General features: G+C 44.7%; 13 protein-coding genes and 1 long non-coding RNA gene across 18 annotated transcripts in view; 6 read left to right on the top strand and 8 right to left on the bottom strand.

Annotated features, from left to right (window-relative positions):
* Positions 1-39689, bottom strand: part of LOC134884194 (uncharacterized) — a 161952-nt gene extending 122263 nt beyond the window's left edge. For both annotated transcript variants that reach the window (XR_010168382.1, XR_010168383.1), the window contains exons 1-2: positions 39551-39689; positions 39375-39467 (exon numbers count right to left, since the gene is read on the bottom strand). This is a non-coding gene — a long non-coding RNA (uncharacterized LOC134884194). The remainder of the gene's footprint in view (positions 1-39374; positions 39468-39550) is intronic.
* Positions 39690-58085: 18396 nt separating this feature from the next.
* On the bottom strand, positions 58086-80330 carry dipk2ab (divergent protein kinase domain 2Ab). Its single transcript, XM_063912189.1, has 4 exons — positions 79953-80330; positions 73611-74465; positions 63646-63949; positions 58086-60121 (listed from the first exon to the last, which is right to left on the bottom strand). The coding sequence occupies exons 2-4, from the start codon at positions 74262-74264 to the stop codon at positions 59772-59774; spliced, it is 1308 nt and encodes a 435-aa protein (XP_063768259.1). The 5' UTR covers positions 74265-74465; positions 79953-80330; the 3' UTR covers positions 58086-59771.
* Positions 80331-81857: 1527 nt separating this feature from the next.
* On the top strand, positions 81858-130147 carry LOC134858081 (sodium/hydrogen exchanger 9-like). The gene is made up of 16 exons (XM_063873953.1): positions 81858-82045; positions 83037-83230; positions 86456-86533; positions 86961-87037; positions 89303-89418; positions 94865-94970; positions 97175-97313; positions 98525-98630; positions 101327-101415; positions 102609-102722; positions 105447-105558; positions 106594-106747; positions 121891-121942; positions 123097-123152; positions 127787-127892; positions 127971-130147. Exons 1-16 carry the CDS (start codon positions 81901-81903, stop codon positions 128136-128138), a joined length of 1812 nt encoding a protein of 603 aa, XP_063730023.1. The 5' UTR covers positions 81858-81900; the 3' UTR covers positions 128139-130147.
* Positions 130148-132743, bottom strand: chst2b (carbohydrate (N-acetylglucosamine-6-O) sulfotransferase 2b). The gene has a single exon (XM_063873949.1). The coding sequence runs from the start codon at positions 132181-132183 to the stop codon at positions 130786-130788; it is 1398 nt and encodes a 465-aa protein (XP_063730019.1). The 5' UTR covers positions 132184-132743; the 3' UTR covers positions 130148-130785.
* A 1601-nt stretch (positions 132744-134344) lies between these two features.
* On the top strand, positions 134345-146221 carry trpc1 (transient receptor potential cation channel, subfamily C, member 1). The gene is made up of 13 exons (XM_063873948.1): positions 134345-135689; positions 136397-136551; positions 136646-136747; positions 136838-137040; positions 137742-137873; positions 138039-138234; positions 138763-139099; positions 140841-140980; positions 141637-141786; positions 144571-144755; positions 144844-145045; positions 145162-145356; positions 145456-146221. The coding sequence occupies exons 1-13, from the start codon at positions 135524-135526 to the stop codon at positions 145681-145683; spliced, it is 2391 nt and encodes a 796-aa protein (XP_063730018.1). The 5' UTR covers positions 134345-135523; the 3' UTR covers positions 145684-146221.
* pcolce2b (procollagen C-endopeptidase enhancer 2b) lies at positions 146161-154032 on the bottom strand. Of its 2 annotated transcripts, XM_063873951.1 has the most exons (10): positions 154017-154032; positions 153078-153313; positions 152795-152903; positions 151854-152109; positions 150752-150876; positions 150277-150413; positions 150031-150194; positions 149197-149280; positions 147429-147596; positions 146161-147132 (listed from the first exon to the last, which is right to left on the bottom strand). In XM_063873951.1, the coding sequence occupies exons 2-10, from the start codon at positions 153197-153199 to the stop codon at positions 147002-147004; spliced, it is 1296 nt and encodes a 431-aa protein (XP_063730021.1). In that variant the 5' UTR covers positions 153200-153313; positions 154017-154032; the 3' UTR covers positions 146161-147001. The 2 variants fall into 2 exon arrangements, with proteins under 2 accessions (XP_063730021.1, XP_063730020.1); XM_063873950.1 differs by lacking the exon at positions 154017-154032 and having other exon boundaries at positions 153078-153327.
* A 150-nt stretch (positions 154033-154182) lies between these two features.
* On the top strand, positions 154183-164370 carry u2surp (U2 snRNP-associated SURP domain containing). 2 transcript variants are annotated; one of them, XM_063873894.1, is made up of 26 exons: positions 154183-154280; positions 155681-155779; positions 155876-155990; positions 156112-156239; positions 156325-156395; positions 156502-156593; positions 156773-156808; positions 156920-157002; positions 157278-157443; positions 157554-157765; positions 158875-158918; positions 160562-160666; positions 160763-160829; positions 160935-161098; positions 161204-161366; positions 161450-161529; positions 161618-161705; positions 161793-161930; positions 162366-162555; positions 162641-162721; positions 162818-162869; positions 162961-163108; positions 163188-163298; positions 163382-163509; positions 163648-163830; positions 163917-164370. In XM_063873894.1, the coding sequence occupies exons 1-26, from the start codon at positions 154236-154238 to the stop codon at positions 164050-164052; spliced, it is 2925 nt and encodes a 974-aa protein (XP_063729964.1). In that variant the 5' UTR covers positions 154183-154235; the 3' UTR covers positions 164053-164370. The 2 variants fall into 2 exon arrangements, with proteins under 2 accessions (XP_063729964.1, XP_063729965.1); XM_063873895.1 differs by lacking the exon at positions 156773-156808.
* On the bottom strand, positions 163094-189654 carry nphp3 (nephronophthisis 3). Its single transcript, XM_063873899.1, is given in 49 exon segments — positions 163094-164568; positions 164655-164764; positions 165289-165405; positions 165773-165927; positions 166225-166246; positions 166248-166297; positions 166386-166471; positions 166883-166952; positions 174555-174653; positions 175265-175372; positions 175508-175646; positions 175781-175858; positions 176211-176322; positions 176677-176783; positions 176872-176993; positions 177081-177222; positions 177315-177479; positions 177554-177663; positions 177666-177714; positions 177900-178025; positions 178215-178314; positions 181812-181976; positions 182065-182180; positions 182296-182421; positions 182537-182777; positions 182890-183017; positions 183104-183179; positions 183350-183591; positions 183716-183905; positions 183985-184107; positions 184195-184289; positions 184399-184563; positions 184722-184857; positions 185017-185099; positions 185213-185315; positions 185420-185517; positions 185586-185729; positions 185820-185934; positions 186051-186154; positions 186240-186410; positions 186492-186566; positions 186684-186840; positions 186931-187091; positions 187206-187339; positions 187496-187648; positions 187796-187946; positions 188034-188159; positions 188241-188578; positions 189623-189654. Coding segments are annotated over 48 exon segments (6078 nt in total). The 5' UTR covers positions 188565-188578; positions 189623-189654; the 3' UTR covers positions 163094-164459.
* Positions 170330-171897, top strand: ackr4b (atypical chemokine receptor 4b). The gene has a single exon (XM_063873896.1). It carries the CDS (start codon positions 170603-170605, stop codon positions 171707-171709), a length of 1107 nt encoding a protein of 368 aa, XP_063729966.1. The 5' UTR covers positions 170330-170602; the 3' UTR covers positions 171710-171897.
* uba5 (ubiquitin-like modifier activating enzyme 5) lies at positions 178653-180955 on the top strand. The gene is made up of 8 exons (XM_063873897.1): positions 178653-179105; positions 179188-179272; positions 179355-179459; positions 179646-179773; positions 179851-179986; positions 180102-180180; positions 180288-180394; positions 180535-180955. The coding sequence occupies exons 1-8, from the start codon at positions 179071-179073 to the stop codon at positions 180610-180612; spliced, it is 753 nt and encodes a 250-aa protein (XP_063729967.1). The 5' UTR covers positions 178653-179070; the 3' UTR covers positions 180613-180955.
* An 897-nt stretch (positions 189655-190551) lies between the features above and the next one.
* On the bottom strand, positions 190552-192156 carry si:dkey-96n2.3 (uracil nucleotide/cysteinyl leukotriene receptor). 2 transcript variants are annotated; one of them, XM_063912907.1, is made up of 2 exons: positions 192024-192156; positions 190552-191494 (listed from the first exon to the last, which is right to left on the bottom strand). In XM_063912907.1, the coding sequence occupies exon 2, from the start codon at positions 191473-191475 to the stop codon at positions 190555-190557; it is 921 nt and encodes a 306-aa protein (XP_063768977.1). In that variant the 5' UTR covers positions 191476-191494; positions 192024-192156; the 3' UTR covers positions 190552-190554. The 2 variants fall into 2 exon arrangements, with proteins under 2 accessions (XP_063768977.1, XP_063768979.1); XM_063912909.1 differs by having other exon boundaries at positions 190552-191491; positions 192024-192091.
* A 147-nt stretch (positions 192157-192303) lies between these two features.
* Positions 192304-258554, bottom strand: si:ch211-285f17.1 (sickle tail protein homolog). The gene is given in 22 exon segments (XM_063912269.1): positions 192304-194422; positions 195256-195387; positions 195793-197352; positions 197430-197510; positions 198687-198803; positions 198993-199148; positions 199222-199505; positions 199601-199799; positions 199889-200302; positions 200304-200337; positions 200762-200909; positions 201325-201455; positions 203405-203580; positions 203731-203870; positions 205396-205445; positions 205822-205926; positions 207136-208091; positions 212379-212472; positions 213268-213466; positions 216205-216391; positions 228749-229026; positions 258201-258554. Coding segments are annotated over 22 exon segments (6273 nt in total). The 5' UTR covers positions 258517-258554; the 3' UTR covers positions 192304-193906.
* A 17574-nt stretch (positions 258555-276128) lies between these two features.
* LOC134883829 (OTU domain-containing protein 1) lies at positions 276129-277965 on the bottom strand. The gene has a single exon (XM_063912270.1). It carries the CDS (start codon positions 277788-277790, stop codon positions 276498-276500), a length of 1293 nt encoding a protein of 430 aa, XP_063768340.1. The 5' UTR covers positions 277791-277965; the 3' UTR covers positions 276129-276497.
* Positions 277966-280856: 2891 nt separating this feature from the next.
* Positions 280857-285186, top strand: tgif1 (TGFB-induced factor homeobox 1). Its single transcript, XM_063912581.1, has 3 exons — positions 280857-281127; positions 282723-282952; positions 283752-285186. Exons 1-3 carry the CDS (start codon positions 280998-281000, stop codon positions 284361-284363), a joined length of 972 nt encoding a protein of 323 aa, XP_063768651.1. The 5' UTR covers positions 280857-280997; the 3' UTR covers positions 284364-285186.
* Positions 285187-288358: the final 3172 nt, after the last annotated feature.

The following is a 288358-nucleotide window of genomic DNA, read 5'->3' as shown; positions in this document are numbered from 1 at the left end:
GAAACGACTTCAGTCCGTTGGGAGTAAAGATGGAGGAAATACTACAGCGGCTCGGGGGATAAAATGAGCGCTTGAAGTCTAATTTTGGGAGATGAACGCCTGTGTACATTGTGGCAGCATTTTCCTAACAGAACCAGTCAGGATTGAAATCAAGAAAACTAAACGATGCACGTTTGATTAGCCAAAAGCACGGGGGAATAAACAAGCTTTATGTCTGCAGCGTCAGCTTACCTTTGAAGGTTTGGTGGCTGTAAAAATACACCAGAAGACAATTAAAATGAGTTACACACATAGGGGAGGTAATAAGGAAATGAGCAGTGTCACATTAGTGATCATAGAGTGTGTAATCATTAGAAAAACACTATTATCGTTTATTAATTGTACAGAGCAGAGCGCTAATTGGCTAACTGTGTGGGCTTTGAATTCCATCACCTTAATTAATCTTAAGTGAGAATGAAGTTGAGCTAATATCTGGGAGATGTAGTTAGGCATGGCATTCACAATATAAAATAAACAGCAGGTTGTTTTCTAGAAGAATACAGCATGAGGGGGCTCAGTACAATCAAGCCCCGCCCACTTTCAAGTGAAAATCCTGCATCAGAGCGAAGTGGAAAATAATAGTGTCTTCATGTCTCAAAGCTGCTGAGTCATATATTGCAGCTCAAACTACACCATCTTCATATTTCTGGCTAAGTATACAGTTTTTGACCAACAGAAATATGGTTTTCTGGCATCACTTTAACATTTAATGGGGAAAATCTGCATTTTTGTAAGAGGTTGCACGCTGAAAATAAACAAAACCCTGCACAGAATAAGTTATAATACACCAAACTATTACAGAATATAACATATTCATTATCAAAGTGTGCAAAGTAGTTCTCAATGTGACTCATAAATGTGTGATATTGGGCTTCATAACATTTGATTTGATTAAGTCAGTAAAAGAACGTCTTGGATTCAAGCCATTCAATGCTAAACCACCCGAGGATGAATCCCGTTACGACTGCAAACACCATCATTAATGTAAACACTACATTATGATATTTAAATCGATTGGCATGGCCATCTGCAGCGGGGGAATCTGTGTCCTCAGAAGAGGTTTGACAGCGTTTCACCGAAGCCCTGCGCTGCTCTGATATCTCCTTCTTTGTTTACCGCCGCGGGCTGGATCCTAATTTTCTCTATTAATTCCATAGTGCAAGGCAGGGGATGACAAATGTAAATATGGGAATTGTGTGATATCTCTGCAAACAGATGTGCTACTTCCTGTTGTTCAATTACATAGACACACAGGCAGGCCGGATTACTGCCACCTTTTTAACTTGTCGGATTTAAATGTAGATTTCATTTTCTGCACAGGAAGTAAATGGCCCGTGACGCTGCTTATCACGGCCCCTAAGTGCACCGAGCGTGTTACTGTATTCTTAGTGGAGCTACCTCACTCAGTCATTGGCACAACATACCAATAACAACACAGTCGTGCATGGACTCACACACATCCCCACCCACACACCCACACACAGGTTCCCCTGTGACTGCTCGCCACCTCTGTCTGTCTCTACACAATCAAGCAGAGCCAATAAGCAACATCTACAAAGGGTGATAGTGGCTCCAACTCTGGGATTATTTCTGTAGGTTCTGCAATGATTACTGTCTTTAGTAATAACAGTACACCCACTGGATATTGCATACATTTCCCTGCTACAAAACACATCTCTATTAAACCTTTTTTACACTTTCCAGGGGATGTTTACACACTTAAACTAGATATCTTTATTCCCGTCACTGATCTCCATTGGTTTCTACAATGTTTGCATCTCATAAACACATAATACCGTTATATTAGTGCAACAATATCTACTGAAGTACAACCCATATCAAACTAAGAGCCCAGTGAGCTAAAACAAATAGGACAATAGAGAATTGCTATTTGCTGTATTAATGGCGACCATCTTTAATCTTTCAAACCATTTTTGCTGTTTTTCTTACAAGCAATCCATATTTATTACCCAAATTCCTTCATTGCATTATACTGGGGGACTGCGGCTCCATCGAGGAAACGGTTATATATATTATTACTTATTAAAAGCAGACTCCTTTGCAAGAAAATCTCATTTCTCCCCGTCACTGTGCAGTAACCCAAGTGCTGGATCCAGAGTGAAGGTACTACACCGGTTTAATAAACACAACCCTCAGTACTTTTGGACTTTTAGATCTGCTGTGCATGAGCATGATAGCCCTCTATTAGTAATGTATTCTGAATAAACCCAAAAACACTTCACAAATCCATGTCATAAGCCCACTGCTCCAATAGCCTAGCCACCACTGCAGAACACAGTGAGTGCGCTTAAGTGCACTTTTCATCGTTTTCATTGTGATACTCCATAATGAATGCAATCATTACTGGAGATATCATTTTCTGGGAGTGTGAGTAATGCTGCCCATTATGCATGCATATGAATGGTGTTTATTCTGTGTCAAATGGTTATACGTTACTTTATGGTAGATGTTAGCTTCAGTGTAGATTGTAATGCATTGACCCGGTGCAGCCGTTAGCAGAAAAAGCATTACAAGTGACAGTTGTGGTCTTTCTTTGTTTGTTCACACAGCTTTTTACTGAACATTTCTAACAGTTAGGAACACACACAGTCCTAAATCCATGTATACATCAGATTAAAAAGCGTATCCAATTAGTGCTTTTTAGTAAATAGCGCTCCGTGTGTCAAAGTACTGTAGAGGAAAGAGCTCTTTATTCTAATCCTTCACAGGAAGTGCTAAAAAGTCTTTTCCAGGTGTTAGGACTCATTCCTGCACCACTCTATTGGCTAAAAGTAGGCACATGATGTTCAGAAGTAAACAGGAACTGTTGTAATAAGACTGGAGAGGGGGTTGGTATGCAAAGACTAATAACCAGGGGACTTTACAGTAGTTTTTAATCAGTGGACTCAGCACAACGGTGAGCTTTTCCAACTACAGGGAGTCATTTTATTTGATGTTAGCATCAATAATATAGCTTTGTTACGACTGAGGGGAAGGCATACACTCAAGTAGGGAATAAAGGGGATAGCCGTTTAGGGCTCCTGCAGACAGTGGTGGTGTAAACAAGTCAGCTTGGCATCTCCTCACTGCACCAGGAGAAGGAGCACCGAGTGCCAGGCCTCCACTGAGCAGGTTGAGAGGGAGCTAATGGGGAGGTTGCACCGTCACACCTTGGTTTGGAGAAGTTATTAAGAAGAAATCAGTGTGGCTTATTTCATGCATGAATCAAATGGAGTTTCTCTACTTTAAAAAGACCCTATTAGGCTTTTGGGGGGGGTTAACTTTCCTGTAGTATATTTGTTTTTGTGCATGTTAATGATCTGCTGAGGCTAAAATCCCCTGAAAAACAGATAGGCTAAGGGGCGGGACATCCGAGCTGTTGACCAATCACAACAGAGCCGACTGGGCTCTCGTTTCAAAGAGGCAGGCAGTATGAGAAGAGCTTATTGAGCATTAAAGCATGGAGACATGTCAGAGTAGAGACACTACATACTGAATACACCTGAACATGCATCATCTTTCGCTATTTCTACCGTTAAGTCCTCTAAGAAAATCTGTAGTTCAAAAAGTCAAAGGCTCTGATCAGACTGATGTGCCTCCCTCCTCATTGATATTCATCTCGAGCCCTGGCCTTTCAGAACCGTTTAGCGCGGTCCGGCGGTGTGAAAGATTGATGCATCTTAAACTAAAACATTAATCTTTCACGGCAATATACCGCAACAGGAAGGCCCCATGAAACATTTACATTTTCACTTCCTAAATATCCATAGGCATTCATTTTCAGGAAAGACACCGGCGCCAAGGTGCAGCCGGATGGCGTCAGGGCGTGATTGGATGTTTTAGACCATAATAAAACCAACTTAATAAACAAGGAGTTGCACATTGTGTCCAGCAGCAATCCATTATCTTAATACCATGAATATGAGAAGGTCTGACAGAGAAAATGAGTCATAGTTTAGCCCTGCAAATCAAAGCCTGTTTACAGTCCTTAGTGCTCTACTCGAGTTCACCCATGTAGCGGCGGCTGCTGAAGTGCTTTAGTCAGTATCACACATCAATAATTTCCCCCAACACCATGTCATTTGTCATCTGTAGCCTCCAACCAGCACAGCAGGACCACCCTTTATATAAATGGCCCTATGCTATTATTCACCACAAAGAAGCACAATTAGTTTAAGTACTGAGCGTGCGTCGGGACAGTCATGGCGAGGTTTGTTAAAGGAACGCTTTATGGTTTGAACGGTGCAGAAAACATGTACAGTCTTTATTCAGACCTGAGAGCATATGTTATTTCTATAGTTCTTTGAGTCTGAATCTATAGGCAGAATCTCTCCCTGCTTGCAAAGCGCTCAGTGAGTTCTGACACAGGACAGCCCAGGATGATTAGACCTTTAATTCCTCCCCTCGTCACCGTGACATCTCCTTTTGATCACAATGTCAATATATCTGCACGGAGCCCATTTCCCTCTCCCCATTTATTCAGCAAGTTATTAGCAGCCTGATCATAAGGGGCTCGTGCTTCTGAATTCTGCTGGATGTCCCTTCAACACTCTCCAAATTTTAATTTTATTGGCTTATTGTCAATGAGTGAGAGTTCCCGGGCCAAATTAAAATTCTCACTCTGCACCGGGGGGGGGGGGGGGGGGGGGCTGGGTGATATCCAACACACTGATTGAAATGACAGATGCTGGGAGGGAGCCACCCACCATGTAATTACTTGCACATTGTTATTCCACATTTATTCCCCTAAAATCTATGCTAAATGCATCTTAAACACCAATACATTTGCAGTACGATTACATACTGCTGGAGCCGACTTAATGCCATTCAATCTTCCCATTAAACATGCAAATTCATGCACAAGCAGCCCACAGAACACAGGAACACATCAGGTGTGATGTCTCACTCAACCTAAAGCTGGAGTATCGTGGTTTTACTCACACAGGTAACGCACGGCTTACAATGCTGCAGACTTCTGACAGGCGCTAATTTATGCTACTTTATTCCATTAGCTATAAATTGTTTTCCATAAACAGGTTCTCACATTTAATTTATGTAGAATTAATTGAATATAAAAAGGCTGTGAGAGTTGCTTTTAACCCAGAATGATTTGCTTGAAGGACCAAAATTACAAACAATGGTGTAGGCTACTGTTAAGATGCAAAATGGTACCGGCATTAATAATAATTAATAAAGAGCATTTCACCTGACAAAAACGGGATGAGAGTCAACCAAACAAGCAATTTATACACAAAAAAGATTCAAATGACAGCAAAAACAAACAACAACACGTGCAATAAACAATGCATGGATATATATAGTGTCGTCGATGTAAACAAAGCTACATGATATATACCAGATGAACATTTGATGGCTATTATTTTTCCTGTGATCAAAATTTCTTCTGGAGATAAAACACGATATGGAAGATGAAGAAGTCCATCTACGAATGAGAAACCCACAACAACAAACACCTCTCGACAGCATCGTTATTTTCACTCCCCGGGATCTGAAGGCTGTTTTTAAAAAGGTAATTATTCATGTGTGAGTCGAGGCCTTTTCCCCACTAATAGGTATTGAATCATTGCTAACCGTGGCGACTTCAGAAACTATTTCCAAGCTTTTCCCTTTGCTTCAACTAATGACCATCCATCCACCTTTTGCTAATCCATCATACGGCGGGAAAATGAGAGTGAGAGGAATAGCAGTCGCCGGGGAAATGGTCTATATTTCTCCTTTTGACACTCTGCTTCGCAAACGGGATTTTTACTGAATCTCTTAATCAAACCGTCGCGGGAGAGGATATTTAGGATGGATGTTTTGCACTTAAACTAAATGAATCGCATCTTGTGTCATTAGCGTATCCTCCTTTGTTCCCCCTCCCCCTATTGGCATGGGTTGATAGGAAAGCCTGTAGACACCGCGAGAGAAATGTCCCCTGTCATGTAAAGCCATCGGAGTGGGAAGGACGCAACGTGGCCCTTCAGTGAGTGACATATTCCAGCGTCTCCTAGACAATGTCAGCTAATGATGAACAATCCTGTAGCTGTCGAGCCGCTCTTGTTTCCTGCGCTCCATTCCCAACGCTGGAGTGCTATTGTTGGCAATGAAAATAGTCGGGCATAATGGTGGCTAATGGGGCTTTAATGGAGAGTGTCAGAGAATAATCAATCTGAGGGGGTGGGAGGGGGGAGGCGACGAACGGAAAACGCACCGCTAATGAATTTCTGCAAAGGCAAAATATTGTTCTTAAAGTTGCTGTTGAGATTCACTGAGAAATTAAGTCAAAAACAGACCATAATGGTTTCCTGGGGGACACATCTATCAGTCTGGCTGTCTCCTTGTGTACTACGGGTCTAGTAACAGTGTAATTATGGGTGTTATATGGATCTAATATTGGTGTTACAGGGGTGTTATATGGGTCTAATAACAGTGTAAGATTGGTATAATAAGGGTGTAATTGTACCTGTAATAGGAGTGTATAAATGTGTAATATGGGAGTTATTATAGGGTGTAAATATGGGTGTAATGCAGGGTGTATTGAAGGTGTAATAACCGTGCATTATGGGAGAATTAATGTAAAATAAGGGTGTTAGAAAAGTGTAATCCTGGTGTTATTCAGAACATAGAAATCAAAGGTTAAAAAGATACGAGTGTTGCCGTGCAGTACAGCACAAAGCTAGTTTGAGAACATCCTACATCACAGCGCGTGTCCTTGCTCTGTTGTTGTTCCTCCGTCAATGCTCAGAAAAGCACAGAAGACGGTGATGGAAGTCGTGTGTGTGTGTGTGTGTGTGTGTGTGTGTGTGTGTGTGTGTGTGTGTGTGTGTGTGTGTTCACAGAGCATCTTTCACCTCCTACTCCTGTACTCCCAGTGTTCCTGCGATGGGTCTGAGTCACTCATACTGACCTAGATGTCCCCCTGACTGGTCCCCGTGCCACACATTCAGCAGCACCAGAGGACCGGGAAGACAGAAGAGGTGGTGGGAAAGATTTCAAAAGCAAAGCTGTACTTTATGTGCTCAGACATCTCTACCTACTTCCAAAAACATATATTCAACCGAGCAGAGAAACACAGAGTGACACGGCTGCCACGCCACGGCTAGCTTCTGCTTCTTATTCTGTCCAAACAGTGAGACGTATGTAGGAAGTGTTCCACAGTGCAGCGTGGTGCCAACTGCTTGCAGACTTCAAAGTCTAGCTTTCTTTTGATTTGGTTTTGCAAGGTTTTTTATCACAAACTGTGTTTCCCTTCCTCGATAATAAATATCTTCCTTGTGTTCGGAGGCATCAGAAATAGCTCTTGGCCTCCATTGGCAGTTAATAAGCGGACCTCCACAGTGTCGATTGATTCCGGGCTCCCCGACGGACCTCGTCGTGATGAAGACAGCAAAATTATTTAGAGTACTTTAGATGAGCCTCAGGAAGATTTTTCTATCTGTTGCAGGTTTGACTCCCCCGAGCACACGCAATCAATAGTGCCTCGTTGCAGATGCTGGGAGAAAAAGGACCGTCTGGCCAGATTTGCACTCTGATATCTGGCTTTGCTGCAACGAAAACGATAAACAATGTTCTGGTAAACGTTGCGGGAGGATTCATTTGCTTCCTTGTGAAGATAATGCTTCAAATGCACAAAGCGTGAGAGGCACTGCAGTCAGGATATGCAACTTTACAGAGGGCCCTTCAGGATTTGTATTCGTCTGTGCTTTTGTTGAGCAAGATGTATTACCCTGGTGAGCTGAGCGATGGAGGAGATGTTTTTGAATCAGTTCATTTCACATTTCCCTGACAAGAATGACAAAAACGGTGTTGTTGCAAAGTAGCTAAAAGAAAAGAGTCTCATCTTGCTTTGGTTTGCATGTGTTTCCTCAACTGAATGACTGTTTTAATGTGTAAACCAGCAGTGGGATTAACCCCAACCCCAGCAAGATGACCTGGATTGTATTCCACTGAAACCATTAAAACAATTAAACCTGATTCATGGGCTGCTTTTAAATGACTGTAAAAGATCCTGAGGTTTTAAAGAAAAGGACTTAATGGCATTTTATTAGCCATAGTAGTTATTTTGGAAGTAAAATGTACCGTTTTATGTTTCATGATATAACTCGTAACCTCTAAGAGGGAAATATAAAGTCACCACGATGAGGGTAGGGGAAGATTTCCAATCAATTTACGATGTTAGTCTTCACATGACCTTTGAATAAAAGGTGAGAGATAAACGCTGAACTCAATCTGTTTTGATTTTCGGTTAATGTCTGTGCACTGTGATGATTCCTCTCTTAATTTACTACGAACTTTCCCCATCTTTTTGAACCATGAAAACCTTATTTTCCTCATAGAATCATCTTTATGCATGTCACAGGGAGTACTTTTTAGTCAATATTCACTTGTCTAACCCTCTTCAGCATGCCCTCTAGGTTTTCAAACTATGGATCCGTCTCACTGTCATACAGTATTACATTCTGCATCGAGTTCTTCCTCCACCACCACACCCTACATCACCACTGAGCTCTTCTGCAGAGCACGGATCAATTACAAGCCGGCCTGCCAAGCGATCAAGTCTATAATAACACAGTCTCTCCATCTTGTTCTGCTGCAGTAAATTACCTGGCCTGCAGGACAAGCCTCATCTTCCCCTCCCTCGATCCCTCTGGGGATCCTTATTAATGCCAGGGCTTTACATCAAATACAGTCAGGTGGAGTGCTAATGAGATCACAGCCAAGCCTGGGCTGATTTAAATGCTAAATACAGGTCAAAGCCAAACGACAACGACGGTGTGATGATAATCCAGAGCCTGATGTCGCAGCAGGACAGCACACAGAGTATGTAGGTGTTGAGGAAAGGATGGATGAAGTTAGTGAGGGTGAGAGCAGAGTTGAATTAAAAATCAGCATATAAATATCTGTGTTTCTGCAGAGACGTTAGCGTGCAAAGCGATGCGGTTATGAAACGATTGGCTGACCCACACTGGCGTTACTATTCAGTCTGGCACACAGAAGCCAGACACACTCCCCCCTCCCTCACTAAAGCACCAATTACTCAGGCCCTGAGCAAAAATGTGCGCTGTCGTAAAGTTGAAAAAGAAAGTAAGAGACGAATGAGAAAAACAACAAACTTGTGGTAATTAAACATCAAGGCGGTAGGAAGAAAAAAGGGAAGTGCTAATCCGCCCAACTCAGCTGATTCCACCATTCCAAAAAGCATTTACACTTTCATTAAAGTGTGCAGCCGAGCAGAACAGAATCATTTAGAGAGGCCCCGCACAAACACCAGAAGTGAACCTGTGGCTGTCTGAGCTGCGCGGATCAGAATGCAATAATTAGGAGTAGCTGAGGCCACGAGGAGGGAAAAACCGCACATACAGTACTCAGAGAAACACTGGTTTCCTTTAAGAAGACAACAAGATACATCCCTCTCTTCCCCGTGCATAAATAACTACCAAAAGGTGTTGCTGTTTGCAATGCATTTCACCATACTGCACAGACAATCAGTTCCTAAAAACATGCAGTTTCTCCCCAATGGAACTGAAACCCACCCACTATTTACCTTTTAGGCTAATACAATGGGATACCTAATTAAACAAGTGGACTTAATAAATTCATAGCAGCTTCACATCTGTAATAATCATGTTTACTTCCCACATCTACTCCATCCAATAAGCACGCACTTGAAAAGGCTGCTTTATAGTCAAGTGTGCAAAACCCACTCCGTCAAATTCACTGTGATATTAACGCTAGAAAAACAAAACCTGTTAATTCTGTGTGTGATAATAATACCTACTTAAAAGACAAGGTTTTTAAAGAAGCTCTAATGAAACAGTTGGTTTCTTAACCACTTCATGTTTTGCTTTGTTTTAGAGGAGGTCTTCAGTGAAATATGTAGACGAAGGGAATAAAAGATGTCCTTCTTTGCCATGGGGTGAGCGAATGGTCAGCTGACAATGAATCCAGTTGTTGTAAAAGAGATTTAAGGAATTATTAGAGAGCACATGTTGGAGCAATCATGACCACAGCATGCCGTGAAGCCACTAATGAAATCACAACGCTTTCAATTATACATGTATAGCAACCTGGTTTATTAATGGCAGCCACAAAGGGGAAGGCAGTCCACTACATGAGAGGGAGTTATTCCTTTTTATAAATAAGAAAATCAATGCCTGAGATCTATAAAGTCTGCGGTGATTTGGAGTATATGCATGCAGTCAGTGGGCAGAAAGATGAGTCAAGCTGAGTCAGTCTGGAGGCTCACACTGCTACCACTCCCACCTGCTTCTCTGCCACCGGCATTATGTATTTACTCTTTAATGATTGTGTTTTTCTAGGAAAGCATGCAAGAGAGTATTGACAGAGGAGATAACAACCCTGAAAGCAGCAGCAGCAGCAGCAGAGGTAAAGGGAGCAGTAGCACGTGTGTCGCGCTTCTATGATTGGTGCCATCAAAGTCAACACCTTGTTGGTTGACTGGCATGATCTATTTCTGCAAATTGCAGGAGCAAATTGACTTTCCTCTCAGTGCATATAGGCGCTCAGCATTCCCGGCGAGGCTGGAGAATAACGGCGATGTGTCACTGCGAGTGTAGCCGCGGATTGATCGCTCTGGATTCCCTTCTGACAGCAAACCTTATGCAGGTTGAGATCACACCCCGATCACAGAGAGAGGAACACAAGCCTCCAAAGCTGGGGGATTTATACACAAAACACTATGCATGTTTAATTTAATCCATACAGTGTTCCTCTCAAGGTGCACTTATTTCTGCAAAGACAACATTGACTTGCTGCTGGCAAACAGCACTTAATAATGTGTCGACAGCCAGACTGCAGGTGAAACACTGATACTGCAGATAACACACCATCTGAAACCGAAAGATGAATCAGTCAAATCTCTGTCTGCTGTTAGAGTCCATTGGGTAAGGATGGATCGGAGAGGGATGGCAGTCCATTATTCAAACAGCACTGCTTTTGACTGACTTGTATTTTCCACCTCACGGTCTGTCTGAGCGAACAGGAGCTCTTTAGAAAAGGTTCTTGCTCCTAAGTTTAAACCAGGGACGTTTCTATTCAAAAAGGTCTCTCGGTGGATGACGATAAGTAACTGTGAACGTTTAAGACAGACGGATTGGACTTTTATGCATTACTTCAAAAAAGGTAATTACTGTGAGCCTTGAGTGATTGACTGCTGAAGTTTATCACACGGTAACTTTTGTGCAGTGTCCTTGGTCCGAGTCGTTCACATCAAACCAAATCCATCAATTAATGTCACCGTGGTATTTCTTTTTTTAACGAAGGCAATGATTTGTGCGTGCGTACTCGTGGAGGATGTTGAAAACCTTTAAGCTCAATAATAACTCAGAACAAACCTGAAGGCAGAAGGTATCACACAATTCTGAGCTCATGAATAAACCCAGCGTGACACCTCCATTAGTCCTCATGCGCCTGACAGCTGTTGCAAATTGATCAAGTGAAAACAAAAATTGGAAATGGCTTAATTCAACTATTTTCACAGCGAATAAAAGGAGTCCCGGGATCGACGTGCGTGCTCGCTGTACCTTCTACTAAAGATTGGATCATTATTTTCTGCCACGGGTCCATCTGATCCTCTGACATAAGAGCAGGGGAAGAAGCGTGGCAATTCCTTTTCTCCGTGTTCAAATGTGGCCTTTGCTTGGAGCCGCTAATTAATACAGAGTATCCTCACAGTTGAACAGTCTCGTCCTTATCCTCAATGTGCAGGTACACAAACAATCAATGCTTGCCAAGTGCCTGTGGGCTTTTTTTTGGGTTTTAATTAGGCTTGCTTTCAAACGTATTACAACCGAAATGCACCGTGTTCCTCTCCGTGTCCGACAACCGGCGGGCCGCTAGATGACACCCAGCGCTTGCACATCCATCCACCACACAAAGCCGCGGCTCAGAAGCTGATACCATCGGTGGGTGTGAAGTGCAGGGTGTCCACTCCTGTCCAAGAGCAGACAAATGACAGGTAAATTCACCAAGCGGCCTGTCACCGTGCTGATCCGCTGCCAATTTTTCATCTCATAACAACAATGCAGGGGGAGAGTCCTTCCCGTTGGGCTTGCCGGTGCGTGAGTGGGTTGGGGAGGAAATAGGCCCAGTAATTATTCTTTCCTCCACTTGTCCCCCCCCCCCCCCCCTGTCGCACCCCTTCCATCGCTCACACACACACCGGAGACGCAGGCTATTGAATCCTGATGAAACCCCACCACAACAATATCTAGCACACAAGTCATGCAGCCGTCTGTGTTGGAGTGATTGTTCCTGGTTTGCACATTGGATCAGACACTGAAGGATTGCCAATTATAGGAGTTTCAATCATACAGTCAAAGCAGCAGGCTGTATGAAGCAACACATACGTAAAGACGAGTGGATTAAACACTGCTTTCATACGGGAGCTGATGGAAGTGACATCAGTCAATAGAGTGTAAAAGGTGATGCTTCTCTGCAGGCAGCGCCACTGAAAATCCAAATTAAATGTCAAAACATGCCAAAGACAGGGGCTCACCTTGGACTGAATGCAAATAACAAATGCATCTCCAACTCTACTTAACACAGAGAGAGATATGGGAATTATAAAAGAGCAGAAACACTGACCTTTATTATGCTAATATGCACAGTATAGCAATGTCCTTTAAGAGACATTTTCTTTGAATCATTTTTTTGTTTTCTTGGCTCCGCTGCGACCAGAATAAATTGCCGTTGACCTGCAAGAGTCTGTTGTCCTCCTGGCCAACTACAAAAATGATTCCACTGTCTGATCATCGCTGCGGGCACATGAAACGAATACCAAACAGGATAAATATCCATTATTAATCTGCACTGTCCTGTGCACGGATATAACCCTCACACATGAAGAGCCAACCTTCAATTCTGAAAATTCCCAGTTTATTCCCTTAAATTCCCGTTTATTCCCTTAATTTCCCGTTTATTCCCTTAAATTCCCATTTATTCCATTTGTTCCCTTAATTTCCCATTGATTCCCTTAATTTCCCATTTATTCCCTTAAATTCCCGTTTATTCCCTTAATTTCCCGTTTATTCCCTTAAATTCCCATTTATTCCCTTAATTTCCCGTTTATTCCCTTAAATTCCCATTTATTCCATTTATTCCCTTAATTTCCCATTTATTCCCTTAAATTCCCGTTTATTCCCTTAATTTCCCGTTTATTCCCTTAAATTCCCATTTATTCCCTTAATTTCCCGTTTATTCCCATGGAAAGTTTCCATCTTTGAAAATTCCCTGAATTTTGCAACCCTGTGTGTGTGTAGGGTGAAACAGCCTGATGTTTGCTATGGTATATATGTGTGTGTTCACTGCACCCTTGCGCTCATATTTATGTGTTTGCGCCGCAGAGAAAGAGACAGTATCCATGTGAAGAAAACACAGTAAGAGTAGGAGGCACGGAGCTGCAGATGGCCCTGCTGCTGTGCTGGGATGTTGACAGTGGGCCATTGAAAGGCGAGCCAGCTGGGGGGAGGTCAGGTTTTCTTCAGCCCAACAGTGAGCAGACAGACTGACAGACATGGTAAGTTCAAGGCCTGAAGCCAAGAGTATACAGCTGCTACCGTGCATCACCACCTCTGTGACACACAATCAGTTCTTTTCTCAAGGCATCGCCTTACTACACTCCCATATGTTCCCCGTGTAGCTTCTGCTCTAAGCTTTAACCCTAAATTCATCAATTGTGTAGTTTTTCCGTACATCCTCTCAACCAGCACCCAAACACGCTCGCCCTTGCCGTGTGCCCGAGTTCACCATGGCGGTAGGAGAGGGTATTAGGGTCACCCCCAGGCTACACAAAGAGCCTAGGGGGAAATCCTGTCACAACCAGTGACTTGGAAGGACTTCCAGAGCTGTGGAGACACCCAGCCAGTCGGAAGCAACAACCAAGCAAGAAACAGAATATCATGAAACAAGCCACAAGCATGCTTTTGTGGACGGCCTGCCCTCTTTTCAGGTCAGCCGAGTGCGCTGCGTCTGTAGCTGGCCTTTTGAAGTCATGACGCAGAGTCTGAGGAGAGCAACACAAAAAGAATAGGACAGAAATGACAAAGAGGAGGATGCATTTTGCTGGTATGGTAATGCAGCATGTGAAGCCACCCTTCAAACACCTCCGCTGGTCAAGCTGCGCCCCAGGTCAGGTATGTAATCTGATGTCGGAGCGCATTACCGCTCAGCGGGTCCTCCACCTTTGTTTATAGTCTGCAGGATCAGCCCACACATTCACCGGACATAAATCCACTTCACAGCGGCGGCCTTGGCCACACTCGACAGCTCCAGCTTTCCCTCCCCATTCTGCCGCAACTTCACACTTGTTTCGGTTAAGGTCCGTTGACTTTTTTATGCCCTTAGTCCTCGTTCAGACAACGTGTAACCTTGCATGTATTACACGGTCTGACAGAGTCTAGCTGAAAGTGGGAAAAGCAAAGGCACAGGGAGAAAGAAAGAGCTGTCAGAAGTCACTAAGGTGCTAAAACACAGAGTACTCTTAAATCATAATGTCACCATCTCCCTTCCTTTTAAGCAGAATATATAAAAAAAGACGATAAGAGAGCCGGTGTGAAGAATTCAGGGACGCCTGATGTATGCGTCATTCCTTCAATTTGCCCATAAACCATTTCTCTTTACATCCACAATCTAAATTAAAAGGTCACATTTTCTTCAAAAGAAGTCTAGCCGACAAGCTCCTCTTTCATTATTCTAAGTCCACTGACATTTTTGTTACTATCATCTCTGGTGTGTGAGTTGAAAAGCATCGAGATGGTGTTGCAGCTGCATTATTCATAGCTCCTCTCATTGTCAAAAATATCTCCAAATGCCGTCAAGACAGTGGAGGAACCATCAGCTGCCATTCTGGGTTCATCATAGACATCCTGACAATGAAAATAAATGTTTGACATCAATGCACACCACTCTACACACTTATTCCTGACCCATGGAGTGGCCACAAAGGAGGGGAAGCAGTTTCCAATTATGCGTCATTACAAGCAGCCATCCCTGAAAATGATCAGTGTGGATCATAAACCCGGGCTGAACGTGGCTCTAAGTCTTTCCCGGTGAAGAACGTATAACAAATACGACCTTTCTGCCACCGTGCAAATCCTTAAATCAGTCACTGCGGCTATTAAACTGTTAACAAGCTCAGTCCTTCCATTCGCTCCCCCCGATGCCCGAGTCTGGTTGTAAACAGGCTATTAAAGGGTCTGCCTCTGCCTCCAGCGCCCCCCGGCCTCGGGCTCACAGCACCAGAGCTGTTAATGAAGCGGAAAATTAGAAGGATTGGTCGGACATTGAAAGCTTGTTTCCTTCCATGAAGGGTTTGTTTTACATTCATCTTGTTTCGCTCGCCTCTCGTCACCGCAGCCCTCATTTCACCATCGCACTCAAGTAATCAAAAGGTCACAATCAAATTAATCCGCAGAGTGCTTCACATTGGAACAGAAACATGGTCAAGTGGCTGCTTTAGCGCCCCCCCCCCCCCCAACCCCCAGCTCTGAATGCATCCAGACCACAAATACTTCATGAAAAATTGGAAATTACAACAACATAATGAAGTAGAAGGGAAGAGTAATATCAGCTGTGGAAATGTGGCGCCTTGATATTACTTATTTGCATTCCTAAGTAGATTTCTAATAAAGGATGGTGCAATGTCATGCTCTGCAGGGTCCGTCGGGTCTGTCACAATATTCCAACCCAAGTCTCATCACAATATTACATCTAGGGGTTTAATAATAATACTTCTTCTGCATGCTTAAGTAAATGTTTAATAAAGTGTAGGAGTTGCTGCCTGTGTTTCTCCTTCAGGTCTTTTAAATGAGTCAACACGCAGCACTGAAGTCTCTCTGGAGTTCCACATGTGGCAGCTACAGTACCGACTGTACGTAGCTCCTATAATGTGTCACTGACTAACCCTACCAGGGGGGGCCACGGCACAGAATGAAAACAGCATTAACATCCTGTTGACCTATTGCCATGAAATATTCACGACAAGTTTCTCCTGCTCCCGTATCACACCGGCTCCCACTCACTCATGCCGTCTGACAGCAGAGTGTATTTCACGCTTAAATAACTAGCCCGGTGCTGAAGGCTCCACCGGTGGCACAACCCTGAGTCGTTTCTAAATGCCACTCTCTAGCTTTTTAATAACTGCAGCCGTAGATAAATCGCCACCATCCCACGGGACCACTTAAAAACTAAGGGCCAGTCTCAGAGTCTCTTGGTCTCGGGGACAGCAGACCTGGACGAACAGGAAGTAGTTTTCCAGGCGGGGGGAAAATTGACAGACGTGTCAATATCACAAGCTCACCAGCTCTAATTAAATTCTACGGGCTCGGTGCTGAGTGACCCTTGACGATTTTGACGGAGGCAAGAGGGCTCGCAAGCTACTCTGATTGGTAGCCATGGGACAAGAAATTGTTTGCCAAGAGGTGATAGGAACTTTGCTCGGGAAAAATGGCACGCTGACCCCTCGAATTGACCTCAATCACTGGGTCCCGCTGGTCCCACAATCCCCTCAAATGTTGGCAGTTACGCTGCGTTACCACGGTGATGGCCTAATTTGAAGGCGGTTGTGGGAGTGGAAAAATGCAGTCGCTCGGTCTAATAAAGGACCGGGGACTTCAAAGCCAGAATTTGGACCTGTGACCCTTTGCTTCCTGCTTTGTTGAGAGGACATGTGATGGGCTTTGTTTGGGCTTCTTTGCTCCTTGAAACGTTGTTCAAGTGATGCTTTGAAAGGATAATTCCATCCAAATAACAAACATAGCCTTTGCTGTACAGTTATGACTGAAGCAATGCATGTGCAGAGTTTACAGAATTACATCTGAGAGATTTGTTTGTGCATGTAAATGTTCTGCAAAGGCAAAAATCCCAAAGTAAAAAGAGCTTTTTGAACAGTAAGCCATGAAAACATCAAATATGAACCTGAAAATGAGCAGAAAATGGGGCCCCTTTAACTTGTTACCCCATAGCAACAGGGTGTAGAGGCAGAAAGCTTTAAAATGACATTTAAAAAGCTTAGCAGCAACATGTCTGTGCAGAGAGCAGTTCATGTGGTTGCTCTGGATAATCCCGACTATTTAATAAAGGCAAACCACAGAGCAACATCCAAAAACGAAACAGTTATTTAAAAACGAATACATCTGTAGTATCTTCCTTTCTCTACACTCTATTAAATGTGTGACCATGCTCCTGACTTTTAATACAGTCTTTCAAATTTTTATCGCAGCACATTTTCATTTCAATCCTGGTGAATCATGCATGTAATTCTACCATGACTCGTCTCTGCAAAAACATAGTGTTTCCTGTAATATAGGCCCCTGCTCCATGTTTACACTGGTTGTATAACATGTTATTGTACATGAGGGTGACTTGCAACATCTGTCCAAGGACTACAGATGAAAATAGCTTCTTGGCTTTACAGAAATGTCAATGCATGTGAAAGATATTATTCCAGACTTGCTCAGTGGAAGAGGGCATCGATATACTATGGGGCCAAGCCATTACACGGACCTGATCTTTTTCTTTCGGTTGTTTTTCTATATTCAACAGACCTGTTTTAATTAACACAATCTAATTAAGTCAAGTGTGTGATTGTGGACTTAATCAACAAACCAGGTGGGAAAGAAATGCGACAATTCAGAGTCTGTGTTTGTCTTTATGAATCAAGGTATCTGCACCAAAGTAGGACATTATCTAAATTGGAAATAGCATGCCGCATGCAGACGGCGTGAAGCAGGAACAATAAACCGTAGCTGCAGGGAGAGAGGGGTACACATGCTACTGTAACATGCTTACAGTGGTGCTCCATGTGCAGGTGAGGTTTAGCATGTCTATGGGTAGCATAACTCAGAAATGCACCAACGCCACATCGTTTCAATGGTAATATATCCTGTGGAGCTCTAATTTTAAATCATGTAGGATAAGTGTGTAATCAGGCCGCTGTCGATGTTAAGTTGTCATGTCACAGTGTGATCAAACATGTCACGAGCCTTTTATGACTGAGACACAAAAGAGTTAGCTGTGCGCCGCTGATTGACACACTGAAGTTATTGCTCGTGATCCGCTCCGGCTGATACGTCTCCGAGACTGTAAATATATCTGCTGTGGTTGGCAGAGACTCACAACATCACTTGCTTTTTTTCCCCCCGCTCTTGATATTTGCGATGAAGCAGTGGGTGTGATAGAAAATCTCTCTCTCATCCTTATCCCAGTTAAAATGGAAACCAGACGGGGAGGAAAAGAGAGAGTGTCGGGCCACAGCGGCTTCCATCACTTACCCACCACTCATGCATGATTGAAAGGCCTCGGCATGCTTGGAAGGACTGCATCATTTATACCGGACTCCTTCAAAAATCAAGAGGCAGCCATACTTAATATTGACAAAGCATGGACTTAAAACCAAATTAAAGGCAGAAGGAAAAGCCTAAATAAAGTAAGAGTTGATTCCCTCCTGGGTGAAGCTCCTCTTTTTCTCGGCAGCTCCTGTGCTAATCGTTCAGATGGATCCAGCTAAATTTTTATAGTCTCCGACGGAACACAAATGGAGAGCATCCAGGGATTTGGAGCTGCTATTAGGGAGACAAAATGATCCATCAATGCAGCTGCTCGGGAAGGAGCTGGGAAATAAGGATGATGTGAGAGAAAGAGCTATTTTTGTAGGGACGCCATGTGGTGGGTTTTAATTTCCCTGGCTTTATTCCTTCCCCCTGCCACTGTGGCTAGCTTATCTGTGTCCTCTCTTCTGGTGTGTGCTCCATACATTTGGTGTTCATCAAACTTGCATTCAGTAAGGATGCATTAAGTCTATCCACCACCTCTGCAGCAGCTAGAGACCGTCTCTTTCTCTCTCTCCTCCTCCTCCTCCTCCTCTCTTGCTCCTTGTATCAACAGCATTTGGGTTAAAAGCAGAGGATTTCTGCTCATCAGTCACAGCCCAAGGGTGTGATGTTGAATTTGCATTAGATGCCTGGCCGGTGCATGGAGGGAAAGTGTTGAGGGAGTGGTGGGAGGCAGAGTATGGGGGTCACCACACTGATTAATGACAGAGCACCGCTGTCTCCATTTCTTCCGCCTACATAACCTCCTGGAAAGAGGAGAGATATTCAGTATTTGTTTTAGGACGGTTTTCTTCCTCGCCTGCACCTGTCAGTCACAGCGAGGTTTTGAAGCCTGTGACTTGGTGCTGTGATATTAGACAGGAGCCGGGTTCAGGCTGTGGCGGTCGGCCTGCTGGGTTTCCAATGGGAAATGGAACCCACTGCAGTATTTACTGATGCAGCTTTTTCCCTCACACTAAATAAATCCTGTTGAAAAAAAGGGGGAAACGGCTTCGTAGTGTTATCTCTGGAGAACACAAATTGTGAATCAATACTGATTTTCTCTCGAGTCCTGCAATCCGGCACAAGAAAAGGTTGTGAGGCTTTAAGAAAAACTGGTGGTTAATTCAGCTTGAGGTTCAGTGGCTTTATCTGAATAGGAGTGATAATTAATGATTTGAAAGCACGCTGTGTCCCCAAAGCTGCATGAAAGTCCTTACATTTATCAACTCTTCGCAAAGAGAAAGATAAGATGATTTGAAGATGAAATGCACAGAGTAAAAAGCACATGCACACGCGTCTTAAAATTCATCTCCTCGCCCTCCCACATATTTAAAGCCCTATTTTTGAGCCCCGGCGTCCTCGGGGTCCCGTCCTTCTGTGCTGTGCAAACTGCGATAAGACGGGTGATAACATCTGGCTACAAGATCAAGAATCTAAAAAAAGGGACCAATCCTGCAAGGTGGTGAGAAATATATTTAAGAAAAGCTCCATCTTATCTTCCCCACCGCTCTAATCAAACACGTCTGTAACATCCTGTGAATGTAATTAATGACCCCTACAGCTCTGGCACCAAGCTACTTTGTGGTGAAAAGTACCTATTTTTCTCATAAAGTGAAGTGCTTAAGGATGTCAATCAACGCTCATCCGTGGATTTGGACAGTCTCGGGCCAAGGGGGATGTTTTAGCATAACTGTAGGGGACTTAGTATACACCAAGAGTGGAGGAAAAGTGAGATACATTATACATAAAACAAGCTAAGTGAGATGTGTCACTGTATAATTTACATCTCATTGTCACACTTAGAGCCGAGCGGCTTAATTACACCGTCAAACATCTCAGAAAGCCTCGCTGGGAGTTGGAACAGAGCTCTGACAGCCTCTTCGCCCTGACCTCAGGTCCCCCTGCTCTTGGACGCTTCCTGGGTACCGAAAGCTCAAAATAACCCCGTTTGAGAAAGGAAACTTTTACTCATTTATTCTTCCCTCTGCACAACCAGAGAGCCTTATCATCCAGAGCTTCACGTGGGAATTATCTGTGATTGATTGCTGCGGCCTGGATTCTCAAGGACTCGCCAGAAGGATGCGTGAGGGGACAGGTATGTGGAGCTGACCTCTCAGGCCGTTGATTAATGCCGTGTGTGCTGCTGATTTGTACCACTTCCAGAGAGAGAGAGAGAGAGAGAGAGAGAGAGAGAGAGAGAGAGAGAGAGAGAGAGAGAGAGAGAGAGAGAGAGAGAGAGAGAGAGAGAGAGAGAGAGAGAGAGAGAGAGAGAGAGAGAGAGAGAGAGAGAGAGAGAGAGAGCACACACAGTTCCCTCTGCTTTGAAGAAACACTCCCTCCTCTTTCCTCTGAAATAGACGAGTGATTCAGAGGGGAGAAACACTGCAAGCAATCCGCCCAGGTGCACCGACAATCTATACTGCCGACGCTGCTTCCAATAAGTGGCCGAGACGTTGCCCGGGGGCTCGCACACCGTGGCAAAAGTGGATGAAACGGGGCTTGCTGACCGACATGAACCATTAAATTGAGAAAAGCTGGGAAACTTTTGTGTAAACACAACAAAATGTTTTTCATAGGCACCTCCGGGGTGGGTTTAAGCTTCACATCTCTCCTAAGTTCCAGTGGATAAAGAGGCCCATGCTTAAAATCACATGCAGGCACCCTGAGTAATAAGCTACTGAATGGAAACAGCCGGGGAACATGTGGATGGGGCGAGGCAGCCAATCCATTTCATGTGTTTGTACTCAAGGCCGAGGAGCAAGGCAGGTCTGCGCCGTCTTTCCCCAGGCTACGGGTTTTTGTTTGACACAGATCAGCTCAACTTTGTTTACCGTTTCCTTGGATTTTTTTTCCCTATTCGGTTTCCTCTCTGCACAGCTGCGGGGCTAAACACGTGTTTGTGTTGCAGAGCTCAGTGCGATGTTGGAAGTCCCTTGGTTCAGGGTTGAGGCTTTTGACTGATGGACGAGTTCCCCCTCTGGCCATGGTATCCTGCTTTTTCTGCGTACTAACACTCACTTGTGCAGCATGAGAGGAGAAAAAACCTCGACAGGAAGGGCTGAAATCTGAGGGGGATTGCTTTGATTTAGGTGGAAGTCTTTTCGTTCTTCATTCTTAAAGTTATATACAAATACATCTACTGCAATGTGTAGTTTACTAGCAAGTCGCAGTGTGCCAAGTGACACGTTCCCAGCCATATTTCTCACGCGGTGCATGCTTCTATGTTCTATCATTTACATATTCAAACGCATTACACTCTATATTTGCCTTTTTTATCCACACCATAAAGATAAAGCAATTTGCATCCTTCTAGGTCATATTCACCCTTTGAATTCCCTTCATAACAACGGAGGACCAGAGCACAAGGTGCCACTGACATGAGGCAATGTAAGATACTGTAGGTGCATGTAGGGGGGGGGTTGCCCAGATGGGGTTCACTCAGGTGGGCATATGCAAACAGGCGCACATACAGTATGTAAGGCATAGAATAAAGGGATAGTAGAATGACAGATTAGTGCAAGGCATACAAGGTGCAGAGGGAGGGGGGACGCACCATCCATCCCCGTCTGCAGGTGATCCATCAGTGCGCGCTGGGGTCTGGTAAAGGGCAACCGGGGAGATGTAGCGCGAGACAAACCCCTGTCGGCCAGATGTTGAACGCTATTCCTGGGATGGATCATCTGGCAACAGTGTGTGTGTGTGTGTGTGTGTGTGTGTGTGTGTGTGTGTGTGTGTGTGTGTGTGTGTGTGTGTGTGTGTGTGTGTGTGTGTATGTGTGTGTGTGTGAGTGTGTGTGTGTGCATGGGAAAGAGAGAGAGCCACGAATGACATGGGAATATTGGAATGGTCGTGCATCAGAATTAAGTCCGTGGGTGGGAGGCGAGAGAACCAGCTGCGTGTGTGTGTGTGTGTGTGTGTGTGTGTGTGTGTGTGTGTGTGTGTGTGTGTGTGTGTGTGTGTGTGTCTAAGAGTGCATAAGACAGAGAGGCATAGCATTACCGTGGGAATTCAAGCATACTTAAAGTAGATGTGAAAGATCTGGGTGTGTGTTTGTGCATATATTTTAAAGAGTGTGCTTAAGTGTGTGTATGACTGAGGTGGGGATGTGTGTGCGATAGTGTGTGTGTGTGTGTGTTACACCCCGTGATTCAAACATGCTGAAGGTTATCTGCGTGCATTCACAGCTCTCTGGTATGGTTGTGTCAACCAGCTCGGCACAAAGCCTCCACATCCTCGCTCGCAGCCGCACCACAAAGGGTTAAAACAATATCCTCTCTGATAACTCGCGGCTGAATGGGAGTGAGATTTGCTCCGGTGATTATGCAGTCAGACACAGCAGACACTTTGATGCGTGATCATACTGTTGATGCCGCGAGAGTGCACGGATAAAATGACAGTTTTGTATTCACATATACGCCACACACACACACACACACACACACACACACACACACACACAGACACACAGACAGACAGACAGACAGACCGACAGACAGACACACACACACAATGTGCAGAAAATTCCAATCTTGGGGTCTACGACTTTGAAATGGACCTCGGTTTCTCCAGGTGCCTGAGGTCGAGAAATCAGAATAAGACGCCTCCGGAGAAGATTGTTTGTCAAACATCATTTTAACTTCCCCGTGTTCTCCAGCTCTGCCGTGTTTGCGTGAGTAAAAGGAAAAAGGGCCAGAGGCGCTGGAACAGACAGGCATGCGTGGACTAAAAGTCACGCTGGTTGGGAGACGGTGCATTTCAGTCGCTGCTAAGAGACGGAGCATCAAAATGCACGATCACACACACGGACTCTGGGCCTCAGCTCCAGGCGGCCCGTGCAATACTTCTGAGTACACATTGTGTGCGTCACAGCACAGCAGGGAAGGTAGAGACACACAATGGCAGCACAGAAGCTATGGATGCTGTTCGACGTACATGGTCTGCAACGGTTTAATAATGCACATACATCTCCTATCCAGTTTGAATGTATTTATGTTATTCTCATTTTGATTTTTAGAGGCCCTATCATGCCTCTTGGGGTTTTCCTTTCCCTGTAATGTCTTATATAGGTTTTAGTGCATGTAAATGGTCTGCAACGGATCAAATCTCAAAGTTTCTCTCCCACAAACTCATTGAATAACCTTCCATTTCAACTCTGTTCGCCTTATATCTGTAAAGACGATGCAATGGAATAATATAAATGAGGGACATCAGGGTCTCCAACACTGTGAAAACAATGAGGCAAAACAGACGAGGGTTTTTCTCTGACATCTTAACCTTTTTCCAAGCAGCAGCATGACACGTGAAGGGGGGAGAGACTGCAGAGATGTGAATGTTTAAAGAGCTGGTCCTAATTGAGAGTTTCTCAAGACCAGGTTGTACAACGATAGAATTCCCTCCTGATGTTTTAAGGCTTTATTTGACCTCGACACCATCTGAATATCCCGTTTAATTCCATGTTCTGTCATCTATTATTCCTTCACTTTTCCTGGGGTTGTTGCTGTGTTATTGTTTTACTTTTGCCAGACCACGTGTCCAAGTCATGACACTGTCTGTCTGTCTGTCTGTCTGTCCCCTCGTTGCTGCTCCAGTGGGTCTACTAATAAACCCATTTATGATCAAACCCCCTCCAAAAGAGTCTTGCTTTCTAGAGTTAGGTATGAACCAAGCTGTCTTGTGTCATGCATCGCATAATTCATACACAGCTAGACGATGCTACACATTTCCCTGGAGCCGCAGAGGTGTTTTAATCATGTTTACATTAATGAAGAAACACACCCGTACATGCAGCCACTCATTCACTCAGTCATTTCAGCTGGATGACAGCATTAGGGATATCTGCACGGGTTAATGGTGCCTCCAGATTGCGCCGGGCTGATTAATTGATTAGGCCCCATTAGCGAAAGAGCATTAGAAGTGCTATTAATTTTGCAGCAGCAGCACCCCTCTCCGTGCTGCTGGAGAACAGATGGCGATGAATGATGTATTTTGTTAGAACAGTAAATATTGACAGGTGTGTCAGGGCGCCGCCTCCAGCTCCCCACAGATCATGCAATCGGAGATCATGCTTATGAACTGTCTCCAGTGAGGAGACCTCTGGAAAACACGTGCTTCAAGTCATTGTGGCCAGATGAGAAACTGTGCTTCAACTCCTCCCCCCCCCCCCATTGTGAATGTATGGGGGCGGGGGGGGGGGGGGGGGGGGGTTCGAATGGCTTTGGGGAGAACTAGATAACAATAAGTCCTTGTCTGGCTCCACTTTGCTTCCAGTCACAATAGCGCCGCGTCATTTCAATCGGAAAGCCAAGAAAACTCATTTCTGAGCAGCCTTGACATCAATTGCACTCTCCCCGGCGCAGTGGCAATTGTAAATCGATTGCTTCACACTGATCCCCCCCACCCCCCTCCTTCCAGACTGGGTGAAACTCAGCCAATTTCAGACACAACAACGGCACTGTAAATCTACATGGAGAGACCAGCGGAAATCACAATGGAGTTATTACTCGCAATGAGAGGACTGTCCAAGCCTTGAATACATGAGGTACCTTTTATACCGTCTGGGTTTGAGGTACATTAAAGGACTCCTGCACTGTTCAAATGTTTCAACCCCCAACCCTTATTGCACCTCCACGCGCTGTGGGGAACCAGCAGAGTACATATGAAAACACAGCGAGAAGTCATTAAGATATTGATCAAGGGTCTTCCTTGCTGAGAGGAGACAGCGCTGCCATGCGAGAGGCATCGGTTACCAGCCAGGAAGGTGGACCCCTGAGGGGGGGGTGGATGTTAAGATGTTAAGTTAACCCCGGTCAGCGGCTCCGGGGTGGCAGGGAGCCCCATGATTGAAGACTTCCCCAGCAGGGAGAGCCTTAAAGCTACAAATCTAATTCTGGATATGTGTTGAAGATGGTTCACAATGAAGCTAGTACTTGATATGTTCCTAAATTGTGATATGTTGAGGGTTTTAGTGCATGTAAAGGGTCTGCAAAGCCTAAATTCCCCCTGCCATGTGTCACTAAATACTAACATTAACCTGAAAATATGTGTTCTCCCTCCTCAGGTATTTTAGGACGATCGGCGGGGGAATTTGAACCATAACCACGGCTTTGAGTAACATGCCAAAGCTAACGCGTTTGATAGGCGTGTGGGTTTTTTCCAGCCAGCGGTTTACCCATCCAGAGAGATGTGCTGTTTTCATTAATGTTCGCCAACCAGTTATCACCCCCGGGAGAAAACCACAGATGATGCCCAGATGAAGTGTCTTTCCGGGAAACTGTGGGAATAATAGCTCCCCTCTTTTTTACCCCATCTCCACTCCCAATGCTTCCTCCATCATCCTCTGTATTTTATTCCCCGAGAGCCAGCGGGCCACTGTACCTCGGATTCTACTCCTTCATCCATGAACACTCGGGAAATTAGATTATCCTTGGTCTGTGTGTACGTGTGGGTGTGTGCGTTTCAATATGGTGGTTGGCAAAGGATGTGGGTGTTATTTAGAGCAAAAAAAAGTGTGAAACTATAATCAAAATGCATCGTTTTATCCTTGACAATTATCAAAAACGCCTTAAATCAGCTGCTCTTTTAATCTGATTTAGTTCATGGTGACTTGTCTGACCTTTCTGTCTTTCCTCACGTTTTTCTCGGCTTATAGCTTCACTATAACCTGCTGTGTTATTGATCTCTGCAGGGCCTTTTACTCATCATGATGGTGTGCTACAGATAGTTATATTGAGAGACAGATATTAAAACTGAATGACTGCGCATTCCCCTTGCACACGACGTCCAAACAAACACTAAATTAGGATTCATGGAGAGGCTGTTCGACTCTCTGGATCATGCAGACACTTATTTCCAGCGTTGCTTTGTGCAGAGGATAAAAACACTCACAACCTTCCAAAAAAAAAATGAACCCTTTCAGCTTTTTGCATCACCCCTCCCCCTAAGTGAAGTAGAAAACTGGAAGTCAAACAATACCTTCCCCAGTAAATCATCAGGAGGGCCAGTGCTGTTTTTCTATATTATCGCAATGCATTCTGGGTAAAGAAAAGGGAACACTATGACATCCAGGTGAATGATTCTCCTGCGTTTTTCTTTAGTAGTTCTGTGTTAATGCCCAACATGTCTCTGTCCTGCTTTATTGTGCAAACTAGCATCAACCAATAGCATATTCTGGAGCGGTTACACGTTGGTTCATTTACAGTTTATAGCCTCGGCTAATCAAGGTCCAAAAAAACATAAACAAAGCCAATGATTTAATTAATTTCACATGCATTATTTAATGTTGATTGGATTGTGGTCTTCCTTGCATATGGCATGTTATATCACAACTGGAAAAGTTAAACGACCAATATGGTGCAACATGTCACCAGCGTGCCATTTTGCGCCAAACAGGGGAATATTTTTCTGAGCGGATACACATGTTGATTTACAGTCAATAGCCCGAGTTAATTTAAAGGTCTATATGTTAAGTGAACCAATTGGGCTTTGCAGACAGCTGTTGCGAACACACACACTCTCTAGACCCGGGTGTCGCACAGCATGTGTGTGTGTCCAGCTGTGTTGCAAAATAAAGAGCAGGCAAGAAAGCAGGCAAACGAGTATTGAAGACATTTCAATTTAGAAATGATGCATCGTCTGATTGGCTCGTTATAGACTACCGATTAAAAGCTTACAATAATTGGTGGCTAATCAATTTGCAGCCTATGTTCTGATCAACACATTTCAGCATAGCAGTCCTTATGCATTCAACACAAAGAAACATGGAGCTGCTTCTCAGAGCAAGTGGTCAGCAGCATGGTGCCTTTGAGCGTTCAGTTTCCATTACCTGACTGACAGGGTTGTGCTTGGATTCTGTGTAACCGAGCCTATCATGTTGCCTATATTGCATTCTGGCCCACCTGTTTAAATGCAATTTGGGCTCTCCACTGATGTAGTACACACACACACACACACATTCATTATTTAGCTGCATGAATGCAAATCAAAGCATGGCGCTCTGAGGTAGGGCTCGTGGAGGACAAGGTAAATTGAGGGGAAGAAGAAGAAGAAGGAGAAGATTCCTTTTTACAGTGTCCTTCTCCGAGCCTTATTACCCAGGAAGAAAATGAACACAGCTGATACATAATAAAAAGGGGCTGGGAAACCTTGGCTATCTCTAAACGCTCTCAAACAAAGGGAGTGAAAAGGGTCTTTGTCAGCAGTTAGGGCATCTGTCTCTTTTCCCTGCTGCTCGCCTTGAGATAAAACAATCAGCAAAGTGGCATAATGATTGCTAATGGGATCTTTATTAACCAAATTATTGTCTGGCTGATAATTGCTTTCTCAATGTCATGTAACTGTGTTTTAATGTTGGGCATTTACAGAGTTTATCAGTGCGGCTCTCCGTCACCTCTCGGATTACTAGTCAGAGCAGATCACTCCACATGCACATGTAGGTGCATTAGTAAGCATCCATCTCTTATACAATTGAGCTGCAGCAACAGAGATGAGCTTCTTTTTTTTTAATTAGTGGCCCGGCAGACTTAACCCCACCTCATCACTCCGCCTGAACTAAAGGCCCCCGCGATTAATTGACTGCTCCGAGTTGCCGTGGAACTTCATTTCCTCAGGACACGCCGAGTGTGCCTCTGAACACACTTTGCGTGCACAAATATTGAAGTCTTTACAAAATGACATATGGCTGAAGTCCTACAGGGCTTTGATGCTCCATTCCCCCCCCCCCCCCCCATCTGCCTATAAGATTAAAACCCCATCATGAAATGCCTCGGTTCTCTTTCTGCAAATCGTTACAGGTTTAATTGTTCTTTTGAACCGTTGGAAAGTTGCTCGCTGCCCTCAGCTGGTGACTCTATTACGGCTCCGTCTGACTGTCAGGAGAATGGGAAATGCGTTTGTGAAGTGTCAGAAAAATAACATGCAAATTAGATGCATTTTCATTAGCTAGGTGGAAGGGAATAAATAGTCAGAGTATAACTTGCCAAGACAGAAAAATAGACCCAGTAGAAGTAAGGCATGCAACCAGGCTTGTTGTAAATTATCTGGAGCTATCCGTACATCTAAATAAAATGCTCAAACTGTACCGTTTGGTTTCAACACAACTGCACTTATTCAGAGTGGAATAAAAGTGACCACAGCAGAATCTGCACACGCTTGTTTTGCATGCTATGATTAGAAATGCCAGCCATGATGTACGAGGGGCACCTGAGATGATAAGGTACCACGGGATGCAGGAAGCAAGCCATGGCGAATAGGCATGCTCCTGCCTTGGGCTACACTTATATATATATATAGACCTGGGTACTTACACTTCCTGAGCGAGGAGTGATCGGTCTGCCAAGGAAACGCGGACCTCAAAACTCACCAGGGGATTTTGTGGATGAGAGAAAAAGGGCTAAAGAAAAGGAAAGGGTTTCTTCTGTTTGGGTATTGCTGGATAAACCTTTCCACCAAACAGCTATGGAATATAAAGTCTACAGGAGATTTATAAAAGGTAAAAGTTGCCCAATTAGTTTCTCCTTTTGGCCTTTCCAAAAAGCTTATGGGCTTCTGTGACCTGAACCAATGGACACACAAGCTATCAATAAGAAATACATTTGGAGGCGAAGCTGTGCACATTTTCATTACCTGTGTTCGGTCGCAGTTCAACATTTTTGCACGGTTCAGGTTAAAAACAAAAAGGTGTACTGACTAATAAATGACACTGTAAACCAATAATGGCTTTGAGCTTCATTCCCTGCTAAATGGTGACCAAGATCCCAGCGATTCATTTGTTTTCTTCAGGTATCGGCAGCTGCACCCCGTTATAAATGTCTCAGCAGAATTGTAGTCCGAGTGAAACAGGAATTAGTTACCTGTATTTAAGCTCTGCTGCCTTCTTCCCACATTGAGCTTACACAGATTTACAGGGGAGGAGGAAGGATGCATGGCTGCTGTGGTGCAATCTTGATCATACGATACAGAATCTGGAGCGGGCCGTGTGAACTCTGCAGCGTTTATATTGAACCTCATCAGTTATACCTGGCTGCACACACACTGAGCATCATCTCCCTGGGACGGTCATCAATGCCTGTTTGTACACACGGAGTACATCTGCAGCACCCTGGGAAGGATGCAACTCAAAGATGCATTGATAACCTGGTTGACCTACAGGTTTGTATAACGGATGCAGTCTCCGTAGGTTTTCTATCGGGCTGTCCAACATCATTACCACAGTTTCCACAGAGGAATGGGTTTTTTTGCAGAGTCAGTTTTCTGTTTAATAGAAAAACATATTAGTCATCTTCTTTCTCCCCCCCCCACCCCACCCAGCACACACACACACACACACACACACTTCATAAGATTTCTTGCTCAGCTGAATATTTTAAATCTGGTAACTATCGGGAAAAGTTTGCTCAACAAACTCTGCTGTGATTTATTAGATCTGCTCTCTCATTGTGTGCATTTCTCCTGACTCATCGGGGATATCAACCCGGAGCTCTTTTATTAAACCTGAGTCATGCAGACTGCGGCTGAAAGGGAGGGTCGTCTTTTCACCAGAAGATTGTAGGTTCGATCCCAGCTCGATGTATCCTTGGGAAGATACTGAACCCTGAATTACTCCCTACGGTGTGTGAGTTTGTGTGTTAGCTTCCCGAGAGCAAGGCTCTGCATGAATGTGGGGTGAAAGGGTGAATGATTGCTAGTGTGCAAAGCGCTCTAAGGGTCCAAAAGACCTGATAAGGCGCCATACAAGTACAGTGTATTTACATACATTCAAGGTCACACTGTGGATCATGAGTCCTGCTCCAGATGTTGTTGTGACAAGGCACTTTCTTAGCCAAATAAAAAGCATGTTTGTATGTTTTAGGATTGCATTTTCGAACGTTGTGTCTGGAGACATGTTAAGAGAGCCTATTCTGGTTTGCCGCGACGTGCACTTTAAAAAAAGGGCTTTTAGTATAATTCGTTCTCCCACCTCCACAACTACTACTTCTCAAATTAATGGGCCCCTAAACGTCTATCAGCCGCGCTTTACTGTGCCTCAATCACTGCCAATGCTCTCAAGCATTATGATTGTGCTGCTTTGCATCAGTTAGAAACATTCGCCATGTGCATTAACTACATTACAGTTTAACCCAGAGCCCAGAAGACTCGCAAAAGGTTAAAAGAAAAGCTCAGATTGGAGGCACTTACACAAACGTTATGATGCTCTAACATGGGGAGCTGATGTCGCTGCCGATGATGCCAGATGAGGAAAGTGTCAAGGTTTGCTAGCAGCATCAGAGCTCCTGTTTCTCTACCTGGATAATAATGTTAGTTAAAAGCCTGCTCTTTAGACTGGCTTCGCAAGAGGAGCACAATCTTATTAGGCCGTCACAGCATGCAAAAGACCCTCACTTTAAAGCTAAGATCAGCCGGTTGGTTTTAAAGTCTACCTCTTTCAGTGCATTTTATTCTTGCTCGTTGGTCTCAACTATGCCGCTTTTGGAAACTCAGCAATTAAGCTAAGCAAACAGCTGGCTGAGAACAAAGACTCGGGAAGAACAGAAAAGCTGTTTTCCAGTGCAGCTGGCTCCTGAAACACTATCTGTAGGAACCGATGCTCTCACCTGCGAGATAAATGCCTACTCATCTAAGGGTCAGACCAAACACGTTTTTTGGGAAATACTCAAAAGCGTTCACGGAGCCACAGGCCGTCGTGTCGCCTAGCAGGCAAATGAGATTCAGCCGCCACGTCGGGAGGCTGTCGCCGAGGCCCACATACACTTTGTCTCCCCCTTTGTTGTGCTGTCACGGGAGGATGTTGCAGATCAGCGCCTGCTTGTTTACGCCAGCATCAAGCAATAAGCGCCGCTGACTAACACTGCAGCTGGCCTTGGATAGCTGACACACGTGCAAACACATGCATACATAAATATAGCTGCTGCCTCTCAAAAGCACAGCGATAACACACCTGCAGTATCATGTTGCAGCCCACAACGAGGATAGGGCAATCTTTCCACAAACACACAGGCAACTGTTTGAGAGTCCAGGAACAGACCCAGGAGTCTCAGTATCCCAGAGACCAAACTAAAGACCTTTCTCCCCGCTTCTTGTCTGTCCATCTCTGGCTTTTTGACTAAGAAGACGGAGAGCAAGGAGTCTCTGCCAGGCTGGGAAAGGACACAAAGCGGCAGCCCAGACAACCACAGAGTCCTTCAATCCCTTTCAAAGAAACTCCCATTCAGCCACCTGCCTGCCAAGATCCGGTACAGGAGCAGAGGGGAAGAGTAATTGACCCCCAATTAGATTGATTAGACTATATTGAATATGATTAATTGAAAATACTAGACTAAAAAGACACAGGACAGAATCATCCATTCACGATGCCCCGGAGTCGTCGTGCCTCTTAATCGTTCCCTGGGCGGTGGTGAAAAGTATCAAATAGATGAAGAAGTCAATGTTCTTCTGGATAGGGGCCAATAAAACAGTCTCATATTTAGCATTCATCGCATTGGAGCAGACGCTTTGATATCTGCTCAAGGCTGCACCGAGCAGCAAGGCCAAATATGAACTGAGGTCTGTATCGATCTCTTTTATGCAAACATTCAGATAGATGGCTCTTGCATTCAAAAGATCCACGTGTTAATCCTGCTCTAAAATAAAAAGTTAAGGCATCAGCCCTTCCACTTCGTCTCTCGCTACAGCCAAGTGTAATTGTGTGCTTTTGTTTTGCCGGGTTGGCCATCTCATGTGTAATTAGCTGTCAGGGATAGTGAAAAGGGGGCTAATTCCCTTTCTATTTTTGCCTCCCGCTTCAAGTCTGACACTGACAATAATTAAAACTCTGCCTCAATGACTCTCTTGTGCAGCGATACATTTGTTTTCACCCGTGTAATGTGTAATATGGCTGGGCTTCAACCCCCCAAATTTCTGTGAGTAATTTGTTCCCCCTGAAGGGTTTGACTGCCCGGGTCATGATACTTAACCACGCTATCACTCACAAGTCTAGTTAAGAAGTAAGTGAAACTGGAGGGGCTTTCAAAGTCAGGACAACGTGAGCTCAGATAATACAGTCGGTGTCGGAGCAACTTCATTATTCATGGTGACACAGTTTTCAACCTCGGGATTCAACCAGGCTCCAAAATAGCTGTTTTTCTCCTAATTAGCAAATTAATGTTTGGCATTTCTCCGTTCATTTTAAACTTTAAGACAACAAAAAGAGTATATTTACTCTTCAGAGATACATTCAGAAGAGGAAGATCAATTATTGTTGTGCAAACCTGAAAAGGGATGAAAATGAAATTCTGTAGCGTTCAACCTCATCGTTTAAGTTTCTCTCCACTGACTTCCTGGGTAATAACTGCATGAATGATGCTATATGTACAGTCCATGTACCGTGTTACTGTGTAGGAATCGGACTGCTTTAACTAAACCCAAATCCTTTCATTCCTACGTCAACAACACACAAAGTAAGCCCATGCTATTCCTCGAGATGCATTGGGTATCCAGCGTTGAATCGAGTTGCTTTACAGGAAGATAAACTCCACGTTCTCCATTGAATTATCCAGGAACTCCAGCGACCAGACACACTCAAACTTCAGTAATTCAATTGTGAGAGGTATCTACAAACATAATGAACAAACAACAACAACAACAATCATAATCCAAAATGAATTTTCTTCCCGGTCATGGCACGGATCTAATTATGGGGCTCAAAATGATGCATCTGGGAACCGACAGCTGCTATGGTAATGACGCACAGATATCAACACCTCATGATGATGATCGTCTGCACCACCATCATCATCATCATCACCATCATGTGTTGGAGAATGAATCAATGCCGCCGTGCTGTCCCCCTGAAGAAATTGGCCCTTTTTAAGATAGCAGACCATTACAACAAACAGTGTGACACGCTGATATCCACACGGCGAACCGCAATCACTTAATCCCTTTATTTTAAGAACCATATTGTAGCCATGGTAACCCTTACGGTGAAGCACCCGTTGGACCGACAAGTCCTGCTTTTGCGCGACGAGGTGCACAGATGTTTGCACTCATGGGAGTCAAAATTTAGCATTCATATTGCTTTTCTTGTTCCTCCTGCATCCTCACAGCCAAAGCATATTATGCAAATCCCACCGCTGCTGTTTGCATATGTGAGTGCATTTCAGATGAGCATTATCAGAGTCAAACGGTGGGAAAACACATCATTATTACCGAACACAACTTCTGCAGAGTCGAGTGAAACGTCGGCGAGCTTGTCCTACCAAAAAGACTTGCAGACAAATGCCACTGGACTGCTAAGAGACCCCCTCCCAATCAAGCTTTTTTTTGTATCAAAGCTGAATTGTTTGGCAGCAACTCTCCAGGCAGGTGCAGCAGGCTTCTCTTTTTAATTTGCTACATGCTCAGTATTCAGCCGCATGGATCAAAGGGACACTTAATTTTCCTCCTCTCTCCCCATTATGTGCAGTGAGGAATGAGGCAGACCCTCGCGGGAGCAGATTTGATTAGGGTTTATCATTACTGTCACTCTCCACGGTGACAGAGGGGCTGATCCCGAGACACCCAGACGCAAGCAAACAGATTACCGAGAGGACCCTTATTTTATGCATCGCTTGTACACAGATTTTTAATTGTTGTAGCGATTGTGAGGCCTTTATTTCCAGCAAGATTGTACAACTTTGCATGTGCATAAGCAGCAGACAGCAATCCTGGAACCACTGTGGCTGGAAAACTTGAAATAGAAATCATAAAAAGGTGTATAAATAGCAGTAACTGTTGATGCACGCTGATGATCATTGCAGAGAATAACTGTGGTCCTAATTATCCATCCATCCCAGTTTGCTGTTGCCTCATCCTCTCTGGTGCATTATGAACCCTCACTTTAAACCCATTGTGAATATATCCTAACTACACAGTACACCCGTATTCATTTCCAATTAGAGACTCTATACTTTCATCCCTCAAGTGAAACTGGTAAAATGTTATCCGATTTGCTTCCCTCTCCAACTTTCCTCTTCCTTGCTCCTCTCCTTGTGTGATATTTCCCTGTGTCTACATTAGCATAAGTGCAGCAGTGATCTGCTTCAGGTTGACGGTTTTTAATGGGGCGGCATTTCCATTTCACAGAGGACACATGTGGTGGTGGGATGTCGAGGAGGACTGGGGGGAGGTTTGGATGGGTGCAGCAGGTTATAAGAGGGAAGCAGTACAAAGAGAATGGTAGAGACACTCTGCAACGAGTCCTGTCAGCCTTAATAATGCAGTGAGGATGGGGAAGGAGCAGTCATCTTCATCCCTAAATGGCACACAGGGGTTGTGTGCCCCTGGATGCCACAGAGCCTAATTATAAAAGGAGAGCCTTTACTTCTGTCCGTGGGCACGTGAGCGCCGAATCAGAACCACAGAAGCATCAATTCGGTCCCCAAGGAGAAAAAAAGGCCCCCTGAGAACACAGGTGACACATGGGTAAGTCGTGGAGCCCGAGGGGACAGCGGCTCGGCCCTCGATGCAGGGACTTGTCACAGGATGTCAGAAGGACTTGACCCAGTTGCTGGATTGAGTGCTGGCAGCTGTCTCTTCAGCTGAGCATTTGTCAGTCTTGGCTCGCTAACGCTTTACGTAACAAAATGCACAGAAAAAAAAGGGTTTAAAAGTCCGACTTTGACCAGGAGAGAAAAGGTGCAGTTAGAGAGTCTACATGCTTTACATTATAGGCGTTATACATTAAACTGCATCGACTTAACGATGGTTTGAATCGGTTGGGTGCATTTGCAAATCTGCATCCACTGTTATCTGTGCAGAAACCACACACACACACACACACACACACTAAAATCCTCACACACACGAAGCTTTTCACACTTCTGTGTTTGAAAACAGTCCCGGAACAAATCGATTTGGACCACACGCCGGACATCTCCAAGAGTTAAACAAAGGTCAGCTGTCAAGAGGAGACATTTTGAATCTGTGATGTTAAAACTGGCCTCTCCGATCAAGCTCCTGCTAAAAGGATTGTGGGAATGAATTAAAATAAAGCAGCAAAGGTCATGTTATCATGAGCAAATGTATTTGAACTTCTTAATCTTCACATCTAATCTCATTCCGGTTGCAATCTTTCACATTAATACCATAATCCTCGGGGCTTTCCTTAAAGAGCGGGAAAATTAGGCTGCAGCATCATCGTCCTCTCCTGTAGCGTTTGACAGAATTGTAGTAATATGCATATGTATTTTATGTTACATGCTATGATTCACACATTTCTTCCACTATATTTTAGCATTAGTTTCACTACAAGGGTGGAAATGCACTGGAAAAACAAACTTTTTAATTAAATTTCCTTCAATTTCCCATGTTTACACACCTTATTTTATCCTTTATTGCAAATGTTTCCTTCCTTTGGTCACATATTACATTACATTTGACTTTATTCATCAACAACCATTACCCAAACCCATTTACCCCTGCAATAATTAAAGTATTTGTGTCTGGTTTTTATAAATAAACGTAAAAACGGTTTATTTATTTGATGTTTGATGACATACAAACTGTATAAGCTTTTAATATTAACTAAAGCAACATGCATTGTGCCCTCAAAGTGGTCTAAATGAAAAAGAAACACCATGAAAACCAAAGAAATGAATCTGCAATGGTGGACAAATACCCTTTCCCCCTGAAGTTAGTTTTTGTTGCATAAACACTGCAGTTTAGACACCATTCAGACTGCCTCTGTTTTCCTGCTTCCTGTTCATGATGTATTGAAGGCCAGTTGTATTATGCCACCTCTACTCGTGTTCAATAGACCATGTTCTTTAAGAAAAGGAGCATGGGTAATGTACCCACCTCCTCCTAATGTCCCAATTAATCTACCAAAACGCATGAATTCCTACTGTGCTTTAGCATTTGTGTTTAGTAGCTGCGAGGTGAAAGCAAACACTTGTTGTTGAATCTGTTCCATGTCACTGAAGCCGCATGACGCTTACGTTGAGTGACACATTTCAACTCTGCCTGCCTCGTGCGCGTCCCTTTTTCACCCGTTTCCCTGTAATTCCACCTGACATATTTGGAGTATTTGTAAATGCTCATGTCGTGACTGGAATCTGAAAGAAACTTCCCCTCCCTCCCTTGGTGGGTGCAGCAGGGTTTAAGAGGTTAAACCAAGGAAACTCGACGGTGAAACTAAAGTAGAAACATGCAAAGTAACAACCTCTATTCATTTGGACAAGGACACATGCACTTATGTTTGCAAAGGCTTGTGGGAAGGTGAGCGCTGAACATTTGCAAGAGAGGCGCGTTGAAAGGAGAGCTCGAGTTGTCTATGCAAATGTAAGCGGACTGAAAGAACCGCGGACTAATGAACTGCCAGGTGTGTTTTTGATTGACATCTCCTCATCAAACATCCCTGTCCCACTTCCATGCACGGTCTACAGTATCGTCGAAATATAAAATGCATCTTGCAGCGTACAGTTTTAACAACATGCACGTTTAATTGAATCATGAAATTCTAATTTAGAAACAGCATGCATGATTTAATTTGTGCTCTTTTCACACGCCGCTGTTACTCCTTCAATTCTGAGTGAAGCCGTGTCAAGTGCATCGTAAGTGGACATGTGGGCTGAGACTTGACCATATGGTCTGGACTGCAAGACGTGCCTGGCGTCCACTTTGGCAATCTCACACCTCTCAGCATGTGATCCTGGGGGGAAAAAACCAGTAGAAGTAGTGGTGCTATCACAAAAATTCGGCTTTTTGCACCTCTTCAACGAGACAAACCCAATAATCCCCCGTGGAATCAGCTTCCACTTCTTCTTTGTTTGGCCAAAGCCTGGACGTTTTGGCACAATCACAATGTTTCTAAATATCAGGTGGCACTGTGCAGGGTTTCTATTCCTCCACACATTTTAGCACGGTAATCAGAGCCAACAAAAGGGAAGTTTGTGCGAGTACAAAAGTTGCTTTAGGAGTAAAAAATGGAACGACAAAAGCAGCTTTATATGCATGAGGTAAAAATAAAAATGTATGCAAGAGACTTTTTCTGCTATGCCAGCTACTAAAAGTAACTGCAAAAAAATAGACAGGGTTGATAAGACACAAATAAAGGGTACTCAAAACAACAGCCATGTGGAAGCCAGATTTACACAGAACACACCTTGATTATTACTTATTGTAGAAAGTTCATATAATTGTTTGCATTGATTTCTGTACGTGGAGATGCAAAGACTCCACACTTACCTAATGCATCTTTTATTGGACGTTTTACTTTAATATCCATCTTGTTTTAGGCTTTTGTTGCACATCTTAACATCTTCAGTTCGTACAATACTTTACTTATACTAGAAAAACAAGCATTATGACCTCAATGTGCACATTACCAAGATGCAACACTCATTTGTTGAATGCACGGATGTTGTAAAACTGTTAAAAAGGAACCTGATACGAGAAGTTCTCTGGTCTTCGCTTATTTTGGGGTAATTTATACAGATTCAGACTAAGATGGAATGACAAAAGCAGCTTTATATGCATGTGATACAAAAAGACATATGGTAGAGACAAAGCTCTCTTATTTGCATAGACTGAAGGTAACTGCGAGGGGGAAAGAAATAAAGTGTACTGAAGTTAAAGAAACTGCTAGGAATCACTGGCTGTTATGAAAGCCAGATTCACACGTAGTAAACCTTTGTTATAACTTATTTTAAGGATAAGGAAACATGTTCAATACAGAATACCAAGCAACACCTTAGGCCACCCTTGTTAATAATAATCTGTATCAAAACATGATAACGCTATGCAAATGTGGGCTCCTATAGCAACAGCAAATGCAGTTTGCAGCTCAACACAGAAGAGAGAGACCACAACAGAGGCAGGTATGGTGCGACGGCCAATGCAGCACAAGCAGCCCCACATTACAGAGCTATAATGTCAACATTGAAGTGCTCTCACTGTGTGGAAATTTATGCAAAGTGTTGTGAAATTGTGGAAGGCTTGTGGTTTCCTGTGCAATAACACAACACACACTCCAGTGAGTCAAAAGCAGGAAATCACAGCGACACACACGGATGAAAACAACAATCTGTTTCCTGTAAAGATCTCCAAACCAGGTGACATGCAGCGATGGCACGGCGACCAATACATCACCTGACAAACACAGCAACAAATAATGACTTGCACTTACTTTTTGGAGGTCTCATTGAGAGTGAAGTCCACCATGCATCCATTCGTAGTTGTGGACATTTCCATGTTGGCTGTCTGAAAGCAAAACCACTCCTGCCAGAAAAATTCCCCCAACCTTTACTTTGATAAGGCCTAGAATTTCTTCACAATTTGAATGTGCTTTATATATTCCAACTTGCTAAGAAACGGCCACTTCAGAGAGAAACACTCATTACTTTGAAATGAGCGCTTCAGAGTAAAAAGCACCCAACACCCCGGCCAAGATGGCACTTGAAGTGACCCTTTGAAACCAAATGCATACAAGCCAACTTGAGTAAAACAACCATAGGACAATATTATACAACACAGCTCACTTTCCTCTGCAAGCAGCCAAAACAGCTCTGTGTGTTAGACACAATCATTAAAGCCTGAGGATGCAACCTTTAATAAAAAACTACTGTAATGTAAATGTAAAACAAACCACAACACAGTAAGAGTATCACAACACACATGGCTATGTAGCCTGGTTTACAGCTCCATACACACAGGTGTGGTCAACATTATTGCCTAAGAAAACGCAACATGACAATAAGAACAGTGTGAGAGTGTGTGTGTGTGTGCAGGTAAAAGCTCAACAGGTGAGGGCCTTCCCACCAAACTCCATTCAGAAAAAGCACACAATAAGAAATGAACAGTGTGTGTTGCAGGTAAAAGCTCCACAGGTGAGGCACAGGCGCGGCAGCCTTCCCACCAAACTCCATTAAGCACACATAAGAAGTTAAGCGTGTGTGCACAGGTAACACCTTCACACACTTCATTAGTAGAGTCACACATAAAGCTGTGGCACGGCGGCACAAACAACATCAGCATAACAAAATGACTTACTATGAGGAGTCCTTCTGCGCAGTCTGCACCAATCCCCCTTCACAGAACCGGCCTTTTTCGCGTCCTGTAGGCTAGCTGTTTGGAAGTCATCACCTGTGACATAGGTGTTTTTTAAGTAGACATTGTGGGCTTTTCCACTTAAAGAAACATGTCTTTATATCAGTATTATTACCCACCATAGGCTCTTGGTGGCTAGTCTCGTATTACAGCTTCTTTTTTGGGCTTTTTCTACAAGCAAAGTTGCTAACTGTTAAAAATAGGAGACCATGAAAAGACTCGGCAGGATTTACATTGATGAAACATGTCGGTTGTGAGAATAACATACATTTTTACCAAAAGAGTCAACGAGGGGAAACCAATTAAAGTCACCTATCGATTTAAAGGGACGGCGTTTTCTTTTTCGCTGCTAATGGCGCGTGCTGCCACCGCGTGGTGCTGCCACCTGCAGGCTGAGAGTTGTACTACAGCAATGACAGCCTGTATGAGGAGAAAAACAACAAAAGACATGTGTACTGCACACAAAGGTGGAAGAAGAACTCAGATGTTTTATTTGAGTTAAAGTAGCAATATTAAATTATAAAAAATAAGTCAACATAAAAAAAGGAGAGAAAGTTAACAAATTGTCAAGCATAGTTCATATATACATTTTACAAATTGCACATATGTGTGTATATTGCTCATCAGCAGTGGTGTTGCACAACATATGTTACATTTGCAGGAGTGATATTGCATAGCCTACGATGTAAACTGAGCAACATGCACACAATGTAATCTGAAATGAACAACTGTTGCTCATTTAAAAAGGTGTCTTGTTCAGCGCTGTGTTGTTGCACCTGCTCACGTTCCTTCATTATTCAAATAGAAAACTAATTATTAAGCACAAAAGGATCTCAGGTGTGTGCTAACAATAATTTCCCATGGTTTAATAACCAGGAAATACAGCTATTCATATTATAGTTTTAAAGCAAAAAGTATCCACAAATGTATTTCTGGAGGCTTTAACGTCCCAGGTTGGGTTGACATGATTCACTGTATTTTTGCAGTGGCCAATAAATTCATACTGTATGATGATAACTCAGATCTAAGTAGGTAGTTGGCAAAAATGTGCTCCATCTCAGCTGCCACTGGTCGCCTGGCAGTGTGGAGCAGATGGCGCTTTATGTATTTATAATTGTCCAAACATTGTAAGAACCTCTCAGTATTTGGATCCTGTGCACACTAATTAGTTTGATGGATATAAATAAAGCGCTTAAAATTTAGCACATCGCAAAAACAGTGTGTGTGTTTGTGTTAGTGTGTGTGCGACACATAATGTATGCCCTCTTCTTGCAGATGAGCGTTGTGCATCGATGTGAGTACGCCCCTGAAATACATCCATACCTGAAAGCCAATGACCATTGTCCGTCATCTTCTGGTTTCATTAGGAGGCGATGCCAGAAAATCCTCAGCATTTTAATTTATTTAGTATTTACTTTCCCTGCAGAGCTGCTTAAGTAAAGACACATCACATTTGTTCTTACTTAAAATGAGTTGAGAGTATTATTGTATTGATATTGACTATAAGCAGGTGAAAACAAACCCTTCAGAGCACACTGTCATGCACATGTTTACATATACTGTCAGAAGATGGTATCTTTATTAGATCTAGCATCCAAAAACACTGATTAAAATGAAACCATAAAAACCTCCTTGATGATCCTTATTACTGCAAATTATGATCAGAGATTGTATCTGTGTTTGTGCAGCTAATGACGCATGCCAGACTGTTCTGGATTCCTCCCTGTTGTCATGCTGTTCTGCATTGCATACACTTTGGCTGAGTTTCTCAATGCCTGCGAGAGAAGGACGAACACCTTTCAGGTCCCTGCCGGAAAGCATGAGGATTGACATCGCCTGGCAGGACTCAACGCTGCATAAATGAGTCATTTATTAAAGACAATAACATATAATACCAGCTGCTGTGGGGTTAGAGGAATACATCAGAAATAAAACAGATCAATCCCTGGAGCCTGACACCTCTACAGGGGAATATCCTCTTGTGGAAAGAGAAATGAAAGCAGCACAATGTTTGTCTGCAGTGGACTAATTTCTGGTGACATAAATTAGTCTGATAATGATTTCACCTTGGTGGGTAGTACTTCAGTAAGAAGTGCTAGACTGTGTCTGGCTGCCAATGTAAGTGCACCAGATCTTCCTAAACCTCCTTTGAGCATAACTTCCTCTCAGAAAACTCCAGCTGTGCTCTGACATTAACACCGCACTGCTACAAACTCCTCCAATTTGGATAAAATGCTCTGATGCCACATTTACAGATGTTGCAGACATGACTTTCAAGATAAGGCCAACTTTACTCTGTGTTCCCATCACTTCCCGTGGCCTTCCTCGGCTCATGGAGAGGATTTCATTATCGTCATGTGACATGGAAATCTAGTCTTGGGATAAAAGGGGGTCCTTAATGGGGGGGCTTCAAAGGGCTGCTTTGTAGTTGCCTGGCAACCTAAGATGTCGGCGCTTCCAGTTATGGCTCAAGAAATGTGATGAACTGGTTGGCCATCAATTATGAATAAACCTGGGCATAATGTTTGTGTCTCCATGCTTTAATGTTCAAAAAGCTCTTTATTTTTCTCATACTGCCTGTGCTGCAGCTCCTCTTGTCACCCTCTGTCTGAAACCAGAAACCCAGTCTGCTCTGATTGGTTAGCTGGCCAGCTCTTTTGTGATTGGTCAACCGCTTAGAGATGTCCCGCCCCTTAGCCTATCATGTACAATGTGTTGGAGAGCTAGCCAATAGAAGTGCAAGTGTTCCATAGTGTTGTTATTATGTCCCAGAAGTAAATAACAGACCTCTGCAGACCATTGACATGCACTAAGACCTACATAGCAAACTACAGAACAGGAAAACCCAGAATAGGGTCTCTTTAAGAAAGTGTTTTCAGTTCATTAAGTACCATGTGTAAATGTAATGAGCTCAGGGCAAGCTTATTGTCATCAGAGATATTCTAACAAAACCCCTGAAAATCCAGCATGCAGTCAGACTTCCATCCAGTTGTTTCTGTAGAACGTGGGCCGCAGCAATTATGCAAGTACACCATTGTAATTTATGGGAAACGTGTCCTATTTTGATGTAGAAGGATTACGAAGCCTCGGAGGCTTTTTGACACCAATTCACGCAGGAATGAATGCAAAACATTCTCCGCTTGTCACCGACAGGCAGATCTGCACCAACAACATCGTGATGGGGAGAAGATTACACTGATGATGCGAGAGTAGTCATCACACCAGTTTGTTTCTTTTTCTTCTTCGATTCTTGATGTAAAGCAACGGGTTTTCTGGCCTCATTTCTCCACAACAATGTTCCCGTTCCATCTGTCTGATTACAAGATTGTAAAAAGTGCGAACACTTCAGACATCCCCATGAAACTTTCCCTCCACTACCTGTCATTTAAGAGAGGAGTTCTATGTGTGTAATAAGATGTGGGATCCGAGATGAGAACGCTCTGCACTCGGCGCCATAATGAAATAAAATGCTCACAGTCTTCATATCAAATAATTGCTTAATAAATTGGAACGTCCAACACAAGACATTAAATATTCAGCAATTTAATTTCAACATTCTGTCTCAATACGGAGGGGGTTTTTGGTAAAAATTCACCACTTCAAAATGAATAAAGAATGACGCCTGGAGGGTGGGCAAGATTTATCTGGAGTAAACAGACACTGCTCTCGGGGCACTGAGTCTCTATACTGTCATCTCTTCCATCCTGCTCCCACTTAAAACATCACAGTTCTCACCATGTGGGCAGGGTGAATAAAACGCTTTCACAGAACGATATGCTTTCTTACCCTGACCCTCAACCCCAGCATGTTTGTTTTCCTGTCCTGCAAAACTTCTGCGTAGGTTTGGCTTCCTGTTGCATGCTTTCAATCCACAATTTACATAAAACCAAAGCAAACAAATTTGTTTTTGTGATATCCTGTTAAGCAGTGCACATGCTACCTTTTGGGACACAGACAAAAAACCCTCCAAATATTTGTATTGACACTGGGATTAAATATTCTATGCACATTACTTAAAGTAAGCACTTCAGTTGCAAAACCTGAATATTCAACATGTTTCTAAAGGAGGTTACTGGATAAATAAGGAGCAAAGACATCCTAAACTAACTAATTACTCTCCCTCTCTGTGCAAAGTCACTATGAAAAGGTGTGTGCAGGAACATCTGTACTGTTTATCTTTCATTTGCAATGACCTTGGCTGGCCTTCCAAGAAGAATTCTTAGTAAAAGCCTTAACGAATGGTCTAAGTACTTCACAAAACGTACAGAAAAGGTAGATTATGTTGTTGGTAACACCATAACAGAGCTGAAATAGGAGTTTGACATCTTCAGAAATGGTTTATTACTTTCTTTCTGAGAAAAGTGTACCACTCACATGCATATCCATTAAAGTAGCCGTTTAGCCTAGCCTAGCATAGCCTAGCATTGCATAAAAACCACAAAGCAAGGGCAAAATATCTGTAAAACTGTAAATAAATCAACCAACCAGTACTTATTAAGTTAACTAATTAGTTAATGAAGATGTGGTTGTATGTGGGTAAATATTAGTATCCCAAATGTGCTTCAATTATGGTTTTGTTTTACCTTCAGATAGAGTTGTGCTAGCTGTTTATGTACATTAAAGGGTTTTCAACATTGCCTTCAGTGATTGTAATGTCTGTTTCCTTGTCTTATTTATAATATTTGTCCTGGTTAACGTTGCAAATGGAGCTGCTTTGATGCTTGTTATCGTATCGTGGATCCATCATTCATAGTCTGTAATGGAGACACACTACATGTTCCTTTAAGGTTGCTAGTAAAGAGATGAACCATATGAAAGTGTGTCACGCAGCATAATCCCAGCGATGGTGCGCTGTGCCCGGGATGGAGCTCATTGTTTCATGGATCTGTTGATGGCTGGTTTCCAGCACAATCTTCTTTGTCACATCTGCAGCTCATCATCCCATCTCTCTCTCTGTGTCTCTCTTTTCCTGGAAGCAGCCCTCTTATCTGGCTTTGCCTCTCCCCTTTCTTCCATTGCTTTAATGCGTCTTGTCAGATTGAGTGTCTCCGAGTCACAGCTCTCTCATTTTTGGATTATAGACCCCTCAAGGGTTTGTTGTTTTTTTTGTTATTTTCTTCTTTCTGCACCCCGCCTCCGCTCTTATGCCTCTTTAACTTTTTCTTTATCCTCCCCTCCTCCTCTTCTTTTTCCTCCTGAGATAGTATTCCCAATAAGCCTCTTACTCCCATAATTCACCTCCATCTTTTCTCCTTCCCCTCACAATTGAGCAATAAGTTAACGGTATACAGCAGAAATAATCCATATCATTCAAGCTGTTTCTATCTCTTTGCACCCTTGGGTCATGTTGGAGCTCTCATAGGCCTCAGGGTTTTCCTACGACTGTCACGCCCATTTATCAGCGGTTACATTTCAGCATTTAGCCTCGCCAAACGGAAGCACAATCTCTGTGCTAAATCAACAGCTTCAGAAGCACGTGTGAGGCCAGAGCAGGAAATAAAGCGATAACTCAGCAGGAGTGGCCTACTTAAGCTGGCAGTTTGATGTTCTTCCATTTGACTGATTTTAAAACTGCAACTTACAGAAAGACTTTGTCTAAAGGCTCCAGACCTCACTAAAACAGATCAACTTGATCTCTTTTATCGCCGATGTGTGTGGGTTTCTCTGAAAGAATGCATTAGAAAGATTCATAGATGCACCAAGAGCTGCAGAGGACGCTCATGCATCAGCACACTCCAGGAATTTCCTATGTTTTTCCTCCAGATCATAATGTATCTGGTTCAAGCTGCAAGCACCATCAGCTTTATTTCTGTTTGTTCCAAATGAAGTCACAGCGAGAAGATGCTTTGTGGTTTCTTATCTTCGCTGGTTTCCCGTCATTTATTATGATTCTTTACTCCAACCTTTCTTTTTGCAGTCTCCACAGGAGGTTTTGTTTGTTAATTTCTCACATCTCTGCACAGGATGGCGAGCGTTGCCAGGATGAAAAAAAAAAAAAGGGAAGCCAGCTCCTCCTGTCTTGTCTCCCCGTCCTCCCCATCCTCCCCGTCGTCCTCCTCCTCCTCCTCCTCTTCCTCCTCTCACTCCGCTCAGCTCCCCACGGCGCGGCATAGCTGAGCAGACGTCTGTCCAGACTCCCCGGATCATTACACAGAGACCATACTGGGAGCTGTGTGACTCACCAGTGTGCACTAGTGTTTACTGACATTCATCTCCATATGTCGTGAATTTGGTTTTGTGGGGAAGGAACGTACGGTGGCTGACAGGTGGAAACAACGGCCAAAACACATGCAGATGAAGAAACATCTTCACCATGTTTCGGCACATTCGTGTTTTTATATTTGCATCGTTTCTGAAGCTGCAGGATGTTTCTGATTTGGACAGTTTGCACCTCTCGACCTCTGAAGAAATGTTCTGTGGAAGATGCATGTTCCTCATTTAGAAACACACCTACATTTGCACCACGCTGATTTAGAGTAGCTGGTTTAGACGATGCACAATTCACTCGGAAAAAAGGAATCTCAAACTGCAAATGAACCCCCTCAAATCTCAAATGGAAACGACCAGCTCTTGTACTGACTCCAATTACATTTTGGCATATCAGTATGAGAATACATACTCCAGAGCAAATTAGACCTCTTTCTTAAGCAACCTCCCCCCGCAGCAATTCAATTCTGTGCCGCGCTGAAATCACTTTCCTGACTGCACTGCCAATCTCTCCATATGAGGGGAGAGATTCACTCCCGTCTATTTCTGAAAGTCTAATAAGATGAACCCTCACACTCGCCATGCTTAGATAAGGAGTCGCAAGAGTGTGTTGAAGTGTTTACCACGGCTCAGACTCGCCTTCCATACACACAATACCCGCTCCAAATGCCTTAACCCATTAATTTTGCTGCCAGCAATTCTAATTTGTAACAAAACAGCATTAGAAATTCATGGTTTCTGCCTGAATTTCCTTTAGTTACGGCACACATGTTTTATATAATTGATTCATTCAGGTCACAGCCAGCATTTAGGTCGGTCATTCAGAGGGATTCAGGGTTGCACTTAAAGAACGACCTGAGGGAAGATTGGAGGGGGGAGAAGATTAAGAGGTTGTTGGATGGCCTTGCATCTTTTTATTAAACTTGTTATTAGCCGCGAGGCGCACTCTGTTTATGCATTTGTTCTATTATTAAGTGCCCGTAGGCCTTGCTGCCATTTCATCATAGCATGCTCAATTGTGCAGAGCCCAACTCATCAGCAGCTATACTACGCTGCATGATGCAAAGCAGAACATGTCAGTGAGATTCTCCTGTGAGGCCGGATCCACCTCCTGTTTCAGATGCTCCTGCTCCCCGACTCCCACATGAATACATAACTCGCTGTGGAGCAAAGTGCACGGACAAAACGGAGCCTGTTAGTTGTTCATTAATTACATTTTTGCTTTTCAAGTGAGCTGGGAAACAAGTTTGAAAACATGCCTGTACTTTGTCCGTTTGTCCACACACAATATCTTCTCTGTACTGTGATTTAGCTAAATGTAAATCTCACACCGCTCATCCACTCTTCCCAGAATTGCTTTTCCTACTGAAAAATCGGTCCCATCTTGTGATATATTTTTAGAAATGCATTTCAGCAATGACCAACGACTATTTATAACCGATGATTGCATGATCACTGGAGCACAATCAGGCCTTTGCCGATGTAGCAGAACTGCATCGGATGATTGCTGTCTTTGAGCTAGCAGTTTTCTCTTTGATTATTGCTTATGATTGCTGCAGAGTGAGTGCAGTCACACACACTTTTTATACTCTTCAACTCCTTCAAAATGCTGTAATCAGTGTGACCGTACAGTGCAGAGGAGTCAGCGTCTGTTTAATCTACTTGGCTCCTGAGGTTGTAATCCTCTTTCTTATCCTCTGACCTCCAGGGCTTAGAATACACTGAACACACCAATCTTATTCAGATGATATAATAATAATAATCATCATCATCATCAGCTATCCTCCTTCTGTCCAAGGCCCCCGCCTGCAACACATGCCGCCATATATCTTTGTAATTATCCCCGTGCCCGCAGATGGCAAAATTCGATTAAAGTTTTTTTCAGAAACCACGCTTTGTGCCCATTTCTACGGACAACAGAATGTAATACACCGCCTGAACATTCAAAGTTACACTCGCTGCGAGGGCGCCGCCGTGAAAGTGGTTTATCAAAGTAATTGGTGCTTTTCACGCAGACCCAGGGTGTTGCAGAGGGAAGGGAACAGATGTCTGTCTGAAGGAGATGTAGGTCACTGCGCTCCCACTGATTCCGGCCGATAAAGAGCAGGTTATTTCTAAGGCTGCTTCCCGCCATGAGGCCCTATCAGATCTTGCTTCCTGTGTTTGAGGGAAATCCATGTCTTTTGAGAATGCCATGTGAGAGTAATTACAGCACCACGATATCATCTACCCCCACTTATCCTCTCATGGTAATAGGAGCTAGATCCCCACTGCCTTATCCCTCAATGTGACGGGATTATATTTAGGAAATAAGCATGATTTCTATGAATGAATCGCAAAATAAATACAGGGATGAGACGCACGGTTGATGGGATATAACTCAACATGCATCCCTGTGAGCACCTATCGTGACACTTAGGTATGTTTCGAGCCAGAGGGTTAACAAGGAGCTTAATGGTGTAATCCTCACCGGGTGGCAGTCTGGCAAACCACCCTCTTAGTGACTTATCCCTTGAACTACGGGTCAAAGGTCACAGCCCAGGTAACGCATCGAAATTACTCAAAAAGTGTCATTTACAGGAATAATTCACACATATATTTCCCTGTAAATCTGTAATCTGAAATGTGACCCCCACTCCCTCTCTTTTCGCAGTCTCCCTGGCGATCCATGATGGATTATGGGATGGCCTCGGGACAGACTGGATGGCTGGTTTCACTATCAGCCCGGATATGACCCACATCCTTCTCTCTCTCTCCAGCTAATCCTTTTGTTCCTGCCGTCTCTGAGTACCTAGCCACATCTAATCCTTTGTGCTGCTTTATTTCAGCGTTAGATTTCATCTCATCCGAGCTCGTCTTCCCGATACCCTTCATTCCCCTTCATCAATTGGTTTTGGATGTGTGTGTTGAATCTCTCTATTTGCCACGGGTTCGAATAAAAAAGCAGAGGAGTTCTGGTGATTTATAGTGTTATGTTCTGATTTTATCCTACTTTGTCACCCAAAGCACATCAGATTAGTGGACAATGAATAATTACCCGGCATGAAACACTGGAATTACTCAGTGTTTGCAAACTATGCAAGACCAGGCAATGATTGTTAATATGTTCCCCTTTAAAGAGTCCTCTCCTGCTGATGTTCAGGTGTATATCAGTATGTAGAGTCTCTACTTTAAAGAGTCCTCTCCTGCTGATGTTCAGGTGTATATCAGTATGTAGTGTCTCTACTTTAAAGAGTCCTCTCCTGCTGATGTTCAGGTGTATATCAGTATGTAGTGTCTCTACTTTAAAGAGTCCTCTCCTGCTGATGTTCAGGTGTATATCAGTATGTAGCGTCTCTACTTTAAAGAGTCCTCTCCTGCTGATGTTCAGGTGTATATCAGTATGTAGCGTCTCTACTTTAAAGAGTCCTCTCCTGCTGATGTTCAGGTGTATATCAGTATGTAGGTTCTCTACTTTAAAGAGTCCTCTCCTGCTGATGTTCAGGTGTATATCAGTATGTAGTGTCTCTACTTTAAAGAGTCCTCTCCTGCTGATGTTCAGGTGTATATCAGTATGTAGAGTCTCTACTTTAAAGAGTCCTCTCCTGCTGATGTTCAGGTGTATATCAGTATGTAGTGTCTCTACTTTAAAGAGTCCTCTCCTGCTGATGTTCAGGTGTATATCAGTATGTAGAGTCTCTACTTTAAAGAGTCCTCTCCTGCTGATGTTCAGGTGTATATCAGTATGTAGAGTCTCTACTTTAAAGAGTCCTCTCCTGCTGATGTTCAGGTGTATATCAGTATGTAAAGTCTCTACTTTAAAGAGTCCTCTCCTGCTGATGTTCAGGTGTATATCAGTATGTAGTGTCTCTACTTTAAAGAGTCCTCTCCTGCTGATGTTCAGGTGTATATCAGTATGTAGTGTCTCTACTTTAAAGAGTCCTCTCCTGCTGATGTTCAGGTGTATATCAGTATGTAGTGTCTCTACTTTAAAGAGTCCTCTCCTGCTGATGTTCAGGTGTATATCAGTATGTAGAGTCTCTACTTTAAAGAGTCCTCTCCTGCTGATGTTCAGGTGTATATCAGTATGTAGAGTCTCTACTTTAAAGAGTCCTCTCCTGCTGATGTTCAGGTGTATATCAGTATGTAGCGTCTCTACTTTAAAGAGTCCTCTCCTGCTGATGTTCAGGTGTATATCAGTATGTAGTGTCTCTACTTTAAAGAGTCCTCTCCTGCTGATGTTCAGGTGTATATCAGTATGTAGAGTCTCTACTTTAAAGAGTCCTCTCCTGCTGATGTTCAGGTGTATATCAGTATGTAGTGTCTCTACTTTAAAGAGTCCTCTCCTGCTGATGTTCAGGTGTATATCAGTATGTAGTGTCTCTACTTTAAAGAGTCCTCTCCTGCTGATGTTCAGGTGTATATCAGTATGTAGAGTCTCTACTTTAAAGAGTCCTCTCCTGCTGATGTTCAGGTGTATATCAGTATGTAGTGTCTCTACTTTAAAGAGTCCTCTCCTGCTGATGTTCAGGTGTATATCAGTATGTAGAGTCTCTACTTTAAAGAGTCCTCTCCTGCTGATGTTCAGGTGTATATCAGTATGTAGAGTCTCTACTTTAAAGAGTCCTCTCCTGCTGATGTTCAGGTGTATATCAGTATGTAGAGTCTCTACTTTAAAGAGTCCTCTCCTGCTGATGTTCAGGTGTATATCAGTATGTAGTGTCTCTACTTTAAAGAGTCCTCTCCTGCTGATGTTCAGGTGTATATCAGTATGTAGAGTCTCTACTTTAAAGAGTCCTCTCCTGCTGATGTTCAGGTGTATATCAGTATGTAGAGTCTCTACTTTAAAGAGTCCTCTCCTGCTGATGTTCAGGTGTATATCAGTATGTAGTTTACATTTACATGCACATAAACCTACACCACACTACAGGAAAGGGAAACCCCCCAGTTGCATCAAAGGGCCTCTTTAAAACTTTTCACCACATCGTTTTTTTAACGATTTTCTATTGTGATTCCAACAACTCCAGACAGTGTCAGGGTGAATATGCCACGCTACAGCGACCACAAACCGTTGATTGATCGATACGATGGTTAATACAGTGTGAAGAATCAATATTGACATTTTTATTCCTCCTCGTGAAAAGGGCACATTTCGGGGATGAAATACGGGGAAACATTTTGGCCACAGACTGGATCTCTGAGGGTGATTGAAATCATGGTGGCTCTCAGGTTTTAATGTTTTTCTTTAATGTTTTTTTAATGACACAACAAAGGGAATCTGCCATATTTATATTCTCATCTCGCGCCCACGCATACAAACACACTGACACACACACACAGTAGTAAATTGGTCAGAGCCACTTAAGCCAGCAGGATCCCCTCAACAGCTAACCCAGTATCTTCCTTGATTAATAAATAATGCTCTTGCATCTATTATGCATGGATATATACAATATGGACGTATGAAGAAGACAAAGCCGTGTATTAAACCAGCATCGTTGGCATAAAAATGTACATTATGCTAACATAATTGAGTACAAAACGATGATGCAACACCAGAAGTAAAGAGTGTAATAATAAGAATATATCCTCCACAGATTCTCACTCTACATATATGATCATTAAATGCACACCCTATGCAAACCACAGCCCTCTGAATTGCTCAGCTCTTCTCTTTTTTCTCCGTTATCCCTCAGTAGAATTAGTCTTTTTTGACCAATGGCAGTAAGGCAACCTCCTCAGACATGATCTCTTTACTGGTTATTATATATACTTATTAAGGAGCCTTTTTCACATGCCTCTTCAATGTGTTAAATGTAGCTTTGTCATGGGATCTACAATGGGGCTAATGGATCCTTGTCTTGCAAACACACATACAGTAAGCTACACATATAACACATGTGCATAATGCAGGTTGCAAACACTGTCTCTGAGGTCACCCACCTGTCATTTAAAGCCACCACGCCCTTAATTATGTATAACTTTGATACGTTTCATAGGTTTTTGTGCATGTGAATGGTCTGCAAAGGCTTAAATCCCAAATGTTGAACAGTAGAGCACGTAATCACGTAAAAGTAGAGGCATTAAATACAAATATGAACCTAAAGATGTGCATCATATGTCCTCTTTAAAGGGTTGAATTACATAAAAATTCTCCCTCTGCACAGTTTCATGAAATGGAAATTAGCTAGACAAAACTAAAACTGTACCCCGCTCTTCACATGTTTATTTCTGCTGTCAAATGGTACATTTCAAGTGTCCACTCCATTTCTCAGCACTGCATCTTGCTGCTAGCTGCGGCGCTAACAGGCTAAAGTCCACAAAGTTTTCATTCACACTTTATTCCCCGCTTTCCAAGAACTTTGTTTCATGGTTTGATGAAAGGAGCTTTTTAACGAGGAGGAACCAATGTGTTTTTTTCTACATATGTTTCTACATCTTTTCTCAGGTAGCTGTGAAACCCTTCTCTAAGTTGTGAGAATCACCTGTATAATTGAACCCGTGCTGTAACAGGTGAGAACAGTCATAACATTTTAAGGTAAGATAGAGTGAAAAGAGAACACATTTAGCTCGTAGCAGGGTGTAACTACCACGATCGTGCTGCTGCAGGGAACTGATTATTCACCTCTGCAAAGTCTGCAGTTCCCACCAACACCTTTCTCTTCTTCTCCTCCTTGCTGCAAAGTCTCTGATTGGCCGGTCAAGATCCAATTTACCCGGTACCTCGCTTTCATGGTCACACTTTGTGCTCAAATCTCATTTCCCTTGACTCCGTTGAAGTGCCCTGCTGTTCTGGACATCAAGTTGTAGAAAAAGCTGCAGAATGAAACACCAATTTTGATCTTCTGGAACTCACTTTTGAGCAGAGACAAGCAATTAGCAACTATCTAAAGAAATATATATCTTAGGGTCTATTATCGACTTAAAGATGAAATGGTTTTGAATGAAAGGAAGCCGTAAATGAGATCATGTTGTGTCTTAACGTGTAGCTGCACTCACAGACCCTCTCTCTTCTTCTCACACACACTTACGCACAAGAACTTGGCAGTCAGACACCGTAACTACTCAACAAATTGCTGTCCGGCCTGCTGTTGGCCTGTGTGCATCATGTCTCATTCGAACGACAGCTTCAAATTGCTTATTATGCACTTTCTCTGTAGTGCTACGCTTGCACATGCACGCCACAATCTCAGCAGCAGCTGACTAGGGAAACTGAGGAAATAATTGTCTGTCATTCCTCGTTGGCTGCTTTGACGTCTGGCGAGTCTCTCTGCGGTGCACTAACACAGTTGTTTGAAGTCAGTGTGGTGGGAAGTGGCACGGCGCAAGCTACATGCTAGTTCGCATCTGCGTTGCATTCCAGCATCCACACAGTGTCAGACTGTCTGGTGGGCAGATGAGAGGTTGGAGGCGAGAACAGGCTGAGCATAATAGCCCCGTGTTTGACCCCCGGCAGATGGACAAGACAGCTTCTGAATGGAGATTTTCAAATATCATCGTCCTCTTTCTCTCCAAATCCGGCCGGACGCCCAGACAATAGAAAAGCTGCTTTGTCGTCCTCTCATGCATTTAGAGTGTGAAACCTGCTGCTTGATATTGGACACAGAGAGCATTGTGTTCTGTTTTGTTCAATTGCATATGTGCAGAAGGCTCTAGACAGTAGTTTTCACTTCTCCTTTTCATTTTCATACTTGGAGTGGACATATCTGAAGCATGAATCAAAATAAGTCTGAAAAAATTACCTCAGAGGTCTGAAATCGACCGTCAGTATGGATGTGTGTGTCTAGTGTTTATTTAAGCATTGCTTCTGTTTAACTTGAACAAATCCAACATGAAGAGAGGTGAGGGGACTGCTGTTCATGAAACAAATGCACATAGAAAAGTAGAAAACAGAAGCTGCATGAAGTCAAATTGTCCCTAGTCGTGTTTTCTGCAACACTAATGTGCCAAAACATATGCACATGTTGCAGGGGTTTGCACGGGTCGGGCACCACAAATATTAACCAGTATCTCATTCATGTTTCATGGGGAAAGTGGCTGTGTATGTGTGTAATGAACAAGGCCCCCGTGGGATAGTCAGCAAGATTCCTGGTAAAACTTTCCCTCGTGTTATCAGCCTTACCCACATTTCACTCAACGAGGGCGACAGTCATCACAGAAAAATGTTCCATTTTGTCCACTGGAGTGTCTCTAAGTGATGGATGTCTCCAGAGTGCAGCTGCCTGCGGAGCAAATGGGAAAAGCAGCGAGGATTTTAGCACTGCTTTTTCACAGGCGGCGAGGAGACGGCATGTGAGGTCACGGAGGAGCAAATATCGCCCTGAGAGAGAGCGTTAAGGACTTCGGCACCGAGTGTTCGGATCCTCTCCCTGCTCTGGAGGAAACCAAGCATATCATTTGGGTGCAGCGCCAAGGACAGGTGAAGGGCGCGACACTGACCCGATGCTGTGGGGCATTATGGGATTTTTCAGCCCTCTGTTTGTCTGTGGTACCACAATCAGTGCAAGTGTCACCTAATATCATCTCCAACTTGCTAAATGCTTATTACATCTTGTCTGAGTCACAGCACACCATATGGCAAATGCTATGATTTAGAATATAAAAAAACTGCATCCCAGCTCTGCTCTGAGACACACACTGAAATAAAGCCTCGCTTCTGAACAGATGTGCACATCAAAATGTGATTCATCGGGCCAGAATTGGCATTCTCTGCTACACCCCGACTGGCGGGGCTCGTGTACTGATCTGCGTGCACGGCGGATAATATGCTGTCTTTAGCGGGGATGAATACAAGCCCGGATAAGAGAGTCTGCTGAATAAATGATGTTTATAATCATAGCCCTGGGTGTCAGCTAATGTGCCCGGGGAGACGAGGGTGGGGGAGCGAGGGATGAGGAGTTTCCAATCATCTGTCCAAGCAAGCCCCTCCAAGGCAGATGATAATGTGGGGCTAAACTGCAGCACGGGTGGGTAATGGGATTGTGTGCATGCTGCTGTCCTGCTGGATAAGCTCCCCTGATAGCGCCACTGACCTCCCCCACGATACACAGAGGGAGGCAGATACATGTGTGTGTGTTCAGGTTGCATATAGGAAACAAAAGGGCAGCTGTAGGTGGGCCGGTGGGGAAGGTGAGGAGGTGTGCTGGCGGAAAGTATATTGGAAGAACAAATTTTAAAAAAGGGAGTACGGGTCAGGAATGGAAGCTCAGGAGGGGTTATGTGTCCTGTGATTACATTTGTCAGATATCGGGTCTAAAGCTCAAGGAGGACGCTTGTTCTAGCAACTACAGGAAGAAGTATAAAAGGCGAGTTTCATCGTGTGACCCTTGTTCCTCTTTCTGCAGGCCGTTTCACAACCGGACGGTTCCTCTTGACATATCGAGCAATTTTCTGATTTTGTCCTCTATTTGCTGTTTCTTTGAAAAACTGCAAACTGCTGATTGCCAGATATCTCCTATAAGCATTCATGACGCACCTTTGAAATTAATTCAAAGAACTAAAAAGGTCATAAAGTGAAAGCTGCCAATGCGTGTGTATGTATATGAAGCTTTTATTTTTATCAGTATCATCAAATTCAGCCTCAAGCTTTGATGATAACTCGCTGACTCGCTCCAGCAGAGACGGGTTCACACCCCTGTAATAAAGATGTTCCTGATCGGCACTTTGAAGAGAAGCTGTGACGGAGGTGTCCTCAGCGCCCTTGGCCTTTGGTGAAAAGATTGTTTTCACACACTGCAGTTTGTCCCATAAACTCTGTCTTTGAGTGACTTTTAGCACCTTTGGATGTCAAGATGTAGATCTACAGAGACCAACACACACACTACAACAAAACACTTCCATCAGGAGTAACAGCTTCACAAACGATGCACATATAAAAACACATGAAAATGAAGAAACAGTTTCACCAGGTCGAAGGTCAAAACACAACGGAAGCCAGGGGACACTAAAGAGTGACGCACACAGCTGGGACCGGAGGGCTTGTTGACGTTCAGGATTAAAAAGCCAACCTTCTGATATACTGACAAACACTTCCAGCTCTGAGACAGACTCACTCTGCCAACAGGTGTCCAGCTTTATGATCCTGAACGTCACCAAGCCTCCGGTCCCAGCTGTGTGCGTCACTCTTTAGTGTCCCCTGGTTTCCGTTGAGTATGTAGTTGGGGAAGATGTCACATTTGTGTTTTTAGTATGTGCATCCTGGGAACGTTTCAGGCCGTTGTAGCGCTTGTCGGCCCCCGTACAGATCCCACTAAAACCAGATTACCTAAACACTCAAACAAACCTTGCTCCCTTTAGTCTCTGTCGTGTAGACTACTTTCAAACTTCAGCCGTGGATTTCTGTGTTGGCTTGAAGTGTGCGACAGCTTTAAGAAGAAAAAACCCCTCCTTAGAACCAGATGAGCGGTATCTAAATGAGGCATAATACATGTGAGAGTGACATAACCATGTTGAAGGGATGTAAGCAGCCTGACAGGAACATTGCTTCTAGCAACTCCTGTGTTGCATTAGTGATGGTTTTCCAGGAGGCGCTCACAAAGAGTCTTCAGAGCGCGCTCCTGAGCCGCAGCCAAACCCGGAAAAGCCCCCAAAACAACGGGCCATGTGCACACAGGCCCTGACACTGCTTCATGTTGTTATTCATAACCCGCCCTCAACCGGGGCCAAATCTATTTCCCCCCACTTCACACAAATATATAGGTCATCCCAGTTCTAAAAATGGCTGCCTCTCCCTGGGGCTTTCCGGAGCATGAAATAGACTTTACATCACGTTAGCCAAGCAACCAGGAAACGTTCCCTATTTTTTTTTTTTGGTGCTCATTTTTCATCCCCCTTTTGTTGCTGTAATCTAACATATGGCGCCTCTCTCCCTCTCCCCTCGTCTCTCCCAGTTTATGACCTGAATAAGATATCAGCAGTTTGCCAGGTTTGGAAAATGACAGGCGAGGCAAAAGTCATGTAGAGATTTAGATAATATGGTCTCGGGAACACCTTACAGAGGTGCCTTCCAGACTTCCTGTACGCTGATAAGGAGGAATTCGGTGGGTGGATTTCAGGAGCTTCGGGATTTGCAGGGCGCATGCTGATATGGCGACAGCAGTCACATGATAGACAGCACAATTACTCCCCTACCTGTTTAAAATGCTATCCCCTCAACCAGATATGCAATACCCACTCTAACTTTGGGCAGTGGCTGCAGAAACACAATATGCTAAAATCAGCTGCTCTCGCCTCCTTTGTGGGTTTTGACAACGCAATTTATGGAGGCATGCAGCAAATTGGATAATGCAGTGGGGAAATTTAACACATTTCCAGATCCTCCACAACCATATCATTTAAGTTTTTAATTTTCCACCTCCTACTCCTCTGCTATGTCCAATGCATAAAGTCCCCGGTGACCGACCCTCATGTTTATTTAAACCCGTTCCTTTTATTTCTGCGGTGTTTTTCCCTTTCAGCCAGCCAACCTCGGAGCCATTCATCAGTCGGGCTAAGTCTAGCTATGGCACTTCACCACAATGAGGGTGACATCAGCTCTCCGCACAAACCAGCGGGTGTGTCAAAGGGAAGCACAATTACAGAGGGACGAGGTGGAGAAATGACCGTGAACGAGGAGGAGAAGATAAAATAACGGGGCAGTGTCAGTCGCATAGCTTCTAATTTTGGTTGTGGCTCGAGTACTACTTTGTTCCACCGAAGGCTTTTATGCTACCGACGCACAGAGGAGCTACTGAATTAGCAAAGACCACACTCACTGAAAACACCAAGCACACACACGGGACAGTGGAGTGAAAGAGGCCCTTTCCTGCAGTGTGTTCTTAGGTTTTAGTGCATGTAAATGGTCTGCAAAGGCTCAAATCCCCTTTCCAGATATAATGAAATAAACACTCCAATTGGCTAGCGCTCTAACACCTTGTAGGTGATAGGCTTAGGGGCGGGACATCTATGAGTGGTTGACCAATCAGCTCTGGTTTCAGACAGAGGGTGAAAAATAAAGAGCTTTTTAAACATTAAAGCCTGGAGACATGTCTAATAAATACTGATATGATCCTGGACATGAGCAGAGTATGTTCTCTTTAATGTTTATCTTGTGTTTTTTTATAATTAAAAGCTCTTTTAAAATATAAAAAATGCAATCTAATCGTCACGAAACAATCCACACAGCCGCAGAAAAAAACATTATGAAAATCATCTCCCAAATGTGGATGAAAGAGAAGGACTGGGATCCGAGTTGAGTGGAGAGCACAACAAAGGAAGCCCGGGCTTGGATCCAAATTAGAGGAAAGATGAAGATATGAAAAGATCAAACCCGAGATGAGGAATGAGAAAAAAGGAATAGGAATTGGCGAACACTGACATCCAGCTGAGCCACGCTGAATCAAATTTAAAAAAGGCGACTCGAGGCAAGAATCGCCTGCAACTTAGTGGGGGAAATAATGAATAGAGTCAAGAAGGAGCCCACACACAGCGTAAGTGTATATATATATATATATATATCTTCATTTATTTTAATATTTAAACCCACTAAAAGTTGTCAATACAACTTTTGAATGAAAGGCACAGGAAAAATCAGACCAGGCTGATATAATACTCAGAGAAAACAAAGAAATTACAGTACAAAAGTGGACAGTTAGTCACGCACGTACAAATCCCTCCAGCTCCTCCATTCAGAGGAAATATATCGGACGACAAAAGGAGAGTAGGGGTTTAAAACCAGGATTCCATTAGCCAAACTTCTCCTTATTGCTTTTCCTCCCTGGGTCAAAAAAACAAAGCGCTGTGCTGTCCAGTTTCCCCCCGACGACACGGCTCATATTTACTTTGATTATTTGTCGACCGAGCTGCATAGAACTCCGCCTGATTCACGACATCTAAAACAAATACTAAAACACACGGAGGGGGTTTTATTTACGTGAGATAAGACCTCCCAATCAAGCATGTATAGCTACGTGATTTAATTCGTTGGTCCGCCGAGTGTAAAAATCAACCAAGTGGTGCTGAGCGTTTAGATATTAAAACACAGGTTTCTGGGCGGCAACATTTTCAAAAGTGCAAGTCAGAAGCGGTTTTTCTGGAGCAAAAAGGTAAGTAATTTGGGATCCTGTTTAGGCTCAACACCAGCGGGATTCATTTATCAATTACACACATTTAAAGGAAAACTCCACACTGGAGGCTGCCCTTAAGAATCACTTCATTCCCCTCTTTCATTAAGTCGAGAAGCATCCATCACTTGTTTATTACACTGGAGGTCAACAAAGCATGATGAGACATCTGGATGGTTGTAGAAAAGAATCAGCCTGTCATCTTTTATAGGATTGTGTACACATTGCTTTGGACAGCTGGGGACCGACTGGAGGGAAAGGTGCTGTCACTCTGTACTGCTCAGGTTCTTAATATTACATATAGCCTCTTTGGTATAGGCACATCTGCATCAAGGGACCGCCACCGTCCAATAATTCCCTTCCTTTCCTATGTGCAGCTGTCTCACTCTGTTTCCTATCTGAACAAAAAAAAACACTCAAAAAAGATGATTGCCAACTGGAACCTGGAAATCAAGTGATTGATTGGAGTAGCAGGAAATTAGACTTATATAGCTGTCAAGGGTTTTCTTTTGCTCCTGCATGAAAAAAAACACCTCTATATCCCGACCCCCTGCCTCTCCTGTCGACCTGCCGCCTGACGGCAGGAGATTCATGCTACCTCCGCCTCCCTGCAGCCATGCTACAGCGAGAGAGAAAGCCACGGCACAGCAAAAACGTCGACGCTCCAGCCCTGAATAAAATAAAACAGATCCTGGGTCCGAAATAAAACAGATTCAATGTTATAAAACAACAGTTCTGATGGGAGTGCGACGTCACTGCCCTTGTTGCTAGGATACTCTGGTTTGCGGTAGCCCGGGTCCACTGTAATGCGAGTACCAGAGCCCTTTATCTAACCCCTACGTATGGCAGCCCACCCTGTGAGAGGAGAGGACACCTCCACCTGCCTCCCTCTGTCCCGGTTCTGAAGAGGCGACGCGCCTCGTCACCACAGTCCGATGCGAGGCACCACGCTGCTCCGAGGGATCAAAGGGGAATGACATCATGTAGGAGCGCCAGAGAGTTCGTGGAGATGAACGGGATGCAGTCTCTCGAGGGCGAACGCCGACCACGTTCATTACCTGGCCGTGGCGGAGGAGGAGGACGAGGCGGCCAGCTGGGTGAGGTACTCCCGCAGCTCCTTGGCCGCCTGGAAGCGTCCGTAGCGCTTCTTGGGCCTGGTGCACTCGTCCAACAGGCTCTCCAGCTGCCCGTCTTTGGCTATATGGGCGGGGGGGTCGTGGAGGAGGCCTCCGGTGGTGCCCCGCCACGTGGCGTAGCGTGACAGCAGGTTCTGGCACACGGCGTAGTAGTTGTGGTCCACGGTGACCCGGGAGCAGAGGGAGTCTTTGGAGAAGGACAGGCAGGCCTCGCGGTCGCACTCCTCGAAGCGACTCTCGTACCACACGTCGAAGTTCTCCGGCTTATCTGAGCGGAGACAGAGGAGGCAGGTAAAAAAAACAGCAATTCAACATAAAGCCGTTCAGAAAGTCAATGCTGAAATAGTTGCAGGGGCATGAGGTTCTGTTCAGGTGTATAAAGAAGCATTTATTGGGTCGTAAGTTCACATAGCATGTACACAGCTTAGAGCAAGATGGAGAGAAACTCTTCTTTTATCCCTTATTCATCAATAGATGGTCAGCACACTAACATAAAAACAAACAAAGTCAACAACATATCTAACATCCCAATACTGTGTGGATTGTGATCTTAAAAATAAAGAGCTTTTTATATCATTTGAGACAAGAGACACATCTGATTCAAAGTAGTCGGTTACATTTCCTTCTATATAGGATGTCCTCAGACCTTAAAGACAAACCATTTTTGTTGATTTTCAGGTGAAAATGTGAGTTTTTCTTATACAAAATGTTGTAATTCAGTTAAATCCTTAAGTTTTTACAGCCCTGAATCAATACAAGCATTGAACACGGAGTCCTGGTTTTAAACACGGAGCAACATGCTTTTAGATATATTTTTGCACAGAGAACAAACCATCCTGCAGTTTATGTGTCATAACGCTCCTCAGATATTCCTTTTCTTTATTAAAACTATAGGTTCTCAGCTGTTGGAAAGCATGTGATCTTTAAGGAAAGATTTGTGCAAATGATAAGCCAAGAAATCAACGTGACTCGAAGGGGCCGAGGTGCCACATTTGACAACCCAAGGGCACTAACAGGAAATTCTTTCCCCCCTGCACACGGCCAAAACAACTCATCTGCACTTTTATATGACAGAAATGAACCACTTTCCAGATTTATTGGACAAATAAAAATTCTCTTTCTTGAGCTTCATTTCCCACAGCTTTTTCCTCTTCGGGGGATTGTGCCGTGAAAAGGAGCGCGAGCCAAGAAGAAAGAATCTAGGAATGATGAGAGAGAGCGATCGGTTTGTGCATTAAAAAGCAGATCGATAGCGTGGTCGGGCAGGGGAGGGGGGGGGCTAGGAGGGGGCGGGACCCAGAGGATGCAAAGACGTAATCAGCGGCTGTAATGCACTTCTCCTCCGGCTCATCAGAACAACTCAATCAAACATCCAGCGCTGCCCTGTTAGCAAGGGGCCCCCTGTGGCCCCCCGGAGAGGAGGGGCACATCAACCTCAATCAGTGAATGTGATGGAGATGGATCCGAGCGTGTGTGTGCACGACCAAGAGCACACACACACACACACGCAAATAGAGACGCCAGCGGCAGCAAGGTGAGGTGAAAGCAATTAATGTTCCAGAACTGGCCGTGCATCAAACCGCAGCACTGATTGACAGATGGCATAGGGAGAGTGTTGCCACACACACACACACACACACACACACACACACACACACACACACACACACACACACACACACACACACACACACACACACACACACACACACACACACACACACACACACACACACACACACACACACACACACACACACACACACACACACACACACACACACACACACACACACACACAGGGCCTTAAATGAAGCATGGGGAAGGTTAAAACTCAAGGACGAAGATGAGCACAGCAGAAAAAGAAGTACTTTCAACTGGAAGAAGTCCGAGGTCTATTTACGTGCGCCCCCCGCTCCCCTCTGTTCCTCTCGTAACAAAGCCGGAATATTTCCAAAGCAAATGAAATCATTTCCAATTCAAATGAGCGGTGGCCACCTCGCCTCTCTTGCCTCCTGCACCCTCCATGTTAAGGAGCTCAGGTCAGTCGTGGAAACATTCACCTCACTCCTCCCCCCCCCCCCCCCGTCTGCACTGAGGAGGCACTGCCGCGCCTGAAATGCTTGTTAGCACGGCCTTACTTGTGGCTTTCAGACGTATGAGTGCGTTTTAACAATGCTGGCTCATGTTAGAGTGCATTATTGAATGTGGGAGAAAGAAGAGTGTGTGTTTGCATGTGTGCAAGAGAGAATGTGTGTGTGTTGCATTATACAGCATGTGTGTGCTTCCTCAAACACTATAAACTCACTGATGGGGAAGGGCTTCTTTCGCACCACTGGAATGTGCAAACAACCTGGAAGCTCGGGAGTGCGTTTCATCTCGCTGCATCAATACGAACGCCCCGGACGAGAGGGGTGTGTGTCTTTCTGCGTGTTTGCCGATCAATTGGCTTCGGTTAGGACTGATGAGAGTCACACACACACACACACACACACACACACACACACACACACACACACACACACACACACACACACACACACACACACACACACACACACACACACACACACACACACACACACACACACACACACACACACACACACACACACACACACACACACACACACACACACACACACACACACACACACACACACACACACTTTAACTTGCCTTCCATCTCAGCCTCTAATTGTAAGGGACTGGCCGCGACCTCGTAATATTCATCATTACCACCCTCTAGGCAAGCAAACACACACACACACACACACACAGATCAGACACACACACACACACACACAGGGCGGGAAGCACGTAAACATTCTGCCGGATTAGGCTCTGAATGGCCGGGGTAAGCTGCTTGAGTCGTCGGGCTCTAAATGTGTCGGCCAAACAAAGGCAGTCTCAACCTGGATTGTGCTGCTGGACGTTCAAAGAGTCTCTGTAATGGGGTTGGAAAATTGCAGCTACTGGCAATAAAATGAATATAAATACACACACACACACACACACACACACACACACACTGGCTTAATCACACAGGGAAAAACTACAGGGAAATGATTTGACTTCTCACACGTCTCTATTTGTTTTCTGCTGACAGATCTTGTAATTTGGCAAAGTGGCACTTTATCTCACGGTAAATTCCACACACACACACACACACACACACACACACACACACACACACAATATCAGTCACTGGGCACACTGGTGGATACCCCCGGCGACACAACAGTTTATCACTGTAATAGGATTTCTGCAGGAGGGGGATAAATCTAAAAAGGCCTGACTGGGTGGTCCTGGTGAAGTAGCCCCCAGGAAGCGGCGCTGAGGGGTAGCACACTGCCACGCTGGAGGGGGGGTGATGTATAGCTTTACTCTGTCCTTGTTATGAGGTTTATTCTGAGAGAGGAAACTAGGGCAGCGGAGATGGCTTGTTATCCGAACTTTGCTTTGATTGGGGCGAGGGGCTGCTGAGGAGGGTATTCTTAGAAGAAGAGCAGCATGTGTACATTTGCACACGGCCCTTCAGTCCTCTGAGACCCTCCCCTCGAACCCCTTGCATCATGTAGTGCAGTGGATGGTTGAGCAGTGTGTTCTGCAGAGTTCAACATGTGGTCAGAGTCACTGCGAGGCTTTTGAGGAACATCTGCTTGAGTAGTAAGTAAATACAGTCCTGGGAAAATGAGCAGTGCGTCTCCCCTGTGCATCTCCAGCTGTGGTGATACACACATTGTCATAGCAACAGGGGGGGATAAGGAATCACCCGCATGCATTACTCACTCTGCTTGATCAGCCTCTTGTCCGCCACCAGGACGTTCTCCGCGTCCACCACGATGACCTTGCCGTCGCGCGGGCCGACCGCGAAGTTGTCGAAGCTGACGTCGAGCAGGTAGAGAGCGAACTCAAAGTCGTTGTTGGTGAGCTGCTCGGCGATGTCCATGAGCTGCCGCGCCAGGTCCACCCTCTTCTCCCAGGGCGCGTTATAGAAGCTCCACAGCTCCTCGCCCACGTAGTTGACGGCGACCATGCGCCCGCACGCTCCCAGGTACTTGGCGAACGGCCAGCCTTCGTCTGAGGGGAAGCTCTGCAGGAGGAGAGTCAGAGGAGGATGTTTTTAGAGATGATTGATAAAAGAATGAACACGTGAAGTGTCAGACAACATTTGCCTGAGTGCATAGTTTCTAAATAAAGAAACACAGGGATGCTGGGGGCCGCCTTGGGTAATGTGTAGCGGTGGATAATCTGCCAAAGGATCACGTGCCGGTTATAACGGATTAAATCTAAAAAAGAAAAGGAGCCAGTTTGTGTTAAAAGCCCCCCAGCTATGAGCTGCTACACCACAGTGCTTCCAGAGGAGTGATGGGAGGTGATGTGTGGTCGGCAGGAAAGCCTCGTGTTGTGATTTAAAAACTGCTGCATGATGTCGACTAACCGCGGTTTGGGCGTGTGTGTGTGTGTGTGTGTGTGTATTACAACCTGATTAATAACAACACGGTAGTGGTATCACGGTTCTGATCCACTCGACTTGTTGAGTCAAATGGAAACCTTAAATGCAATGGTGTTGCTAAGGGACTGGTTTCTATAGGTTCAGGTGACTCACGCCTCCCATACATCACCCGCTTCTGGCAAGTGATAAGCTCCCATCTTTTACAATGCCCCCCCGCCCCCGCCATAGGCCTCTATCTTCCCACCATAAACACGCAGCCATATGCTGGTTTAATGATACCCTGCGATTCCTATGTAACAAATCTCTCCTGGGCTGCTGTTTCTGGCAGGCAGCCGCCGCACGGACAGCATCAGGAGCTCGTGTTTCACAGGAGCCTCCCCCCCTTCCCCCCTTCCCCCCTCCCTTTCCGAAAAAAACCTCGCATCGGAGATAAGGCACCGTGTCAGTGCAGGTAAGGTGTGAACTACTCTGACTGTTGAGTCTCACTTTACACACGGAGGTAATTCAATACATACAGCTTTCAATTCCTGTCCAGAGAGGAGGGGGGGTTTAAATATTCATGGGTGCCCTAACACCCTTTACATTTTAATGCAATACAAATTATTTAAAAACATACAGCTGCTGGGTTTCAAAGAAAAACAGCTGGAGCTCAAACACCGCACAATGTGAGCAGCACTGCAGAGTGTGTGGACATGTTAAGCTCCTTTATTTCATGTCTCTCATAATGAAATGTACTTCAAGGACCCCACCTGTGCAATCAGACAAGGAGCCAACACCTAAACCCAATTAATGCATTGCAAGCGGTCCTTAAATGGACAACAACCTTGCAGAAAAAAGACTTCCACTAGACCATAGGTGGCTCTCCTGTTTAGGAAGGATCCTCCAACCAAGAGACAATTATAAGTTACAGTCTTGGCTGAGCCTGTCTCCCTGAGGTGACCCAATCAATGGCAGGCCAGACAAAAGTCTTTCCAGGAAGAGCTGTCGTCTTCCAGCAGCCTGTCTGTCTGTCTGAGTCCGTCATACTTACACTTGGCAATGACTCCCCTCGACCTCCTTGGAAGAAGCCTCGCGCCTATTAGCCTACCTCTACCTTTTCTGATACAGCAAACCTGACAGGAAGGGGGACTGAGATACTGAGTGCTGACATGGATCCTGCCAATGGGCATTCCTGCACAGGAGATTTTAGGATTAGAGAATTAACGGGCTGAATATCCAATTTTTTGGAAGTACACAAAGATTAGGCTGGATCCCAATTAGGCCCCTGACCCAGATTCAAACCCTCCGATCGCTTTATGTTCAATCTAAGCGGCTCTGTTGACACAACTTAGCCAGTCCAATGTGTGTGATCCTCTCTCTCTCTCTCTCTCTCTCTCACCCTTGGATGGATGGACAGGAAGAGGACGACAAACAGAAGAGACAAACAAGACTGCCTCCTCGCTCCAGTGGACAGAGGGAATAAACCAGCAAAGACCTGCCTGCTAAACACATCTCTCTCTTTGTTGTCAGCTTGCTGCCTGAATGGGAGGAAAAGTAGAGAGACGGCAGATGGGGGAGGGAGGGAGGGAGGGAGGGAAGAGAAGGATGAATGCCCTACGGCTACTTTCAGACACTGTCAACGGCTGTTATGAGAACGCCTTCATGTCTGTCCGGCGCTCGTCCGCGGGTCTTAACAAAGACGTCGCTCATTCTCCGCATCAATTAGCGACGTCTTGACACCTCGCACCTTTTTTTACAAACCTCCCGTATTCAATATGCACCAAAAGTCTCAAAGGTGAGAGCTACTTAACAGGCGGAGAGTGTTCAAAATGTTAGGAGTGTGCTGAAGACCTTCCTGTTTAATAAAGCCCGGTTTTCTTGGTGTAATGGATTTGTTGGATTTGTATTTCACATCCTATATTGTCTTGTAATTGTATTCATCTATTAACCCTGTCATCTGTGTTTGTTTTATTTGCTTTGACGGTGAATGCATGCACATGGGAGTGGGCCTCTTGAGCAGCGTTCGGATTTAAAACCGACCCAATGCAGAGCTTTGATAAATACTCCTCAAGTCCGACCAATCATTCTCCCTTAGTGCGCTTTAAACGGTTACTCTGCAGAAGTCATTAACGTCCGCAATGAGGCGTTCAGGTGGGGGGGTGGGGGTGGACGAAATAAATTGCCTTATGCTACATCCAGTGCACTCTCCATGCATGTCTGAGGGTGCATGTGTGTGTGCCCTGCACAGGTAGGGAGTTTTTACAAGTCGTCTCTCCGTGTGAAAAATGCTGATGGGGCAAATCTGGTAATGTCACATCTGGGCGACTTTACGGTTTTTGAAAGGTCTTATCACTTCTTGTTCCTGTCAGTGGATAAAAAACCTTTTATCTCCAGCTTAGCAAAACCTTTAACTTATTAAACCTCTCGTTTTTTCGGGGCATTTTATAGAATTTCTTGCAGAAAGTGAGGTTGGGGAAACAGGATCGTGTCATTACAGACGACCTCACAGTGACTTCTGGGTTCAAGTCGGACTAATCTAATCTTAAAGGTTGCTTCGGTGCACTAGCCTTGACTGGGGTTGGATGAGGGGAGGGCTGTTTTCCCCACTCCCCTCACTGTAATACAACACAGGCATTCTCTCGGGGGGGAGATTGGAGTGGGCTGAAATGAAACAGGGCCACAGACAAATGGGCAGCCTCTGGAGGAGAGGATGAAACGAATGGAGCGAGCGGCACAGGAACACACACCTGCGTCCTGACATCTGCTGACAAAGGCATGCCCTTCTACTCGGCCACTCGGGGGAGGGTGTGGGCGTGTGTGTGAGTGTATGTGTGAGAGAGAGAGAGAGTTCAAAAAGGGGCTCTTTGTGTGTTTGTGTGAAACTGTATCCAAGTGCATGTGAATGAGAACATGCAACGTGACCGGGGCTGATAACAAGCCCTATTCAGCGGTCGAGTAAACATGAGCGGCTCCCAAGATATTGCCTTGGCCGGTCTGCAAAGCACACTGGTCCGTCAAATGTGCGCACACACACACACACACACACACACACACAGTTTATAAATACAAGATGTATAAAAGAACCAGTTGGCTTCAGCCTCCGACCACAGCAGCAGGGAAATTAGTAGCTTCCCACAGAGGTGTTTCATGTGTGTGGCTCGTTAAAGCTTCTCAGCAGGGTGTGGTGGAAAATTCTCCACATTTTCTGTCCTCTACTCTGCTTCAAAGCAAACAAGTCGGGACAGGTCGGGACAAGAGCAGGGGGGATCAAACCGTGAAGTTGAGGGGAAGCGTGGCGGACGGACGCGTTCACTGCGACACAGAAGAGAGAAAGCCTTTCAACGCCCGATGTTGCAGAATGAACATTACTCAGCCTGTTTATCAAACAGGGCTTAGCACTAAGAAGGAGTCACATCTGCTCTGCCAGGCCGGACTTGCTTTTCTGTTGACCTTGTGTGTCTGGAGGATGCAGGCGAGCCCCGTCTGGCTTTCTGCTGGCCATTTAACTTTAAAATCCAGTTGGTTAGTTCACAGCGAGGAGCTCAGGCCCCACAGGAGAGCCGGGGCTAAGTCCTCATCCTGGCACACATCGGGCGCTATCCCTTTCTTCCCCGTATGATGCTGCTGCCGGTTGTCCTGCTCACCCTGCTTCCTCTCCCTCGCTTTGTTCCACCCCCAAAAACCTGCAACACAGGGCAGTGATGCTGTCTGCTCCAGACATGCAAGCCAGGAAATGCCTCGTCAGAGCAGCGAGCTGAGGAGAAAGTGTGTGTGTGTGTGTGTGTAGGAGAAAGCAGAGAAGGGAGCGATAGAGACTGTTTGCATCTGAGTCTGGAATAGGCCCAGCCTCTTTCTTCAGCAGACACGCGGTTCAAAGAGTGCAAAGTCAGTCTGTGGAGCTGGCAGCAGTCTTGGGAAAACCGTTAAATGAAGAAGACAGAAGTAGAATGGACTGCTGGTGTGTGTGTTTGTGTGTGTGTGTGAGCATGTGTAAGCGTGCATGTGTGTGTGTGTGTGTGTGTGAACACTAAGAAGCTCAGATGAGAAATCAAGACCTAGAGGTCACATAGGATACCAAGACCATGCAGTGTGTCCTCGATATGCATTAAACAGAAACACAAATCTCCCTGAATGCATTGATCAAGGGTTGCCTGAGAGGATCAGCTGTGTGTTGAGGAAGCGTAGCACCATCAGAGGTAATTTAATTGGTATTATACATTTTGACAGACCTTCAGACTCGTTAATCGATGTACAGATTAGGATGATGGCTGTAAAGAAGCTGGATGTTTTGTCTACTGCGTGTGAAATCTGGTGCAGCAGTTACAGCAGGTGCTTCTTGCACAATGCTTAATGAAGGACTTCATGTGTTTAATTATCGGACAGGGTGACAGGTCGTACGGGTGAGACAGGAAAAGAGAGGTGAGGGGAGGCAGAGTGGGATGACAGCAGAGAGGCGACAAGACTTTTATTAAACGTAATTCTACAGCCGTGTGCAGATATGTGTCTAAAGCCTTCCTCGTGTCAGCAGAAGTATCACAAACTAAACTGCAGCACCGGTAAACAACTCCCAGGGGGGGAGGGGCACAGTGCCATCTGCAGCAGGGAAGAGCATGCACGTAATCCAGAGTGCATGTTAGCTGGGTCACTGTGTTATGCAGGACATGCTGCTCGGGGTTGCTACTACATGCTACGCTGCTAGCCGAAACTGACAAAACCCTTCACTGACCTGAACCCGAGCCACCTCATGAATCCCCCCCGCCACACTGGAAGAGGAGGAATGCATGGAGTCACAGGCGGCGGCGGTGTTGACTCAATCTAGGTGGTATTGCCCGCCCACACGGCAGGGGAGGAACCCGAGAGAAGCTTGGCCTCGGACCTGAAGGGCTGTGGGTTTGAGGCCTACATCAAGGGTTGTGTGTTTCAGAGCCTGTGCCAATTATGTTGGAGGAAGTCAAGGTGGGGGGGGCTGCTGTCACTGACCCGGCACTCTAACCTCTCTGCACACATCTTCCCCTGACAAGGAGCGACTAAAAAAGACTTAATGAGAGGCGTCGATTGAATGAAACGTCTTGCAGGAGAATCTTCTCCGAGATTCCCTGACCTCTCATATTTTCTCCCAGGCTGCCTGACGCTTTAATGCAGTGGACGGTTTTATTACTGCAGACGAGCCGATGTGCTAAAAAGCATATTCCTGCTCTAACAACATTAAGCTCTGAGCTCTCGCGGGGCCTCGGTAAAGAACTGCTCGTTCCTGATCCATATTGGCCCGGGGAGACTTGTGAATGGGTCTGCAGAGCTGCCTCTTCTTCAGGAGCTGTGGCTGTAACAGAAGGAAGCTGGGGGGGGGAGGAGAATCTAAAAAAGGAGCTCGGTATTGAGAGAGGGGGGTTCAGCCACAGGCATTTACCTAACCAAACACAGCTGTCATTTGTGTGTGTTTTTGGAGAGCGGGAGAAAGAGAGAAAGGATTATGGTAACACAAGCAGTCTGGCTCATTCAAACGGGGGGAAAACACCACAAAGCTCTGGTTTGTACAACACACAGTCTCTTCTTCCCTTTCCACCAGGGCCTCCGTCCAGCGAGGGAAGCCAAAAAGAGGGGAGTCGGGCCCAGATAACTCCCTGTCTTATCCTAACAGGATTCAGTCTGTACACAAGGGCCTATAAGAATAATGAAAGGGGGTTTGGGAGCACTTGACGCAGGGTTAAGCGGCGTACACAACCTCCTCTCTTATGCACTGAGAGCGTCCCAATCCCCCCCAGACCCAAAAACAAAAAGGGTCTTAATCACAGAGCAGCAACTTAAGCAGTATTTACCGGTGGACCTCGGCCACAGAGCCGGCCGCAGAGACACGAGGCTCGCACTTAAGCCGTGTCTGGGATTAAAAGAAAAGAAGTAAATAAAAAACTACAAACAAAAACAGGCTTTGATCCTCTCTTGCGAGGAGGCATGACCCAGAAAGATTGGGAGATAGACTCGTGCAACCTTTGTCAGAACACGCCTGTGAGAGATTTATTACAGACATATCTCAGCTTGCACAAGGATCATTTTGCACAGAAATCTGCACTTTTTATTTGTAATTTTGTGCAACAATCCCACAAACTGACGTGTACCAGCTTTTCAAATGACTTTTTACATGCACCAGACTTTGGAAATAATCGCTTCTGTGCTGCAGATAAGTTGTAAGTAAAAACTGTGTCTTTATAATAGTTGTTGTGCATCTAGCCTCTTTATTTTTCTAATTTGAGACACCTCTTTTCCCCCAATTAGGCTGGTTCTGTTTGAATGGAGGTTCAGTAGGTCACGGTGGAGGAAAGTTACCACCTTTACTTTGAATTTATCACATTTACTTTGGCTTCCCGACGCGGATGAGCATCCTAATAGATTATGTAGAACGTCATTATGTCGAGCCTCCTTAAATCAACACCCCCCTTGCATTTAGGAAAAATTCAAACAAGCTGGAGTCTAGTTGTGAACCTGGAATTGAAGAATACCCCATAGTTTTATGATAGAAATGTACAGTAAGGGTCCCCAGCACGTAGAAACTGCCAGATGCTCACGTGCATATGTTGCGCAATTAGCATTAATTAGCATTATAGCCTATGGGGACAATAGTAAACAAGAAATGGCATGGCTGATTTGGACTCTTTTGGAGTGCTTTAGGTGGTAATTGAGGATGCTGAGTCCATTTCAGAAATGGCAGTTTTAACCAGAAAATGCATATATATGTATAATTTTGGGTCGATTTGGATGATTTCAGGGATCATTTGGATTGGACAGATTGCCTATAAGACTTGTCCACAGTAGACATAAGTATATGCATATTGTGCTCTCTATATCCAATTGTTGTAACATTTAGTCATGGTAGTCATAATCAGCCAAGCCAGGAGAACAAATATGGCAATTTTCTGGTTAAAACTGCAATGTTTTATCCTACAAATGTCAGAAATCGACTCCTCAATAACCCCCAAAATTCCATCAATTGTGCGAATAGCACAACATATGCAATCCATGTTCTGGTGACCCGTGCTATACATTTCTATCATAAAACGTTAGGGTTCTCTATGCTGGCGACTAAACTACCGGGTGAGACGGTAATAGAAAGGGGGGAGAGGGGCATCTGGGAGAGCGCAGATCTGGAGGAGATGACTGAGTTAACCTTGCAGGCCTGTCACATCCTATTCTCAGCTCCACTGAGCAAGACAGGGCTAAGGACCAGAAATGTTGCGGGCGCAGTCACATGCTCCTGCTGGCTCGCCCAGCTTAATGATTTGGAAGAGAGGACTCGGCTAAATCGAACTAATTTAAAAAGTTGGGGGGACCAGATGTACTCCATCAAACCCCCCCCATCACCTGATGAATCACTGAGTCATCTAGCCCAGGGGGCGAAGCCAAGGATGGCAAATCAGGTTGTAGCCGGGGAAAATTAGGGGGGATTTATTGCTCGCTTTTCATGCAAACAAAGTTACCGGAGAACGAGAGGTGAAATTAAACAGCATCATGTAATTCCTCTGGTTGGCAAAGACACAGCGGCTCGACACGGGGAGATTCATCACAGTAACAGAAAGACCAGGCCAACTTAAAGCTGAATTAGTTAAGAGACGACAGATGAAGCTGCATACGGAGCCTCTCATTGCATAAGGATCTTCATTCTGTCTTCCAAAAACAATATTCCCCAAAGCCAAATTGTATTCCACGTGACACAATCGAGGGATGTGTGTGTGTGCGGTTATGTACCGCAGAGCACACAGAAAAGGCATTGTTGGACGGACCGGCAACAACAGAGCAGATTGTTTCCCACTGACAAAGGAGGTCTGGTTTCTCATAGTGAAAACAGGGCCGATTTACTGCCTGTGGCTTCCAGTCTAAGAGAGGGAGAGAGAGAGAGAGGGAGGGGGAGAGAGAGAGAGAGAGAGAGAGAGAGAGAGGGAGAGAGGAGCTCGCTGAGCAGCCGGCACAAAATGTTATTGACATTTTTTCGTCTGTATGCAGCCAAAAAGGAAGAGATGGAGGGAAGAAACCCTGGCAGCCAAAGACATTAAGGAATCTTTGTCACTAAATATAGCACACTCAAATTAGCGAGTGACACCGGGCTCTCTCAGAGGTGTTGAACTAGGAATCTGTGCAGAAATAAGGACATAAAAAGTCCACATTCGTTCAAGTATCTCCTGTCCAATCTCTAAACACACGGCATTAATTTCTTTACGGTCTGCTGTTGAGGATCAGCACATTTTCACCTCATATTTGGAGCTCAGTGATGCCGATGAAGGTGCTCTCTAAGTCTGTGTGTGTTACCTATCCGTTCCCCCTGACCTGCTGCAAACACCCACACACCCTCCAGTTGTGTCTCCTACCTGCAGGTCACAAGTTCAGCGTGAGATCAACAATTCATGAGCCGCTGTAAACATGCAAAGAATACTGTGTGCGCATCATGTGTTGAGATAAAGATGAGGGTTAACGGGGGGAGGGGGGTGATTCACTGAAGCCTCTGAACTGGGGCATTCAAAATACTGCTCACTGACTCAGACAGAAGAAAGGAGAGGAAGAGGGAGGAGGGGGGAGGACATGCGACCACACAAGGCTAACCAGATTTTATAGATCGTCTGGACTAAAAGGCTGATCGCACCTTTTGTCCTCTGGAAGGCCTGGACGTGTAGGGGGGGTTGGAGGTCAGCATAAGTTATTGAATGTCTGCGCGGGGGCCATGACCATTGTTTTCCTGAAGCGGCCAATGTCAGAGTGAAATTGAAATTGATTGCAAAACCAGAGAGAGAAAAGGGACAAGGTCCAGGACAACTTCACTCAAAAGGCTTTTATTTTGAAGGCTAGCAAAGACTATTAGCATTGATAGCATCTCCTACGTCTCCCACAACCCAAGAGAGGCCAGATGTATATTAAAATTAAAAACAACTTGGGCCATTTACTGATGCATGCTTGAATTATTCAAATCTGCCCTACATCTAGTGTTAAATATGCAGAAAAATCCCTCATCTTTCGGGAGGCCAGCGCTTTTAAACCGTCCGCTACTCTAATCAGAGGATGATGCGTGCTCCAGATAGCGGCGGACGAGTCCTCCCGATGTAGCCTGGAGTTTATGAGAGGGTGTAACGTCTGGATCCATGGAAAAGGAAGGAACAGGAGGATTCCCACCCTGTAATTTACTGGGGGCTTTGTGGGGCAACACCCTCAAATCCAGAGTCTTATCAACAACACCAGACACCTTTTTAATCACGGTGCAATATTCAACCCAACAAGAACTAAAAGCCTCACATGGCGTCTCTCACACACACAGCTCCTGTTAAGTTAAAACACACGTTACCTGCAGAACGAGCGGCTCCGGGTTGAATGCCAAGGTCATGAGCAGCTGCATTCGCTCCGTGTCTTTGAGGTTCTTCAGCAGGAAGCTGCCCGAGTCTTTGGTCTCGGCGTACCTGCGTACAACCCGGTCCAGCAGCCTCTGAGAGGGGCAGTGCACCAGGTCGGACCAGCCCTCCACCACCTCCGGAGTGAGCAGGCGCACGTCGCCGTTGATCCGGGCGAACTCCGTCTTGTACATGGCCTGGATGAGGTCACAGCGCGGCCGGCCCGTCGCCCTCTTGCAGATTTTCTGATCTATCTCGGCCAGCTCCTGATTGGAGCCGAGTCGCTTGAGCACCACGCGCCGGGTGCCCTCCCTGGGCTCCCCGTACTGAGCGAAATAAACATTCTTCACGTTGAAAACGTCCAGGAAACGCAGGCGACCCCAAGTCTCGAAGGACACCTGGCCGTTCATGAACTTGCGGCACCAGCTCGTGCCGAAGCAGGCGGGACACTTGTTGAGGTTGATGAAGCGTCTGTCAGTGAGCTCATTCTTCTGGAAGGAGGCGAACAGGCTGTGGGTGTTCATCAGCAGGACCACAAACAGCCCCACGACCAGTAAGAGCTTCAGACAGCGGTACAGGCGGCCCAGTTTGAGGGGCAGGAAGCGCAGCATGATGGGGACGGGGGAGGGGAGGTATCGAGACGATCGTCGGGGAGCTAAACTCGATGCCTCTCCGTCATGATGTACCGGGTGGCGTCTAAATCGGCAGACAGGGGCGAGGTTGGCACAGCTGCCCCGTGCCAATCTCTGGCAGAGGCAAGTGAGTCATGTTCTCCCTTCTCGGTACTCGTGTGCAACCTCCAGCCAGCAGGCCTGAAATCAAGGGAAGAAAAAGGAGAAGGAAAAGTCATTACATCAGGAGAACCACACATTTCATAACACGGAAAAACATGGTGAAAAACTATATTCTGATACACTTCCAAAGTCCTAACACCCAATACCTCCTATAAAACAAAAAAACCCACTCTGGCACGTAAAATTGTCTCACAAATCTGAATTGCTTGGGTCATTTGAGAGTTTTGAGCAGAAATGAGATGGCCCACAGCCAATGCAATAAACCAGCCTGAGCCTGTTTGAGATCTTTCTCTTTGGGAAATCATTTCTGGAAATAACACAGATAAATAAGAGTATGGGAAAAAGGGGGAAATAAAGTGTCAAGTGATCAAATTAAGAGCAAGTGAACAACATACTCTCCTAGTATAAGCAAGACGTGCTGTGTGAGGATGATTCCTCGGCGGACGCTCCTCCGAAGTGAAGTATCCATCACTTTCTCTTGCAGCGGGATAAAACGCCGTCTGCATATCTCAGCGCCTCAGAAATCTTCATTTATTCCCCCATCTCGCTTCAAATAGAGAAACCACGCTTTGCATTGTGAAGAGAAGTCCCGCTGCGCGTAGTTTAACCTTTGATCAGAGTTGCTCTGCTTCGTTTTATTCAGGCTTTGAAGTTCTTTGAAAATGGCTGGTGTCACTAAAATAATGTCTTAGGTTGTGAGGGGGTGAGGGGGTGAGGGGGAATCTGATTACCTCTATTATGCGCATTGATGGTGATAAGGAGTTGGAACAACACTCCAGCTTTCAGAATAAGAACAATGCTCCATGCTCGACCCCCCAATCAGCTTTTTAGCAATGAGTCTTGTAAGTCTCATAAGTCGCTTTAAGAAAAGACAATGAGTCGGGCCATGCAAATTAGCAATCCTCAATTTGAGCTCATTAGGACATGCCTGTTAGGACGGCTGACTTGAGAGGGCATGGCTAACAAGCAGCCGCACTGGTGTGATTAGCGCCCGTGTCGATGGGTGCTGCTTTCAGATCGAAAAGGGGGGGCTGAGATCTAGGAAGACTGAGGGGCTCGAGGCGACTGAGGGAGCAGCGTTTCTTTAAGAGATGTGCGTCTGCAGAGCGGCAGATAAGGAGTACAGTAGCTCACACCTGGAGCACATCAGGGTAGAGACGGAGCGAATCCAAACAGGGTAACTACGTTTATTTTGAGGGGAAATATGATTCATGCTTTTTCCTCAACACTTGCTGTAGTATTTTTAAATCATCCAGTACATTTTATACCATGTACTCTTGGTGGTGCATGTCTGTTCTGCAGTTTATTATGAGGAAACTGTAATCAACCTTTAAAATGTGTTAAAGCATGAACACACACTTTCCCAATTTGGGATCAATAAACTACCTCAACGGTGAGCATATGCCTTTCTCCCCTGCGCCGTAAATAAGATGAGGTTCGTGTTACTTTACATCCCTTTAAATAGAAGCTTAAATCATCCTCCGAATTAAAACCAAATAGCTACTGTAAATCTTTATGGTAATGTGTTACAATTTCCCCAAGATATGGGTCGGCATTTATTTCATTATTAACTTTATCCTCGTAATGAACGGCACACACTGATATTGCTAATTTTACGCTTTCTGAATTAATCTTTTTTAGAAGACCGTTATTAAATACTACTTTATATTTCACATCCACGTAAAAAAAAAGGAGACATTGCAGAAGCAAAACACGTAGGGAAGGAGGATAGTTTATGCATTTCGTTGGACAACTTTGAGCTGACTCCAGTTTGATAAATGAATAAGCAAACAATCCCTCAGAATGAGCACCAATGCAATTATTTAATAGAGTCTGGGAACAGTTCATTTAAATCCTATATGCATGTTGAATTGGGAAGTAAACCTTGTTGGGAGAAAGAAGTCTGCATGGAGAAACCTCTAAAAACAACAACAGCAAGTGTGTGTGTGCCTTCTTCTGCAGCGATTGAGAGGAAGAGGATTGCTCTGGGTGGTAAAACCGAAGATCCCGTTGTTATAAAGATCTAGCATTTTAGCATCCAGTCGCAGCAGCAAGACTTTGGGAGCAGATCTGAGCTTTTTAGGGATCAGAAAAGGGCTCCAAGAGGACAAAACACATCCTGATCCAGGCCCTGAAAATGATCATCTCTTTATCCGTAGGAAAAAGCAACGGAGAGCAAACAAGCTCAGCAAAAAGGCCTGGAATGTGGCACAAGCTGGCTAACAAGGCTACCTCCTCCTCCTCCTCCTCCTTCAGAGGAACAGTAAGGCCTCAATTACCTTGCGAGCGTTACCTGGATTATGTCGATGACCGTGCTAATTGCCAAAGCAAAAGGATAAGCCACACACTCCATTTAGTTTCTGTTAACGAGAGGGGTTCAATTGCCTGAGATGTTGACAGTGAGATGCACCGATCGGCCCCCTGATGGCTTATCCTTGATCCGGATCTTTTGTTAAGCATGGAGCAGGAGGCTATAGGAATTAAATGCTACTACTGCTTCTTAAAAAGCAAACTGCTGAGACGGAGGAGGAAAAGATGCATCGTCATTTCAGATATTTTGGCCTTGGTAATTACACATTCTTCTTGTGAATTAAACACCAGGAGAATCATTTATTTAACTTCCTCTATGTTTATTATAGTATGCCAGTCCATGGTGGAGAGGGAGGCCGACTGTACAGAGCTCAAGGTTGTATACTCAGGTTTTTGACAAGGTTAAAGTTCACCTAGACGTTTCAAATTAAACCCAGATGCACGTATTTTAACACAAAGCAGTATTTTCTCTTGTGCCCACGTTAACGTATGCTTTAAATTAGCCTCACTTTTCCAGTCCTCTACTCTGCGATGAAGAGGAGGAGGATGCACAACACGAAGAGGAAAACCCTGTTTAGAGTAAAACTACCTCTCAACGCTTGCCAAAAGTGGGCTAAGAAAGTTTCACTCGGCCTACAAAGTAGTGCGGTGAGTGCTTGGAAGGAGAGGAAAAAGAAAAGAGGGCAAATCAAAGGATGCCTGACTCCTCATGCATGGGAGATGAGTCTCGCATTCAAAATGTTCCAAGTTTGGCAGATGTTAAGAGCCACAAAATGGCTCATTACTGTGACAGGATGAAGCACCCGTGTTGGCTTAAAACAGAATGAAAAAAAGGTCAGGACGGCGGGAGGATGACACTGTGTTATTCTAATATCTCACGGTTTCATTAAAAACTTCGATAGAACAGAAACCAGATAAGAAAGAAGAGAACACTTCCGCCCTTGAATTATCTTTTTGTGTGGTTCCTGGTAATGGTGTACTCTGGGCTAACCCATTTCCTTCGACTGCACCTGAGGCTAAACTTCATTACAGCATAATGAAGTTTAGCCTCAGATGAACACGCTTGATGAATTCCACTGGAAATGCAGAGGAGGGGGAAGTTTTGTAAAGGGGGTTAAAACTCAGTGAAAGGGTTGGAAATGTAAAGCTAATGGACGGCGAGGAAAGAGGACTCTTGAAAGTAAATGGAAGGAGACGCACACGCCTACGTAGCAGACCCCCCCTCCATTGCATCGAACTGAGGAGAGGAACTACTGTTGCCAAGGTTATCGACAGAGGGAGTCAATAATGTTTGATCAAAAAAACATTCAGCCGGATCTGAAACACGGAGACGGGTGGATACAAATGACGGCTAATGGGACACTCGGAGATATAGAAACCAATTAACGGCATCCCCACATCAGCTGGAGGTTCCGATGAGAACATATCAATATACTTTGCAGCAAAACTGACGCAGCTGTTTGGAAACTGAGTCTGTTCTGTTTATTTTAAAACAGCTTCTTTATTACAAGAAGTTTGAAAAGCTGCAAAGCAAATGTGTTGGCTGATAAAACACAAGCTGCCAAAACAAAGTATGTTTGCAGAAGGGGGTGGGATTGATTATCTGACAGATGTTATTTAATTTAAGGTCCCTCCTCATGTTGCTCCATTAATCCCAGTTTGATTGGCTGAGGTCAGAGACTCAAATGTACCGATCCTGTGGGAGCTGTTGAGGCTACGATTACAAAACATGTCCCCGCTGAGAGCCGAGAAACATTCAAATCAACCACCAGCAGATAAATCTTAAAGTCTCTCGGCCTGTTTCTATAGTTCCTTTGACTAACCTCGGCTCCACAATTAGCCTCCTGTTATGGAAAAATGATCCCCAAGCAGCCTGTTCTATTCATCAGACCGAACAGAGGAATTCCTGAGCACCCGTTATAGACTCTGTAACAGTGAGGCTTCGGTGGTAATCTGTTTTTCTTCAAAGAAATCGAGGATAGAGTTTGCAAAGAGCGAAGCAATCTCAGGGTCAAGTGAGTTTTACATTCATTTTCCACACATGAGCCTCTCTGTCTGATGGACGGTTCAACCTGCTGTCAACAACAAATGCAAATCAATCGGTCAACACTGGACCTGTTGACTTTAATCTGAGTACTCACAAAGTGCAGGGCTCTGTACAAAGCAAGACGCATATGTTTTGTTGATGAAATATTTGTAACAACCCATTTAAAACGATGACTGCTGCCTCAGGAGAATAAATCCCTCTCTGACCGCAGAGATGTTGCAAGAGTATAATATGTTCTGCATTAAATGACCAGAGAAACACACGCTTCGAGGGTTGTTAACAGATCGTTTATCAAAGAAATGTTTATTCTACCTCACATGCCTGATATTCTTTCAATAGATGAAACAATTACAAGAAACAATGCTGTAGGGTTATGTACAATCGTTTTAATGCCAAATTGTATTGTTGCAGTGGTTCTAACAGGACATATTAAACCCCTGCCTCCAATCAGTGGATTTAAGCATCTGATAAGAGTTTATTACAATAATAAAAATAAAAGAGTCTTATCTTAACATTTGATCAACAGAGATGCTCCAAGTGTCAAGCATGCCTCACAACACCGAAAACCAATCTGGAGGGAGACAGTGGCGTAAAGTAAAGTACATTTACTAAAGTACTGTTTTTAAGTAGAATTGCGGTATTTTCACAAAATGCATCATTACACTTTGAATTCTCTACATTTTGTAAGAAAATGTTCCACTTTTTACTGCACTACAGTAATTGACATATTTATGTACTATGCAGATTGAGATTATTAATACACAACAACAGTATATTATAGGTTAAGCTACCCAGTAGTGTATACATTAATTCAGATAAACCCCACCTTCACTGAGTGATAAACGCATGAATGCAACTTTTATCAAATACTCTCAACATATCTGGAGCTTTAAATGGCTATTTTGCACAACGAGTATTTTTTAATACCAATTCTTATTTTTAATGCAATGCTTGTAATTGATTATTTCTACATTATAGTATTGCTGCTTTTACCTAAATAACTAAATCTGCTTCTTCCACCTGAGCTTTTTAAGCCATTTATTACAGGGAAAATGACCCTAAAATTCCCTTTATGGCATGCATACGAGTCCAGACTTAGTTCAGCGTGTACACGGACTGGAAGAGAGGCAGAAAACTGTGAAACAAACCTGTATGACTTTCTTTCCCCCTCTGGTCTGCAGAAATGTGAAGCTTATCTCCTCCTGGAAATCATTCTGTGAAGTTGCAGCTTCTTGCAGACATTATGCAAAGCGACAAACAGCTCGACGAAGATCTCTATCAGGCAAACTCACACGGCTTTTCCATGTCTAGCTCCTGGGTTGCTAACCAGCTAGCAGCAGGAATAAACAGTTGTGATGTCGGGATTTAACTCTTCCTGTACCAGCTGTTTCCGCATGGAAATCACGGTGCTCTTCACACATGGTGCTGTGCATTAAGGTCCATATCTGTCCGCTTATCACGCGTCCCTTTGTGGTCACGGAATAGCCTCTTTCTTGCTCTTCTTGTCTCTGTAGCTCACTCCTCTCCAACACCACAATGGGTTCTGTTTCCACTCTTTTTTTACAACAGCATCCTCTACGCGCTTCACGACACCCGCTGACGGTTTACGGCGCTGGTTGCTAAGCGATCATTCCGCCCCCAGCGCAGAGTATGTTTTGTGTTTACTTCTGATGTAAACAGGATGTATGTGACTCTTCATTTCAAGCTACTGTACACACTGTTGTGTTCAGTATGTTGGTGTATTAGAGTATCATCATGTATTCTGTATATTTCATAATGTTTAGCTACTCCTCTGATGATGTCTTTTTTGACTGAGAGTATATATAGTTTTTAAAGTATCTTTATTTTATTCTATTTTATTTAAAGGAAAATACAAACATATCAACCAAAAAAAACGTATGTTAATGAAAATGTGACCCAATTTAATTTAAATGTGAAGACAATACATAAAGATATATGTAAAGTGATTCTGTACAAAATGTAAGAGACAACCTGCAGCATCACAGGTGTCATCGCTATGATTTTGACGAAATCATCCAGCAAAAGATACTCAAAAACAACTGTTACTAAATATTTTAGGGTGTTTTGAGCTGTATAATAAAACAGCCCATTGTTTTTCTTTATCAGATAACACAGTAGTTAGTTTGACCTCTCTATACACCATTAACAACACCTCTAATAATACAAGTATACTGAATTAAACCGTGGTCAATTCAGTTAACATAATGGTAAAAATGATTGACACATACCAAACGTGGGCCACTATTAAAGCATGTTAACATGTTCCCATTATTACATTTGAAGTAAATAAAAATAGCACAATGGGTGACCACAAACCAACCAACATGTAATTCAAACTGCTAATTAAGGCTCATTACTAATTCACTTAGTGCTAAGGGACAGAGAGGGCCCGTTAGTTTGCTTTCACTGCCATCTGCTGGAGAAGAAGAGGACGCCAAAGAAGGTCCAATGCATTCAGGAAACACCGGATTTATTTTATAGCATAGGAACCATTTAACAGATTTCTGACATTGCTAAACAGTCTGTACTCGGCTCATTAGACATTAATATGTAACACGTGTTTAGATTCTGTTTGCATTATAATGTGCAATAATCACAGTATCAACATTATAACGTCTCAATATTTTTATATGTTATTTATGTCACTTAAACTGATTTCTTAGCTATAATTGTGTACTTATTTGTCTTTATTTTAATTATATTTATTAGTAATGTGTGCTTTCTTCTACCATTACCACCGCTTGCCATTTCTACCTGCTATGCCGCGTTTGCGTAACACCGTACATTTCGCTGCTGTGGGACCCATAAAGGAATTCTGATTCTCCTCATACCCATTTGTTACTTTAATAGCTTATAGTAGCCTACAGAACATCACGCTTTCTATTTCTATTCACATTTAATAAAACATTACTCACTGATATATATTTGTAAGTATTGTAGTTGTTTTTCAGAGGGAGAGCAGGTAACTTCCGTACGTTTGTGAGGAAACTATGACCTCCGAGTTACAGTGAAGGCAGCAATTGAATCAAAGACAAAACAGTTGTTTCCGAAAAGTTTGACTTGACGGTGTGGAAGATGAAGATGGAGCAAAAACAAGACAATACATCACTAATGCTGCTCTCAGCAACTGGCTTGGCCCTTCTAACCATCCTCACTGTGTGGAAATCAAAACAGTGCAAATATAGACTTCTAAATGAAACTGGAGGGGCAATGTTTTATGGTAAGTACCCTTAGCTAAATTAATACGGAAGCCGTTATATAAAGACGCTTCCTGACTTGCTAGAAAATATATCAGGATGTTGATACAATAAACACAATTTTGGTGTCGACTTTTGGGCTTTACTAGGATTGTAGTGGCCCTAATTAGCTATGTTTAGCTATAGTGACCATTGTTGTTGTTTATCTTTATTCATTGGTAACTATCAATGAGTTCCAAGTTAGCTTAAATTGCTAACAGCTCAATGTAAGTGATACCATAGAAGATGAATGAGATTTCTATGTGTGATACATCATTTGCTTTTGTTTCTGGCTTTATGGTGATGAATGACATGGCAGTAGTGTAAAGTAACTCAGTAGTACTTTGTACTCTACTCCACTACAATTCAGAGGTAAATGGTGTACTTTTACTCCACTATTTTTATTTAACACCTTTAGTTGCTAGGCAGATTTGGATTACCAAGCTACCCTGCAGTATACAAAGTCATTCAAACTAGCTGCACCTTTACCAGCTTTGAGAACACTTTAATGATCAATAATTATAAAACATATCAGAGATATTATTCTGAAATGGACCAATCAGACAATGACTACTTCATCTTTTGGTACTTTATTGCATTGTGATTGCAGGACCTTTACTTATAACAGATTTCCTACACTCTAGTACTTCAACGTCCTGTCATTACACCAAACAGAGTGCATATATTGCTCCAGATACCATAAACTATTAATGTCTCGCCAGCAAGCATATTAGCCTCCTTCAATCATGCAATATTAAGTATGCATTTTAACATTTTGTCGGTATAGCAGAATGTTATGTAGACTTTTTTTATATAGGCTTGCACAGGGATGTGTCCTGAAGTTGAGCTTATGTTCTAAGGGACTGTCATAGTAAGTTGTTTTGGATTATAGTAGCTTCACCATGATTTATTTATTCCTAGTTTGCATTATTTATAATGTATTTACAACAGCAGGTTTGTTGTTCTATTTTGCAGGCATGCTCATGGGGCTAACAGTGAAACTCCTGTCCTTTTACCGGGGACAACATGAGGACAACATGGACGCTGTGTGCATTTGCAGGGGTCTTAACAGCACTCTTCACGTCCTGACGGTCAACTTCACATCACCCTCTCCCCGACACGTTGGTAAAGTCAGGCAGGGATGCCCCCCGCTCTCCACCCCTCTTATGGTAAATGTGGTGACTTGATTTGATCCGCACTTGAAATACATGCAAAAGAGGTGAATTATTAATGTGGATAGGTGCAGCAGGTTGTGCCACAACATAGTCTCTAATGGAAGGTGAAACAACCCGTCTTAATAAAACATTTGCTTTAAATAGGTACAGAATCAATATTGCAGGGGAGCAAGTGGAAACAAAATGCTCCGTGAAGGATGCTTTCTCTGCCCCGGTTTTATTTGCTCTGAAATAACACTTTTTCTTCTTCATTGCTTTCCATTTGATCACACCTATATTTTCTCCCCGGTGTGCATCCGCAGCGACAGCCTCCTCTAATGGCGCTTAGCTATTTGTTTTCCTCTAAATTACTTGCATGGTCTGTTTGTTATTAGGGAAGCAGGAGAGTGGTGGTACTGGGAGAAAGATAGGGCGAGGGAGCAATTTAACCTATATTAGGGATTTATTAGGAACAGATAGGCAAGATTACTTTTTCAGGTGTGTGTGTGTGTGTGTGTGTGTGTGTGTGTGTGTGTGTGTGTGTGTGTGTGTGTGTGTGTGTGTGTGTGTGTGTGTGTGTGTGTGTGTGTGTGTGTGTGTGTGTGTGTGCGTGTGTGGGAGCTAGAGAACGTGGAAGGTGGCTTTACAGAGAAATAATAACAGGATAAGATACGTAGATTTCGTAGGGTAGATAAAGCTTCACAAAAGGTGCAATCAATAAACAAAACAGGCTGTATTCTAACAGTTTCTTAAAGGCATGTTCCTGCCATCAATGGAAAACATACCCTATGAACTATTTGTATTATGTGCAATAAATAATCATTATTATTATTATTATGCAATGAAATATCAAATATAGTAATCAAAGCTTTAAAGAAATGCAATCAAAGTAACAGTGTGTGAAGTTAAGATTCAAAGGATTTAAGGAGGGTCTTAAATGAAGAGGAACTACCGGACATGAGGAGGTAAATGAAATGATTTAAAAAATGCAACTGGAAGGGGATACAGCTACCTTTTTTATTTCATATCCTGATCACGTTACTCCCCAGGCCTCCATATCAAAAGAAGCCAAGCATTGAGTCCGGGCCCCACGATGGAGAACACGGTCAGATGTGAAATGAGCGAATTTGAAAGTGTATTTCCTAATCTCAGAGCCATATTTCACCCCGAGAGAAAGGGAGTAAGTGATCCATGGACCTTTGCAAATCATCCAGGCCAAGTGTAAGTCTCCACTAATGGCTCGGACTCTTTGGCCCCCCTTTGGATGCTCGGGTCTCATTAGCAAACCAGCAGAGGCTACCAAAAAGGCCATTACATTGGTCAGAGCGTTCTGTGAAGCCTTCACGCCATTAAGCCTGATGCATACGGGGACCTAGCTGTGAGAGAGATAAGAATTTCATTGCATTACCGAGTCCATTATGTGCCTCTCGGGAGCAAAGCATTAAAGTTTGTGGTCTGATTAAATTTAGTGTTGCTCAGCTGAAGAGGCAATTAGTGTATACAACACACCTCCATCCTCCTCTCTGTTGTGCAGGTGGCCCTTACAATAAAACCACCAGCATATGCATAATTTATTGATTACAGTGTCTGCATTATGCCATTTTGTATTTGACAGGCTTGCACAGATGAGAAGATGCATATATATTCTGCAGTGTGGGTAATTGCAAGCCACAAAAAAGTAATTTATATTGAGCCGGGTGATGGGAGCAGAGAGATAGGAGCAATTTGTAGCGAGCTCTGCAAACCGTTTTAAGTGTGAATTACGGGGAAAGCATGGTGGCTCTCCAAACTCAATACAAAGGGCTTTGCTTTGCATCCAGAACGATCATTAAAAGTGCAATCTCCCACATATAAAACATTTAAATGTACACGTGTAAAAATGCTATTTATTGTAGGAACATTTGCAGAAGATGAGGCCGATTCTCATTTGTCCGAACCTCAAAAGGTCTGTGATGCACGGCATGCATCATCTCCCCATCTCTGAAATGAAATTGAACTGGAAATTAATTTTGAGCAAAGACCTTGGGGGTGGGGGGGGTGGGGGGGTGTAGGGATGTAGGCATCTGGAAAAAGTTGCGATACTTTCTTCTGAATCGAATATCTCTGCCGTTTGATCCTCGCTGTGTACCCACAATAGACATGAGAAGGACTGGAGGATGAAGGACATGAAAGGCTACCTTTTCTGAGCGGCTGCTGTTGCGTCACGTCGGCTGGGATGAGACTCGGATAGAGAGGACGTGCACGGTGTGTTAAAATAAAATAAGCCTTGCACTCCAATTTCAGTTCGCTTCCAAGGTGGCTGGGATAAGCAGCTGGGATTCTGTTTGATGTTGATCCAGCTATTGTCTCCACATGTGCAGCTCCACTATCTGACGTGTGGAGCCCTGGGGAGTGTTCTACTGTGTGTATACAATATCCCTTGGTGATCAATAAAGGGTCTTCTCCTTTCTCTTCTTACCTCTACTCCTTCTTGTTCTTCTTGTTCTTCTTGTTCTTCTTCTTGTTGTTGTTGTTGTTGTTGTTGTTGTTGTTGTTCTTCTTCTTCTTCTTCTTCTTCTTCTTCTTCTTCTTCTTCTTCTTCTTCTTCTTCTTCTTCTTCTTCTTCTTCTTCTTCTTCTTCTTCTTCTAATACTTGTTTTTTCTCTCCTTCTCCTTCTTATTCTTGTTGTTGTTTGTTGTTGTTGTTCTCCTTCTCCTTCTTATTCTTGTTGTTGTTGTTCTTCTTCTGTGTCTTCTTCTTCTATTAAACGCTAGTAGCCTCTACTGTAAACAGTTAGACTTCTCCCTTTTTAAATATGCCTTTCTTGCTCATGCAGTACATATTTACACTATTATATGCAAGTGACACTCAGAATCCTCTGTTTTTAAGCTTAAAAAAGGTATTATTTTTAGAGCTTCGTTGGTAGGAAACTCTGTGCACCATTAAAGCTTCCATTTGAAGGTTCGTGGGTGGTTAAAAAAGCCTCCATCGTCCCACATTTTTCCCATTTACAATGTGGAATAGGTTTTTTTTTTCTGCAAAGAGAGAACTGATAAGGTTGACGAGGTACCTGGAGACTATTGTGACATTGGGATTGAAAGGGAAAATGGAGCTGCTGTCTGTCTGGCGAAACAGAGGCGCAGAAGTGTGCGACGGTTGTGTAATATCTGTCTGTCAGTCTGTCACATTCGGTAAACGGAGTCCTCTCCTTCCCCACGGAGCGCTGTCACTCACCAACACAACAGCTCTCTCTTTTACAGGACACCTTTGATCCCGAGGTCCTTTTCAATCTGTTCCTGCCACCCATCATCTTCCACGGAGCTTACACCCTTAATCAGGTGAGACTGCTGTCCTGACATGCCTCCGAGGAGGGGAAGAGACGTCATCAAAGGCCTGCTCCCTCCATCAGTGTGACAAATCTGAGGTGCTGTGTGTGACATGGAATAAAAAAGGACACAAATGCATGTTTATACTTTATTTATCCCACCAAAAATAAAGTTTAATGGATTATAAAGTGTCCTGCTGTGCAGAATTGAAAGGAGGCATGTTATACGGACATGTGCACACTATTCAGAGCGATTAGCAATGCTCAGTATTGAAAAGAACCAGATATTGCTCACATATTTGTGCATTTAAGAGGCCCTTTTGTACTTTTTGGGGTTTTAATAAGGTTTTTATGCATGTAAATGTATATATATTGTGGTGTGCATTGTGCCTTTAAGATGTGTGTTTGTTTTTACTAATTGGTGTTCATTTTTCTTCCAGAATCGACTTATTAAGAATCTTGGATCTGTTCTGACCTTTGCATTTTTGGGAACCCTGATCAGCTGTTTCACCATAGGGTAAGTAATATAAGACACACACAGGTGCACAGAAGAAAGGGAATAAGTGAGATACTGGGTACTTGCTGTTGCAAAGATTTAATGGATATCTTCCTGGTAGCTGTGTCATCACATCTGCAATTACCTCAGACTGTTTGCAGCGGTGAGGAGCTTCTCTACGCTGCAATGCATTGTGGTACAATGGGCCTTTGTTACAGAAAAGAAATGCACCTGTGTGAGTAATCACATGCATTACTGCTCTGTCTGAAGCTGTGCAGTGAGCTATGACCGTGAGCATTAAGGTTTAGTAATGACAATTGTGCTATGAGAGCATTTTAAAATGATGCTCAGACTTAGCATGGGATCAGGCTGCTATTCTGCCATTTCGCCACTAGATGGCGCCCTCAGTCTTTGCAGGAAATGAAGCTCCTTGCACACCAGTTTATAAAACACCATCTGCTGCAAACAAAGACAGTGACAGTCCTACATTTAAACTCCAGCTTCCTCTGTTCTTAAACAAATTGAGATGCCTTTGATTTTATGAAAAGCTTTTCTATAAAACAGTGTAGTTTAACCACAGCAATACACAGTACTTCAGTATCCACTTTATTACTGTAGGTACACCTGTGTAATCGAATGCAATACAGTGCATTTGTACTGCCATGAAGTCAATGTATTCAGATTAGATTTTACTTTATTGTCATTCCACATTTGCAGATCGCATCCAAACATAAAGTGCATGAGGTTATAGTATATTCAAATATTGATTACCCAGTTGATTGCAAATGTGAGGCAAGATACAGACAGTTTATCTGTGGCTGCAAGGGAGGGTGGTCGTCTTTGAAACAGAAGGTTGTTGGTTTGATCCCAGCTCGATGTGTCTTTGGGCAAGATACTGAGCCCTGAGTTGCTCCCGATGGCCAACGGTAAGTGTGTGTGAGTGTGTGTGAGTGTGTGTGAGCGTTAGCTTCCAGAGAGCAAGTGGTGCTGCTCTGCATGAATGAGGTGTGAATGGGTGACTGACTCGTGGTGTTTAAAGTCGAAAAGATCTGATAAAAAGGTGCAGGGTTGAGGCATACATAAGTTAAATACAGTTGTAGTAAATATGAAATACAGATAGTGTATCATTTGATTCATTTTCCACATGTAATGTCAATATTTATTCATATTCTGATCCTCTATTTGTGTGTTTGCTGTTTATTCCTGACAATATTTCCACTGTCATATCATAATTTATTTGTTTACTGATTTTACGTCCATGTGAAAAAGCTTCACCACCCTCTAAATGTTATAGCCTAGTCCCTCCCCGGGCACGCCTTTTCGTCAGCTCTCCCTCAAACTCCCCTGGGAAGCAGGGCAGGGTTTGACATGTTGGGTCACGTGCACATTCTTTGACGCTAAGACACCGGGCCTGACCAATCCACTCGCTTTTTAGAGAGTCTGCCATGTCCTGTGGGGGAAAAGAGAGAGAGTCTCAGGGGAGCGAGGGAACCTTACTGACTCAACTGACACAGTACATCCACATCTTGTCTTTGTCTGTCTATGCCCCACACACACACACACACACACACACACACACACACACACACACACACACACACACACACACACACACACACACACACACACACACACACACACACACACACACGTGTCATTAGCATAACTTCAAATAACCGTTAAAGATACATGATTTAGAACGGCTTAGCTGCTCGACCTCAGGGCAGTCCTTTAAATCCCAGCCACGGGGACAGATCATGTGCGGTCACCATGGTAACATAATTATGCCGATTGCTCCCCAGAGGACATGCTGGTGTACTGACTATTATGGGATGCTTCACACAGTTTTTTATGTAACTGCAAGGGAATACAGAGCCCTCATTAACCAGAGAAGGGCTGGTGAGCAGAAGTTCTTGCTCAAAGTCAAACTCATATATCCGTTGCCCTTTGATGCACTATTATTGTTAATAATAGTGGCATCAAAGATGAAGACTGACAGGTGCTGCATGTCCTATAAGACTATGTGTTGTGTGTTTGTGCATTATGCAGGTGGGTTTAAAGGGGATTTAAAGGCAGCTTCATGTAGATCCATACACACACATGCTGTATACTGGTAAACATGGTTCAATTAAAGCACCTGTGCTAAGCAGCTGCTGCCTGGAAGCGGGTCAACTCACCTGCTGGTAGCATCTGGCCTTTATTACCCACACTGCCCTGGGGGAAGCCCTGCTGCGGTTGGAGGGAAGACGGATACTCACTGTGTGTCCTTCTGTCCGTCCTCCACAGATCCTGCATGTACGGCTTCACCAGACTGATGGTGCTGTCGGGCCGAGCAGCTGACGGAGACTTCCTACTCACCGACTGCCTCCTGTTTGGTGCCATTGTCTCCGCCACTGACCCAGGTAGCCGGCCTCACAAAGAAGCATGCATATATACACCTCTACACTTTATAACACAAGTTAAAAAGCCCCTCAGGAATGTTTGGCACTTATTTAAGACACGTCACAGTGATTTGCCTTAGGTAAACACATGCAAATGAGTTGAAGAGGCTAGACCACATAAGAGGAATATCAAAGACGCCATGTGGAGACCTGCAGCTTCTGGGTTTTGATTTGATTTTCTGCAACATCAAACAACATGATGACCTTATTTATGAGATCAAATGTAGGAAAATGTAGAAACTGTCTCGTGCACATCTATTATCCACATCAAAGGTTATATTTAAAGAGGCCCTGTTATGTTTTTGTTCCCTTTCCTGCAGTTTTATAGAGGTTTTAGTGCATGTCATTGGTCTGCAAAGGCTACAACGCCAAAGTTCAAGAACACGGTGACATCACTACGAACGCTCGTGCTCCTTTTGGCTAGCGCTCCAACACATTGTACCTGATAGGCTAAAGGGGGCGGGACATCTCTAAGCTGGTTGACCAATCACATAACTAACCGATCAGAGCCGCCTGGGCTCTGGTTTCAGACAGAGGGTGTAAAGAGGTGCTGCAGGACAGGCAGGATGAGAGAAATAAGGAGCTTTTTGAACAGGAAACTCCGCCTCAGTGAAAGCCCCTTTATGCTTCATGCCATCCCTGTCTTTCGGGGTAATTTATAACAAAGATTGATAGCTGAGTCTTAATGCACGATCAAAGTCACAATGCCCTCTCAGTCTGAATCACTGCTTTCCTGTCCTACGTGGAACCACAATTTATTCTGTGTTCTTGAAGAGCAGTCAAGTGGGATGTCATAAGGCATCCTGCGACGCCGCCGCAGCGCCGATGTTAATGTCCTCGTTTGCTGATGAATTATTTATACCAATAAGTGGTTGATCTGAGTGAGTGTCAAAGAGGAGATGTAGATTATGATGCAGTTGTCGCTCTGGGTGACGTGTTTTTTCCCCATGCCACGCTGTGCCCCCTGCGCCCTCCTCCCTTTGATTACAATCACAACACAATGCTTCCTGGCCTTGGACACCGAGACCCCGTGGCTCCCACCGTCTCGCGCTGTCCAAATATAGCGCCGGCTTTCTGATTTCCTGAAAGGCAGTCATTAAAATGTCCCCGTCCACTTCTTTGCCTTGCACATTTGCATTCACAACACCCGACAATATTCCCAAAAAAAGGCACAAACACACACAGTCACACTGGGTGAGTTTGGATTTGACTAATCCAACTTTCTCCCCTGATGTCATAACCCTGGTGTGGCAGCTCTCCAGTCGTGGCGATGACTCATTGTGTAAGTGCCACTGTGTCACGTACGACCTGAAATGATGGAGATCTTGAGAACGCTGCAAAATTCATCACAGGCTGACAGCCCGGCTTTGTGTGTAACTGGAGTCCAATAAATATTCCCACTTTGCCTGTACTGCACGATGCAGTATCACAGGGGATTCTCCGTGCAGCAGTAATGATTGTATGAAAATTCCCCTGAGAGGACCAAAAGAGTGGCATATGTTGCCATTGCTTTTAATATAATTTGTTTAATTCATTTGGATAATTGAGGGCTGCACATACTGTAACAGTGTGCCTGGGAATTTGGAGATGTTAAAGAACCGAGGAGTTAACATTTTCCAACAGAAACCTTGAAAATATGTCATTCCTATGATGCAAAAACTTCCCCAGCCTCTGTTTCCGTCAGCGTGCGGCTATTGATTTTAAATTGTTGGTTTTATGTAAGCCCCTAAAGCACTGAAGCACTGAAACCTGTTCTCCTTTCCGAATAAGACATATGGTTCAGGTCACAAAGTGGAACGCCTGCTGCGCTCCATCCTCTCGCCTCGGGGATGGGTACAAAAGGTCGCAGGAAAACCTTCATTAACTCCTCAAAGGGAGAAGGCTTTTGGTATGGGAGGTATGTCCTGGGCCAGGTGTCAGCAGTAACTAACGTGATGTTCAAACTTTATTTAACTCGGTTTTACCTGCACAACATCATGCACAGAGCCGTGGATTCATGGGGCAGCGAAGGAGTGAGAACAGACAGAAACAAAAGGCTGGAAGGGAAGAAATGTTGGGAAATTGGTGCGATTTTAACAGAGAGAGGCAGCCAAATTTGGTGTTGTTATATCATCATGGTGTTCTAGTGTAGAAGTGGTTGCCAGTAATCTGTCAATTTGTATTATGCTTTATGGGGTTTTCCTTTTCCTGTAGTGAGTTATACAGGTTTCTGTGCATGTAAATGGTCTGCAAAGGACATACAAATGAGCATAATATGTCTTCCTTTAATAGATATATTCACTTTCTCTGTGGTTTAATTAGCTTTTTCTCCAATTAATATTAAAAGGGAACTAAAAGCTTTTCTACATTTCAGAGTAGACAAGCACATCTGGAAAATGTCTGATTACAAGGTGCTGGTTTATTTCTAAACTAGTGTAAAAGTCTTTACCCTCTGCAGTTTTCATGCCTTTTTTACGCAGCGCTGCGGAGATTATAGTAATTCCCCGCTGACCGTTATCTAGTCTCGGTGTTAAATCTGCCTAATTTGGTCAAATCAGAGAGCTAAATCCAATGCTCTGTGACTGAGACGGCCCGCCAGCCTTTTGCCTCTGTAGCGGGGGGGTGGGGGGGTTGTAATTTGACCTAATAAGGCTTCCATTAGCCCCTTTCAAATGTATTATGTCTGAAATAATTGTCTACTCTCTTCCACCTTGTGGTGTTGCTGTGGAAACTGATGAACACTTGACAGCTGTAAGGACAGGGTAACCATGACAACGAAGCAATCCCGCGTGTCTGTGTGTAGACAGCGTGTGTGTAGACAGCGTGTGTGTGTAGACAGTGTGTGTGTAGACAGCGTGTGTGTGTAGACAGCGTGTGTGTAGACAGCGTGTGTGTGTAGACAGTGTGTGTGTAGACAGTGTGTGTGTAGACAGCGTGTGTGTGTAGACAGTGTCTGTGTGTAGACAGCGTGTGTGTGTAGTAAGCGTGTGTGTGTAGACAGTGTGTGTGTGTGTGTGTGTGTGTGTGTGTGTGACTGTGTGTACACAGTGTGTGTGTGTAGACAGTGTCTGTGTGTAGACAGCGTGTGTGTGTAGACAGTGTGTGTGTGTGTGTGTGTGTGTGTGTGTGTGTGTGTGTACACAGTGTGTGTGTGTACACAGCGTGTGTGTGTAGACAGTGTCTGTGTGTAGACAGCGTGTGTGTATGTGTGTAGACAGCGTGTGTGTGTGTAGACAGTGTGTGTGTGTAGACAGTGTGTGTGTATGTGTGTAGACAGCGTGTGTGTGTGTGTAGACAGTGTGTGTGTATGTGTGTAGACAGTGTGTGTGTGTAGGCAGTGTGCATGACATGCTTTCAGCAGCAAGGCATTATGGGAGCAGGGAGATGGAACGGTCCTGACTTTAGGGGCCTAGCCTGAAGCCCCGGAGATAAAGGAGTGTTCCCCCCCACCAAACAGGAAGTGGTTTAAACCCGTCTAAGTCCAAAGAGCCTGATGTGTCAAAACATGTCCTGAGGCTGCTCTGATTACCATTCTGCCCGTACCCTCTGATGCCCTCCCTGACCCGGTGTTCACTGCAGACCCGCTCGGTATTCACCTCACAGGTTCATCCTGAAACTTGTTTAACTTCTTTTGGTCAACAGGTGGAATAGTAATCTACCGGCTGCTGGATATGATGTTGTCTGGCCTTCAGAATGGCATCGCTCTGGGTCTCTGTTCTCCTGCATATCCTCATAAACGTGTGTGTGTGTGTGTGTGTGTGTGTGTGTGTGTGTGTGTGTGTGTGTGTGTGTGTGTGTGTGTGTGTGTGTGTGTGTGTGTGTGTGTGTGTGTGTGTGTGTGTGTGTGTGTGTGTGTGTGTGTGTGTGTGTGTGTGTGTGTGTGTGTGTGTGGTCTTTCTCCATACCTGGCGATATTTTCATTATATGGTAATTTAGTTTTTGCTTGTTTCCCTTGTGGCAGTTACAACAAGGATTTGTGCCCTGACATTTTCTTCCAAACTACTGTTTACCTATATATCTGTTTATCTATATCCATCCAATGTGATACACACACACACACACACACACACACACACACACACACACACACACACACACTCTCACACAAACAACCTAGAGACAATGCCACAGTCAGTATCTTACAGACGGAGATACTTGCGGTGTCACTGAGTGCCGAGCTGACAGTCAGTGTCAGTATTCCTCTCATCACTCACTGTCAACACTGAGCCGTGTGTGTGTGTGTGTGTGTGTGTGTGTGTGTGTGTGTGTGTGTGTGTGTGTGTGTGTGTGTGTGCGTGTGCGTGCTCATTCATATGCTCAGCATTTGTTTACTGTTTACTGTCTGGGAACTCACCGTGGAGTTGCGCTCATACTCCTCTAAGCAGATGTTGATAGATGCAGCAGTGACTAATAAGTTGTTTGTATTTTTCACCACAGATTTGAATCTTAAAGGGCCGGCGTGACGTATTTAGGGAGGATCTATTGGCCGAATGGAATATAACACCCATGGCTAGGTGTTCATTAGTGTGTGATCACTTCCCAAACTAGGATTTGTTGTGTTTTTGTTCCCTTTATAGGGCATAAAGTATCTTGGCTTAATTGTTTTTTAAATCAAAGTCTCAGATGTTTCATCAGCTTTACTTCCCAGTATTTAACCCCCGCACATGATTCACACCATGACTTCACCGAGGAGCTGCAGACTTTACAGTAAATCCTGAGGCGTCCCTCCCAGTCTCCGTTGACCCGTTACTTAAAATCCTTTCTTCTCAGGTTTCAAATCCACCTAAGCACCTAATTTTTGTATTATATAAAGCCTCTTTAAGCACTTGATAAATAAAATGTTTATTATTTTATTTTGATTATTTAGATTTAACTTCATATTTCTATAAATAATACATAATAAATAATTTCAAGTCCTCTACGCTCATCTGCAGTTGTGTCCGCAACAGCTGTGAGAAGCTGAATGAGGTGGAGGAATGTGCAGTAAGTATAGTTGCATTATTTAAAGCAGGGCTGCCTGTGGTTCCCCCTACGTTACACTGTAATGACTCCTGTTGGATGTTTTAATCAGCTGCAGCATCGTGGCTCTGAGCCCTCCCTTCTCCCTCTATTGTGAAAACTGCAGCAATGCTCTCAGCTAATAAATACACACCCCATGATTAACAAACACATACGAACAGAAACACAAGTATTGTCTTTTCCTTCTGCTCTGGCTCCACAAGTTTGTATCGGTTTAGTTACTCTTCCATGTGTCAAAACCCTGTTACTGTAGCTGTCAGTGTGTTGTCATTTTTCTGACATTAAATCCCCCTGATCCTCCTGTTCGAGGTGATAGTGCACACCCCTTTTGCTGTGGGATTAGTCGAGGAGTTATTGTGCTTCATGCCGTCTTCAATAGCCGTAACTCTGTGTGTTTTTTCTTCTGTAGTTGCAGTCCTTGGCCTGCTGTCAGAGCTCCACATGGACCTGGATCTGCACAGCCTGCTGTTTGGAGAGAGCGTCCTGAATGATGCCGTGGCCATCGTCCTGACACAGTGAGGAAGGATAATTGTGTGGGAGCTCAGTGTTTTTCCAATTGGCGGGCATGGGGGTGGGAGTGTGGGGGAGGAAGTGGATGCTGCCAGCTGTAGAGAAAGTGTGCGATTGGCAAAACCGCATTAGTACTTTAGATGCTCTGCAGTGGACTGCGTAAGCGAGTTGCCCCTGGCACTGTCAGCATCTCATTAAGGTACTCACTGGAGAGACTCAGTGCCAGGGTAGAGATGCGCTCCCAGCTAACAGACCCGCCTGACACAGAAACTGTCAAACTCAGACTTAATACAGCATGAAGCCCTCAGTGAAGTCGCCACCATGCAGTCATGCTTCCTTCATGCATTTCAGTTGCTTCTCTACTTCCAGATTTGCACTCAAATAAGCATGTTTGTCCTGCTCACACACATTGCAGCCATTGTCTGCTCCATTAACGCACAGTGGGTAAAACTATGCAAGTAGACGTGCTAACAGATGGCAAGAAGGAGACGGAGAGCGGAGAAAACAGGTCCACATTAGATTCAAGATTCAAAGAGAATTCAAAGATTTAGATAAGCTAAATGTTGCAGAGAATGTTGTAAGTGAAAAAGTAAATGCTGGAGTCTGTAGACATGCAAAGAGAATAAGATACACACTAAAGTCCGGGGAAGAAACAGAGGTGAAATGGAGAAGATATGCGTCCACATTGTGTTCACACGTCTGTCTGTGATCGGACAGGCAGTTGCAGAGAAAAGGAGGAGTGTGCAGATTGTTGTTTTCACACGTGGCTGCCGTCTCTGTGTACATTGAAGTCAGAGGAGGGACAAACGGTCACATAGGGCTGCGTTTGTTTCTGGAGTGGCGTGACCGGCCTTCATGCCGTCGCCTGTCACTCGACTGGCTGCCGGCCGCCCTGGCTCCGCACACAAAGCTGGCCCTTATTAGCAAGCCACAAGGGGCCCTGGCACTGGAATTTTAACAAGCTCCCCGAGCAGCTCAGCCTTACGCTAATGCGCCCTCTCACAGGCTCTGAACGTCCTGCTCCAGCAGCCCCCGACCCAGCCACCACTCAGCCAGGTTCACTGTCATGACATCTTGAGGTTTTTGACTGGGAGGTAACAGATACACACCTCAGAGGGTCACACCAACCGGGGGACAAGCAGCCAGATGTAATGTGCTAACAGAACTGGAGGCTTTATTGTCACGGACGGGATAATAGGTGTTCCCCTTCAGCTTGCTGAGCTCATTAGTGATAGCTTGATTGATTCTTCCCCTTTTGCAGTGTAGATGAAATCATGTTTTGCTAGCTCATTTCAACCTGATAGCATGAGAGGTGTAAGAGAGTTCATTTCTCAGACATTTTGACACCAATACTTCAACAAACCATCTAAAGAGGACATCTCCTGCTCATTTTCAGGTTCATATCAGCGTGTAATGTCTCTGCTGCGACATGTCTCCATGCTTTAATGTTCAAAAAGCTCTTTATTTTCACCCTCTGTCTGAAACTACGGAGAAACTCCACACACAGTTTGGGATTTAAAAACTTACATAGACTCCAGAAAGGGTCTCTTTAAATAGTAGCTGGAGTATAAAGTAAGAGGAGCTTTATTCCAACTAACAGGAAGCAAAACAACAACCTCCTCCTTCACATTGTTTAGCTGACTCGATGCTGACATTAATTTAGAACGGTCTGAGGGGAGGGTGAGGGATGTTGTCATTTCATAAGGCTGCCTGTCTCTGCTTGCTTCAGGCCCTCCCTCTCTCTCCCTCCCTTTCTCCTTCTTATGAGGCCTCTTTTGCACTCAGTGACTTCCATGTGGACGTCTCCCCTCCCCCCCTCAAAGTAAATATTTATAGTGGAGTGACTGCAGGATGCTGTCTCTGAGAACAACAATAGTATTTCCCCCGTTTGCCGCTAACTACTAGGGGGACGTCTCTTAGGCAAATAATTCAGAGGGGATTGTTTTTCAGGGGGAAGATTTAACTTCTAAAGAAGGCCGTGTATTCTTAGGAGCGACTCCAATAAATTGCACTTGAGGGCTTAGCTCAGCATAATAAGCAAGTGAATTAATGCTCGCTGCTGCAGACCGGTTCACACCGAGGAACCAGGAGGGCCGTATTTCTGTCAGCTGTTCCAGAGTCGTAAACCATGCTGAGGTTTTCATGTCTCATATTTACTTCTGCTGTAATTGCCTTCTTTTCCATAACTGTGTGTCACTTTGCCTTGCAGTGCCATCACCACCTACAGCCAGACGGGTGAAGGGCATACCTTCGACCCCCCCGCCTTCCTCCTCTCCGTTGGTTATTTTCTTGCCGTGTTCGCCGGCTCCCTCCTCCTGGGTTTCCTGTTCACAATCATGACAGCCCTCATATCCTTTCATCCCCTCCCCTAAACTCATTATCAACTCGGCATCCGCTGCCATCTATCTGCTTCCTCCACCAGGTAATTGCCTCTCTGACTAAACCCCCGACGGTACCAACCTGAACACAAAGCAAAGCAGCAACTCTAAAGTGCGTCTGGTTGCAGAGAGGTCTTCCATCAGCAAATCGCCTCTGATGACATGTCCAGCGTTTCCCTCTGATCTCCTAGTCATGAGACTTTAGGATGACAAACGAGGATGTGTCCTTAGAGGTGTGGGCTTTTATTTCCAGTGACTAATCTCTGGGTGTGAGCAAAGCATTTGTTAGATTTTTTCGCTGATGCTAGCCACAGCAACAGCCTGCTCTTTTGTGCTGCCTCCTTTAGACTCAGTTAGACTTCCAGTTATCTTTTAATTACTCACTGTCCCTGTCCTTGTTAATTACAAAAAACATCCAGACTTGGGAAGGTGATTTAATTATTGTACGCCAACAATATCCAAGGGCTGCAGAATGAGCTGTCAGCACCTTGATCTTTACTGCACTGAACTTTCAACCTGTGAGTGTAAAGACTTGCTGTGTGCTTTACAAGGAAGCTCTGCCGGAGGGGACGCAGGAGTGGGATGTGGACTTTGTTATCTGTTGGTGAACTTGCAGAAAGAGTGTTATGAAGACCCTTGGGTTGCTCTTAATGGGGAAGACAGGTCTTAGTGAGCAGAGGCTGCAGAGAAACACTTCTCTGTTCAGTTCAGGAAAGCCTGTCACACTCTGCTGTTGCAAACCAAGAAACAACAAGGGGCTCTGGGGGGAGAAGCATGGTGGCAAAGAAAGGTGCAGTTGTATAGAAGTTTTAGAGATAATGACCTGAATAAATAAATAGTTTGAGGTCTTCTTTAAGGGACTTTTACAATGTTTCCTGGTAGTGTGATCCAGAGTTTGAGAGGAGATAAAAGATGCTTCTCCCATTTTATTTTAAGGGGACTTTAGGGCTTTTTGTACAGGGACATAAAACGACAGAGAATCAGTGGTATATGAGGGTGCAAAACCGGCTTTATAAACCAGTAAAAGGATCTAAAAGACACAGGGAGCCAATGCAATGCAGCTAAAAGAGTATTGCTCTCTTTTCCAGTAACCTAGTGGTGTCCTTACAGTTGCTCTGTCTACGTATCAGCCTAAAGCAAAGTGTTGAGTACTGTATGACTTTCTTTAACTCTCCTTCCACCTCACCAAATTCACTCGGCTCCATGAGAACCCACTGCTGGAAACATCCGTCTTCTTCCTGCTGTCCTGGAGCTGCTTCCTCACCGCCAAAGCCAGTGGACTTTCAGGTGAGAGTGTGTGTGTGTGTGTGTGTGTGGCCATGTTGATCATATGGAGGTCAGATAGAATACGAATCCTGTTAGGGACCTGCTGCCATCTCCCCCCATCGGGCGTCCCTTCTCCTTGCTTGCTCACTCCTCCACAAGCAGCTGTTTGATTGGCATGCTCTGCTGCTTCAGTGCGTCTCTGTGGCCACTGGCACTCTCAAAGACCTGGAAATTATGTGACAAACACAGAGCAGGACACATGATGATAACCCACCCCGTCGTTAGAGGAAGGTCTTTCCTTCGCATGCATACCCTCTGAGAGTCCTTGCCGAGTCAATAAGAGGAGAAAGTATTACGCTCTCTCTTCTCCACAGGGAACTGCAGGTACCAATCCCATCCTGGGCTCAACCCCCCATAACTCATATTAACACGGTGTCCGCCCTCCTCTGTCTGAGCCTGTTTGTACCTCTTTAGTCTGGAGATGGCTCCACAGATAAGCCATAAAAGGCATAATAGCATCCTTGCCCTTGCTGTTTGCACAGATTTCCTGGAAAGTCGAGTGTTCAGGGCACGTAAAATTGGATTCAACACGACCTTGCTTTTTGTTTTTCTTTATCTGCCACCCAGGGGAAGGTTGCATTTCTATGAGATTGTTATTTGGGTAGCTTGAAACTAACAGCCTCATCTGTATCCTCACTAACGTTTATTATAGTGTGCACACATCTCCTGCCTTCATTGTGTCAGAGGGATTCCTCTCGTTGTGCTGATGCTGTCCGTCTCCATCCTACTTGGCAGTACTCCCTGTGGCCTGTGGGGGAGGAGAAGATGCTTTTAATGAAATAGCGTAACCTCTGCCTATCGGTCCCACATGCACTGTGTATAACGTACCCAGTGTGGGAGGCAGACCACAGATACACCTCAGGGCCGTTGTTCTCTGATGGACAGCCTCGGGTGTTTCTCTGCTGTGGTGTCACAGTTACTTTTGACTCTTGGTACAAATACAGACTTAACCAAACTAATCTGTGGAGTGCTCCTCTGTTCAAAGACACCTCTCGCAGAGCGACCCAGTGAGCAATGTGATCCTCCCTGGTGCTCTTTGGTAATCAAGGCTCTTTCTGTCTGTGTTAATAGCTGGAGTTTAGTGAGGGTGTGCCTAATGACCCTCTGCGTCGCAGGGAGCCCTGCTTTCATTAATCTTACGTCCCTCTCAGGCGCTCATTATGGGATGTGTTGCCAGGAAGATGAAGGAAAGGGACTGGATGGGGGATGATGTGTTACCTCTGTCAGGGTTATGTAAACTAAGGAGGATGTCGAAGCACTGAACCAAAATGAGATCCGCCACGCTGGCATGCGCCATTAGAGTTTTTTTTTGCTGAAAAGGACACCAGGATTACTGGAACTCGGGTCTGTGAAGGCGGGTGGTGAAGAGAGAATAATGGACTGGCTTCACTTAGCAGCCTGAACCACGGACACTATTTTTCTCTCTGCTCCCGTATTTGTTCTTGCCAGCTCTGTGCTCTAACTATTGCTCCACATCAGTCATTTCACATTTTTCTCCTCCCCATCTTCTTTGATTCTCTTTCAAAGTAGAGGGATGTGAAATTAAATTTTTGCAACAAAGCATGCGTGGTCCTGTGAGGCAGAAACCCTCCTTTTTCATGCTTTGCGTTTCAAATTCCAGCTCTCTCTATCAGCGGGGGCCCCTTAATCACTCCCACCTCTGATTTCCTTTCCCCCTTCTGGACTTTTTGCTCGTTATTTATTTCCCTTTTGTTAATTTCTGCTCCCCCACATCTGGCACCATCGACAGCGCTGATATGACTCTTTAGCATTTATCATTCCTGGAGCGTCATGTCTCTGGAGAAGAAATGGAAATCATGCCAGAAACATGAAGAGGATGCTTGAATTGGGTTGGACAGCACATATTGTACAGCTGGAACAATAGCTGGACACAGGGTGGGGCCTTTATGATCTGGTTCCACATACTCAGTAGTAGCACAAGGATTCAATCGGATCCTCGTTGAATGCTTACATGCGTCGTTCTGCCATCATTTCCTGCTTTAATTTGAAAATCATGTCGTTGAACCACACTAAAAATCTCAGGCCGGTGGTTTTGATTGAATGCAGACAAAGACTCTTTGTCCCATTATAGAAACACCTCCTACAGCATAATCTCAGCCTGAGGCCCCCAGGCACACGATTATATATACGTTCACACGAGCTGATTATATAACGCGTGCAGAGATTATGCATACCTTGAACTAATTATGTAGATATGGCTCACTGTTTGAATCCCCCTCCATGAGTTCTCCACACAAAAAAGTGTCTTAAAGGGGCCCTGTGTTGCTTTTGGGTTTCTTTTTTCCTGTAGTGTGTTATATAGGTTTGTGTGCATGTAAATGGTTTGCAAAGGCTAAAATCCCAAAGTTCCGGAACTCTGTGACATTACTTTTGAACACTCGCGCTCCATTACATTGCATGTGATAGGCTGAAGAGGGCGGGACATCTTTAAGCAGGTTGACCAATCACAACACAGCCAGCCAGCTAACCAATCAGAGTAGACTGTGGTTTCAGACAGAGGGTGAAAAGAGGAGCTGCAGCACAGGCAGTATGAGGAAAGTAGAGACACAAAATACTAATAATAGTCCTCTTGATTCCTTTTTTTGGAAATATTACTCCCCTTTCTGAATGTACTGGTGTGTTTCTTTATCTTTCAGGTATCGTGGCGGTGCTGTTTTGTGGTTTAAGCCAGGCGAGATACACCATTCACAATCTATCCTCCGAGGGCCGGACCAGAACCAAGCAGGTGTGTTTTCTAGATAGAGATTGAGGCCTTCTGTTGTTTTCAAACAGCATGTTACAGTGTCCTCACTTTGTTCACATCTCCTTTGAAGGCCAATGTTTGTGTCCTGCGTGCAAAAGCAATCATTAATTGCCATTAGTGCTCTGGTTGTCCGGTGGGTGTCTGTGTGGGAGGCCGGTCTCGGCTCCCTGCTTAAAAGGCTGAGCGCAGATGGTGGCCAGCATGCTTTCATACTGTACAAGCCTCACAGAGGAGCAAATGAATCAGAAGTACACGTATATATACTCCTATATGCATTTATTATTCATTATCGGTGCCACAGTGGAGCTAGCTGTTTATCACAGAGGAGCCTTTGCCTTTAAAGTGGATTGGCTATGCAGAAGTCAACGCATGGTGCAGCGTATTTACTTGGCAGGATGCCTTTATCTACATTTTTATGATTTATCCATGCAGCAGCAGCAGCAGCAGCAGCAGCAGCAGCTCAAAGGACAAGACAAAGTGATTTCACTGTGCAGGCACTGGTTGAATAGCTAGTAGGAGAAATTTGTTTTTCTCCGTGGCACCCATTGTCCTTGTGATGACTGAGTCTTGAGGGAAAAAGCAGCTTTTATTCAATTAAATACGCTGGTTTAACTGGTGAAAAACAGACAATAATAGCCTGAATCATTAATGAAATCTGCTCTAATTTAATCCAGATACTACATAATGACCTTAATTAATATTTGATTTCTTCTCATGCCCAATTAAAATGATCCAAATTCTATTTTTATCTGCAGTAATTGACATCCTAGCTCTTTGATGTGGTCTGGATTCAGGATCTGTAGCACGGTGTCAGGAGGAAATGTTAGCCGTGTTTCTCTAGAAAGATATTCTTTACACACTTGTACAAAATGCATGTTTAATTTGAATCAAATAACAAGAGAATGGTGATGAAATCATATCTGCTGCTTCATGCAATCCCATTTAGTCTTCGAGCAAGCTGTAGATGTTTGCCACCTCAAAGGATCAGAGAGTTACATCAACACTGGATTTGTCGTGTTTGTGCAAGCCTGTTTACCCATTTCAGATATGATGCGAGTCATTCACTTACCCCCCCCCACACACACACACACCCTCTACCCTCTACCCTCTTCCCCTCCTCATCGCCCATGACCTTCTCCCTCATGATCCTCTCAATTCTGTTTTATAATTCGCAGCTCTTTGAAGTCTTCAACTTCCTCGGGGAGATTTTCATCTTCAGCTTCATGGGATATGCATTGTTGACGTTTCCTTGCCACGTCTTCAGAGCCCTCTTCATTACCGGGGCGCTTGTATCCTTTTCTGTTGCATGATGGGGCCTCTTTTCACCCTGCTGTGCAGACTTTGGATCCCTCCCGCCACAATAATCTGCACATTCTTCCACTACTTATTCGACCAGGTTGTTCTGTTCTCTACAGTGCCTCTCTTGCTGCAGTGCAGTGCAGTAATTTCCCCGGTCCTTCAGAAAAAACAAAAACCTCAGCACTTAAATTGCACAGGTTTGATCCGGTGAGCTCTGCAAATGCCATTCAGTCGGCCACCATCACCATCTCTGCAGATTTAGATGCTGCAGTGCACCGTTGGCTCGCAGGAAGGTCTTTAATTATTGTTACTGCTGCTTGTTTTCCATTCAAAGCTCAGTGGAATAAAGACGTCTGCCTGTGTGAAACGGGCTTACAGTACTTTAATTTGTAGAGGATTAAGCACCGTTTCCCTGTTGAGGGTCGAAGATTAAATAATGTTAGTCCTAGAAACTCTTAGAAGAAGTGTGTGTGTGTTGTTATTCATGGTATTCACATGTGGTTAAAGGTGTTGAACGGCTAATATGACTTACATATCTGCTTTTTCTGCCGAGCAATGCAAGATATTCTTTGGAGGTTTATTTTAGAACATGTAATTGTTTAAAGAACTATCAGCTCTGTAATAACTTTTTCTCCAAGTAGTTGATTAATTATTAACAAACAAATAATGGATTTAGGTTGATTTAAGTAGAAATGCATTTAAATATATTTGCTATAATTAATTCATTGTTTGAGAGCAATATATTGATAAGAAACACCAACATTTTCATTCGTTTTTTGGCTTTTTCTGGAATTAAATCTGTTAATTTATTTCAGTTCAACACAACCAAACAACAACAGAAACATGTACAAGCATCTAAAAGATCAACATTTAATGAGAATTGTCTGAAAAAAGGTTAAAGAGCCCCTTAGACGAAATAATACATCCTGTGTTTTCTATACTTTTTTAAAAAATATTAATTTGGTCGAGCTTCCAAATAATCCCAGTTAGTGTTCTGCTTCATCCTGCTTTATCTTTTTTATCTGTTAAGTTTCTATAGTTTGCAGCCACTTTGTGATCCAACACACCCTGACTGATGCTCCTCACGTGTTGAAGTTCCTCCATCACAACAGCTGTTTCCGTCCGCCTCCCGTCCTGCAGGCAGTGTACTGGTAGTGATGGACTGCTGGCTACAGTTGTCCTTGTCCGAGAGCTGGCATGACTGTAGCGTATGCCTGAGGAGGGACTCTTGTGGCCGGGCTCCAAGGGGCTGTTCTTTTCACAGTCCAGTGCCCAGATGGTCGGCAATTATTATTACAATCCATCATCCACCATAGGGTCAAAGGAGGCGCGGAAAGAGACGCTCTGGTGTTCGGTGCCAGCCCGGGAGAAAGGGTTTAGCCTGTTTAGCTTCGTCCTCGCTTCCACAACAGAGGCTTAGAGGGAAAGCCATCTCTGTGTCACTGGAAGCTGACCTGGATGCACACACAGGAGGTCAAAGTCCTCATGTACAGTGTCTTAAAGTGTCCATAAAAATTAAATAACCCCAGTGATTCAGCCCCGGTTAATCACTCCTCGGTTACGCAGTAGATTTTAATCGCCGTAGCTCTCAGCCTTTGCCCGATACAATGGAGATGGGGCTTTATTGGAAATGAGGCTGAGATGAAAGTGCTTAATTACCTCCATTCAAATAGCTCAGAGGCCTTTTGATACGGAGAAATAACTGCTTTTGGGAGCAGGATATTGCTTTTGAATCTCCATAGGGATGCATGAGATCTAATATTGACTGCAGGGTGCGAGTGAGCTTGTTTTAGTAATAGGCCTGTCAGTCCCCTGCCTAAAATATTGGTCCCTTATTATTCCAGGCATCATATTTGGACTGAAATCGCATTACAGAGGAGATATTCTGCTCACTTTGAGGTTCATATTTGTATTTAGTGGCTCTACTTTGACATGCTTCCATGCTTTAAAGAGGTTCAAGCTGACCTGAGTTCCCCCTTGAATTAGATAGATAGAATCGGAGGATGAAACCCTCTTTATTAGTCACATACATGCACACAGCAGAGCACACACAGTGAAATTGGTCCTCTGCATTTAACCCATCCTAGTACTAGGAGCAGTGGGCAGCTATCGTGCAGCGCCCGGGAAGCAATGGGGAGGGGGGATTGGAGGTGTCCGGTGCCTTGCTCAAGGGCACCACAGCAGGGCCTAGGAGGTGAACTGGGACCTCTCCAAGTAGCAGTCCACCTTCCATATTTCAAGTCTGTTCGGGGACTTGAACCGGCGACCCTACGATTCCCAGTTCAAGCCCCTACTGACTGAGCCACTGCTGGACACTGGAATTAGTAACCTATAGGAGGTTTTACGGGGGCCTCTTCTTAAAGGATGACAAAAGATGCTTCCAGGTATCTTTGCACAGATATCCTCGTGCCCAGGACGCTTAGCATGCACTCCCTTACTATGTGCAACATCAAAGTGTGTGTGCAGGCCAGAGAGACAGCTGGCAGGCCCTGATTGGCTTCATGGCTCGGCATGGTGCCACGCTGCTGTGTTTGCATCCTAAACAGCAAATATCCCACGATAATTTCCCCATGTGTGTGTGCATAAATGTTGACATTAATGAGTGGACTGTTACAGCCTGATCTCATGCAGAATAGGTACTTTTTTATTATGGATTTATCCGTCAAACGGTTTAACATGTGTGTGTCTCAGTATTTTCCTCAACCTGCACACAGCTCTCCATCTTTATATCGAGAGCATGTAACATCTACCCCCTCTCCTTCCTCCTGAACCTGGGACGCACCACCAAGATCCCGCGCTCCTTCCAGCACTTCATGATGTTTGCAGGTACGGTTCTGTCTCACCACATCTCTTGCTGCTGATTGGATGAATGTTGGACGATAATAATCACGCAGCTTCAAACCTTCCACAAATTCCACTATCTTCTAACTTTGTGTCTGCAGTCCGTTCCTGTCCTCTGTGGGCTTACAGTTTATTTCTTGTCGGAGATTGCTGATTAGCTGAAGTCGTAGCTCCTGCTTGAGCTCTTAGATATATCTGCTAATGGTAGCTAGCTTGACACGTAGCATTTCTGCGTCATCCTTTAAGTTCTTCCTCGTGTTCGCTAGCTTCGGAGATTCCTTCCAATTCAGTCTCTTCTTCCACTTTGTTGATTTGCCAGCTTTTACGATAGTTGCCCCTACTCATAGCTTACTTGTTTTAGTCGATTAGTTGGATTTTGTGGGTTTATTTGAACTGGAAGTCAATGGAAAACTCCCACAACAAACTACTTAAATATAATATTTTCTTCACTATCTGCAGCTCATCACTTTAGTATCACTGTGGAAGATGATTGAGTTAGTGGGGGCCATCCTCAGGCAATAACAGTTCACTCTCCTCACTAAAAAAACCCATCTTTGCATGGATCAATATTGTCATATCTTAAGATTTGATACTCACTGTAGGCCCTTTTCTATTTCTGCATCTGTATTTCAGAGGAGACTAAATACAGCATCACTTTATTGCTGGGGTGGTTGAAGCTCTGCATGGTTTGATGCTGCAGGAATAGAGGATGTGAAGTGATGTGGGGTACAGCAGCAGGATGCTTCGCTGCTCGCCTGACCCACTTTACCTCTTACATAAGACGGGGTCTTTGTGAAAAGCCCTTGTCTTGCTATTTTAAAAAGCTTCCCCCCCAGCTCATACCAGTCAAGGATTCGCTCTGGGAATTATGTTTGACTTTGGGTATCATGTCATGTCAATGATAGGCAGGTTTTCCTCCAAATAAAATCATGTTTGATCCTAAACATCTTGCTTTCTTCTTTCCTAAGGTCTCCTTGTTCTGCTCCTTGATGGATTAATAATACAGCTGTTTGCTCTCAGGTTTCAGGGGGGCTGTGGCCTTTAGCCTGGCTATGAGAGACACATCCACAGAGGCGAGGCGCACCATCCTCACCACCACCCTGCTGCTGGTCGGCTTCACCACCTGGGTGCTGGGTACGGTTGCTGATCCCATGCTGCAGCATCTACACATCAGGTCTGTGGTTCCTTTGTGTCTAAAAACACACAGTTTACTTCATATCTCACATAAATATTGTCAGTTTTGCAAAGATTTGATAAAGGAAATTCACTGTAGGTCTTTTCTATTTTTGTATCTGTATTTTGGGAGTGCGTGCATGTTCAAATGCAGCCTCTCCCTTCTCCCCTGGCAGCCCCAGTGTGTGCTCCGGCTCTGCCCTCTATTAGTGACTCACACAGCTGGTGCAAGGGGCAAAGTGGGGCTACGGGTCCCTGGGAACATGTCAAGAGAAAAGAGAGAGCAGTAAAAAGCAGCAGCTCACTGCACAGGAACCCGTGTTTGCACCTTCATGTGCACAGTCCCCCTCAAGGCTGCACACTATCTGCACTGCAAGGCCAATGGGCGGTAATTATTAAGGAGAGAAGAAGAGGCGTGAAGGATGCAAGGTGGTTATTAGATATATTATTAAAGTGTAATCTGTGGCCCGGACCACAGTGGTATAATTGACTCCCACAGACTCTCGAGGCAGGGCTTTTTCAGAAACTTGTGTGCATCTGTATGGGTTATTTTCTGGTTAAAATATAGACAAACTAAGCAAATGCACTGGTTTGAAACAAGAAGCAGGTTTACAGAGTTTGGAAAACATAGACAACAAAGCAATTTGTGAAGGGAAACTAAACCCTCAGCCACTGTGTTGTCAATTAATTGCCGATCGGTTGTGGTAATTGAATCAGCCAAGTTGTTTGTGTGAGCTTTTAGAGCCAAACACGCTTCATTTCATTGTAATTCAAACGTTTATGAACCAGACCAAGACACGGAATCCCTCAGGGCACTGGATTGGTTTCCGAGAACACAGGTTTCTGTGCCACTCGAGCAGCTTCAGGAGCTTCTTGATCCTACCTTCATCATGACTGAACTGTGTCAGGATCCAGTGGTCACACATCATACCTTCTTCCAACAGCTGGAAGATGAATTCCTCAGAACTACTAGAACTTATTTTAAAAAGGCTCTATTATGCTTTCCTGTAGTGTGTTATATAGGTTTGTGTGCATGTAAACGGTCTGCAAAGGCTTCAATCCCTGTTCCCTACACACACATTTACGCCCGAGGTTCTGCATAATACGCCTCTATCTGACGCCTAACCCCTGCAGCTCTCTTTCTGGGTAGTCCTTCAATCTCTCGAGAGCGTCAGAGATTCCTCACATCCCAAACTCTTATCTTATCCAATGGTAAGAAAGTGAAGGGAAAACTTTGAATGACTTCATTTCGGTGAATAAAACATTACTTCTCTTCACCTGGAGCCAATTTGTCTTCCATTCAATCTCGGAAATGGCTTTTTTTTTGGAGGAGCCTTTGAAAGCAGAACACCATGTGAAATCACTCTGGTCTTTTTCTTATTGTATTCTTATCTTTTACCCCTCAAGCTACCTCATACTTACGACAGGAAATGGTTAAGCTAACCGGTCTCTTGCATGTGTTTTTGATTTGTGATACGATTGGTGGATGTACGTCTGCTAACCATAACGTCTGTGGTTTATCTTCTGGAAACGAGTCACAATTTCTGCACAGTACTTTATAATCCCCGAACGTCACCAAGCGCTGTGTGCGTCATGTTTTAGTGTCCCCTGGTTTCCATTGTGTTTGGAGCTTCTTGCAGCGTTTGATTTATGCAGCTCTTTTTTCTGTTTCTATATTTGCAAGTGCACCGCGTTTCTCCTAATGGAAGTGTTTAGGTGCCTTTGTAGTATGTCTGCCGTCTTACCGATGCCATTTTAAGACCATCGTACTCGAGAAAAGGCAGATATTTGACCACTGATATCATGCAAGAGGAACAAGATGATTTAGGGGTGAACTGTCCCTTTAAGACTCACACAGACACCCTCAGAGACGCATGTCGTACAGAGGTTAGCTGTCTGTCAGAGTGCTGTGTGAAATTGATGTGCTCCATGTTTAGATAAATGGTGAAGGCTCAAACTAGACGACAGCTACACTGAAGGAAACATGCCGACTCCGTCAGACATCAGACCCCTAACACTTGACAAAATGTTCTTATAAAGCCCAGACAGTCTGCCTCTCCTCGACGACTCCTCTCGCCTCCTCTCGCCTCCTCTCGCCTCCTCTCCATTTCAGTCTCAATTTCAAGGTGCATTATTGCCCACACTCGAGACTTTCGGCGAGGCGCTGCAAAACAGAGTGATTATTTACACTTAAGTGCATGCAGTTCTTCAAATATCACTTTCCTGTATTGCGCAATAGACAGTCCCATTACAGTTATTACAACATAACTTTGCATGGAACAGTATAATGGTAATTTCTCTCTGCTCTGGTTCTCGCGTTCTCCTCTGCGTTGTCATGCATGTTGCTCAAGACCAATCCTAACCTCACACACACACACACACACACACACACACACACACACACACACACACACACACACACACACACACACATACTGCTCTGTAAATGATAGCTTTACTCTGCAGGAGGCAAAAACCATCTCTGGAATATATTAAACCTCTCTGAGAGAAAGGTCTAAAAGGAGAACAAGCGTAGAAAAGAGTATTGGTGGTTGGGTTTATCTGTGTGTAGTATTTGGCAGCCAACATCAGTCACTAATGAATAATTAATGAGTGACTATTACCGGCGGTTTGCCTACCGTATTTTAGTTTTAAGGAAGGTCCGTTTTTAGGTTAGTTGTGTGAAGTACTCCACCTTAAACAGGGGCCAGAAAGGGTTAAAAACTAAGTTGCGTCTGATGGTAAATGGCAACCTGCCAACATTGGCTATGCACCAGCATGGGAGGTAGTTTGTTTGTTGTGATCATAGCCACTGTTTGTGATTAAACAGAGGATTTAAACTTTACAAAACATATCTTATAGGTCTTATTCAAATCTAAGAATCAGTCACATGCCCAAAACATGAACACATCTCTTTACTGTGGTGTCTTATATAGACTTTAGTGCATGTAAATGGTCTGCAAAGGCTAAAATCCTATACTTAAGGGGGCGGGATATCTCAACAGAGCCGGCTAGCTTACCAATCAGAGCAGACTGGGCTCTGGTTTCAGACAGAGGGTGAAAAGAGGAGCTGGAGGATGAGAAACATAAAGAGCTTTCTGAACATTAGAGCATGGAGACATGTCGCAGGAGAGGAAACACAAATATGAACTTGAATATGGAACAGTGTTTTGTTGGTTTTTGTATTTATTATTCCCTTGTAACTCTATACTCTGTGTCACACACACACTGCCAATCCTCAGTCTCCGTCTGTTTCCTTGTCTTTGATGGGGGTTGGAGGTGGCAGCCCCAGCCCCCCTGGGGAGATCTGAGACCCAGCCACAGTGAGCAGTAGTCTGGGGCTCCTAGGCTTTGAAACGTCAGGCAGTCATGTCCCCTTCAAGCCCTATCAGTTGGAATATGTCTCTATTTTTTTCCAGCAAAGCTGAGACCAGTTGTTTTTACTTTGCTCGAGGCATTTTGGCTTATCTATTATTAAAATGCAGTTCATCGCTCTGCTGTAATTAAAACTAAATTCTCTCTTTCCATTCTTACTTAATGTCATGAATTGTGCTGAGCTGTCAGAGTCTCTCTGGAAGTCATTTTGCTAACAGTGGGGCGTTGGTTTTCATGATCTCTTCTGCAGCCAGCCACCAGGGGGCGATGTATTTTGGCTTCACTTTTTTACTATCCATCATGCGGCCAATCTTTACATTCACACTATGATCATAGATGATGTACAGCATGGATGAGTGCTTCTCGAGAAAGCTGCAAGCAGATTCCAACCGGCCATCTTGAACGTGTACCGCACTACTTTAGCTAAAAGCACCGCTGTTTCTAAGTCAACACACACACACACACACACACACACACACACACACACACACACACACACACACACACACACACACACACACACACACACACACACACACACACACACACACACACTGAGCACGACTGTGTACACTTGTATACTCAGTTGAGAAGGAGTAATGGAAAAGATGGAACAGGAACGTACTGTATAGCTCACATGCAAGCAATTTCCTCTTTACATTCGAGATGAGGTCATTTGAAAAAATGTCATGGTGGTCACATAATGTGCAGACGGACTGGAGCTCTACCCTGCAGTGGATAAATGTGTGTGTAGGGTTGGGAAACCAAGATATTTCGGATCAAAAAGGACTTTATTCGTATGAAAACCTGCCTTTCATTAAACATATTCAGGCACTAGCCTAACAATGAAACAAAAAGCAGAAGCTGACCCTCTTTTTAGGTTTTTATTAATCCTGCTAGTAATCCCCAATTTCTAGGTAATCTGACCCTTCCTTTTTTGCATCCTGATAATCCGTTACTCCGGGTTCAAAACTTGGAGGCTAAGAGAGAACAGCTGGAGCTCGGCTAATGACTGTAGTTTCTCTTTTGAGTGGACAGATGGACGGGTGGAAAACCGTGTCTCTGATGTCACTCAATCTCCTTCATGCCCCACTGACCTCTTATCGCTGTCTCTCTCCCGCTCTCTCGCTCTCTGGCCCACTCACTCTTTTTGACGTCCATCTGCCTGTAGAGCTTTAATAACATTTTTTCCTATTGTGAGGGCTGTGTTATACAAGGAAAAGGCCACACACACACACACACTTTCTCCCTCCTTACATATAGCACACTGAAGGAGAGAGGAAAGTCATCCACATATCCTCAGGTACAAACACCACACATAATAAAGAGCTGTCGACACGATTGGACAGGAGATACTTTAAAGGGACTCAAAAGATGAATGGCTCCTCAGTCCTAGGTTGGCCCCGACTGATAAGGAAAGGCAGTGATAAGACACAGAAGTACATTTTAAATCCTGCTTTTATGGGGAAATACTTCGGTCAAAGTGATAAACAGCTGAAAAATATATAAGGAGAAGTGTGATTTAGAATACCAATCTCTTCTCTCTTGCTTTAATGATTGAAAATGTGCTTTAATCGGATTCTTAAAGCAATCTTAATTGTACTTTAGCTTTCTGAATATGGAAAATCCCTCTTTTGGTGGGTCAAAGATGATTGTTGGTCTGATTTGTCAAGCATCTGTCTGATTTGTACAAAAACACCCGTGTGCGAGAGAGAAACACAGGGATTTTAGCCTTTGCTGACCATTTACATGCACTTAAACCCATATAACACACTACCGGAAAGGGAGAACCCCAAAAAGCATTATATTAACTTTCCCAATGTGGTGAGATGGTCCTATTTGTCGAGCAAAAGGCACAACTCCCTCATTATTAATGCAGCCTGATGATCTCTGGAGCTGTAATACTGTTATTTATCAAACAACCTGCAGTTAGTTCATTTTTTCCTCCCTCAGTTTTCCTCCTCGGGTGATTTTTGCCTCCCTGGCTGTGCTGGAAGTTAAGACTCATTTCTCATTACATTGAGTTCGGCTCCACTTGGGCGACAGGGTTTAGATGTGCAGCACTAAGTCACAGTGGAGCCCCCTGCAAGTTCAGCCAGCCGCACCGACCATTGATTATGTCTCCCGAGTGTCTAGGAACCAGCCTTCATTTGAACATTTCAGGCAGTTCTTTTCTCAGTCGGGGGAAAAAAGACTGTCCTCGTTTGTCTGCCATTTCTGTCTAGACACCAAAGCATTGTCACATCTGCAGTCTACCTTCCTCTGTTTTGTTAAGACTGACTCACACTTATTCCTTATTCATGATCATGCAACTTGTAGGCTTCTATCAGGGGCGGAAAACTTGTCTGTTCCCGGGACAAGAAGGGCCCTAATTGGACATGTTGCTGTTGGTAACATAATGAGGGAGGAGGAGTCTGGAAGAGGCCGGTGAATTATGAGTGTGACGCTGATGGGAGGTGAAACTTTATCTGTTCCCATTAACCAGCCAGGGTGACGCTCTGTGGCAGTAGAAGGGTGTTGATAGTTGAGCTGTGTGTGTGTGTGTGTGTGTGTGTGTGTGTGTGTGTGTGTGTGTGTGTGTGTGTGTGTGTGTGTGTGTGTGTGTGTGTGTGTGTGTGTGTGTGTGTGTGTGTGTGCATATGCAGATCACAGGTGAGAGCTCAGAGAGTGCACACGCACCCCTGCTCTCCCCTCGGACACACAGTTCAATGGGTTTCCCCTCACGGTGGATTGATAGCCGTGGCGGGTGCAGAGAGACTGGACAGATTGCCGTGCTAACCGTGACTGTCAGATCAGCCAATACGGCAAGTTTATCAGCTGGAGATTGACTCTGGACGGGGGGGGCCACAGTGGAGTCCACAGTGGAGTCCAGCCTCCACTAAAAAGGCCCAGAGGCACAGCTTAATGGATGTGACGTCAATACGGAGAGGGAGGAGGAGGGCCATTAAAAGGAGCATCAAGGCTATAAAAGTGCCCACTAGTGTGCGTGCGTGTGGGTGTATACGGGCAGATAAATGCTCTAAATGCAAAACCAGGGAGTTTTGCATTTGCAAATGAGATCTGAGTGGATTTTTGAGTTTAAATAAAGTCTCAACAGAGTGAGAGGTGGGAGAGGAAGTACAGTGGGAGCATCAGTATGTGCTGTGTGTGTCTCTGGCAGGTGTCTGTGGGCTGAAAGAGGATCCACACATGAGTATGAATAATAAAACAGACACAGGGTGCCTCTCTCGCACATGCATAAATGCAATCGCACACCATTGCACATGCTCACACATTTTTCCACTGTGCAGCTGGAGGAACAATGCTTTAAGAAAGGGGTCTGCACGGAGTCCTCCGAGGGAACGGCAGAGTGGTAATGAGGGTTGATGGATGGTACTGATGTGGAGGTAGAGAACGCTGTGGGTACGAGTGTGTGTTGTTGACAAGGAGGCCGTGCTATGTGTGTTTCGTGTAGGAGTGTTGTGGGGGGGCTACTCTTTGGAAGCAGAGCGCGCTAATGAATCCAACTTACCCAACATCCCCAGCTGCCTAGCGACCTCGCCTCTCAATCACTCTCAATGGGCACCTCTTATTTATAGAGCCATTATTTTTAGCCCTCTATAATTTCAGCCCTCCACCTCTTGAAGAATTGAAGAAAGTGACAGGCTGCAAAGATTTTAGAAATGCATGGATTAAAGGGTCTTTCTCCTCATTGTTTTAGTCTTAATTATTGCCGCGGGTTGTCGCTGAGACCAGGGTGTGTAGTACATTTAGCCAGGGGCAGAAAATTAAGTTTAGCTCTTCTATTTAAAGCGTGCTTTTTGCAAGGTTTTCCATTTCCTGTAGTGTGTTATAAAGGTTTATGAGCATTAAAGCATGGAAACATGTCACAGTAGTGGCACAAAATACAAATATGCACCTGGAAATCTGCATAATGAGCCCCTTTTAAACACATAAGTGACATCACCTCAAATGTTGGTAAATGTTAACCTCAGTGTGTCTTTAGACGTTGGTCCATCTTTTGACAAGACATCCTTGTGAGCCATTGATGATTCCTCATGAATGCTGATCTGCCCTGAATGTTAACCTCACCACAATGTTTGAAACCTGTCCATTTCTCTTTGATCGGAGCCGTGAAATCTAAACTCCCAGAGGTGTTTCTTGTTTGCTTGTTCTGGCAGCAGAAAATCATTGGCCAGGGAAAGAACAACAGCGTCGGCTCCCAATACACAGATGAGAAAAGAGAGGCAGGTTTATTGGTTCAGCTCATGGAGAAAGGAGAGGAAGAAAAATGGATGTAGACTTACTCACTATGAAACAATCAAGTGCAACCAGAGGGTGAGTGCCGCATGATGGTCATTTATTCACTCTCCAAAGCCTCCGAGCTTTGGCACTATACAAATCAAGTCCATGAAATCAAATCTTCATTGAAGGCAACTGTGAAAAATACTGTTATGTAACTAGTACTTAGTAAGGGGTCAGACTTCCCTTTCAGAAATGCATGCATACACGCTCAACATCTGTGTGTACGGCCGGCTTTATAACCCTTGTGGTTTGGCCTGCAGACCCCAAGCCTGCAGGCATGAAAGCAGAACTGACTTGGCCTGGACTTGAGCCGGCCATCTGGTCCTGTAGATGTGGTCAGTCTGAATTAGGCCCTTCTGTCTGTCTAGCGCACACATACACAATCTCTTCCTCTCTCTAACTGGCTTTCTCATGTACTGTATTTCATCAAGCCTCTTACGCGCACTTGCACAGCGCATCTGGCCGTCCAGTCTGCTGCTTCTCATGGCCATGTGTCTGGGCTTCTGTTCTGAGGGTCTGTGGTTGCAGGGAAAGTGTGTGTGGGGGGGGGGGGAGCTCATATCGATTCCTACCCGCCAGCAACGTGCCAAGAAGCTGCTTTCATAATCCTTCCTCTTAAATAATTCAGCACTCTCCCTCAAAATTTCATCAGCACCTACATATAGGGACCAATATCTCCTAAAGCAGCAGCGGTGTGAGGAGGGTGTTCCTCAGATGAAGGAATAAGACAAATTATTACAGACCTGTTGCAACACACACGTGATGATATACAGACATGACAGTGCTCCATGCCTGGGGGGGATTTGTCTGGACTAATGCTCATAGGTGGCTGCTATAGCTGCAGACACAAAGACATCCTTAAATGTGCTTTTTTTTTAAGGTAAACAGTGGGATTTTTAATAAATGTTCTTAAGCCTGAGCTATGAATACAAAATCAGGCCATCTTTCCTGTAAAATGACATGGAAATCCCTCCAGTTCTGAAGCAAGAAGCAATACTCCATTAGCCAAATGGCATATATAACACACAAACAACTATTTTGTTATTGCAATTTCCTCTGCAAGTCCTTCCTTTGATATTACCCTGATATACTGTATTTACCAGCTGCCAGCAGACATTGCACTTGATTTTCTACAATAAAGTCCGTCCAAAACTGACAGGACCAGACGTGCCTCAGCTTGCCAGCAATGAAAGAGTGTCACCAGTGTTATCAAAAGGAGGCATTTGATCTAATATCACTAAGACAGCTTTGGCAAGATAAAGAAGAGGACAGAAGGAGGAATAAAACCATATAAAGGATTTGTTCTGCTCGACAATTGCAAACGATTTGGCAGCTAAAATAGACCCGCAGGCAAATGGCATCGTACCAGCACTGTTATTGAAAGCTTTATTTAAAAAAAAAAGAAATTCTAAGATAGATTTGCTTATTCCCTTATTGTACATCTTGTTGCATTGTGTCTCTATTGCAATGGCTTGAACAGCTGTTGGACTCTGCATGGCCTGGCTGTATTTACATGTTACTAGTGAAAGATTTACTAGCCATTGGAAGCTTAATATTTTTCCCTAGCAGTATATTTGTCAAACGTAATGTTATTATTCCTTAAAGGGCAGTAAATCTGCACCACAAACATCAGTGACTGGTGGTTGTAACTCTTTTCCTGCAGAAGTAATAACTCACTTTATCATGTGAGAAATCAGGGAAACAAAGTAGGGGTCATATGACTGTATAAGAAAAGCATCTTTCACATATTTTAGTGTCCAACCGTAAAAATACTGTATTTAAATAAGTGATTTGTACCTCAAGTGAGTTGATTTGTAATTCAAATCATCCTGTAACTCCACACACATTTTCCTACAGTTTTTAAAAGCGTAAACCCACCAGCAGTTTGTGTATTGATACTGGTTTGATGTGTTATCTGGCTGTTATACTCTGGGGAAGTGACTGTTATCCGTGCCCTGCTCCATATCCCGCTACTCCAGCAGGCTAAATTTAGTCCATTTCCTTGTGTCATGCTGAGACATCCAGGTGAACGTTGTGAGAAGGGGAAATGAATTCTGTGTGATGGAAATATCAGTGGCTCCCGCAGCCTCCTCTGCTCCCCTCTGTCCCTCACTACCCACAGGGATGCAGCTAGCTGAAATGCTAAAAGACTCCCCACCTGCTAAACTGACACGGTTTGAAACTCTGATCGCTGTCAGCTCCCATGGTGGATGTCTTTCTGTTCAGCAGCTGAGACAGTGGAAAAATGAAAGAGGTTAAAACTAAGACAGAGACATGTAAGAGTATTAATGCAGAGTCACATGAGCGGAGCCTGTTAGCTTAGCCTAGCAAACACGGAGTGAAACAGCTAGCCTGTTAGTTTTACTAAGACATTTTTGTACCTTTTTAATGGGACAGGCTTACTCTTAGGGCCTTTCGGTCAGTCAATTAGCATTGATCATAACAAAGACCTTGATGGCTTAACTTGATTCAATTCAGAGCCTTTACACTGCTGTATTATCACTTTTACCTAACTGTATGAGAAAACATTTAAATTATTGCCTCAACATGTTGAGTTTTATCTGAGTATTTCGCCTCAAGTTTTGACTAGCGGAATTTCCAAGTTGGCATGAGATAATATGCAGAATTTTTCCAGGCTATTATCATCCTGTTGCTCATATTGAACAACAGTCGTGATATTTCCCCGGGCGCTGCACGATAGCTGCCCACTGCTCCTAGTACTAGGATGGGTTAAATGCAGAGGACTAATTTCACTGTGTGTGCTCTGCTGTGTGCATGCATGTGACAAATAAAGAGGGTTTCATCCTCCGGTTCTATCTATCTATTCTATTTGGACATCTGTTAAGTGGGTGATCATTCATCAGTGTGCAATAATGATGGCAGAAAATGCTTAAAGTTGTGTGTGGTGGGATGAGATATATAAGACATTATCTCTTACACAATGAACCGTGCTCTAATTGCTTTCCACAGCTACATGCACAGATGGATGCTTGACTAATATCCCTGATACAAATAGACACACTCCACTCTGCCAATTTTTATTTTCATACCAGCTCAAGTGATGTGAGATTTAGGTTAAAGCTGCAAAAGGAGTGGGACTTTCACTCCAGGTTTCAGTAGATTGACCTCAATACTGCAGTCAGACGCTGGGAGATGTATGGATTGTTCTTCTAACACTGCAGTAATAAAGATGGAAGCTTAGGTTGAATTGTTCCTTGTTTTATCTCCTCATCACTGCAGAGGCGTCACAGATGTATGCTAATGCAGTCTGTAACATGACCAAAAATGTATATCTATTATTAATAAGGAGTGGCAACTATATATAGTGCTGTACATGAGTTTGTACTTCCTATAATTGTACATTTTTAGAGATGTGACTGCAGTGAGATTTTAGGATAACAAGTATTAAAGCTATTCTGTTCTGTTTGAAATGCTTGACAGTAGTTGTGGAGGCAGCTGTGTGTGTGTGTGTGTGTGTGTGTGTGTGTGTGTGTGTGTGTGTGTGTGTGTGTGTGTGTGTGTGTGTGTGTGTGTGTGTGTGTGTGTGTGTGTGTGTGTGAGTGTGTGTGTGAGAGAGTGTGAGAGTGCCGTTTGCTCCACTTTCTCACGACATCCCCAGTGCAAGTTCAGGATATTGTTTTGGGTGAGCAGGCTGTGGTTTGTTACTAGAGTACTTACCACAAAGTGAGTGTTATCGTAGCGTCAGAACCTCCCATCCCAGTTAAAATGACAACTCTTTTATTACATAACTCTAGAAATCTTGTGTAGCAGGAGTATTTCTGCAGTTATGATTAAAGCAATTAACAAACTAAATGCTGAATTTCATTATAAGGCAAACTACTAGACTATAAAAGCTTGCAGATTTTTCCTTTAAAGTCGTCCATCTCAGCCGTTTGGACGAGCGCCATGTCTTTAGGCTAATGCACAGAAGTCCTTCCACTGCTGTTTTTTTCCTTATCACTCATTCCTATCACTTCAGTCAATACAATGGGATTTTACAGTCAGCGTCTGAGACACTGCAGGCATTGATGTCTGCATTGTTGGGTTTTTCTTTGCCAGGGCAAATTCTGTATAGTCACTGACAGGTTTCTCCATCAAGTTTTTGCAGCTCATGGCAGCAACTATAGTCTGCAGATAATATATTCCTATTGATGAGCTCATAATGCACTTTCATGGCACCTCACAATGCCAGTAACACCGGCTATATTCCCCATCCCTTCCGCTTTATTTGTGTGTGTGCAAAGTGTTCATTCCAAATTCAGAAAGGTGTTTCAGGGAACTGTTGAATATGGAATCTGTGTGAATCCCCAGTGAGAGGAATAACCACAAACAGGAAACTGGAAGGATGACTTACAGCTGCCCAAACTCGCAGTAAAGAGCAAACAGTCCCTGAGAGACTCTGAGTCCCTTTGTCTCCCGCTTCCATCTCTCAGTGCTCCCCCCTCTCTCATCCCCTCTCCCTGTCTCGGATCAGCAAGTAGAGGAAATAGCGCAGCAGAGGGGAGGGGTGCTGTAACTTGATTTACCCTGCCTGCTGAGTTTATGCCACTTGAGCACTTGAACTCATCCAAATGTTTATTAAGTACGGCTGCTAATCACATCCAGAGGAGATTTTCTCCTCCCGGGGAAATGTTTTGCATGCATGTAAACAAACTACCACCTGTAGACTGCCTCCGAGCAGAGATATATTATAGATGAGCCGTATGTGGAAAAGAAGTTGACGTTTTTTCTCTGATGTTGCTGTGTCTTCTCATGTACAGCGAGCCTGCAGCACAGCACCACGCTTTATCGGCCCACTGCTGTGTCTGATAACACAGGCACACATGTATGGGCACACACACACACACACACACACACACACACACACACACACACACACACACACACTGCTTCACTGCTCAAGGCCAACTACTCCTCTTTTCTGTGCAATATTAGCTTGTAAGGAGGAGTTCTGAGCGTTGTGCATCCTAACTGATGTGTTATTTCTGCCTATTTTCATACTTAAACGTGCTGGTAAATATAGATACTTTCCCATATATTTTTTAAAAGCCTCCAAAGCTCACAATGTGTACATATTTATAGCAACGCTCCCCAAAAGCCTGGACGAGTCGTCCGTGAAGGCCCTGTGCAGAGCGCTATGTCATCCTGGAACGTGTCCAGAGATATTTTAGTCACAGCGTGGCTCGGCACAGTGGAGATTGTATCAGCAGATAAAGAGCCCACTCACACAGAAGGAAGCAAAGACTTTTGGTTTTGCAAGCTGCAGATTACTATAGGACAACTCAATGTACAGAATTGCAGTGTGTGTGTGTGTGTGTGTGTGTATCTGCCTTCACTCACTTGCAGATTCATCCCTGTAACTCATGGTCACATAGTTGTTGGATTAGTTCAGGACTTGATTTGTCTTTATTGAGTGTCAGTGTGATGAAGGTAAGGGGAAGGGTCACATCAATCTAAAAATACTCTCTGTGAGCAGGCTGACAGAGAAATATTCTCCCTGCGACGCCAAACACACTCCTCACAAACACCCCTCCACACACACCGCCTTGTTTTCTGTTTGTTCCTCTTATGCATCAGCATTTAGCTTTTGCAGACCATTTACATGCACAAAAATCCATACTTTCCTAATGTAACAGTGAGGGAATACACTTCCTGTTTTTCCACACTCTACTATGTATTTTCTCTCTCTCTCTGGCTATCTTGTCCTGTCTTGTTGTTAATCTCTCACTCCCACAGTCACCATCTCACTATCTGTGCCTCTCACACATCGTCACCAGCAGCCCCGACTCATTCTGTCTCCCTCATGTCAATTCACACTATCTCACACACCATCCTGCTGGAGAAACTGGAAGTCATTCTCCTATTTTATATATATATATATATATGCTATCCTCCACCCATTCCCTCAGTTCCTCTTTCTGTCTTGTCCCCTCACACCTTATCCACCCTTTCCTTGTCCTATCAGCTCAGTTCAGTGACAGAGCCTGTCGCCATGCAATGCTTCCCACCGGCTGAAGGCGATGCGTCATGTGCAGTGCAGCCTGTTCGAGCCTGTCGCAGCCTGCCCCATCCAGGAGGATTTCCAACAACAACTTCCCCAGACCCAGAACAACCCTACACATATCATGCATCTCCTTCATGCCTGTGCAAATTCAGCACCGTTCAATTCCTCTTTCTTCTGTTTTGACAAGGAGATTAGATAAAGAAAGTGGTGGGTAGAGAAAAGCAGGGAGATGGTGGTAGGAGGGGGAGACAAAGAAACTGAATTAGGAGGAGGTAGGAGGTGATGAAGACAGGATGAGTGATCTAACAGAGAGAAATGGGTGTTGAGGAGCTGACAGAAAAGAATTGGATAAACAAGAACAAAAACAAGAGAAGCGAAGAGACTAAGATGGATGGGGTTAGGATGAAGATTGGTGTGGAGAGGAAGCCAAAAGAAAAATAGAGCTGGGTGAAGTAAATAGAGGAAGAGGTGGTGGAAAAAAGGAAAACAGTGACTCAGTGATGGATGGTTTGATGGAATAGACCACGGCCAGGATCAAAATATAAATTAGCAAGTACAATGATGTAGTTTTAAGGGAGTTATTTAAGAAAACACAGTAAGATAAACACCAGAGATGGATTGTGGAAGACAGAAGTTGCTGCTCTGATGAGAATCTCCTCTTGTGTTATTGCAGTAGCCTCTCAGTGAAAGCCTTTGGCGTCAGCACATTCACACTGTATTAAAACACACACACACACACACACACACACACACACACGCACTCTGCACAGTGATCAAAATGTCCTGTGCCTTGCATCAGAAATGTTCGCTGATTAAATTTTGCTGACCTGCAATCAGAATGTCTTTATTGTCATCAAACTCAGGCAAAACAACATTTTGCACAAAGCTATGTTCATATATTAATAAACAGATGCAACAAAAAATAAGAATAAAGGGAAGCCACAGCTCTAGAAAAGGAGCTGTCCTTCTGCATGTACCTGCCTCTGAATTGGTCCCACAGAGGAAATGTACCAAACTAGGAAGGCCCACCTTTTTATTTCCGAAAAGACATGAAAAGGTGCTGCAACGTGATGCTCTGAGCACGAGTAGATTTAGGGAATGCATGCTCACAATGAGTGTTTCCAGATGAAGCATCTCTCCTGGCCGGTGCCTCTCCTCTCCTACTCCCTGCCCTGTTGTTCAATAAGCCTCTGGTGCACATTGACAGGGTAATCATTGCAGACACATTGACAATTAATTTCAAATATAATTTCATTGTTGTTTGTCATTTACCCGGCTCATATTTTCCTGGCGTGAAGTGGAAGACGATCTTGATGAATCTGAAAGGTCATATTCAGAGTGATCCAGGTTTCACGCTGTCACATGCAGTCCTTTCTGTGACTTTTAGACTGGTAGAGCTTCACATGAACGATGTATCTCTGTATTTTGGTACTTTATTGTGGTGATGCAGGGTTTGATTGTGTTTGTTTTATTGTCTGCAGAGTGGGGGTGGATGCAGATGGAGATGAAACCCCTGAGGACCTTTCTTTTGAGGTAAAAACACCTTAATATCACTATTTAATATTCACCTTTTCTGCTTTTGGGGGATTTTCCCTTTCCTGTAGTGTGTTATATAGGTTGTTGTGCATATGTGTGTGTGCTCCAAACCAAACACAGTATTCCTAATTGTTTCTCCAGAGTTTAAATGATTTATTCAGGTGTTCAGGTGATCATTTTTTACATGAATAGCCAGTAAACATTCCAAATGAGGAGCTAATATGCAGAGAAAAAGGATATTTGTGATAATATCTTGATCATAGACAGCCAAAACAACATAGTTAAAAAGACACACCTTTTTATTGCTTTCCAGATGACTGCGCCAGCAGCTCTATTATTTAGACTATTTAAAATAGATCCTACTGTCTCTTTATGCTAAGTCACCAACATAACAGCTCCCTCTTGGAAAGAAACTGCGTGAGAGAGGAGCGTTTACATTCAAAGATGGTAAAAACTAATTTGGTTAAGAGCTATTTTTAATTTCCACTCCAGTGCTGCCGGGCTGAGCTGCGTCACAACCTTTACATCTCCAACTACTGGTGGTTTTCTTGCACATACTGTACACAACATTATGCAGCATTTTACACACACACTACAACACAAGGATTTAGAGTATATCCTGCCATGCTCCTGCACTGACACTACCCTTTAATCACGGCTCTGTTGTTTGTTGTAACACTGCATGACATCAAAGCGGAGAACAGGTTCAAGAGGAGGGGGTGCACTTCTTGCTTCCTGATAAATGACAGGCTGCGGCACACAGGTACTTCCGAGGGTGTCTTTATTCTGCATGCATGCCCTCCCTCCCTCTCTTCTTCTGATTTGACCTGACTCTTACCTGCACTGGAGGAGTCTCAGTGGAGGGGCGAGGTCGTGCCTCTTTCTCATGGAAATGGTTTGATGTAACCTTGCCCGGAGTGAGAGTCCACACAGGGACTCGTCTCTTACTGTAGCCAGAAGGGATCTTTAAGATTTTCCTATATAAGCAATAGCCCCCGAGGTCCCACGTGTGAAAACTGAGGTCATTGGATATGGCCCCGCTGACCATCCATGGGTGCAGGTTTTCAGCATTTCCATCAGGCAGCGTATACAGCCGCCCCAGAGGGTCTTTATGTGTCAACGGGTAACAGTGGTTCTCTCATGGTCCACAGGCTGCTACAGGGAGGCCAGACACAACACCGGGCCTGTGGCACCGGCTGGACTACAAGTATCCTTTCTTCTCCACAGCACTCTCACATCTGCTCGCACTCACAATGGTTAATGCTCCGGCCTGTGTAGCGGTATTGTACAGTGAGCACAAGGGAAGTAGCAGAGTGCTTCATTTCAGGGGACTGTGGAGCAAGAACAAAGGTGATGTTCATGAACTGCTTCAGGTGGGGGTGAGTCCAGAAACACTTCCATCAGGAGAAACGTGCTGCAGTTTCAGAAACAATGCAAATAAACAAACATCTTCAGCAAACCGGCAGCACATGCAGCATTTAGAAAAACATTTCCCAGCTGGAGATGGAAGGTGTGTCTTCCTTTGCATGTGTTCCTCCGAATGTGTTGGGCTTTTGTAGCGCCTTTGTACCTGTCGTCCACCATAATATTTTGTACAACAGTTTCCCACATTTTACAGGGTAAAGCATGCAGCTTATTTGCCTGTGTGAGCAAGAGAAAACCTCCACCATTACTCCCAAAGTTAACTAGCAAACACTTAACATTTCAGTTTTTTAATCCATGCAAAATCAAGGTGCAGTCCCAGCAAGGTGTGGTATTTGGTATTTGGACAAAGAAATCCCCTTCTTACCAGTCCCTATGCTAAGCTAAGCTAACTAGCTGCAGCTGTACAGACATCCAACTCTCTGCCAAGACAATATTTCCCAAAATGTCAAAGATTTCTCCTTTAATTTGTTGACTACTTGGTGAATTAGATTCCTGTAAGCAGGAAACGTTGTTAAATCATTTGATGGTGAGCAAACAGTCCTGTCCTCTGCAGTAGCATTTTATGAGGACTTCATTAAGTTTAAGCTAATCTAATTCTACCACTTAATGGCCTCATGACCTGTGCCCGGTGAGGAGCTTTGTGGACTCTGTTTCCACTGCAAAACAATGAAATGTGGGTCTTATTATCAGTGCATTGGAGGGAATAACAGTTAAGGGACACTATGCAATCACAGAAACATAAATGACCTTTCATTGTGAATTGGGAAAGCTGCAAGAGGTTTATGGCATCTGTATTCCTTTAGACATATTTAACGAAACTCCCTCAACGTTTTAGCATTTTGGAGGATGAATGAATCTTAATGATGTTGATAGCACACACAAAATGACTGTCACTTTATAAGTATTTTGAGGATGAAGCATTTAGTTTTTAGAGACAACTTTGGCAGCGATTCCAGCCTCAGGTCCTCCCGTCACGTCTAGATTGTATAGAACGCTTTTTTGCATTGTTCTTGGCATGCCCTCTCAAAACCCAGGGGACATAGAGGAATACTATATTATATTGTTGCTTCGCTCTGATATCCAACAAACAAATATTCCCTGAGAAGTGCCTCGTCATTGTTCCTCTGTGTTCTCACAAGTCTCCATGTCCCGGCCGCTGAAAAGCCTCGAAACAACATGATACGGATGTGAAGACAAGTATCCACCTTAGAAAAGAAGAAATCAAGTGTCCCGAACATTGTAATCATCCCTTAATCTGTTACTCCCCAAACCTGCTCAACCCCTCTCCAAACCCCACATTAAATATGACTTAATATCCTCCCTTTATTTTACATTTTAGGCTTTCCTTTTACTCTCTCAGCTTCTGGGAATCAAAGGCTACCTTTTTAAGAAGCGGCTTCAAAATGACACTCTTCTTCTCCTTCTCTTTGCAGAAATATCCCCCTTAATTAAATGCAGTTTAAACTGAAGCTGTTCCTCTGTCAATATTTAATGGAATTTAAAATGATTGCTAAGGGACATAGAATTATTTACAGTCTAGACTGGGTTACATAAAGCAGATTTCTGACCTTTGGAAAATGTCCTTAGTTGCTCTGTAAGAGTTGGAAGAGGGGAGGGATGTATCACCATCATGTCAGTACGAATTAAGCCACAGACAAACACACATATGCTCGATTAAAAGCCCTTATATACGAAGCTATTAACACAGAAAAGCACATGCATAAGCACGGATAAAAGCATTTATGCACAGACAGTATAAAAATCAATGCTATGACCCATACTCCGGATCATGACAGCATGTTTGATTGTCCAGAGCTCTCTTATTCACATTTAATCCCTAAAAACATGCCTGATTTTTCCATAGGAAGCACCAGGGTATCTCTCTATTGTCTTATTGACCAAGCAACCATTGCATCTTCATACCGCCATCCTTTAGCTGGAGTTAAAAGTGGGTAGATTTGACAGAGTGTGTGTGGTGGGTTTGTTCAATCTGCATGTAAATGTGTGTGTGAGAGAGAGAGAGAGAGAGAGAGAGAGAGAGAGAGAGAGAGAGAGAGAGAGAGAGAGAGAGAGAGAGAGAGAGAGAGAGAGAGAGAGAGAGAGAGAGAGAGAGAGAGAGAGAGAGAGAGAGAGAGAGAGAGAGAGAGAGAGAGAGAGAGAGAGAGAGAGAGAGAGAGAGAGAGAGAGAGAGAGAGAGAGAGAGAGAGAGAAGGTGGGATGAAAGCCACAGCCCTGGCCATGGTTTCCTATTGATGGTAAAAAAAAAAGTGCATTATGGAGATGCTTTGATGTGGACCAGGTGAGCGCAGCCCGGATCCCGCTGCCAGGTAATTGAGCTTCAGCCCGGCTCATCCTGCAGGGACGCTGCTGCTTCCTTAACCGTTTCCCTGTCAGCGAGGCTTTAAGGCTCATTAGGACAAACATTTTATTCTTAAGCAGTAATTTTGAAGGACATCAAAGCCCGTTTGATCTCTCCTGCTGCAGGCGCTTTGCAGACCGTGGTTTCAGGGGCTGGCTGTTTTTGTTTTTCCTCTGGCATCCCACTGGCCACCCGTGTTTAAGAGACCCGGGTGGCTGCAAGTGGGCTTTAACTCTGAGGCGTGGAGCTATATTTATAGTATTATATAACATACCACAGTAGAAGTGGGTAAACAATACTATGCATAACAATTAGAGGGATGAGTTGTCTGTGTGAGAGACATATTCATTATGCAGTGTGGTCCCTTTTAGAGGGTTTATATCGCTGTAGCTGGTCCAGAGTGAAGCTAATTTGACTGTAGTTAGTGCACGGACTGTTGGGTATTATTGCATTATGTTTATTATGTTGCGGGTAGAAGAGCCACATGAGAGATTAAACGACTCGTGCATATTGGTATTGATCTAAGATATTATAAGTGGACAGGCCGTCTTTTTTGTGTGGTTTCTTACCTGTCTTTATGTCCTTCCTCTCTGTTTATAGGGCAGTATAAATTGGAAGCACAAAAATAAGTAAGTGAATTATAACTCCTCAAAACTCTACGTAAGTAAATATACGCAGGTACTTTCCTCCGCTGATGAGAGGTCAGGAAAGGGTGACATGTGGAGCATATAGGGAGGGAACGGTGATGGCTGAGGCAGCAGTTGGGCGTGCACACAGCTACTCAGCACCTTTTCTCTCTCACACACACACACACACACACACACCCTGACACCGTTGTGAAGCGGCTCTTGCAGTTATAATTACCATGGCTGTCTCGTGTTATGCCAGCGTGGACAGGGTGCCAACAAGAAGAAGACAACTCACTACTGCAGGTCCACGGGAAGTCATTATCCCTCCTCTTCATCCCTCCTTTTTTTCTGTCCCTGATTTGAGTCATTCGTAAATAAATCCTGTTAGCTCGCCCATAATTCACACCTCTAGCAAGCTGCTGATCAAATGCATATATCATTTTACCTCTGCTCTTTTTTGTGCTTATGCTAGGGGGATTGTGTACCTTTGTGCCACAGTAGTATTCATTATAGACCCCGAGGAACAAAGCCTTTGTGCGGAAAGGATAGCAGTGGTGATTTGGTTTTGGGAGAGCTAAGCACCTGCAGAAAGGCAATCATTTCCACAAGTCTTTATACCAGCTTAGAGCTTAGAGGGCTGTCTTTGGACACAGAATCAAATGCATCACAGGATGAGTGGTGCACACCTGGCCTGTATGTACAATTTGTTATTATCAAGAGATCACCTGAGATCACAGCACCTCCAGGACCTCATCATCACATCTGAGAAGAGCCCTTTCTTCTCCTTCTCTCAACAGTGAATTTCTATCAAGCCCCCTGCAGCTCTCCTCTTGCAGAGCCCTCCCTCCTGTTGTTGCATTTATTACTACCCAGCAAAAAATAACGCCTCACTTTAGCCAGTTCTTTAGACAGCTTCTGTCCGGATTTACCTTTTGAAATCTGTGGCAAACACCAAAAACCATCTCCCAAAGATAATTTGGTTTGAGACATTGTTAAAGGAGCGTGTCATATAGTTTTCAGTGCATGTAAATGGTCTGCAAAGGCTAAAAAAGCAAAGTGACCGACAAGCCAATCAGAGCAGACTGGGCTCTGGTTTCAGAGGGTGAAAAATAAAGACCTTTTTGAACATTAAAGCCTGTATGTCACGGTAGAGCCAAAAAATACTAATATCAATCTGAAAATGTGCATTTTAGGCCCCTTTAACATCATAAGTAACGGAAATACAACTAAGATGTCACACATTGATCTTCTGACCCTTTTCAAACTCTAAACACACAGTTTTCACATAAAATCCACTTTGGTTTACCTAAAAGGACTACTGTTGGAACCCTTTTGCCTCAGGGCAGTTTTGGAAACAATTTCCCCCTCTCCGGTTCTCTGCCATTGACTCTAACACTCCTTTGCCAACAAGCCTTAACAAGGTCACAGAATTTTAACACCCTTGCTGACACACTGCGGCCCCCCCCTCAGCGACACACTGCCCCGGTGCTGTGGGCTTTTTGCCAGACTCCTCAGCAGCCGCCGTGTCCAGGAGGTAAGACATTCCTTCAAACATTCTTCAAATACCCTCCAGAGAACAAATTAAATGCATGATGTTCTACTTACCATGCAGGACGAGGAGCAGGTGTGTGAGGTGGGCGACTCCACGTTCGATTTGGAGAAAACAGAGGAGCGGAGTGGATCTCCGGGAGGTGATTCTGGATCAGCGCACCAGGAAGACCTTCTGGAGGGAGATCTGGGCCTCGGCACGGATCCTCCTGCTCTCACCAGGGAGCCCTGAAGCTGCAGGGTTCACCTCCGATCCTCTTTGCCTGGAGGAAACGTCCCTGAGAGGGGGGTCATCGACCTGAGAGGAGCCGACCGGGAGTCAGCGGCACAGTAGCCTCACAAAAAAAAAGGTCACGCACTCCTCTTGTTCTGACACGCATGCAAAGACACACTCGGGGGAAAATGACTTTCTCTTTCTGCTGCTGACCTGGCTCCAGTTAAGGCATTTAATAGCTGATGCATCCTGCTTTTAAGTGCGTTCAGTGTACTTTGCACACTTAATCACACTTTAATTTCCAGTACAGCAGTGTCATGCTTTTCACTAAGATTAGCTCTTTGATTCCGGCTTTCTTTTAAGGACAACGGCTTATGAATATCAGCTGTGATTGAAGCACTGTATTTCCCTTTATCAGCGTAAAGTATTACTCTTTTATTGCACTGTTTTCCTTTACAGTCCTTATAACTGATTCAGTGAAAGTGAATTTATCACCCCCTCCTCCCCTTGCTTATCATGCTGCAGCGGGCTAGACGACTTCCAGAGAGACAGTACCATGTGAGGGGTTTTTCTCTGACTTCTTTTGCTGCTCTCTCAATGGATCATTATACATTTCTGGAACTACCATCCCCCCCACACACACAAATCAAATCTGTGAAGGTTAGGCTGTGTGAATATGTCTCGTATTAATAATAACGCCATTGTCCTTGAACTTAAGTGGGGCCTGTTCATGTGATGATGTGAATGCATGGCTGATCGCAGGAATGCTGCTCTGTTTCAGTCCTCAGAAAATACAATGCATCCGCCTGCGTTTGCACTCATTGAGTCGTGAGCTAAAGAGAGTTCATTATAACGGCATCAGCCTTCAGAAAGGAGCTTTTCCTTCCTAATTTTGCTGTGAATTGGAACTATTACCTGTCCAATAGATCATCCCGACGTTAACGCATTCTGGCGGTGATTAACTAAATATCAAAACATACAAATCCGTCATTTTAAAAACCAAATGCAGAGTTTTCTGTTGTTCTTAAAGTCACACCCACCAGCTACAACAGCCGTCTGCCTGCAAGAGGGAGAAACGAGGGCTTGCAATAGTTCTGAGCTTTTCATATATCATGTTTGGGCACTTTGTGAGTGTTACAAACCAAATGATACTGAGCTGTTTCACTGAAGCGAGATCAAATTGAAATCTGGATGGAGTAGGTGGTGGAAATTCAGTGCTCCCTTATACTTTTACCTTTGTTTTCATGTCATTTGATATAAGTGTGTTCCTCTTTCTGAGCCTATTTGTCACATCATCTGCCAAATAATGAAGACAGTATTTCGAATTATTAGGAAACACATGTTGTGACATGTACTTAAATGAACCTGGGGCGATTTGGACCACTAGTCACATCAAAGAAGAAGGATATCGTTCCCACAGACGCCTAATCATGCATTTCTACTGAACTGAAAGCAGCTGTAAATCACCAAGAAAAGCATCAATACATCAGCTAATGCAGGGCACAAGAAGAGTAGCACTTACTTAAACCATGCATGTTTTAACCGAGTAAAAAATGAATGAAATAAGTCACTTAGACCTCCAGAATACACACATTTCAGTGGGTTGAGTGGTAGAACATGTGTTTACAGTAAAACTCCACAGGGTGCCTTCAAGTTATGCAGCTAATAGCAACATGTGTGACATAACTCCTGCACAATGGTTCTCAAATGGTGAGGGGAGGCATGCCTGGAACAATCAATGTGCATTTTGGGGGGTTTTCGCTTTCCTTTAGTGAGTAATATAGGTTTTTGTGCATGTAAATAAGAAAAATAAAGAGCTTTTTGAGCATTAAATCGTGTAAAAGTGTCACAATAGATGCATTAAATACAACTCTGAACCTAAATAGGGCCCGTTCACGCACCGTACTTTGAGAACCACTGTTTCCTGTATGTCTTGTACAATGATGTGTGGGTTTGTTCAACACAAAAAGGTAAAAAACCGTCTCGTTAACTGTGAACTTTACTCAATGCAATACTCCCAGACCATGTGTGTTTTGTTTTTTTATAAGAGCAAGCAATTGTAAACATTTGAAATGGTAGAACAGACTGCTCACACTGACACACAGAGAGCTCCAGAGCCATGACACAGTGGTGTATGATATCATCCTCTGAGGATTCAGAGACAGAAATCAAAACAGAGTCTGGACACCACACCTCTACCTATGGCACATCAACAAACCCATTGATTGTCTCTGACTCAAACCAGAACGAACATCAGCTTTTTTTTTTTACTCAGTTGATCTTTGTTTGTTTTTTGTTCTTCTTTCATCAACTATGTTCACTTTTACAGAGAGTATGGAGACTGAAAAACTGCTTTTTTTGTAAGGTTTGGAACATTCAAAAATAACCCCCACTTCGAAATGTCATCATAACGAGATACATGAAGTATACAGCGGCTGTTTTTGTCAACTTTCACTACTTAAATCCTCGCTCAAAAGGCCTGGCATTGTCAAACACACATCCAATATTCCAGTATAAAAGAAAGTGGTCCCTTCAAACACCACTGATGATACATTCCCAGTGAGGCCAGTGCTCCGACAGTGGTTCAAAGTAAAGCTTTTTTAATTCCACGATAAGAAGAAGACACTCGATGCAACATTAAATTAAAAGGTCTTTGGTGGCGTCTTCACAGTTTGGAGTATGTCAGTAGGGGCTTGCTCAAGTCCTTGGCCTCCCCGGCTGTTCTGACTCGCTCGTAGCCCAGCACAGACATGGCGTGGTGGCAGTAGTCCTCCACTTGTTTGATCTGCTGAATGCTCAGCACTGTTCTCCACGCACTGGCAGCCTGTGTGGCGTTCCTGGACGAGACGATGAACGGCTTGGAGGAGGAGCTGGAGCCGCTGGTCATGTTCAGCGCAAACGTCTCGATGTCGTGGTTGCTGGTGAGGTTGGCGAAGCGGTAGATGTTCCTCAGGGTCTTCACGGGGTTCTCCACCAGGTCCTCGTACCTCACCGCCATGTACTTCCCCTTGAGCCAGCTGGGCGGGTTTAAGGCAGTCCTCAAAGTCCTGGAGGTGCGGTCGCAGATCACCTCCATGGCTCCGATGGAGTGGTAGTCTGCGCCGTCCTTCTTGTTGGCTTTGTGACCGGGGTCCACGAAAGGGATCCGGCGGAGTTTAGGGTCCCGGCTGCGTACCACCTGTAAATTCTCCCTTATCAGGCCGTGTCTGGATTTGATCCTGGAGTTAGCCACCGCCCGGGGGTCTCTGACCAGGTGAATCACCTTCAAATCCAACGAGGGATCCTCCATGAGGGGGGCCAGCACGTTAACGTCCAAAATGCGAACCCCTTTAATGACTATGGTGCTATATTTGAGGCACTCCTCCTCCAACAGTCTAAGGCTTTGAGGGGGGCACTTTTTACACACCTTATCGTCCACCATCCCCACCACCTCCTTCCTGTAGGCCGAGCAGAGGGGGTAGGAGCACACCACTTTATTGAGGGTGGCCCCAAACAGTCCCAGGGAGGTGAAGTTCTTGCCCCCGGGGCTGTTGTAAAGTTGGAACACAGACAGATCGCAGCGGTACAGCGAGCTCAGCATGTCCCTGGCTGCTCCCTGCAAAGACACCGCGTCGCCCGGGTACAGCTTCTGCCAGATGTGCCACATGGGCTCGTACAAGAAGAACACTTCTGGGTTTTGGTTAAAAAGCTCCCCGAAAAAGGAGGACCCCGACCTCCAGGTGGTCAGCACGTAGATGAGCTGCCTCTTTTTGGCCAGAGAGGGCCTGTACAGGAAGCGAATGTCAGATCTGCCCTGATAAGTGGTGCTCCTCATCTGATGGTTGCACTGCTGAGGCTCTTTAGTCCATTTATAATTAGCCAAGTTAAGCATAGTGAGGACCAGCAGTAAGAAGTAGGCCATGAATAAAACAATCCTCTTCCTGCGGAGGACTTTCATCACGATCCCAGGCTGTGCTATTATCTTGGTATGATTCCTGTAGGTTTTAAGCTTCCTACCAAAGCCAGCATCCTTCTCCCAAGGCGCTGTCAACTTCAGTGGTGGATGGTATTGTTTGCCTCTCATCTGTTCCCTTTGGAGAGTGGCTCTCACCACTGGACAAAGCTGCTCACATTGAACGTGTAGCAACACGCTCTGCGGGATGCACACAGCTTATACTGGGGGGATTGATACCCAGATGAGTAGCAGCTCATTAGGTATTATACTCACCAGCCAATTCAAAATCCACAACCCGAGATCCTGTTTTCACTGCAGTGCGCAATGCTCTTCATGGGAACGGACGAGAGGAGCGTTTTTTGTCCACAGAGAGAGGAGCGCGGATCAAAACAGAAAGGAAGGAGCCTTCATCATCACAACATGGTAACAGACGCCCTGTTTGTGCATGTTCAACGGAGGCATCCCTGCGCACTTCTCATCCGATGCATCCTCGTACAGGCAGCCTGCGAAGATCCAGGCATCGCAGACAATAAGACGTCACGATTTGGCGCGCCCTGCTTTCTCTCGAATCACTCCGCATCTGGGAAAACAGAGCAATGCACGGCCGGTATCTCCACGGTTTAGTGAAAGGGTAACCCCCTCCCTTCGCTTCTTCCTGCTTCCCCTTGCTCGTCCAACTAATACAAACTGGACCGATTCAATCAGAATACATGGACGAAGCCCCGCCCACCGAGGGACTGGATTGGTCTGCGTCGTGCGTCAGCGAGCCTCGACATTGGCTCCGCTGCACGTCTGTCACTCCGCAGGGCTCCACTCTGGCTCCCACAGATCGCAGCAGTGGTAGACTGTGGGGAGTGATGCTGTTGTTGTGTTTCCGAGAGGCCTTCATCTCCATCTGCATCCTCCCTTATATTGTGCAGACTTTTCCAGATGCAAGGGTCCAGTGTCTCATGCTCACACAGCCCACCTATCCCTGTGGTCTTTTGTTTACAATCATCTTGTTCTATTCTTTTCCTGTCTTTGTTCCAAGAAATCCATGTTTCAATTAAGAAAATGTCCCAGTGCAGCCTCAAGAAGGTACAATAACAAGCAGCTCAATACCCAAAAGGAAAAGTCCTATTTGCCTATTAACTCAGAGGTCCAAGCCCTTTCTGTTCGCCTGGTTTCTTGTGTAACAATGCATGTATAACCTCAACCCTGAGAGGCTTAAACATCTGATATACATCTTTATTTTCAGGACACACTAATCATATGTAGGCTTCAAGGATGCTACTTTAATTAAAAGTATAGCATACACTCATGATCTGTAAAATCTGTTCCATTACTGTGTTTCTCTCCGTGTATTCAGACAGTCGGGATGAGAGTGGCACCCCTCTCAAGTGGAATCAGCTCGGATGTGCCATCTGACAGCCGTTCCCCAGAAGCTGACAGGACGCTGTAAGGCCGTGTGTTTGAACAGAGCGGACCGCATGCTCTGCAGATTGGATAATCATCCTTCCTAAGAGGCCTGGGATCTTTGACCCTTTGACCCTGTGAAGAGAAATCAATAGGAGTGTGTTATCCAAAATGAGATTTTGCATTTCCTTTTCATGTTGTGTCTTATTTTACACATCTTGCAACCCTTCTTTTGCTGTTTCGCAATAATAGGTCTGTTTACAAAATGTCAACAGTACGCCCTCCCTGTTCCTCTAACATCTGCTGCAGATCATGTACAGCTGTGTGTGTAAGTTCCTTTAAAACAAGTTAATATTTACGTTGGATTATTTCACTGTATGCATGGAATGATTGCTCTTAATGCTCTGTGTGGTGATCTCCCCCCATGTTCTCCTGTTGTATTCATCCAATGCATAGCAGGCTATCAATCCTTTGTGCACACTGCCCTCTGCTGGAGAGTCGTGTTTCCAAACGAGACAAAGAAGCAGACTGAAAACAGGCCTAACAAATAATAATGATGACACAACAGCACGTTTCTCACATTTACAATTACATCATGTATGTTAATGATCAGCCTATTAACAGTAAGTCCAATTAAAGCCCTTTGGGAATATTGAATAGCAGTTTCTGTAGTTATAGAGGTGACCGTTAGATTGTACCTTTGTCTTCATAAAAGCTTAAAGGAAAAGCATGTACCCTATTGTACATGATGTTTGTTGCTTTCTTATTTATTTCAGTCTGATTAATTAAGTGTCTTTCTGGGATGCTGCAAATTATAATAGCTTAGCTTTTCTTGCAGCACTCGTAATACATTTATAATGGTGGCTTTTTCAGGTGAAAGGGGAGAGGACAGTAAGTAAAACATAAGTGATTAATAAAAAAGGCCCTATTTTCTCCCTTCCCTGTAGTGGCTATCTGTGCATGTAAATGGTCTGCAACGGCTAAAATCCCTTCGTTCCCTCCAGAGGGAGTTTATCTCCCACACACAGAGGGTGAAAGAGGTGCTGCAGCACAGGCAGTATGAGAAACATAAAGAGCTTTCTGAACATTAGAGCACGGAGACATGTCCCAGTGGAGACACTAGACATATAAGGTCCCGAAAATGAGCTAATATGTCCTCTTTAAAGACGTAAACACATGCACAAGATCAGAAGCTCCAGGAAGAAAGCTGTGTGTATCTCCCACTGATATTACACAGACCTACATGTCTGTCTCCCTCTGTAAATGTTCCATATGCAATCAAATTTCAGCCATGCATGTCCGAGCACATCGATACAGATCTGCACCAAGAGGCACATACAATCCTGCTAAAGGCTTTTCTCACATCTAATGATCACATGTCCTAACTTATGTATATGTTTTAAACAGCTAAGTGTTTATGCTATACAAATATACATACAGGTATCCTGGTCAGTGTTTTTAGAGCATGATATCATCCCAAATCTTATCTGCATGTATTCTGTTTAACTCGCAAGAATGTGCACACCGTATTTTGGCAGTAGCTAGGCTCTAAAGAACAGTGTCTCCGGATGTGTTGTGACACACACACACACACACACACACACACACACACACACACACACACACACACACAGATAGTCAGTACAAGGCTGCACTCAAGTGCCCTTTTACGTAATTCTGAGGCACAGCAGCTTTGCGCCTGCGAAGTGAAAGAGCAGGTGGAGGAGGAAACATGCGCAGTAGCAGCCTGAGCAGCAGCATCAGGACCACAAAGATCTCAGGGATCCTGCGATGCCAGAAGATGGTGCATGTAAACACAGCCTGGGAGCTTTTATCCGACCGCCTGCATGTTTAATCCCGGAGTTTGAAGACAAAACGACGGAAGGAAGGGGACATTTCAACCCGACAGACGCGTGTGAAGGATCAGCAGAGATGCGACGGAAACAACAACACTTGATGAAATCCATTTAGCCTCATGACGACGCGTTAAAGCCTCTGCTGCGCAACACTACCACCTCTCATGTCAGCCCTTATGACAGGCTTTCTTGTGTAATGGTCGCTGGTTTCTAGTGGGATGCACATCAGTGTTTGCCCGTACTCGCTCTCCGTCGTTATGGCAGCTCTGTACCAGGGTACGGACGCTTCCTCTCCGGATAAATTTCTGGCCTTGAAAGACGTGAGAGAGGTGAAGGAGGAAACGACGCTGGATGAGAAGCTCTTCCTGCTGGCATGCGAGAAAGGTCTGTTGTTATTTGCTTATTTAATCCAATAAAGGCAACCAAAATCCATATTTATTAACAGTCTAAATGCATCTTAGTGGTGGAATTCAGTGCTTTTCGTTGTTGATGGCTTTAGAAACGGATTAAATAATATAAGTAAAAGAGGAAATGTGCCATCAGCTGGCTGGTGGAGTACATCATGACTAACAGATTTTCCTGCAGGCTCATTGATGCACGCAGCAAACCACATATTTCACAGTGAATACCTCTCACAGCTGCCTACATGCTGCCCACTGTGGAAGTGAGCCCACTGGGGTTTGGATATATTGTTCTGCTTTTAACAAAGTGTCTCTCCTGTGTTTCCTGACTTTCTTGCACTGCTCTTACAGGGAGAATTAATGCAAATATACTAAATATAGGCTATGTGTATTCTCCTCAGATGGGAGGAGGATCTTTCATTGATAAGTGCTGAACATTGCACAGGCAGGGTTAGCTTTCCAGGCCCCTGTGACCATATAAAGCCTCTCTAAACATGGCTCCGAAAGAGTCCTTTGAGGGAGATGTTATTGTTACACGTGAGCGTCCTGCTGGAGCTGAGCCTGCTGCGTGAGCCTGATGACAGAAGCTGTGTGTGTTTGCCGCCATAGGGCACATAATACTTCACAGCTCTTATGGATGGAAGTGCATTCCCCTCGTTCAGGGTGCTTTGTCTTCGCCCTGCCTCTCAGGCGACTACTACATGGTGAAGAAGCTGCTGGAAGAGAACCGGCACGGTGAGCTCAACCTGAACTGCGTGGACGTCCTGGGCCGGGATGCCGTCACCATCACCATCGAGAACGAGAATCTAGACATCCTGCAGCTTCTCCTGGAACATGGCTGCCAGGTAAACACACGTAAAAACAATGCATGCACTAAAGAAAATCCCTTTTTACTGCTGCTGTAGGGTTCTTTAGCTTCACAAATGTGTGTTCCTGTAGGCGACAGATGCCCTGCTGGTGGCTATAGACTCTGAGGTGGTGGGAGCCGTGGACATCCTCCTCAACCACAGGCCGAGGAGATCCTCCAAGCCCTCCATTGCTGTGAGTCTCCTCTCCTTGCAACTCATGAATCCTCCCTTTTCTGCACTTGATTTCAGCTATGCATCCACATGTTTCCTATCTTTCTTTTAGAAACTGATGCAGAGGATTCAGAACCCAGAGTACTCCACCACCATGGACGTGGCTCCAGTCATCCTAGCGGCCCACAGGAACAACTACGAGATCCTGACCATGCTGCTGAAACAGGACATCTCGCTGCCCCGGCCACACGCTGTCGGCTGCGAGTGCACGCTCTGCAACGCCAAGAACAAGAAGGACAGCTTACGCCACTCCAGGTACAGAGTATACGTGCTTCTTCCCCCTGACCAAAGCAAGGTGCATGGTAGACATCAGTTTTGTCTCCGAGATGACGCCTGTGTTATTCCAAGCAGTGATTTGTTTTGGCCCTTGCTCTGGCATGTACGGGCTGAAACAGCAATGTTTCAATTGGTCTGTCAGGAAAGTTTTAACAGCACGGCGCCTTGTTTTGATGATAGCATCAGCTGGGGAATGTCATCTGGAAAGGAAGAAATGATTTAGCATGGTAGGCATTGAGTCGTGTGCATGCTTTCATCTTTATTACAGCACCACGAGCGCTTACAGTGCTCCCTTTGTCCCACAGAGGACTCTCAATGGTCTTTGTTATCGCCTGGCTTTACTTAATCTGGCCGTGGAGAGTAATCATGTTATATTTAAGTACTTCAAATGGTTTTTACACTGGAATATAAACCACCACTACCAACAGCACAGAGAAACAGTATTTCCTCTGGGGAAGAATAGGAGTTCTGCTGATGTTTCTGCAGGCGATGTGTTCTCTGCAGGGCAGTGTAGCTTCCCACACACTCAGCTAAATGAATCAGTCTGCAGTTTGGCTGGTAAACAACATAGCAGGTACAAATGAACAGCAACATGACTGTGACTAGATGTCTTTTTTCCTCATCAATGTACCTCTGTTTCTCTCCTCACACGTCTTTCTTTTCATCGCCACGTTTGCCAGGTTTCGTCTGGACATCTATCGCTGCCTGGCCAGCCCCTCTCTGATCATGCTGACTGAAGAAGACCCCATTCTCAGGGCCTTTGAGCTGAGTGCGGACCTCCGGGAGCTCAGCCTGGTTGAAGTGGAGTTCAGGTATGAGCTGCACACCTGTACATCATGTCAGTGCATGTTTGACTGATTGCCCTGCACATAATGACTAGAACATTGCCTCTGAAACATGCATGCATACATGCAGTCATTATTTTATAGCATAAGATTTATAATCCTTCATGTATCTTTCTCTTTGTGCTGCTCCAGGAATGATTATGAGGAACTGGCAAAGCAGTGTAAGATGTTTGCCAAGGATCTGCTGGCCCAGGCTCGAAATTCTCGAGAGCTCGAAGTTATTCTCAACCACACGTCCAACGAGGATCAGGTCGACAAGAGGGGCTTACTGGAGGAAAGAATGAACCTCGGTCGACTCAAGCTCGCCATCAAGTACAACCAAAAAGAGGTGAGGCATCTGGTACAGCACATCCTGTCTTTTGAAAAATATGAGCTGGACAGGATAGAGCACTTGAGACTTCTGGGAAATGTACAGCTCTGTGTGACACTCATAGATCACAGCAAGCTCCACTCATATCCTGCCAGAGAAAAACAATGATAATGTTCTTCTTATGATGAAAGAACTATCTTTTGTTTTATCGTTTGTGGTTTTTATCACAGGGGGAGATGTTTATATGAGCCTCACTTTAAAATGTGCTGGAAGACGGATTATGTTACCATCAAACCGAGCCAAGTGTGCGGTTTACTCTGTTTATTGTCCTGTCTTTGGCCTACTATTCTCTGGTTTCAGACAGAGGGTGAAAAGAGGTGCTGCAGCACAGGCAGTATGAGAAACATAAAGAGCTTCTTGAGCATTAAAGCATGGAGACATGTCCCAGGAGAGACTAAATACTAATATAGACCTGAAAATGAACAGAACAAGTCTGTGATTGCTCACTCTCTCCTCACACTGACACCTCCCCTCCCTTCTTCACAGTTTGTGGCTCAGTCCAACTGTCAGCAGTTCCTCAACACCGTCTGGTTTGGAGAGACGGCCAGCTACCGGCGCAAACACACCTGTCTGAAGATGGCCACGGTGCTGAGCGTGGCCATGCTGTGGCCGCTGCTCTCCGTCTGCTACCTGCTGGTGCCGCGCTCCCGCGTCGGCCAGATCATCCACACGCCCTTCGTCAAGTTCATCATCCACAGCGCCTCGTACTTCTCCTTCCTGCTGCTGCTCAACCTCTACTCGCTGGTCTACAACGAGGACAAGAAGAACACTATGGGCCCTGCGCTGGAGATGATAGACTTCCTGCTCATCCTCTGGATCATAGGTCAGCTTTCTACTCCCACTATCATGTATGTTGCAATCATAATGTGCATTTAAGTGCTCAGCGGGCTTATTTCTATAATAGAATAATGACTCATCTCATAACAGATACCATAGGACTAAGAATAGCATGAGGATTCAATCTCACACACCAGGATTTAACACAATAACCATGTTGGGTGTAGTGAAAATGAGGGAGTCCTGTTATGGCCTGGCTAAAGTCCAGCATCCTGTATCTGTAATCCTATTAGGCGGAACATGACAAACAGCTGTTTCTATACTAAACGACAGAAAGCCGGGCCTGACTGGATTAAATCTGTCAGTCCTTCTTCTAATTGAGCTCTATAGAAAAAGGGAAAGCTTCTTCCAGCTCCCCTGTGGTCGTCTCTTAGTGCTGGACATGTAAACATGTACATGCACATGAGCAATATTTCTGATGAGGCTGGGTAGTGACAGTTAGAAAACGACTCTCCTCTGGGGAAGAGCATCTCTACCTTCCTCCTCTGCCAAGAAACCATTAGCATGATCATTTAATCGCCCTAATGGCCCTGCCTTCTCAGCTTCTCTATCATGGCTGCTGCATCGTACACAAAGCATCTCCTTGTTCCAGGTTTCATCGTGCAGATAAATCATCCCAATAACGGCACCTGAGAGGTTATATATATGCATTGACTTCTATTACTCAACGCTCTGTGTATGTTTGTGGTGCAACTTGTGATTTATTCTGTATATTGCAGCAGTGCGATCAGTAGCTGAGTCATTAGAGCAGTGTAACGGCCTTTTCCTTGGGTTAAGATAGCCCACTAGAGGGGGAAGTATTCCTTAAGTACTGCACTGAGCAACATCAAGGATCCATTTAAATAGCAGCATCCTCCCCTCATTGCAAAACACTGCAAAGACGTGGTGCAGTGGTGCAGATTTAACGCCCCAGGCTCTCTGCAGCCTCAGCAAAACACCCGAGAGGAGTTTAGACTACAAGGATGAGACTTCTAATGATTTACAAATCAAATGCAAATGTTAGCAGGGTGTGAAAGGGAGCTATTACACGTCTACAGATGGCACTGACAAGTCGCACAGCAGCTTTCCATTTTCATATTGTTCTCTCTTTCTCCCACGCCAGCCCCCTCCTCTCCCGCTTCTCATCTTTCTCCCGCTATTCCCCGGAGCCAGATGCCTCACATTAATGGGGAAATCAGATGCTGAGACTGTGGGCTGTGTGTGTGTCATTGTATCTCATCGAGTGTGTGTACAAATCCAATCATTCCATAGTGAAATTCATCCTCAAAACCCAAGAAATGTAAAAAAAAATCACAAATCTGAAACAAAAGCTAAAGGGATTTGTGCAAAACCCTCCCATTTTTTTACCCTAACCAATAATCAATGTAATCTTTTCAGAAAGTGTGTGTCACGATGCCTCGCCTTGCAGCCAGAGTGCTAATTTAATTATCCCCACTGTACATTAAGAGTTTATGAAATTACACTCGGACAGACACCCTTATTAAATTCCACATTTTTACTCTCATACATTCCTGTTTCCCCTGGGCTCCCACTGCGAGATGACTTGTGGTTGAAGCATGTTCGGTGACGACAGGCCCTTATGTGTGTGTGTGTGTGTGTGTGTGTGTGTGTGTGTGTGTGTGTGTGTGTGTGTGTGTGTGTGTGTGTGTGTGTGTGTGTGTGTGTGTGTGTGTGTGTGTGTGTGTGTGTGTGTGTGATAACGGGGAATTTCTGCTCTCCCCCCGCAGGGATGGTGTGGTCGGATGTGAAGCGGTTGTGGTATCAAGGGCTGGAGGACTTTCTGGAAGAGTCTAGAAACCAGCTGAGCTTCGTGATGAACTCCCTTTACCTCGCCACCTTTGCCCTCAAAATAGTTGCTCATAGCAAGGTACATGCACGTCACGCACACATGTGACATCTAGAACAGGATAGCTATTACACACTGGAGTCAGAAAGTCTGTTAACTTCTCAATAATTAGTTTTATGGCTTTTCTGTTTAATTGTTAGAGGAGAAGAGAGTTAATAATCTCATGTCTGTCTGTCAGCAAGCGCTAGGTGTTTAGCTCAACTGTGAAGTAATGATGGGGGAAACAGATAGCCTGACTATTCTAATCATCAACACTTATTAATCATATTTCATTTGTTTAATCTACACAATAAACTGAAGGAAACAAAGTTGTAGCTTTAGGCTAGCTGCTTCCATCTGTTTTCAGTCTTTGTGCTAAGCTAGGCTAACCTTCACTAGACAGAGAAAATAGTGGCACTGAATTTGTATATTTTTCAGGCTTAGTATTATTCACTCTTTACAATTAGCAAGTGTGTAAATTAGCTCAGTCAAACTAGCATCATTTCTCTGTTTAACTGTCAATCATGATGTTTACGGTTATTCCCATACTGTGTCAACGCCTTTTGAAACCACTCTGCTCAAGTTTCTAAACAGAGCAATCATTAGGACTCACTGAATCAGGTGTGATTAGCAACAGCTAGTTAGCACATCCAATTTAGTCGGCAGTGTGGGTCTGAATGTGTTTGCTTCCTCCTCAGTTCAAGAAAGTGGAGGACACGGATAGGAAGAACTGGGACGCCTTCCATCCCATCCTGGTGGCCGAGGGCCTGTTCGCCTTTGCCAACATCCTCAGTTACCTGCGGCTCTTCTTCATGTACACCACCAGCTCCATACTGGGGCCGCTACAGGTAGGAGAGCGGTGGTGACACCCACTGAACACAAGATTCTGTGCTGGTTTGATCATAATTCACTCATGGGATGTGTGTGACGCCCTGTAATTTGGGATTCATGAAAATCTGGAAAGTAGCTTCACTGTGATCCTGCTGACAAACAAACCAACCGGACACGGAGGTAATGATTATGAAACTGCCTTCCTTCTCTCTCCATCATTCTCTCTAACCCCATCATAGCACACACACCACCCACTCTGTTCCTGTCTCAGTGAAGTGTGAACACTCAAGGATAAGCCCACACTAAACATCGCACCAGCTGTGCTCAGCGGTATCATAACCATCATAATGAGCATTAAGTATAAGCCCGATGAACATAATAATGCACTCATAATAAACTGAACATCACAAAGTCTGCAGCTTCACTCACCATATGCATCTCAGCTATCGTCGTTTCTATCGAGGAGAGCCTTCAGTTCTCACATAACTGATTCCTGAAGCTGGAGGAGCCGGCTCTTTACACCCACAACACATTCTCATTGGCTCCTAAATGTATTTCTATCACAATTCTGGTAAGTTTGATCCACTACCGTCCAGCTGCAATGCTGGGTGCAGGGGAATTAAGGGGTAGAGTATAGTGATTGGACTCAGGTGCTCCTCGACAAAGACACACCTGTTTGCAACCCTGCTTCCAAAACGGTGGAATAAGTTCCCCATTGATATCAAGACAAAAGAAAGTCCACACAACTTTCATTGCATACTGAAAACTCACCAATTTAGCACTTTTGAAAGTAATGCACCACACTTTGGTTTATTTGAAGTGAATAGTTTGTATCTCTATGGTTCATTGCACTTATTTCAGGTCGCTTTGGATGGAAGCTGCAGCTAAATGTAATGTAATAGTCAGTTGCATCCATACACATTTTAACTTAGTGTCTGAAGTGTGCAAAGCAAGGCAGATTGAATCTGAAAAATGCATCTTCATCAGAGGAATAATGTGGAGACAAAACTACAAATCATTTAAAGTGATTCTGAAACTACAGAGCAGCTTTTTATGAGTTTATAAGCCTTTGTTTCGCTGCCTGATGGCTGTAGGCACATAGGGGTGTCAGAGGGGCTTTGTGGTGTTTAGCTATAGTTTCACAGTTGTGCAAAATAAACCCAATTTGTAAACAGCACATTTAATCTGACAATAGCACATCAGGCATTCCTGTGGTTTAGCTGTCCCTCGTATTGCATCATTTTGCAAAAGTGCATCCATGAGTGTGAACATGCACGTCATATGTTTTGCATATCTTGTTCCTTTCACAATAGTTAACTATCCCCAGCTTGTCAAATACTACATAATTAACTGCAAAGCGTCCTTTATGTTCATTATAAATCATCTGTTTGTGCATTGTCTTCTTTTGCTGAGGGATTTCAGTCAAAAACTATTGTGTGTCCTGTTATTTCCCCCCTGTCCTGAACACGCCCAAATCTGGTTTAAATATTCTCTACTAAGGCTTCCAACAACCATCATAGGTGTCCCTTCTTATCGCATCAAGCCAGCTGGCAGAAAGACTCCACGTCCAGCCAACTCCTGCCTTTCAGCTGGCAGCGTTTCCTGTCCCCTCTCTGTGTGATTTCATTACATAAAGCAGTCTTCACATTTGCAGGTCGCTCTTTTTGCACGGATGCCTTCCTGTTATTAAGTCAAGTGCTGTTTGCGGTTGACTTATGAAACACTAGGGTGCTTTTCAGCTGCAATCTCCCCCATCGTTCTTTCTCTCCCCCTCTGACATCACCGTCTGGATTGGCAGGATGGAAAAATGATTAGCTTTGGAAATGACAGACACACCTTACACACATTTCCACACACAGTGATTCAGAGCTATGTGGTTTTCAGTAATGCACATTTTTTTCGGATCCCGTCCTCCCAGAAGAGGCCATTTCTACCGGTTAGTGCCCCCTGCTGAGGTTGGAAAGAGTGACTGTGTGTGTGTGTGTGTGTGTGTGTGTGTGTGTGTGTGTGTGTGTGTGTGTGTGTGTACAATGAGCTCACTCATGCTCCAGACTCACCCTGAGGAACACTGTTAAGCTCCCATAACTGATGACACACGCATGCATGAGTGTGTTTCAGATAACAACTTGATCCAGTTGCATTCCACCAAAATATTATTCTGAGGAATGTAATGGACTGTTTTCCCACAATGCATTGCAGAAAACAGACGGGGAACGATTTACAACAATTTGGGAATAGTTCTGTGGTCTGGGAACATCTTGCAAAACAATAATTATTATATATTAAACATTTTCCTTCTGACCGGCTGCATTCCCGCTCTGTTTGTACAGTTAGTGTACCTGTCAGCCTGCAGGGAACACCTTCACTCCTGCACAGACTTCACACTGGGGGGATTTAGACATGACAAGAGAATGAATCACCCAAATAGATGGAGGTTTTTGAGGGCAAACACTCCGGTCAGCCGTCACCTCCACAGCGGTCATCCCTCACATTGGACGCTGTGTGTTACGTTCTGTTTAGCCAGGGCGAGCGTGCTCTGAGCATCTCTGGGTTCCTAGTAAACAGATAGGCCACTCTGGTTCATAAATAGCCTCTTTCCTAAGGGACGTTCTCTGTCTTCGAGACCCTCTTTTTGGCTTCCTCCTTGTTCGTCTGTCTTCTCACAGGTAGGCTGAGAGTCTACAGCTGGCAGAGTGTGTTGCTTTTTCCCCGTCCTTACGGGGGTCGCTGCTAAATACAAACATGGGGGATAAAATGTCCTACCTCACAGGTTTAACAGACTCATATTCTTCTCTCCCCAGATCTCCATGGGGCAGATGCTGCAGGAGTTCGGGAAGTTTTTGGGCCTCTTCTTGCTGGTGTTATTCGCCTTCACCATCGGACTTACCCAGCTGTATGGAAAGGACCAGAAAGACCCCGACAAGCATCCGCTGAAGGACTGCGAGGGCATATTCTGCCAGCAACAGAGCAACGATGCCTTCCACTCGTACGGGACACTCTGTCGTACTGTGCTGCGATGGGGAATGTGCAAAATGTTGGATGAGAGACTAAATAAACGTGTTGTTTTTCCACAGGTTTATGGGGACCTGCTATGCCCTGTTCTGGTACATCTTCTCCCTGGCTCACGTTGCGCTCTTCGTGACCCGGATCAGCTACACCGAGGAGCTGCGTTCTTTCGTGGGCGCCATGATCATCGGCACCTACAACATCGTTGTGGTCATCGTGCTGACCAAGCTGATGGTGGCCATGCTGCACAAGAGCTTCAGGCAAATTGCTGTAAGTGTAAAACAATGAGGTCAATTTGGGAATATGTTTAGACTTCATAAATACTAATATCAAGCTGAAGATAAACACTGTATGTGTTCTTTGATGTTCCTGTGGTTCTTCTGCAGAATCACGAGGATAAGGAGTGGAAGTTTGCAAGGGCCAAACTGTGGCTCAGCTACTTCGATGACAAGTGCACCATGCCTCCGCCGTTCAACATCCTCCCCTCCCCGAAGACGGTCGTCTACCTGGTGACCAGCATGAGTAAGTGGATCTGTTCACACACGTCGAAAGGGAAGGTGAAGAGACAGAACAGCCTCAAGGTAAGGAATACTAAACTGTGACTTGCAGAAAGGAAACAGTGGTTTGTGCAATATTTTATCATTCATTTGAATGCCTTTTTTTGTCTCTCTTCCTTCCAGGAGTGGAAGAACCTGAAGCAGAAGCGTGATGAGAACTACCAGAAGATCATGTGCTGTCTGGTCCACCGCTACCTGACCTCCACGCGGCAGAAGATGCAGAGCACAGACCAGGCCACGGTGGAAAATCTCAACGACCTGCGCCAAGACCTGTCCAAGTTTCGCAACGAGATGAGGGACCTGCTGGGCTTCCGGACCTCCAAATACGCTATGTTCTACCCAAGGAGCTAAAGAAAAAGACTTGATGTTTATCTCCCCCCTTTCCCCCCTTTCCCTCTCGACTAAACCTCTGCTTCTCGTTCTTCTGGGATGCTGTGTGACCCGAGCATGTGCAAAAAAGAAACTCTGCTCTTTTGAGTCACAGAGGCGACTTTTAAACCTGGACCTTAACTAGAAATATATATATCTTCTCCACCAAAGCCTCCAGACTCAGGCCCCTATGTATTATTCAGCTATTCAACCTTTTGTAAATAAAGGAAGCCATTGTTTTAAATAGAAAGACGCTTGAACGGCATAAAGAGGTGATTTCGATGAATACAAATGCTGCTTTTGGTACTCAGAGAAAGCCAGAAAAAAGTCATCTGTTTAGAGACACACTTCACCTGATCCATTTTCTTGCTTGGTGGAGTTTAGCTGCCTCAGACCAGTTCACATACGGTTTGTTTTACAGCTGAACGTTTTTTGTACAAAGAAGGACGGACAAAGGGAACATGTCAAAGGGAGTTTTATTTGGGACGATGAAAACAATAAAATATAAATAATATTCACAGACGTTTTCATATGAAAATATTTCTCATTTCATTCCACACTTTGCCTTTCAACACTAACGCTGATCGCGGTGCTTTGTTTCTGTAAACACGTTAAAAGAAAAAGAGCTTTAGCTAGGAAGGTCCTTGTTTGTTGCACATCAAACCAGCATTTAATATATTAAATATTGCACTTTTTATTCATCGCCCCTTTGAAAAACGTCCTACTGGTGCCCATTGCAGATGAACACAGACTGCAGGTGTGATTGAAACTAGGAATGGATATAAATCAGGCGTGTGAAAGACTATTTGTTTGATGCATACTCAATTATAAATCCCACTGTCTATTCACATTACTCCCCACAGCTTTAAGGGGAAACTGGAAAGTAGGATAGGACGTCCGACCAGAAGTAGAAACAGACATTTTGAGATTTGATTTGTAAAACATGTGATCTGCTAAACTATTCCTACTCTGAGCTCCTTTCACTAGCTGTAACCCCTGCTAGGGGTATGACAGGAATGCGACTAGAAGTGAGACTTGGCCGTGGAAAGGAACAGAAACTTCTAGTTGCCGAATGCAAATTGTAAAACAGATGAACTGAATGGTGTAGTTAATAGAAGACAGATTGGAAGTACTTAATGTGTTCCTGTTTATCCTGAAATCATGCAACTCTCAGCCAAAAACCAGAACTAAAATGCCCCTATTTGAATGAAACATACTTTTTAAGTGTTAAGATGGAAATCATTTTCTGTCCTAATGGTTTCCATCCTCAGGCAGCGGAGATCCTCGGCGCTACTGCATCTCAGCACCGCTTGGTCTTCAGGAGGTTGAGCGCTTTCTGGTTCTTGGTCTTGAACGCCATGACAAAGTGCTGCGGGGCGATCTTCCCCTTGCCGTCCTCGTCCACCTGGCCCATGAAGACGTAGTTCAAGCCTGGTAGGGTCACACACAGAAAACCTGAATGCAGTGGCGGAACGGCAGAGACATTCAGGGAGGCCAGATATGAGATTCTCCTCCAGGCAGGGCTGTATACCATATGTTTATATGCCATATAAACATATTTAATGTTCTGACTGTTTGAACAGTGAGTTCTGCCGCTCACCTTACACTTGAGGGGGAGCTTTATCGACAGCAAAGGAGGCAAACTCAGAGCCGTAGGTTAATCAAAACAGTAAAGTAGGAACTTGATTATGACCCTTTTTTACTTTACCATCCCTCTGTGGACTCACCTCTCCTGATAAACGGACACTTCTTGCACAGGATGATGATCTTGGTGCTCATGGTCTTTCCCGCCTGCTGGATGGCCAGACTGCCTTCTTTGTACACGTTGATGATGGAGACGGTGGCGTACATACTTCCTCCTCTCATCACCGCAGTAATGACAGTCCCGGTTATCACTGCCATAGACACACACAAAGTTCAAGAAACATACATACACAGTACATACAACAAAGGGTATAAAATCTGCTTAAAAAGACAATATATGTGCCGGTGATGCCAGTGATACAGCAGCATTACAATGAGTTGTTGGTGCTAGGAGCTAAATGCTAACGTTAGGAAGTTAGCATGCTCACAATGAAAATGCTAAAAAAGCTGATATCAGGGATGTGGTATTTATTAAGTAAAAAGCAACAGTGAACTATATGAGGTCCAGTCAGGACGATCATAAGAGAATAAGACAGGAATGAATAAATATAGGCTAATGTTTACCATGATCACCATGTCATTTAGCACGTCTGCTGATAGCACAACATTTAGCTGATTACTTTTGTCAGAATGTCACAAACTAAATGGATGTTAGTAGAATACTGTTTTGTCAGGAGTTAGTTCTACTACTTTTAGTCTGTTGTGTCTGGTATTTTTTCCAGGTTTTTGACCTTTTTATGACTCCATCTTCAGGAGCTACCAACTCCTTCTCAGAAGTTTAAGGAAGAAAAACAAAGCTATAATTCACAGTCATTTTCAAACGTTCAGCGATAAGTGGTTCCAGTAAACGGCCCTGTGTGGGACAAGGCCAGGTTAAATATGTGATAGTGAGATGTGTGTTTGACAGCTTAAATATGTTGTGGATCTGAGGTCCCTGCGTTATGCAAGAGAGAACACAGATAGCACTGGGGCTTGCTTTACCTGGCAAACATTTGATAGTTATCTAACCTGCAGGAATACAGAATAGCAACCATCTACCAGTTATCTATTCCTGTGCGTGACTCGGTTTATGAACAGGACACTGATGGTACCAATATGTCTTCACTGTTTCATTTCCTGACAGGCATGAGGATAGCCAGAGGAATGGCTGTTTCAGTAATCCTGCCTGCTGCTGTTACATAAACAAGTGAACTGCTTTATGTGATGCATCATCAGAGGAAAGACGAGAGACATTTATGGCTTTATTTAGACAAACTATTTCCTGTCTCGCCACTTCTTTAGACTGTGACGTAACAGATAGTTGCCACCACATTAGACAGGAGGCTTTTTTCCACATGCACCAACTCTTTGAAATGCCATCCAACACATGTGGTAAACACCCCAGAGAGGAAAACATCAGGGTAGCCTGAATCAACACGCTCATTTATCAACAGTTTACCTACAGTCAGTGTGTGTGTGTGTGTGTGTGTGTGTGTGTGTGTGTGTGTGTGTGTGTGTGTGTGTGTGTGTGTGTGTGTGTGTGTGTGTGTGTGTGTGTGTGTGTGTGTGTGTGTGTGTGTGTGTGTGTGTGTGTGTGTGTGTGTGTTTGTGTGTTTACACTGGAGGTAACTGTGTCCTACTGTATACTCCTTCCTGACACACTATCAAGGGGCGTCTTTGAGATGCACAGCGAGAAATCAGAGGAGCAAAGATAGTGACATGATCAGGACTGTAAACGGCTTGTCAGAGGAGATTTGTCTGACATACAATCATACTTCTAGGGATAATTATCTACGTACCAAAAGATATATTCAATAATGACACGAGAGAAGGAGCAACTGTGGTTTAAATAAATTGCAATGAAGTTCTTACCAAAATTGCTGGAGCAGTAATTACTCTCAAGTGTTCCTCGTCTTTTGCACTTCTGCTGGCATAGAGCTGCAGAGTACTTCAGAGCTGTGGACACACACACACACACACACACACACACACACACACACACACACACACACACACACACACACACACACACACACACACACACACACACACACACACACACACACACACACACACACACAATAACATTTATTTAAGTTGCCGTTGGTTGAATGGCTGTCAGCCTCAGAAACAATGTGCTCTGTGTAAAACAGCGAGATAATGTGAAAGCTAACATCTGTTTTTCTGATTTAGGGATGGTAAAGATTCCATATAGAGTCGAGGAACATTCAAGGTGACTGTCTAAATATTATTCTTCCCGGGGAGGGAATAAAGTAAGGGAAGGATAGGCCAACCAGAGAGCTCCGTTACAGTATGACATCATGGCAGGGAGGCGCCAAAACAGCCTGGCTGGACTGAGGGAAAAACGAGGATTGTGTGGGAATGTGAGTTTGAGTATGAAAATGGGCTGTGATTACGGACACATGCTCACACTCTGTATAAATGTGTGTTATGTACACAAGAGAAGCACATTTTTAAAGGTGTTTGCACATAATAGGACCTCTTTGTTATGCTTTTATTTGGAAGGCTCTTTACTCTACTTCATTGTTTGTCTTTTCCATATCTGCTACCAGGAGCAGATTGCAGTTTTTCCTCATCACTGAAGAAGACAATCCAGTAGAACAGTCAGCCAGTATTCCTCATATCTACAAAGACAGACGCTTGCAGACCTCTGGGGGATTTGATTGGAGGAAAGTTGATACCTACGTATGGGCCTGGTGGTGACTGGCTGCATGGTAGTGGTGGGTGGTATCGTGGTGGTGATGAATTTCTTTGGTCTGAACTTGTAGTGTCCAATGAAGCCGTCTGCGGTTAGACTGAGGTCTGACAGGAACTGAATGAGCAGCTGGTTCCCGTCTGACAAAACTGGCCTGCAGACAAGCAGACTCACTGTAAACTGGGAGGCAAAGATGGGAGGGATATTGAGGTGGAAATGAAAGCAGAATCACCTACGCTGGGGGGCTGTCTCCGCAGTATTTCCCAATCCTCTTGGCGTCGTTGATTTCCGCCCCGTTGAATATGGAGACGTGGTCGTAGCGGCAGTAGTTATCTCTCTCCACATCAAACTTCTCAAACTTGACTTCAATGATCTGCAGCAGGAGATAAACCACAGAGAAAATCGTCTTTCATGGAGCACAGGCAGGTAATGGAGGAACAGGATACGCTGTTTGATTAAAGGGTAGCCTAGTATTTGAGGGGGGATGTAGTCTTGTTCCACACCCATTACACATTTGACTAAAAGACTGCTCCCCTTATACAGCATTGGACTCCTTAACCACTCATCAAAGAGAGCTAGAGATATTACTGATTTTATTCCATGCAATCTTCTTCCTTGGGGATGTTTTGCTAGAGCTTAGTTTGCTTAGCTTGTTTTCTTCCTTTACACATTACATTTCCTTAATATAGAATACATTTTGAGCACTCTGACCTGGTTCTTTGGTGCCACTATGTGCCAGGCGCAGGTGACACCTGCCGGGTAATCCTTCTCTGGCCAGTTTGGTGTTTTGAAACTCCCGGTGGGTTTGTCCAATCTGCCTCCACAGTACTGCTCACCTGTGGAGCAATGATGGAAATTACATCCTGGATAAACTACAAAAGGGAATGATCCAGATCTACAATAATAGGCACTTTCATGGCTTTTTCTTATTATGTGCACCCTTAAAACGTAATACTCCTGTGCCGTGAAGAGTTAAGAGAACACGGCGTGCTTCCAAATGTCCTCAAGGATCCGAAAATCCTCTGTTCAAAGGTCGTTGAGACATTTAAAGAACTGAATCCCTTTGTGTTCTGTAACATACACTTAGATTGATGTTTCCTTTCCAACATGTCCAGTACAATCTTGCACAGTGACAAAAATAGACATTGTTTGCTCTACAGCGCTAACAGACCGTCTATCTGCCACCATCCTCTTTGTGAGAGACAGGCCGGCTGCTTTACTAGAGTGTCCATTACAGCTGTTAGCTCCTCAGGGACATGAAGAAGCAGCAATTACAATTCCACGAAAACAGAAGAGGTGACCAGGCAAACCTGCAGAGAGGAAGAGGCTCTAAGTGACTTGAACAGTCTGAAATATGTCAGTGAGAAATTCCACATCACACTGTGAGAAGTGGTAGGGTGTTCCTCCCTTTTTGTCCACATGCTGGAACTGTGAACCCATAGCCTTGTTCCTGAGACCCCTAAAGGTCAGTTTCTTTACTGAAAAGACAAACTACATCTCCTTTTGTTTTACTATGTGTCTGCAAGGGCATTTTCTGTCTGGGTATTGTGGTGCCAATGACCTCACTAAAACAACTCGTGTTTTACAGCCTTGTTAATTTGCTTTTTAAAGACTGACCCCGTGCCAACACAGACACACTCCCAGGCCAGTATTAGAATCCTTTATGGAGTGAAGTCATGCCTGAGACCCACGTGTGTCTGCATTACATGCTCGGCTGGCCACAAGATATTCTCTGCACAGCTGCAAGTTGGCACATATGTGTAGGAAAGCATGCAGAAACTCTTCCTCCTCATGCCATGTTTGCATTTTTTACCTCTCTCATGTGGGTGGGCAGCAGAGAAGACAGCCAGGAAGCCACTCCCCGCTGTGTTGGCATCAGATACCATCTGCAGGAGCATCTTGTTGCCAGTGGAAACCAGGGCTCCCGGTTTGAACGTCCCACAGAAGCGCCCGAGCCTCTGCCCGCTGACATGGCCGCTGTAAACATCCACATAGTCGTAGCGGCACAGGTTGTCACTCTCCAGGTCGATGAAGCGAAAGGACAGGACCACCACCCTTCCCTCAGGCACCTGGGTGGGAATTCCACTAATTAGCTTTATTACAGAGAGCAGTAAAATGTCAGAATAGGTGCATGCCTCACCCTGTATGCTGAAAGTAGAAGTACTCAGATCTTGTACTTGAGTAAAGTAGAAGTACTCAGGTCTTGTACTTGAGTAAAGTAGAAGTACTCAGGTCTTGTACTTGAGTTAAAGTAGAAGTACTCAGGTCTTGTACTTGAGTAAAGTAGAAGTACCAGAGTGTAGGAATACTCTGTCACAGTAAAAGTATTCTAAATGTTCCTCCAGTGAAAGTAGAAAGTACTCTCCTCTAAATGTACTTAAAGTAGCGACAGTAAAAGTAGTCATTGTCTGATTGGTCCATTTCAGAATTATATCTCTGATATGTTTTATAATGATTGATCATTAAAGTGTTCTCAGAGCTGGTAAAGGTGCAGCTAGTTTGAATGGCTTTGTATACTGCAGGGTAACTGCTGGATTTACTGCAGGTGAACTACAGTCTGATTTAAGGGAGATTATATTGTTTATTATCATGCAAAGTGAATCAAGGTATTAAATACATTTAGTGGAGTAAAAGTACAATATTTACCTCTGAATTCTAGCGCAGTACAAAGAAACATAAAATGGAAATACCTCAAAATAGTACTTGAGTAAATGTTTAGTCACACCACTGCATATGAATATGAAATAGACTCACTGTGATCCTCCACACACACTTGGTGTTTGGAGGGTAAACTCCTGGATACCCCTGGCTGCCGATTACTCCAGAATCTCCTGTAATGTTTCCACCGCATGTGAAGATTGGTCTAAAGAGGGGGAAGCATTTGCTTATTCAAAACATGTCACATAAATAAACGCGTATGAAGGTTGCGGTTGATTTAAGAGATTCAATGCGCCATAAGTCCTGCCTCTCTGGACTGCAGAATACCCCTGTTAATACCCTCATAAAGCTGTCAAATGAAAGTGTAAATGAAGTGTACCTCCGCTCAGACTGCGCACAGATGACGGTCAGGAACAGTAGACTCCACAGGGTGAAAACACTGCATGTTCTCCACATAGTTGTGTTCCCGGCTCTGTGCTCGCCCCGTGGCATGAATGGCATTGTTAGAGCAGCTCTGAAGCAGGAGTTCCTGCAGGGACATCCAGTAACTGCAGCCCGGAGCACATGAATATAGCGTTTGTTCTGCAGGGGAAAGGAGGGACGGAGCTCAGGCTGCTGCTTTCCCCAAAAGAAACACACACATTAAAGACTCTGGGGGGGAGGTCCTGCATTAGTTTCATATGGCTCCTGGAGCGAAAAACTTCGAAGGGGGTGTCATGAATAAACTTGACTGCATAAGTGAGTGGCATTCAGATTAATGTGCATCTTACATGTGGAGACTATCCAACATCATACCTCAGGCCCTGCAAAGAGGAAAACATCCATCTGTAGTGTCCATTTATGGCACACTTAAATATAATATCCTACTTGTGTTAGCTGTAATTGGCCCTTCATTGTGTTTATGTATATATTTCCCTTTTTGCTTCTTTTGACATGTTAAATCATGTTTACTTTCTACTCTTTTTCATTTTCACATTATGTGCTTACATGCTGCTGTGACGAAAACATGTCCCAAATTAGGACAATATTTGGCAACTCAAAGGTGTTTCAATGGCTGTGAGTTGTGTTAATAATAACAGGTTGTCTTTATAGAAATATAGAGATAGAATAAGGGCGATAGAAAGCAAGAGCACCATCTGCTGGACCAAATATGCTAAGCAGCTACATAGTGTGCTATAACCATAGACTGTATATTTCTTTAACTCAAATTCAATATATTTGTTCCTATATATTGATTAGCCTACATGCCTGCTAACATTTAACATAGCAGTATGCATTAATGTTATGCGTATAAGAAGCAACACATTTTGAGACAAACCTTAAAATGTGAGTTTTAGTTGCCGATGTACAATCAGATTTAGATCTGTCTTTCAAAGTTTTTGCCATTTTCATAAACGTTTCTTTGTTAATTATAAGATCAGTATAAATATAAACAGTCATTCCAATGACTCGGTGATCGACTGTAACCCCTTGCTGTTCACGTGGGCCTCTCTATCTTGTAATCGATGATCGACTTTATGCTGTAGTAGAAGCAGAGATGGCGGACCGGACGCCTGGCGGCTCTCAGAAAGCCAGCTCTAAGGTGAATTTACACTATTACTAACAATAGCTACGTCTCATCTCTTGTGATCAAAACAATGCAAATAAAGCCTCATTGACATTTGCATAGTTGTATCCTACACCTTAGACTTAGAGTTATACGTGTGCGCAACGTTGCTTTAATGCTAAAGCTAAAGCTAACGTTTGACCACACTGGCTAATAAAGCTAAAGCTAAGCTACGTGATGTTAGCTACAAGAAGAGCTAGTTGACCCAATATTGTGCATATGGCTTACCAGTTGATACTCACACAGCTAATTACCATAACAAAATGTATATTATATATGTATGAATGAATAAATAGTGCCTTAATAGTAATGTTTTTGGACCTCGGGCCTACGTATTAAAGCTAGCTCCTTGCAATAGTCAGTTGGCGCTGCATCTGATAGCAGCTTTCTTAGGCCAGATAGTGTTGTTTTTATTGTAGATACCTTCTGATTACTACTAAGTATTTAGTAAATGCAACCTGCAGTATAATCATATACAAGCTTTAGAATCAGAATACCTTTATTCGAGGGTAAACTGACATTGCAACAGTAAAAGAAAGACCCCAAAATAGCTTAATATTAATAAAGAATCATGCTTAAAATGGTAGAGATTACACAATTTACACAATACACATCCAGTAACAGTGTAGCATGTATAAAGCTGTACGATAGCAGCTAGGTGATGGTGCTACAGGTGGACGTATATAATGCATAGTTAATTACAGAGTACCTTGAAAGGGCTTTGGCTAATGCTGTGGTATTGCAGATACCTCCTGTTGTCTTGCTGCAAATTAGTACACACTATACAGGGAATGTATCCTGCAGAATGACGATTACATGTTGTTGCAATGACCTCTCACTACAGTGTGATGTCCAGCAGTGGCTCAGTCAGTAGGGGCTTGGACTGGGAATCGTAGGGTCGCCGGTTCAAGTCCCCGAACAGACTTGAAATATGGAAGGTGGACTGCTACTTGGAGAGGTCCCAGTTCACTTCCTAGGCCCTGCTGTGGTGCCCTTGAGCAAGGCACTGGACACCTCCAATCCCCCCCTCCCCATTGCTCCCCGGGCGCTGCACGATAGCTGCCCACTGCTCCTAGTACTAGGATGGGTTAAATGCAGAGGACTAATTTCACTGTGTGTGCTCTGCTGTGTGCATGTATGTGACTAATAAAGAGGGTTTCATCCTCCGATTCTATTCTATGTGAGTTGCATGTTAATGGTTCCTGCTTACCTGTCAACATGAGTGGCTTTAGTATTCATCTTAATAATAACAGCAACACTTTAAGCAGTAGTGATTGTATGATGGTGCAAATATGTCACATGCACCTTCATCTAAAGTTATATTGCATGACTGAGTCCTTGTTGAAACCCAAAACATGCTTTGTTAACATTGACAGGCGCTGCTGGAGAGCAAACTGAAATCTTTCAGCATTGGCAAAATGGCCGTGGCAAAGCGGACTCTGAGCAAGAAAGAACAAGATGAAATAAAGAAGAAGGTAAGTGTCTGCTTCTGTTGGATCTGTTGTAGCTCGGCTCACATTGTATAGAAATGCCATTTTATTTATTGACTTTGACACTGGGTCTGTGTTCAGGAGGACGAGCGGGCAGCAGCAGAAATCTATGAGGAGTTCCTCGCTGCTTTTGAAGGAGGAGGGGACGGCAAAGTCAAGGCTTTTGTCCGTGGTGGGATCGCAAATGCAACAAAAGGTAAAACTAATATTCCCAAGTCAAAATCATAATTTGTCTGAGCACAGTTCACAAAACCCTCCATCCATGACATGTTTTGTTGACAAAGTGATTAAATGAAACCCCAATCTCTCACCTTCAGAGGAGGCAGCTGCTGATGAGAAGAAAGGAAAACTCTACAAGCCCAAGTCACGTTTTGAGAACCAACCAACAAAAAGCTTCTTGCCTTTGGACACACCAACTCAGTTTATACCAGTCGACAAAAGACATGTAAGTACTGTCCCTGTCAACGAGAAGACCCTCCTGTTACTGCGTTGTTGTTATTGTGCTGATTTATTATTCCATTTGTTTTTAGGCTCTGAAGAAAGTGACTGAAAAGGAAAAGAAGAAGAGCAATCTGGAGCTCTTTAAAGAAGAACTCAAGCAGTAAGTTATGTTTGCATATTTAGCATCATTTAGCCCGTGGAGTATGGACTTTGTAATAATTTGAACATGGCCGGTATGTAATTGTACTTCCTGTTGTTTCCTGCAGAATCCAGGAAGAACGGGACGAGAGACACAAGCTGAAAGGACGCGTCAGTCGATTCGAACCTCTCGCCGGCGTGGAAGGACGACGCTCTTCAGGTTAATGTCTTTCCCAGCTGCATGACTTACTTCCTTTCCCTCACTGAGATCGCGCTGTCCTGCACGCCTTACTTCATTTGACCACCCCTGCCCCCACCACCACCACCACCACCACCACCACCCTATATCCACCTTTTGCCCTGAAACAAAATTTATACTGCGTTTTCTGCTTCTTTTAGCGGATGGTTCTTCAAGAAGAAACCGTCCGTCCAGTGGTAATTCTGTCTTGATATAGTGGCCGTGAATCTTCATCTTGCTTAGAAAAATATATCCTGTCCTCTCAGACTGCAGTCAGAAATCCTCTCCTCTCTGCTCTGTTTCTGCAGTTCTGGATGATTGTGCGCCAGGATCCCACGATGTCGGAGACCCGTCCACCACTAACCTGTACCTCGGAAACATCAACCCACAGGTAACATCATATCCACATCTGTGTCTTACGTTTATTTCACATTTTGTTCAACCACATAGCAACTTACAGGAGCACAAACTAAATTCAGGAGTGTGCATGTTCTTCTTTTTGTACACCCTGTTAATCATAAACTAAATGCACATAAGGTCACGGTTATCTATAGCAAATCTGTTTCTCGTTTTCTTAATTTCAAACTGTTAAGCCGTGCAGATTCTCCCAGATGTGCACATCTGAAGTGCTCATATTCTCTATGCTTATACATCTGTCTTCTCCAGATGAACGAGGAGATGCTGTGTCAGGAGTTCGGCCGCTATGGCCCGCTGGCCAGTGTGAAGATCATGTGGCCGAGGACGGACGAGGAGCGGGCTCGGGAGAGGAACTGTGGCTTTGTGGCTTTCATGAACAGGAGGGATGCCGAGCGAGCGCTCAAGAACCTGAACGGTGAGTGCAGAGAACAACTGTGAGAACCTGAAACCAGACCTTTGATGGAAGACAGGAATACACTTCTTTATTTTCCGCCTCTCTAACTCTTATTCCTCCTCCCGTTGCAGGAAAGATGATTATGAATTTTGAGATGAAATTAGGATGGGGCAAAGGAGTGCCCATCCCCCCCCACCCCATCTACATCCCTCCTTCCATGATGGAGCACACACTCCCCCCGCCTCCCTCCGGCCTCCCCTTCAATGCTCAGCCCCGCGAGAGGCTGAAGAACCCCAATGCTACCCTACTTCCTCCGCCCAAAAACAAGGAGGAGTTTGAGAAGGTAACTCAGCATGTCAGCCCGGGATGTTTTCTCCTGGGTTATGGCAGTGTTTTGTTAAATCAGCCTTTCATAGTGAGCAGTCAGAGCAGGTTTTAAATGTTAGTCTTTGTAAAGTAGTTTTTACTATGGGTCAATGACGTGTGAGGATTTTCAACAGAGTATTTAAAAAATACAAAACAAAACATCTGGAAGACATTTAGATCGTTTCGTCCTCAAAAAATCATCTTAAAAGGATTATTGTTTACATGAACGAATCTGATGTTCGCCAACAAAATGTCATGTGGTGCGACACACATAAATAATCCCCCTTACATGTTGGAACAAGCTGTAAGTAATCCAAAGTGTTTATTTTATCATGAGCTTTGGTTATTTAATAATACTTCTGATTGATTTGAATATTAAAACAGAGCTTTGTAATGTTATAAATAACCCTTTTGGTTTAGTCAGTTATTGAAGGTATTATTTTATCACAGGGCAGATCTCCCCCCTAAAATGTGAAAGTGCTGCCAGGAAACAATCTCTCTGTGGGTCACAAAGGGTTTAATGAGTCCAGAAGTATGAAGATACAGTTTACGGAGGATAAATAGGGGATGGATGTCCAGCGGGTCTGATCCTTTCTTTTACTCTCCTTTTTTCTGGAGCAGAAGTAAAGAAACCGGAGCTCTGGATTTATTTGTTGTTGGAGGTGCGATATATAACAGCAGCTTTCAGACGTGAAGACACTGTTATTTTCCTGCAGGATTTCCACCTGACAGTGGGCGGGGCTTAACTTTGATTAGCGTTAGACTGTACGCACCACATGATATTTAAACCCTTTGAGAAACGAACATGAATATGAGCGGTGCTTCCTGCTCTGTACGCTTGGACGGAGCGTCCAGGTGTCTCGACATTGACCCATATATGAAAGTGATGATGAAATGTTAGCGTGTGGGGATTATTAGATTATGGATAATGAGTCGGGGGTTTGCCTCTAGTGAACCCTGACAGCAGTGAAGGAAAGCAGTTGTTGTCTGTTTGCACTTTAAATGCATTTTTTATATTTTTCACCTGTTGCCTTTTTAACAATACTCACATTCTATGTTTATTATCTGATGTGACTTCATATACAGACTCTGTCGCAAGCCATAGTCAAAGTGGTTATCCCAACAGAAAGGTACATGTTTTTCTTTTTTTAAATTGGTGTACAAACTTAGAAAACAAAAACATCCCATAATGAAGCTAAAGCTTGATCGGTTGATCACCGCATGCTACAGGGGGGGGCTGGTCAGTGTGGGTGAGCAATGGTTGATTGTCATTATCATTAGTGGATAGAATAACACTCATCGCTCATATTTCCTTTTACCAGAGGTGGGGGCTAACTGCATTTACTCAAGTACTTAAATACCACTTAGAGGTACTTGTACTTCAGTATTTCCATTGTATGCTACTTCGTACTTCATTCAGAGGTAAATCGCACTACATTTATTTCATATTTTGTAGTTGCTAGGCAGAAACGGGCCAATCTGCCCTGTACGTTTTTCACATTAAGTATATTTTGATCCTGATACTTTTGTTCTTTTATCTGTAACAGAGTATTCCTACAGTCTGATACTTCTACTACTACTACTACTTAAGTACAAGATCTGAGTACTTCTCCCACCTCTGCTCTTTGAACATGTAGTAAAACATCACTGTAGTGCTTTTTAAACGGGGCTGCATCATGACTTTCTCCATACATCCACATCGTGTTGTTTTCTAACTGTAGAGACACATAGCTCTGTAGTGGTGACACCTGGACCATTGCTCACTCCCACCGCCCCCTCCCCCTTTGGCCTCTGTCTTTTATCGGGAGCTCAGTAAATCTGGCCCCCCCCCCAATCCCCAAAACCCACCACTATTAGTCTCTATATGACCTTTGACATTGGCCTTGGTGAGCAGCACAAGTTGAACTGTCTGCAGCAGCGAGGGACCTGAAAAGCATCATGGGATGGATTGGGAAAGTATACTGAATTTTACAACAACCCCCCCCCCTCCGACATTGGTATGATCGGCTCCAATACAAGTAAATGTGATCTGTGTTGTCAAATGAAAGACATCCTTTTGTCTTGTTGGCCACTTTAGCTTAGCTGTATGCAGCCTGCACCACGTATTTCCCCCCAAAATAAGTCCCACAAATGATCTGGTTTGTCATTAGCAGCTCAGGCAGCAGCTCTCATGTTCAGCCTGTTACTCAGGACATGCGTGGGAATTGAAAGACACTGCAGGAACCGTCCTTTCAGTTCATGCAGTGTCTTCTCAACGTCCTACTTTCCCAAATTCCTCAGCTTCCCCTGTTGCACATTTTTCCACATTTCATTAAAGAAAAGGGTCCAGGCAGTGCAATGTGATTTAAAACCTGCTGCACTGTAGCTCTCAAACACACACACATATGAACATGTTAGATTTGATGCACATATTCTGAATTAAAATGATAGTTCTGTAGTTTCTGTTGTCATTTAAAGTTTTTTTTGCCGCATTTGATTCATACATAGCTCAGTCACAGCTGCATTTAATTTGTGCGTGGTCACGTGACACTTATTGATAGTTGTTTTAATTAAGATATCGACTTCATAACCAATTATAGCTAAAAATAAGAATGTATTATCTGCAGCTACACCCTGCAAAACGTAGTCAATAAAGCAGCGTTTCTGCTTCTAGACGACTGCCCTGAGTGTCAGTCCACCACGCACACATTAAAGTTTACCAGACAGGCTTTCTGTACTGTTCAAGAGTCAGGCCAGTCTGAATCCGTGTGCTTTAACTGTGTTTTTCTTGTAGGAATTTGCTCTCTCTCATCCACCGAATGATCGAGTTTGTGGTGCGTGAAGGCCCAATGTTTGAAGCCATGATCATGAACAGAGAAATCAACAACCCCATGTACAGGTCCGTGATCGTGCACATCACTGTTCATATTAAACTGGATGATCTCAGTCGTTTTTTTGTGACCTTTTTTCTGATGTTTCTGTTCTTTTTATCCAGGTTTCTATTTGAGAACCAAAGCCCAGCACATGTATACTACCGGTGGAAGCTCTACACCATACTCCAGGTGGGATTCCTAATTGAATTGGCTCTTAATTGAGCATTAATTGACTGAACGTAATGCTTCAGGAGGTTTTATGTTGTCCCTAACTGTTGATTATTGCCCCTTCAGGGTGAAGCTCCGGTCAAATGGAAAACAGAGGACTTTAGGATGTTTAAGAACGGCTCGTTGTGGCGCCCGCCTCCTCTCAACCCGTACCTTCATGGTCCTTATGATGATGGAGAGGAGGAGGAGGAAGAGGAGGAGGCCGGCAAGAAGGGCTGTTTGAAAGAAGAGTAAGTTCTATAGGTTTCTGTGCACGTAAATGGTCTGCAGAGGCTAAACTCCCTCTTAAATGCCCTGCTGTTGGATCACTTTACACCCTCCTTTCCTTTCTGCAGCGAGAGGGACAAACTGGAGGAGATGCTGCGGGGGATGTCTCCCAGGAGAGGAGACATCGCGGAGGCCATGTTGTTTTGTCTCACCCATGCAGAAGCAGCGGAGGAGATTGTGGAGTGCGTCACTGAGTCTCTCTCCATCCTCAAAACACCTCTACCCAAGAAGGCAAGACACAATCAATGCATGGTAAATCCTGTGGTTCACTTGGTGATTAAATATAATGACTCACATTTCTCCTCACGTTTCAGATCGCACGGTTATACCTAGTGTCCGATGTGCTGTACAACTCCTCGGCTAAAGTATCCAACGCCTCTTACTACAGAAAATAGTAAGTTAAATCACTTTGTTGTATAGGTGTTGTTCGTTGAAGATGGAATACCTGATTAATCTGCTTTAAATGTGATGCTCTTCAACAGTTTTGAGGCAAAGCTCTCCCAGATATTCGCCGACCTCAACGCAACGTACAAAGCGATACAGGGCCACCTTCAGAGCGAGAACTTCAAGGTACCGGATCACACAAAGTCCAGCTTACACCCTCACTTTGTCTCTTACACTATATGACACTAAACTGTCCTCGTCTGCTTTTCTCAGCAACGAGTCATGGCGTGTTTCCGGGCCTGGGAGGACTGGGCCGTGTATCCGGACCCGTTCCTCATCAAGCTGCAGAACATCTTCCTGGGTCTGGTTAACATCGCTGTGGAGAAGGAAGTGCCTGTCCTCGTGGTGGAGGTAAGTACTTTGTCATTGACGGCCACCAGACGTTGGAATATGTTTCCAATCTGCACAGACTTTCACTCTTCTTCTCCATCGTGCAAAAACATGGATAGTGAGCCACCAGCCTCTGGGTGATACACACTAAGTGAGGGTTGAAGTGTGTGTTGATTTATGTGTGTTCCTGCAGATTAGCCATTAGCTGAAATCTGGCATATTTTGTCTCTTCTCTTTGAGATGTCTTTTTATTCCCGGTCCTTGTTTGAAAAAAGAAATAAGGAAAGTCATGTAAACAAAACATTCCCTTCAGCTACTGAAGTCCTAGCTTTACCAGGAATCGCCTTTATTGGTCCAGCAACGGGGAGCATTTACTGCAAAGGCACGTTGCAGATTAAAGTAAAAACACTAGACTTGCGCTCACTCTATCTAAACTCAGTGCTGTGTTTGTCCCAGGCTGAGCCAGCGGAGGACATCGACGGCGCTCCGATCGGGGAGTATGCAGATGTCAGCATGATGGAGGACGTGGACGGTGTGCCGATCGACGGCGGACACATCGACGGAGCTATGATTGACGGAGCGCCTCTGGACGACCTGGACGGTATCCCTATAAAGCCCATGGAGGAGGACATAGATGGGATACCTTGTGAGTGTGCAGAGACTAACACCGTGTGACCCAGATGTTCTATTCTTTCTAGTCTCCAGTGACTCAATATCGTTTTTTGTTACAGTGGATCCATCAAAGGAGGCCACCTTTAAAGTAGCGCCGTCGAAATGGGAAGCGGTGGATGAAGCCGAGTTAGAAGCTCAAGGTGAGACAACTTAACTTACTAAGTACTTGCATGATATTTGTTCTGATGTGTGCTTGCTTTGTATTTACTCCATATCTTTTATCTTTTGCTCTTTAGCTGTGACAACTTCCAAATGGGAGATCTTTGAGCAGCCAGAAGATTCAAAGAAGTGAGTCTCGTGTGTGTGCTACCTTTTGGGGATGATTGCAAATCAGTTGTTCACGTTAAACCTGATTTATGACCTGTTTCCACCTCTGCAGGAACGATCATGACAGTGATTACGATGACAGGAGCCCCCGCTCAGAAGATAATGGGAGCTACTTCAACCCCTCCAGAGATGACTCTGATATTAAAGCCAAGATGTCTGAAATGAACGAGGAGAAACGCACCAAGCTCAGAGAGATAGAGGTACTTTATTACTGTCATGTTACAATTTCAGATAAGTCTTTTTGAATGCATATACATGACGTATACGTTTATCACACAGGTTAAGGTCATGAAGTTCCAGGATGAGCTGGAGTCCGGGAAGAGACCCAAGAAGACGGGGCAGAGCATTCAGGAGCAGGTGGAGCACTACAGGGACAAACTACTACAAAAGGTATGTCTTCAGGCTCCGTGGATGTTCACTAAAGAGGATGAGTCTGAAGTCTAAACGGAGGGCCATTCTTTGTGTGCTTGTAGGAAAAAGAAAAGGAGAAACTGGAACGGGAGAAAGAGCGGGAGAGAAGGGAGAAGGAGAAAGCTGAGGCCCGGTTGAAAGAGTTAAAGAAGGAGAAAGAGAAGGAGGACACGCCCACCAGGAAGGACAGGTGAGATTTGTTTCATTGCTTCCTTTTATTGGGTTTAGTTGTAGACAGAGACACTTCATTTTAATAAAACAATTCCTGCTGAACCTCTGATATGCGTGGGTTTGCATCCTAACACTTTGTGTCCTCTCTGGTTGACAGGAAGCGTCGTCATAGCGGGTCGCCCAGTCCGACGCGGAATAGCAGACGAGGCCGTTCAGCTTCCCCCCGTTCAGAGCGATCGGAGAGATCCGAACGCTCCGAGCGCTCCTACTCTAAAGACACGTCGTCCCGCTCCACTCATAAAGACTCCCCACGATCCAGCAACAAAAAGTCCTCCAAGAGGTAAGACCAAAAGACATTCCTTGTGTTGATTGCGGTGTGATTGCTACAGGTAGAACATTAATTCTATTTCCTGTTTGTCCCTCTAGATCTCCCTCTCCTCGCACACCCAAACGATCCAGGAGGTCGCGCTCAAAGACGCCAAAAAAATCCACCAAGAAGTCCCGCTCCAAATCTAGGTCCCCTCATCGGTCCCACAAAAAATCAAAGAAAAGCAAACACTGACACTTTCTTTTTTCAAACCTCCAAACCAGCCCCCCCTCCCCATTCTTCGCCGTGTTGTATAAAAGATTGACTGGATGCTGCTGCAGCTCTCGGCCCACATGTTCATGTATAAACCGTGAGGAATGGAGTGCTGCATGGTGCCATCCAGTGTACCAGAATGGATGGGGCCATTGTTTTATATTGTACAAAAATAATGTGCTAGTGTGTCCTGATCCCCCCCCCCCAATCACCTCCCAATGGAATTTATCCATGTGATGACAATAGTCATGCTGTCATTTTCTGTTTTTGTAGGTCACAATAAAAAAGGATTCCTAATAATCACGTGTCTTTGATTTGAACCAGGAGAGAAATGAACACAACATATCATTAGGAATCAATCTGCTTCCTCCCCAGCAGTCTCATATACTTCACAGCTTGGCCTTCTGAAGTTGATCCCTCAGTTCTAGATGAGCAATGGAGGACAGGTGCACCTCATCTGGTCCGTCAGCAATGCGCAGCGTCCGCACGTATGCATACCTGACAGAGAACAAGGTAACCCTGGCATCGGGAAGGACCATAGTTAATGCTTAATTTAGTGTGTGTGTGAGGGAGGGAGAACTTACATCTGTGAGAGTGGAAAGTCTCCGGACACACCTGCAGCTCCATGCACCTGAATAGCACAGTCCAGCACCTTACAGGCCATCTGGGCTGCAGCCACCTTGATCATAGCAATCTAGGAAAAAGAGCAGAGCAACGTTTACAAGAGGTTATGGAAGTCTGGCTGTGTCCGAATCTGTTACCAGGTGGGTTTACACATACGAGGAATTTGCTTCAGTATAAATGTTGCAGACAAAGACAGAAGAACACGCATCATAAAAATAGGATAAATACTATATTGAAAGTGTAGAGCTGTGCGGATCTAGAAAGAGGTTGTGAGGAGCAGAAATGGGCACCATGTATAAAACATACACCGTGCCGTACCCCTACGCAGTATATCATGTCCAAAAAGTGCTGAAAAACCACTGAGTACTGCGTAGGGGTACGGAACGGTGCGTTCTGTCCAAATAAGGCATAATACAGTATGGCGAAAAAGTAAAAACATTGGTTCAGGACAAAACTTCATCCGGACCCTTATCTTAAATTGTGACAGAATAGCATGTCGAAAATATGAGAAGAGCCACAGAGTATAGAATGTTAAGGTCCACTATTGAAATGAGTATATTACTACAGTACGTCTCAGATTAATGGAGGGGTTACCTGTTTGCGAGCCGCCCGGCTGCCCAGTGTATCCAGAGACTGTGCAGCATGCAGAGTCAGCAGGCGGGTCTGATCTATCAGGAGACGGCACTCTGCTATCCAGTGAGCAACCACTTCCTACAAACAACACAGAGAAGAGCGCAAATCAATTCAAGCTGCATCTCTACATGAGTCCAGTAGATGTCAGCAGCAGGTCAACGCATGCTACAGCAGTGCTGTAAGAAGTACTCACAATTTAACTACGTAAAAGTAGCAACACCACAAGTACAAGTCAAGCTTTTAAAATCTTACTTTCATGACCATTTTAAAAGCTATTTGTAATGTGTGTCGGCTGCACTATTTCTCAATGCTTTTCATTCTTGTGAAGCACCTTGAATTGCCTTGTGTTGAAAGGTGCTATATAATAAACTTGGCCTACATTACACCACCGTGCTGCAGCACCACAGCGCTCCACTTAAAGTCAGAGGGTCAGTGAATCACTTACATGTTGATACAGTTTCTTTCTGAACGTGCTTCTGGATGCAGCTCGTCTGCAGAGCAGCTCCAGAGCAAACTCTGCAACACCGACGGCCCTCATGCAGTGGTGCAGTCGGCCCGGACCGAGGCGACCCTGGGCAATCTCAAATCCCCTGCCTTCGCCTGGAAACCAAACGAGCAGGACACAAACCAGAGGGATAACAAGAGGAAAAACGACACAGTATAGCCTGTATGTAGGTGCATGTCCTTAAGGATTGTACCTACAGTATAGTTTGCCCTTAAATAGGAAGAGTTTCTATGACTCAGCCCAGAAGAGAAATTGAATCTCTGACTTGGTGACCTCACACACACAACTGCCATCCAGGATTACTTAACTGTCCAAACACAATAAAGAGGTTATGTATTTCATAGTGGCTTCTGAAGAAGAGGGAGGTAAGTGTAGACACGCAGCGAGTTTACCCAGGATGATGTTCGAGGCAGGGGACTCGCACGTTTTCAAAGTGCACCTCAAAGTGGCCACCGTGGATGGCATCTGAGCACAGAAACGAGCGAGTTATCTGGTTAATTTGCTCTGGAAAAAGCCCAATATCAAAAGCACTTGGAGATGTAATGTCAGATACCATCCTGTCCAAACACAGTGAGCGGTCTGACGAGCTGTACCCCCGGTGTGTCCATGGGGACCAGGATCATACTGTGCTGCCCATGCCTGAGAAACAACAAAGCATTATTTAAACACAATCTGCATTCCACAGTAACCATTGTGACTAAGGTTTTTTGCAAACAAGGCTGGGCGTGTGCCTGGATACACTGCTGACATAACAAGGAGAAAGTGCCGAGCAGATCTCCGGGCGTGGTGGTTTGCAGAGGTTTGTTTTCCCATGTACAACTTCAATGTTTGCAACTGTAAAGCCACACGATTCAACGGATTAAACAAGTGACAACAAGATTCAATTGAAACTTGAGTGTCATGTGATCCCAACCTCCAGGCAGAAAGACGAGGAGGGTGACAATGCAAGAAACCAAAGTCCTTTTCTATTATTATTATTCTATAGTGGCACAGAAAGAAGTCAATGGGCAGAAGACTGTGTAAAGTGTAACGGAGCACTGTGTCACTGACCTGCTGCTCACACCCTGAGAGGCGCTCCTGCACATCACAATGGCCACTTTGCACTGGGGATTGCCAGCACCTGGGGGGGGGGGGAAGCCAAGAAAAGCAGTGGTTCATTTACATTGTTCTTGGAGTCTGATGGTAAAACAAACAATGGGAGAAGACACTTCACATTCTGACTGTCTAGGAGGAAACAATGTGGGCTTCTAGATGGGAACTGCAATGGAGTTTGTGACAGACTGATGGCAGGACAGCAGCAACACGTTCATTTTCTCCTGAGTTGGATTCTTTCACACTGAGCAACAAACTGAGAATGTACTTAAGTCTTATCAAAATGCTCCTTTATGCCTGCTCAAAATAAATACTTGGGAAATAAGCCATCATATTAAAAATGAAACAGATATCAAACCATCTAGATACAGTGGAAATGAAGTGAGGATGATTCCTTGGTATTTCCCACGCTGGGAGTCAGACAAACAGTCTCTAATGTGGCTTTGTGTCCCAAAGGCATAGACAGGGCGACCGATAGTCTGCCTTCCTGTTTAGCCCCGGTCAAAGTGGCGAAAGGACATCTGGACACCAGACAGCAACAAGCAAGACATCTATACTCCCATTAAAGAGGACATACTCTGCTCATTTCCAGGTATATCAGTATGTAGGGTCTCTCCTGGGACATGTCTCCATGCTTTAGTGTCTCTCCTGGGACATGTCTCCATGCTTTAGTGTCTCACACTGCCTGTGCTGCAGCTCTTCTTTTCACCCTCTGTCTGAAACCAGAGCTGGCCGGCTCTGTTGTGACTACAGGCTAAGGAAACCGGCAAAAAGGGCATAATGTCGCCTCTTTTTGAGAATAAAATTGAGAAATGGTGAAAAAATTTAATGACTAAGCTTCTAATAAAGGATTTAAAAAAAGACTCCACCTCAGAACCACATTTAGGGGAAGCGTGTTTGGCCCGTGGCAGGATGGGATTACCTGTTAACCTTAACATAACTGCTGTTGGTCCGCGGTACGAGGTGAGCCCTGCTGTCATGCAACAGTCAGGCCTGTACACGTCCTGTCATCGCTAGAATGAACATAAAACCTCCCAGCACATAATCCCTCTTTCTGAGAATGTGACATCCAGATATTCAGGAAAAACGTTAAGTGTGATCAAAAACAAATGCCTTTCCCTTCATCTTAAACACACTTTACAGGAACATGCTTTCCTGAGAAATGTCTAGATTATTTTGCTTTGTCTTTGCTCAGACAACAGAGGTACAGACAGTTCTAAGGAAGGAAGAAGGAAGTGTTTTACTAGAAAAACCACAGGGGAAACAAGGTGAAAGCCACTTTACTCCACTGACTTTTACTAATGTGAGGGAGGTTGCTTAACAATATACACAACAAACAAACAACGGCTACAGTCCAGTAAACAAAACGCTTTTAAATAGGACTAACATTTACACCCTGATGGGAATGTTATTTTACACATCATCTCAGAAACAAACAAAGGGCAGAGATTAGCAAACAGCTTCTCTCTGTGCTGCTCTGCACACACACACACACACACACACACACACACACACACACACACACACAACCACACACACACACGTGTTGTTTGTGCCTTTATCCTGCATAATAACACAGTCACACACACACACACACACACACACACACACACACACACACACACACACACACACACACACACACACACACACCCACACACACACACAACCACACACACACACACACACACACACATACACACACACACACACACACACGTGTTGTTTGTGCCTTTATCCTGCATAATAACACAGTCTCACACACACTAACACACACACCCACAGCTACGTGGTAGAGAGGTGCAGTGAGTGTCAGAGAGAGGGGCGGAGAGTCACGTCAGCCCTGTGCTGCACAACCCTCTCCTCAGGACACTCATCAGCTGGTAGTGTGGGATTAAAGCAGGGTATCAAGAACTCTACAAACCCACAGAGGAACAGAAACGAGGTAGGAAAATAGATTTCACTTTATTCTCTTTTCTGTTATCTTTTCCATAACTACAAAACAAACAGTTGCTGGAAGAAAGTTCAACATCTTGGAAAGTACTTTCCTTTTGTACATCAACCATATTCCTTTACACTATTGATTGTGTGATAAGCACTCTTGATTCAGAGTTAACATACCGACTTAAACTGCTTTTTATATTTGCTTGAACACCCTGATTAATACAGAAGAATGGTTTTCCCGGTACTCAAGGTTCATTTACTGTAAACCCTAACAGTCAAAGTCCTGCATTTTATGACATTATTATAACCATCGTGAGATTATGAATCTGTTTCCCTGTAGCTCCGCAGGGCTTCGTTTTGCTTTCTTAAACAAGCTTTGTGGTTTTTCTGAGGCTACCATGTAAAAACAGAGGAATTTTGTCTCAAATGCTTTAGTTATTTATATATAATGTGCAATGTCTGATCCAAATGTAGACAGAACAGTCACCACAAAACAAACCAAACTCTCTCTGGAGGGATTTTAGCGTTTTCAGACCATTTACATGCACACACCTATACAAACACACTACAGGAGAGGGAAAACCAAGACGCATAACAGGGCCTGTTAAACACACTAAATCGTGTCTCTTCACACATTTATATAACGTTCATTACATATCCAACCTGTACTTTTCTATTTAGCTCCTGGCCACAAATAACCCTAAGACCCTAATTAAAAACATGCGTCAAGACATGACACTGCCCTTATGTGAGGAGCAGCTGTGGACTGTTCCAGCTGCTTCAGAAACCCCTGCTCCTCCGCCCATAATGAAGACTCCTTATATAACAAACCTGGACCCTGTTCATAAAACCACTGTTGTCATTGCAGTGCGATCTGCCAAGAAGGGATGAAAATATTCCATGAATGAGAGTCAAATCATGCGGCTCGAGATGGGTTTTGCAATTTTAGTGGAATTGCACTTGTTAGTGACTCAAATGAACTACTAAATATGATATCAACATACACGTAAACACAGCTAGGGAGCGGTTTTAACTCAGTGTGATCATGATGTTCCTCCAGAGATAAATAGATAGTTTGATTGTAACTAGGTACACACACGCCTGTATTATCCAAGTCCCAGTAGACACAACATCTGAGGCCAACGTGAGGGTGATAGCTGTCTTCAAATCCTCAATGGGATGTCCTGTAGAACAAACACACACCACAGAGTCAAGGCAACATCCTGGATTTGAAGCTGGCACGAGACCTTAGCTGCACTTTCATCTGTCGCTGCGCATACTTCCTGTCAGCCTTGTCTTTGTCTGCCAAAAGATGTCATCACTGGATGAAACTGGAAGTGTTTGCAGGTCAGATAAAAGGTCTATAAGCTGTGGATGGATGCTCAGTAGATCCTGCTGCAAAATGAAGATCACTTATCAAACAGAATGCAAACTAAATCCCATCATTCGTTGTTTTCCATTAGTCGTGTCCTCTCTGCGTTCACTGGGGTTAGTCAGGCTCACACAGACGCAGCTTAAGCCATTAGTGAAACCATGCAAGAAGAAAGAATTCCCTCTTCCTGTTTGTGTTGGAAAGCAGATCGAGGCTTACTCTGCTGCCGCTGGGTTCAGACAGCAGGCAAATGGATCTGATTATAAAACCCATATTTCATCTTCATGTGAAACTAAAGAGGACAGTGTAGTAAAATAAGACCCTTTAATTGGACTGTTTCTTCTCTCTGTGCAGGAGAAGAAATGGAGGATTTCTACTATGAAGACGATGACGACTCCCACTCAAATGACACTTACGACTACAACTACGAACACACTGTTTGTGACAAGGAGGCGGTGCGCTCGTTCGCCAGCGTGTTCCTCCCGGTCATCTACGCCCTGGCTCTGGTGGTGGGCCTGGCTGGGAATGCCCTGGTCGTGGTGGTTTACACGTCAAAGCTGCGACTGCGCACCCTGACAGATGTGTGCATCCTCAACCTGGCCATCTCAGACTTGCTGCTCCTCTTCACGCTGCCTTTCTGGGCGGCAGACGCCGTGCACGGGTGGAGGTTGGGCGTGGCAGCCTGCAAGCTCACGTCCTTCCTTTACAGTACCAACTTCAGCTGTGGCATGCTGATGCTGGCGTGCATTAGTGTGGATCGCTACCGTGCTGTATCCTGCAATCCCACAGGCAGGAGTGGGCCCCGGGTCCGGAGACAGTGGCTCCTGGTGTGCGTGATGTTGTGGGTTACAGCCAGCTTCCTTGGCCTTCCTGAGCTCATCTTCTCCACGGTGAAGCACTCCCATCACCGGATAGCCTGCACGGCCAAGTATCCGCACAGCATGGCCCGGCCTGCTAAAGCCGCCCTGGAGCTGATGGAGGTGATTCTGAGATTCCTGCTCCCTTTCTTGGTCATGGTGGTGTGCTACTGCTGGGTGGGGCGGGCGCTGAGCCGTGCAGCCGGGGTGCGGAGAGAGAGAAAATGGCGTGCTCTGCGAGTCCTGCTGGCGGTGGTGGCGGTGTTCCTGATCACCCAGCTGCCCTACAACGTGGTGAAGCTGTGCCGAGCCATGGACATCATCTACATGCTGGTGACGGACTGCGAGGTCAGCAAGGGTCTGGACCGGGCCGTGCAGGTGACGGAGAGCCTGGCGCTGGCCCACGCCTGCATCAACCCTCTCCTCTACGCTTTCATCGGGTCCTCCTTCAGGGGACACGTCCTGAAAGTGGCAAAACACCTTGGACAGCGACTGGGGAGACACCCGAGACACGTGGCGGAGCCGGCGGTGGAGATCGCTCTCAACACGTGCACGCAAGCGCAATCAAAGTCCGGTTCAGAGGACCAGGACACCAGCACCTTCACCATTTAAGACTCAAAACATGCATCTGTTTCCTCTACTAACGTGTACGTCTCTGTATATATATTTACACACGGTTATTATTATAATAATAAGGGACCAACTACAATACATGTAGAGTGAGTTTATATGCACTAAATGAAGCAAAGCATTTTGTATAAATTATGTATTTTGTTAAATAAAAGACACATTTTCTGTGAGGCTGTTGCTATTAAATGTAGCTGAAAGTCAACATGCATCCCTCTCTGTTCCCTCACAACAAATACAAATCAACCTTCCAGTCTGCTCTGCTGCAGTCGGAACATCTGCATCTCATTTCATCACACGCTGTGTTTGGATGAGGGATGGCTTCAGAGCAAAAAGGGGCAACACGACTCCTCTGGAAAAACTATTTAATAGGAGTTTTTTGACCATTTATTTGATTTTAATCCAATTAAATGAGCCTGAAAGAGCAATGGTTTGGACTGGAATGCAGTTTATAATGATTTATAGTTTACTTAAATATATAAATGCATTCTCAAAGTGTGCAAAGATTTTAATATTTACCCCCAGAGTTAACAGTGCTTTAATCAGCCTGTTTGCACTACAGCAGCTCTGAGAGAGGGTAAGATAAACCTCCTCACCAGATCCATAAAGCCCGGTATCGTTGACCATTCTTTCCGTCTGCAGGACCTGGTAGCCATCGCCTCTCCAACGTCACAGCTCAGATGTGTTGGAGGGGAAGGTCAGACTTGTTGTGTTCGCTTGGAGACTTTTCAAACTGTAGCCTAAACAAGGTCTTTACAGCCAGAGCAAGTATTAAAGAGGCCCTTTAGTGTGTTAAATAGGTTTGTGTGCATGTCAATGGTCTGCAAAGGCTTGAATAAACATATGCAGTTGTAAAGTAAGGTTTTACTTTAAGAAAAACTAAAATGATAATGACTTATAGTAGGATATTCTTTCACCAAGCAGACTAACCCTAATGCTAAACACGTGTACTTGGTCTGTGCTTGTGTGAGCCTGTATGCTCATGCAGGTCTGGGACTCATTTAAGTGCATTACCATGATCAGGGGAGTCTTTTATAGCGTCCACACCACAGACCCGAACAGCATTTACAGTAAAGACCCAACACATACTGCATCACTCTGGATCAGCCCATATTCCAGTAAACTGAACCTATGGTGGGATTATTGCATGACAACCCAATGCAAGAACGACGGGGAGTGAAACACAGCAAGCAGACCACAGAGATGATGGGTCTCTACTTTCTGTGGAAGAATATCATCTACACAAGGGCCTTGGAAAGCATATTAGGAAACACCCGAATGAGTGGCGATCTGGAAGAGAACACTTCTGGAAAAAATGAGAGAGACCCTCAGAATAAGTTCAATAAGAAGTGATCTAGTTTTACTGCTTTTCTAGGGGGTTCCCCTCTCCTGTAGTGCGATCTATAGGTTTTCGGGCATGTGAAGGATCTGCAAAGGCTAAAATCCCAGAGTTCCGGAGCATAGTGAAATCCCTATGGAACACTCACGCTCCTATTGGCTAGCACTTGAACACATTATACGTGATAAGCTAAGGGGGCGGGACATCTCTAAGCGGTTGGCCAGTCACAACAGAGCCGGCCAGATAACCAATCAGATCAGACTGGGCTCTGGTTTCAGACAGAGGGTGAAAAGAGGTGCTGCAGCACAGACAGTCTGAGAAAAATGAAGAGCTTTTTGAACATTGAAGCATGGAGACTGGAGAGACACTGCATGCTGAAATACAGAGTGTCTGGAGAGGGAAGAGGTATAAAACCCTCTTGAATATTATGGTTTGCCACAAAGGCAGTCCACAAAGAAGAATGATCGGCCTTCGACAGCAGCATACTTTCCTAACAGAGAGATGTATTTATGCCGGCAGAGAACATTCTTACAACCCAAGGTTTCTTTTTTTTTACTGATGGAAAGTTCCCTTCCAAAGAAAAGGAAAATGATGTGAAAATGAAACTCTTTCTCTGTAAACTGTACCACTTTTTGGAGGAGTTTTCAATGAGGAGAAAGAATCCCGTGCAGATTTGGGAAAAAGAGAACAACATGCCACTGTTTCCCGTTGAACTGGGAGTCAGACCTCAGGCCACATCTGGGTCAGCGGAAACATCTGGAATGTCTTTCAGTCCTCAGCGTGTGGAGACCTCGATAGACATCTAAAAACACTAATACGACTTTTGGACTTAATCTGTACGATGATCGTGACTTAATTTCACTTCTCTACTTTATATTTATTTATAGAGCCAATTAGAGCCAGAGACCATAAATCCACAGTGACTGATGCATTTAGATTTATGTTAAGGGCATGTTGTTCACCTGGAATCATTTATAATATCTTATCTTAGTTGATAAACACACACTGCTTTGAGACAGATTTTCCAGAATAAATTACATCCATACTTCAACTCCTTAAGTGTTCTTTACTGCTTAATAAATGAGTCATCTGCCCTATCTTGCTGTCCAAATGTTAGGACTCTGGGTGCTTTTACTGTGCTTTGAGGCAACATCTTTAGAACATTAAAAAGCACGATACATTTTAAGGATTTACTCTTTCTAAAACATCCTTTGGTTTAAGGGGAGGGCTCTTTTCTGTTTATTTTCAGTGCATAGAGTCTCTCCTGGGACATGTCTCCATGCTTTAATGTTCAGAAAGCTCTTTAAGTGTCTCATCCTGCCTGTGCTGCAGCACCTATTTCACCCTCTGTCTGAAACCAGAGCCCAGCTTGAACTGATTGGTTAGCTGGACGGCTCAGAAAGAAGATGTCCCGCCCCTTAGCCTACCACGTACAATGTGTTGGAGTGCATTGTTTTCTTATAGGGCCAATGGAAACAGAAATGGACCTACCGCTGCTCCACCATTTCTTGCCGTCAATGACGAAGTGGTCTCCGTCCCTGCGGAGCGTGCACTGCATGTTGGTGGCATCACTGGAGGCCACATCAGGCTCTGGGGAAGGGACCACAGGGAGGATTCAAAATACAAACTGTTCCTAGATATCTAATCCCCAGCTCTAAATGTTTCATATTTTTTTCCAATATTGTGGAGACTAGGGGGGGGGGTCATACTAAATCTCTACAGCAGACGATCCCTAACAACGTAAAATGTTTATCAGCACAAGAGACAGGGTCCTGTTCTTTGTCATCCACACTAGAACACACACAAGAAGCATCACCAAAACACAACTGATCACCATGTGTGTTTATAAGAGAAGCCGCAGGGACGCTCACACCCACGGTAATCACCTCAATATGCTGCAGTTTCCAGGCAGGGAGGAAAGCAAAGAGGGGGAAACAGGGAGAAATTACTCATAGGGTGAAAGTTTTTCTGCTGTTGCCATGAAGAATTTCCAAACTATAGAGCAACCGTGCAACATGGCTCATTGAAAACCAGAACCAGAACTGAAAATCCACTTGAGCAGTACCTTGTTACTACAAAAAGCATTTCAAGTTGCTCCCATAAGCCTCCACGTTCTGCCTCTTAAAGTTAAATCCCTTACACTTTCATCCCTTTCTGTTAAAGCACAGTGTTCCTGTGATAGGATACATTCATGGAGCTACCTGTCATACAGAAGCAGGAGCGAATCTCCCCTCTGAGCAGAGGCTCCAGCCACTTCCTCTTCTGCTCCTCACTGCCAAAAATGTGCAGCACCTCCATATTGCCGGTGTCTGTGGAGAAACATCAGACTTAGGATATCAGGAGTTACGTTATGTTGTGTCTGTGAAGTGCAAGGCCAAGCTGTAAGTGTGTGACTGAGAAGAAGGGAGATGGGATTGATCTGAATATCTGAAACCATGTGTTACCGGGAGCCTGGCAGTTGAAGACTTCCGGAGCGAAGAGGCAGCGTCCGGTCTCCTCTGCGATGAAGGCGTAGTCCAGCTGACTGAGAGCGCTGACCGCCGGCAGGAACAAGTTCCACAGCCCGGCCTGCCTGGCCTTCACCTGGACACACAGACCTGTATTAATTCAGCTCCAAATTGAATATATTATATGGTTATTTTGCTTATTGTCATATGTTGTTTGATTGTATCGTCAAAACATCAAACTGAAATGTTAAAAAAGACTTCCTGACATACCTTCAGATCCTCTATTGTTTGGGGGGTGTGCCACCTCTGTGGAGAATGAGCGTGTTTGGAGTAATACTCTGCAACTTCCTGGAGAAAAACAACATTTTTTGAATCAGCTTTGACTTGATTTTTTTTACTCTTCTCTCACTTCAGCACTCTCTTTCTTTGTGGGAACCTTTACCATTATGACATTTACACATATTTGACTATTTTACAGTGTTAATGTAGGAGAAACTAATCAGTAAACCTGCCCACTGCTCCCCACATCAAAACCAAACAAGATGGTGCTGATTCTGCTTCTGCATGCGATATAATTCATGTAATCAACAGCCTCCTTGTTCTCCCGCTCGGATGGATTAATCCTGACTGCATAATTGAGCCGGTGTGCTCAGTCAAACCCTTTCATGTGCGAGTTAAAACTCTCTCTCAAAGCACTGACCTCCTGAGCAGGAAGCACGTGTTGTCTCATGAAGTCTTTGACCTGCTGCAGAATAGCCCGGCCTTTAGCCGTCTGCAGGAACAGACCGTCTGCTGTCGGACCTGTGGCGGACCTGGGAAGGGACACACATTAAAGAGTCAGCAGGGAGTCTCTGAAGAAACAGCAGCTGGACGCCAAATTCCTACTGCAGCTGGCTAACATTCAGTCAGCAGGTGGAGTCTGTTTCCATTCATAACAGAGTCTTCTTCTGCTGCTTATATGGGAATATTTAACAATCAGGACTTTTACAAACCCCAAACAAATGGGTCTGTGTTACAGGAAAGCTTACAAAGGAAATACGAGTCGGATACAGCGTCAACACACACATGTAGCATCATCTGAAAGTAGTTGAGGAGTCACTGAATTGAAATAACAGCTCGTATAAAAACAACAACAGGGCCTTTGTCATGCAACTCAAGTGACCAACCTCTGTGCGAGCTGCAAGGCAGTCTTAGCCAACGGCTCCACACACTGGCCGAACTCCTCTGCATTCGGAGCGCTCGCATTGCCCAGTAGGTGGCGTGCATAGACCCCCTAAGAGATAATATGGGGAATAAAGGAAAATAAAAGGCTACTGCCTGAAAATGACAATATCATTTGTTGTCTATAAATTAGTACAAACCTGTGCGATCCCTGCCATTTTAAAGACAGACAAGGCCAGGTAGAAGTTCAACTCTGGCAGAGCAGAAGGGATCCCTCGGCACCGGCAGTAAATGGACATCAGGTCGGCCACATCTGGAATACCTGCACAAAATGTTTGATCAAATCATGTCCATCTACCTGAGCTGCTTCCTTTATTTATCAGGCTGTTTGGAGTTGTTATTTTCTTACCTTCTACTCCTCTCAAGCTGCCCAGCGTGCTTATGATGTTCATACTGGTGGGCCAGTAGTGAGGCATCAGGAAGTAAGCCAGGTCTGCCAGAGGCTGCCCAGTGGTGGACAGCTCCCAGTCCAACACGGCCATCACACGGGCCTAATGACATGAATAACCTCCAAAGAATAAGCTGGGTGGAGCAGCTTTTATCCACTACACTAAAGGAAGATCAGATATTTTAGAAGTTGTACCTCTGTTGGATGGAATATCAAATTGTCCAATCGGAAATCTCCATGGACCAGCGTGACCTCGTTGTCATTGGCTGGCAGACTGTTCATCAACCAATTAGAGAGCTCGTTCATGGCTGGGATGTCCCTGTGGGCTGCTGCTGTGTACTGCTTCGTCCAGGTGGAGACCTTTACAGAGGGATTTTCAATGTTTACTCCAGAAGATGTAAAGGTATATGTTTGATTTACGGTCCTGCGCTCACTTGTCTCTGGCAGTACCCAGCTCCTTTTCCAAACCCCTGCAGGTTCAGTGATGCAAGGTCCAGTGAGTGGAGCTTTGCCAACGCTTCCACTGCTGCCACATATAGAGCTGCCTCTCTGCTGCACTCACTCCTGGGAGACGGAGATCCCTGAATATACGCCCCTACAAAATTAAAAAGCATGCATCTTCATATGGTGGTTGAGCATGTTTTTAGAAGCCTGTGCACGTCAATCAGAGGGTAAACACAGGTCCAAATTCCATCTTTCATCATAATAGAGAGCAAAGGCCATCAAAAGAGCAATAAATACATACGATGCACGGACACTGTCTTGGTGAGACAAACTTACTTTAATATGCTCCATTAAGTAGAACTCTGTCCCGATGATTTCAGCGTCAGTGCAGTGCAGGAGAGGCTGAGGAACGGGGAAGCCGGCGGAGAACAGAGCCTTCTGCACCCGGTACTCCCGGTCCACCTGCAGACAGAGACACACAGATGCACTGCTTAATACTCAAAGATGTTACTCCACATGAGTCCAACATAGTTTATAATACAGTATACAATAGGTATGTATTCTGAATATGCTATATGCATTTTATTGGCATTGATGACGTTTGAGTTTTTTGTGGAACTAGAATGACTCATTTGTCCCATGTTTATTTACCTTGTGGGCTCCAGGCAGCAGCTCACCTGGGGGTTTCTTCCTGAGCACATAGCTGTCTGAGGGGGTCTGGATCAGGAAGGTTGGGTTGGACTGACCAGCGCTGCAAAGACAACAGGAATCAGTTAGCATCTTATCAGTTAGCCTTTACACTCCCAGCCTTTACCTGCTCTTTAAAGTTGAAGAGAAACAAACTGTATTTACCTGTACTGTCTGACAGTGAGTGTGTCCTCACGTGACACCCTCGAGTTGACGGACAGATATTTTTGAAGCCTGCTAACACTGAATGTGTGTTGCTGTCGAACGGGAGTGGTCGGCTCCTCCATGTTTGTTAGTCAGATGAGATTAATGATTTCCAGGTGCATCGCTGAGCTAACTTTCGCGTTGTTGATAGAGGGAGTCGGACCCTTTACGGCTGCGCACACCGACGTCATGTCTTATCGGGAAAAGGAATATTATTATTTAAGGTCATAGAAAATGTAACAGCTTAAAAACACAGCACAATTTAATCGTCGTCCTTATAATTCTAAAAATGTTGAATTAATTCAATAATAATGTAGGAACATTTTGAACTAATTGTACTGGTTTCTACACGGACGGTATTTACGGGAACACGCAGTCTCACAGCTGATTTCAGTTGTGAAGACGTGTACTTTCTGAGCAGATTTATCCGTCAAAACAGTCCTTTTCCCCTTATATTACTGAAAGTACATCCTGTATTTTATTCGCATCGTTAAGGGCCTTTTGTTTCCGTAATGGCGACGGTAGAGGAGCTGAAGCTGACATTTTACTCCCTTTATCCAACAGGAACATCAACCCAGACGTTTCATTTGAGACCCACAACTACAATATCACCACCATGGAAAACTTCACACATTTTATGGAGCGCATCAGGTGAGGATTGCTTCTCTCTGGTTGTATTATTCTCACACCTCACTTGTAAATTCATTCACAAAAACCTATTGTGTCCTCTCAGTTATGGAGGGCTGGAAGAAGGGAAGCCGGTGGATTTGATCCTGAGCTGTGTGGACAACTTTGAGGCTAGAATGGCCATAAATACAGTAAGTGCAGGATAAAAAACCTCATGTTGTACCGGGTTCTGTACATTTGACTCTTGTATTAATGTTGCCATGTTTGTCACAGGCCTGTAACGAGCTGGGTCAGATCTGGATGGAGTCGGGGGTGAGTGAGAACGCTGTGTCGGGACACATCCAGCTCATCATCCCCGGAGAGACGGCGTGCTTTGCTGTAAGTCCACACACACACACACACACACACACACACACACACACACACACACACACACACACACACACACACACACACACACACACACACACACACAGTAGTGTACCTTTCTTAGCTTCCTGCAAAACTTGTAGAACATTAAGAAAAACAACGGTAGTACTCACATTGCAATACTTCCTTTGTCAGTGCGCTCCTCCTCTGGTGGTGGCTGCAAACATCGACGAGAAGACCCTAAAGAGGGAGGGTGTGTGTGCTGCCAGCTTACCCACAACCATGGGTGTGGTGGCAGGCATCCTGGTGCAAAATGTTCTCAAGTAAGATATCTCTTTTTTAATTCAACCTAAAAATGGAAGGTTTGTCTGTATGTATTTAGTTACATTTTTGTTTTCAGGTATCTGTTGAAGTTTGGGACTGTCAGTCATTATCTCGGCTACAACGCCATGCAGGACTTCTTCCCCACCATGGCCATGAAAGCCAACCCTCAGTGTAGCGACCCCTACTGCAGGATACAACAGGAGGAGTACAAGGTGGGTGTCTGCTGTATTACAAACTAGGACCTACCAAAAGCCATTTTTATCGCAATTCCAACTCTTTCTTTCTTGTAAGCAAACAGCGTCTGTGTGTGTTGATATTCCCCTTTAGAAGAGAGAAGCAGAGCGGCCTAAAGTTGAAGTTGTAGAGGAAGAAGAGGAGGCGATCGTACACGAGGACAATGACTGGGGTGAGCATCAAACCACTATTCCAGTGTCAGATCTGTAACCATTTGGCATCGTGCAACACAGAATATCTCCTCTTTATGTGTAATAACACACCCTTCTTGCTGTGCAGGTATTGAAGTAGTCTCAGAGGTGACAGATACAGAGTTGCAGGCTGCAACAGGGGCTGTGCCCGACCTCCCAGAAGGCATCACTGTGGCGTACACCATTCCAGCTGAGGTTAGTATCCTGTGACACAACACAGCTTAACATGTTCCTCGCTTTAAATACTTACACGGGAGAATATTACGGCCCTTTCCTGAAGAATGCAGAGTTAGCTAATTGTAATCATGACACTTGTTTTCCCTCTTCTGATCCAGAGTTCAGCCAGTGGGGAGACGGTGGTGGAGACGGAGCAGAGCCTAGAAGAACTGATGGCTCAGATGAGAAAGCTGTAGGAACAATCTGCAGAAACATGTCTGTTATTCTCATATAGCTTTTCTCATGTGTCTATTCCTTTTCCTTTTTTTAATCAATTAACTAATTAACCGCTAAAGAACGGAACTGCATGAAAGTGCTTCAAATGACATTTCACACGACACAGTCAAATGTGTAATTGACATAACGGGAGAGAGTGTTAAACGTCCTGAACCTGGGATACTATCGCAGTGCATTAACATGAATCATGATGTGTATTTTCTACGGTTTTGATGAATGGATGGCTCAGCTTTAAGTAAACATCAGCCGCATCAGATTAAAACATGTTTAGTCTCAATAAAGTATTTATTAGATGGAATACAATCTGTGTGATTTCTGTTGTTCTGTACAGATTTAAATTACATTACATTTCTACATGAATATATAAAAACATGTACATTGAGGCAATAAGAAAAAGGGATTCGGCACACTCACTGTCCCTTTGGGTTTCATGTACACTCAGTCATACTACCATTTCTTAATTGTACTTAACCTTGATACAAGTGGCACTATCTACACATTTTAGGACGCCTATCTTTGGTTCCCTTTTTGGATTACATACTGGACTCAATACTGCTAGGTAAACATGATGTCATGTAAACTTAAATGGTGTCTTAACATATAAATAATCACATTTTTCACAATGTGCACATAGGAGCTCTGAAGTATTTCAGTCAGAACAAATCAGCTAAAGGTCATAATTCATCTATTCCAAAGACATTTGAAAAGCCCTGTTTAACTGGATTCTTTACATATTCAAGCCTAGTTAAAAAGTGCATATAATAATATCGTGTGTACATTGGAAAGCACCTAAGGTTCCGGGTTATTCTTCATTGTTTTATGAGTTAAAATATGCCAAACCCTCATGGCTTTCCATGACAGCAAATCAGTCTGTGCTGCTGTTTTGCTGGTACACTGTGAGGAGGATAAAAGTGCATAAGATAACTATAAATGTAAACCCGAGTTCAATTTAGAAAGGGCGGATTTAACAGAGATGTGATTACGTTGTCAATAATAATAAATACTTGTGGTAAATACACAGGTTTCACAGATTAATAGGCCAGACTTCAGAGACTGACCATCCCTTTTACCTTCATCTAGAGAACAACCAGGATGGTTCCCAATTCTATGGTAGTTAGAGTCTATATTGTTCAATGGGAATATGAGGCTGAACAGTCACCTTGGGGCATGTGGGAGGGGGGCAGGTCCTCTCAGACTGAATGTGTCCCCGCTGGAGGAGTGTCTGGAAGGGGCGTTCCCGCACACCAGAGACGGCTCGGCCTCCTTGATCTCCATCGCACGTTTGTAAAGCTCTGCCGCCTTCTCAAAGTCGCCCTCTTCGTAGCTATGAAGCAGGAATACAGACAGAAAAAGTGTCTCAGATGTTGAATGACAAACTTCTCATTTGCCAAATGAAGCTTCAACTTCTGTACCTCAGTACAGCCAGGTTCTTCAGGGTCTCTCCGACCCGTGGGTGTGAACGTCCCAAACTATCCTCATAGACTTTGAGCGCTCGTTCGTAAAGAGGCAAGGCGTCACCGTGCTTCTTCTGTGAAGGAGAAAGAAATGTGAAGTTAACTTACCTCTAAACGACCTAAAACACAGCTACATTCTCCTCTCAGTCATTAAATATGTGATACAGGTTATATAGAAATCACGCTCACCAGTTGGCAGTAGATCACAGCCAGGTTGACCAGTGCTGTGGCCACACTGGGATGTTTGGGCCCAAAACTCTTTTCCCTGATGTCCAGAGACAGCTCATACAGCGGCACAGCCTTCTCCAGCTTCCCCTACATGCACACACGCACACACGCACACGCACACACACACACACACACACACACACACCGTAAATCAGATCCCCCGCCATCACAGAAGGAGCTGATCAACAGACAGAAGTCTCACTCTGCGTTTGTAGAGCATGGCCAGGTGTTTGAGGGTGTATGCCAGCGACGGGTGGTCCGGGGATAAAGCCCTCTTGCGGATGTCCAGCGCTCTCTCATACATGTCCTCGGCCGCCTCGTACTCCCGCCTCTCCGTGTGCAGGGCGGCCAGGTTGTTGAGGGACTGAGCGCAGTCGGGGTGATCCGGGCCGAGGACGCGCTGACGGGTTTCCAGAGAGCGGGTCAGGAACAGCTTAGCAGCACTGGAGAGGGCGGAGGGAGGGATGTTAGAGATGCACAGAAAGGGCATTTGAATTCTTTGTAACTTCTTAAAGGTCATTCAAGATTAAAGAAGGTTAAGCGTGTGTGCCTTACTCCAGGTTGTTCTGGAGGTAGTACAGAACACCCAGTTCATTGAGGGTCTTTGCAGAGTCCGCAGAGTCTTTCCCCAGAGTCAGTTCCTCCAGCTGCAGAGCCCTGCGCCTCAGCAGCGTGAAGCCGTACTGAAAGGTGGATCCACACAGGCATGTACATTACGACTGATGAGGTGAGAGTGACTCAGTGTGCAGGTATCTTTGAATGTGCTCACCATATGGCCTTTCTGGCGCGCAGTCTTCTGACGGATCTTCACTGACCTCTTCCTCAGTTTCTCTGCTTGCTCGTACCTGAGTGTACAACAGCCAGGTGGAAGTCATTAAACACGTGGTATAAAATCCATAACATCATTATGAAACCTCGTTGTTAACACATTAGCTGGCAGGAACAACCAATAAACTGTACGACGAAACAGCAGTAATAAAAAACATCACGCGTGTAAAGGCCAAGAGATCATTACTTGTTCTGTTTCTGGTAGAGCATGGCGAGGGACTCCAGCTCTCGTGCTACGCTGGCATGCTCGGCTCCGTAGGCATTCTCACTGATCTCCAGCGCCTGCTTGTACAGCTGCTCAGCGTTGCCGTACTTCTTCCACTGGACGTAAACCCCGGCCAGCTGGTGCAGGGAGCGAGCTACGCTGGGATGGTCCGGGTCCAGGGCCGTCTCCCTGATCTCCAGGGACCTTTGTAGAGGTGCTACAGCCTAGAAAACAGACATGATATGATATGTTAGAAATGAAACTGATAAACAGGGTGAGCAGAACAAGTGTGTATTCTTTTATTACTTCAAAGGTAATACTCTTTCAGATATGTAACCCAGCACTGACCTGACTGGGGAGGCCCAGGTCTTTGAGGAAACGTCCCAAAGTCTCGTACAGGTTTGCCAGCTTGGTCATGCCGTCTTCACTGTCACAGCTCTTCTCATATTGTTTCAGGGAGTCAAAGTACTCTGTGGCCATGGAGCTCTTGTCTTTGCCCACATACTGCCAATAGGCCAGCAGCTCGGAGAAATGACCCCTAGAAAAAGAGAACACACACCTGTAAGACTGCATGTAGGATATGTATGTAACAGCACATGGGTGTGCATGTTTTGTACCTCTTGTAGAGGTTCTGGGAGACAAACAGGTTGAGGAGGCTGAGCTGGAGTTTGGTCCGATCCTCCTGCTGTTGGAGCAGCCAGGGCAGCTCGTCTGCAACACGCCACGTCACACGGTCCTGGCTACACACAAAAACACATACATTTACATAAGTTGCACTGGGAGTAGAGCTGTGTTTTAGGAGAAGACGATGACTGCTCTTAATGTACCCGAGCTGCTGACTGAAGTACTGGATGAGTTTCTCTCTGTAGGCAGCTGAGCTACTTCCTCCACCCAGGAACTCCAACCTTACAGCTTCCCAAGCCTGGAAGAAAAATAATTCTAAATTGTCTATTCAACATCCCAGGAATATCATAGCTCCTGATGCATGTTGTATCTGCAATGACTCTATGATTTTCTGCTGGCCAAAGTACCTGCAGGTGTTGAAACCTGATGAGCCCACAGCTCAGCGTCACGATGCAGAGCCTGTTCAGACGGTACAGCAGACAGGACAGGACTGGCATCTCCAGTTCTGGGAAGAGGTCTAACACCTCAGACTCACTCACTCCATTGTGGCTAGAACAAACGAGGCACAGCATCTGAAGAGAGACACAAAACAAGCACATGTTTAATAGAGAAGACATTCATGCAAACAAAGGAGAGTTAACATCATGAGCACACAACAAACAGCGACTCTAAGAGGTGAGATGCAGAAACACACCTGCAGACAGTGCTTAATTCATGGTTATTTGCTCACCTCTCTCATGACGTGTCGCTCTCTGTCTGAGTTCAGGGAGTTCAGCGTCATCTTGAGAGCCAGGCGGTAGAGAGACATGGTATCCTGACACTGCAGACACTGCTCCAGGCTCTTCTCCAGAGAGCAACCTGAGATACTGCTGGGCAGCAACAAAACAAAGCACATGATCCAATCGATAAGATTTAACATGAAGCCACATATTCAGAGATAAGGCAATGCATTTTGAAGTGAATTTACTCTGTCCAAGTTCTCTGAAGCATGGATGGTAATAACATGTATTTTTTCTGAAACTAACCTGATGATCATTCTTGCCAGGAGGGTGATATACAAGGCGTTGCAGGTGGAGGCAGAGCGGCAGTGCCTCTCCAGCTTCTTCTCCTGCAACAAAGACACAACATTTAGGAGAATCATTCTTACAAATAACATATCTCAGCAAAGGATTCCAAATATCTTTTGAATCTTAAAAGTAAGATGGTGGGATGCTAACTGACCTGGTCCTTGGTTAGTTTAAGCTCCATGCTCTGGCACTCTGCATTCACAACGCTCCTGACCTCTCTGGGACTCAGTGGGTCCAGGTGGAGTGTGGGCCACAACCTAAACAGACATAGTCACTGAAATACAGATAGCAATTCTACAGGTACATTTAGAATAATACATCCTTGCACTAAGATGCAGTAAATTGAAGCTGTGTCTCTAACCTCCACGCTTGAGGACACGTCTCTACATTCACAGACACCACCACTCTGACATTGACAGGGAGAGGGTCAATGAGCCACTTCATGTGTCTCTCTGCTTGCTGACATAAGGAGAAAAACATTAGTAAGAAGAGTTATTACTAAAGTACACAAAACATCTGGAGCGTACCTGTATCTGGTCAATGGAGTCGATGATAATGATGATGTTTCCTTGATGGCGTGCTGATAGTCTCTCAAGCCAGCGGGGAAACTCCTCTAAGATCTTACTGGGCTCCATGGACAGACCGGAAATGGACCAGAAGTGCTGCAGCAGCTACGTGACAACAGAGAGAAACATATCTGACAGATATTCAAAAAGAGTGAGAGTTATTACTGGAAGTATTGCCTTTGAAAGAGCCCTTACTTTGACTGTGAGGCGTTTGATGATGAGCACCGGCTCTGAGCTGGTGGAAAGCGGGCGACCGACGAAGTGATAAAGGAACAAGGTGTTGGGAGACTGCTTCTGCTGCTGCTCGATCCTGAGGAGGAGCAAAAAACAAGCATACACAACACTTTCAATACAAAATAACTTGATTCAAGAAGGGTTTATCAGTCAGGGGAAACATTACACTCGACTGAAGGAACAATTTCTCACCATTTGGAGAGCAGGAGAGACTTTCCTGATCCCGGACCACCTGACACCAGCAGAGGAGGGGTGGGAGGAGGAGCAGCTATCATGTCATTCAGACGATCTATATACTGAGGAGGACAACACAGGACATTAAAGAATAGAACAAATGAATTCAGGACAAGATTAAGAAACAGAGGAAGAGATCTTCCCTACCTTCTGGAAGCCTAGCTGTGAGGAGGTGCTGCTGCTGGCCTGCTGGTAGGACTCAATCTGCTCCTGCTCGTCATGCAGGTCCCACAGCACATCTCCTGAGTCCTCCTCACGACCCTCCTCGAACCCAGAGTCCTTAGAGTCAACATCTGCTACTTCCAGACACAGCAACTCCTACATTAGGGTAGAAGAGGTAGAATCATGAGCATCAATCACAGAATTACATTGATTAAAAAACAACTGATGCTGTCTGACCTGTTTGATGACTTTTTCCAGCTGAGAATAAATGAGGTCAGCCCCTTCCTCTGCAGAACCACTATGATCCACCACCTAGGGTTCATTTAAAAAACACTTAAGTACAAGCACTGTTTGGCATTTGGCAACCGACAGGATGTCACATTCAAAAGCAAGGTATACTAGGAGATACAATATTTGCCACACTTTAACCTTGACTTTAGCAGCCTTGTCTGCAGCGTTGACTCTTTCCAGCAGCTGCCTGGTGGGTCCGGTCAGATTGTGGTCTTCTTCAGTCCTAAGGTACAGCACCAGTGGATGTCCATCTGGATTCTTCACAAAAGCCTCCTCACAATCCTCCACCACAGAGCTACACACATGAAAGGATGTGAAGAGACATTTTCTTATAAATAAGTAAAATAATCAATGTACAACAAATATTCCGTAGGACTTACTGTACCTAGTGACAGTAGATTTGACTAGAAGCACACACAAAGAGCTCCTTTCAATCTCCTGCTTTCGCTCCACATTGTACGAAGCAGCGTTTTCCTCTGGGAAGCAGACGTTCAGGTAGAAGTGACCAAGACCCTCGCACATCCTCCGTAACACAGGTGAGTGTTTCTGTTAAGAAGACAGGAGGCAAAGCTAAATAAATTCTGACATTCAGACCAAATATAACCCATGAAAACAGTATATATTTATAGTTTTTTGACATACATTGCCCATCTTACAAACCTTAATAAAGACATCCAGCTCAGGTTTGGTCTCCTGTGTAAAAATGAGGTAGCAGCGCACGGTGTTACTCCATAAGGCCTGGGGCACGTGAGGGGAGACCTGAAGCAGACTGGCCACTGCAGCATCCCAGTCATCTGACACACAGGAGAAAAAGTAGTGAGAATAACACACAAAACAATAGTGAGTGCATACTCAGGCTATAAGTACACCAACATAAATATAGAACAATGTCCTGCAAACCACATCACAATGCCACCATTATTTCTACAGACCTATTGAATTTGACTCACCTCTGCTCACATTTGCAAAAGGGCCCTCCACATCTATCAAGCTGTGGGCAAATTCAGGTCCTCTGAAGGTCTGTTGTAACTGCATCATGCTGCCCATAGAGGGCTCACTTCCCAGCACCCCACCAGACCAGTACTCACACTGCGTCCCTGCAGCTGAAGACATGCAGCAAGTAAATAATGCACTGCTTTTACAGCTTTGATCACACAACACAAGACATAAGTCGTGCATATTCGTGGCTAAATGAATAAAGGTAGTAAGGATTTATAGATGAATTGCCAGCATTGTTTTCGGGGTCTTACCAGTGACAGTGGTTTGGTTGTCATCTGAGTCAGAATCATTCAGGTCATAGACCTGTATTCCCTGAGCCTGCAGCTGTTGCAGTTTGGCCTCTAAGTCCCTTTTGGCCCGCAGGAGATCCTGAATCTCTTTTTCTTTTGTCTCCCGGAAAATCTGGTGGTCATTCAGCACATTGGTTAGGGTTGCAAATAATCAGGATGGAGAGAGAAGGCTCCACAGTAACACTCTGGTGGGGTTTACCTTAAACTGTCGCTTGACTTTGTCCCTGTCGTGTTCGAAGGTGGCAGCCCTCTCCATGGCTTGGTACTTTGCCTCAAGAGCGCTCTCTTTTTCTCTAAGGATCTTCTGGTAGGTCTTCTGCAGAGCCTGTTGTCACATTAAGAGCATTAAAAGAATCCACAAACCAGGTAGTATCTGAATCTCAGTAGTCTACAGTAAAAATGTTACCTGTAGCTCAGCCCTCAGCCTCTTGTTCTCCTCGTCCAGCTTGGCCTCCTTCTTTTGCATGGATGAGATCTCGTTGTTCTTGCTCACACGGAAGATTTCGTACTCTTTTCGGAGTCTTTCATACTCAGCAGCGTACTCTAGATCCACAGAACCGGTGGATTTGAAACTGGCCCCGATCACCCGAGGCGCTCTGCGGAAGGAGCTTCGGAGGAGCCGGGCTTTGGGCTTCACCTCCACCGGGATCTCACAGGCTTCTCCTCCTTCACCTCCATATCCGTCCTCTATCACCTCTCCTGGGCTGACCAGGGAGGATGCGGTGCCCATGGTGGCAGCCTCAGCTTTAGAATAGAAAAAGGCGGCAGCAGTGAACCTTCTGACACATTTGAGGTACTTGTACTTTAGCTGAGTATTTCCTTTCTGTGCCACTTCATACTTCTACTTCACTACAATTCAAATGGAAATATGGCAGCAATTTTGATAATTGTTCAAATATTTTTTTGTTATGAAAAATTCCATTTTCAGCTTCTCAAAAGTGAAGTATTTTTCTGGAATAACTACTTTTACTCCTATTAATTGTAGTATATGTTCCTGTTCATACTTAAATACTTTTGCTTTAGTACTATTCTCAGTTTATATAGTATTAGTACTTTAGTAAAGGATTTGTATACTTTCTCCACCACTGGCTGCTCCTTTGCAATGAAAAAGGTAGTTTTATTCAACCTGTGAAATGTGATTGTTAGTGACATTTGTGGGTCCTTGTTTGGGTTATCCATGCTACATCTTTAATGCAAAACAGCTAGTCCCTATACAGTTAAAGCCAAAAGGTACAATGCTTCTATTAAAGCTAATTAACGGGACTTTGTGTGTTACTTTGTAGTCATTTTGTGTGACTTTGTAGTCTTTTAGTGTCACTCTGTAGTCTTTTTGTGTGTTTGTAGTCATTTTGTGTCTATGAAAAGTAATGTAGAGTTTTCCATCAACTACTGCTGTGAAATAGGATTGTTGTTGACATATCTAGGTCCTTATTTGGCTTCACCGTGCTGTATTTTTTAATGCAAAACAGCTCATCAATGTGAAGCTACAGCCACCAAGCTAACATTCTCTCCAACTGTAGCAACGGTTAAAAGCGACCGTTAGTTTTTGAACGTTAACGCCCATATGGATGCAGTTGGAGCTAATTAGTTAGCAATTCCAACACAAGTGAACGTACTTGGTTAGCTAGCTAAAATCTCTGTAAAAGCTGCTCAACACGCCCGTCACGACATGTGTTGGTGTCAAGACTTCTGCACGTTTACTTGGGCATACTCTAGTTTCGTCATGACGTTAAATAAAACTCCGTGAAGACCTTTGCAGCTCCGTTAAACAAATAAAAATACACTAACCGTCCGCTCCCTTCACAGCTTCTTCCTGGCTGCCTTGGTAACAAGTCGAAAATACGGGTGCTCGAACAGCTCAAAATTAAGATCCTTTTTTTTTTGCGTTACTGAATTAATTCGTGGACTCTAAAAATATATTTTTCCTAGATTATTTTTTTGCACAACCCCAATGATTTCGTTTTGGCTAATGATGGTCTTATTCTCTTGTGTATAAATAATATATACACGAACAAGTTTCAGGAGGTGAGTGTGTGTGTTCTATAATGCGTGTCTTCACGTTTTAAAACCATTAAATTATGAAAAGTAAGAATGCGTGCAACACTGAACAAAAGGATTTAAATGAATAGAAAAAGCCACAGCACTTTATATTGAAATGTTTTTGATTTGTCTTTTGCATGCACCTGTTGCTATTAGTTCATTGTTCAATGTTGTTTTTTACATTTCATGCATTTTCCTTTAAAACAACTATTTAAACACAAAAAAGTGTTCCATGCTGACAGAATGGCAAGTTATATTAATTATGCTGGAGTTCTTTAAAACATGTTGTTGGTGTCATATTCTTAAGAACTTAAACACTTGTGTTAAATGTAATTGTTTCATGGGCAGTAGATTGTCCTGCAGACATGTTCTGTAAGGTCTGTGGTGATAGTTGTGAGTTGTATTGAGGTATGTCTTGTTCCTATGTAAAGGGAAGTATTTTCATTTAAATACAGCTTAATGAAGTTGCAGTCTGCATTTCTTTTAACTTCCTCAAAAAGTCTTATGATTTACTAAAAGTAATGTTAAAATGACACAGTGTCACTCGTATTTATTTATGGCCATGCATGTATGAGCTACATTTTCCCCGTTAGGTTAATGAGAGATAATCAAGAGAAATCTCTATTGCACAAAAAAGAGCACACTTCTTTTGTTACACACATTTATTAGTTGTTTATTGATCATCTTCTTTGTTTACAGAACAGCTGAAGCAGTCCGTCCCTGTATGCACGGTTCAGGAAGAAGTACATCACAGGATCCAGGACACCACTAACACAGGTGAGTGCAGAGGTGATCCGATTGGCTCTTCCCAGTGACTCCCAGCGTGCTGCAGTCAGATTACCTTGCATGTGCATTTCAATATAGATCACCCTGCTCACATGGTAGGGCACAAACGTAAACAGGAAGTTTGTGACAATCAGGATGATCATTCTTATCGCTTTGCTCTTCACCGGCCGTTCCTCCTGCTGCTTTATTGCTCTCAGTTTCAGCAGGATCAGTATGTAGGAAACCACTATGGTGGAGAGGGGAATCACAAAGGCCAAAATGGTTGAAACTAAAGCTGTGGGAGAAGTCTTCTCTAAGTACAGCTTGTTGCATGAGTCAGTTGAGTTTTTCCTCGCATCCTTTTTTGAGAAAAGTGTGGGACTCATAGACACAATCACAGTCACCCAAAGAATCCCCACAGCTACCTTTGCGTACACAACCTTCCGGATGGACTGAGATTTAATAGGAAGAACCACAGCCAGAAATCTGTCCAGGCTGATGAAGCTCATCAAGTACAGGCTGCAGTACATGTTGAGGTAAAAGAGGAAGCCTGCTAGCTGACAGAGGACGTGTCCGAAAGGCCAGCGGCTGTCTGACAGGTGGTAAACTATTCGCATGGGTAAAATGAGGATGTAGGAGAGGTCTGCAACTGAAAGGTGCCTCAGGTACACTTTAGATGGAGATGAGCTGTGTTGGCGAAAGAAGGCCCACAGCGCCAAGGCATTCCCAGGCACAGCGATGAGGAAAATCAGGATGTAAAATGAGGAAAATATGATGTTGTCATGGTGGGAGTCACTGCCGAAGAAGACATGCATCTCATCCTCAGAGATGTTCATTGTGGAGAGGGTCAGCCTGCTGCAGCGTAGACACAAACAGCCTTTCATCAAAACCAAAAACCTCTGTGTGACAGAAACATGACTTGCATAATGTGAGAAAATATCAAACACACAGTGTGTGATGAGGCCAATTATAATCAGGAACTGTACAATAAGTGGTGCAGAAGACACTACTTTTGACCTTTTGCGCAATTAATGCTATTAATGTTTAATGATATAGTAGTTACAGCGATAGGTGATCATACTAATGTTATATATTTTAAACATATAAATGTATTACAGGAATATTAAATATATGTATTCCTCACAATTAATTGTCCTGCATAAGTGGTGTATGTGAGCGTGGAGATCACTTTTCTTTCTGCTTTGAATTAAAGGAGCCCTTTTATGTAGATTTTAGATGTATATCAGTATTTAGTTCCTTTACTGGGACATGCTTTAATGTTCAAAAAGCTCTTTATTGTTTCCGTTTGCCTTAAAATCTGAATCATACAGCCCTCTAACGTAGCATTTTGTAAATGTAATCAATATTATATTCATATTCTTACCTAGAATGAAGGACAGCAACTGTCTTCTTCGATGTGCCAAAATCACCTATGTCAGAACAGTCAGTTAAGGTGGAAGTGAGAACTTTGTTGTGTGGTGCACACACACACACACACACACACACACACACACACACACACACATACACACACACACACACACATACACATACACATACACATACACACACACACACACACATACACCGCCCCCCCCCCCCCCCCCCCCCCCCCCTCAGGAAGCCAGAAACATACACCAATAAAAGCCTTGACGCTCGGTGCATAACAAGCATGCAGTTCTTTATTTTGCTACTCCAACACAGTTTTTTTGTCTTTACCACATTGCTCCTTAATATGATTTAAAGCTTTACAAAAAAAAGAGAGAAAACCAGATATTTACAAAATCTATCTGTGCAAACATAATTCTTCTTTTAACGCCACTCTCCTAAAGTATTTGAAAGGCATGCATACAAATAAACTTTGGTATGTTAACAAAACTACTTGTTTTTCTTAGTAGAAGCTTCTATGTACATGTGGTAGATTCACGTTAGTACATTTAGACAACGAGACATGTTAACTTAACAAACCGGGACCAGCAGAACAACGCTGAGGTCTTTAAAGTCTCACGCAGGAGAGTGAATCCTGGGAGGATTGAAGAGAGTCATTTTACAACAACTTTGGCAAAGAGGCACACTGAAATAAAACCTGTCTTATTTATGATACCATCTGTAAAACAAATTGGCAGTTCATATGGGTGGAAACACTCTTAGAAAATAGAACTTAATAATGCTTCTCAGAAAAAAGGCATTTACAAGGGCTGTGTTTTAATGTCCGGCAACATATAGATTAAATATACTATTCAATCTCTGCTTTGAAAAATAAAACAACACTTTTTTACACGGTGATTGTACATCCACTCTAGATTCCCTATTCAAAGCTACAGCAAGAAAAATAGATTTTTTTTAACCACCATTAAAGTCTTCCACTTCCTCTCCACTAAGTGGGGACATTTTTTTAGTTATAAAATAGTCTTCTTCAACAGTAAAAACTGGAGATTTTAAAGGAGATTGGTGCGAGAATGCCAGTGTCAAATAAAACAGGAAGTGGGGAGTGCATCACTTAATACTTTTATACACCAATGTTCAAAAACAGCAAACCATGACTATGCATAAATCAAAACATGACTGGCTCTACCGGATAAAGCCACATGTGGTTTAGTTGCCAGCACTGTGATCCCTGAAATGATGAGGACCCAAAGGTTTTGGACAAGAAATGGATAGTACAGGTCTCCAGAACATAGAAACTGCTGGATGCTAACTTGCATATGATGGGCAATTGCGTTAATTAGCATTAATTATGACTAGTGTTGCAACCATTGGACATAGAGAGAGCAAGATGGAAATGATTACCTCTACTGTGGACCAAATAGATAAGCAATATGTCCAATCCTAATGATCCAGAGTCTACTTAATCTTCCAAATTGACCCAAAATTAATCAAAATCAGCCCACCGAGAGTACACATTTGGCCATTTTCTGGTTAAAGGTGCCACTGTTGATCCTGAAAATGTCAGAAAGGGACTGAAAGGCATGCTCAATAACCCCCAAAAGTCCAAATTGGCTAAGCAATTTCAATATTTAACTAGTCAATATAAGCTATAATGCTAACTAATGCAACTTGTGTTTGTGCAAATTGCGCAACATATGCAAGTTAGCATCCTGCATTGTCTATGTGCTGGAGACCCCTACTATACATTTATATGATAAAATCTGGGGGTCCTCAACATTTCCAAGTCCACAACAGAACTGTTTGAGCTGCAACCCGACCACTGGGGGTGTAATCAGACCACCGGGGGTGTAATCAGACCACTGGGCGATGTAACGGGGCTTAGGAAGCGTCCTTAGGGGCGGCGGCGGACGTTGGGATGCAGGATTTGCCGTTGCTGCTGCTGCCGTTGTGGGCCCTGTAGCTGGTGAAGCTGGGAGTGTGTATGGTACGGATGCTCTTTCCCACCGGGCCCAAAGGTGTGGGCGACAGAGGGGAGGGGGAGGAGGATGATGAGGAGGAGGAGGAGAATGAAGAGGAAGAGGAGGAGTGCACTCGACCATTCTGCGAGGAGAACGAAAGAGTTTTACCTGGGTGCTGCGAGGGGAGTTTGAGGGATCCGTTAGACAGGGAGGGGATGTGGGAGGAGGGTTGGGAACCGGAGCGAGGAAGAGGAGAGGACAGGATGGAGGGTTTTGTCGCAGAGGAAGGGTTAATAGGATTAGTAGCATCTGAGTTTGGTGCAGACTGGGGGCTGCCTTTAGTAGAGCTAGGATAAAAAGCGGGGATTTTAGAGGTGGGAACAGTAGGGGAAGTAGTTTTATGATCCCCTCCCACTCTTTTAGCACTTCCGTTAGCCTGCAAACAGAGATGCCAAAACAGAGACTGGTTGTCAAAAAAAGAACTCTGGGTCAAATCATACATGTAAAAGGCAAGACGATGTTAAAAAAAAACACGCTAATGCTACACACATGAATATTACTGACACTAAGAGACATCTACGGTTTCATATGAAGACACATTGAACTTGAAGACACTGCAGGAGTTAGACTGTGCGATGGCAGACAGGAAGGGTCTTTGTTAGAGTTAGGCCTCGTAAAAGAGGCTGTGGGGGGGTGCATAGGAAGGCTGGAGAGGGTTAGAGGGAGCAGACAGGGGAGACGTGGCCTCCGCTGAAGGTGCAAGGTGGTCAGTGGTGGCGTGGTCTCGAGGGAGAGGAAATATATCACCGTGAGGTTAGGAAGCGGTGCAGTGGTGTTGAGGTTTGAGCAAAAAAAAAGGTGCGTTGTGAGAAGGAGCATAGCTTAAGAGTCTGTTAGGTTTGTTTTTCAGAGCCAAAAAGCATCCTGGGATATTTGGCAACACTGTTTTAGGAGCTCAGCTGTGATGGGAACTGGAGATGTGATGATGACAGCGTCCACTTTTCTGTGCCATTTTTTTTAAAAGTCACCAACACAGTGAAAACCATGAGCAGTGTGGACATGCAGAAGCATACAGTACAGGGATGTTATGGGGTAACAGTCAAGAGTCAAACATGCCTTCTTGTCAGAGCGAGAGAAACATTAGCAGATCCACAGTTTGTTCGTGGCGTTATTTTTTCTACAGCTTTGGTAGTCTTCCTCTAATTATACATGCCTCATATTTTCCATCCCTACATGTTTGATTCCCCTAAGGCCCTACAGTAAAACTACCTGTCGGAACTGCCTCTGAGCGTCCTGCAGTTTTTGCTGTTTTCCTGCTTTGTCAGTAGTACCCGGCGACTGCCTGGACTTCGCAGACAAAGGGACGGGCATCCGACTAGTAGGGGACGCGACACTGGTGTTCTGCAAGGGGATCCAAACGGAAAAACAAAAAACAAGAAATAAAACAAAAGAAAGACACAGGAAGTAAGAAAAATCAAGGCACTGACAGGTAACACCTCAACAGATTTACACCAGAGAAAGACCATGCACCCAGGACCCTCAATACACAGGAGTTCATGCAGAAACATCAGAGCTGAATCATCATGAGAGGGGTTGTGATGACGCTGAAACCCACACAGGTTCAGCGGGAGGAGAAGCCAGGAACCCAACAAAAATGCCACCATGATTTCACAGAGCGGGGGAAAAGCCGCGGGGGACATTTTCCGGTTTTTCCTGTGAAGTGGATTAATGATTTGTGTGATTTCTGGGGTTAAGTGAAGGTAAGAAGAAGGACCCAAAGCCTCCCAATAAGAGCTAGAGAGAGACCTGTTGCACGGTGCTGGGGGCACTGGGGGCAGTGGTGGTGCTGGTAGTAGGGACGACTACAGGGCGAGGGAGGAGCTGGGGTTTAGTCTTCTTCACCAGGATGCTTTTGCTGGGTACCTTAGGGCCGGACCCTCTGGAGGTGGGCAGAGAGGAAGACCTCTTCAGCCCCGCTCCTTCCGAGCTTTTCCCATTCCCCGTCTTAGCTTCCTCTGTGAAGCTCGACTCCCCGGGGGAGCACGGCCCCATCTCGCTGATGGTGTTCTCCAGCTGCTTGATGGTCTGCTCCAGGCTGTCCATCGTCTTGTAGGTGTTCTTTCGGATCTCGTCCGTCCTGTAGAGCGAGTCCGAGTTCTGCCTCTTTAGCACCATCGCCTTGGGAGTTTCCGCCAGGGATTTGGAGCGTGTGATCTCAAATCTCTTGGCTTCCTTGTGCTGCTTGATGGTGCCGTCCGATTCCTCCTCGTCTTCGTACACCACCACCTGTAGGGTCTTCTTGCCGGGCTTGGTGCCGGTGCGGATTGCCTGGGTGAATGCCGCCAGCTGCTTCTTAGGGAACTTAAACTTGAACTTCTTCTTACCGTCCGTCTTGGCGTCGCCATTTGACTCTGAGATGGAGGAAGACGAGGACGATAAGCTAACGTGTTCAGCGTTGACCTGTGAAGCGCCAACGTCTTTGCCGTCCACCACCTCGCTCCCTCCTGCTTTAGCCTGCCGCCCGCTACCCTTCTCCGAGTCCGACTCCTCGCTCTCCTCCTCAATGCACTCGGCCGCCAGCATCCTGTCCAGCTCCTCCTCACCTTCGAAGATGGTGGACAGGCGTTTGTACGCCGAACGGATGTCGATGGGCTCGTCAAAAATTATGATGACGGGCTTCTTGTTGTAGCCTTTATCCTGAAGGAAATTGGGATCCATTGAGGCGTTCCCTTGGTTGGTGGCGCTACCTACAGTCACAGTCTGCACGCTTCCTTTCTTGGCGTTGACCAGGTCCTGGTACTCGCCACAGGACAGGGCCTGCACCTTGGTGTTGGTGATCATGAATGCCATGTTTTCAGGGGGAGGAGGAGCCTCTTCTCCAGGTAAGTCAGGGCTCAGACTGGCCTCCTCGTTGAAATCCAAGCAGTTCTGAGCCTTTTTTAGAGAACTTTTAGGCGCCTCTTTAAGGGTTCTGAATGTTGTGGTGGCCACTGGCTCAGGTATGATACTCTTACTGGAAGAGACATGCTGCTGGATGGATTTACTTTTCTTCTCAGTGTTGATTTTGTTGAGGATTTTCCCCTTCTGCATTTCTGCGCTGCTCTTTAAGGACTCGGAGCGTTTCATTTGCTTCCTTGGAAGTTTGAATGCTTTCAGCCCCACAGGTTTGGGGGATATCGGAGGAGGAGTTACAGGCGATTTGGGCGGTGAAGATGGTAGCTGCTGCTGCTGCTGGTGGCTTGGAGAATTGTCGTTAACATTGACATATGACACCTGTGATGGAGGCTCCCGGTGGTCGTGGATTTCCTCCGTTCCGGACAGCGTTGGATGCTCTTTGGGAATCTGGCCGGTCACATAGTAAATGACCTGGAAAATGAACGAGTAGCTGTTTAATATCGAACATAAAGATGAATTAAATGTTGTTAACACAAAGGGATACCTACCCCTTGGCTCGGGCGGACAGTGGTGTTCCCATTTTCATCTGTGTCGGGATCTTTGTCCTCCCGTGTGGATTCTGAGCTCTGCTAGGACAGTGTGTGAGGGAGTTATATTACTGTGCAACTTGTGTGTAGGGTTGCTAAGGGTTAAGTGTTAAATCGGCACTGCACTGGGCTTTATCTTGCAAAAATGTCCTGGTATTAAATGCATGTATTTCAAAATGCAACACAGCTAAGAGTATAAGCCGATTCATTTAACAACGGCCACGTAAGCTTATTCCTGAAGGCTAAACCCTGCCTTTTTTGCTCTTTCACTATCGATCATTTCAAGATCTCTTTTATTATTTTCTAAGAAACTTCTTTTTTACCGTCATCTAGTGAATCTGTATACACTCACAGGAAATGTGTGACATCTCACACTGCTTACACTTAAGTTAAATAAGCTATGCAACATGTGCAATATGTCCCGTTTGATTATTTATCACTAGAACTTTAACATTTACTCACATACTTCGGAGGTTATACTTACACTTAGAGCACATGTTCTATCTTGAATGTGCATCAATTGAATAAATAAATCACTTTAAATGTGCAAAAAATCACCCAATAAGTGAACAAAATATAGGGTTGTGCTACGGTCCATTAGGGGAAGGTACTGGGCAAATGTGCTGGTTATATACAGGTGGTGTAAAGCCAGGAAAGCACACTGAAGTGAAGTTGTGCAAAGACAAGGAGAAACAGAAGAGTAATCCCTGGGGAGAAAAGGTATAAGTGGGGGAGAGGAGCATGCAAAGTGGCCGGACTGACCTCTAGTGAACCAAGTCTGCAAAAACAGCATGTGTCTGCAACGTGAGCTTTAAAGTTTCTCTCAATTACCAATCAGCTGTTTGCATGAGGCAGGTAATTAAAGAAAGACACAAGACGATTGGTTTGCCTGCAGAACACAGTGCCGTGGTCCTTTTATTGATAATCAAATCAGTGGCAACACACACAAAAGACACTTGTTTAGAGGCTTCTTTTTTTATGCAGACTTAATCCTGAAATATATTCAAGCCGAGACGTCCAGCAGAATCAAAAGAGGGAAGGAAACGGAGGCAGCAAGGAAAGGAAGTGTTTGTTTTTGGAGGAAGCTGTTACAGGATTCTCTTGAGCCAAAGCAAGGGTGCAGAAGTTTGTTGGAAGGGTTAAGGCAGCCATCGAGTGTCAGACAGTGGGCAGAGGCAGGCAGTTAGGCGGGTGGCTGCGCGGCGACAGGTATTTTACCTTTTTCTCTTTGAGAGGCAATAAGGGCCTCAGCTCTCTGATTTGCGGATCAATTCGAGGGGGGGGTTCTACCACATTTTTCACCCCTACCTCCTTAACTGTGCACTTCTGGAACACCTGAAGAGTGGAGAGAAGTGAAGGGGAGATGGGAACTTTGAGGAAGGGAAGGGTATCTCCCGAGAAGCACCGTGGGAAGAAATGACAGACCCACTCCCGCGGGGCAGAAATCACACAGAGACCTTTTGATTCTTCCTGTGTGTGTGTGTGTGTGTGTTTGTGTGTGTGGAAAGTCGCGTGTAAATATACCTGAAGTTCAGCCATGATTTTGTCCCCTTCGTCCTCCTCTTCTCTGGGAGCAGGAACAGTGATGGGGGGCGGAGTAGCCGGCTTCGGCTTCGTCTCTGGAGGAACCTTGTTGGGTATGGGTTGGGGGCTGGGAGGTGGAGTGTCCTCTTCCTCCTCCTGTTGGAAATTGAGATTATTTTATTGGTACTTTTCCAACCAGTCACGTTAGCCGCTTCCCCGCGTTACTGACCTGTGCGGAGACGGAATCCTTCCTGCTGGTGAAGACCACCTCTCCGGAGCGAGTGGTGGTCATGCCTGAGCTGGAGCTGGTGGAGAAGGTCTTCCTCGGGGGAGGAGGTGGTGGTGGGGACTTGCTGGTCTTCTCACACCCCTGCTTTGTAAAAGAGTCCGGAGATGCTGGCTTTGCAGCGGTCTTGGGGGGTCTCTCCAGTGCAGGTTTGGCTGGTTTCTCCATCACAGGCTTCGGGAATTTCTCAGGAGCCTTCTTCTCCGGTTTGTCGGACTGAGGCTCTTCTGTCAGACAAAATGAGATGCGATTATACAACAGGATAAAAGGAGATACTTCAAAATGTGAGAGGCAATGTCCATTATCTTGAATATATCGGTACCTGTTGGTGACTCCACAGGGTTGGGGGTGTCTGCCGGTTCTGCAGCGGCAGTGGGGGGCAGAGCTGGGTTCTCCTCCACCTCCAGACTGGGAATGCCCTTCATCATGTTGGCCTGCGCCTCCAGGAGGATCTTCTCAAACTCTTTCCCATCATAGTGACCCATGTTCTGCCTCCGCTCCTCCCACTCCTTCTCTGCTGCCTGGAGGGTAATATATAAGAATGACAGCTTTAAAATGTTGGGAGTAAATAAATAAAGACCCAATGACAACCATAAGGTGTTTAAAGTACCTCTATGGACATGGCTCTGGTCTTGTTCTTGCCCTGGCTGTTCTGCAGCTCCTCTATGACGAGTCCCGGGCTGGCAGGGCCGTTTCCGTTATTCACCGGGGTCCCCTGTGTCTTCTTAAGACGGGCAGGACTCGGTGGATCCGAGGCGGCCCCCTTGGGAGACTCCCGGCCCTGGCTCTTGCCCGGGTTGGGACTCGGGGTGTGTGAGGGGCTGGGGCTGAGTGGAGGACTGGGCTGAACCGTCAAGGCGGCAGACTGCTGGGACTGCTGGATCAGCACCGGGGAGCTCTGCACATGATGGATGATCACAGGGGAGGAAGGCATCACCTCGGATTTGATGGTGGAGCTCTGGGGCTCCGGAGGGGCCTCTGCAGGTACTGAAGGGCTGTTCTCCACAGGGACGTTAGCAGGGGGAATCAGGTCCTTTTTGAGTGCCCCCAGAAGCACATCTGCACAGAGGAGGGAAACAGAGCATCATGCAAAAGATTTAAGAGGATCCGTTAGTCGTATCAGTATGTAGCGTCTCTACTGGGACATGTCTCCATGCTTTGAAGTTCAAAAAGCTCAAGTATTTTCTGACATGATGGGGTAGAAACACTTCCAAAGACTACGGTGTAATTCCTTATGCTGCGGTGACTGTTTCAGGTCAAAGCCATGGAGGCAGAGTGAGAGAGTGAACTGGTTTCTGTGTCATATTAAAATGGAAATGAAGCGCTGCAGTGTCCCCAGAACTAATTCTGTTATCGGTTCAGTGAAGCCACACTCTGACCCTTTGATGGGATGAAGGCAGTATAATCAAATAGTGAGCAGCTTTTCAATCCCCCTCTGACTCTCTGCACCTCTTTCTCTGATCCCTGCTTCCTCTCCACATACCTCCTCAGACCGCTGAGTGTGTCCGTCAGGCTCTTGACTCTCTTCAGCATGCTGTCCAGCTTGTGAGGCTCCTCTTTCAGGAACTTCACCGCCTCCACTTCCACCCTGAGCACGGAGCGCATTCTGGTCTGCAGGGCTGGAAACTCTCCTGAGGAAACACACAGAGAAACCTCGTCTACGTATATGGGTAATTTTACATGACTAACTGTAAAGAAAATACACTTTTACGGTAGGTTTTGCACATAATTGATTAATATTCCTATGTTTCTGATTAATTGTTCCTAATAAATGAATGCGTTCTCTTACTCTGTTCCTGCCTTGACAAATTCAGGGGGCTATCTACAATTAAAAACTAGCAAAATAGGTCATTAAACTCCTTGTTTTCATACAAACATGTCAACATTTGGTCTAATGGGATCAACAGAAGTCAGTTTGACTATTTTACTGCATCTTTGAATACATTTAACATCCATTATACTGTATTTTGATGTTGATATAGCCCCAAAAATATTAAAACTTTCCTCTATGTCACCCAGTTGTGTGCTTATTATTTATTGGCTTACCTTTGAGCCCTGCCAGGGACTCCCCCACCTTCCTCAGAGTTATTGCTCCCTCCTCCACGTCCTTCAGGGTCACAACTCTTTGTGCCGCGGCAGAGTCCTTCTGCAGAGAGCCCACGTACTGCTCCAGATCTCTGCAGGGGGTAACACAGCACGGAAAGGACAATTATAGAGCATGAAACATACAGTAATTGGTCAGGGAATAGAAAATGGTCTCTTCAGAAGCAGGAACAGCGGCTGCAGAAGGAAAATCCTCATTGAATGTTGTAAAGTAGATATTTAATTCCACTGGTACGGACATCAAGTTCAAGTTCAAGTTCAAGTTACTTTATTTATACCCAGAGGTAGATTTTGGACATGCATCTACTTGGGAATGATTTGTCACAAGACTTCTAACTTTATATTGACTCTTTACAAACACCAGGGGCAGGAGACCATCATTTATCTGAAAGGTCATGTGGTGATACTGATGGGACAAAGGTGAGATTAGACTTTGGGATATGATTCATTAAAAACTATGGCAAATATGTACAAGGATTACCACGGACATTAAGCATTTCCATCAGGAGCTTTCTTGCTTAGTCTAGATTGGCTGTAATCACACAACCGCAAATGTTTACCCACTGAATGCTGTCTTATTTCCACACTGGCGATTCCTCAGGGAAATGTGCTGAATGATAACATTGTGTTGGATTGCATGAATGGCGTTTCATTGTGAACCAATGAGAAACCCTCTTTTATACAACTCCTCCTGAAAGGAGTGGGAAAAGTAATACTTTTTAAATGCCCTGCTATGCCAGGGCTTGTTGGTGATAAAAGTGATGATGGGAAATTCCAGATGAGGACAAAAGGATCAAACCTTCTGCCGTCCAAAACAGGTACAGAATGTCTGCATACTGTATCTGTGTGTCAGCATTTCAAGATAACACTCACAAATATTCAGTATTACACAGCTAAGTTCATACTCGATTCTGATTGGACAATTTCAACATTCCGGAGGTTTTTACTTTGCTAAGGAAGATCAAGGGACTATGTGCAGTCATATCAATGTGCAGAAAAAAGCCTGGTTAATTTAGGTTAAATTAAACAGCAGAAGAAGACAGACAGGAAGTAAACACTAAAGGGAACAGGAGAAGAAGACTGACAGGAAGTAAACACTGAAGGGAACAGCAGAAGACAGGAAGGTAAACACTAAAGGGAACAGCAGAAGACAGGAAGTAAACACTAAAGGGAACAGCAGAAGACAGGAAGTAAACACTAAAAGGAACAGGAAAGAAGACAGACAGGAAGTAAACACTGAAGGGAACAGCAGAAGAAGACTGACAGGAAGTAAACACTAAAGGGAACAGCAGAAGACAGGAAGTAAACACTAAAGGGAACAGCAGAAGACAGGAGGTAAACACTGAAGGGACCATATAAATGATAAACCATCCTATTTTGTTTCTTCTCCTGCAGGTATTTCTGTCCTTGGATTATAAGCAAACTCATGCAAGTAGTAGCAGTTTCATTATTTAAGGTACAGTAACAAACAGACCCTATAGGTCATGATTGATACCTCCTCCTCTTGAGAGCGCAGTGGTTTCTCACACCACCTCCTCCCACTGGTTTTAAACCCCTAATCACCGAGCCTTTTTCAGAGTGCCAGCAGCCGTATTCTGCTGACTCACAGCTGGCTGAATACCAAGGGTAATCGAGAGTTTAATCCACGACTTCCGCCTGTTCATTCCTCAGAATTCAAGAGTGTTTATTGGAGTATATGTTCACCGCAGTGTAGCAACACAACACTGTTTGACCTTGCATGTAAAGATCCAAATAAAAATAAATGAAATTGCTGCGCCCTGTCGGCCACGTGAGGCGGGTGGATTAAAGTAAGAGCAGGGTAGAGACTCGCCTGTATAAACATGTTGTTGTAATTCAGGGCGTTGTCAAAGAGAGGCACAGGTAAGCTGCTCAAATGAAGCCTTTTGGGGATTTCCGAACTGAACAACTTGACGCTGATGTTTACTAAATAATCTCTAACAATAAGCATTCAGTAATGCATGCAAACAACCATGTTTATCTTTATGAAACACAGCTAACTTACCCGAGTTGTGAGAGGACCCGCTCCTCCAGACCCAGGTACTTGTGCCGGTCCTCTTCCACCAGGGCTCTCTGCCTCTGCACAGGATCCTCCAGACCCCGCATGGCCTCGGCAAGTTTGACGCTGATCTCCTGCTCGGCACGCCTCAGCTGGACCCGAAGTGCCTCCTGGTTCTGGAGCTGAGGGGGTGCAAACAGCGGGAAAGAGAGGTTAGAAAGACCTGGAAGGGAGTTCTGTGAGGTAGCTTTTGAGGTAATCCTGCAGTCCTTTACCCCCAAACCTGATGCTAACACACTTGGAAATGATTTAAAAGCAGGAAGAGGCCTTGCCTGTTGCTGCCTCATCTGATGCAGTTGCATCCTGAGGTCGGACACATTCTTCCTGAACTGCAGGAGATTGACTTTGAGAGGAACTGGGCTCCTGTTTGAAGGAGCTGCTCCACTCTTAGGAGCCAAGACAGGGGAGCCACCTGCATGGGGGACAAAAAAAGAGCTTTTAACTTGGGAAATGTTAACTGAATAAGGCACATAATAGTACAACATGTCTTCCCTGAAGGGAAGTAGAGTTCTCTCCAAACCCTCGCTCTGTCTGACTTCACTTGACAAATTACTGGTTAGATGGTACATGTCTGCAAACACATTCTCCCCGGCAACACCCGGCTCTGAGTAATCCTAATGTTCAGTAATGATCGCCTGAACTCTCTGTGGCTGTGTTTCCCTTTCCTGCTCACATATATATTAGCTGCACCTCTGAAATGTCATCAGATGTTTCTGCATTTCACTAGAGACGGAGAAGAGGTAAAAACCATGGAAACCAAGCGAGCGATATTTGTGCTTTTCGGTGAGCATCCCTAAACGAACAAATTTGATTCAAAGAGTGCGTTTACAGGGTTATATTTGTGGTTTGTGCCGCTACTGTGACGTTTCAATGCTTTAACATTCAAAAAGGTCTTTGTTTTTCTCATTTTTCTTTATTCTCTCTCTCCTTTGCAGACCATTTACATGCACACAAACCTATAGAACAATCTAAAAGACAAGGAATGCCACAAAGCATTATAGGGCCCCTTTAAGTGTGCTCATTTGAAGACTACAACATTAAAAGGTAGGAAGGTAGCCATCAATGTGAGAGCCACAAATGAAAAGTCATCCAGTGTGGGAGACTGGAACCAATACTACGTGCTTGGCTTGGTAACACAAGGAGCGACACAATATTTGTTTTGTAATTTGAGAGAACCAATCCTTTGACTTTAGAAACATAAAGTCCATTAAAGAAAGTAAAGTGAGTTTCAGAAAAGGTCAGGGCATGTTCGGAGAGCACTCCCCTGACTCCTCTGTTGGTGTAGCAGAAGAACAATCTTGTCTTTGTAATCCCACAACTCTTTCTACAACATATTCCTTACAAAAAACCTGACAGCTGCCCAGACCTGAAGGACAGGTTGAAAAGTACACTAGTGTTCAGGGACATGATGTCCGTCAAAAGTGGAGCAGGCTGTGTGGAGAAGAAGAAGCATCGGGGGGGGGGGGGGAGTGCCTCTCATGTTTGCTGTCAGGAGGAATCAAAGCCCTCACTGTAGCCGTTATGATGTTTTGGAGATTGCGCCAAGCACAACATGACAAGTAAATCCCTGAGAAAGCTACACATTAAGCGTGTCACGAGGAGAGAGATTAGCTCTGTGAATAATGTTGTGTGTTCGCTCCGCTCCTGGGGAGGTTGCAGGTCTTTTTTTAATCAAGCGTTGATCTGGCCACAGAGCACAGATCCCGGCAGGATTGAGGAGTCTTGTTTTAAGTAGCGCTTTAAGGAGCTTGGGTTAGCTCTGCTCTATTAAACCGGGTGTACGGGGGAAAGGATTGCAATGAAAAGAAACGAAACTCAGCTCTGTTTTCGCTGCTCGTTGCAGACTGTTGATTGACACCGGTGTGTGGGCTTGTCTGCACGGGACATAGTGGCGCTTAGGAGAATAACAGTATTTAAATAGTTATAAAGATGCTAACCTGAGCTGTGTGCGCTGTGGGCTGGAGATGAAGTCTTCGGAGGTCTCTCACTGCAGCCGGGAGAAACATTTATAAGAGCAGGATATTGGTTGCACAAAATAAAACAGTGTTTGGAGGTTTATAGGTTTGTATTAGTACGGACAAACACACTACAACAAAGAATGATGGGAAAGACAAACCAGAGAGGTTAAAATGATGTTAAACGAGCTTCTTCAGTGCATCAAAAACAGGCAGACATTAACACCTCTCTACAGAGAGAATGCAAAAGGTTGAAAGGCAGCCAGATAACCCAAACACAGTGGCCATTTATCCCACTAACACCTAGTTCCTCTTCACCTATTTAACCAGAGGTTGCTGTTATAGAGGGAATACTTTCCCGCTGTTTTCTCCTGATGCTCAGCTCGTTCCTAAGCTGTGGTTGCTTACCTTAGTAGCTCCTTGCTGCCACTAGTGTTTGGCTCCTTTAAAAGTGCATGCTGAACAAGACCAGTCAAGCTGGCAATCTGTTGCTCCATAGCCTTCATTCGCACTCTGCAGAAACATCAGAAAATTCTACTTTTATCACTGAGGACCTATTGGATGTCACAGCTGCAGAATGGAAATGGAGGGACAGCTAAATCAATTAAATGTCATGTGTTTGTTATTTTGAGGGATAACAAAGTGGAATTGATTTGCAATTATGCCCTGAGTAAATATCGACTGTGGTCAGGTAAATAGTTTCTGAATCACAACAATGAAGCACGCTTTCTCTCCGCAATCAGAAAACGCTTGAGTCCAAATGGAAGAAAAAAACCCACGATGGACGGCTTGAGATGAGAGAAGAACCCTGAGGTTGAGACGTTTTGGTTTTTTAAATAAAACAAGTGTTTGTCACGGCCGCTCAGAAGACAATGAGAGGACAATTGGATAAATACACTGCCTGAAGACAGCCAAACACCAGAGGGATGAAGAGGGGACCAGATTGCTTGGTGAGCCTAGGTTGTTTTCAGATCGTTTATCTTGAGGAAGGACTGGCGGTCAGCTGAGGACAGAGGGTGGTTTTAGCTGGAGACAATAGTCGGACAAAAGGTCTGCAACTATCAGCGTCATACAGCATACTCCACATGTTTATTTAGAAAGGTAAGTACAGTACTTTCCCACTCAAACTCCAACACTTTCTCCTCCCATCGGGCTGCCCAGGTGGTCCAGGTTTGACTGATTGGGTCGTTTCAAATACTTATTCTACCCTGGTCAATATTTGCTTTGGTTTTCCTGGGTAAGCAAATAACCCGTTGGTCTTTCTAAGTGGCAACGATCCGTCTCTCTGTGTTTGTGTGCTCTCGGTTGGACTGGATAATCCTAAACCCAGGTACCAAAAACGTCTGCAATGGGTTTGTTGTTAGAACAATAGCCACGGAAACAGAATAATATACAGCGGATTAATGGGGTCTCCAGATGCTATACGGTTACAGTGGGTCTATTCTGTAATAACCAACACTGTGGGCTCCGAAGTTTGAACAGAGACTGGAACCAAGGGTCAGATAAGCAGGTTATACACACAAACCGAACTGATGCATGATCATGTCTGCAGAACCTGGACTGTGACAGGCTGGGTTATAGTCATGGATGATGGAACAGTCAGAGCCAGGGATTAAAAATCAGCAGCTCGTTGTTAGGGTGAATCTGGGATGCAGAGTTAGTCCATGTTCCCATGCAACGTCTAAATAATATTATATTTAAACATCCCACTGGTCCCCTTACCGTGTGTGGTGCTCATTTGCAGGTGGGATGGGCCCCTGGAGGTGGCCCTGGATATCAGACACCACAGGGGATCCCATGTTTCGAGGCTTGGTTCCTCCGACTTCCTCCTTCCTGAAGGACTGGCGCACAGGTGAGCTTCTCTCCATGGGAACGCCATGAGGAGGAACGCCATGAGGAGGAACGCCATGAGGAGGAACACCATGAGGAGGCATCCCATGAGGAGGCATCCCATGAGGTGGCATGCCGTGAAGAGCCATCCCATGAGGAGGCATCCCATGAGGAGGCATCCCATGAGGAGGCATCCCATGAGGAGGCGGGCCATGAGGTGGCATGCCGTGAGGATGCCCGCCATGGATGTCAATCAGCCGTACCTCAGCCATCCGGTGAGGGGAAGGTGGAGGAGTCTTGGAGCCCAGGGTCGGCAGCTGGCTGTTTCTGGACTTCTGCCTGTACAGGGAGGGGTGGTCCATACTGTCTGTGGGGCTGGGCCCGCTGTAAGAGCCTGTGGAGCGGATGGAGGCTCGGTGGAATCCCCCCATGCCGTGATCTGGAACATCGCCGGGACTGGGGTGCGGTCCGTGAGCCATGGACATCCTTCCATCTTGCAGCAAGTATGGATCCGCGTACAACCCCTCATTCCCCCTGGACAGACTGTGGCTCTTACCCCCCCTGTCCTCATCCGGTTTGACATCCCGTCTCTCTAGGATGGCGCTGGGGCAGGGGGAGATGGAGCGGGCCTGAGGGTTGGCATTAGGAATACGTTCTCTCGGGATGGTGCCGTTTCCAGGTATGGGGCCCTGCCGCGGGCCGAAGGGGATTCTGGAGGGGGATGGGGGCATGGAGTGGGGGGTCGGGGGAAGTGCTCCCTGTATGGGGTGGTGTGGTGGGGGGCCCATGGGCGGCTGTCTCATAGGGTGAGGGCCGTCACGACTTGCATGCACCATCTCGCTGTGCATCTGTAGAAGCAAATAGACATGGGGTTAAAATTCATTTGGTTTTGAACTGAATCGTCATTTTGAGTTACCTCTGTGTATGAGGAGTGAAAAAGGTCTTTTCAACAACCCAGACTGCATAGCCAGCTGTAGAGCTCTAGCTACTGTTTATTTTGTATATATTCTGTATTTCTTGACTGAAGTGGCCTTGAAACAAAAACACCCAGCTAACTCGGTTTACACTGTTGCTTTTCACAGAAACTCTGCTAGTCAGCAATTTCTCCAGAAGCAGAAAAAAGTAGTTATTCTCAGGCTACAGATCCACAGATACGCAGCGCAACATTTACCTCAAAGTCCTGGACCTTATTCCCACAGGCTTTTGAAATAACAACATTATAATGCATGAGCACAACACTCTATCTGATTGCTGTCTTGGAGATAAGATTGGCTCTAAAAGTAGGTCAGATGTGCACCTGCAAGAGGCTGGTTGGTTAATTTTCAACAGGATCTGTCCATTCAAACCGTCAGCAAATATAGGACTGCTGTTTTTCTGCACCACCACCACCCATAAAGGACCCTTGGAGGTGCACAATAAACCTCATTTAACTAACAGGCTGTCCGGGTTAAGGGAACTCTATGAGTATTCAGGCTGTGTGTTACTTAACGTGTACTGTATCTGGTACTGAATTGACTAAACATTTGTGAAGAGTAAAACCCCTGCAAGGATATTACAATACACTGACTGTATTGATTCCAAGCTTGAGTTGGTTTTCCATTTGTAAGTTCAAATGTATCTGAGCTAGCTAGCACAACAGAAACATGTGGAGCTCTAACAATGCAAACTATACAGTAGCTCATGGTGGCTAACGGTAGCTAATGTTAGCATTTACTTTACTGTATGTTGTATTGAGGAAACTTAAAGTAATATTTATTCACAACTGGAGTTAGTTTTCCATGTATAGGTGAATATTTCTCTGTGCTAGCTAGCATAACAGAAACATTAGCTCATTGTGGCTAACAGTAGCTTAGGCAGTCTTAGAAGAAATGCTTAATAAAGTAGTATCCACAGTATCAAATATAAATGTATTTTAGATTCTACTTTATTCAAAGCTTGAGTTAGTTTTCCGGGTACAGGTCTATGGTTCTCTGTGCTAGCACTCAGAAATGCAGCGTGTCAACAGGGAGACAGACCGTGAATTTCTGAATTGCTGGTTATGATAACACTTCTCGTGCAGGACTGAATCCAATTCATCTTCCTGTCTAAACCCTCTGTTGCTGTCAAACAAACAAGCTATTGTTCTTTCCAGGTGTGACTCATGGGCTGCACCTACATAAGAAGACAAGTCGAAACCTAATGCAGCACAGTCTTTGACACTGTTCCTTTTTTCAGGGTTTCTTTTATTTATTTATTTTCCTCAGACACGCTACAGATTAATACAGTGGGTGTGAAATGTTTGTGTGTGTGTGTGTGTGTGTGTGTGCATTCGTGCGTGCGTGCATACTGGAAAACAACAACCGCTCAAACTGTACCGTAACAAAAGCTGGGATAACAGATGGAATAGGAAGAAGTAAGTATAACAAGTCTGACCAAGCTAAAAAACATATAATAGGAAATCTAAGAAGCACAGAGCCCCTGCAGACCCTCATCAAACCCTAACAACCCTCCCTATCCAAGGTGTCGACACACACACAAAGAGAAGTTGCCCTCTTCTGCAGGAATTTCTCTGGAGCCCTAAACAGCCTCTGACTGCTTTAACAACTCCAGCCCAGCTTCATGGGAACGATTTAGGCCAAAATGCACGACTTGCCAATCCCAAACTGAATTTATAAGACTTAAAATATGCTTAAAATACATGGGCTTTATCAAGACCGTCTGCAGAACATGCCTACATTTCTGCTTGGAGACAAAACAGAGGGGTAAAGGCTCGACAAATACACACGAGACAAGCTTTGAGACGCATATGGTTTGAGTTTGACTTATGGACTCTCTTTGTTTGCACCGTGTTCATAAGCTTCTAATAATGAGGGCAGTCTGATGTCTGCTAGAAACACACACAGTCGCCTCGATGCTGATAGAGTTCCTAAACTGATTCACAAACTGCAGCGTGGTGCAGAACTGTGTCAACATTTAAATAGCTGGCTGTGTGAACTGCTGTGTACATAATGGCAGTGAAAAAAGACGAAGGCCTCCTGCTAATTTTAGTTTATTAAAAACGGGACATTTTTCCTCAAATAATATCAAAATTAAATTGATTGCCCTGACGAGAACAGATGAGAGTTCAGCCCAAAACTGAACCTGTTTACAAAATACCTCCTCCAGCTCTGTGTGCACAACATCCCTTCTGACAGCCACGATTGACTGTCCTATGAATACAAAGCACTGCTCTTGCCACGATCTCTTACATGGGAACGGATTAATATTTGAAACGTGACAACAAAGAGGCTTAAAATGGAAGAAAATACATATTTATTCTCACCGTCTAAACACCAATTCTGCATATTTAGTTACTGAGTATATCTGTGCACCTTATATCTAATGAACAGAGACAAAGACAGCTCTATGTGTCCATAAAATCAGAGCAGATGATACCTGAAATGTTATCTCAAGCTTGGCATTCCTGATCCAAGACAAAAGGACTCTCTAATAGCCCAAACAGATGTGAAGCATTTGCCCACTCCCCTAAAAGTGTTTGAACAGGTGTACAGCTCATTAAGTTGTCATTTCTACCCTTTTGCTCTGAGTGGCAGGGCTTCTCCTCCCTAATTAAAAGATGTTGTCAAAAACTAGAAATACTTTTCTGTCTCCTCTAGCTATCTTCAAAAAAGGCTAAGCAATGTTGAGTCGTAGCTCTGCAGCTGCCAAGAAAAGAAGATACTGCTTCAAACGTGTCTGTGTTTGTGTCTGTCTGCTCGCCAATATGGTTGTGGGGAAAGGGTAAAGTCATGAGTGCCATAAAATCAACACACAAGATTGAGCCTGTGCCAATTGCTGCTTAGTTAAACAGTAACAGAACAACTGATGGCACAACGCTCTGCGGCATATCTCTACTTCATGCCCAGGTTACACAATGTTTGCACAAGAGGGCTCGTAAAGTTGCCACACCTCTCTTTGGTTAATGCGCGCTGTAGAACGTCCAGTTATATTTAAAAATGTGCTGACTCGGCAGGTGTTAAATAGGAATTCTGCAGGAAAAAGGAGTCAACAGTTTCTCTACAACCTGTTGTGTAATTCCCATTTCACTTATGCAGTTATCATTTTAATCAAATGTCTCTTGTACATCTATCCTTGAAGCACCCCTTTGCAAAGAGGCAGAGGATAAATAAAGTTTCTGCAGCATCTCGGAGTCATCATGCCATCTGAAGCAGCCCCTCTAAACGTTATCAATGTCACTTTATGTGACACATGCAGGACGTGGCAGGGGGATTATAGCGGAGGTTAATGTGATTTTTTGCTATATCACAACGCCGCCTCGATATCTGCAGCAGACAGAGAGGAGCACCGGGTTAGATAAAGGGTCAGGCGGATTAAGAGGGGGGAACATTTGAGGAAAAGAGCTTAAATTCTGTTACATCAGCAGGAAACAAACATCGGAACAAGAGGGAGAGATTAGAGCTGATATTGGGGGGGGTGGGTGAACAAGAAAAGGACCTGAGATTTGAGCTCAATTGTTCCTTAAGAGAGCGGCCCAATCGCTAGCCCCTTGGAGAACAATATGAGACCCCGACTGAAAAAAGATTAAGAAGAAGCAGGGGGACATTCCTTCACTGCAAACAGGATGTGGAGGTGGGAAGCAGTGAAGTACAAATACCTCGTAACTGTCCTTCAGTAGATTTTTCTTGCATCAGGATAACCTTTACACTTTGGGGGCTTTTTGCCTTTAATCGGAGAGTGACAAGAAAGTGGGAGAAAGAGTCGGGCTGGGATCCGGAAAGGACCACGGGTCGGGAATCGAACCCGGGTCGCCGGTGTACGGTGCAGGTGCCCCAGCCAGTTGCGCCATGGCCGGGGCCAACTTTTACACTTTAACACAACATCTTTCCACCTAGTAACAGGTTTGCGACTTCAGTGTTTCATTGCTGGCGTGATCATTATCATTTAGAGTCATTGCTATGCCATGCTATGCTATATCATGCATGTATGACAATGGCTCTCTTTGGCTGTTTTTAAATGCCATTTTTCTTGCCTTGCCTTACTTCTCTTAATGAAGTGTACTTCTGCCATCTTTTGGAGGCTGCTATTCTATCTGCAGCAAGTCTGGTAGCTTATTTCCACGGTTGTCTTAGTAGCATCTGTATCAGTGAAGTACTCACCCTGGCGTCTCCGTTAGCAGGTCTGGGCCCATGGCTGAAGGCCTGTGCCGGGTCCTTGTGGTACACCTTCAGGCAGGAGTGATCCGTGATGTTCCTGTAGGGAGTAGAAGTGTCCCGGGGTAAATAAGCAGCCCAGATATCGCCGTCAGACAGCGGGCGATCCAGAATCAGCCTGGATCTCAGTCTGTGCCTCAACCCTGAGAGAGGCACATAGCCCGACAGAGGCTCTGACAGCCCTGTGTCATAAGACATCTCCTCTAAAGCTCTCCAAACATCCACTAATACAGTGTTGAAACGCGTGTACAGAGAGGATCAGCTCCTTCTTTTCCTGCTGGTCTCGCTCACTGTTGTAGTGTTGCAGCCTGGACGCCTGTACCCACCTTAAGGCATCACAAGACACTGTTTTACAGCCCAGATAAAGCATTAGTCACAAAGTACACACCTAACCACAGCAGGAAGTGTGCAGAAGAGGGCAAAGTTGGTTATGTGTTCAAGAGAAGTGCAGTTTTTCTGAAAACACTAGAACAAAACCAGATGTAGTATTGATACGGCATGCTCCTGAATATCAAATAAGGAAGGAACAAGGACAAGTGTATACTGTCAGTGAGCTTGTATACTGTAGAGCACAATACTTTGGAGAGTGGAGAAGACAACAAGTCTTATGAAAAGTGCTCTGCAGGTCGATCGGGTGCATTGGCTTCATGACGTTCTTTATACATGATGGAAAAAGAAAGCAAGACACTTTCCTGGCCAGGGACATTTCCTGTGCAGGGGAAGTGCAGACAGGAAGTTCTCAGGGAGTGGAAAAGGAAATAACCTTGGATGCCCTGGACTAAACACAATACATGCAGCTGAACGCAGTTTCTGAGTCTCTGTCCCTCCTGTTTACCTGACGTCGGTGAGCTCGTAGTACACGTTCCTCATGTCGTCTTTGACGTAGACAGCAACGCTGGGCGACTCCAGCATCTTCATGTTGAGCTGCGCGCCGAAGGCACTGACGAACAGAGCTCTGATGGTGTCGATGCTCGTGATCTCGTTAGGCATGCGGATCTGTTTGGTCTCGTCTCCGTACTGCAGGTACAGCACACCTGTACACAGAGAGCATGGGAGCGGGGGGATGAGCCACAACCGGTTCACTCTGTTTTTAATCATTGAAGTATTTCCTATGACTAAGAGACACTCTCTGGGAAGCCGATGTACATTACAATTGATCTGTTGGTTCACAGCTTGTACTCGAAATAAGTTCAGACATCCTTGCAGTGTTGCTTTAATGAGCAGAAATAACTTCAAAATACCAAGAACTAGCAGTCTTTTGTTCCTAAATATTGACTCAGCAATCGAAAAAAAAGAAAACACCCAAGAAAAGTTTGCAAACAATTTGGAGTTTGAGTTTTTTGAGGCCCACAGAGTTAGTCAGCCTTTTACCTTATCTTTGAGTTCAGCATTTTTCTTGCTGGAACATAAAACAATGCAAAGGCATGCTTGTAAGCCTCAAACTACCTCCAATGCATGACCTATATTAAAACATCCCCTTTTCCTGTGAAAGCACAGTTGGCCTCCTGCCCACATTTGTAGAAGTCTATTCCCACTTTTGTACCATTTATATCATCGAAACCTAGCAGCAGTTCTTAAAGAGGCTCTATTCTGCTCATTTCCAGGTGTATATCAGTATGTAGGGTCTCTACTGGGACATGTCTCCATGCTTTCGTTTTCAAAAAGCTCTTTATTTCTGTAATTTATTTTAAAACAGACAAACAACTTGGTTAGGAGATCAATCAACTTCTTGTTTGGCGGTAGATCTGATCATCAGTTTGCTAACTTTCTCTTTCTCTTCAAAATGACTTGTGAAATGAAAGTGATTTGGGGCAGGGTGGAAGAGCACAAGTTGTGCATTAAAAAAACAAAACTCAAAGGCTGAACCTCTGAACCCTGGGTGTGGCTTCTGTACTGCGCTCTATAAAAACAGATGTCTCCCCCACATCACTCCCGGACACGCCTCCACTGTACTTGTATAAACAGTGGCAGGACAGAGGAAAAACACTGATTTCAAACAGCGTGGCACGGGTCTTTATTGGAGCATTAGTATAACTTAAAGGAGATGTTTCGTGTCATGTTTAATGAGCTGTTCACAAATTTATCAATGTCCTTCACAATAATAATAGCTGGTTATAAGGAGTTCTACTCCTCATAAAAGGACAGCGTCAGTAAAAGCTACCAGATGTTGGTGAAATATTATACAAGACCCTACATGCTCCACGAGACAGGGTGAGGGTAAATCCAGGAAGTAAAAATCGCTGAGTCTACCGCGCTCTCTTTCTGGTCTGTCTAGGTCCAACAACTCGCAGAATAACTTCATCCTTCCCCCGAGAACCCGGCGTGTTAACAGTCGGCTGCTTTTCATCCAGATGTTGGCAATTAAGGAGTTTGATGACAAAGCTCCATTGATCGCGCTCGCATTAGGACGATTTGAATTCTTTAACGTTAGGGTTTTTATCCGCCTGCAACCAGGATGAAAAGCTGGGCTCCAACAAAGAGTCTCGTTACATTCCTGAGCGCCTGGTTTCACTCGGGATTGGAAGCAAATGGCAAAGTGGGTTTCCTGACCAAATGGGCACAGAACGCTGCAGACTGTCTGCTCTTTAAAAGGTTTTTCCACTGGGAAAGAAAGGCTTTAACTACTTCTGGAAACTCCATTCTCTGTTTGTTAAATCTCACCGACAAACAGAGCAGAAAAATGCAGCATTAGAGTCGCTTAAAATACAATAAACCTGATGCCACGCTCCAGATGAAATCTGATACTCACATCAGGGGTTTCAAGGGATTTCCTGTTTTCTGATACTCTGGAAAACACCACGCAACAACACCCACAGAACAAGCTGAAGACCCAAAAGTCCGTTGGGACCCGGCGAAGTGTGTGTGTGTGTGTGTGTGAGGCTGTGGGAGGGACACTGTAGTTGAGGGGTGCCCCTTTTTCTCTCCTCCCCCTTGATCACAATGTGACCCCCCGCTGTCACAACGCTTTGTCCTGATGTTTTTGAGAGGGAAAAGGAAGGAGCTGGGGCGTGTGTGTGTGTGTGGTAAAGCGTATTTGTGAAGTGTTTTGTGCACGTTCGCAAGCCAAGAAAGAGGCGTTCCTGGCACGGGAAAGCGTGGAAAACGGCACCCTATCGTTTTATTCACGCTCACTTTGACTCATTCAGACGCAGTGGCAGATGCCTCGCTGAATTGTGAGATTCCTTTGAAGACTATATCCTTAAAAAAAAACTCTGCACCTTTTCTGGGAAGTTCTCAAACTACTTCTAACTTTCCTCTCGGGTGCAGCAGCGTCATTCTGCACAGCGCCTCTGCGTTTGGATGCAAATGAAGCAGCGTGTGTGTTGATAAGACGACCCGTTTCTAATCCTGTCAATAACACGATGGCACATTGGGGAAGGATTCCCTAATCTTTCACTACAGAGGGGAAGGAAGTGTAATTAAAGTGGAGCTGTGAGCCGAGGTGGACAGAGGGAAGGAGGGAGGAAGAGGAGGTGGATGGAGTGAGAGGAGGAGTTGGACAAGGTGAAATGAAGGTGTGATTAGACGCTTTTCAGAGAGTTATGCAAAAACAAATCCTGCAACCTGCTACCTAAACGATTGTACTTCTACTAAAGGACAGTTTGAATACTAGTGTTTCGACGCTGTAATATTGCTACTTTTACTTAAAATGAAGCTTTATTGTTCTTTTATTGGTTTTTTCGATGTAGAAAATGGGGAAAAAAGTGTGAAAATGTTTGTATAATTAACCTAAACGACTCTCCGAACTGTCACCGACCAAAAAGTATCGTACCTAGCGAGCGGTCCCTCGTCTGATTGGTCGATCGCACCACTGGCAGGCTAGCTCGAACCCGGCTGCCGCGGGTGAAGGCTGTGGGGGAGTCGGCCTCAGACATGGTGTCCAGTGACTCCAGGGAGGCCAGGGAGAGGTGGTCCGCCGGGTCTCCGACGCTGCTGGGGCCGTGCTTCGGGCTTCTGCTCTGTGGGGGGGGGAGGCAACGGAAACACGATACAGTAAAGGGTTAGACCGTGGAGACACTGGAGACAGTACAATACATGCATTCATATTGAAACCACACAAAGAAACGATACGGTGCATTCAGGGGAGTTAGGAAACCACAGAATCCGTCAGAGTCACACAGGCTGGAAGAAAACTCCTTTGATGTCAGGCTCGACTCCACAACAAGTGAATAAACCAAACCATAGCAGTCATGCAAGCGTGAATGTCACTGACTCTTATCTATCACACATCACGCAGCTCGGTCCCAAAGAAGACATATTTTAAAGCATCAGTAAGCCTTTAATCAAAGGACTGTCAACTTTACTTTCCATATTCCCCCGCCTGACCCAGCCTCACATCTTCAAGTTCAGTATTTAGTGCCTCTTTTCACCCTCTGTCTTATCTGGCCGGCTCCGTGGTGTGATTGATCGAAGAACTTCGAGATGTCCCGCCCCCTTGGAGCGCGAGTGTTCCGTTAGTGATGTCACCGTGTTCCGGATTTTAGCCGTTTGCAGAGACCATTTTCATGCACCAAAAAATAAGTTTTCAAACGGATTAAGGTTCGTGTGTGTCAGCACCTCGTGTAGATAGGTTAGCTGCTCTGTAATCAGATCTACACAATGAGGGGCATCCTCCACAATAACCCGGAGTGTGATGAGACCACAGAGCCCGGTGAGGCGCTGTAAGGTGATCTGCTCCGGGGGGAGGCGGCACAATAACTGAGAGGTCAGTGAACACTTGGCTCTTTATGAAACACTCCTCTTTCCTGGCAGATTTGCAGCTGAAGACGGGTCCACCAGGTTACCTCAAACACACCTGCGTGCTGTTGTGTAACCCTCACACACAAATAAAGGATTTAAGCTTTTATTTGAAACGCAGTTGACATTTGTTGGTGCTCTGCCAGGACTGGTTTATCCTGTGCATGGCAGGCACTGACAGGTCAGGCACCGTGAGACAACGGGACACAGTTTTCAGGTAGAAATGGTCACACAGCAGCAGGTGTTAGAGGACAGGGATGCATCACACACTCACACACACACAGTGCATGATGCAGATAAGGTAAAAGGCTGACTAACTCTGTGGGCCAACTGGATTTTCATCAAGTACCTCTGAATGTCAAGCTCAGAGTGAAGGGAAGAGAGCATGCCCTGCAAAGACTGACGGGAGAGAAAACATGAGAACAAAAAGAGATGAAGTCGAGGCGAGATGGAAAAAGAAATCAGGCAAAACACAGGAACCATGGAAACACATCACCAGCAGACTGAAGACAAAGTGAACGAGGCTAATAGCAGGTGCTAACGTAGCCTTGTCTACTTTTCTGTGTTAAACTCAAGCGTTGACTGTGTTTGATGCAAATGAATAAGGACCTGACGCAGCAGGGAAAACCGCTGCGCCATCACTGAACTGCTGTAACTCGCTTAGGCTCAAACCCCCACAGATGACCAAATATGTGAATTAAAAAAAGTGCCCTTACACTGTTCATACATGCTGATGATGACCTTATAAAACACCGGGGTCACACGGAGTTGACGAGACACCTGAGAGCAGAAATTTAATCGGAGCGATGAATGATTTATGAGTGTATTGGATGCCCTCACACACACGGCTGTTCCGTGTCAGTCTTGTGAATTACACTGGCTTCACATGGACGTAGTAATTACGTAAACAAAACATAGATTTCAGCCTTTGCAGACCATTTACATGCACAAAAACAGGAAAGGGAAACCACTATTGTTTAACTTTTAAGTACTCTAAATGAACCTGTTGCTTTCGAGTCCAAGAAAACATTTGAAGAGCCTTGATGAGAATGCTGGAGGAGTGTTGCACAGGAGAAAGAAATAGTTAAAGAGAGGGAGTCGTGTTTTAAAGAGCAGGAAATTGCAAATGAGACCTTCTGCCTAAGAGGTAATTAAGTTACACCTCTCCTCACTGGTCTGTCTGACAGATGAGGTGTCCCCTCCAAAGGTTAGCGGATGAACCCCTCCGTCTCTTCCTCTTCCTCATGCATGCACGCAGATATCCTCCTGACCACAGTTACGTCTGATATAGTCGATATGCATCAAAAGCCACTTCCTGTCCCGACAAACCACTTCCCACTTTTGGGTCCAGATGTAAAAACCGCAGGCTAACCGCTGATTAGCGCCGTAAAAAAACCTGCTTCAACATGCACCTCCAGAACATTCCTCACCAGAGATTCCCCCTCCTTTCTGAGTCAAAATTCAGCTTTATCAGCAGCCTTTGTACGCCACACTTGCTCTGACAGCCGTGATGAATGTGAAACCGAGACAGCGACACAGAATATTTGACAAGTTATAGAGTCATGAAACGAGTCGATTGAGAAGAAACGTGTCCAGAAAACAGATCCAGGGAGGTGTTAAAGATGGAGGACGATTGTCAAACACAAAACACAGTCTCATATACGTGCTCATGTTGTGTAGCTTAGATGCTAATTGCTCTGCTGCAGCACATAGTTTCCTTAGGTCATTGGTCACTTCAACTATTTAGTTGTCTTCAAGGCCTTCTGCAGCAGCTTTAATGTAATGTGCACAAGCAATGATGGAGACAACCATGCATGTGGAAAACAACAGTTGAAAATGTGTGTGTGTGTGTGTGTGTGTGTGTGTGTGTGTGTGTGTGTGTGTGTGTGTGTGTGTGTGTGTGTGTGTGTGTGTGTGTGTGTGTGTTTGAAAGAGAGGGACACAAAGGGAGACTGAACACGCATGAGTGAGTCAGGCTATTGTTCCAGAAAATCTGACCCGAACCCAGGACATCCTGAAAACACTTGCGCAACAGTGTTCTCTGGTCCCCAAATAACTTCACCTGCAGAGCATGCATGGCTTGTTTCTCTGTGGCTCTCACCTGTCTTATAATAAAGCCATTTAATGTTGCATGATCTCACCCCGCAGTTCCTGACAGACTGAGTGATTAAAGTAAATTGTTAGGAGTAATGGCAGTTCCCAACAGGAGATTTAACTATAGACTGAAAAGCTGCCACACCTGCTGCCGGCCCACACAAAGCCCCCTGATTGCTGCCTACCTTCTTATATAATCAGCAGTTTAATAGCGCTCTCATAACCCGACCTGCTGCAATCGTGTCGATCTTTTCCACCTTTTCGGGCTGCATGATTTTGTGACAAAAGACACAATGCAGGTTTCACACGTTAGGCATTTATCTGCAGCTTCGACACCGGGACAATAGAGCAGATCGTGTCCTATGTACACAGGGTGAACACACACCCAGCTAACAGGGGGAACTTGTTTCCGTCACTCTCTATATTGTCACGAAAGAATGTAAACATGAGAGTGGAAACCTGTGTGTGGCTTTAAACACACACTGCAGTGTTGTGAGCTCCTCCACTTAACATGCTAATTTGGCCCGAGCTCCTGGGAGCGGAAACAGAGCTAACTGTAATTACCTGGCCTGATCTGTATGGCAAACACATAAACACAGCTCTGCAGACTGTTAACCCCTCACTTTACCCGTCTCATTCTGACACTTAAAGTGTAGAGATTGTGTGGTAATCATCAAATTTGAGTGGGACGGAGCAACACACTGAATTAAGACTGGTTTAGCATCGTCTAAAAGGTTTGAATTTCACTTTTTAAAGGAGAAAATACATTTAACAAAGGCATACGTACAAGCGTTACGCAAAACGTTGCAAAGTGATGTAACTTTGTTTGGGATTTTAGCCTCTGCAGACCATTTACATGCACTAAAACCTTTACAAACACTACAGGAAAGGGAAAAAGCATAACAGGGTCTCTTTGCATGACGTAAGAGTTCATTAAAACTCTCTGTACGACTTTGAATCATAAAGCCACCGTCTATCCGGCCGTCAGCGCCCGGTCTGTATGCTGTCTGCGGTCGGACCATCACCCTTTGTCTCCCCTAGCCTTAATGACATTATACTGAAATCCTCTAGTCATCCATTCCCATTCATCGCTCCCCCCTCCCTCCTCCGATTGCATTCCTCCTCTAATCCCTGCATCCAAATCTCCGGATGACCTTTCAGAGATGGGCTCGCCGGTTAATTGGCGTGATAAAAAAGGAGATGACTTTATAGCGCCGGAGCTGGAAGGTGAAGCCAGAAACCCACCTGCTGTCTACAAGTTTCTAATCCAAGAAGGTGTACAATAACAAGCACTGTTCCCATGTCATTAACGGGAGATTACTCGTGCAGAGAGGAGGCAAGATGACCATCTCTCCCGCCGCTGACATTTACAACAAAGAGCCACACCGTCCGATTGATTTCACCCGCTCACACATTCATGATGGTTATCACCAGCAGACATCGCCCACTCCTCTGAACGAGAGAGGGTCAACTTTACATGACCATCAGATATGAGACCCTGTCACCAAAGTGCTTCAATCTGACACACAAGCAAAAACAAAGGGAGTCGTATTCACCATTTCAGACCAGTAGCGACCTCCGTCCAGCTCCGACTTCCAGGAGAGACTGGAAACAGGGTCACTTCCTCCACTGTTATTTCAGCCCTTGTAAACTTGCTTTGTACAACTGGCCTGTCCTGCATCCCTTCCCTTTCTGCTCTAGCGGATGCCCCCCCCCCTCTATTCAATGCACACACACCCAGCGGACAACAGGAGAAAATCAGCACTTGTTTGCCGAAGTCAACGTGTTTTTATTCGATATAGACGATGCAATTCAGCTGCAGGACTCATGCTCAAGTATTTCTAACTCCGACCCTTGAAACAGCCTTTTTAAAACTCCCATAAAGTTTCCGTTCAGTGCACATTTTATCTTAAAGCGGAAGCTCTAATCCCTGAGTACAATCTGAGCAGCCATCTCACTGCCCTAAAGACACAGAGATGACACTTGTGTCCCCAGCAGATAAGACCCGGCTCCAGCCTCAGGGATCCTACAAGCAAGATACAGCCGTCCAATAGACACGCCCTCACACAGCTGGAATATTCCCAGTGTGTGGTAATTAAAGTAAGAGCATGCTCCCTTTCCTATTGACAAACTTCCTTGTTGTGATTTGAGCAACTCAAGGCGTTACGTTAGAATGCCATTTAATGCAGGTCCAGACTTAGACCAGGACTGGCAGATCATGTACCAGTCTTGCATGCAATGATTTGCACACTCTCAAAAGAGTGCACACATTGAGTGCCACCCCCCCTTCCTCTTCCCCCTGGCACTCTCCGACCAAAGTAATACATGCAAACTATTTGCCAACGGGGCTGCAGGATCGTGATCTGTCAGGACTTGTTTTGTAATATCACTTCATCGGGAGCGGAACACATTTAACTGAAGATCGAAAAGAAGAACACGCTATTCATGTTTGATAAACTCACTCACACACACACACACACACACACACACAAACCATGCTCCTGTTTCAGATGGTGGGTTTATGTGACACGTCCTCACATGAACCTGGGCTGCCTCCAGGGAGCGTCTCTCCTGGTGTAAAAGAAAGACCTCGCAGGTCTAATTCGAGCCTCTCTGGGTGTGTGTGTCTGTGGATGTGTGTGTGGTGGTCACCAAAACAAAGAGCGCTTTCTTTCCTCAGGAGAAACCCAAGTCCTGCATGCTCTCTACATCATGCTGCACATATAACCTGCTATCATTAAAGGCCAAACTTTGGACGCGTTGGCGTTAAATCACAGCGTTTTGTCGAGTGTCGTTTTCTTTAGTCCCGTGAAAGCAGCGCTGATAATGGCTTTGCTATTCATGCCTAATTAACACGTCACTGAGGACCAGGTTCGCTCTCACACTGAGCCTGAGATGTATTATCCTCGCTCCCCCAGAGGACAGGTTCTGTGTGTGTGTGTGTGTGTGTGGGGGGGGGGGGGGGGGGGGGGAGAGTCCGATAATCAGTAGTAAAGTGCAGTTTACCCTAAATTTAGCTTGACAGAAATACATCTGATGCTTTTCTAGAAAACACATCCAAGTTATTTGTCAAGTCAAAACTGTCATACCCATGCCCTGTTTTGAAGTCTACCAGACCAAATAGGAAACACTTCCCGCATGAAGACACACACCCCCCCCTCAGCTCTTGTTATTTTAAAAGCTCGTCATAGGTTAGCTAAGTCTGAATCTATAGAAGTAGAAAGTGGGAGTAGAAATATGAAAACTTGTCCCTATAAATCACAATCCAGAGTGAAGGTAGAGTGTAGTGTCAGCTGGAAGAGGAGCTGCTTTCACAAAGTGCAGCACATGCTCCTCTTCTGTCAAATAATGTTATTTATTACTGACTCCATTAGCTGCTGACGGCTTTAAATATATACTATCCCAATGTATACTTACTCATAATCCAGGTGTTACCGTCATGTTGTTTAGAGGAAACCCTTCTCCTTTTATCGCCATAATGTATTTCAAACATTTACAAAAGCAAGTGTGACTTCAATCAAGTTGCTGCCATGCTTTCCCACACCCACACTTTAAAGCACAGGAAATCAAAATAAGGTTTGAGCCAGATGCTCGGAGCTGGTGGCTACAATCCTGCTCCAGGTTTGCTTATGTGTCTGATTTACCCTCTGAAGTAAAGCTCATACCTTTGGCCCAAGGTGGAGGCCAGATGTCAGGGTGCGTGTAAAGACTTGCAAAAGGTACAGACAGAACAGAAACGAGGAGAAACACCCGTCTCTGCGACACCCTTCTTTTCTGCTCTTCTCTTTGGAGCGTCTTTGCTTGGTTGTTTTCTAAAAGCTGCAAGTGTGTTGCCAAGGTTGGTTCAGATGTTTCTTCATTTGCATGTTGTTTGGCACATATCTGCATCGTTTCCAAAACGGCAGCATCGACACAACAGCGTGTGTATTCCTTCATCGTGATGAGTGACACATGAGAGTCAATTAGTTCCTCAATTTACTCCGATGACTGTGATTATGATGCTGACAGACAAAAGGACACAATGATGCCTGCAGGCTAGTGCTTCCTTCAGGTACCAAACAACCAGGAACAAACACCTGAGAAAGATGTGACATTTGAGGGTGGGTGCGCTGGTTATTAACTAACAATGAGACTCAGGTTAAATAAATACTGTGCATCATTTTGGCCACATTATCAAAGGATAAAACCGCTGCTACTTTATGCATTGTGTGCCAATTCTTACCTTTCTTATATTGCAGACCTGGACCCGACCTGTGATGCACTATAAGTGGAGGAATGTTCCCCAGGCTGTGTCGTCAAACTCATAATTGCACCAGAAGGCCTTTCGGGTTAACGAGGTCCCAGACATTTCACCTCTGCAAATCTGTCAAGACAATCTTTCTGAGTCATAACGACTGGCTGCCTGTTGAACCAGAGGAGCAACAACATGAAGAGGACTCGGATAAAGCCGGGGCTGCTGTGTTGTTCGTCCGCAGAGAGAAGAGCTCAGACCTGATTAGCGGCTCTGATTAACACACTAGTGTGTAAAATTCTGTCTGGCTCGACTCCTTATCAGCGGTGATCAGATGCAGGTCCGTCAGGGCCTTCTGTCATAGCGGCTTAACCTCCCCTGCACCCCCAATGACACTCGGGATTAGACAGAGCCTTGGCGCCACTCTACAGATCACTTGTCTTCTCAGCTGGGGTTCTGCACCCCCTGAATCCCCCGCCACGTAACCCCTATTAACCGGCAGGTCGACGCACGTCGTCATTAACCCGATGCTTCTTGTTTGTGTTGCCTGTCAAAGTGCTACTTTCATGCAGGGGTGGCAGAAGCTATTAAAAGCTCCTGATGGGCAGTGGAGGAGGTCCGGTGATTACACACACATGTTCTGCTGCACAGGGTCTGATTGTCTGGGGCAATATAAGCTACGACAAAGAGGCGTTCTGTGAGAATATCACAAGCGGACCAATGTTTGCTATAGAGAGAGGTGCAGGAATGAGTCCTAAAACCTAGAAAACACTTAGCATTTTACTACTTACATTACATTAAGCTGATGTTTTTATCCAAAGTGACTTCAAATAAGTACAAAAAAGTCATCACGCCCAACATTAGCCTCCTTTAGCTTAGCGGTGGTGACGTGAAGTCATGTGACCGTGCTGTAGTTCCTCTATAGTCCAACATTAGCCTCCTTTAGCTTAGCGGTGGTGACGTGAAGTCATGTGACCATGCTGTAGTTCCTCTATAGCCCAACATTAGCCTCCTTTAGCTTAGCGGCAGTGACGTGAAGTCATGTGACCGTGCTGTAGTTCCTTTCTAGCCTAGCCTTAGCACCACCCTATAGATCTGCATATTCCCTTACCAGGTCACCTCTCATGAATGCCTGCCAGGAGGTGGAAGACAATGACTGAATCTTCTTCTTCTTTGTGGTGACAGAAACAACACCAACACTCCCTGAAAAACTCCCTCCCCACTCTTTGTTTCTTTGATCGTGGTCAGGTTTCTTGCAGGGAGGTGATGCACGCTCTGGTGTTATCCAGCTGACCTTGGATCTGAGGAGCGAGAAGAGTGAGGCATGGCCAGGAGCCCAACGAGAGAGGGACTGTATGCGGGGGGGCCAGCCAAATGTAGCATGTCTGATTTTTTGCAGAAATGACATGCTAGTTTCCCATATAAAGCTTATGAAACATGTTGTGCAAGACTGACTTTGATGCTTGCAGCAGGACAGTCAGCCCACGATAGATCATGAGTGAAAGAACGGAAAAACATACTTTAAAAAAGCCAAGACACAAACCACATGTTCTACTTTTCAATGCATTCAATGATGTGCTTTCAATTGCACGAGAGGCACGGCATGTTGGCTTCTCGGAACGAGCAAACAGCAACATGTGTGCCATCGTTTCAGAGGCTGGTTAAAAACAACCGACCAAGAGCCAGAGGTGGAAGAAGTATTCAGATCCCCATAGATTGTACTTGCAGGAAAAGGACAAAAATGAAACAACTTACCACGATGCAAAGGGCATGTTTAGTTTCAATTTCAGGAGCAAATGCAAGAAATATATCTATCGAAATCAAGAAAGGTGCTCAGAAATAGATTATTTTGTGATGTATTTTAAAGTGTCCAACCCTAGACCAGAATGTCCAAGCACCTGTCAAAAACCTGCACAGGAACACAGTTTACCCACGTTCACACACACACACACACACACACACACACACACACACACACACACACACACACACACACACACACACACACACAGTAATCTGTGTTCTGTTCAGATGATGGATTATGAAACCTGTCTGTTTCTCTGTCTGCCCACAGCTGCTGACGACTGTCCTAACATGGCCGCTGCACTGTACAGAAACCAGCGAGCCACACATGCGTAAGGAGCTCTGTGTGTGTGTGTGTGTGTGTGTGTGTGTGTGTGTGTGTGTGTGTGTGTGTGTGTGTGTGTGTGTGTGTGTGTGTGTGTGTGTGTGTGTGTGCGTCCAAGCGGCTGAGTTTGTGGGCAGAGAGAGAGGGAGAGAGGTGGTCAGGCCTGAGGGGTATTATCTCCTCTCCCCTGGGTGGGATCCAGGAGGAGGAAATTAAACTACTCGCCTTTGTTGCAGGTTTAAGGATCACAGGAGCAGGAATTGAGGGGGCCCTCATATATATAAGGCTATGTCATCCAGTGTGTGTGTGTGTGTGTGTGTGTGTGTGTGTGTGTGTGCAGTCATGCTGGGCGGAGTGGGGGCCGTCCACTTTTCAGACTGAAGTGATATCATCTTCCCGAACCTCCGCTTGACCTTGATAAATCTGCGCCTTTGTAACTCAAACCTCCGGAGACGCTTCTTCCTCACCTCTGAGGCATGCCCTGGTGACGTCGTCCTTCCGGTTTGGTAATGCGTGAGAACTGTAGCAAATGATCAGCCACTTTGACTTGTTTACTTTAAATACAGAATAACTATCCCTCCCCAGGACACCGCATGACAAACGCAGCAATAATCTCAGCCGGTTTTAGTTTCATTTAACTTCCCTTTTTGAATGATTGTATTCCTCCTGCATTAAATTACGCTCTTCAATCATCTCTGTCTCATTTATCAGCTCTAACATTTGCCAGTAAATCCAAACCAGTCTGCTTTCTGACAGCTTCTTTTTCCCTGACATGATGCGTTCAAGAGCCATCATCGCTCATATATCACCCCCAACATCTGAATAACATATGAGGACTTTCATACCCCTCAATCCAAGAGTGTCATGTCTCTCCATCAGCAGATCAGATTTATCTCCCTGAATTCATTCAGCAGCACAGAGAGGAAGTACACACTGTTTCATAATTGGAGTACAACTTTACCAAGTGTCATAAGGATGCTAAATAACATCAAGTTCACACACAAGCTAATTGCTTCATACAGTCATACTGCACAAATCCAACAATCCTGGACACATCACACGTATAATGGTAAATAATCCCAGAGAAATGTCAAACCTTTCCAATAAAGTCAATAAAATAGCAAAAACTTCACCTGATGCCAAGAATAAGAGTTTACATATCGATCCAACAGGAGCTATGGATCCACACCTCATGTCATTTTAAAGAAACTATAACTCAACATTAAGCCAAAAAAAGAACCCTAACAACATCCAGAAGCAGTTATAACAGCAACAGCTAGCACTCATTAGTCTCCATAACTAATATCCTGCATGATACGGCACGTTGATGTGATACTCCTTCCCTTCCGTTCACCGTTTGTGCGTATAAAGTCTGGTAATACCATATACACTATGCCATCTCGGTCACATTATGGACAGCTGCAGGTAGGTGATTGTACTTTAAAGATGATTTACTGCTGACTACTACACGGCGTTCATTCAGCCAAACATCGGGGATCAAAAAGTAATCGGTTGCGCGTAAAGACTTTTTTTTCTTTACCGATAAAACTCGTGCGCCAACTTTTTCATTCGCCTCCTGGAAGTTTTGCAGCACCTGCAGAACAAACCCTCCCAGCCTTACTCTTACGCTTGCATTGAAAATAGCGCAACAACAGTTTGAACATGTGGGAATTCGCTGCGTAAAAGCGCTCAAAAAGTCTCCTACCTTCCACTGAGTCAACCCAAAAGGCACCGATGTGAGTTTATTCCGTCCGTGTGAAAACTGTATCTCTATTCCTGTTCGCAGCCATGCCTCCGGACAGCGTTCAGATCCATCTGCAGAGAAGCGATCCTCCTCACACAGCGCTGCCTCTCTCTCTCTGTCTCCCTCTCCTTTTTGCTCGCGTAAACTGAGCCCCTCCAGCGGTGACATCATCACCAGTCACCATGGCAACTCTGACTCCACCCATAAAATCCGAAACTGAATTTACCTGTCTGACTACCTGCAGCCTCACAACAAACACTCTTTCCTTGCTCTGTTTACCATAAAAACGGTCAGAAGCACAGGTCACTAAATAAAATATTGTATAATAACATCTTTCATTTTTATTACCGTGAATATTTTATACTGAAATACTTTTTTGGTTCATCTATATTTCATATTTTGGTTGTTCAACTTAGTTTATCTTCTTTATCTGTGTTAAATACACACCCCCTCCTTGCTGACCTCTACTACCTATGCAAATGCTCATGAGGAGGCTTCTCTCTTTCTTGCTGGACAGTAGTTGTAGCCCCGCCTGCAGCTCCCTGTGGCTCGGTGCCAGGCTCACCATTACCTCGATTGTTTTGGCTACAACGCCCAGCATGCCCCTCCCCTCTCGTCTCCTCTGACCCAGAGTGAACACAGAGACAATGACCAGGGGAGCCTTGGTTGTCGTGACTCCCTCCCCCCGTCAGCTCTGGAGACTTTACAATCAGTAAAAAGCTCCAAAACAACCCATGTGTACGTTAGTCCAGCGTACACACACCGGTCTGCAGCTATAAGCAAAGTCCAATTATGGTGATCCAAACATGCTTCAAACAGGTTTTCAACTCCAGCTTCTCAGCAGCTGTGGGAGGGGAGACGTGACAGGCAGATTTATAGGGTAGATTTCACATTTAACCTGAGGCACAAAAAGAAGAGAGAGGAGGAAATACTTTTGCAGTTTCTCTGTTGCTTCAGTCTGCAGAGCGAAATAACAAAACCTCAAAGGTACCCAGTAAGAGAAAGAGTAGGAAGGTGACAGGTCATGCTGTAGTTGCATATTTACACATCCAGTGGACACACCAACATTAGCATTTGTTAGCATGTGTGGTGGTTAGCCTGCATTAGCTGCTAATTTGCTTATAAACTGTGCTTGGCAGGTATGTTACAGACATTTTTGACATTAAACAAAGCTGCTTTCATCTAAAAACAAGGCTGAATAAATGCTAAAACACTCACAATCCCCCCAGTAGAATTCTAGACCAGGATAGAACCGCCTCTGTATTCATGAAACTCAAATGCATGTAATATAAGCTGTAGTTTTATGTTGTTGAAAGTTTCAAACAGTGAAATAAACAGGACAATATGTATCATTTGAGCCACCTCTCCCTCCCCCCACTGACCTGTTCTCTCAGCCTCTCCTGGTGGCCCATGATCGCTGACGCATGATGGGGGTATTTCTGCTTCAGGTGCTCCAGGAAGGCCTCCCGCTTCTTGTCCATCTCCGGCGGCTGCATAGCTAGGATCTCCCGGGAGCCTCTGGCCCCCCCTAAAGTGTGTCTCCGTGGGACGGTCCGGCTGCCTTTAGCGTCCCCTTTTGTCCCATTTGGGGAGGCCTGTCTGCGGCTGACGTGCTGGGCGTCCTCCGGGGAGGTTACCTTCAGGTTGCTTTTGGTTGGTTCTGGGGGCAAACAGAGCAGAAGGGGTCAGACGGGTGTTAATGTTATGACATAAACTGCAAGTGCGTGTGTGTAGGTTGTTGTTGCATCGGTCAAGAAGAGGACACAGCAAGAGATACATGTAGAACTGTGTCAAAGCGGACGTAATGAACTGTAACTCCATGAGACAGAGTAACCTTTAGAAGCCACGCCACGATAACCCGTGTCTGATACGCACAGTTCTTCATATTCTCATGCTGCAGCAAATCCTCACTTTAATGTGCCAGACAGAATATTGGTGGTGAAGACACTGAAATTGAAACAGCTGTTCTTCTACCTTAATAGAAAAACAGCAAAGAGGTCCAATAGTGTAAGCAGACACGCATGGAGGAACTCAGAGGAGATATGCATGGCATCTGTTTATAGATCCAGAGCAGTGCAAAGAGATAGAGACCAAACTGCACCATTCAGAAATATAAAAGGCACGTACACATCTTTGCATTATGCTGTGGGGTTTTCCCTCTCCTGCAGTGTGTTATACAGGTTGTTGTGCCTGTAAATGGTCTGCAAAGCCTAAAATCCATTGAGCAATCACAACAGAGCCACCCAGCCCACCAATCAGATCTTTTTCAACATTAAAGCATAGAGACATGTCACAATGAACCTGAAATGAGCCTAATAGGGACCCTTTAATAATAACAACAGATATAATGATATGTGTCTTATTCTACAGTGAATGTTAAGTATTTGAAGGAGTACATTACTCCTAACCCTCAGAGACCTCCCTTATTAGTCCTATGCTTCTCCAGTGTGAAAACAGAGGGGGAAGAAGCATTAAATCACGCTGACCTGCGTGCAGGTGGAGTTATAACTTTCAGAGAGTAGCAACAGATAATAGACCTCTTACAGAGTTCACCCCTTTGAAAGCTGAAGGAGGATTTCAAGCGATTTACTATTATTTTGCAGCGGGTTGGATACAGGTTTCTTCTCTTGAAAGCTTTAAAAGCATGCTGTGAGCCGCAGATGAAAAAGGAATGTCTTGTTTGCGTCTCTGAGGCGTGTTAGGACTCAGGACAGAAGTAGCTTTAACAACAACTCGAGGGGGAAAAACAAATCCTCCGCAGCTGCAGAAGAATCAGCTTGTGATTTTCACCTGCACATCTTTCTATGAAAAGCAAACACAGAACCTGTTTTTGGAGGAATAAAATAAGCGGTGGTGCGTTATAATCAAGCCCACAGACCCCCACCAGAGCCGGAGTCCTCTCATGTATTTCCAAACCTATTTTTAACTCACACTAACAAAATCACACTCAGCCGACAGAATCAGGGATCAGAATAACCGTGAGAAAGCTTGTTACCTTCCCCACAATCTTTGTCTTCATCTGCTATTTCCTCCTCCATTGCACTTTGGGAATCAACACAAACACACACACACACACCCGGGTTGCTGGACAATCGGCTTGCTTACAGATTCCAGACGTGGCTCACGTGGAAAAGGGGGGCTTGAGATTGGCTGCCTGAAGCCCCCAGGATAGACGGGTGGTGGTGGTGGTGGTGGGGGAGTTTAGAAAGTCAACTGCATTCCAGGACACAGATCCAGCAGTCCCTCGCCCTCAGGCTCAAAGCTACCACGCAGTGGTCATACGCTGCATGTCAATGTGTGTGAGGGGAGGGAGAAGAAGACACTGACTAACAGCTGTCAATCAAACTCACACACTGTCTTTATCAGGCCTGTCTGCAACTCTCTGTCCCCGTAGAGAGTGTGATAAGCAGGGTAGGGAGGGTTACTTTGGATCTGATACATACGTGTGTCCTGCAGGCAGAGTTGTTTCCAATTAGCGGTCGTACAGTGTCCGGTTCACCTGACAGAAAGCAAACAAGCTTCGCCGCCTTCCTATACTGTGCAAACAAATCTACTCGTCTGTAGTGGATATGTAAAGGAAGAAGGTGGGGGGGGCTGCATGAGATCATTTGTCTGCAGCTGCTGATGTAAGGGACCTGATGTAAATGTTGCAAGAAGAAGAAGAAAGTGCAAATCGGCGTACCTGAACGGGAGAATGTGAGGGGATCAATGGCCTAGTTTGTGGGCCATGTAATTGAAAGTGGGGGGGGTGAGCGCATGAGCACCCAGCAGCTGACGGGTGATGTCTAACACATGGAGACAAGTCTGCGTCCACCCAGACGCTCACGTGCTCCGGCTCCCAGCCACAATCGGCACCCAGTTAGCAGAATACTGGGTTAGCTTCATGCTATGCTAACCTCTGCAATGTGAGCTCTCTTGGAGGAGTTTCTGTGAAAGTGTTTTACCTCCTTCATAAATAAGTGATCTACTACGATACCCAGAATTATGTGCAGCAACAACTCCCAGAACTCGTGTTGAGTGTGGCTGTATGAGCAGATGGTGAGAGCAGGAGCTATAGTGTACTAAAAATGTTACTTTATGCTAGATAAAAGCCTCACAGTGAGCCCAGAGCTAACAGCAGCACGGTTTTATTGATGCTTTTCTGTGCACAACCTACAACTAACCTTACAGGGAGGATTTGAGCCTTTGCAGATGCACAAAAACCCAACAAAAAGTAGGTTTTTTATACATTTACATGACATATTTGACAATGCATGATATAAAGAGTGCGCAACATGGCCTACAGACTCCTAAAGAAATGCCTCTGAACTCCTTCACATTGACAGCTTCACCACCAAACAGCAGGTCTGCCTGTGTTTCTCTCCCAGTCATAATTAAACCGAACCCACAGTCACACCCTGGTGGTTCAACCTGCCTCTCTGCAGCATTCCCAGCCAGAAAGATGACCAATGGGATGTCCTTCACAGCTGTTGACTCAGTGAGTTGGGAGATGTCCCTTTTTCTGTACCCTGATTACCCGTCGCATGTAATCCATTACCCTCCAAACCCAACTGCTCACTTATTTATGGAGGAATGCATCCCCGTGCCTACTCTCCCCGACCATTACTGTCCCATCACTATGTGGTCAGACACAAAGCTCTGTTGTGTGCAATAAAAGCAGCGCTCACAGACCCTGCAGCCATGAATAGAGACGGCACTGTTTCGCTGACCGTGTTTTTATTATGTCGCCGTTATCGGGAGTCATCAGTTGATCCGTTCATGTGGAACCGAGCCTACGTACAAAAAGATCTTATTTAAATATGATTAGAATATATTACGGTTGTAATACAGAGCAATAATTTCCAGTTTAGAGTCATTTGGACCGAGCTACAGGGATTCTGCTGTTCCCGTTAGTGTTCGCTTTCTGTCTTCTGCTGATTGTCCAGATTTCTTTCTGCGGATTGATATGAATGCACACAGTCCCTCTATCCTCCAGCGGTCTGTTATTGAGAATGAACTACCTCTGAAATGCCTAAATTGACCAATCAGAAGCGAGTATTCAACTAAGCTGTGCAATAAATTGAAACCAACACAATACAACTGTGGACATTTTCCCCCATCTTGTCCTGATCGAGGCTTTATCCCCTCATCAGTCGTTCTTCCTGTCAGGCAGAAACCACCTGATTCTGTGCCCTTCCCTTACTGTCTTCTGCCCACACACTGACCCTGCCATCAGCAGTGTGTGTGAGAGTGTGTGTGTGTAGGTTACCTGCTTTAAGCTACGGACAAACACTTCTACACAGACCTGCTGATAAGCTGTATTTCTGTGCAGGTTACTCACACCATGGGCCCCAAAACTGCCCCTGCAATGCAGCTGGACCACATATTAGAAAGTTTAAATGCACCAATCAAAGTCCTCACTCCACCAGGCTGAGGTTCTTTTCCTTCTTTATGATTGGACTACTTCCTTCCCCTTTTCTCTGTGTGTTTACGTGACCTGGAGACAGAGCTGTTATGTGAGAGCGTTCACCCTTAGCTGTGATTTCCATTCAGGGACACTGTCATGCTTTATGTACTACAGCGCTGTCAACACACTACTGTCCCCTCACTACTGTCCCCTCACACTGTCCACTCCTTCAGGGATAAAACACCAAAATACTCTTCTTAATAGATGTATGTTCTACCCATCCATCTATCTTATCCAGAGTTCTCTCATGAACTCTTTTGACTCCTCAGACCAGATCTACTCCTATTTTTAATCTCCTCTCTTAATGAGACATGTCCCAGCTGCTGTGCTACTGTAAACGAATGCCGGTCCCCACCCCATTAGCCGAGACCACCACAACATCTGTCTCGCCTCAGACACCCACAGCTCTGCGGTTCACACACACTGATTGCGACGCATCTTCCAATTAAAATGCATGTGTTTATGCGTGGACGTAGGAATGTGTGTCCAGACTTTCCACTCTGGTGAAGCCTTGTAAACAACAATGGTTGCCAAACTTTTCAGGCAGCCAGCCAACAGATATGAGTTACAGGCTCATGTGGTGTGGTGTCTGAGTGTGGGTGTCAGTGCTGGGAATAGTAGCCGTGGTGAGGTGAGATGCATGAGGATGGGATGTCGAAACAGCTAGGATAGCGGGACATTGCAATATAAAGGTTAAACACAGACAGCAATTATACATTTTAGCATATTTTAAAGAGGCCCTGTTCTGCTCTGGGGGTTTTCCCTTTCCTGTAAGGTGTTATATAGGTTTGTCTGCATGTAAATGGTCTGCAGAGGCTAAATTCTATCACACACAATGAGCAAAACACACCAACTAACCTGCTTCCCTTCTCTATATCAACAAGTTGCTGCACTGCATCTTCCTCCCACCAGGGGGTGCTGTTGCAGATGCATGATGTACAGTCCTCAGGGGGAGATGATGCAGTGTGTGTGTGTGTGTGTGTGTGTGTGTGTGTGTGTGTGTGTGTGTGTGTGTGTGTGTGTGTGTGTGTGTGTGTGTGTGTGTGTGTGTGTGTGTGAGAGAGAGAGAGAGAGAGAAAACAAGAAGATCTTCAATCTTGCACGAGGAAATAAACCCTTAGCTTGGTCGTTTATTAACTGAAACACTGAGTGCTGCTTAATGAACCCGTGTGTTTGTTATTGTGTAATGACGTGTGTGTGTGTGTGTGTGTGTGTGTGTGTGCCGCACATGTGTTTGCCAGAAAACCCCAGGAGTGTGTACACTTCATTAACTCGTGGCCAGACTAGGTGTAAGTCAACCGAGCCACGGGATCACATGTCTGCAGGTCTCCCTTGACAACAGTGAGGCCGGTGGCGTCCTGAGGGAGGGAGGGGGGAGGGAGGGGAAGAGATGCTGAAAACAGCTGCAAATGGGAGGAGGACATGCTCCCTCTTCTCCCCTGACCAAGATTTGATTCTCTCCTAACCCTCCTGAGGAGATCCAGCCTGAATGCACCACAAACTTTACCCTGTCTGAAACCACAGACCAATCGGCTCTGATTGGTCACCTGCTTAGAGATGTCCCGCCCCTTAGTCCCTCAAGTACAATAGCAGACTCCAGCAGTTCACTAGTTATGGCTTGGTGGACCTAATAAACTTTCATCTCCTCTTTATTTTGGGAGGACTTCTCTCTTAAGCCCGCAGCTGCATGGTACTCCGGACATGAGGGGCCATCATCTCTTATCTGCTTCCTCTGTCAACAAATGCAAAGAAGGCGTGCACATAGCGGCGATATCAACACACACACAAACACAAGCACACATGCTTAAAGTAAATAAAAGATGTGGCTTAAAACACTGGGGGATAATCTAATGATGATAATTACATACAAGGAAACAAACTTTTTTAAAGCAACTTTTATCCACTTTGCTGCAGAAGTTCACTATTACGCCTTTTCTGCTCTTAAACAACTTTATTAAAAAGTGATTACGCTGCAATTGACTGTCTTCATAGCGATAAGCAGCTTACAGGCAGTCAATCATGTGTTCCTCTGCCCCGTGCATCTCTTCCTCTGGCTTTTTCTCTGCATGCTAGCACAGCGTAAAGCGTATTACTACCCAACAGCTCAGGAAAATTAAAAGTAATAACTCAAATAAGTCCAGATCAGCGTTTATCCACTGTGTGACATTAGGCTGCAGGACAAAGCTGTATTATTTCAGAGCTCAAACAACCAAACTCTCAAAGTGTGTGTCGGAGAGCTGATGAATCTAAGGGGCTCCATCAGGGCCCAGCTTTGGGGAGGAGAGTGCTGCTGCTGGAGCTGATAAGTGATGCAGGTGGTGCAGGGATGTGAAATGGGCCCCTTCGGAGGGGGGGGGGGAGCCAGTCTGAGGACCCTGGGAACAGTAGAGCCTCTGTCCCAGGCTTTATCTGAGAAACCTGCTGTCCGTGTGTCTCTGGCTGTGGGGGTCAGAGGGTGGACTGGAGCCAAGCTTATACGGCTCTGTAGTGCAGAGGGTGGGGAAACGTGCTGCAGCTTCAGAAACGATGCCACCTTACAGGGGCTGCAGAGTTTGTGAATTAGAGCCAGAGAAAGCAGCAAAAGCATGCAGAAACTGTAACGGTGCGAGTGCATGCTTCACTTCCCCTGGTTTCCATGCATTGTCAAGAGATTTCTTTGTGGAATCTCAAGAATGCAGGTGAGGGGAAGTGAGAAAGGGAACCAGCTTTATTACGGTGTGGTTTCAGCAATGGAAATGTTGCAGCTTTCCCATGGGAGAGCAGGAGAAATACTGAGTGCCGACAAAGTTTAATAGTTTCGCCACAGTGGGGCTTTACTGCACAGCCAGCCAGGGACCACATCGCGGGGTGTGTGTGTGTGTGTGTGTGTGTGTGTGTGTGTGTGTGTGTGTGTGTGTGTGTGTGTGTGTGTGTGTGTGTGTGTGTGTGTGTGTGTGTGTGTGTGTGTGTGTGTGGTGCACACAGCAGTGATTGATGTTACTTTGTGTACACGGAATAGTTACCTGGCATCATATTGCCCACTGGAGTTATTGGCCTCGGGGCTGTAATCAACCCCCCCTCCCTGCAGCACTCGCAGCATGCTAACTTAACGACCTTCACCGTAAAACTTTAACAGGCAGGGGGAGGGCATCGACACTCCTTATTACAGAGAGTAACAACTTTAAAGCTGCTCTGATCAATATTTTGAAATTAACCATGGATCAAATTACTTCCTGACCTTCCAGCTCCACCGTCGTAGGATTGTTTTAGGATCTTATTAGCTCCTAGTTTCGGTTTTATGACCCACAATGTGGCTGTTCTGGACTGTCATCGTCAGGCTAACAAGTTCTCAGCGCCTGCAAAAACACATCTAAAAAGGAATATTGTCTGCAGATTTCCAGTTTGCATCTGCTCATCAGCATGCTCCTCTACGTGCTAATAGCATCTACTGCCCAGTACAAGAGAAAGTTAGCAACTAGCGGCTAAACATAGAAGAGCATTTAGCAGCTATAGACTCAAATATGTCCCTCAGAAGTTGGTAGAGACCAAAAAAGAGCGAAAATTGTCTTCAAATGATCATTGAAATTGCAATATTAATTATGCATTTCTCCTTTTAAGGGTTCACAAGTCAAAAAGCTGACAGGTTATTGGTTGTCAAACTCTCATGCAAATTAAACTTGTCGAACGCTGAGTACATTAAGAGCTTTTCCCCCGATAATTAATGTCAATCCTTCTTGCTTTCTCCAAATAGGGGCTGCAGTACTGATGGTGGAGAGTGATGGAGGCCACTTTTACAGTCCTTCAGTACAATAGTTGAAGCATGACCTCCCTGGCAAGAAATTGGTGCTTTGTCTACCCACCACGAACAGAGAGAGAGTGGCGTGTTCATGCAGACAGGAACAAAGCAGCTCCTTCAAGTGCTATTAACTTAAAGTTAAATACTTGTTCTATTACAGCTACACTTACACCGCCCTGTCCTCTTGGGGAGCTTACTCTTTGCTCCATGGTGGAGGAAGGAACATTTGTTTTAACAAGTCTAAAAATAGCAGAGACATTTTTCAGCCTCAGGATCGAGCTGGAGTCTACCGGGGCCCGAGTCCTCTCTGATTGGCTGTTAATGACATCATCCCCAGGGTTGAGCGTGACGATGTCATCAGTGCCGAAGCATTTCAGTGATGTAATTCAGGGAGGTACTCACCCGTTCTTCTCCCCCTTTTCCTTCCTCTCTTTAACTCCTTTCTCCATCTCTTCATTCAGATAAAAACCCCATCCCACCTGTTTTTATTAGCCTGTATTTAAAGCTCGGAGCAAGAGGAGCGCATCTACATTCCTAATCCTGGCTGCGTCCTGCAGCTGTAATTAAAATATTGATGGGAGATCACGGCTGTATTTTTCCCACAAGGTGTGAATAAAGACACGAAAAATCCAGGTGCATGACATCGTTTAAGTAGGCAAAGCTGCTCTGAATAAAGAGGCTATGAAAAAGGGTGTAATGGGATCACTTTCCCTACAGAAACAACTCACATAAAAAGGTGATTAAACAGGAATTCAAACGTATCCAACATCTCGCTCCTCCCATTTATTCAGACTATGTTTGGCTCGCCCTTCACATCTGCTTTTTAATCACAATGTTGTAGTGTGTGTGTGTGTGTGTGTGTGTGTGTGTGTGTGTGTGTGTGTGTGTGTGTGTGTGTGTGTGTGTGTGTGTGTGTGTGTGTATGTATATGTGTGTGTGTGTCCTGGGCAAACATCCAGCGCTCAAGCGGATTAGCAGGGCAGAATCCAGTTTACTGGGACTGACTGTGCAACACATAACCCCCGTGGAAACGATACTGTAGATGCTTCAAAAACCCTCCGACTGCAATGCAGCACGGACGCTTAGAGGGGAATAGCTTCTCATACCTCCTCGCCATCACTCGGACACATTCTGGACAAGGGGAACAACTCAGAGAAACTAAGAGCTGTCATCAAGTGTGCAGCTGCTTCAGAGGAACTTTGATTGACTGGTTGTTTTAGAAAAGACCCCCGAGAATCTCGAGAATCCTCTGGTGACACGGGGACACTTTTCTGGTTCAGAGCTTACAACAACAGAAAGCTCCATCATGACCGTGCCAGTCATACAGAGGATAAATACTGACTGTAACCGAGTGAACACAATCAAGGATTCTGCGGTTGGTATGGCTCATGGTTCATTAGTGCTGCTGCCAACATCCATACAAATATTGGATTAAATGTATTATTTATCTTGGCAGTAAGCACCTTCAATTTGCTGTTTCATGTGAAAAATAATACTCCACTGAGAATCACTCCCCTGAGCGTCACTGCAACCCTGTTTCCAGCAGCAACAGGAAGGAGTTTCTAAAGGAGAGAGCTCAGAGAAACCCACTGTTCAGCACTTGCCCAGCACCAAATGGCAAATGGGTAAAGGTAAAGACTAGCTATGGAACATGGAGGAGAAATTTTACACTTAACAGTCAAATATTTCCCTCAAAAGAAACTAAACCCAGTGAAAGTTGGTCTTGAAACGCCTTCCTGAACATAGGGACATCACTATTGAACACTCGTGCTTCTATTGGCTAGCACTCCAAGATGTTGTACACGATAGGCTAAGGGGGCGGGACATCTAAGCGGTTGACCAATCACAACAGAGCCGTTGTATTTACAGTCCAGGATTTTATTGGCATAACTTTTGAAAGTAGAAAATCCGTCCTATGCTACAACAAACTCCTGGTTGTTGCCCACAATGCCTTGCTGCACATGCACACAAACTCTACTGACTAATTGATGCCCACATACTTTATGGATGCACTGCCACCAAATTCAGACGGAGGAAGTTATTAAGCCATCCTGCAGCTCCACAGAGGGTCCTCCATCAAACTGTCTGAGCTTGACTGAGCGTCCAAATGGGACGTGTCTGAGGCTAATAATAAAAGGCCTCCTCGACCGTGGCCGGGTTCTGGCTGCCGCAGCAGATACTGACAAGCTTCTTGGCTCAAATCAAAGGAAGGAAAAAGGAATTGATATCTTAATACGAGAACAAACCACGTTGAGCACATTCCTGCTTTTAAACGGCTCGGTGTGATTATCAGTCGCCGCATTTCAACACACGCTGATATCGCCTTCTTTATGTACGTGGTTATTTTGCGATGCCTCTGAGGCTAACCACCGCCATCCAGCGGCTAATGGCTTTAGCATGTGCCCGGCAGCCCATTGGCTCCGGTGGTCTCCAGGAGCGCAGATATAAAGCGGGGCATTGTTGTGCCACTGCCGGTGAGGATACAGCGCTGATGGGAAGGAAAACCTCGAAACAAAGTGCTAAGAAAAGGTGATAAAGGCCACAAGAGACGGACGGAACCGTGTGTGTGTGTGTGTGTGTGTGTGTGTGTGTGTGTGAATGGGTTTTTAAAGGAGCTGTTTCCTCGTCTTCCTGCCATTATAAAAAACAATCGTGGAATGTTCTGCGGCCTCGAATATTTAAGGTAGGAGCAGAGTGGGTTTCTTGGGGGAATAGAAACTCTAAGCAAACCAATTACCAGCCATACTTTCCCCCCCATTTATGGGAAATGTAATGACAGGCTTGTTATGGCTGCCCCGTAATATAGATATAATCTGCAAAAGGCCAGTTTAAAATATAACGTTGCTCAGACCAGAACCCCGTCACTAAATGGAAAAAGGGTGTTTATCATTTTCAGCAAACTTAGATATTTCCACACTACATATTTTATATCACTGGCACAAACTCCTCAAGGGTGCTGAGGTGAAAGCAGGAAGTAAAAGACTTACTACATCGTTAAAAATGTCAGGTTTTACAAGATGGCTTTCATTACTATGAGGGGAGCCTGGGGTGGAGGAGAGCTCTGCAAGAGGAGTGCAACATTTCCACAGGTAAAAAAGGAGCAAAGAAACTCTATTCCTCTGCGTCATACACTTCTATTGTCATGCAAAAACTGTCCAAGAACTCAGACAAAAGCTTCAGTAATGCCAACGTTCCTTCCTTCCTTTGACGCCATTGGCCCGGTGGTTTATTTTAAGTTGATCCAACATCCTGGAGCCTCAAATAGAAGCATGCACGAGAGAAAATAGTTCCCAAAACTATAAACCTTTGCATGCACAAAACTTCCATCACATGCAACAACATCTAAAGAGGTGTCACACTCTAATCCCAAATAAAATCCTCAGAACTTAATCCTGTAACTCCACATTTTTGGCATTTTTCCAGTGTTTGCATGTCCGAGTATATCAGTCGGAGCAGGAAGCAGTTCTTTAAACACGGCATGTAGACGACACATTTCCTCAGGTAGCCGCCGTTCCTAGAATAGCCCGGTTTAAACGAAAACATCCTGTGTCACAGAATATTTTTAGACGTTTCTAAATCTCAAGTGTGGTTAAATGAGACTTTGTCAGGCAGAGGAGTAATTATAAAAATCATGCCACGACAACGACTCATTAAAGGGATAGTCTGGTGAAAACTGAAACATGGAAACTGATCCAGTAACCCCTCCAGAGTTTTTTTCGTTCATCAACCAGTATTGAGCTTGCCCGGAAAAACCGGGAGCAACGCTAATAACCAAAATGGCTTACTGTGCATTCGATCGGGGCAGTGCGCAGAACGCTTCCAAAACAGCATTTGTTAACCACTAACATTGCTTGAAATAGCATCAAACCTCTGCAGTAGCATGACTAGGGTCCCTACACATAAAACGGAGCACCAACAACGTAGTTTGCAAACCCGAAGTTTATTAAAAGGAACTGTTTTACAAGAGTCACCAACTGCCCCCCTGATACCGTGAAACCGGGAGCAACGCTAATAGCCAAAATGGCTTCCAGTGCATTCGATCGAATTCACCGGAGTTCAGTTCAAGGAGAAAAGTTTTGGAATGTATAATTCCATGGAAATTCATATCTAGTGAGTGTTGACATGGAAATGAAAGGAGTTGCCTGTAACTTACTTGCAACTCCTTCCAATACTGGTTGATGAAGGAAAACGCTCTGGAGGGCTTACTTGATCAGTTTCCATGCAGAAAAAGACCCTGGGGTCAATTTATCCCTTTAACAAGCGGTCTATAGAGAGCGTAAAAAAGTAAGGAAAAAGGGCAAGATGCTGTTAAGTAGGGCCGGGCACAGGAGGCTCATCCATATTTATTGGGATTAGTCAGCTTTAATACTCAAATTTAGACTTCCACATAATTACTTTAAGAGGACAGGAGTGCTTTACTCAAAGAGAGAGGCCTCACTTCATCTCGTGATCGAAGTAGACGGTCGTAGACGTACGGACAAAAACACCCGCCTCCTGCTAATGTGTGCACAAAGCTCGTCTGTCAGGGGACAGAAACAGGCCGGGTGCGTTCCTGTGTGTTGTGGGAGGCACCACGTCAAACCCAATGCCTTCAGGAGAGGACGGATGGGAGAGGCGGAGGTGTGTTTGCACAGAAAGAAAAGAGCTGGGGGGGTTAATGGAGACTGAGGGTGTCAGGACTGAGCCTGTGGGAGGGTAACGTTTGTATTACCCCCCTCTTCATCACTGCTAGAGAGAGTCAAACAAGTCCTCCACTGAACTCTCCTTATGCTTTGTATGCTATAGGCCGCTTCCAGGTTGCCTTATAAGTATAGCTTAGCTGCTTTATCAACATTTACCCGTCAAATAAACAGCTTTTAAGCTTCTGAATGTACTGTTACTAACTTATAACTCTTATTCATGCAAGAAACTAACTATTATTGTGTTAAATAACAATTAGGATTCAAATTAGGAGAGCCACTAATTTGCCGATAGCTAGTTAGCTAGCTTGTTAGCATGGTAACTAATAGATAGCGAAAGTTAGCTATCTTTTAAGTGGATAGATAGATGGATGGATAGATGGATGGATGATTTTGGGCAATGTTAACATGTCTTCCTGCCAGCTACTTACATGTGAATGATCCCAAAAAAAATGCAATGCTAAGGGTCAAAAGGGAGTAAAGAGGGAGGACAAATAAGTAGTTTGTTGTAGATGATTTCAACAAGAATGAGGACATATTCCTGCATAAAAACACACTTTTATGATCGGATGTCTTACAGTTGTCTTGCAGTAGGATAGCCAGAAGAGATTTTTCCAACAGCCTCTCCGCAGTGAGGCCTACTGTACAAAGAAAATCTATAATTTCATGTCTTGGCAAATGTTCCATTAGCTGCAGCAGCTCCGACGTCACGACAGGAAGTATGATTTTCCTCCGTAGATTATCCTTGTCACAGCAAAGCCTGGAGCACATGTGAGGTCTCATAAGCCAACAGCATAACCCAGAGACAGGGAAACACATTTCCATTTCCACCACCTCCTCTACTCTGCAGGAGGGATCTTTTTTGGGATCCTACGGAGTTAAATTTGCTATTTTCTGCTTCAGATTTCTCTGGTTGACATAAGTGGCTGACAGAAATGAAATGGCTTTTCTTGCACTACTTTAAAGCCTGCTAAGATACAGTGTTATATCCTATACTTTCCAACCAGATTTAGCTCAAAATGAGGTCACTTCACATCGAGTAGAAGTCAATTAACGTGGCAGAGATTCAGTCTGATTACACCTTGCAATTATCTCCACCTCTTTAAGTTGTGTTGACGTTCTGCTCTGAGCTGCTCTAAGTCTCCCTCCAGGACGGGATCAGTTATTAGCTCTAATTGAGAAGATAATTCAGGGAAAAGAGAACTGTTATACCAGCAGACGACACGTTACTCTCCAAAAACTGTGAAAGGTGACCCTTGGAGGAAGTCAGGGGGTCTTTAAAGTAATTAATTTGAATACATCTGCAGTGGTTTTGCTTTAAAGGGTCAGTTTGCATAGTCTAAAATACTTGTAGTGCACTCATCCTTCAATATTCTGACTCTAAAGTGAAATATGCATTACTGGCTGTCAGTTTAACTCTTTCTGAATCTGTTTTCCCCCAAAAAACAACTCATCACTACTTATTGTAGTGGGGACGTTTCATAATCCGTAACTGAACCTCCACTGGGAGCTGGAATGAAAGCCCTGTCAGGAGGTTTGATCAAACCCCTGAAGCTCAATGAGTCGTGGCGCGAGTTGGCCTGGGGCCCGATGAGGGATGACAGCTCTCAGGGAAAAACACCTGGTCAGACCCCCTCCTCCTCTCTTAGCACTACTCGGCCACATGCCACTGGTCCCAGGTGTGTTTCCAGCAAGCTCAATGTCCCGTGGCAGCCATCAAACCTTGCAGATCTGCATCGGCTAATACATATGGTCCAGGTTAATACTTGATCTCCCGCTCACATCCACAGATCAGCTGTTATGTGATGCAAGGGAGCTGAACAGAAAAGTAATCATGTGGTTGAAACGTCTCTACAAACACAAGCTCACCTCACATGCTACCGTTTAGACAAATAGCCGGGCTGAATGGGACTGGCAGAGCCTCAGAGTTAATAACCTTTGGTCTGGGGAGAAGTCGACACCGTCAGCAAAGCCACAGAGGAAAACTTATGAGAGGCCGTCTGAGGCTGTCGAGTGATGAAGGATGAGGTCCGGGGGCTCTGGAAAGGGGCGCAAGAGTGCAAGCTCATTTGTCTCTCTGACGAGGCGACCTGTTTACTCCCTCCCTACAGTGTGTGTGTGTGGGGGGGGGGTGTTGATATACTCATTGCTGTGAGAGACAACATATCACACCCACCACTGAACACCTGACGGGTGAGAAATGGCAAATAATGCTAATCTACGGTGGCCATCGGGGACCAAACGCATTTAGAAAACGTGTTAAAAAGCACACGGTAAACCCACTGTGAAATTATCTTTGTTTTTCCACTCGAGCAGGCCAGTCCTCTCCAGATGTAAATCTACTCAATAATGGAAAAACTTTCCTGCGGTATTAGAGAGATCCAGACGGGAAGATGAGCTTTTTATTTGCAGTGTGTTGACAAACCAGTGAAATACTAGTAACTTAGAGGCATAGCACTTAGTGAAAGCATCACTATTTACAAAAGCTCTGCCTGTAAAAGCTGCAAATTGACACTGATGTTCACTTTGAGAGGAGGAGTGCAGCATCTCCCCAGTGGGAACGATCATCCAGAAAGCAAACAGCACCATACATGGGTAAAGGAAGAGTAAACTGATCTAAAATCAGCCACAAATGTCACTCCTCAGAGTCTGAATCTTAGAGCAGTCGTGATGTTTTCCAGTTCAGCCTCTCACAGTCCGACCCTCACCACTCGTCTCCCCATTAGCTTAATTAGACACAGCCACACACACATTAGATGGTCCCAGCTTCACACACACTGAATGGCTGGCTGCAGTTCAAGGCACCACAAAAAAAACTTGCTATGCAAAACAAGCAGAGCCGGGGGGGAAGCCATCAGTAACCAACACACACACACACGTTAAGAATCACAACGCTGAGGAAGCCCTGTGGGGTTTAAAATGACACTCCGTGCAACAATAACAAGAAGACTTTTTTCAAGTCATGCAAAAAGGTTTGCCGTTCCACAGAGGGGGGAGAAAATGTGTGTGTGTGTGTGTGTGTGTGTGTGTGTGTGTGTGTTCTTGTAGATGCATCCACTCACCTCTCTCTTCTTGCTCAGAAAAATCCTGACAGAGTGACACAAACTAACTCCGTCGCACTCCCAAACTTTTTGCTCTCTCCCGGCAGATCTGCACACTCCCCCTGCTCCCTCCCTCCCTCTTTCTCTCTCTTACTTCAGCACTTCCTGGGCTGCTGTTTATGCTCCAATCAGGCCATCCAAGAAACGGCTGCTCCCCCCCGACCCTCTCCTCCTCTCGCTCAACCAACAGTCATTGTTGCTTGCAGACGTCTGAGAGAGTGTGTGTGTGTGTGTGTGTGTGTGTGTGTTCCCGAATCACCAAACTGGCTCGCCTCAATCAGGAGAATGAGAGTGAAGAAGGAGCTGAAGATGGAGGATGGGAGGGGGTTTCCTGCTTGAGCAATACACACTTTTTCAAGAGGAAAAAAAGGGGGTAGCAGTATGAGGGTCGGGGGTGTGTCTGGAACTTTCTCTCCAAATCCAACAGCTTGTTGTTACAAACCGCAGCGAGGCTCAATCGAGAGCCTCCGAGTCTCCAAAAGCAAGGAAAAAGCCAAAGGTTTTCACAACTATCCGTCCTCCAAGCCTTCTCCCAAAGCCCCCAGCCTCTAATTTCCCCTAAAATCCAACCCGGGACAGCTTTTTCCAGGCTTTTTAGGGGTGATTAAAAGCGTGTGGATGTGGGGGTTGCAAGGTGAAAGGTGAGGCAGCAGCACACTGAGCTTTTGTTGGTGTTGTTAACGGGTCAATCAGTGCAGGAGGGTAACACCTTTCGGGTTGGAGGAGAGTTCAGACCAAGCTCAGGTCATTCAGCTTCAAATGCATGAGGAGATAAAACCCTTTGAGGCTGAAAAATGCTCTGGTCAAGATTAAATTTAAAGGAGAGTCAGACGGATAAATTGAAAGCATAATTTGGGTTTATTACATTTGGGCCTTTTATTTATTGCGTGGTTGTGATGACAATATAAATTCCAAACAGTTCAGCTGGAATAACCAAACCACTTAATTAAGTTGCATAAATAAAAACACACGGTCGGAAATACTATGGGACTGAAAGGAAAACTGAACGAACATTAAAGAGGCCCTATTGTGCTTTTTGGGGGGTTTCCAAAACCACTGGAAAGCACCTTTGAATCAGTCTGACTATATATCAATCCACAAGGGTGCAAGAGCTAAAACATCAATGAAAAATAAGACAGATTTCGTAACGTGTTGGTATCTGAACTTGGATTAACATGTTCAGCGTCTCACTTCAGTGTGATTCATTCCCTCAGTCCGTGGTTGCACTCAGTAAACATCCATCGTGTTGTTTAGTCTGAGCACCATGTGTTGGAGACCACTCCTCTTGTGCACACAATCTGGACATTCACTACTGAGGTGCATTGTTCAAGAGGCTTAGACGCACCAAACTTCAAAGCTAAACATAAAAGGAGGAAATGTGGCTCAGGTGTGTCAGGAGGCTTTCTGCATCAGCACCTATTATTAATGCTGCTTTAATCACACGATACAGAGAGAGACTTCATGCAGCAGAGGGACAGGTGCAGGGGACTGACGGAGCAGCATTTGCACAGTTGCGTGTACAGGACTCTTGATCTCATGTGAAAAAGGTGCATCAATTTCCTCCTCAACATAAACAGACCCCACTTTGACTAATCCCTTATTTTGCAACTGAAAAGAGATGCAGACAAATGGAGACAATCAAAAATATTCAGGAGTTATCAGAGCAGGCGCAGGTGAGGAACCGATCCTGCAGTGAACGAGCCACCCGTGCACCATTTCATAGAAGGACTGGAGTTAAATGAGAGGCTTTCAGCGGCACATCAGATCAGGAAACGAGATTCAATAGCTTTTTTAAAGACTTGAGGGAAACGGTGAGAGGCACATTCATGGAATTCAGTAAAGATCACTCATATGATGCTCGATTCACTCCCAAAAAACAACTCAACGCTCTTCAGAAAGTTGAGATGGTTGTGATAGCAGCTCCACCTGCCTCTGGGCACCTACATCAACCAGGAAAAACTTCACAGGTTTGACAGTCAAAGGGAGTCATTCTCACTTCAGAGTAAGTAGCATCTACCCACCAAAGAGTCAAAATATAAAATAAAAAAGACACCAAAGATCTTGGCTGCTATCCACCCAGATCCCACTCTAACTGTCTTTAAAAATATATACAGCCTCAAATCATCCAAAGCCCTGGTGAGCTGCTGCTCCACATTTTAAAGCCAGTTTCGTAATATTCAATAGGGGGGCTTGAGAGTTAGCCGGTGGTCTAGTCTGATCTCTGAGTGAGCGTGAAACACAAATCTTACTTCAAACATAAAGAAGCCTCATTATGGTAATCTTCAAGGTCATATTAGTGTCTCCATGCTTGTCCCGCCCCTTAGCCTATCACGTCCAATAGGAGCGTGAGGGTTCTGTAGTGATGTCATTATCTTGCAGAATTTGGGGATTTCAGCCGTTGGCAGACCATTTAAATGCAAACCTAAAGGGCAAGCACTAAGATGCATAAAAGGGCCTCTTTAACCAAACCTACCCACTGGTATTTAACACAAGGCTGCAAGAAAAGCTTTAAACCTGTATGTAAAAGCATTTCCTGTGTAATTACATTCTTGCAGTAACTCAAGGACTTGTGACGGTAGTCTCTGTGTGATATGAGGAATTTTCTGATTTACCTTCGGAAGATACTCCTGCTTTTGATTTGCTTCGCCTGCAGCCCGGTTTGCCCTCAGCCTCTGCTTTGTGTTCCTTTGATTGGTTGATCTCAGGTCGACCCAGTCATGTTTCCTGCTTCAGACTGGGAAATTAATCCACACGTCACAACCGATTGATACACTCACCGCTCCCCCTGTCCAACCACATCTTCACGCATGCTGCCACTGGTACTCATGCATGTCTGTGTGCAGAAACACAGTCATGTGACCCCCTCTGACCCCCTGTGCTATGAGTTGTGTCTCATTGTTCCTCTCTGTCATTGTTGCATGGACTCCAGCCCGGCCTCATAGTGCCACATCCACTTCTCTGATGTCACACCTCTCCCTGCACATTACTCCAGGCTGCTATTCACTTATTTAATCAGCTGTCTTACGAAATGGGCAGGCAGATTCACCGAGCTGCTAGGTCAACTTATAACCATAAGGTTTCTGCAGGTATGTTTTAGTTATGGGCTGTCGTGCACAGAGTGGATCCTGGTCATCCTCTTCAAAAATCTCTGCTGATTTACAGATGATCTTTGTCAATTTAAGTCAATGGGAACAGTATTGGCCACTATGTAAATCTGCTTCCTCTGCTTGTTTACCTCCACTGTCATCTGATTGGTTGTGCATGGAAAGATCAGTGGTAAACAAGTCAAAGTTGAAATAATTCTGACTTTGAACACAGCATTCAGCAAGAATCTTTCCAAAAAACCACAAAGACAAGATCACAAACTGCTTCGTAGGATAGCTGTCAATAACCCCTTGATAGTGAGTGTGTGTGAAATGACAGTGCTGTCAGGCCAGCATCTGGTTCAGGCGGAGAAGCTGTCAGGCCAGACTCTCCCTCCACATCTGTCCAACCCTCTCTCTCTCATATTCCCCCTCCATCATACGACATGATTACGATTGTGAAAGCAGAGCGAGCAATAACTGTAAAAACACTTTGTTTTGTTGTCATAGAAATGTGATTACCAATAAGGGTTATACAAAGCATTCAGCTAAATTGTGCCGGTCTCATAAGTGCACTTTAGCGGCTTCTAGTGCAATGCAAGAATTATTGGTCTTAATATAATGCATTTAGAGTAGCCAGGAGTAAAATATTTATCAGCCAAAAGAAAAATGAACAAATACTTTACCCATAAGCCGGGGTTTTATAGCCAGCTGCGACTCCCTTTTCCCAAATATGTTTCATGCAAAACATTTGAGAAGGCGTGAGAGCATCCCCGAAGATATAAGTAATTTACCTATCAATAAAATCACCCTTTATTGCTACTCTGGAAAATGTTTGGCCGATGAATAATTGATGATTGCCGGTTGGCACATCGCATTAACTGCCAGCTGTCGCATTGTGGACCGCGAGGCTCACTCAACACACACACACACACACACTCCTGACTTCACACCGATAGGAAACGCTGCACGCCCACCTGTCAAAGCATGTCAGGGGATCACACAACAACAAACAAACGTGTTTTGAAATGTGCAGCGCTGGGAAACATATGGTCCCGATCACAATTCATATTCTGTCCCTGAGGAAAAAGAAGAATGAGTTTCCCTTCCTTCATATACAGCAGGTCTGAGAGGTCATCCATACATCTACTATACATTAAAGAACCAAAATAACATCACTATGGAACACCCGCTCTTCTATTGGCTAGAGCTCCAACACAAAGGCTAAAGGGGCGGGTCATCTCTAAGCTGGTTGACCAATTACAACAGAGCTAACCAATCAGAGCTATCTCTTTTCAGCTGTCTGGTTTACATCCACCCTCAGACTCCCCAAAGCATTGGTGGCCAGAGGCTTGTATACGTTAAGCCCCTCCCTCTAGACCCAACCAACTGTTAAACTTATCAATTATCTTCATTATAAATAAACTAAAGGTTCATGCCCAGTTTTCTTAAAGTATTTACACGCAATCCATCACAGGAGTCACCATATCCTACTCAATTACTAGCCCTTAAACAACGACACTTTTATTCATGAAGTATAGCTTCACCCATGCTCCAGGGTCACATGGTATCTCCCAATTAAGCACACTGACTGATTGAGCCTCTATTAAAAAAGGTATATACATCTGTGGAAACATTTCATCCGAGTACAATAAGGCGTCACAAAACACCCTGTCCTGTTTCCAAAATGCTCACGCTTGATTTCTGTCGCCTCAATGGTTCCTGCCTTACATCGTCTCGTTCCGCAGTCTCTTTTGTCATGAGAAATGAAACGTTACATAACGAGAGGATGTTGGATACGGTTCCCTGATGCCTATCACAACCCATTTACATTCTTCTGCCTGCAAAACTCCTGACTTGGAAGCATTGTGACACATGTTTGTTTGGCTGTGTACAACTCAGGAAGAGACTCCACAAACAATGATGCAAACAATTGACTTCTGCTCAGCCACAATAATCTGATTTGAAATGTATTTCTCTCTCAGCAGTATGGAAAGTTTAGTAATGAAGGGATTCAATCATTTTTTATCCTGTCACTGGTCTATTAAATGTGCTCCCACCGCTCCAGACCTGATCAAATATTCACCCGCTTTGATTTATTCCTTGTGGAAGAAGCGTGGTAGGAGATAAAAGTGCAAGAAGAATTTGCAGAAACTGCCGTGTGAATCTGGCTTTTTTGAAGTATTAAACCTCCAGCTGTTGACATCAGTTTAGCAGAAATCCCCCCTCTCTTTATTTTCTCCCTGCAGATCAGGCTGAAAATGCTGCGTCAGTCTCATAATAGCTTTAGCTGCCTGGCTGGAAAGCATGCACGTCTTACCAATGACTTCATCACACAGCCAAACTGTATTATTCCCTTTTAGAAAAATCCCCAGATGTGAGAGAGGGAGGGGCTTTTGATCCCTGATTCAGTGTTTTTAGTGTTTAATACTGTAGGAATGTAGAAAGAGGCAGTAAAAAACACTTCATATTTCAGGAAAAGTGAAGTTTTAGCCCAATTGAACAAGCTGTGCTCACAGGCATAAAATGAATCAAACACTTTGACAAAAAACCACACTAGAGGATGTATCTCTCACAAGGGCAGGAGCTCATAATGAATCGAGTTTAACCTGAAATCCTATTAGCCGTACAGCTGGGGGCGCTACATGCCAGCAGCTATTGAACACTGCAGTCAAAGAGTAAAGCGTTGAGAGGTGTAATTATGTGAAGTGGTAGGAAACCTGCTCACTATCAAAAGCTGAAGATGAGAGAGTCTGTGGCCAGGAAGTCTGTTTTATTTGTAGTTGCAAGAAGTGCAGTGCAGCAGGCGTAAATCTTACTCTTGTTTTGCTTTAAACAGTACTACAGCTTCCTGCAGAGCATGCACCGTGAATATCTAAATCCATGCTCCCAAACAAAGATGTAAAAAGTCAGAGCAATAATTGAGGTTAAACTGATGCAAACAGGTATCCGTGTTATGGTTTTGGCCCCATTATTTTCCTCACATTGACAGCACAACCCGTGATTTATAATCCTGAGCACACGGGGCACGCTGATCTTAGCAGCTCCAGAGCAGAGAGGAGCAGGCGTCCTCTGTACCCGGCAGTCATTATGTTAACCATGACAGGCCGAGACCCTGCAGAGCACCTGACAATTACAGCACAATGTGTGTCTGTTCGGCTGGCAAATGAGGTACATTTAAAATTGCCTCAATTATTTTTGGATCAGCCTCAGTCAGGCTGCAGGTATTACCCCTGATAGGAGCATCTAATATCAGCGCCCCTTAAGAACAAGCACTGCTGTTGATTTGGAGCCCCATGATGTACACCTTGATCTTTATAATTCATTTATAATGAATGCGATTATTCCAGGCCCTCGTTGGAGCTGAGATAAGCACAGTGTAGAAAACCAGTGCATGTCTTTGAGTATTAGAGGGAACCAGGCCTAGTTTCTCCCAGTGTTCATGCTAACATAAGCTAACAATGCTATGGCTTTAGCTAGACAGTGTTGTTAGCACCTTAAACTACTACTGTAGGTATCAACTATTTTTTGCAGTTTTTGTTGGTGTTTCTTTGCTATAAGTTTGTTATGCTTCCAGCCTTTATGCTAACTAGCTACAACAGTCGACACCTGGCTTTAGCCGTAGCCTGTAGGGTCTTTAGCATACTTAGCTCTTAGACGCGTAGCATTGATCTTCTTCAACTAACTCAATGCAAGAAAGTGAATAGAACATTTCTTCATCTTCATCATCCTTACTATTGAGGCCTAAAGCTGCAAAGCTCATTAACATTTGACACATAAAACCCTTACTTGACTACTAGCATTGACTTCTGTAAAGCAAATCCACAAACAAGCTACTGAGTTCGTGCAGCTGACAAACTTTCCTATTTAGTCATTGTAAAAAAAGGGGGCTTCATTCCTTCACAGTCGCTTAGATTGAATCTGATTTACATCTTGCAAAACTGAAGCCAAAAAAGAAGCTCCCTCGTTGCTACTCGAGCCATCATTCATTACACTATTGCAGCAGGTTTAGTGGTTATAGGGTGCTGATAAAATATGCATAACAACCACTTAGGTAACTACAACCGCGGGTAAACACATTTATCATATCACATTCCACATGCACCTTTATTAAATACATGTTGATTCCCGTCTAATGTGAGGAGGTAAAGGACAAATAAGAGCTTGAGTTTCCCCTCCTGCAACTTTTTCATCCGCCAGCCTCTTCTAGGACAGAGAGAGAGGCAGTGAGAGTAAGAAAAGGACGCCAATACATCAGTGAGATTTAACACCGCTTCATCCTGCTCAGTATCACATGGTGTACATCATCAATAACCTTTACGAGCCAGCGCCTTGGCTAAAACACAAGGGGGATGTGTTGCTCCGGCCGGAACCACAGAATCCCAACACAGGTGTCTTTATTTTCTGCATTGCATCACAACATTAAAAAATGAGAGTCAAACAGGCATGAAAAGTGATGCATGCTGTCTTACAGATCCATATCTGATAGAGAGCGTATGGTTATGCTACATCTCTTTACTCAGATGGACCACAACCATTAAATTAAAGAACAGTAGCATTGCATTTAGTGCACAACAATGAAGTCATTGTGCTTTTTAATTTGGATAGACATATTCACTTCCTCTTACCAAGAAGTCCCTGAGCTGTTTCTATTCTCAACAAATGATAGACATGACTTCTTCGTGTTGCTACAAGTTCCTTTTCCCGACCACAAACCACAACTATGCTTTCAAGAAATGCCCGCAAAGGCTCCACTTCATGCCCTGTTGGAGAACTCGAGAAGTCACATTTTATAATCCCTCAGAGCCGAAAACAAAGTGGTTTCACTTGAACTCTAGGCACATTTTTGAGTGTGGTGTTTGATTTGTATTTCTTATTGTTATCTTAGATATGATTTATAAGAAGGAGGTTAATAATGGTGTCAGTTAAAGTTCAATAGTTCCCTAAGTTGTGTAACCTCAGTGCTTCAATTTCATGCCTGCCATGGCCTGAGGAAAGGAAAACATGTGACAATGAAACGAGGAATATCAGTGAAAGGAGAGCAGTATGTCAATCATTTCAAGCTATAGATATTGCTTATAGTACTATGATCATACAGCATGCACTTTGTCCTTATCCTGCATTCACCCCTTTCTTCAGCTTCATCACATGTCCTAGTCATCTGACATTGTAGGCCTAGTGTAGGAGTTAGCTTCCCCATGTGATCCACGGCTAACAGTACGGGTCATACCGTAGGTCAGCTGTGTTTACTTCCAACACTGTTTATTCAAGATGTTGGCTTTCTTGCCTCAAGTAAGACCTGTGGTTGAGCTAGAACCAGGATGTATTAGCTTAGCATAGCTTAGCACAAGGGCTTAAAGCAGCAGCCTAGCCACGTCAATCCCCTCACATTGTAACACTCTTTGTAAAATACACACAGTTGTCGATTCGACAGGTAGATACTTGTACCAACTATAACAAACACCAGGAAGTGTCTGTATGTTCTTCCACAAAGAGATTGGTGATAGGGCACAAAAATATCTTTTACCTTTCAGTTTGTGCGACAAACAAACAAACAAACAAACAAACAAACAAACAACAAACAAACCATTAAATGTGTTAATTATCGAGCTTAACGAGGCTGGAAGGCATGCATTTTAACATTAGGTGGAACCAGGCTGCCTGCAGTGTTCATGCTAACCTTAGCTCACCTAAAGCTAACCTAAGCTAACCTTGTTCTGGCTTTAGCTATACAGTACACTATCACTGTATGCTAAGCTAACAAACACATGTTATACATTTAGGAAGTGTTGTTTGGCTTTTAGTTTGTTTGTGTACATATCAGACAAAAGAGATGCTAGCTAACAATTTATTCCTAGACTTAGCCCTAGACATACAGCTAGGCTAAGGGCTTTAGCATACCTAGCGCATGTAGTATTTATCTTTTGTCTAACTCCCTGCAAGAAAGTCAATAGGTATATTTTTCAAATGTGAAGCTATTCCTTCAGTCTAAAGTTCTGGTAGAAAAAGCACACACTTATTTCTCTAAATAACCTCACAGAAGGGCACCACCAACAACTCTAAATATCCATGTAATATTAATGGACGATGCATTCCCCCGAAACAACATGTCGACGTGAAATAAATAAACACAGCGGGAGATTTAATTTGAATTTTCCGAAGAGCAGAGATAAATATTTAGCAGTTCATGCATACCAGCCATTTTTGTGCACATTCAGTAAAACCCAGACAGATAGAAAACACACACACACACACACACACACACACACACACACACACACACACACACACACACACACACACACACACACACACACACACACACACACACACACACACACACACACACACACACACACACACACACACACACACACACACACACACACACACACACACACACACACACACACACACACACACACACACACACACACGAGGGGAGGTGGAGATATATTGATTTCTCTGTCGACTCTTTGAGAGGAAACCCCGAGGGAGGCCTTGCATCCGCTTACACCCCTCTGTTGGGTGAATTAAACACAATTATGCTTTGGGCTAGAACACACACATGTATTAGCCTACATTTAATTGAAATGTAGTAGAGAAATGTCTGGTTTCACGCCAAATTTGCAGCGTAAGCTTTGAAGACTTGGCCGTGTAATCAAGGAAATGTGAGAAAGGCCACACTTGAAAGTGAAAGTACAAAACACTTATTTAGATGTTCAACAATTAAAACCCCGGGAATCGGAGGCAGGGCGGAGATTAAGGCTTTTTTGTTTTATCCTTAATCTTACATGAACGAAAGCCAATCCCTGTCGGCTGTCTCTCAGAGAGCCGCAGGAAGCAGGAGGAAGCAACACGGCCCCGAGCTGCAGCATCCCCCCAAAGAAAAACACACCACAGACAACAGGGGGATTTACAACACACACTCATGAATAGTCACATAACCAAAAGCTCTTTCTTCTTGCTCAGTGGCCCGATCATTGTCTGTTTCTGTTTGAGGGATGAGTCACATCCACTCTTTTTTCTGAACCCCGGGTCCATGAACACACCATTAACTCACCTACTCGTCTTCCTTAATGACTAACTGGACTCCAGGTGATTATTGACGAGTCACAAAGGTGAGTCGCCGCCCACACTTCCTCTCCTTTGGATTTGGAAGTTCTTTAATAAACTTTTGAAGAAACTGATTTGCCGTAACCTTTAGCAGATATCTGAGTGGGTCAGCGGAACAGATGTCCCCCTGTTTAAAGACCGCCGTTTCCCCGGTATTTTTTCCTACTCTCTTTGATATGCAAAACAGCCAGAACAGCATGGCATAACAGTGGGTTTATAACATGAATCCATACACTAAAAGTTTCTGATTGCTCAGTTCAAAGTGAAAGTGGGGGGTTTGCTTAAAAATCAAACCCCCTCTACGGCTCAATTACCAAAAACCCTGCATAGTAAAAAGCACTTTCAACACAATGTGCACGGTGTGCCCAGCTCGTATATGATCCAATTGTGTAACTGATATGCAAATAGAAAATGATTTGCTTCTGCCAGATAGTTGTCAAAGGAAAGAAACCAAGAGAGACAACTAGTGGGGGGGGGGGGGGGGGGGGGGTTTAAAGAGTCACGAGAGGCTGCAATTAATGTAATCCCTACTCTTGGATTCAGTGTCAAAGAAAGGGGAGATCACATCCCAGTCCTCACACTCAGTCCTGTCACACTAAACTTTTTTTCTAAAGGTCTGTCATGGTTACCCGGCACTCAGACTATCAACAGCGCTGACTCAAGAAGAAGCAAGTCTCTCAGCAATGATTCACATGCACACGCTGTTGTCAACAGGTAGAAGTACACATGTACATTTTAACACCTGGGGCAACATATCCCAGGCTGAAGCAACGCCGCACATTCTAATGTCTTGCAAAACCATATCAGGCAAGAAACAACACAACACATGAGTCAGGATGAGAGAAAACGAAACGAAGGCTCCCAGTCACAGCCTTGACTCACCATCTCAATCACCTGCGTGTTAGGCCATAAAACATCTGAGCAGTGACTTTATCTCCAGAGCATTCTGTAAACCGATCTCTGCATGATGGGGCACGGGTTCACTGTTGGAGGCATGCGGTTACTCAAGAGAGGAGAAATACTTTCAAGTGGTTTCTAGACACAAAGAGAGATAAGCGTCTGAGAGGCCTGGAGATGGAACGATAGGAGAGCTGAGTCAGGGCAAAGAGATTTACATTTCCAGATGTTCGCAACTGTTTCTGTGTTTGTATTCGTCTGGGATGAAAAGTAAGCTTTAATTGGACTGTGTAACTTTTTAGGGCAGAAAAAACACCTCCAAATAAAACCCTTAACATGCAATTTGTTGTTTGTTTTCGCAATCATGCCGTTGCTACGGAGAACATATCGTGGCTAAGGAGAACAGACCAGTGCTTCGAAGGATCAAGGGATTATGTCGAGTCCACAGAAAGAAATCTGGTGACTAACTTCTTCTAACTTTTAAGGGTACAAATACTACAGTGTTCACTTTAATATCTGTAAAGGGAGACCGGGTTACATTATGTTTACGTTTGACAAAGTTTCCAGACATTCGTGTTGAAGAACTACTCCGTGTTGCACAGAGATCCGACAACTACCTCATCCTACAGCTTTGGGGAATAATTCAGAAGGTGTAGGATGAGCCAACATTCCTGCAAGTCTTCATCAATGCTCTGAAAGCTCTCCCATAAGGGTGGAGGCCGCTGTGGTTTTGGAATGAGATGGCTGTGATGTCTGCCGTGAAACGTACATAACAATAAATCAAACATACACAGAGCCGTACATCCAGGATGAGAGACGCCAAAAAGTTGCTTAACCGATGTTTGATGCGGTGTCACATGGTATCAAAGGGGAGCTGAACTTGAGACGTGTATTATATCCTCTCTGGACAGGAAGTGTCAAATGGATTTCGGTGAAAGCTGCCACTTTGAGGCTGAAATCAGGCCCTGTGGCGATCGGCTCTGAAGCTTTCACACAGTGGAAATGTCACCTGTCACACGCATTTATGGTCTGCCACTGTGGCATGCATTGGCTCCGTCCGACCCCGTGGGCCCGAGCTTCAGCTGCCGTCATGCCCTGTAACCGGCATTAGCTTGGGAGATAAAGCTGGCACCCCCACATTAAAACAGCCCTGTTTGTATACAAGCCATAAGTGGATCTGGAATATGACGCACTGCCCATTAGCCTGCAGTGAAAGGGTATTTAATAAGTCTGGCCTATTTAAAAATCCAAATACACGAGCAGCACATGGAGCCAAGAGCAGCTCCCCAAAGTGAAGACCTTGCATGTGTTATATATCAAAGGGTTTGTACTGGAGAGCTAGTTTCTAGAGAGACTGGACTGGGCTTTTTCAATGTGGAATATCAAAGATTCTGTCCATAACAACACATGCACAAATTTCTCGAGCTCACACTTCAAAAAAACACACACTGGGTGAACTGCACCACACACACACACAGTTCACTTATTCTATTTGACGTGTGTGCACGTGGGCGGTGGCGGTGGCATCTTTCAGTTACTTATTCAACAGCTGTCAACACACGACAAAGGAGACGTACGTGGGGAGAAACAAAAGTGGTGAGGGTGTTAGAGAGAAGAGAGACACATGAAAAGAGACGAGCGAGGGAGGATATGAGGAAAGAGGACAGAAATAGAAACAACGAGAGGGGTTGGGTCACTTTCCGTGTCCTCAGATGCATCTTCCATAAAAATGTTTAGGTTCTTGCAGTAGAGTTTACTTAGAGAGGACACATTCTGCCCATTTTCAGACCGTTTACATGCACTCAAACTCATATGAACTGAAGTCAGCTGACCCTCACCCTTGAGCGGTGAGTCAGCTCTGCAGAGAGACACTTTATTTGTGTAAAGAAGAGACAGCAACATCTGGTTTCCAGTACAAACCTGCCCCCTTATAACCTGTCTTTACTGCAGGGAGGGGATTCACAAGCAGCTCAAGACCTGTTGATTTCCCAGCATGCCCTGCTCGCATTCCTGACCTCCTTCTGTCACTCTTTAACTCGCCTCTCCCTCTTACATCTACATCAACCCCCATCACACTTTCCCCACGGCTATCTTTGAGCTGTGATTTAAAAGATGATTGACAGGAATCAGCTACTAACAGTACCAGCAGAAAACACAAAGTACTCCCGGTCCTGTTGCCTTTAAGAGTACGACCCGACAAAACCATGAGAGCTGGCACCCTGCGGAGTTGGGAATCTGGTGAGAAAGCCAAAAGGAATGATAAGACCTCCTGACCCCCCATTTTTTAATCTGCACCCCACAGAGGGACAGAAAATCCCATGAGCAGTAACTCGCTTCCAATTCATTTCAATGCAAACGATGCATTTGCACAGAAATGCAGGAAAATACCGACAGTATGCGGTAAAGGTTGCATTGTTTACAGGACCTCCATGTCTGCAGCCACACACCCAGCCCCCAGCAGACACTAGCTACACATTTTTGCACATTTCTTTTTTAAGGGCAGAGCTATTTTGGGTCTGAAAGCGTGTTAATTGTGGAGGTTTGACACATCCTTTGCTCCAGGGCAGGAAGGACATCACAGATAACCCCGGGAGGACACAATCAATACTGACACAACAAACTAGCTTTAAAGGGGACACACAACATGCAGGTCTAATCCCCGGCATGCACGACTGTTTCTGCACTAAACATGGGATAAAAACACACCAGTTTCCCTTCAGATGAAGTGAATACTCACTGTGCATTGAGCCTTGCTGCTGACTGGAGGCTTTAGGTGGGCTGATCTTGCTCTTGGGGGGGAGCATCTCCATGTTTTGGCCCTTGTCTCCTGGACTCTGCCCGGGGGCCTCGGCCTGAGTCTCGCTCTGAGGCACGGCGCCCTTAAAAGACTTCTGTCGGCTCAGGATCCCATCGCTACCGGCCCTCATCAGCTTCTCCCCCACGCTCAGCACCCGGGCTCGACCGGCTGACTCCTTCCTGGGGGAGGGCAGCCTGGATCCGGCCCCTATGGAGGAGGAGGTGGAGGGCCGGGCCAACCTGGAGGCTTTGGACATCCTGCAGCAGGTCAGTGAAGCTCCTCAGCCAGAGTGACTGCAGCGGTGTCCCGGGAGCAGACCCAGGGTTCCTCAGCTCTGAGGGAGTGTGGCTCTGCAGCGTGTCGGGGCAGGTAGGCTGGAAGGGGCCGGCACTTTTGGGAAGGTGAGGGGTGGGGGGTTTAACAGATCCTTGGAAGGTGTTCTCTCCTCCTGGCGTGGCCTTGTGGGAACATCCTCCAAAGCAAACAGTGTGTGTAAATGTGTGTGTGTGTGGAGTGACAGGTCTTGCTGTGCCAAATGCAAACAGAAACTCAGGGCTCCAGTGTCAGCGCATTCCGGCTTCTTAATCCCCCTCTCTGCGTCGCCTTCACACTCGTTTTTTGTACATTTCCCACCCTCTCCTACTAAGGTTGTCAACTTGCCCTAATAATTCCTCCCCATGTTGCTGTCCTTGTGTGCCTCCTCCTCTTCTCCTCTTCTGCTGCTCACTTGCCTCTCCTCTGATGAAGCTCAGCGGGTGACCGTTCCAGCGCTCCGGCAAAAAGCAAAGAAAGATTTCAAAGACAGCAACAAAAAAAAAAAGAGAGAAAGAAAGAGCACGAGGGAGAGAAAGTGCCGGGTCTGTGGAGGAGCTCCTCTCTTCAGGTGCAGCTGCACAAGCTGTTCCAGATGTGTGTGTTTTTGCAGCGCTTCACGTCATCAGCCGACCGCTCTGAGCCACAATCACTGGTTTCACTTGGCTCCCTCTTTCTTCATCTTTTTCTCGTCTTGTTCCTCCACTCCTGACAGCCTGCACTCGCCACATGTGATGAGTGGACCGGAGGCAGGACCAAACACCAAGCCCTTCACTCACTCACTGCTGGAATTTACAGAGAATTAAAGAGCGCAAAGGAGGGGAGCTTAGCAGCGTGTGTGTGTGTGTGTGTGTGTGTGTGTGAGAGCTGTTCTGATCTCCGGCAACGAAGACATCAGCTGTGACACGAGAGAAATACATCAGAAGTTGGCTCCGAGAAGATCAGAGCTTTCTGACACTTCCCCTCCTGCTCTAGAAGAACTTCTCATCTTTAAAACATTGTCTGACCCGCAGAAATGTCCTCAGCCAATTAGTAATAGCCAGACAAGCACAATAAAGTATGAATCACTGCAGGGCAGACACAGAAAACAAACATTTTACAGCATTTTCTGTTGTAAAAGCACATTTCGCTGACACGGAGCAACTCCTGCAAGTACACCACCATCCCATAAACGAGTCTTGATTCATTGACTCTCGCCTAATGTCTAATTCATAACTCTGCACACCTATTCTGGGTTCGGAGCCGGCGACACTGTAATATGCCGCAGCACGCAAAAACAGGACGATGTGATATAACGTGCCTACAGACTAAACAGCAGAAAATGGATTACAGTGAGCAACAGGATCAGCTGTGTGTGTTATAAAAGAGCAATGGACGGGAGGTTTAGTTTCACACAGGGAGGATTTCTCTCTCAGACCCAACCTGCATGATTACTGATGTACAGCATATAAGTTTACACAGGGGTTTAAAAGAAAAAGACTGCCTTTTTTTAGACGACTAAGCCTTCTGAGCACGCTGACAACGCTCCCTGATTGTACAGATATGCAATATTCATCATATTGCCACATATCTGCGTGGCTTTAGATAAAGAGCAAAGCAGATTGACCTACATATTTTCCCCATGAATAGTTAGCTGACAAAAATCTAGAGAAGCTCATGGGGAAAAGCGCTGCACGTCTGAGGGAGTATTTGTCCAACGGAGAAGAAGGTAGAGACATTTCCATGAGATTAAATATCAGATTATGTCCATGCGTCACACAGTTTTTACTGTGTTTACAACATCCTTAAAGATTACATCAAGTCTGAAAAAAACAGGAGATGTGTGAGTGAAGGGCAACTCTCTCATGCTACGGTTATATTTGTGTACTGGGAGTAAATGAAAGCCCTCAGTGTGGATTGGATGGCTTTGAGCCAGGCATAACTGTACAGTAGGCAAAGAGGATCTAGGTTCAAAGACTTTAAATAACATAGCATTTGTGGACGGATATAATTTGAGTTTCCTAATTAAGCCTGGGATTTTTTTTCATAATGCACGATGGAAAGTATCCAAGTGTACTCCACTGGGACATGTCTCCATGCTTTAAAGCTCAGAAAGCTCTTTATTTCTCTCATACTGCCTGTGCTGCAGCTCCTCTTTTCACCCTCTGTCTGAAACCAGAGCCCAGTCTGCTCTGATTGATTAGCTGGCCCGTCTCTGTTGTGATTGGTCAACCTGCTTAGAGATGTCCCGCCCCCTTAGCCTTCAATCTGTCGGAGCGTTGGAGTGTTCCATAGTGATGTCACTATTTTCCAAAAGTAAACAAAGGAGTCTCATGTTATTCTTAAGTAAAGGATCTGAATACCTTTACTAGAAGTATTTCTTCCACCCCTTAACAAAACAACCCCCTGACATTTCATCCAGACATGGCACCAATTTGCATTTCAAAGAAGAAGTGGAAAACAGGCGACTGCAGAGATAACTTTACGTGTGAGAGATGCTTATCTGAGGAGCTGGAATTGGCTCTGACAATAAAGAGCTGAGAGACAGCACCACCACCCACAGCTGTCTAAGCAGATAGCCCTGGCTAGCACCGTGCTAACGAGTGCCAAGGAGCCCACAAGTGTCTCACGCTCCGGGCTGGGAGGAGGCAGTTTGGGATTGAGATGTCGGGCGGTTATGGAAATTCGACGGCGCAGAAAATCCCACAAGCTCTGCGGAAGCTGCCTATAAGTAATGGGAGGAGGGGCTGCTAGATGCTTTTGGGAAGGGTGATGAGCTCAGCGAGAGTTGCCTCTGTGGTATTTCTCTAGTTATCGGGCTTTTCTGTCTGAGGGTTATTATTAAACTGGGGAGCAGAGGTCACAGGAGACTCCCACCCACTGAGCTTCAGCTGGCTGTTTGTTCCATCACATATATTTCTGATGTACACAAGAACTCTACAGAGCTTTAGAAAGTCCCTCAGCTCATGGCCATGCTTTCCCAGCTTATTTTCTCCGCTCTCATAGTGTCATTCTCACATATTTACAATGAAAAAGATCTACATTTTGTCTGTAAACCACCTGACTAGTGCCACACAGCAGACAAAGCAACCAGCTTTTAAACAAAGTGGAGTATAAACAGCCAGATGTTTCCCTCAGGATTGGCTGGAAACCAAAAACAGAGCAAAACAAACTAAGTGAATAATATCTACATGATTGGTGTTCAAAAACCATTTTTGCTGATAAATCATTAACATTTTGACCTCATTTGCAGACTTGGGGCAGCAAGAAGTACCTGCAACCACAAAAATGGCATAAAGTAGAAAGATGAAAGCAACATTTGCATGCATTTAGAGCCACAAATAAGCAACTATTTGCTTTCCCTTTGGCTTTGATCAGCTGTATTTATAAAAATATGTGCCTCTTAAGCTGCTAAATGCTCCGTTATGTTCACCAGCGAGTTTCTTACTTCGTCAGTCTGCTGTTTGGCGATGGGCAGATGACATACACTGGTTTTATCAGAGCTTTTACACTGAGAACATCTGCTTGCAGCATCTGGAAGCATTGTTGAATAGAGTGCTGAGACAGAACCAGAGCTTGTGGACCCTGGAGGAAACTATCTGTGGATTCAACACTGTTTTAAAAAGTTTGGATGCAGCACAAGGTGGGGGGGATTTAGGAAGCAATCTGGGGGATGGGTGAGCTGTGTACCTCTGCATAGGATTAAGGTTGAGTATGTTTTCCCAGCCCTCGGGGGGTTGGTTGTTTCTTTCCCGACATTCCAACTCCCTCCCTCCCATACCATGAGTCATTGACTGTACCTTCCACTCAATATTAGACGCTGAATAAGTTGCAGAAACGTGCACAAGTAAAGGAGTGTGCACGTGGAGACCAGTAGGTGCAAAAAACAAATAACATGGCCTTCAAGCTGCAGTAGAAATCAAATGTTCCTCAGTACAGTAATATCTCCCCCTATAGCAAACAATCAATACCTCATACGAGCCTTTAGAGAATATCTGAATCTGGAAGAATACTGTCTCTAAACACGGTGCACAACCCAAAATGAATCCCTTTCCTGCTGATGCTGTGAAGGAAAGTGACTTAAAAGGCGGTGTGCAAGACGATGAGGCTCGCTGACAGTTGGAACCAATTAGCCCAAACACTCGGCGGCTCCCTGGGGAACGCCACCCAACACGTCACATTATCTGCTGAATTAAGTCTCAGTTAGTGTGGCTCTGATCAGGGCGGAGGGGCTGCCACTCTGGGCCGGTCTGGAGAAGAACTGTCTGGGACATCCTCATCAACTGAGGCTTAAATACACTACATGGATCGAGCTGGGTCTGCAGTACTGATGTTCACTTAACTGGCATTAAAGTAAAACCCTCAGTTCAAAGTTAAAGTCCTAAATTAAATGACATTAATATTTCCTTGAAATACCAATAAAAAATAAATATAATACAAATATAAATTAAAATATTATGTTAAATTATATCAAAAGAACAAAACAGATAATAATGATGAATAAATATATAGAAAAAATAATAATAATTACAATTAGATAAGATCTATTAAATAAGAATAAGATCTATTAAATATGACATGACTTTGAATAAAACATACAAATAAATAACGAGCCAAAATGAAAGTAATAATTATGCAATATGGTCTTTTTCTGAAACATATATACTGAATTTAAATATATCTAAATTATAAATAAAACTGCAGCATTACGAGAACATATTTAGGATTCAGAGAAAGTGAATTATGATGGATAATTATTGAGCAGCTTTGTCTGCAAGTGGATTGAATAGGAAAAGAACAGTGGCCTATAGAGGAGGAAATGTGTCTGTGTGGTGAAATAGGGAAAAATGTCATGTCCTGAAAAAAGTGAAACCCAAACATGCAGAGGATTAGTCACAGACCCTGAAACTAATAATGTTTACTTCAGATGTTCTGCAGAAACACACAGCACACAATAAAATGCTTCACAGCGGTCTGTATGAAGTCATTGTGACTCTCCTCTTTAGACCCTGTCTCTGGGGCCCCCCTGTGGCCTTATGAATCACCCTCACTGGGACAAGATGCTGAAAACCTAACACACACACACACACACACACACACACACACACACACACACACACACACACACACAGTAAACCTCTACAGTGATATTTTCATCCTGTTAAACCCGGAGGCGACGCATTAGGCTCACAGCGCTCCTCCACGCCTCAGCATTTCAGCAGATTTTAGCTCCTTATCTGAACAGCCTGTCAGGTGTGTTATTGGAGGGAGAAAGGGGAAGGGGGATGCTCCTGCCTGAAGTGTATAAAGAGGAAAGGGAGACAACCCACCGCTCCACTCAGACTGATGTAAATAAGAGGCTTCTCTTTATGGCTTATTGATCTTCAGGTCGATGCCTGGCTGCAGACAAACCGAGATAGGAGGGAGAGAAGGGAATAAAAGGCGGAGAGAGAGTAGTTACAGCAGCAATTCTCTGGGGAAATCTGTGTAATTATGTCATTTATAACGATAACATGTGCATAAGTAGGAAATAAAAGTAGTTTCCCACACAAACACCAAGCTGTACAGTGTCCAATCTGTTGTGCAATACACACTTTTTACTTTGCAATGTGTTTCAGGTTCATTTTAGTATTGAGTGGCTCTACTGTGCATGCTCAAAAAGCTCTTTAAATCAAACCTCCCACCTGATCCTCCTCAGCAGAGCTCCTCCTGCGAGCATGCACACACACCATCAGGACCTGTTGCTTCTGCATCATGTAAACAGATTGAGGAGCTAAAGGAGCCTTTTAGTGACTCAAATGTTCTTGACTATTCTCTCTGCTCGAGCAGCTGGGTTCCTTCTGCTCTTTGCTACTAAAAAAAACAACCTGAAATGTCAAAATATACATTATGCATGTACCTCGTAACATAACCCTTGTCCCTGTGCGGAGTGAAAGGCTTAATCTGACATTTGGGATAGGTCTTATGGTAAAAAATGAGCCTGTAATATGAGCCAATAGGATGCAACTCTAGGAATACTGAAAATAAGGTTCCAAATATGTCCTAAATGCATGTTTATTTCATGCAACCTTTATGTTTCCTCCTCCTTACCACATTATGAGAGAGAATAGCTTTGCAATCTGAGGTTAAGGTAGCAAAAAAACGCAAAAGAAACGACAAAAAATGTGTTTTTTCCACAGAAATGAAGCGAGTTTCTGGACGAACATTAATGTAGTGAAGCATGAATATCCTCAGCAGTTAATCTGGCAGTTTTTCAACCTGAAGTAAGTAATATATCAAACTGATGACTCCACAGAAGCTGCTCAGTGCCCACATGTACGCTCCTGATTTCATTGTTGACCTTTAACATGTGAAAATGCCATTTGTCTAAGCGCTCTCGGGGGGATTGTGAATAATCTGTGTGCCTGCGTCTGTATCTGCGTGTCTGTGCGTACGCCTGCCTGCCAAGAAAGTAGATTTCACTGAACGTTTTTTAAAGGCTCGAGTCACTAAATCAAGCTGACAGCTTTCAAATGACACATCGTCGTTCCCAGAAATTTGCACAGCTTCACCGGTGGATATCAACCCCCTGCAACATCACAAATGCAACTATATCATGTGTTTTAAATCAGGTGAGAGGAGCCATGGTGAGGGTTTTGCAGTTGCAGAGTTTAATCTTACATAGTTTCAGTAAACCTAAGGCCTTCTTTCCAATGTTTAACGTGCGTTGAAAACTTTAATCTGTGCATCTTTATAACCCATGCATGCAGGGGCGAGATAATTAAGCCACCCGACCATGCATCCTCATTAATGTGGAAATATCTTCATTCCTCGCTGAGCATCTCCTGCGTTCCTCCTCTGCAGAGCGAGTCGCTCAAAGGGATGACATTTAAATATACGAGTGCTTTTTCTCACTCTGTGTCATGAGAACGTTTGTGAGGTTGAGTTAAAAGCAAGTGACAGTGCCGTGATCTCCAAGTGGGTGGAAAATGGGAGGTTGGAAACTGTTTGGGAGATGAAAAACTTCTACCTGGAAGAAGTTTACACAATATTTCATTAATTAGGAGTATCCAATTACTAAACATGTCTGTTTTCGTGTTAAAAGAAGATCCAAAAACACAAACAAATGCATTTCTAAGATATCCTGAAAGTGTGGTTAAGGCCCTAACCCTAAAAGATATTAGGTTTTTAAGTAGGAACTAAAACGTACTCTTGATCGTCCCTTTTGTCCTTCACACTCACGACTAAATGTGCAAAAATTAGAGATAAACTTTGCAATGACAGCAGCTTAAGATCTTAAATAGAGAAGCCCCAAAACTGTCATCAGATTCTCATTCTAATATTCCTACAGCATCCCAGCTGAGCACTTCAAACCAGCCGGAAACAAACAACAACAATCCAAATCTCTCTGTGAGATAAGCATGCTCTGTGTGTGCAGTTTCTACGGTCTCTGCAGAGACTGAGCATCAAGCTACAAGTGAAGTGCAGTGACAGCAAACATCAGCATCCATGTTGCTGCGCAACAGGAAGTCCTCCGACTGTTCACATCAACGGAAGCAGGCAGACACACAAACACACACCGTCAGCAGCGGGAGATCTGCTGAACACACACTGATAAGCATCTGACCGACACAAAGTGATGGAGACACAAAAAAGCCACATGAGGGTACTAAGAATGAAGAGAGGGAAAGATTTAAAGAGGCCCTTTCAAGCCCCTCCCTGTAGTGTGTTATAGGTTGTTGTGCATGTAAATGGTCTGCAGAGGCTAAAATCCCTCCTTTGACTCCTTTGTTTACTTCCGGTTCATAGTGACATCACAATATAACACTTTACAAAAGAGCTTTTTGAACATGAAAGCATGCAGACATGTGCCAGTAGAGGCTCGAAATACTGATGTAAAACCTGAAAATGAACACAATATGTCATCTTTCAGAAATGGATGACGGACAAGGGTGGAGTAACGGGTCTACACAAGTATGGCGCCTTGCTTTATGGGTCTGGCCTCGGGACAAAAAACACATATTCTCAAGCTCCACTTCTCTTCATTAAGCTAGGTCCAGGAATAACGAGCAGCGGTCTTTATAGCTTTCCTTTATGGCATAATATGAATTAACGGTGCAGTTCATCAGCTAGGAATAGCACTCTCACGTGAGGTACAATCGTAATAAATAACACGAGAAACAGCTGACGGTTTTCAGCACAGCCTGGAGGAAACAGAGCTGCTTCCATCCTCACACTGGCTCTTTGTTTCAGAGTTAATTTGTCTTTTCAACAGGAAAAAGGAGAGTTGGCCCACACATGTTTTTGATTGGCTTTCAATTTCAAAAACAGGGGTCAGGGGTAGCCCACCCTCTTTGTCTGACATCTGCCCTGACCCTGTGCCCTGTCCCAGGTTTGTATACACATGTTTCAGTGTTTGTTTCCAGATGAGACGGAGCAGGACTCGGTGTGCTTCCTCCAACACATCCACCTCTGGGTAGCGCTCTGGGTGCTGATTAAAGAAATGGAGGAAGAAGAAGAGCGCTGGGGGAGAGGAATGTATAGAAGAGGAAAACCCCTCCTCTTAAAGTAGTCCTTCAATCTCTGCTGCTCCTCTGAAAGCAGGAGAGAGGGGAGGAGGGCTTTGGCCAAAAAACCCTGGAGTCTGATCCTCATTAAGAAGCACAGAAAACTTCAAAGACCAACCCCCCAGCCCCCCCATCCCCAAACCTCTATCAGTCAGGAGCACCCACAATCCCCGGGATATTAAAGCTCCCATTCAGGGTCAAGTTCTGAGGCTCGGTTGTCTCAGGTTTTCGAGGGACTTGAAGGTCACGGAGGTCAATGGAAAGTTTGAGCTAACGTCTCTCCACCTCAACGATTGGCTGGAGAGGCTCAGAGGAGAGGAGGATATCTGGCAGCTGTGAGACGCATCGAAAACTATTTCAAGTTGAAAGCAGAAATCTGATTGGTCTGTTCATTCATTCTTTGTTGTAATGTAAAACACTTTTTGAGGTTTGTTAAAATCCCAAAGTTCTGGGACACGGTGACATCACGACACATTGTATGTGATAGGCTGAGGGGGCGGGACATCTCTAAGCAGGTTGACCAATCACAGTAGAGCCAGGCCAGCTAAAAATCAGAGCAGACTGGGCTCTAACTTTAGACTTTTAGTTAAATCAACAAATTCTCCATCCTATTTGCAAGAGGTCACTGCAGGTCGGCTTCACTTTGTGGTCACATTTATGCTCTCACTTTGAAGCTGCATCAAGGTCAGTTCTTCCTTTGCCACATAATCCTTTCAGGTCTTCCAGGTAAAGTTCAGAGCCACCTTCAGAGAGTATTTGATGTAAAGGTAGGACATCTAAGTGGACTCTCAGTGACTGGTGAAATAAGCAGCAACACAGACTGGATGCATGGATGAAGATTATATGAAACTATGAGCAGTGCGCACAGCTTGGCTTTGTGTTAAAGTGAAAATGAATAAAGGCTGAGTATGCATCCCACCCTGGTGGTCCAAATCGTACAGCTGGAGATACTCAGGTCACACCAGCACATGATGACTAAAGAGGCCGTTTCTATCACTGACACAGCAGGCATCAAACACACACTGATGGCTCCTCTCTCATCTGAACGTGCTGGGACGTGCATGAACCCAAACAAAAGAGCTTCAAACACCCAGAGGCTACAGAGTTAGCATTCAATAAACTGCAGATGCATGCATGATGCTGATAGGTACACACATGCAGCTGACTGTCATTAGGTTTACAAGATATGCTGCGGTTAGAGTGACAGTTCAACCAGTGGACAGCAGACAGCACTTTCATTATGAGAAAAGTCATACTACAGCACGGTCCCATGACTTCAGGTCACCACCGCTAAGCTAAAGCAGCTAATGTTGGGTTATAAAGGAACTACAGCACAGTCACATGACTTCAGGTCACCACCGCTAAGCTAAAGCAGCTAATGTTGGGTTATAAGGAACTACAGCACAGTCACATGACTTCAGGTCTCCACCGCTAAGCTAAAGGCAGCTAATCACCTCACCACCGCCAAGCTAAAGGAGGCTATAAGGTTGTTTAACTGTCACTGTGGTTGGAAATGTACATTTTTTATCAGCTTATTTGCACTTGTGGGACACCGTAGCACTATGCCTTCAAACAAAGCATTACAAAAGGCAGACAAAACCACTCAGCAGGCCTCCGGAGCTCAGGAGCACCTATGTGTTCTTTAACAGAGCCATTGACTGAGAGAAGCAGAGAGTAGAAAGGCATTGCTGACCTTGCCAAAAGGTCTTCTGATTGCTGCCCCCTCTTTAGACCGCCGGCTCGGCCATTAAATCTCTTACACAACTGCTGGCCTCTGCAGAGCTCCTGACAGCCAAGTCTGCATCATCGCAGCATCACAAGAGAGGCAGCACATCATATGTGATTGTTAAATATCACCTCCTCTCGCACAGCAGCTGTGACATCTCTGATAAAGTGAAAGGTATGCTAAGCTAGCAGCAGGGGACGTAAACAGAATCTAAACAAGCACAGTAAAACATCTCTATTCTGCTAAAAGAGAGAAACTAAGCGCCTCATTCACTCTTCAAATTAAGGTTGACCTGCGGAGAACGACTGGATTCACAACATAATAGAAAGGCTCTTAATTAAAAACTCCTTTGTCTTCAGATTACAGTTTGGATCAAAGGATCAGCAGCCGTGTGCTGATGCCAGCACCACACACACACACACACACTTATTGGCATGCTAGTATTTCATACACTTTCCGAGGGAGTAAAGTGGATTAGCCCAACATGACCTGAAAATGCACAGGGAGGAGGCCAAGAAAAATGTACACAGAGCTTCTATTCATTTCCTCTTTCTCACATGTTGCTCATTCAAGTATAGTAATAGTTTTTTACTTCTACTCCTCTCCATTTTAGAAAACAAATGGTGCACTTTCTCTTCACTTTTCTGACAGCTTTTACAGATTCAGATTAGCTAATACAAAACTATAGGTTAGGCTATCCAGGAGTAGTAAGTAAAGTCATACGCTCCACCGTTACCAACTGTAATGAACACATTAATGCACCAAACATCCAAATCCGGTCAGCTAATATACATGTTTCTGTATGTGTGTTGTAATGGTATTTCCCCACCCAGTAATAACCATGCGTTTCCTACACTCATGATCGGCACACACGAGGAACTGTAGAGAATGATTTCAACATAGCTGACCCTCTCCCAGTAGCATCTGATGAAGTCCTCCCTCCCTAAAGTCACTCAGAGAAAAACAACGTTCCAGACATTTTACAGGATCTAATCTGATAAGTGAACTTGTGGATGGGAAACAGAATCCACTCCCAGTCAATAACCACAAGCCGCTCCTGTCAGTGTGATGAATGGGAGGTTTAGTGACGGGATACCAGTGGGTGTTTATGGGGAGGAGGAGCGGGTCACCACTGATTGGGTGCGGTCGCAGCGAGAGGGCTGTGGGAGGAACGTCTATAAAAGTGCTGAGAAGTTGTGAGATTTCCTCGAGACGGCACTTTTTAAAACACCTACTCTTCATGATAACTCGCTCAGCTGCAGTCATTAAAGAACTCCCAACCACCGGTGGGAGAAAAACGTAAGACTTGAGTAGAAGTAGGACTACAAAAGTGTAAAAATACCAAGCCCTGTATTCAAAATCTGACTTAAAAAGACCCTATAATGCTTTTTGGGGTACTTCCTTTTCTCCATTGGACTCCTTTGTTTACTTCCGGAACCAGTGACATCACTACGGAACACTCGCGCTCCTATTCGCTAGCGCTACAAAACATGGTACGTGATAGGCTAAGGGGGCGGGACATCTCTAAGTGGTTGACCAATCACAAAAGATAGATATTAGAGCAGAGCATCGATCTCCTCCTCTCATCAAGAGGAGGCTAAAATGCTCCGTCTTTCAAAATGATAACAATGAAGGCTGCAGATGCACAAGTTATTTTGTTTCAGAGTGTGTGTGTGTGTGTGTGTGTGTGTGTGTGTGTGTGTGTGTGTGTGTGTGTGTGTGTGTGTGTGTGTGTGTGTGTCTAGAGTGACCCAGATCTTTTGATTGATTTGCAAAGTCGTTAAAGTCTCAGCTGGCGAATAAAAGACGGCACGTCATCAGCGAGCGTGGAGTTTGAAGATAAGCTTTTGGATAAGCCTAATTATCACACACACACACCCACACACCCACACACACACCATCAGCGCTTGACCTCTCTCACATAAACACAGCTTCACCCCCCACCCCCCCCCCCACACACACCTATTTGATATTCCCCTTTGAACATGACCTGCTGCAACATCAAAGCAGTCTACTCCACTCCTCACTCATCTGTGTCCAAGTCCATTTTTTGGTTCCTATTGCCGTTTCAGACAACAAACACAATGTCGGGGCTGGCATCATTAGTGTTTGAGGCGGGCGTGCAGAGAGATATTCCACGCCGCGCAGACCGTCTCTAATCACATATAAAGTGAGCGCAGATACTTCAGGACCGCTGATCAGGGCGGGCTGACTGACAACCGTGCGGAGAGCTCTGGGACTCATCATTCCCATCAGGCCTTCCAGAGTTAAGATGAGGAGGGTAGAAAAGGGTTTGTTTGCTCCTCAGCAGATTCCACAGGCGTCTACGGGCGCTGTGAGGGAGTCCTCGCTCAGCTGCAGCAGACAATAAGACGCTGTGAGGGTCTGGTGGTGAGAGGGCCATGTGTCACTGGGTGCTGCAGAACAGGTGGGCTTCATTATGCTAGTATCCTTCACATGACAGGCTGTCAGGGCTACCATACACATTTATTCTACTACTTGCCTATTAAAACATGTAATAAGTAACCTAGTGAGCCTTTTAGGAAGTGTATTTAGTCAGTAGCCAGACATATGAGCACATACTTCAGTTTTAAAAAGTAGGAATAACATCTGAGCTGACAGAAAATGCCCCATTTTAGTTTAAAGGAGCCCTATTCTGCCCATTTTCAGGTTGATATTAGTGTTTAGTGCCTCCACTGTGACATGTCTCCATGCTTTAATGTTCAAAAAGCTCTTTGTGCGAGTGGGAGAGAAATTCCCTCTGGAGGATCACAAGGATTTTAGCCTCTGCAGACCATTTACATGCACTGAAACCACTACAGGAAAGGGAGAACTCCAAAAAAGCAGAACAGAGCATCTTTAAAACTTTACAAGACCAACATATATGGTTTGGATCTGCATTTTAAAGTCTGTCATCAAGTCCTCTTCAGGAATGAGCACGAGGGGGAATCAATCGATCGAACACAAGGACAAACAGCTGGTTTCTCTCCAAAATAAAGGGCAGCTGGAGAGACACGAGGAGTCCGGACAAGGCTGGATAATTCATTAGGTTAAGTTTCATGATGCATATCCATTCAGTGAGACAGACGATGACTCACCCAGGAGCCACTCCAGCCTCAGGAAGCAGAGCAGTGTGTAAGCTACACCCTTATTATTTTGTTGGTATTTTCAAAAACACCATCCCCCCTCTTTTGACTTAATTTCTCGACCTTCATGTTCCCTCTCCTCTCTCACGAGCGCTCGATGACGGGACAAAATGTCATGTTTTTTTAAGAATAGACCAAGAGCCGGATATAGTGAATAAAGCGCCTGCACGCATATGAAAAGGTCAGCAGAAAATGGAGAGGCAGAGATTAAATGCACACTAATATATCTAAAAGAATCAAAGGGCTCTTCTGAAAGGTCTGTAAAGCATTTGAATTGATTTGAACCATTTTTAAAGAATTATAGTCTTAATAACTTCAAAGAAGTTTGAGTAAAAGGGGCAAGAAAATGACATTTGAACAACCAACAGACGTTGTGAGTCTAATGCCTGGAAGGAAGCACAGTATTCCAACCACAAAAAACAAAACTCAAGGATACGTCCCCAGATACAGAGAAAGAAAAACAACAATGTAGGGCGCAGGAGGCCACAGCGTACATCATCGCTGTGTTTTACAGTCCACTACACGAGAAACTTAAGAGCCCTTCAGGGACAGGCTTGTGAAAACAGCTGTTTAGCGTCTCAGGGGCCTGGCTATTTCCATTCAGGATCATCTCAAGTGCCAATCCAATGTGATCAGCATATCCAACGTGACATTTCACACCTTCCCGAGTGACTCACTAAAAAGATTAATAGCGCTATGTATAGAGAAATATGTTGGAGGAAATTAGGGCCACGCTCGTTCCTCACCTTCACAACCATTTTCATTTGATAGGCAGAGGATTAAAAGTGGTGGAGGAGACAGACAGACCCCCGCCTCTGGTTTTCTTAAAGCTAAACATTGGTGTGCATTCCTGAGCTGCTGGGGGAGAAACACAGTCTGCGGTTATCATTCCCACACCGCCAGGACTACACATCTGTGGACTGGCTTCATGTTGACGGTTCCTCCTGCACATCCGGACAAAAAGGGACACTGATAACAGCAGAGTAGTCATCACAAGCGCAGAGGGGAGACTCAACCTGAGTGTGTTAGCTAAACCAATACCAAGCAAACTGTGTGGTGTTCAATGGGTGAGTGTTTGGCCACACCTGTCCAGTAAACAACTCCTCTTACCTAATCAGCGCATCAAATTACAAATGACCACGTATGTTATTTGTGACGACATCTTCGCAACACACCAACGAACAAGGGAGGTGTTTGTGCTAGCTCGGACGTGGGAATGGTACAGATTCCAGATTTCATTTCACACAGCTGGGTGTCCTGGGCTCGCCTGATATCGCTCTGCAGTTCGTAAAGAGACCCTATTACCGTAGTGTGTTCAATAGGTTTTGGTGCATGTCAATGGTCTGCAAAAGATAGAAAAGAGAAAGAGAGAGAGGGAAGAGACTGAAACTTGACCCCACTGTCACTTGCATCTGGACAACAGCATGAGGAGAGGATGAGCTGAGTCAGAGTGTGTGTGTTGTGTGTTGTGTGTTGTGTGTGTGTGCTGAAGCTGCATCACATCCTGCATACAACCTGAGCCCAGCACTTTTCCCCCTGATGCACACACTAGTGTCAGAGCAACACACACACACACACCACCATAGATACATAGATTACATCCCAAAAGTGCACATGCACTGCCAGGGCACCTCACTGTACTCCGGAGGGCTTTGCAGCAAAACTGGCAATTTTCCATTGCGTCTTTTCCTCACGTGTGCTGTCACTCAAGCTGTCGCCATGGAGATGAGCTCAGCTTCTCTGTGTGTCTCAGGCTCTGGTGCATGCACTGCAGCAGAGGCATGCAACCACATCTTTAAACCACCACTAAAACAACAAATACTCACTTTAATTCACCCCTAATGTCCACAAGACTGCAGGTTTATGTCAAAACTGTAATGATTCAAAGGGAAAATGTAGATAATTGGCCCATAATGAAGTAAAAGTAGGGATTTTCTTGTAAGTTTTGACTTAAATAAGCTTCTCAGTGTCTCATGCTGTCCTGCATACACTGCAGCAGAGGTGTCCACAGTCACATCCTTAAACCACCACTTAAATAAAACCATACAAGCCCTAAATGCTGCTATAAAAACCACTAATGCATAACATTTACAGACTGAAGTGGTCCCTAAATGCATCTCAAGGTGAGCACGAGGAGCGTTACACTCACTGAGGATATGAAAAGTTAGTAAAGGGCAGCTGCCACTTCAGATAAGTGAGCAGCAGAGGGGTCTCCACTGATGGAGAGGCAGGTGAGGGGTCATCACAACCTCCTCAAACCAGTCACACATGTACATATAACTAGCAAAATGTCTCAAACTGGTTTCACAAGTCCTCAAACACAGTGTTGCTTTCAGAATTGGAAGAACATCGGACATTTATTCATTCCTTGGCTCTTTTTTGATCATTTTGGAGATGTATTATCATGTAGTCCAAGGTTAATGGAGCACAGCAGTGTTTCCAAGAGCTAATAAGCATGAAATAAAACATATATTCCAGCTCCTCTTCACTAGTACCCTGTGTTAGGCTACTGGAACTCCGGTTACTTTCACATTCTGACAGCTGCACAGAGGTACCCGGTGAAAAACAGCCCAAAACTCAGGGACTTTCTCACACACATGACTCCTACCCGGGAAATAACTGTAATAAAAACGCCTTACTGTGATGTTTGGGGGTCCCTTTGCTCGGGGGAAGGTCGGCGAACTGCACCCGGTGTCCCGACATCTTCTCCCGGTTTGTTTCAAAGTAACTTCCACGCACGCGGTGACTCTCTCTTTGAGGTGGACTCATTCACCGACACACACACATACACACACACCGGCGCTCTGTCATTCACTTCCTCTGCTCCGCGAGTGTGTGTGCCAGGACTGCGGTCCGTTCTCACCTCTCCTCTGAAACAGGAGGAGGCTCCTTCTCTCCTCCTGCATTAAGAAAAAAAAAAAAAGATACGAACTTTTTTTTTACCCCTGAAGTCCCCATGACTGCAGGGTGACGTCATGAGTGTACCGCTCTCAGCCCATCATGAAGCTATGGTGGGAGTAATGGAGTACAGGAAAGTGATTATCAAGGTAACTGTATTACAGATACATTTTTTAAAAAGGGGATTACTTTACAGTTTTAAAGTAACCCTCCCAGCCCTGGAAACTGAGTACACTGGTGTATATGGGAGACTACACCGCCACCTAGTGGAGGAAAGGTGCATCTACATCAGCAGGCTGGCAGAAAGGAGGAGGACACATAAGACTATTATTCCTTTCTGTCTGAAAAAATCTCATAAAATAGTTATTGGGGTAAATTATAGCTCTTATATTTGTCTTGATACTTCATATCGGGATGCTAAAAGTTGTGTGCATATATTTAACTTATTGCAACTACATTTGGTATTACTAATTTAGTTGGTAAGAAGTAATCCAAAACTCACAATAACTTAAGAAAAGCAACCAGTTTTGTACTTCAGATTAAGCTTTACTTATCAATAACAATGCATGACTTGAATTATGTTTTCTTAATGCTAAGAACCGACTAACTCCTCCATCACTGCATATGATTGCACAAAATCTCAGTTTGGACAACTGTACTTCAAGGGCTAAAATAAAGAAAAGGTCAAAGTGAAATGTACATTTTAAAACGTGAAGGGGACAAACCCACCTGCTCAGAGTCACACAGCAGACATATTTCTCCATGATGATCCAGATGTTTCCTCAGGAGTGATATAAAGAGAGGGGATATTAGACAGAGACCAGGATGCTAATGCTAATTGATAATTGCTGGATGTGTAAATTCACTTAGCAGGGAGTCAATGTTGTTTTTAAAGCTCGTTTGTACTGCCTCTGAGTGCAGGGTTATGAGGGTAACTTCAACGTGGTTTTTACTTAAGTTTTTATCTGTTATCCCAAGCAAGCCAGAGGGTTATCATACAAATATGGAGGAAAGCACTGAAATAATCCAATGAATGCAGTGAAATCGCACTTCCCATATAGCTTTGACTCATCCAACGTGATCTGTGGATGACACCACTAAGTCCTGCAGCCTGACCTGAAGTAGAGGCTCCTGAGTCACTGCATGTTATAAAGACAGAGAGGAGTAACTGTCATTCAATGTGAGGATCCCATTACAGCAGGGCATCCAAGATGATGTAGCTGAGCTTAGCGGTGAAGTGGAAATCAAACATGACATCAAATCAGGTTTCTCCCAAACTTTATTTTGTTATATTTTCTCCAAAGCCTAAAAAAACAACTGGAATAATAGAAAGGCACAGATCAAACTCTCTGGACTTGTCTGATGTGACTTTTGTGCAAAAGAGTGTACACATATTGATATAGAGACACAAAGCAAAGGGAAGCAAATAACATGATAGAAAAATATCTGCCAACAAGAGGCGAATAAATACTCAGAAGCACGTCCAACATAACCCAAACCATCACACACACTTTCAAACACTTCCAAGTCGGCATTATACAAAACCAAAGTATGTGCACTGCACTTCCTTTCCCCCCCAAATCCTTATAAAAATAATCTCAAGCAACCCAAGCAGGATCAGTTCGTCCTCTCACGCACATCCATTCTGCTCAATGTACATCTTGGACAGCGAGGCCGCCATGGACTTGGCCAGCTCCTCGTCTCGCTTCCTCTGCATCTGAGAGTGTCTGCACCACTCCTCGTACTCCGGGTTCTGGAGACTCTTGTCCAGGAGGACGTCGTAGTGCCCGTTGCTCAGCCAACTCAGCCAGATGGACGCTTTGGACACATCCTCCTCCCCGAGATAGTGAACCATGGTGGAGACAGTGGGGCTCTCCAGACTCCCCCCGGTCGTCAGGTGGATGTTGACGTCCAGCATCTGGCTCATGGCGAGGAGCTCAGGGTACCCGGCCCAGGCTCCGTCCTGTGCCGCGTTGATGAGGAACTCCCCCACATCTCCTTCGATGATGGGGTTGAACTCCTCCAGGTGGTCGGCGATGTGGTGCACTGTCTGCTCCCGGAGCTCGCTGTGCCTCGACTGGTCCCCGAACCTGGCTTTGCACACCGCCCTGTACAGGCAGTTGCCATCTGGAATGATGTGGTACCTGTATTTGTGTTCCCCTTGGAGATACTTGTTCTGCTTCTCCACCTCGGCCAGGTAGCGGGTCACTTTGTTTCCGGGGTCTGGGGTTTCTTGGTGCTTCTGTGGAGGGGAATCCTGCAGGACGCTCAGCTCAAAGGCCCGTTTCTCATCGGATGCTGGCACGCCGTTGCTCAGATCCTTAAAATCTTCCAGCATACGCTCTGCAGGAGGATCTTCTCTAGGGGGAACTACTTCCTCCTTGTGTAAGGACCATCCATTGCTTCTGACAGGAGTGACATCCTCGCTTGGATGTCCAAACTCCCTCTTGGTTTCTATTTTTCTTGGAGAGCAGATGTGTTGGTGATCACGAACCAGCTGTTTGCAGTCAGAAAAAAGCTCCTCCTGGCCATTCCTCAGATGATCTATCAAGTCCTCAATCACATCAGAGTCTCCACACAGGAAGCGGTCATCATGAGGAGACACAGGAGGTTTGGTCTTGGTTTCCCTCACGAAGTGGACTGGCACAGACCTCTCCACACCATCGGGTCTGCGGATGGATATCTCAGCGGTGGAGGTGAAGTAAACCGGCCTCATTGATGAAGCTTCGTAGCAGGAAAAGGCAGGCATGTTTGCTGAAGAGTCTCTCACCGGAGCAGGGTTTGGAGAAGTTGCGCCTTGGTGCGTAAATCCTGGTTTTTGCGCGTCAGGGGAGTTCCGTCGCTCAGACCCAGGCAGTAAAGTTATGGTAACTTTGTGAGACGACCTCGGGTAGTGTGTGAGCGCACTGTTGTACAGCTGCATTTTCAAGGAGTCCTTTATACTGAACGGCTGTTACAGAAACATGACAACAACATCTAAAAATACCTCCCATGTCATCAACAACAGCGGAGTTGTGGTCTCCATGGTCCTGAGTCCCGACACCATTCACACTGAGACGCGCAGACGGTCGGGTTTAGAGTCTTGCGTCATTTGCTGTTGAGGCGCCTCCCTAATTTTAGATTTAACTGTAACAAAACACTGTCTGATTCAACTGGGTCAAATTGGACTGGGTGAAACCGACGCGTTTTCCGTTTTGAATTTCAAAATAAAGTGCATGAACTAAAGTTAACTATTTATAAATGCTTCTGTTCCTATTGGTCCATTAAAGACTATTCCAATGTATTCTGTATATTTTATATCGGGTATTCTTGGGTTAGGGGAGTTTTCATACAGTTGGACACTTTAACCACCACATTATTTTAAAGTAGTTTTTAAAAGTCTATCTTTTCTGAGTATTTTTTTAACTACTGTGATACATGTTGGTTATTTTAATTTTTGATTAGCTATTTCTAACATTATAATGATTATGATTAGTGCTGTCGTTGTTACAATTACACTAATACAGAATATATTAATCTAAAGTACGATTTTAGGTGTTCAGCTGCCATATCCATGCTATATTTATAATAGATTACTATATAATATAGGTGCTTTAAAGGAGAGCATGTTATTATTCTTGAATGATACGGAAATAAAACGAAAAACAAAGTCTAGATGACTTACCAGAATTAATGACTACTTTACTTTGAAAATCCACACAGCCTAGCTTCCGGTTTCCTTCACGCTGTTGGTATGCGCGCGGCTGCAGCTCTCCACTCTGACCGTCAGTGCGTCAGAGTTAGAGCTCTCCACTAATGTCAAGGATCTGATGTGTCACAGTCCAACGATTTCAGGGGGGATGCAAAACACAGAAAACCGTTAAAATAGCAAATAATTAATACATAAAAATAGTGGAAAACGTTATTTATATGCCATTCAAACGTACATTTGGACAAAAGCAGAGGTAATTAGGTTAGTAAAGTATAAAAAGAACATTGAAAATGGTCTGAATCCTCTCGTGTTACCCCTTAATAACTGGAAAAGGTTGAATTACCAGTTATTTAGAATTTGGGGGAAATAACAATGAAAAATAATTTATTTCAAGAGGGAAATAGACAACATAAACTTGTCCTACAACTAAAAGCTATACAATTACATAGTCCTAATTATAAAATACTAAAACAGATTTCACTTTTTACATTACATAGTTATACTAATCATTTAAGTGTTAAACAGAGTTTCGCCTGCAGTAAAGTGATTGTAGACAAGCACTCCTTTATACAATTTTTCCCAAAATAGAAAGTTCCCCAAGTTAATCCCTATGTTTCTGAGGGTAAATTCTTCTGTGTTCTTTCCCTCTGTGTCTTTAAGCCTTTCAAACAGTCCTGGGCCGTACACTAAACCGGTAAACCAAAAATGGCACAAAATATGTGCACTTGGCACAACAGCAGGCCGCTGCATGCCTAACCTGCTCACGTCTCTATTTATAACACTGACTGTTTCAGCTTGTTGAAACAGAATCACTGTGAGGGCTTAATATAAGCTTCCTCTGTTCAATCAGTTATGAAGCTTCAGAGTAAATCTTTAATTAAAAAACTATGATTCCTTCTCTGTAAGCTGTACTGTAGGTTAATACTTTAAGTGTGTATATATACCCCTACTGCCTGAATCTGCTTTTATTTTTCACTTCCTTTGGTTCATTTGTTCAGTTTTTAGTTCAGTAGGTGAACCTATATGTTCATCACCACTTAATCTAGGACTACTGTGCATTATAGGCGTCATGCTGAGTTGAGTTGCATTACATCAAAACAACCACCAGAGGGTGGCCTGTGTTTAAACTCATGGTGCATACAGGTGCAGTACTACACACTATCCACATGGAGGCGCCATTTAGCCACATATGGATCTGGCCGGCTGTCTGGTGAATGCACAGAGGCTCCAGCAGCTGCCGCAGGGCTGTGCAGAGAATACAAATGAGAGCATTGATCCGTCCCTCGCTGCTCTGTTGTCTTCAGGAACCTGAACTGCTGCACTAACCTCCAGCTGGACGGTTGGCTGGATATAACACCACAATGTAACCTCTTTTTTTAGTTCGATTTTTTGCATTTATTGTTCATTTCGGCGAGAAACTGGAGCAACAGTCGGTTAGATAATCTCAATATTCACAGACAAACAAGAAAAACGTGATTCAGTCCCTACAAGCATACAATGAGAAGCACTAAGAAATAACACAGAAACTGCACTGGTATCTGGATAATTACGGTAAACATGATATTATGCATTTTTATATCCGGTTAAATGGCGGTAAAATGGATTTTAGGCTGACATAAGCACTCGTAATAATGGCAAAAGCACAAAAATGCACCAGAAAATTCTGCATGATGTGCAAAAAAGAAAGGACCCAATTAGTATTAGCCTACTATCAGGAGAATAATGTAAACCGTGATTCAGTCTGTAAAAGGATGCAACACAATGATAAACACTGATAGTGATAACATTTGAGAGATAAGAGCAGTTGTGTTAACATTATTACTGTGAACACGATACACATCCTTCTACACGCGATTAAATGGTGATACAACGCATTAAAAGCTGACCAAAACACTGGAAATATTGCATAAGCACCAATATGCACCACACAACTCTGCATGATGTGCAGAAATCCTGACGGGGATCAAAAGGAGCTGAACGTATTAGCCTGCTGCATACCGAACAGTCTGCAGAAACACATCGCCTGTAGCAATCATAAAGTGATTTTACACCGGGGGGAGTGTGAGATGTCACCACGAGGTCCGCAGTGCTCCTCCAGCAGCCTGTTGTTGTTGTTGTTGTTGTTGTTATCATACTGCCCGCCTAAAATCAACGCCTTTCTGCAGTTCATAATTTAATATACATGGTGTTTTGTCAGGGGAGGGTGGGGTGGTCTGCAGCGGGAACAGACTGTATCCATGTCAGTGGATCACCATGCTGATGTCAGAGGTTTTGGTGGGAGGATCTCTGGTTGAGTCACGCAGCTGTCAAAGATAGCTGTCAGCCAGGATCAAACACACAGTCAATGAGACGGGCTGGAGGCACGCACAGACCCCAGGTAACCACCGACTGAAAGTGTGTTTATTTAAAGAAAACCGGAGGGGAGAGACGCGCCTTTTCATGAGTAAGGATTCTCGGTTATTCGGATACACGCTGTGGATTTCTGGAGCAGAAACACAAAGACCGCTTCCCTCTGCGCGTCACCGGGGAAAAGTGGGCATTTTTTGGACCGAGATGAAGACGAAAAAAGGTCAGTTTGAGGCTTTTTAAGTGAAATAAAGTGGAATTGAGTTGATAAACGCGGACAGAGAGCGCTAACAGAGCCGTTTCCCCTCGTATGCAAACCATGCAGTCTATTGTTTCCTCTCCAGACATGACAGGGGCTTTTTCTGCCATGTGCTGGCGCATTGTCAGAAGTCCATTAAGCTAGGTTTGTGCGTTATTTCTGCTTCTCTAGCTGGGTTTATTCACGTTTTGACACAATAACACCTCGCTGTTTCGACATGTGTGTAGTTTTTCCTGCCATTGTTGTCGTACTGTGATTAGGCTAACTTTAAAGCTCTCGTAAAATGTCAGAAACTGGAATAAACAGTGTATTTTTAGTTTGAACGCTGAGTTCAGTCGATACCCTTGTGTCGAAGTTGGAGGAAAGTGATGCTCAGAGTCCAAGTTTGCTGACTGTTGTGACTTTAAGAGTTTGCAGGGTTACATTTCCACACAAAACCCCGATAGCTAGCATCTTTAAACCGTCTTCCCCGAGCAGAAACAGCTTTTCTGTTTTTAAACACGTCTCCAAATCCGAAAGTAGGCTAATGTTCATCCTGACCCCATTGTGGGAAGTTGCATTCAGGGACCTCGTGGTGCACAGCTCACACAATAGAAACCCCCTTACAAGTTGTTTAAACTCACAAAAGCAGCGTCTTGGTGGCTTTAAAACTCACTTTCTGCCCTCGGTGTGAAACCAGGACGGTTCAGAGGGAGTTAGGTGTGCGGTGGACTCTCTGTTTAGCGTGTAGAAAACTTTTGAATTGCATACAAAGAAGCAACGCAGCCCAGGGTTCTTTTGTTTAGTCTGGAGACGCTGATTTGCAACAGGTCTCCCCTCCCCCTTCCTCCAGCCTGCTGCGTAATTACCTCATCCTGTTGGCGGCGCACACTTTGGGAACTTTCTGACTGCTTTCCCACTACTTTGCCTCGGAGCATTCTGGAGTAAATAGCCTCTGGATCTACTTTCTGGGTCTTCATAATGGCGTATGTGCTTCTTTTTTGGATGTAAACTGCCTGTATCCATGCGTAAAAGTGACCCAAACAACACACTACAAAGTGCTTCCTTATATCTTTCTTTGTGTAACATATGATGAACCCTAACCTTAATGCTGCCTTTACAATCTGATCAAAGTGTTAGCAGTTAATTAGCAGGCTTACCCCCCCCCCCCTCCTTTCCATTCAATCTAATCCAAAAGGCCTAAATCCTGTTTGATCATGATTGACTTTGATTACTCCAAATGAAATAAGAAACTCTGCTGCTGCCTTTCTTAGCAACAACCCCCCCCTTTTTTTTATCCAGGGATTGTTTCTTGTGGTCAGCCCGGTTACTTATCCCCACATGCATAGAGTCAAAGGAGCTGTATTTGTTGAGGCAGGTTTTATAACTGACACTGCATCAGACCAGCCTTTGTGACGTCCCCCCCCTTTCTTCCTCCCTCCCTCCTTCCTCTCTAGCTCCTTATATGAATCACATGGCTGAACTTGACAGCTTGCTTCTGACACATCAGCTGCCTCCCTGTGGCAGAGCAGCTACAGGATTCTTTTTGTCTCACGCTGTGTCCCCCCCCCCCGGCTCAGGTTCGATGATGCTGTCGGGCAGCGAGACGGACGACGAGGACAGCGTGGACGCCCCCCTGGATCTGTCGTCCAGCTCGGGGAGCAACGGGAAGAGGAAACGGCGGGGAAATCTACCCAAGGAGTCGGTACAGATCCTCAGAGACTGGCTGTACGAGCACCGCTACAACGCCTACCCCTCGGAGCAGGAGAAGGCGCTGCTGTCCAAGCAGACGCAGCTCTCCACACTCCAGGTGAGATTACAGAGCACAGACTGACTCACTTCCTGTCGGGATGACAAACACAACATGACACACAAACGGAGAATTGAAGGACGGTGTTGCAACAGTGAGAGTCTAAAGGCAGCGTGAGTAAACTCTCTCCCCGCGCGCTCGCTGTGGGTTTGGCTCAGGCTCTCGGACAGGAATTTCCCTCCTTCCAGCCCCCTTTCCATCCCAGCTGTCTGAGAACAATGCAGAGTCATTTACATGGTCGGAGCGGCGAGTCTCTCTGAGCTAGTTACAACTCGCCTGCAGAGAGAGGGACTGTGATTACAGCCACTGTCTCTGAGTCTGTAGCAGCCATGAAGCTTCTGTTTTAATAGCAATTAGGTTTGTAGTTTTATAATGTGGATATGGACTCATAGGGAGTATAGTCACGGTGTGTGTTTCATGGCTCCTACAAGAGGAATCACATTGGTACTTTTAGTTGGAACTCAGATGTTAGCTTTAGCGGCGAAGTAAAGAAATAAAACAAACATTGAACTCAAAATAAAACTGCTGCAGAGGCACCAGGAAGGGCCCAGTGCCCAAAGCCGCCTTCAAAATAAAAGCATACTTTAGTGACCTAAAATAATGACACTGATTAAATATACGTCACAACAATGCTTTATATCATTTCACTATTAAATAACATTAGCTTCAATGCTAAGCCTCTGGTGTGTAGTGCAGATTCCTCCAGGTGTGACTCTGCACCTGGGGATGAATGCACCAGCATGCGGTGCAGCGTTGAGCCGTGCAGGTGTCTCACAGCTCTCTTCCCGTCCCCCTGCAGGTGTGCAACTGGTTCATCAATGCGCGGCGGAGACTCCTCCCGGAGATGCTGCGGAAAGACGGCAAAGACCCCAACCAGTTCACCATCTCCAGGAAAGGTAGCAAAGCGGGCGACAGCTTCTCCGACAGCTCGCAGTCCCCAAAGCACGGCAGCCCTGCGGGGGGTCCGGAGGAGAACTACGACCAGCGGGTCCTCAGCCCTTCCAGCTTCGAACCCGCCACCCCCGGAGTCCTGAGGAAGGCGGCGTCGCCCTCCTCCTCTCCAACTTCCTTGTCTCCATCTCCGGGGCTTTTCCCCACCCGCCCGTCTGTCATCTGTCACACCACTGTCACCACGGCGATGCAACCCCTCCCCTCGGTGATGAACTCTGAGCTGCTGCAGGTTCAGGCGCTGCTCCGGTGCCAGGATGAAGGGAGCCACAAACTCCCCCCCACTACCACCATCCTCACCGGCATGGAGGGCAACCTGAGCCCCCGCAGCGGGCTTTTCAACACCCCTCCCCCGACCCCTCCAGACCTCACGCAGGACTTCAGCGGCTTCCAGCTCCTGGTGGACGTGGCGCTGAAGCGGGCTGCAGAGATGGAGCTGCAGGCCAAGCAGCTGGTGTCTTAAAGCACCACAGAAGAAGAAGAGGGAAGAAAGTGACTTTGAGTCTCGACTTTGGATCTCCTCAGTGACTTCAGATCAAATCCACTCGCCTGATCATTTCTATTTTTGGTAAACCAATCATAAGGATGTTTTTTATGGACTATCGAGGTGCCTTGGATGTTTATTCATTTCAAAGACATGCGTATGTTATCTACATGTGTATCTTATTTGCACACAGGGACCAAAAATGTTATCCGAGAAATGCTGCCTGTCTTACGTCTTTCCATTGTATGGTTTTAGGGAGCGAAGTGTCCACACGTTTACTGTTGTACATTTCACGCTCGCTCTGCCTCGTTTGTTTGCACACTAAAGGCAGAGGAAGGTCATCTCAGTGTCTTAAACATACTTCATCTATGACAAACATATTCACTACTGTAGTAAATGTTTTCATGAGTACAAGTATAGTTTTTATTTTGTTATTTAGCTGTTTTAAAAGAAACTCCTATGCTTTCTTGTTCGTTATTTTATACTCTTTTTCCCCGTCAAGGGATATTTCAGATGACCAATGTAGCAGGTTCTTAGTCTGAGCCTCCATCCCATCACTCAGTGGACAAAACGACGGCCAGTGGACTGGAAGATTAAAACACTACACATGTTTTTGTTTCTGCGTTTGCAGACAAAGACAGCATTTTTTAAATCACCAAAAAAAACAGCATTTTCATGATAGGACCATGTGTGTAGCTAATGTGACACGATGCCCAATGATGTGATTTCTTTTTTCATACTGTGCAATGCTTGTGGCAAATAGGGGTCACATGGGATTCAAATAAAGTTTTGTTTTTCTACATCTCAGAATCCACCGTGTGGTATTTACCAGTCAGGCTCAGACATGTCTCCATGCTTTCATGTTCAGAAAGCTCTTTATTTTTCTCATACTGCTCCTCTTTTCACCCTCTGTCTGAAACCAGAGCCCAGTCTGCTCTGATAGGTTAGCTGGCCTGGCTCTGTTGTGATTGGTCAAATGCTTAGAGCTGTCGCGCACGCTTAGCCAGTCACGTAGAATGTGTTGGAGAGTGTTCCAAAGTGATGTCACAGTGTTCTGGAACTCTGGGATTGTAGACTGACACATCCCTTAAGGACATGGTGTGTTGAGTCAGTAAACAGTTTAGTTTACATGCCTTTTCCACACGCTACCGTCACAGACGCATTCATCTGTGTGCGAGAGCTTCTACGACAGCTCCCGCCAATTAGCATAATCCAGTTTAAATCAGCTCCAGCAAACGGCAGACGTCAACAGTTCCTGCCAGCGGGGGCTTTGTGTGCTCCTGCATCTCAATGGAGTCGATGTAAGTCAGTTTAGAGCGCTGAGGGCCAACAGGACAGCTGTTCCCTCCTGCTCCTCCATCGGCCTCAATAGGATCTGTTGTTTATACACACACACACACACACACACACACACACACACACACACACACACACACACACACACACACACACACACACACACACACACACACACACACACACACACACACACACACACACACACACACACACACACACACACACACACACAGTAAAGTACATATACTATGGCTCTTAAAATACTACCCGTCCTGAATAATTTGTTTACTCAGCGGCTGCAACATGCCAACAAATGCTCTTCCAGTCCTCCACCTTTTGCTGGAGGTTAGGTCGAGTCTCTGGAACTCTAATCAGGGTTTAACCAGACCTCCAGGCACACATGGTGGCTCATCTGAGCGCTACCCTGAGTCAGACTATATACAAAGACACATTTCCGCAGAACCCCCCCCCCCACTCGTCCCCCTGAACTCTGGCCACTGAGGTCAGCCTGCCTCCCTGACTGATGTGCGAGTGACGGATCACCAGGAGCCGCACGTACAGCAGCGTCGGGGCTAAACCGAGGCCAGGAGAGCAGCATAATTACGGGGACCCACCCCTGCGGAAGAGGGAAGAGCCCCCGAGAACACGCCAGGCTGGCCTTTAATCTGCTTAATTATATTCCAATTGGAAACACATGTGGAGACAGGGAGAGAGAGACACCGTTCTGATCTGTTTTAATGCGACCAAACTCAGAGTCTTGCCAAGTTTGTTTGACTCATAGTCTTTAACTTAAGGAGCAACACTGCACTGAGACGAAGGCTCTTGTTTTTGGGCAAAGACTCTTAAAAACATCTGATTTTAAGTTTCTTTTTTACTGCAAAACCAACTAACATCAGAAAGCAGAAGACTTTAGAGCATTAGGGGCTTATTTTTCTGGTTAAATATCGTTTAATTAAAAGATCTAATTCATCTAAATATCCCACCTTATTTCAATAAATCATACCAAGCTAACTTTCACTTGATCTATTTGCTGATTTCTTTACTTATAACCAGAAAAAACACCTTGTTTTTATATTTTTTTACTTGGTTTTGGAGCAGAAGTGCCATCACATCAACAGTGTAATTACAACATGAATATCTGCCTAATATTCAGGGTTTTTATTCAGAGTTTAAGCTTGAAATCTGCAAATATATGCCGTTCTTTCACTAGTTTCTTTGCACACAGCATGCTTTTATAGACAGTGGTGGAGAAGGGAAGACTTTCTCTTTGTAAACTGGCATAAATCCTGCATGCACAATCCAAATTGCGAGGTTAAAGGGACCCCAAATGTGGCATCAGAGAAAGAAAAGACACGTTCTGGCAATGATATATTTGTTTTAATGCTGATAAGAGCTCATACACGTGCCATAACATCAACAGTGTAAATACAAAATGTATATCTGCTTAATATTCATTGTTTTTTTGTTGTAGTTTACATAGGGAAACATTCATTTATGTACAAATGCTGTATCTGTTACTACATCACAAGCTTCAGGAGTGCTGGAGGCTCCAACATTCTGCCTCCCTGCTATACCAGGAGCGTTATATTGATATGTTAATATAATAAACATAAATAAGAAGTCGTTCGTTTCGACGGACATATTCAAATACAAGTAAAAAATTACTCAAATGAGCTTCGTCTACATAAAATGGCATTAGGTTTGATCTATGGTTATGCATCCTCTCTACACTCGACTAAAGGAAATACAAATGATAAACCGCACTTCACTTCCTGCAGACGTCTCAATTAGGAGGCCGTTAAAGAAAGAATGATCCAATGGCACAGAACTCTTCCCCGGATCAGAACAGAGGGTCGCACCGCGTCTCAAACACACTGTGGTGGTAAACTGGCTCAGGATTGTCTCCACATTGAAGTAGCTGACAGAACTACCTTGTAATGAGTGATAGAGTGGTGCAGGAATGAGTCCTAAAAAACCCTGGGAATCGCTAACCACATCTCCAATCAGGGGTGTTTGTACGGTGGCCCTTAGGAGCAACATTAGGAGAAACGCTCTGCAGTTTCACTCCACAAGCTGAGGAGACTTTCAGGGCAGATGCTAACAAACATTAGCCGCCTTTAGCTTAGCCGTGCGACCGTGATGTAGCTTGATTTGTAGCCTAGCGTTAGCTTTATACTTCTGGCAATAGCAATTAACACTGTGGTAACGTGTGGCGATCATCCTGCAGAACAAGACAAAGTGTGTAACAAAATCCAATAGTAAAATCCCATTGTGATGCTAGCACTGCACCACTCCATCAGGGCTGAGATGGTTATTAAAAACATGGCATGGGTGCTCCTTTTTTATTATACATCATGGCCTGTTCTGTTGACAGGGGTTATACACAGTTAGCCATGGGTCACACACACACACACACACACACACACACACACACACACACACACACACACACACACACACACACACACACACACACACACACACACACACACACACACACACACACACACACACACACACACACACACACACACACCTTCCCCTGAGACTGCTGTTGTGCTCGACTATCGTATTAGAAATTAAGGCTGATCACTGGAACAGAAAAGACTGAGGAGTAAACAAAAACACAGTATCAGGGCCTTGTCGTCAGTGCATCATCATAATAACCACAATGT

This window comes from Eleginops maclovinus, chromosome 21 (assembly GCF_036324505.1).
Source record: "Eleginops maclovinus isolate JMC-PN-2008 ecotype Puerto Natales chromosome 21, JC_Emac_rtc_rv5, whole genome shotgun sequence".
In the NCBI taxonomy this organism is placed as follows: Eukaryota; Metazoa; Chordata; class Actinopteri; order Perciformes; family Eleginopidae; genus Eleginops; species Eleginops maclovinus.
Note: the sequence above shows the minus strand (reverse complement) of the source record. Positions and strands in the feature narration are given on the sequence as shown.

Excerpts from the sequence above, each read along its gene's own strand:
- dipk2ab (XM_063912189.1), bottom strand. The coding sequence starts at position 74,264 with ATGCTGCGCTTCCTGCCCCTCAAACTGGGCCGCCTGTACCGCTGTCTG. Across the intron at positions 63,950-73,610 it reads CGGAGCCGCTCGTTCTGCAG|AGCTTCCCCTCAGACGAAGG; the intron begins GTAACGTGTGTT and ends CTCCTCCTGCAG. Across the intron at positions 60,122-63,645 it reads CAAGAGGCTGATCAAGCAGA|ATAAGCCGGAGAACTTCGAC; the intron begins GTGAGTAATGCA and ends GTCTCCGCTCAG.
- LOC134858081 (XM_063873953.1), top strand. The coding sequence starts at position 81,901 with ATGAAGATGGAGCAAAAACAAGACAATACATCACTAATGCTGCTCTCA. Across the intron at positions 94,971-97,174 it reads GTGGCCATCGTCCTGACACA|TGCCATCACCACCTACAGCC; the intron begins GTGAGGAAGGAT and ends TTTGCCTTGCAG. Across the intron at positions 106,748-121,890 it reads CTGCAGCATCTACACATCAG|AGTGGGGGTGGATGCAGATG; the intron begins GTCTGTGGTTCC and ends TATTGTCTGCAG.
- chst2b (XM_063873949.1), bottom strand. The coding sequence starts at position 132,183 with ATGAGAGGCAAACAATACCATCCACCACTGAAGTTGACAGCGCCTTGG.
- trpc1 (XM_063873948.1), top strand. The coding sequence starts at position 135,524 with ATGCACATCAGTGTTTGCCCGTACTCGCTCTCCGTCGTTATGGCAGCT. Across the intron at positions 145,046-145,161 it reads AGAGCTTCAGGCAAATTGCT|AATCACGAGGATAAGGAGTG; the intron begins GTAAGTGTAAAA and ends GTTCTTCTGCAG. Across the intron at positions 145,357-145,455 it reads AGAGACAGAACAGCCTCAAG|GAGTGGAAGAACCTGAAGCA; the intron begins GTAAGGAATACT and ends TCTTCCTTCCAG.
- pcolce2b (XM_063873951.1), bottom strand. The coding sequence starts at position 153,199 with ATGCCATTCATGCCACGGGGCGAGCACAGAGCCGGGAACACAACTATG. Across the intron at positions 152,110-152,794 it reads AGTGTGTGTGGAGGATCACA|GTGCCTGAGGGAAGGGTGGT; the intron begins GTGAGTCTATTT and ends ATTCCCACCCAG. Across the intron at positions 149,281-150,030 it reads AGTCACCACCAGGCCCATAC|CTCTGAAGTACTCTGCAGCT; the intron begins GTAGGTATCAAC and ends GTGTGTCCACAG.
- u2surp (XM_063873894.1), top strand. The coding sequence starts at position 154,236 with ATGGCGGACCGGACGCCTGGCGGCTCTCAGAAAGCCAGCTCTAAG. Across the intron at positions 155,780-155,875 it reads AAGATGAAATAAAGAAGAAG|GAGGACGAGCGGGCAGCAGC; the intron begins GTAAGTGTCTGC and ends GTCTGTGTTCAG. Across the intron at positions 157,003-157,277 it reads TCGGAAACATCAACCCACAG|ATGAACGAGGAGATGCTGTG; the intron begins GTAACATCATAT and ends TGTCTTCTCCAG.
- ackr4b (XM_063873896.1), top strand. The coding sequence starts at position 170,603 with ATGGAGGATTTCTACTATGAAGACGATGACGACTCCCACTCAAATGAC.
- uba5 (XM_063873897.1), top strand. The coding sequence starts at position 179,071 with ATGGAAAACTTCACACATTTTATGGAGCGCATCAG. Across the intron at positions 179,460-179,645 it reads GAGAGACGGCGTGCTTTGCT|TGCGCTCCTCCTCTGGTGGT; the intron begins GTAAGTCCACAC and ends TTCCTTTGTCAG. Across the intron at positions 180,181-180,287 it reads ACACGAGGACAATGACTGGG|GTATTGAAGTAGTCTCAGAG; the intron begins GTGAGCATCAAA and ends CTTGCTGTGCAG.
- si:dkey-96n2.3 (XM_063912907.1), bottom strand. The coding sequence starts at position 191,475 with ATGAACATCTCTGAGGATGAGATGCATGTCTTCTTCGGCAGTGACTCC.
- LOC134883829 (XM_063912270.1), bottom strand. The coding sequence starts at position 277,790 with ATGCAGCTGTACAACAGTGCGCTCACACACTACCCGAGGTCGTCTCAC.
- tgif1 (XM_063912581.1), top strand. The coding sequence starts at position 280,998 with ATGAGTAAGGATTCTCGGTTATTCGGATACACGCTGTGGATTTCTGGA. Across the intron at positions 281,128-282,722 it reads CGAGATGAAGACGAAAAAAG|GTTCGATGATGCTGTCGGGC; the intron begins GTCAGTTTGAGG and ends CCCCCGGCTCAG. Across the intron at positions 282,953-283,751 it reads CGCAGCTCTCCACACTCCAG|GTGTGCAACTGGTTCATCAA; the intron begins GTGAGATTACAG and ends GTCCCCCTGCAG.